Source organism: Acomys russatus, chromosome 13 (assembly GCF_903995435.1).
Source record: "Acomys russatus chromosome 13, mAcoRus1.1, whole genome shotgun sequence".
Taxonomy (NCBI): domain Eukaryota; kingdom Metazoa; phylum Chordata; class Mammalia; order Rodentia; family Muridae; genus Acomys; species Acomys russatus.
Genome location: NC_067149.1, coordinates 54,433,470 through 54,721,827, shown reverse-complemented (window position 1 = coordinate 54,721,827; position 288,358 = coordinate 54,433,470). Strand labels below are relative to the sequence as shown.

Sequence of the window (288,358 nt, the reverse complement as noted above, 5' to 3'; positions counted from 1 at the left end):
TTCAAGTTCCTCAACTCATGGAAATAAACATGGTCAACAGAAACACAAACACTGCTCCCTGGACACTTCTTACCAGTTTCATACAAGTGAGTCCAGCCTTTAACACCATGCAGGAGGTCTGGCCAGATGTCCAGTTTCTTATGTCTTCAGAAAAATAATGATATAACTTTGCAAATGAAATCCAGTTTCCTGGGCATGTGTCAAAGGTGACTTCTTTATTTCCCACTACAGTGTAGATGGTAAAATTAAATATAATAAAGCAAAGGTTCCATGTCTTTTCTCTTTCTGGTTCCTCATCCTTAGCTCAGTTTTGAGGTAGAATTTGGACTGTGGCTGCTTTTAATATAACTGAATGATCTGTTTCTCAGGACTGCTGAGCACTTTAGGTAACATAAATAAGACTTGTTGGCAAAAGCATACCTGATATTTTTTCCTCCCAAACTGGCATATTTATTTATATTGCTTTGAATATAGAATTTCATATTGGGCCAAGCAAAATTCCAAGCCATGCAATGGGCATCTATAGTATAAAAGCAACGTAATAAAAGTTGCCAGGTATATATGCAACATTTATTGATGTACTACAAATTATTAACTATTATATAATTATTGACTGATTGATTGAGACAGAACCTCTTCATATAGCCCTGGATGTCTATAATTTGTAGAGTATTCCTACAAATTATAATTCTAACTTAGTTTTACAAATCATTTGCTTTTTTTTTTTTCCTTTTGTTTTTATGGTGCAAAGGATTGGACCCAGGACCTTATATATGCCAGGCAGGTATCCAATCAGTTATACTTTTTATGTAGACCAGGCTGTCCTTGAACTCACAGAGATCCAGCTGCCTCTGCTGGGACTAAAAATATTCACCACCAATTCTGGCAACAACAAAAACAACAGCAACAGCAACAAACAACTCTTGCGTATCATAGTATGAGGTTGATACCAGTAGTAAATGTACCAGGTTCAGGCTTTCACTGAGAATTTCAGAAAACCATCTGGTCCTGCTCCACAGCTAACAGCTCATGATTTTCACTATATATCACATTGCACTGTGGTAAATAGTTGAGCACAACATAGCCATTCTATCCTATTTTATCACCTAAAACATATAAGTGTTCTTTTCTTTGCATAGTCATCAAAATTTGTAGTACATTAAATTGCTTAAATTACAAATATTACTACAAACCATAATTCTAACCTAATTTTGCAAATAGTTTGCTTTTTTGTGTGTGATACTGAATATTGGACCCAGAGCCATGTACAGAGCCAGTCAAGTATCCAATCAGTTACACCACTGACACCGCAGACATTGAATAGTTTGTCAGCATATGATTTTTTAAAAATAAAATCTCAGTGTAAATATACATAGTAAGTTACATAAAAATGCCAGAAATTTTTCTAAAGGAAAAGATAAAGAACTCTTACAGCCATAAAGATATTCTATGGTACCTCGTGATATAAGCCATAGAGTTAGGAAACAGTGTAATCGTCTTGGCTTGGTGGCACACATCTTTAATCCCAGCACTCACACTCAGGAGGCAGAGGCAAGCAGATCAGTGTGAGTTCAAGGCCAGGCTGGTCTACAAAATGAGTCTAGGACAGCTAAGGCTACCCAGAGAAACTCTGTCTTGAAAACACAAACAAACAAATAAACAAACAAACAAAACAAAAATGAAACCAAATAAAAGAAAGACACAAGTAGAATTTTTCTAAGATTAGGGAAATTTTAATCATATATTTTTTAAACCACATGTATGCTAGTGAGTATTAAAACACAAGGTTATTAGTTGTACATGTGTGAATATACATATGTATATATACATACATGTAAGAACAGTGTATAATGGATGGATTTTAATAAGGAAGCATTCATGGTGTAGTGAGAATCATGTGACTGGCTGAACTGCGGAGAGACACCCTTTGGCCCTAGTTTTGGCTAACTCTCCATGCTTCAACCAGCCACATTCTTCTGCAGTTGCATCCGCAGCCATAGGACGTTCATTGTTTGGCAGTGTAGAGAAACTGCTTCTATGAACTGAAACTTTTGAAACTTCTGTTAGCTGGCCTGCCCCTGATGGATGGAAATGTAGTTTGGGCTCTATGTACCCTGCATTACTTCCTGGGTCAAGGCCTTCTCTTCTCTGGCCTGAGTTGGCTCTCTACCTATAGTAAATAAAGGACTCTGATCTTCATTGAGTGACATTCTTCTACCTCTCCCTCGGGCACGTTATAATTATCTATATGTATATTTTAAATGTTCCATAACATTAAATATGAGCACTCAGTGTCTTTAAGTACTTCAGGGCATTGTTCGGAAGTGTAAGGACAAGTGAAGAGAGAGACAAGAAACAGACACATTTTCTAATGTTAAGTCATTGTTTTGTTTTGTTTTGTTTTGTTTCCTGCAGACACAAAATATGCCCTTGTAAAAGGTGTGCAGGCTGGGCATGGTGATGCACAGCTTTCACAGCTTTAATCCCAGCATTCAAGAGGCAGAAGCATGCAGATCTCTAGAGTTCAAGGCCAGCCTGGTCTATATAGTGAGGTCTTGTTTCAATATACATACCAATTCCTTTAGGTATAAAATATAAACTCTTAAAGCCAGATGATAAGCCTCCAACTTGAAAATAACATTTCAGATAGAGATTATACTGTATTATTTTAATGAAACAGGGGCTGGAGAGATGGTTCAGAGGTTAAGAGCACTGGCTGTTCTTCCAAAGGTCCTGAGTTCAATTCCCAGCAACCGCATGGTAGCTCACAACCATCTATACTGAGATCTAGTGTCCCCTTCTGGCCTGTAGTTGTTACATGCAGGAGAACATTGTATACACAAGACATAAATAAATCTTAATGAAATGGTAATTTTTATCCAGATGCATCAAGAAATAATTCTATGATTGGAATTCCCACATCTTGCTGGTGTTGGGGATGTGGAAACGGCACTCAAGAGGAGGTCCTCAGATCTAACTTTGACTTTGCTCTTTCCAAGACTGCATACCTCATCTGAATGAAATCCTGTTGGTTCAGCTTTCACACTCTCCAGAATACAACCATCCTGCTCCTACCTCCACTGTCAGCATCAGGCCTAAGCCACTATCATGATCCACCGTGTTAACTCCTAGAATTTCCCAAACAGCTCTTCAACTTCATCTTTGTCTCCTAGCAACTTGTTCTCAAGGGAATGGAGTAAGTTTCATGGCCTGAGTTCCTGCTTCTTCATCTCATTGAACTCAAAACAAAGGACAAAGTCCTCAGCTGAGCTGCAAGGATGTTGCTATGCGACTCCCACCACACTCCATGGGAGGGGGAAAACATTCCGAGGCCCGAGCTGGTACCCAAAAACATAAATAATATTAATTCTATCCATATTCTGGTTTTGTCCTGTACATGGGTCAGACACTTGGCTTCTCCTTGGCATGTCTGAACTGGTAGTATTATTACTTTTTCATGTGGGCCACTGTAAAGTAAAAACGAGAATAAGGACAGCAGGGACAGCTGCCATTACAGTCTACCCGGTAACTAAGATGGTACTGGGCACCAATTGGAAAAGAAGTGAATACCGCATGCAGACTGTACGTAATATGGACAATGTGCATGTTAGGGAGGTGACACAAGAAATTATTAACTATTCTGAACAGGTTACAGTTAAAAACTTATAAACCACTTACTTCATACATGTGCCATTTAATATGGTCCGGCCATGGTTGCCATGGTAACTGAAAACATGAGTAATGGGGTTTACTGCACCTTCTCAACCACATTACTCTTCTCTACCTTCAGTCTCCACCTACAGGGGCCTTCTTGAGGTTCTTCCTTCGAATTTTTCTCTCCTTGTTCTCTGCCTTGGACAGTTCCCCCAGGATGGCCAAATGTCTTCTCCATCTCTGTCCAGAGTTTGCTGACATCATCTTCCCAGGGATGCTGAGCCTGGCCTCCTGTGCACACGACAGTTGTGCTGTTCCTTCACTGCAGCTCCCTGCTGCAGCCTAAGTTCCCAGAGGACAGGAATTTCCAGTGTGTTTTCTCTACAGTCCTTCCCACAGTGCCTGGCTCACAGTGGTCAGTAAGTACTTATTAACAACGTAAATGTGGACAGAATGCCAGAACGCACAGAATTGAGAGAATAAGCAACAGAACGTGCAAGTACAGCTACAGAGCGTGATCACCACACAGCAGCAGTAAAGCTTAGCAGATTCAGGGGAGACTATTCTGAAACATTTTCCTTGGAACATTTTACCTATAAAATATGAATGTAAGCATGCCAAACTTCATAAATTTCTTAAGGAAAATAAAATAACTTACCACAAAAAAAAAAAAAAAAACACTTTATAATTGCCTACAGGTTCCTGAAAGGACACTGTAAACCGAGTAATTACAATGATTGGGCCTGTGAAGGGGGTGATCCAAGGTCGCCAAGCAGTCAGGTGTCCTTCAGGAAAGTATTGTTGGCCCTTTCTCTGCATTTATTTCTTTCTAATACCTGTCTAGCATTAGCCTTACTAGGCCAGGTGAGTTACATCAAAGCAGCCTTCCTCTCCTCGGAAGGCACAGACACCTCCTTTTTTAGCAGTCATTAAGTCCAGCCTTCTGATTTTGGAGGACAACCACAGCCAGGGAATCTATTTGAGTTTGTAGCGTAGCTATGCTTTGTTGTAACCAGGGTCAGGTCTTCCTTAATCTGATTGTTCACTTGGCTGTCCTGTACCTGTTGGCTCCCTGTTGCTGCTGCACCAATGGTGGTGGCCCCTCTAGGGGCATCACCGGCAATGTGGGGAGTAGAAAGGGGGTTCTGTTTCTCCTGCTGTCATAAATGAGATATTTATAGGCTCCCTATGAATACACTGAGTCTGGAGTGAAGAAGACTATGACACATTTTCTTCCAGCATAGCAAGTATAAATGCCATCCTGGAATGCACAGGAAGTGTCCTTTGATGCCCTTGCCTTGGGAGCCAAGCGGATATAATTTGTTTCTGGTCCTACACAGCTGGCCTCTCTGATGATCTGAACTGGGGGTCAGGCCCATTTGTTGACTAGTTGGTATGTGTGAAGTTGGATATACTCGCCCCTGTGTGCTTCATTTGACTCAGCCTTTGTAGAAGAAACAGCCTGTCAGCGGAGGTGAGGGGTGAGCCACTTCAGAGAGAGGAGAGCAGAGCCTGGTTAGGATGGAGCAGGGAATGTGACAGCCTTCAGCGGGAGTGATGGCTGTGGGGAAGGAGTGTGCTGGAATGTTAGAGGAAGACTAACAGAGCCAGAAAAGGAAGAAAGAGAGGTGAGCCTGGCCTTCCCATAGGAGTGTGAAAACACGATTGGGGTGGTCATCTCAGCTCTCACCCGCGTGGATGCATGGGCCACACATCCTATGCCATGTGGGTAGATGAACAACGGCCCACACCATGCAGGTAGACAAGAGAAAATTCCCACTGGAAGAAACTGGCTGCCGCCTTTACAAGAGTGGAGATGCTTCCCATAGTCCAGAAGCTGAGAGTCTCAGTAGGGAACTATCCAAGGGGCCTCTGTGTAGTGACGGTTGCGGGGAAGGAGCGTCTTGCATGTACAAGATGGGTTCTGGAGATGGTGTTTTTGTTGCTAGCGCAGAGACAGGATATGACACGACAGTCTCTTGGGCTATTTGGCAGGTCTGGTTATTGAGAAAAAAGATGAGTTGTTTTTCATGCCTCCGACAGTGGAGAAGGGCTGTTTGACAATAAGAGCTGTTTCAAGGGCTTTTGGATTTTCGAGACAGGGTTTCTCTGTGTAGCCTTGGCTGTCCTGGACTCACTTTGTAGACCAGGCTGGCCTCGAGCTCAGTGATCCGCCTGCCTCTGCCTTCCAAATGCTTTCTCTCTCTCTCTCTCTCTCTCTCTCTCTCTCTCTCTCTCTCTCTCTCTCTCTCTCTCTCTCTCTCTCTCTCTCTCAACGATTTATTTATTATGTATACAGTGTGCATCAGGTCACATTATTGATGGTTGTGAGCTACCATGTGGTTGCTGGGAGTTGAACTCAGGACCTCTGGCAGAGCAGTTAGTGCTCTTAACCTTTGAGCCATCTCTGCAGCCCCGGCCCCCACCCCAGCCCACCCCAAGTACTTTCTCTTACCAACACAGGTTGCCTGGGCATTTTCACCACTGTTCTGGGAGTTGAAACAAAGAACTAATGCGCCCCCTGCTGGCCTCTCCGGAGAACACACTCCGGCTCCGCCAGGCTGCTCCCAGGCCAACGTGAATCGGCTGCTCCGCTGCTCAGGCCACTCTTGCATCGTGTCCGTGTTCGTCTCCTTGTCACTCGCTGTTCTTCTGCCCTGTCGCCCTCCACATTCACAAGGGAAAGCTGTACACAGAGCTGGCTTTCATCAGGGGCCTCAAAATTCAGTCCTCCGGCAACCTGCTGAGAGCATTAACACTGGGACGCCTGAAATTGACTTCTGAGTGTAGGCACTCCAGGAGAGGCCTGGTCAGGTGGGACAAGAACTCAACCAGAAGACTAAGCAGGGTGTGGACACCGCTGGTTCTACCCCAGAGGTCCTTCTATCAGTGCCCTACAGCTGAAGGCACCTCCTTCAGGGAGTCCGCTAACTTAGGATATCCCAGCCACAGCTTTAGACGTCCTTGCCAGGAGTGAGTTCAGAGTTTATACCCATCCCTACTTGCCCTGTCAAAGAATGTTCAAAGTGAAGGGCAGGCCATTTCGCCTTCCACACTCCATTTTGTACAGACTTGTTCTCTCGGGGAACCTCCACCCACCTGCACTTACTGGAAAAAACATAAACTGTCTGAACTATTGATTTCACAGAAACTTGTACCCCGGGCCAGCCGATCAGGCTCTGGGTCATAAACTTTTATGCTTGCGCCAGATGTTCTTCTGGGTCATAAACTGTTATGCTTGCAGATGTTCCAGATAGATGATAGAGAAACTTCCCCCTTGCAGTTTGACCTGCAACCACTACCCAGAGGCCAACTTTTCACATATCCCTAAACCAATCATGTGATGCCAAGGCTTGGAAACCCACACCCCTCCCGCCCCCGCTTTCGATTTTTCCTTTATAACCCGCCTACTCTTGGACCTCAGGACCACTCCTCCATTCCAGGGAGTCCATGCTCGAGTCCATAATAAACGGCCCTGTGTAGATTGCATTGGCATCGAGTCCTGGTGGTCTCTCCTGAGTCTCTCGATCTGGGTACAACAAAAGCTGTTACACAGAGAAACCCTGTCTCAAAAAATTAATTAATTAATTAATTAATTAAAGTAATAAAGAATGTTAACAATTTCCCGTTCTTTAAGGCACGGATAAGGAGGATGGACAAAATCCAATTCTCATACTGTTTCATCCATAGCCCAAGGTTGTTGTTTTCTTTTCCTGTTGCTGTGACAGAGTGCCTTCTCAATAAAGGCGATTTAAGGAGGGGAGGGTTTACTTTAACTCGCAGTTCAAGGTAAAGCCCATGGATACAGAGAAGTCAAAGCAGCAGACACTGGAGCAGCTGGTCACATGGAATCCACCACACGGAAGAAAAAGATGAGGGACTTATGTCCAGATCGTTGTTTCCTTTTATACTTTCCAGCGTCCCTACCCAAGAAAGACTCCCGCCCACAATGAAGATGGCTCTTTCCATCTCAATTAATGTAAGGAGATGACATCGAACAGACATCCTCAGAGACGCAGGTCACTCTAAATAACCCCTGACAAATATGCTGAGAGGCACGTCTCATGGGTGACTCTATAGAGCCTGCCAAGTTGCCAATTAACAGTTTTCCTCACCGTTTTGTTCCTTAAAAGGTTCAAAAATTATAATGAGCATACATTCTGAAGTATTAACACTGTGCTGTTTGGATGCCAGGATGCTCTGCGCAAGTATTAAAATATTAATGCTGCTCAGAAGTGGATTCTGATCTTTGCTTTTTTGTTTGTTTGTTTGTTTGTTTCCCTCTGCAATATGTTTGTCAGACTCCATCTCTGTGGGGGGGAGGGGGAAATACCTGGAAGAAATTTAAAACAGAAAGTCTTTGAGGGGGGCTCCATTTCAGGAGTTTTGGTCCTGGTATGGTGTTTCTAGGCCCATGGAGATGCAGAACACAATGCCGGAGGACATGTGACAGCAAAGCTTGCCCCTCATGACAGTGGGAAGCCAGAGAGTGACAGTAGAGGAGCCAAGGGTGAGACAGACTTAGCTCCAGTGTCTTCCAACACCTAGGCCTCTTCTCAGAAAGTTGTCTTCACCTCACACTAAACTATAAATTATATCAAGCCATGTGTGGGTTAAACCATTGGTGGAAGCTGAGCCTTCCTGACCCGACCACCTCTCACCGACCACACCTGCCATCTGAAACCAAGTGTTCCCCGCCCGCCCCCCACCCCCTTGCTCTCTACAGGGTTCTTGACACCTAACATAACAGAGGTTGTATAGGACTAGACCCAAGTGCCCAGGGAATCCAGGCACGGCTACGTGGCTAGTGTCGTCGGCTCATCTAGTATGACTACCTTACTGCTGATGTGTCCCTAAGAACTAGGACGTAACTTCCCCCATTCTCTTTACCAAAGTTGACCTTGCCAAAGCTACCGTCTGCCTGTGGACCGTGGAATGAAACAGAGGCAAAACAGGACCTCCAAGCAAGCGCAGTGGGCACACTGTGAATTCCTATATATTTGAAGTTTCCATTCTCTCCGCCCCCCCCCCGACGCCCCCGTGTGTGAGTGTGTGTGCGTGTGTGCAAGCATACATGCCCTCACTATCGTCCTCAGAACCTCGCTTCTCAGGCAAGCACTCCAGCACCCGAGAAACAACTTGAGACCCTCTGTCTGTCTTAGAGCAGCCACAGCTCCCATCTCGGTCTGAGATGACTCCAGCTCTGCCATGGTCCTTGGTTGAAGTCTTGAGAGAAGCTGAGGTGAGTGTAGCCAGCTCAGCTACCCCACACTTCTGACTGGCAGCCTGCCCTGTAAAATAACGGTTGCTCGATCAAATCACTAAATTTTGGAGGAATTTCTTCGACTGCAACAACAGCAACAACAACAACAACAACAACAAAGCAGCCAGCTGTAACTATCAAAAATGAAGCAAGTAACAGAGGGAAATGGACCAACAAGGATCTAGGGATGAAGCTCTGGCAGTCCAGCTCGCAAAGGCAGCATCTTTGGTAGCTGAGCCACCTCCTAACCCTCTTATTTATTTGTGCTAAATACAGTAGTTTGTTTGGGATTAAGTTTTTCCCCACTTTATTTATTTATATTTATTTATATTTCCTGTTAACCTAATAAGATTATTCAGGCCAGGTTATGTAGATATGTATACATATATGCATTGTATGTATGTATGTATGTATTCACATACATATGTATCATATCTGATTCTCAAATTTTTCAACTTTGCATAAGAATTTATGAATTATACGAAATAATAAATTTCCTTGTGACGTAGTCACGCTTGCATATGACGTGTCTAGATGACACTGACAAGCCCTCACTTTTCTGTGTCTCTTCCCTCATTTCCCTTCACAGATAAGCCATCTTCTACTTTGGTTGTGGAGTTTTATGAGACCTATAGAAAGTATAATTAAGACAAGGAAAGGTGGGTGTTCGCTGTGAGCACTACACTGCGAGCCCTGAAGTTGAGGTCAAGGGCATCAGGCAGCAGAGAGGTGGTGCAGAGCAGCCAGAGAACTGTGGCACTGTGTCTGTCCAAGCGCTGGGAGTGGTGCTGGTGTGATGCTGGCTTTCAACCAGTTACTTGAAATCCGTTGAAAATTCCAGGACAGCTAAATTGGTTGGGCCTTGAAACATAAATCTGAATATACAGTTTGAGCAGCGAGACGTAGGCTTGGTTTTTTGTTCGTTTTCTTTCTTTTCTTTTTAAATCTTTTTTCTTTTGTTTTGTTTCCTTATTTTTAAGATAGTCGTGTTTCTGCAAAGCGGCAGTCCGTGTGCATCGGTGCGGCGCAAGACAAAAAAGGTGGCTGGAGAGACAGCCGTGGGTGCTGGGAACCGAACTCTTATATTTATGGTTGTGAGCCTAGCCTTTAACGGCTGAGCCATCTCTCCAGCCCGGAGGCGGCTGGCGTTCTTTCATACAAGTAGCAAGCTCGGAGTTGCGCAACCGCGCCTCCACTGAGCGCAGTCGCTTTTCCAATTCAAAACAACCCTCTTTTTCTCTTCCTCTGTATACAAACAAACACTCCAGATTCAAAACAAATAAAAACCACTCTTTGTAGCGAACATTTATGCACTGAGCGGAGGCTGCGGACTTGTTGTTTCGCTCGTACAGGACTAAGAGGAAAAAAAAAAAAAAACTAAGGGTCGGGAGGGCTGAGCAGGCGGATTGTAGAGAGCGTGTCGGAGAAAGGAGTGTGGAGTGCGGGCGTGGGCGGGCGTGAGGGTCTGGCGTGTGCGTGGGTGCGTGGGCAAGGGCTTACAGTGTGGAGTGCCGGCGTGGGCAGGCGTGGAGCGGGCGCCTGTGCGTCTGAGGGAGCTGGTACGGCTGTGGGTGCAGGCAGCCGAGCAGGATCCGGGTGTAAAAAGCATGAAGAGCAGCCCGGTGAGTGTTGGGACTTTATTCGCGAGTGTTGTGTAGCCGTGGGTTTATGCGTTCTTGAGGAAAGCCAAGGGAAAAAAATGTGTATCCCAGGCTGGCCTCGAACTCCAGATCCTCCTGCCTCTGCCTCCTTCAGCAAATCCTACCGGCCTGCGCCACCAGAACCGGCAGTTACCAGCCTCCTTCTCATAGTAGTTAACGCTACGTTCCAATGACGTCAATCCCCGTCTCCTCCCTCCAACATCGCCAGAAGAGTGGAGTCAAAGCTGCGCACAACGCCACAAACCTGTCAGCGGCTCCTCAGCAGACACTAACAAAGTCAGGAGGACGCCTAAACTCTACCACACAACATAAAGTTCCTCCCCAAAGGTCAACCTACCCTCACGCGGGGCCTTGCGCAGGAAACATACAAGCACACTGCCTGCCAGGACAGGAGGAAGGCTGGCCCTGCCCGTGGACCCTGGGACTACTTTGGGTGTCTGGGGACAGGAGAGACCACTAAGGACCTGGCAAGAGTGAGGGACAGCTCAGCCCAGGAGCCTTTGACAGATGAAAGATGATGACGACACACGTGTCCTGGTCACTTGAGGGGCGTTCATGACAGTTTTTATTAAAGAAAGAGAGGTGGAGGGAGGAGGAGGAGGAGGAGGAGGTCGGGGCGGGGGAGGCTGTGGGGTCGCCAGGGAGGGCAGCCAGCTAGGAGAGGAAGAAAAGACGACACCAGGTACAGAGAAGATGAAAGAGGTCACCGTGCTGAGTGACTGCAGCCCACAAAGACAGCACAAACCCGGGGGTCGTGCGCAGGGTGCGGAGCAGAGAGTGTGTGGGGAGGCGGGTCTCTTTGGCTGCCGGTTCCCCGAGAACCCACGCACTGAGCCCTGAAGCTGATGTCAAGAGGCAGAGCCTCGTGCGATCAGGGCTGGAGGAGAGGAGCCTAAGGGTCGGGACGGCTGAGCAGAGGGATTGTCACGGGGGAGAGGAGAGTGGAGTGCGGGCGTGGGCAAGGGCTTGTGAGTCCGTGCAAGCAGCTGTGTGTAACTCATGCCTGTGTGTCTGGAGGAGATGGTGCGAGCGAGATCAGTGTGAGAGTAGGGTGTAGTGAGACTTTTGTTTTCGTCAGGCAGGGGGAAAAAAATGTGTATCCCAGGCTGGCCTCGAACTCCAGATCCACCTGCCTCTGCCTCCTTCAGCAAATCCTACCGGCCTGCGCCACCAGAACCGGCGAGTACGGAGAGCTTTAACTGAGTACTTGAAGTTTGTTCTTTATGACGTAAACCGTTACAATGTTTAGCAGAAGTATCACTGTACCTGTGGTGCTGTCAACCACAAATCCACACCACCACTGAGCTCCCTCACTCTCCCGGACTCAGGTCCGCCGCCCTCACTCCAGATAAGCACGCCTAGAAAACCCTGAAGGTGCTTCCCGCCCCGCATCCCCTGTGGCTGACGCCAGGAAACACACTCGCTCACTGCGAGGCACGCGTGGATTAGTCTATATTCTCTATTCCTCCGCCCTTTCGCCCCCCACTTTCATGTCCTCGGGATGACTGACAGGTCTCAAATCCCACTGGGGCCACTTAGCACTTGGAAGCTTGACACTGATTTTTCTAGCGCGAAACTCCAGGAAAGGCCTGGTCAGAGTGAAAAGAGCACTCGATAAGAAAGCAGAGTGGCGTGGACACCGCTGGTTCTTGCGCAGCGCTTCCCACCCGCCATCACAAGAGCAACCTCCTTCCTCCTACTTCAAGGTGCCCTCCAGCTCAGGAGGATCATCCCACCGCCAGCTTTAAGGATCCTTGCCCAAGATGAGTTCTAGATATCCACTCATCTGTACAAGCTCTGAACTTGGCTGTGGCAAGAAGTTAAAGAATGTTAGCAATTTTCAGTTCTTTAAACCCAAGGATAAAGAGTGTGTTCTCCTATCGTTTCATAGACACTATAAGGTTGTCAGTTAACACCTGCCATCACTGTTTTGTTACCTAAAGGAAGGGGGGGGAGGAAAATTGCATTGAGTATACATTCTGAAATATTAACAATGTATTTTTCTGGATTCTGGAATGCTTTGCACAGGCATTAAAATATTAGTGCTGTTCAAAAATGAATTTGTATGTTTGCCTCTCGGCAGTGCCCAGTATTTTTCATCTCTGTGAAAAATACCGGAGATGTTTAAGCGGGAAGTACTTCTTCCTACTCAATTTTTGGAGTTTTTATTCAGAAATTTTTTAAGTTCTTTCTGGGCCCACGGAGATGGCACGAGATGGCAGAGTGCTTGGGGCAGAGCAAAACCTCCCCGTAACAGTGAGCAGTGAGAGACTGAAAGCAGAAAACCCGAGGACTAGGCCTAGCTCCCAAAGAAACTCCTCAGTGTCTCCAACACTGAGACCTCATCTTAAAGAGTCCCCCCACCTAACTGATTTGATAAGGCTGCCAAGTTATGAAGCCATGTGTGGATTAATCCACCGGCGGAGGCTGAGCCCTGATGCCCCAATCACCTCACACTTACTGCACCCACCACACGCAGACCATCAGTCGCACACAAGGCTGCAGGGTCCTGACACCTGACACAACAGAGGCTGTATAGGACTATTCTACCCCTGTGCCCATGAATACAGGCGTGGTAATGTGGCTGCTGTAGTCAACTCATCTAGACTGGGAACCAGGCTGTCCCAAATAATTAATAAAAGACATTACATTGAGGTGGGGGGGGGGATGAAAAAATGTGCCTTCATGTGAATGAGGCTGTAGGCAAGCCTGAAGAAATGGCATTTTCTTAATTACTGATTGGTGGGGGAGGGCCCAGACCATTGTGGGTGGAGTCATCCCTGGGCTGGTGGTCCTGAGTTCTAAAAGAAAGCAGGCTGAGCAAGCCATGAGGAGCAAGCCAGTAAGCAGCGCCCCTCCATGACCTCGGTGTTCCTGGCCTGCGTGAGTTACTGTCTTGATTTCCTTTGATGATGAACATGATGTGGAAACTTAAGTGGAAAGAACTAGAGTGTAATTTCCCTTATTCTCTTTATCAAAGCAGACAATGCTGCGCCAAGCAACCTTAGTGGGCACACTGTGAATTCCTATATATTTGGAAGGCAGTCTCCATTCTCTTCCCCCAGTGTCTGTGTGTGTGTGTATGTGTGTATATGTGTGTTTGTGTGTGTATGTGTGTATGTGTGTGTGTATGTGTGTGTTTGTGTATGTATGTGTGTATGTGTGTGTATGTATGTGTGTTTATGTGTGTATGTGTGTATAATGTGTATGTGTGTATGTGTGTGTGTGTGTATGTGTGTACTGTTTTTTTAATTAACTGTATTACCTAAATTATCTGTAGGCCTGGCTAGCCATCAATCAAGACACAGACACTTGTTATATTTTAAAATAGCTTTAGTTAACCTGGGGCAGGGCAGATATCAATCCTCTAAATTACCTCCCATAGTGGGGCAGGCATGGGATCCCTGCCTCTGTTTCATGCCATCTGCTTCCAGTAACTTCTATAAAGCTACCTCTCACCTATAATCCCATATACTTGCTAATGTTCTTCATCTGGGCTGGATTCTCCATCCACACTGGCCATGTGCTTCTCCTCCATCAACTCCATGGTGGCCTTCCTCTCCTTCTCCTCGGGTCTCTCTCTTTTCTCCTCCAGGTGGTCTCTCTTCTTCCCAGAATTCCTCTCTCTCCTAGCCCCACCTGTCTCCTGCCCTGCCCAGGTGGGATGGCTTTTTATTAAGCAAAAGTTAAGTCACAGAGACAGCAAGCAGTAATTAGCATCAAAATACATCAGACCATCCCTCAACATGTGTGTATGTGTGTGTATGTATATGTGTGTATGTGTACGTGTGTATATGTGTGTATATATGTGTGTGTGTGTGCGCGCGCACAAGCATGCATGCTCTCTGTATCAGCCTCAGAACCTCATTTCTCAGGCAAGCACTCCAGCAGCCGAGAAACAACTTGAGACCCTCTTTCTGTCTTAGAGCAGCCACAGCTCCCATCTCGGTCTGAGATGACTCCAGCTCTGCCATGGTCCTTGGTTGAAGTCTTGAAAGAAGCTAAGGTGAGTGTAGCCAGCTCAGCTACTGCACACTTCTGACCGGCAGACCGCCGTGTAAAATAATGGTTGCTATATCAAATCACTAAGTTTTGGAGGAATTTTTCAACGTCAATAAAAACCAAATATAACCATCAAGAAAAAACCGTATAACGGGGGGGGGGGGGGGGGATGTGGTTAGGAGATGAGGATCAGCATGGACGGCAGGGATCAAATTCTCTGGAAGTCCATAACACCTTTGGTAGCTGAGCCACCTCCCTGTTTATTTGTGCTGAATACAGTATTTGGATTGGGCTTAAGTTTTTCTCCTCTTTGAAGACGTCATCTGTATGCATCTATATTTGTAATTATAGTGAAATAATTGAAGCCAGGTAATGTAAATTTATTTAAAAAGCCAATCTGATTATCACCGCTTTTAACTTCAAAAATTAAGTTTTTAGTTTTGGGGAGGTTTGTGTGTGTGTGTGTGTGTATTTTGTCTCTTTTGTTTTTTGTTTTTTAAGAGACAGAATTTCTCTGTGTGACAGCCCTGGAAGTCCTGTAACTCACTTTGTTAGGCCAGGTTGGCCTCAGACTCACAAAAATCCACCTGCCTCTGCATCCTGAGCACTGGGAATAAAGGTGTGTGCCACCACAGCCCATCAATAATTTTTTGGGGGGGCGGGCAGTTGAGACAGGGTTTCTCTGTGTAGTCTTGGGTATCTTGGGCTCACTTTCTAGACCAGGCTGGCCTCGAGTGTGACACCATGCCCAGAAATAATGTTTTAATTATACAAAATAACAAGCTTCCTTGTGGTATGATCATTCACCCATGGCAGAATGAGTCACCGTCAGCCTTTGTCATCATACCAAGGTAGCAAAGACACTTGTGTCAGGGTCCTGCTAGTAGCCAACATCTAACGTCGCCTTTGAGGGACCTTAGGAAACATGCACTTAAGAGGTTTGACCACTTGGGGATACCAGAGTTGCAGCCAAAGGGTCAGGCTTGACCCGTGGGGAACTCAGTCACCGAGCACAATGGCTGTCATAGATGAGAAGAGCTGGCCCTTCATCTTGCACGTGATGGGACTGCTACAGACAGCTAGGGAAAGGAAAACTCCCTGAACAACCTGGTGAATAGTTGAGGACAGCTGAGCACAAGAGCCTGGAAGAAGCTGTTGGGAGTTCTAGGTCCTGGTGGCTTCGGGGGGTGGGGGGGGGGGGGGTCCATGAATGCCAAGCATATTTTTCAAAAGGAGTGTCGGGGTAAGGGGAGGAGGAGAAATGGGATGAGGAGGAGGGGAAGAGTTTGGAGTCAACACCAACAGCAAACGCAGGGGAGGAAAAAAACGCACCAGGCACCATGTGGCTAAAAGAGGTTATGATGCTAAGTGAACAGGACAGATACCAGAGCCCAGGTCCCTGGGTCATACGCAGGGTGCAGAGCAGATAGAGTGTGGGAATGTGGATCTCTTTGGCTGGGTTTCCGCTGTGAGAACCATCCTGTGAGCCCTGAAGTTGATGTCAAGGGCACCAGGCAGCATAGAGATGGTGCAGAGCAGCCAGAGAACTGTGGCTCTGTGACTGTCCAACCGCTGGGAGTGGTGCTGGTCTGATGCTGCGAGACGTTGGCTTGGTTTTCGTTCGTTTTCTTTCTTTTCTTTTTAAATCTTTTTTCTTTTGTTTTGTTTCCTTATTTTTAAGATAGTCGTGTTTCTGCAAAGCGGCAGTCCGTGTGCATCGGTGCGGCGAAAGACAAAAAAGGTGGCTGGAGAGACAGCCGTGGGTGCTGGGAACCGAACTCTTATATTTATGGTTGTGAGCCTAGCCTTTAACGGCTGAGCCATCTCTCCAGCCCGGGAGCGGCTGGCGTTCCTTGTCTCAAGTAGCAAGCTCGGAGTTGCGCAACCACGCCTCCGCTGAGCGCAGTCGCATTTCCAATGTAAAACAATCCTCTTTTTCTCTCCTTGTATATACAAACAAACACTCCGGAGGAAAAAACAAGTAAAAACCACTCTTTGCAGCGAACACTTGTGCTCTGAGCGATGGCTGCGGACTTGTTTCGCTCGTGCAGGACTAGGGGGAAAAAAACCCTAAGGGTCGGGAGGGCTGAGCAGGCGAATTGTAGAGAGCGTGTCGGAGAGAGGAGTGTGGAGTGCGGGCGTGGGCGGGGGTGAGGGTCTGGCGTGTGCGTGGGTGCGTGGGCAAGGGCTTATAGTGTGGAGTGCTGGGGCGGGCTGGGCAGGCGTGGAGCGGGCGCCTGTGCGTCTGAGGGAGCTGGTACGGCTGTAGGTCCGGACAGGCGAGCAGGATCCGGGTGTAAAAAGCATGAAGAGCAGCCCGGTGAGTGTTGGAACTTTATTCGCGAGTGTTGTGTAGCCGTGGGTTTATGCGTTCTTGAGGAAAGCCAAGGGAAAAAAATGTGTATCCCAGGCTGGCCTCGAACTCCAGATCCTCCTGCCTCTGCCTCCTTCAGCAAATCCTACCGGCCTGCGCCACCAGAACCGGCAGTTACCAGCCTCCTTCTCATAGTAGTTAACGCTACGTTCCAATGACGTCAATCCCCGTCTCCTCCCTCCAACATCGCCAGAAGAGTGGAGTCAAACCTGTGCACAACGCCACAAACCTCACTGTCAGCGGCTCCTCAGCAGACACTAACAAAGTCAGGAGGACGCCTAAACTCTACCACACAACATAAAGTTCCTCCCCAAAGCTCAACCTTCCCTCCCGCGGGGCCTTGCGCAGGAAACATACAAGCACACTGCCTGCCAGGACAGGAGGAAGGCTGGCCCTGCCCGTGGACCCTGGGGGACAGGAGAGACCTGGCAAGAGTGAGGGACAGCTTACTTAGCCCAAGAGCCTTTGACAGATGAAAGATGATGACGACACACGTGTCCTGGTCACTTGAGGGGCGTTCATGACAGTTTTTATTAAAGAAAGAGAGGTGGAGGGAGGAGGAGGCGGGGTGGGGGGCGTGGGAGGGGCGGAGGCTGTGGGGTCGCCAGGGAGGGCAGCCAGCTAGGAGGGGAAGAAAAGACGACACCAGGTACAGAGAAGATGAAAGAGGTCACCGTGCTGAGTGAATGCAGCCCACAAAGACAGCACAAACCCGGGGGTCGTGCGCAGGGTGCGGAGCAGAGAGTGTGTGGGGAGGCGGGTCTCTTTGGCTGCCGGTTCCCCGAGAACCCACGCACTGAGCCCTGAAGCTGATGTCAAGAGGCAGAGCCTCGTGCGATCAGGGCTGGAGGAAAGGAGCCTAAGGGTCGGGACGGCTGAGCAGAGGGATTGTAGGGAGAGGAGCGTGTCACGGGGGCGGGGTGGTGAGGGTGGTGGAGGAGAGTGGAGTGCGGGCGTGGGCAAGGGCTTCTGAGTCCGTGCAAGCAGCCTGTGTGTAACTCATGCCTGTGTATCTGGAGGAGCTGGTGCGAGCTGAGCTGGACTGCAAAGGCAGAGGGAGATCAGTGTGAGAGTAGAGTGTAGTGAGACTTTGTAGGAGCTGAATTTTTCGTGGCTCCTGTAAGTACAAGTGTTTTCGTTACGCGGCAGAATATAAATTCCGTATAGGATATGGGATTAACTTTGCCCCTACATTACCAGGATGAAGTGGAAGCTTCCAAGCTCCTTCATGCAGAACTAGAGGCCAGGTGTTTTCTCTCTGTCTCTCTTCATTTCAATCCTCATGAGGGTTAGTGATGTGTGCAAGCTTTCTCGCGCTCCCTGGCCATCTTTATGCCATTGTGATCCTTAACCTTGATTATTCGTTTGCTTGGATGAAGAAACAAACGCCTAAGATATTAGCAAAGCATGTCACTGTGGGTGTTGGCGAACTTTATTAGATCTATGGGCTTTAAAGAAGAGAATACGTGAGTCCCTGGACGTATTCAACACGCGATGGCATTTGGAGAGCTAAACTGAAAGAATGAGATGCCTAAAATATTTTTAAACATTGGCTAAATCCCATGTAAGACACAGGCAATTAGCTGGCTGCAGGGAGTAACTGGGGCCTGCATGAGCTAACAAGATACTGTTCCCTAACAGGCCAGCACAAATGGCCTTGACACCTATTTAGAGGTCACTAAGTTCTTTGAAGAAACAGACTTAAATGGTAGGAAAAGGTGATTTGAAAAGTAAAGGAGAGTCAAGCTCACAGCTGAAGGAAGAAAAAAAAAAAATCCACCAGAGATAGCATTATCTGATGGCAACTGATCTGCCACACTTCCCCTGCCACCCACTTGGGAATATTTACACTTCCCTGAGCAAAATGGTGAATGAACAAAGAGAGTTAATCCATGGGTTGTCTTGGTGTCTTTTTGTAGCCCTCTGGCCAGTATATCCCCTCATGTTAAGTAGGATACCCCCTTGATTATGGGGCACTGGGAGGTAAAGAACCTATGGAAACTTCCCAGGCCAACACCCGGTGTCGCTCCCCGATACTGTTGGGCGACCCAGCTCAAGCTGTAACATGTAAAATTGTTCTTGTTTTTAGAGCGGTTTCAAGATTTTCCTGGTTGTTTTTGGGGATGTCAAGATCTGAGAGAGGCGGCCTGATGGAGTCAGTAGTTCACAGAGAGCACTAAGAGCACCTTTCCACCCGGAACCTTCTCTGTGTACCACTGCTTTTTAAAAAGTTTGTTTGTTTGTTTGTTTGTTTGTTTATCTTTTTGACCCTAGAAGCCTCTCTTTCTTGTAATTCATAAATTTGTGCTCATGGTCTCTCCAATTCCTTGCACATCTCTTTAAGGTGTATTCTGTTCTTTGATTTGTGCTCATGGTGTCTCCAAATCCTTACACATCTCTTTAAGGTGTATTCTTTTCTTTGTTTGAGAGTTCCAGCTGTTCCGCTGTGTTTTCAAGCCCTGACGTTCTAGCTGCTTGTTCCATTCTCCTGGGGAGCCTTTCCATAGAGTCTGTACAGTGTGTGGTAGGCTCCCCCTGAGAGCCTGGGCCACCAAAACCAGAGTGCAGCCACAGGGTTTGGCAAAGCTCTTGCTTGTACAGACACTTCCCAACTGTCACTAAGCTGTCCTCCCTTCCTTGATATAATAGCCATTTAAACCCACCCTGTGGGTTAAAGTAGCCATTAAAATATATGTAATGAAGTGGGGCTGTGTCTGGTCAGGTTCTGGTCTGGTTGTCTCAATCAGGACTTGAGTCCTCACACACAATAAAAGCTGTTTGCCTGAAGGTGCCCAGTGTCCTGTACTCTGAGGGTCCCTGACAAACGGGATATTCAGTTTTTGAGCCTATCTTTCTTTCAGTCTTAATTTTTTAAAGTATTTACACCTCCTCCCTGTGCGCACCTTTCAAGTCCTGTGGAATTGATTACTCCATTCAACCATTTGTCTTTTCTAGGACCTCAGTCAGGACTTTATTCCTGTCCCCTTTACCTGCACTCTAGAGCTTGTGCTCCCTGAAGCCCAGTCACCTCATTGTTTCTGTTTATAAGCATTTTTTTACATTCTAGGTCCTGGGATTCAGTGACATAATTTGTTGGGTTCAGGGTGGAAGCCCAGAAAACTCACTTCAGACGCAGAAGCTTAAAGTGAAAGTATTATTTTCTGAGCTCCGGGAGGCGGCCAGTTAGGGATCTGAACTGAATCCTTGCAGGGAAGCTGTATTGTGTATTAAAGGTGACAACCATGAGTAGCTCATATGGGGTTGGGGTGGGGATGGTGGAACAGGAAGGTCAGCTCAGGCTTATGTTATTTGGCAAACAAGAAGTTCTAGCTAACCTTGAAAGTGTGCCTGGCAGGTGGGGCTTGTGGTTGGAGAAATTTTGTTGATTAACAAGGCTAGAGGCTGGGCAGTTGTGGGGCACGCCTTTAATCCCAGCACTAGGGAGGCAGAGGCAGGTAGATCACTGTAAGTTCAAGGACAGTCTGGTCTACAAAGTGAGTCCAGGGCAACCAAGGATACATGGAGAAACTGTGTCTCGAAAAGCAAAAGCAAAAACAAAACAAAACAAAACAAAGATTAATTAATTAAAAAAATAAATCATGGGGTATACTGATCATAAACATAGCTTGTGGTCAACCTGACCTTGTATACAGATTCTTTTCATCAGCAATGAGCTGAGGGGATGTGGCTATAGTTATGCTCCCCAAAGCAGCAGGCCTCATTAGTCCCACATGTCTTTATGTCCTCGGGTCAGATCTTTGTTGGTGTATGTTTTTGTAAAGGATTATGCTGTGTTCATGGGAGGGGCATAAAGTCTAAGCAGGAGGACCAGGACGAGGGGCCCACTTGTCCCTTATGCCAGGAGCCCTTCTGGACAGAGCACTGCAGCCTGTCAGGTGGGGTAGGACAGCATTGTTTTCTTCTGTAGCTTCTTCCTGCTGACGTCAGGGCATTGTTCTCCCTGCTCAGGAAGGCTGAGATGCTAGTCAGAGGGCAGGCAGTGGGGAACTATAGGAAGCAATTGATTAGTAGATCCAGTTGAAAGACAGGGAGCAATCACATTGGCTGCACTGGTCTACATCAGCTCTCAGGAAGTCCAGAGCTCAGCAGCTTGAATCCCGAATGAAGTCTGTCAGCCAGGTGAAAATCTGTGGAGACAAATATAGACTAGGGACAGAATTAAAATTTGCCAGTAACAGGGGGAAGGTGAAGAATCTCAAAACCTGGGTAAATTCCCATTTTCAGGAACAGATAGGTATCCTTATCTGGAGTTCATTTGATCTGTGGCCAGTGGACCAGGTCTTATGATTTTTGATTTTCAGAAACGCATATGAGTTTTGAGTGTACAAAAGAAAGTATACTAATATTACCATTGTCCTGAGATCTGTGTTTTCGAAGCCCAAGGTAACAGGTGTCTGTAAGGCAGCAGCAGTAGCCTCCTGCCTTTGAGACGTGGTAAGGAGAGGCACAAGTGCACATCCAGAAGAGAAGCAAAGGGAAGTTCCCATCCTGAGCTTGTGACCGAATAATAAGCAGTCAGTGCTACATCAGCGTGTGAGAACTCTATTGATGACTATTAAAAGTTTAAGTGATCTAAAACATCTTTGTAGACCCTGTAATCTATTTAATGTGTATCCATGGACCTTTAAGTATTCTCTGAGCCCGTTAACAATTCTCTAAACGCTTTCAGTAGTTTTTGTAAGCTTGTGTTGGTAAGTGGTATTTCGGAAGGTTCCGGAAACGTTTTTTCGATTGTCAAAGTTTTTTAGTGCATATGTGTATTTCATGAGGTCAGGTAGCTGCAGGTATTTTCGTTAGAGGAAAGAAAAAAAAAGTGTAGCCCAAGCTGTCCTGGAACTCGAGATCCACCTGCCTCTGCCTCCTTCAGCAAATCCTTCCGGCCTGCGCCACCAGAACCGGCGAACGGTGGTGGTGTTCTGAACGTAATTAACTGAGCCTTGCAATGACGTCAGCCGTTCCCAAACATCGCGAGAGGTGTATGGCGGGAAAACTACACAACGCGCCCCAAACCCCACTGTCAGCCTCAGCTCCGGTGTAGCCGCTCTTCCCCTAGCTCACCCAAACTCCCGGCCTTACGTCACCCACCCCTCCCCGCAGGGAACCGCAGCCTCAGGCACCTCGAGGGCTCTTCCCGACCCGCGCTCCCTGCTGGTCACTCTGCAAAACACACGCCCGCACATCCAGGCCTGGCTGCCTGGGACCTCGCTATTCCCCCTGCTCCTGCTCTTGCTCTTCCTCTCCTGTGCTGCTGGGGACCTTGTGGCTCTGCTGGTGGACGCCAAAGTTCCTGTCAGTTCTTTACTCCCTTACGGCCTCACCTCTCTCGCACAGTCAGGAACAGCTGTTTGCTTTCCCGCTGCTTCACGTTGGTGTTTGTTACTCTTATGCCGCGATGTCCACATCAGGAGACGCCCCCCAAAAAAGACCACTAGGACTGGATACGGATACAAAGTAAACAGGGTCTCTTTTTTCTTTTCTTTCTTTCTTTCTTTCTTTCTTTCTTTCTTTTTTAAATTTCAGACAGGTTTCTCTGTGTAGCCTTGGCTGTCTTGGACTCCCTTTGTAGACCAGGCTGGACTTGAATGCACAATGATCCGCCTGCCTCTGCCTCCGGAGTGCTGGGATTAAAGGCGTGTGCTATCGCCCCCGCCCTAACAGGATCTCTTATTTCTAGCTCAGAGCTGGGGTCACAGTCCTTCCTGATGCACCAGGATGGGAGAGTGATCCCGGAGCGTCAAGGGGAATGGGTTTATAGGAAAGACTGTAACTGGGGGTGGGGGTCACAAGGAAGTAAGGACAATACCATCAGCTGGGGTCGTGAGTCTCAGGAATGTAGACCTTCAGGCAGGTTGGGTCCAGGAGGCCGAATCTTCAAGAAAGTTGTTTTCTCTCAGAGGATCACCGGGCCTTAACTGTAACTGATTGTTCCCGTGCAGTTTCTGCAGAGTGTGGCAGGTGTCAATCCCAGAATGCAGGGGTAGGACACCTAGGGGACAAGTTCTCATAGAGACCATCATTAGTTGTAGAGTATAAATTACATATAGGATACGGCATTAACTTTGCCCCTACATTACCAGGATGAACTGGAAACTTCCAAGCTCCTTCATGCAGAACTAGAGGCCGGGTGTTTTTCTCTCTTTGTGTCTTCATTTCAGTCCTCATGAGGGTTAGTGATGTGTGCAAGCTTCCTCGTGCTCCCTGGCCATCTTTATGCTGTTGTGACCCTTAACCTTGATTGTTCCTTTGCTTGGATTAAGAAACAAACGCCTAAGATATTGGTAAAGCATGTCACTGTGAGTGTCGGCGAGGACGTGTCCAGTGAACGTATTAGACTGGGGACTTTAAGGGATGAGTGAGTGAGTCCCTGGGCATATTCGACACATGATGGCATTTGGGGAGCTGAACACCAGTAAGAAATGGCGGCCTGATGGAGTCACAGGGAGCACTAAGCACCGTGGCACCCTGGACCTTCCGTGTGCACCCCTTTTATTTTCTTTGACCTAATAGTTCTCTCTTTCCTGTAATTCATGAATTTGTGCTCATGGTGTCTCCAAACCCCTGCATGTCTCTTTAAGATGTATACTTTTCTTTGTTTGAGAACTCCAGCTTGAGATACCAAAAGAACTAAAATTGGATTTCAGGGTAAGTAGGACAAAGGTTTAAAAAAAAAAAAAAAAGGCCTACAGGAGATAATCTGGCCAGCTGCAAAGAGCAGCTCCCACTAGAGATAGCGATGCCTAGTGACTGACCCAAAGAGTCCCACAGGAGATAGAGTTCATAGGAGACCCAGTTTTATGGCCACATTCCTTCCTGCCCTGGGAACCTACCAAGCCCATGGGGAGAACAAAATAAGTTGAGCCATGGGTGGTCTTGGCGCCCTTTTCTGCTTAAGGGACATTGAGAGGATAAAAGGACCTCAGATCACGGCCTCGAAGTCGCCCCTGATACCTAGCATTTAGGGGATCGGTTGCGACCCAGCTTGGAACTGAATTAAAGATTCCTCTTGCATTTTACAGCGGTTTCTAGCACCTCACATAGCTGCAGGTATTTTCGTTAGAGGAGGGAAAAAAAATGTGTAGCCCAAGCTGTCCTGGAACTCGAGATCCACCTGCCTCTGCCTCCTTCAGCAAATCCTTCCGGCCTGCGCCACCAGAACCGGCGAGGGTTGTGGTGTTCTGAAAGTAGTTAACTGAGAGCTTCAATGACGTCAGTTCGTTCCCAAACATCACGAGAGAGCTGTGGCGGGAAAACTGCAAACAACGCTCCAAACCCTACTGTCAACCTCAGCCTTGCTCAAACCGCTCTTCGCTGATCGCACGCAAACTCCACGCCTCAAGTCACCCACCCCTCCCCGCAGGGAACCGCAGCCTCACGCACCTCGAGGGCTCTTCCGACCCGCGCCCCCTGCTGGTCACTCTGCAAAACACACTCCCGCACCTCCAGGCCTGGCTGCCTGCAATCTGCTATTCCCCATCCTGTTGCTCTTGCTTTAACCCTCCCGCGGTTTGCTTGAGCTCTGCCTGGGCCTTTGTCTAGGTAACCAGACACAACGCTCCAGGAGGAGGAACTGCAGATTAGATCTTTAGTGTGATGCTGAGGGAAGTGTGGTAAGGTCTCAGGGTGCTGGGGACCTTGTGGCTCTGCTGCTGGATGCCAAAGTTCCTGTCACTTCTTTACTCCCTTATGGCCTCACCTCTCTTGCACAGTCAGGAAGAGCTGCTTGCTTTCCCGCTGGTTCACATTGGCCTGGTGGCACTCAGAGGAAGGGTAAGCAGGCTACCAAGATGAGATTTGATAGATAGCCTATGACCCTACTGTGGGGGAGGAGGTCCCCTTGGTCATAGACTAGGGGAGGGGAATAGGGTGAAAGAGGGAGGGGGGGAACGGGAAGATACCAGTGATGGGATAACAATTGAGATTTAATCTGAATAAATTACTTAAACTAAGAGAGAGGGAGGGAGGGAGGGAGAGAGAAAGAGAGAGAGAGAGAGAGAGAGAGAGAGAGAGAGAGAGAGAGAGAGAGAGAGAGCGAAAGCGCAGCCTGATTGGGTCACAGGGAGCACTAAAAGTACCGTTGCACCCTGGACCTTCCGTGTGCACCCCTTTTATTTTCTTTGACCTGAGAGTCTTCTCTTTCCTGTAATTCATGAATTTGTGCTCATGGTGTCTCCAAACCCCTACATGTCTCTTTTAAGATGTATTCTTTTCTTTATTTGAGAGTTCCATCTCTTCCACTGTGTCTTTAAGCCCTGACGTTCTATCTACCTGTTCCATTGTGCTAGGGAGGCTTTCCATAGAGTCTGTACAGTGTGTGCTATGCTCCCCTGAGAGCCTGGGCCAGGAAAACCAGAGTGCAGCCACAGGGTTGGGCAAAGCCCTTGTTTGTACAGACACCTGGCTACGTATCTTTAGCTTACCCAGCTTATATGAATTTAAGTTTACAAAAGGAAGTATACTAATATCACCATTGTACTGAGATCTATATTTTCTAAACCCAAGGTAACAGGTGTCTGTAAGGCAGCAGCAGTAGCCTCCTGCCTTTGAGATGTGGTAAGGAGAGGCACAAGTGCACATCCAGAAGAGAAGCAAAGGGAAGTTCCCATCCTGAGCTCGTGACTGAATAATAAGCAGTCAGTGCTGCATCAGCGTGTGAGAACTCTATTGATGACTATTAAAAGTTTATCTTAAAATATCTTTTTAGACTCTAATCTATTTAATGTGTCTTCATCAACTTTTAATTATTATCTCAGACTGTTAAAATTTTTCTAAAGCCATTAAATATTTTTGGAAGCCTCTCTTCTTGAGTTGTATTTAGCAACGCTCAGGAAACGTTTTTCGATTGTGAAAGGTTTTTAGTGCTAGTGTGTCTTTCATGAGGTCAGGTAGCTGCAGGTATTTTCGTTAGAGGAAAGAAAAAAAAAGTGTAGCCCAAGCTGCCCTGGAACTCGAGATCCACCTGCCTCTGCCTCCTTCAGCAAATCCTTCCGGCCTGCGCCACTAGAACCGGCGAGTAAACAGCGACTTCTGAAAGTAGTTAACTGAGCGCTGCAATGACGTCAGTCCGTTCCGAAATATCGCGAGACGACTGTGGCGGGAAAACTGCACAGAGTCCCAAACCCCACTGTCAGCCTCAGCCCTGCTCTAGCCGCTCTTCCCAGATCTCAGACAAACTCCCCGCCGCCCGTCACCCACCCCTCCCCTCAGGGAACCGCAGCCTCACACAGTTCGCGGGCTCTTCCCGACCCGCGGCCCCTGCTGGTCACTCTGCAAAACACACTCCCGCACCTCCAGGCCTGGCTGCCTGGGACCTCGCTATTCCCCCTGCTCCTGCTCTTGTTCTTCCTCTCCTGTGCTGCTGGGGACCTTGTGGCTCTGCTGGTGGACGCCAAAGTTCCTGTCACTTCTTTATTCCTTTATGGCCTCACCTCTCTCGCACAGTCAGGAAGAGCTGTTTGCTTTCCCGCTGGTTCACCTTGGTGTTTGTTACCAGGATGAACTGGAAACTTCCAAGCTCCTTCCTGCCGAACCAGAAGACAGGTGTTTTCTCTCTGTGTGTCTTCATTTCAGTCCTCATGAGGGTTAGTGATGTGTGCAAGCTTTCTCGCGCTCCCTGGCCATCTTTGTGTTGTTGTGACCCTCAACCTTGATTGTTCGTTTGTTTACATTTAAGAAACAAACACCTAAGATATTCACAAAGCCTGCCTGTAGGAGTGTGGTTGCAGACGTGTCCAGTTAACTTTTTTAGATCTGGGGGCTTTAAAGGAATGAATGGGTGAGCCCCTCGGCATATTCAACATATGACGGCCTTTGGAGAGCAGAACACCGGGAAGACATGGCGGCCTGATGGAGTCAGTAGTTCACAGAGAGCATTAAGTGCACCGTTTGCATCCTGGACCCTCTCTATAAATGCCTTTCATGGATTTATGTACCTATTTATTCATTCATTCGTTGGTTCATTTATGCATTTCACTTAAGAGTCTTCTCTTTCCTGTAATTCATAAACTGTGCTTATGGTGTCACCAAATCCCTGCACGTCTCTTTTAAGATGTATTCTTTCCGTTGTTTCAGAGTTCCAGCTGCTCCACTGTGTCTTCAAGCCCTGAGGTTCTATCTACTTGTTACATTGTCCTAGGGAGGCTTTCCACAGAGTCTGTACAGTGTGTGGTAGGCTCCCCTGAGAGCATGGGCCACCAAAGCCAGAGTGCAGCCACACGGTTTGGCAAAGCCCTTGCTTGTACAGACACCTCCCAACTGTCCCCAAAGTGTCCTCGGTTCCTTGACATAACAGCCATTTAAACCCACCCTGCGGATTAAAGTAGCCCTTAAAATATATGTTATGAAGTAGGGCTGTGTCTGGTCAGGTTCTGGTCTGGTTCTCTACACCAGGATTTGAGTCCTCACGCACAAGAAAAGCTGTTTGCCTGAAGGTGCCGGTGTCCTGTACTCTGAGGGACCCTGACAAATGGGATATTCAGTTTTTGAGCCTATCTCCCTTTCAGTCTTAATTTCTTTAAGTATTTACACCTCCTCACTGAGTGCACCTTTCAAGTCCTGTGGAATTGATTACTCCATTCAGCCATTTGTCTTTTCTAGGACCTCAGTCAGGACTTTATTCCTGTCCCCTTTACCTACACTCTAGAGCTTGGGACCTCTGAAACCCAGTCACCTCATTGCTTCTGTTTATCAGCACTCTTTTAAATTCTAGATCCTCGGATTCAGTGACATAATTTGTTGGGTTTGAGGTGGAAGCCGAGAAAATTCACTTCAGATGCAGAAGCCTAAAACGAAAGCTTTATTTTCTGAGTCCCGGGAGGTGGCCAGTTAGGGATCTGACCCGAGTCCTTGCAGGAAAGCTGTATTGCCTATTAAAGGTGACAACTGAATTTAGCTCCTATGGGGTTGGAGTAGGGATGGTGGAACAGGAAGGTCAGCTCAGACTCATGATATTTTGCAAACAAGAAGTTCTAGCTAACCTTGAAAATGTGTCTGACATGGGGGAGATGGGCAGCTGGCCTTGTGCTTGGAGAATGTTCTTTGATTAATAAGGCCATGGGCCAGGCCATGGTGGCTCATGCCTTCATTCCAAGCACTCAAGAAGCACAGAGAGGCTGATCACTGTGAGATAGGGGCCAGCCTGGTCTACAAAGTGAGTCCAGGACAGCCAAGGATACACAGAGAAACTGTCTTGAGGAAAAAAAATATTAGTGAATTAATTAAAAAAATAAGGTCATAGGGTATGCTGATCATAAACATAGCTTATGGTCAACCTGACCTTGTATACAGATTCTTTACATCAGCAATGAGCTGAGGGGATGTGGCTGGTGGGCCTCACAAAAAAAGATCTATAGTTTGTAGGGGAGGGCTATATGGCCAATGTTCTTCCATCTTGTCAGAGCCTAGGTTCCTATTTCTCCAGCAGTCTGCCATTTACCAGAAACCAGCTGACCCTGTCGTGGTTCGGCAGTTAGACACCTGTTGTGGTTTATTGTGGGGATGGTCATCCTAAGACCCCACCCCCACCCCCCAAGCTACTCCTTTCTGGCTATAAACTAGCTTTTCCAGTAAGACTACTGGTAAGATCAGATTAAAGGCCAGCTACCTGCGAGCAAAAGTTCCAGGAACGTTTTCCTGACTAACCAGATTTTCACAACTTCTTTTTCTCTCTGGAGTTTCTCTCTTCTGCAATTAAGGCAGCTGTAAAGGTAGACACCTGCTGGAGCATTCCAGAGTTAGGTATCCATGGTAACCCTTACTTATGCAAATACCCATGACTCTGTGCCTATGTTAACTCTGTGAAAGTTCTCAATAAATGAAGTTTGATCAGATTGCAGACTTGCCCTCATTTCTTTGTGTCTCCTGTCCCACCACTCGTCTGGCCCCTCCACAGGTACCCAATGAAGACCTGGTAGGCCGGAACAATAGTTATGCTCCCCAAAAGGAGCAGGCCTTAGCAGTCCCACATGTCTTTATACACCCTGGTCAAATCTTTGTTGATCTATGTTTTTGTAAATGATTATTCTGTGTTCGTGCGAGAGCCATAAAGTCTAAGCAGAAGCACTAGGACTAGGGGCCCACTTGTCCCTTATGCCAGGAGCCCTTCTGGACAGAGCATTGCAGCCTGTCAGGTGGGGTAGGACAGCATTGTTTTCTTCTGTAACTTCTTCCTACTAATGTGAGGGCATTGTTCTCCCTGCTCAGGAAGGCTGAGATGCTAGTCAGAGGGCAGGCAGTGGGGAATTATAGGAAGGAATTGATTAGTAGATCCAGTTGAAAGACAGGGAGCAATCACATTGGCTGCACTGGTCTACATCAGCTCTCAGGAAGTCCAGAGCTCAGCAGCTTGCAGTCCCGAATGGAGTCTGTCAGCCAGGTGAAAATCTGTGGAGACAAATATAGACTAGGGACAGAATTACAAGTTCCTAGTAATCGGGGAAGGTGAAGAATCTCAAAACCTGGGTAAATTCCCATTTTCAGGAACAAGTAGGTATCCTTATCTGGAGTTCATTTGATCTGTGGCCAGTGGACCAGGTCTTATGACTCTTGATTTTCTGAAACTCATATGAGTTTTGAGTGTAGAAAAGGAAGTATACTAGTATCACCGTTGTACTGAGATCTGTGTTTTGGAAGCCCAAGGTAACAGGTGTCTGTAAGGCAGCAGCAGTAGCCTCCTGCCTTTGAGACGTGGTAAGGAGAGGCACAAGTGCACATCCAGAAGAGAAGCAAAGGGAAGTTCCCATCCTGAGCTTGTGACTGAATAATACGCAGTCAGTGCTGCATCAGCGTGTGAGAACTCTATTGATGACTATTAAAAGTTTAAGTGATCTAAAACATCTTTGTAGACCCTCTAATCTATTGAATGTGTATCCATGGACCTTTAAGTATTCTCTGAGCCCGTTAACGATCTCTAAAAGCTTTAAGTAGTTTTTGTAAGTTTGTGTTGGTAAGTGGTATTTCGGAAGGTTCCGGAAAGGTTTTTCGATTGTCAAAGTGTTTTAGTGCACATGTGTATTTCATGAGGTCAGGTAGCTGCAGGTATTTCCGTTAGAGGAAAGAAAAAAAAAAAAGTGTAGCCCAAGCTGTCCTGGAACTCGAGATCCACCTGCCTCTGCCTCCTTCAGCAAATCCTTCCGGCCCGCGCCACCAGAACCGGCGAACGGTGGTGGTGTTCTGAACGTAATTAACTGAGCGTTGCAATGACGTCAGTCCGTTCCCAAACATCGCGAGAGGTGTATGGCGGGAAAACTACACAACGCGCCCCAAACCCCCACTGTCAACCTCAGCTCCGGTGTAGCCGCTCCTCCCGTAGCTCACCCAAACTCCCGGCCTTACGTCACCCACCCCTCCCCGCAGGGAACCGCAGCCTCAGGCACCTCGAGGGCTCTTCCCGACCCGCGCTCCCTGCTGGTCACTCTGCAAAACACACTCCCGCACCTCCAGCCTGGCTGTCTGGGACCTCGCTATTCCCCCTGCTCCTGCTCTTGCTGTTCCTCACCTGTGCTGCTGGGGACCTTGTGACTCTGCTGGTGGACGCCAAAGTTCCTGTCACTTCTTTACTCCCTTATGGCCTCACCTCTCTCGCGCAGTCAGGAAGAGCTGTTTGCTTTCCCGCTGCTTCACGTTGGTGTTTGTTACTCTTATGCCGCGATGTCCAGATCAGGAGACCCCCCCCCAAAAGAAGACCACTAGGACTGGATACGGATGCAAAGTAAACAGGGTCTCTTTTTTCTTTTCTTTCTTTCTTTCTTTCTTTCTTTCTTTCTTTCTTTCTTTCTTTCTTTTTTAAATTTCAGACAGGTTTCTCTGTGTAGCCGCCTTGGCTGTCTTGGACTCCCTTTGTAGACCAGGCTGGACTTGAATGCACAATGATCCGCCTGCCTCTGCCTCCGGAGTGCTGGGATTAAAGGCGTGTGCTATCGCCCCCGCCCTAACAGGATCTCTTATTTCTAGCTCAGAGCTGGGGTCACAGTCCTTCCTGATGCACCAGGATGGGAGAGTGATCCCGGAGCGTCAAGGGGAATGGGTTTATAGGAAAGACTGTAACTGGGGGTGGGGGTCACAAGGAAGTAAGGACAATACCATCAGCTGGGGTCGTGAGTCTCAGGAATGTAGACCTTCAGGCAGGTTGGGTCCAGGAGGCCGAATCTTCAAGGAAGTTGTTTTCTCTCAGAGGTTCATTGGGCCTTAACTGTATCTAATTGTTCCCGCGCAGTTTCTGCAGAGTGTGGCAGGTGTCAATCCCAGAATGCAGGGGTAGGACACCTAGGGGACAAGTTCTCATAGAGACCATCATTAGTTGTAGAGTATAAATTACATATAGGATACGGCATTAACTTTGCCCCTACATTACCAGGATGAACTGGAAACTTCCAAGCTCCTTCATGCAGAACTAGCGGCCGGGTGTTTTTCTCTCTTTGTGTCTTCATTTCAGTCCTCATGAGGGTTAGTGATGTGTGCAAGCTTCCTCGCGCTCCCTGGCCATCTTTATGCTGTTGTGACCCTCAACCTTGATTGTTCCTTTGCTTGGATTAAGAAACAAACGCCTAAGATATTGGTAAAGCATTTCACTGTGAGTGTCGGCGAGGACGTATCCAGTGAACGCATTAGACTGGGGACTTTAAGGGATGAGTGAGTGAGTCCCTGGGCATATTCGACACATGATGGCATTTGGGGAGCTGAACACCAGTAAGAAATGGCGGCCTGATGGAGTCACAGGGAGCACTAAGCACCGTGGCACCCTGGACCTTCCGTGTGCACCCCTTTTATTTTCTTTGACCTAATAGTTCTCTCTTTCCTGTAATTCATGAATTTGTGCTCATGGTGTCTCCGAACCCCTGCATGTCTCTTTAAGATGTATACTTTTCTTTGTTTGAGAGTTCCAGCTTGAGATACCAAAAGAACTAAAATTGGATTTCAGGGTAACTAGGACAAAGGTTAAAAAAAAAAAAAAAAAAAAAAAAAGGCCTACAGGAGATAATCTGGCCAGCTGCAAAGAGCAGCTCCCACTAGAGATAGGGATGCCTAGTGACTGACCCAAAGAGTCCCACAGGAGATAGAGTTCATAGGAGACCCAGTTTTATGGCCACATTCCTTCCTGCCCTGGGAACCTACCAAGCCCATGGGGAGAACAAAATAAGTTGAGCCATGGGTGGTCTTGGCGCCCTTTTCTGCTTAAGGGACATTGAGAGGATAAAAGGACCTGAGATCACGGCCTCGAAGTCGCCCCTGATACCTAGCATTTAGGGGATCGGTTGCGACCCAGCTTGGAACTGAATTAAAGATTCCTCTTGCATTTTACAGCGGTTTCTAGCACCTCACATAGCTGCAGGTATTTTCGTTAGAGGAAGGAAAAAAAATGTGTAGCCCAAGCTGTCCTGGAACTCGAGATCCACCTGCCTCTGCCTCCTTCAGCAAATCCTTCCGGCCTGCGCCACCAGAACCGGCGAGGGTTGTGGTGTTCTGAAAGTAGTTAACTGAGAGCTTCAATGACGTCAGTTCGTTCCCAAACATCACGAGAGAGCTGTGGCGGGAAAACTGCAAACAACGCTCCAAACCCTACTGTCAACCTCAGCCTTGCTCAAACCGCTCTTCGCTGATCTCACGCAAACTCCACGCCTCAAGTCACCCACCCCTCCCCGCAGGGAACCGCAGCCTCACGCACCTCGAGGGCTCTTCCGACCCGCGCCCCCTGCTGGTCACTCTGCAAAACACACTCCCGCACCTCCAGGCCTGGCTGCCTGCAATCTGCTATTCCCCATCCTGTAGCTCTTGCTTTAACCCTCCCGCGGTTTGCTTGAGCTCTGCCTGGGCCTTTGTCTAGGTAACCAGACACAACGCTCCAGGAGGAGGAACTGCAGATTAGATCTTTAGTGTGATGCTGAGGGAAGTGTGGTAAGGTCTCAGGGTGCTGGGGACCTTGTGGCTCTGCTGCTGGATGCCAAAGTTCCTGTCACTTCTTTACTCCCTTATGGCCTCACCTCTCTTGCACAGTCAGGAAGAGCTGCTTGCTTTCCCGCTGGTTCACATTGGCCTGGTGGCACTCAGAGGAAGGGTAAGCAGGCTACCAAGATGAGATTTGATAGATAGCCTATGACCCTACTGTGGGGGAGGAGGTCCCCTTGGTCATAGACTAGGGGAGGGGAATAGGGTGAAAGAGGGAGGGGGGGAACGGGAAGATACCAGTGATGGGATAACAATTGAGATTTAATCTGAATAAATTACTTAAACTAAGAGAGAGGGAGGGAGGGAGGGAGGGAGAGAGAGAGAGAGAGAGAGAGAGAGAGAGAGCGCGAAAGCGCAGCCTGATTGGGTCACAGGGAGCACTAAAAGTACCGTTGCACCCTGGACATTCCGTGTGCACCCCTTTTATTTTCTTTGACCTGAGAGTCTTCTCTTTCCTGTAATTCATGAATTTGTGCTCATGGTGTCTCCAAACCCCTACATGTCTCTTTTAAGATGTATTCTTTTCTTTATTTGAGAGTTCCATCTCTTCCACTGTGTCTTTAAGCCCTGACGTTCTATCTACCTGTTCCATTGTGCTAGGGAGGCTTTCCATAGAGTCTGTACAGTGTGTGCTATGCTCCCCTGAGAGCCTGGGCCAGGAAAACCAGAGTGCAGCCACAGGGTTGGGCAAAGCCCTTGTTTGTACAGACACCTGGCTACGTATCTTTAGCTTACCCAGCTTATATGAATTTAAGTTTACAAAAGGAAGTATACTAATATCACCATTGTACTGAGATCTATATTTTCTAAACCCAAGGTAACAGGTGTCTGTAAGGCAGCAGCAGTAGCCTCCTGCCTTTGAGACGTGGTAAGGAGAGGCACAAGTGCACATCCAGAAGAGAAGCAAAGGGAAGTTCCCATCCTGAGCTCGTGACTGAATAATAAGCAGTCAGTGCTGCATCAGCGTGTGAGAACTCTATTGATGACTATTAAAAGTTTATCTTAAAATATCTTTTTAGACTCTAATCTATTTAATGTGTCTTCATCAACTTTTAATTATTATCTCAGACTGTTAAAATTTTTCTAAAGCCATTAAATATTTTTGGAAGCCTCTCTTCTTGAGTTGTATTTAGCAACGCTCAGGAAACGTTTTTCGATTGTGAAAGGTTTTTAGTGCTAGTGTGTCTTTCATGAGGTCAGGTAGCTGCAGGTATTTTCGTTAGAGGAAAGAAAAAAAAAAAGTGTAGCCCAAGCTGTCCTGGAACTCGAGATCCACCTGCCTCTGCCTCCTTCAGCAAATCCTTCCGGCCTGCGCCACCAGAACCGGCGAGTGAACAGCGACTTCTGAAAGTAGTTAACTGAGCGCTGCAATGACGTCAGTCCGTTCCGAAATATCGCGAGACGACTGTGGCGGGAAAACTGCACAGAGTCCCAAACCCCACTGTCAGCCTCAGCCCTGCTCTAGCCGCTCTTCCCAGATCTCAGACAAACTCCCCGCCGCCCGTCACCCACCCCTCCCCTCAGGGAACCGCAGCCTCACACAGTTCGCGGGCTCTTCCCGACCCGCGGCCCCTGCTGGTCACTCTGCAAAACACACTCCCGCACCTCCAGGCCTGGCTGCCTGGGACCTCGCTATTCCCCCTGCTCCTGCTCTTGTTCTTCCTCTCCTGTGCTGCTGGGGACCTTGTGGCTCTGCTGGTGGACGCCAAAGTTCCTGTCACTTCTTTATTCCTTTATGGCCTCACCTCTCTCGCACAGTCAGGAAGAGCTGTTTGCTTTCCCGCTGCTTCACGTTGGTGTTTGTTACCAGGATGAACTGGAAACTTCCAAGCTCCTTCCTGCAGAACCAGAAGACAGGTGTTTTCTCTCTGTGTGTCTTCATTTCAGTCCTCATGAGGGTTAGTGATGTGTGCAAGCTTTCTCGCGCTCCCTGGCCATCTTTGTGTTGTTGTGACCCTCAACCTTGATTGTTCGTTTGTTTACATTTAAGAAACAAACACCTAAGATATTCACAAAGCCTGCCTGTAGGAGTGTGGTTGCAGACGTGTCCAGTTAACTTTTTTAGATCTGGGGGCTTTAAAGGAATGAATGGGTGAGCCCCTCGGCATATTCAACATATGACGGCCTTTGGAGAGCAGAACACCGGGAAGACATGGCGGCCTGATGGAGTCAGTAGTTCACAGAGAGCATTAAGTGCACCGTTTGCATCCTGGACCCTCTCTATAAATGCCTTTCATGGATTTATGTACCTATTTATTCATTCATTCGTTGGTTCATTTATGCATTTCACTTAAGAGTCTTCTCTTTCCTGTAATTCATAAACTGTGCTTATGGTGTCACCAAATCCCTGCACGTCTCTTTTAAGATGTATTCTTTCCGTTGTTTCAGAGTTCCAGCTGCTCCACTGTGTCTTCAAGCCCTGAGGTTCTATCTACTTGTTACATTGTCCTAGGGAGGCTTTCCACAGAGTCTGTACAGTGTGTGGTAGGCTCCCCTGAGAGCATGGGCCACCAAAGCCAGAGTGCAGCCACACGGTTTGGCAAAGCCCTTGCTTGTACAGACACCTCCCAACTGTCCCCAAAGTGTCCTCGGTTCCTTGACATAACAGCCATTTAAACCCACCCTGCGGATTAAAGTAGCCCTTAAAATATATGTTATGAAGTAGGGCTGTGTCTGGTCAGGTTCTGGTCTGGTTCTCTACACCAGGATTTGAGTCCTCACGCACAAGAAAAGCTGTTTGCCTGAAGGTGCCGGTGTCCTGTACTCTGAGGGACCCTGACAAATGGGATATTCAGTTTTTGAGCCTATCTCCCTTTCAGTCTTAATTTCTTTAAGTATTTACACCTCCTCACTGAGTGCACCTTTCAAGTCCTGTGGAATTGATTACTCCATTCAGCCATTTGTCTTTTCTAGGACCTCAGTCAGGACTTTATTCCTGTCCCCTTTACCTACACTCTAGAGCTTGGGACCTCTGAAACCCAGTCACCTCATTGCTTCTGTTTATAAGCACTCTTTTAAATTCTAGGTCCTCGGATTCAGTGACATAATTTGTTGGGTTTGAGGTGGAAGCCGAGAAAATTCACTTCAGATGCAGAAGCCTAAAACGAAAGCTTTATTTTCTGAGTCCCGGGAGGTGGCCAGTTAGGGATCTGACCCGAGTCCTTGCAGGAAAGCTGTATTGCCTATTAAAGGTGACAACTGAATTTAGCTCCTATGGGGTTGGAGTGGGGATGGTGGAACAGGAAGGTCAGCTCAGACTCATGATATTTTGCAAACAAGAAGTTCTAGCTAACCTTGAAAATGTGTCTGACATGGGGGAGATGGGCAGCTGGCCTTGTGCATGGAGAATTTTCTTTGATTAATAAGGCCACGGGCCAGGCCGTGGTGGCTTATGCCTTCATTCCAAGCACCCAAGAGGCACAGAGAGGCTGATCACTGTGAGATCGGGGCCAGCCTGGTCTACAAAGTGAGTCCAGGACAGCCAAGGATACACAGAGAAACTGTCTTGAGAAAAAAAAATATTAGTGAATTAATTAAAAAAAATAAGGTCATAGGGTATGCTGATCATAAACATAGCTTATGGTCAACCTGACCTTGTATATAGATTCTTTACATCAGCAATGAGCTGAGGGGATGTGGCTGGTGGGCCTCACAAAAAAAGATCTATAGTTTGTAGGGGAGGGCTATATGGCCAATGTTCTTCCATCTTGTCAGAGCCTAGGTTCCTATTTCTCCAGCAGTCTGCCATTTACCAGAAACCAGCTGACCCTGTCGTGGTTCGGCAGTTAGACACCTGTTGTGGTTTATTGTTGGGGATGGTCATCCTAAGACCCCACCCCTACCCCCCAAGCTACTCCTTTCTGGCTATAAACTAGCTTTTCCAGTAAGACTACTGGTAAGATCAGATTAAAGGCCAGCTACCTGCGAGCAAAAGTTCCAGGAACGTTTTCTTGACTAACCAGATTTTCACAACTTCTTTTTCTCTCTGGAGTTTCTCTCTTCTGCAATTAAGGCAGCTGTAAAGGTAGACACCTGCTGGAGCATTCCAGAGTTAGGTATCCATGGTAACCCTTACTTATGCAAATACTCATGACTCTGTGCCTATGTTAACTCTGTGAAAGTTCTCAATAAATGAAGTTTGATCAGATTGCAGACTTGCCCTCATTTCTTTGTGTCTCTTGTCCCACCACTCGTCTGGCCCCTCCACAGGTACCCAATGAAGACCTGGTAGGCCGGAACAATAGTTATGCTCCCCAAGAGGAGCAGGCCTTAGCAGTCCCACATGTCTTTATACACCCTGGTCAAATCTTTGTTGATCTATGTTTTTGTAAAGGATTATGCTGTGTTCATGCGAGAGCCATAAAGTCTAAGCAGAAGCACTAGGACTAGGGGCCCACTTGTCCCTTATGCCAGGAGCCCTTCTGGACAGAGCACTGCAGCCTGTCAGGTGGGGTAGGACAGCATTGTTTTCTTCTGTAACTTCTTCCTGCTAATGTCAGGGCATTGTTCTCCCTGCTCAGGAAGGCTGAGATGCTAGTCAGAGGGCAGGCAGTGGGGAACTATAGGAAGCAATTGATTAGTAGATCCAGTTGAAAGACAGGGAGCAATCACATTGGCTGCACTGGTCTACATCAGCTCTCAGGAAGTCCAGAGCTCAGCAGCTTGCAGTCCCGAATGGAGTCTGTCAGCCAGGTGAAAATCTGTGGAGACAAATATAGACTAGGGACAGAATTACAAGTTCCTAGTAATCGGGGAAGGTGAAGAATCTCAAAACCTGGGTAAATTCCCATTTTCAGGAACAGGTAGGTACCCTTATCTGGAGTTCATTTGATCTGTGGCCAGTGGACCAGGTCTTATGACTCTTGATTTTCTGAAACTCATATGAGTTTTGAGTGTAGAAAAGGAAGTATACTAGTATCACCGTTGTACTGAGATCTGTGTTTTCGAAGCCCAAGGAAACAGGTGTCTGTAAGGCAGCAGCAGTAGCCTCCTGCCTTTGAGACGTGGTAAGGAGAGGCACAAGTGCACATCCAGAAGAGAAGCAAAGGGAAGTTCCCATCCTGAGCTTGTGACTGAATAATAAGCAGTCAGTGCTGCATCAGCGTGTGAGAACTCTATTGATGACTATTAAAAGTTTAAGTGATCTAAAACATCTTTGTAGACCCTCTAATCTATTTAATGCGTATCCATGGACCTTTAAGTATTCTCTGAGCCCGTTAACGATCTCTAAAAGCTTTAAGTAGTTTTTGTAAGTTTGTGTTGGTAAGTGGTATTTCAGAAGGTTCCGGAAACGTTATTCGGTTGTGAAAGTATTTTAGTGCATGTGTGTATTTCATGAGGTCAGGTAGATGCAGGTATATTCGTTAGAGGAAAAGAAAAAAAAAGTGTAGCCCAAGCTGTCCTGGAACTCGAGATCCACCTGCCTCTGCCTCCTTCAGCAAATCCTTCCGGCCTGCGCCACCAGAACCGGCGAACGGTAACGCTGTTCTGAACGTAATTAACTGAGCGGTGCAATGACGTCAGTCCGTTCCCAAACATCGCGAGAGGACTGAGGTGGGAAAACTGCAAATAATGCCCCAAATTCGACGGTCAGCATCAGTGGCGCTCAAGTGGCTCTTTCCCAATCTCATGCGAAGTCCCAGATGCAGGTCATCCACCCTTCCCGCAGGGAACCGCAGCCTCAGGCACCTCGAGGGCTCTTCCCGACCCGCGCCCCCTGCTGGTCACTCTGCAAAACACACTCCCGCACCTCCAGGCCCGGCTGCCTGGGACCTCGCTATTCCCCCTGCTCCTGCTCTTGTTCTTCCTCTCCTGTGCTGCTGGGGACCTTGTGGCTCTGCTGGTGGACGCCAAAGTTCCTGTCACTTCTTTACTCCCTTATGACCTCACCTCTCTCGCACAGTCAGGAAGAGCTGTTTGCTTTCCCGCTGCTTTACGTTGGTGTTTGTTACCAGGATGAACTGGAAACTTCCAAGCTCCTTCATGCAGAACCAGAAGACAGGTGTTTTCTCTCTGTGTGTCTTCCTTTCAATCCTCATGAGGGTTAGTGATGTGTGCAAGCTTTCTCGCGCACCCTGGTCATCTTTATGCTGTTGTGACCCTTAACCTTGATTGTTCCTTTGCTTGGATTAAGAAACAAACCCCCAAGATATTAGCAAGGCATGTTACTGTGAGTGTCAGTGCGGATGTGTTCAGTGAACTATTAGCTCTGGGGACTTTAAGGCATGAGTGAGTGAGTCCCTGTATATATTCATCACATGATGGCATTTGGAGAGCTGAACGCTAGGAAGAGATGGCAGCCCGGCGGAGTCACACGGAGCAATAAGCACCGTTGCACCCTGGACCTTCCGTGTGCACCCCTTTTATTTTCTTTGACCTGAGAGTCTTCTCTTTCCTGTAATTCATGAATTTCTGCTCATGGTGTCTCCAAATCCTTGCATGTCTCTTTTAAGATGTATTCTTTCCTATGTTTGAGAGTTCCAGCTGCTCCACTGTGTCTTTAAGCCCTGACGTGCTATCTACTTGTTACATTGTCCTAGAGAGGCTTTCCATAGAGTCTGTACAGTGTGTGCTAGGCTCCCCTGAGAGCCTGGGCCACCAAAACCAGAGTGCAGCCACAGGGTTGGCCAAAGCCCTTGATTATACTGAAACCTGGTTACGTCGCTGTAGCTTACTAAACCTTCCTGGAGGCCTTGCAGAAAGACAAAAAGAGCACCATGCAGAGTAGTCTCTACCAGAATGCCATGGGTGACCTCCTGACTGTCCCAAGCTGTCCTCCCTTCCTTGACATAACAACCATTTAAACCTACCCTGTGGCTTTAGGGTGAAGACAAGACAAGGCAGGAACCTGGAGGCAGTAATGGAAGCAAGCGCCGTGGAGGAACCCTGTCAACTGTCCTGCGCCCCATTGCTTGTGCCATTTCTTTTTTTTTTTTTTTTTTTTTCTTTCAATATAGCCCAGGGCCACCTGCCTGTGGCTGTCACTACCCACAATGTGCTGTGCCCTCCCACATCAATCATTAACAAGGAACTGGTCGCATGGGCCAATCTTAAGGAAGTATTTCCTCAAGTGAGATTTTTCTCTTCCCAGAAGACGCTCAACTGGAGTCATAATCACAGAAAGCCAACCAGCGCACATTGTGTGTCCAGGTGGGGTTGCTACTGTTGTAAGCTCTCTCTATCCCAGTGCCTTTTTGGAAAGGTCGGTTGTTGCAGCCCCAAAATTAACTCTGGCGTAGAGTGGGTTTTAGCCAATGAGAGAGAAGATGTGGAAGGAGCTGGAAGAAGCTAGTGTGACAGGAAGATGACATGGCAGGATAGATAACTACACTCAAGACTGGAGCCAGGCGGGACCTGCCCCCATTGCTTCTGCATCCCGCCCCTTCAGTAGTGACAAAGCGAGGACTAAGTGAGCAAACAGTCATGTCCAACCTTTTGACACGGAAACAGGATGCTGTCACTCACAAAATTCACTCTCGAGAACCACGTGACTGAGTTAAAACCAAAACAAACCTCAAACACACACACACATCATACTTTAATTAAGTTTATGATTTTTGTGGAGGGCTGCATTCCTAATACCTTGGGGCACGCTGTGGCCCCCCTGAGATCTGCGTGCAGGCTTGTAAGTAGGTATTCATAGGCCCATGTTGGTGACAATCTGATGACCGTATGGTACAAAGAAAAGCCTTGGTTGCTTAGGGTGAAGAAGGGTCCACAGTGAACAGCGTGAGGGTAGGGCTGGGGATTCTTCAGGCTGAACATGGAGGGTCATATAGAATTGGCTTCCCACATGGCGCCCACACTGAGTGAGGAAGACACCGAGGATCCAGAGCCAGCCTCATGCCCACTCTCCAGCCACGGAAGGACTGAGGTGGCTGGGGTCCTGATGGCTGCAATACATCAGACACTAGCAAAGTCAGGAGGACGCCTAAACTCTACCACACAACATAAAGTTCCTCCCCAAAGGTCAACCTACCCTCACGCGGGGCCTTGCGCAGGAAACATACAAGCACACTGCCTGCCAGGACAGGAGGAAGGCTGGCCCTGCCCGTGGACCCTGGGACTACTTTGGGTGTCTGGGGACAGGAGAGACCACTAAGGACCTGGCAAGAGTGAGGGACAGCTCAGCCCAGGAGCCTTTGACAGATGAAAGATGATGACGACACACGTGTCCTGGTCACTTGAGGGGCGTTCATGACAGTTTTTATTAAAGAAAGAGAGGTGTAGGGATGAGGAGGAGGAGGTCGGGGCGGGGGAGGCTGTGGGGTCGCCAGGCAGGGCAGCCAGCTAGGAGAGGAAGAAAAGACACCAGGTACAGAGAAGATGAAAGAGGTCACCGTGCTGAGTGAATGCAGCCCACAAAGACAGCACAAACCCGGGGGTCGTGCGCAGGGTGCGGAGCAGAGAGTGTGTGGGGAGGCGGGTCTCTTTGGCTGCCGGTTCCCCGAGAACCCACGCACTGAGCCCTGAAGCTGATGTCAAGAGGCAGAGCCTCGTGCGATCAGGGCTGGAGGAGAGGAGCCTAAGGGTCGGGACGGCTGAGCAGAGGGATTGTAGGGAGAGGAGCGTGTCACGGGGGCGGGGTGGTGAGGGTGGTGGAGGAGAGTGGAGTGCGGGCGTGGGCAGAGGTGGAGGGGGCGCCTGTGCGTCTGGGGGAGCTGGTGTAGGTTGTAGGTCCGAGCAGCCGAGCAGGATCCGGGTGTAAGAAGCATGAGGAGCAGCCCCGTGTGTGTTGGAGCTTTATCTGTGGGTGTTGTGTAGCCGTGGGTTTACGAGTTCTCGATGAAAACCAAGGGGGAAAAAAAAATGTGTATCCCAGGCTGGCCTCGAACTCCAGATCCTCCTGCCTCTGCCTCCTTCAGCAAATCCTACCGGCCTGCGCCACCAGAACCGGCGAGTGTGATTCTTGTTAAAAGACTACTTGAAGCTTGTCTTTGATGACGTAGCCTGCCATACATTTCTGATTTCTTTTCCAAAATAGAAAATTGGAAGTTTCAACGAGGTCCTACTGACCTTTGCTTCAAGCCCAGGCTCTTCGAACAGTTCATGCATTTCAACTCCCCACGTATTTCTTGACACTACTGGTTCTTGCCGGTCTTCCCACATCATGCCACACCTCTTTCAAGGAGCCCACCAGCAGAGGGCAACTACCTTAGACCCCAGCTTTAGGTTTCCTTGCCAGGGAATCTGCCCATCTTTTCATACCCTAGATTTGACTGAAGCTGTTGTGCCCAATTTTTGAGAGACTCCCGGAACAGACCACCCAAGAGCCGAGGCCAAATGTAATGACAAGGAAGTCTTTATTGCAGGTTTGAACCCGGGACACACCTCCAATGCACTGACACAGCAGCTGCAGGAAAGTGACCTCGAGTCTCAATTGAGAGGGGTTTTTATAGGTTTTAGACAAAGAAATGGGTTTTACAGTATATGGTTGGATGGCATTTGGCAGAAAAGCTGCAAGCAGGGAGGTACAAGCCTTGGCATTTCGTGGTTGGGTAATAGGTGTAGGGGGAAGTTCACCTATAGAAAAGACTGGTTGAAGCAGTCATGGGGGCGTTAGGAACTTTGGCCTGGCTTCTCCTAATTGGTTGTTGCTATGTGCCAGACCTGACCAGCAGAGAGTGTATTTGGACTTTCCCAAGATGAGCTGATTGTGTTGCTAGGGAATATTTTTCTGTTTAGACTAGTTTGTTGTTTTCCTGGATTCTGAGTTCAGGCCTTGGCTAGGTTTACTACAAAATGGAGTTTCTTTTTCAAAATGGAATTTGTCTGGTCCTTGCAAAGCAAGGTGTTCAGAATGTTAACAGCTTTTAGAACTTGAAGACGAAAACTTAAATTTTGTGAACAAAATTCAGTAGTCTCATTTTAGAGAGCAGCACAAGGTTGTCGTCTTCATTCTGTTTTTCGTTGCTTCAACAAAATATCCTGACAACGGAAACTAAAGTGGGGAAAGGGGGGTTTATTTTGGTCCACACTCGACGGTACAGTCCATCATGGTTGTGAAGTCAAGGGAGCGGGAGCTTGAAGTGGTTGGTAATACCACGTCCGCTCCCGCGCTCAGGAAACAGAGGTGTGAATGCAAGTGTGCGTGCACAGCTCATTCCCCCCTCCCTCTCCCTCCCCCTCCCTCCCTCTCGCCCCCTCCCCCATCCTCCTGTATCCTCACCCAGGAACAGTCTTGCCCACAGTTAAGACGGCTCTGCCCACAGCCATTAGTGCTGCTGAGATGATCCCTCAAACATTCCAAGAGGCTAGCCTTGCTCGAGATGACCCCTCACAGGTGTGCCCTGAGCCGTGTCTCCTGGGTGATTCTAGACTGGACAGCAGAGGCAGAAGGACAGGAGCAAGGACAGTGGAGTAGTCAGTACCTACCGATTTGAAAGCAGCTAGTCAGCTCACAGTGATGCACCTACCTCTGCCTCCCAAGTGCTGGGATTACAGGCGAGCACCACCACGCCCAGCTATATGCTCTCCCAAAAGTAATATGGATGGTACTCACTAGCAAGTGACTGATTGAACTGGTTCCCTCCTCGTATAAGGGAACAATGTTGCTTTATAAAAAGGGGACTCTGGGAATTTTAACTTCCAGCGGCTGTCTTATGCCCATATCCACAGCCTTTGTTTTTGATAGTATAAAATTATGTGAGCCGTATTACTCAAGGGGGGAGGGGAAGGCTGGGAAAGAAGGCTTTTGGTTTTGTATGCGTATGTGTATGGTTTGGGGTTTCCGTTTGTTTGCTTGTGTTTGAGAAAAGGTCTCACTGCGATGACCGAGCTGGCTTGAACTTCACTATGTAGGTCTGCCCGTCTTCTCTGCTTCAGAGTACTGGGATAAGTAAGGGCCAAGCGAGCCACTACACCAGGTGAAAAGAGAAGTTTCGCTCTTTCTATCCCCACAGACTTGAGGCAAGCATGACTGACCCATTAATAAGCTCATTGACGTATCTGCTGTCCGTAATTACAAAAGTCTGTTTCTATGGAGACCTTTGTGGTTGTTATTTCCTGTGAAAAAAACAAAACACCTGACCTACTTTTGTTTGCAATGGAAAGTCCTGTAACTGGAATAGCAAAACTTTTAGCCAATGTTTTGTTTTATCACAATTTTGAAATGTTCCTAAGTATTGGTGCAAATGTGTTACAGAATAAGTTAGAAAAGAGCTCTTGCTATTTGAACAAATTTGCATTTAAAGTCATACGCTAATCAGTAAGTTACACTTGGTGTCTAGAAATCATAGTTTTTTTGTTTTTCGCCTGCACATATAAATACTTGTACATTCTGCTCAGACCCAGTCATATACACACACAAAATCACTTGATTAATTTATTTTTGGTGTTTTGAGACAGGGTCTCACTTTACAGCCCAGGCAGAGTTAAAAAGTTTAGGCTGGCCTGGAATTTGTAGTGATCTTTCTGTCTCAGCCTCCCTACCCGCCATTTTTTATGGGTTTCTGAAGCACCAAGACAGAAAACAACCAGAGTCTAACGAGTGAGAAGCCAAGAAATGACAACTTGTGGCCACCGGATGTTAAGAATGTGGTGGGGCTGGGACTTTTGTGATCACATTTGATTGATTGTTTGTTGGATTTTGGGGGGGGGGGGTTCGACACAGGGTTTCTCTGTGTAGCCTTGGCTGTCCCGGACTCACTTTATAGACCAATCTGGCCTCGAACTCACAGCGATCCGCCTGCCTCTGTCTCTAGAGTGCTGGGATTAAAGGCGTGCGCCACCAGGCCTGGCTTGTAATCACATTTGAATGAACTAATGTGGTGCTCTCCGGCTGGCTCTCACTCTCGCAAAGCACCAGCTGAGGCCTACCACAGAGGGATGGCGTTCCTACACGCGTTCATCAGAGATGCTCGCTCCCTCTCCAGTCTTGACTCTTCTCTGAGTTTCTTCGGTGACTGGCTACTTTACATTTTTATAGATAGGGCAAAAAAATAAGAGATTCCATTGAACACACTGCCCTCACATCTTTCTGCATTGTTGGGGACTGCACTCTTGAAGGAACCAGCCTCCCCCTCCGTAAGGACCCCCATTAAGGCCAAAGTCTGGGGGAATATAAAAGCTGGCCTACCCAGTCCTCCCTTAAGGAACCCCATTAAGGCCAAAGTCGGTAAATCTCCTCTGCTTGGAGAGTCCAGCTTGTCCCAAGGACAGCTGACAGCCAGTTTGTGTTTAAAGATAATAAAGAGTCCAGATTGACCCAAGGACAGCCAGTTTGTGTTGCAGCTTGTGTTTAAAAATTTCTACTACCCCAGAAATGTACTTACCCCTCCCCAACTAGGAAAGTCCCAATGCTGGTCTATTAACCAATCAAGTTTCTCTGCTAAGTTCTGCTTCTGTAAAGGGTATAAAAAGTGCGTGCCTCTGCTTCTCAGGGTCTCCAACTCAAAAGGGTTTAGCAGACTCTGTCATGTCGGCTCAATAAATTCCTATGTGTTTGCATCAACAACGGACTCTGTCTCTCAGTGGGGACTCCAAGAATAGACTGGAGATCTCTCTGGAGATCTCAGTCTTCCACTCTCTCTATCTTCTTATTTGTTGTCAGTGAATACTACAGTTCATGTTACAAAAGTTCTTGGCTGAATTTTTTTTTTTTTTTTATTGTAACCCAAAGTGTTTGATATAAAATTTACAACCCTCTTATCAGGCTGACAAAATGGAACTATTGGGTGTACCTGTACTATCATTAAGGAGGTTTTGTGGTTTGTTTTGATTTTTACATGTAGCCTGGGATGGGTTACCTTGGATTATTGCCATGTAGCACGTAGCCACACGCCAGCAGCATGCTTGAGAAGTTGCTTTGTTTTTCTGCAGTGGGTGGAAAGAGGACCCAGGCCCTTGCATGTGCCAGGCAAACACTCTGCCCCTGTATTCCCCAGCCTGAATCTCCATGCCTCTTCTTCCCTTCTCTAAACCCTGACTCCCTTCCCTCTCTGCCTCCATGAGTTCCCCGTTTCTAAATGCTTCCTATAAGCAAGACCACAAGGTATTTGATGTTGTAGAGCTGGCTTCTTTCACTTAGCACAATGTTGTCGGTTCTTCCGTATTGGAGCGTACATCAGAGTTTCTTTGAGGTCAAGTAATACTTCCTTGTGTGGACATGATATTTTTGTCCATTCATCTTCTAATGAGTAATAGGGGATCTTCCACAATCTGGCTCTGGTGAGCACTGTATCCTTGGACAACAGCATGCAAACTGTCCTTCATCTCTTTATGGGGCCACAGCATGCAAATTACTTCTTACAGTCCTGGAATCTGGCAAACCCAAGGTCAAGGTACAGGCATGTAGTGTCTAGTGAGGACCTCCATGCTGCATCTTAACATGGTGGATGGGATAAAAAGGCAGGAGGATAGAGCAGGTGGCAGTGGTACACACCTTTAATCCCAGCACTAGGGAGGCAGAAGCGGGCAGATCTCTGTGAGTTCGAGGCCAGCCTGGTCTACAGAGTGAGTCCTAGGACAGCCATGCCTATGCAGAGAAAGCCTGTCTGGGGTGGGGTGGGGGGAAGGAGGATAACATATGGTGGTAGGTTGAAGGGCAAAGAGATATTGAATTTTATTTATTCCATTTGTAAAATCCTAATCCATTCATGAGGGTAGATTCCTTGCAGCTTAATCTCTTCCCTAAAGCTTTCATCCTTAATAATGACAGAATTCCCATGGTGAGCTCAATTACAAACATAAATTCTGAGAGATGCATGATAAAATCATAGCAGAGATGCCATTTTCCATGTTAGAGGACGCACATGGAAAGAGAGGGGGACCATTCTTACTCACATTTAACACCCTTTCATCTTCTTAGTGGGGAAATTGCTTGCTTAAGACCAGTCATCCAGTGAATCGGTGATACCCAGCTGTGATTTTTATTCTCACATCACTTGTTTTGCTTGTGCTGTGCCTGGGGCTTTTTCTAAGGTAGTCAGGTCAAGGAAGAACGGACTTAGACCTGTAATGTGCTGGTGAGGTGCAGGGAGAGGACAATGTGATGAGGGCGCTGGTGACCCTTCTGCCTCTGACCATGAATTCTTGTGTTTCTTCTATCGTTCCTTCTGCCTGATATGGGAGGGAACAGCCAACTACAGCAGCTGAAGTTGGACAGTTCCCTTTTCCACCTACAGAGCTAGAGCAGGCTGAAGCCGATATTTTTCCCTTCTCCATAAGGAAGAACTCAGAGCTGATGGAGTTGGATATCTCCTGTCGCTGGTAAGAGAGGCTAAAATCCCAACCATTTAGGTTCCAGGGCCAGCGGGCCCATCTTCTGAGAGCAAACATCCATTAGGAAGTGTAGAGGGCTCTGTCATTTTTTTTTTTAAATATACTTGTTTCTCTTCCTCTATAATGTTCTTAAGTGTGTTTTTATGTGGTGGTTACTATGAAAACTCAAGCAAGTTCCTGGAGTCCAGTCTCACTAACTGTGGTTGCCTTCCCATTGGCTGTCACTGTCGTTAGTAACTACAAAGTTAACCACACTAAGTCGGCAGCACTTTGTTAATCACTGCTGAGCCTTGCTGGTCCTGGTTCCCTTGTAGGAAAAGCAGAGCCTGAATCTCTCTGCTAGCATGAGCCATGGCTTCCTGCCCTCCTACCTCTGTGTCTCCAGTACCACTCTTTGCCTTGTGTCCCTCACCTCTCTTGTACAGCCAAGAAGAGCTATGTGGTTTCCAGCTGGTTCACCTTGGTGTCTGTTGCAAGAAAGATCTGGAAACTTCCAAGCTCCTTCATTCAGAACTAGAAAACCAGGAGTCTCTTCTCACTGCTTCCGTGTCAATCCTCACGAGGGTTAGTGACGTTGTACAACTTTTCACTCACTCCTCAGCCATCTTTATGCTCTCGTGATCCTTAACCTTGATTGTCAGTTTTCTTGGATTAAGGAACAAACGCCTGTGGGGTGGCGGTGCACACCTTTAATCCTAGCACCTGAGAGGCAGAGGCAAGTGGGTCTCTGTGAGTTCCAGGCCAGCCTGATCTACAAAGTGAGTCCAGAACAGCCAAGGTGACTGATATTTCAAGGCTACACAGAGACACTCTGTCTCAAAAACAAACAAACAAACAAACAAACAAACAAAAACAAAAAGAAGAAGAGGGAAGGAAGGAAGAAAGAAAGAAAGAACGAGCCAGGCGTGGTGGCACACACCTTTAATCTCAGCACTCAGGAGGCAGAGGCAGATTGATCGCTATTTGAGGGCATCTTGGTCTACAAATCAAGTCCAGGACATCCAAGCCTACACAGAGAAACCCTGTCTCGAAAAAACAAAAACAGGAAGGAAGGAAGAAAAGGAAGTCTAAGAGCTCTCTGAGTGTCTGTGTGGACATGTCCAGTCACCATTAAGTTGTGATGGCTCTAACACAGTGAAATGATTAGTCTCTTAAAGGATGGAAATTTGAGAGGTGGTTAAAGGCAGCTGTCAGACTAGATGAGATCCAATGCTCTCTTCTGACCTCTGTGGGCTCCCACACACACACATTCATGCTGGGGGCACTTACAAATAAATAATACAAATTATTATGCATTGGAGAGATTATTTTATCCAGGTGGATACCAACATCAAGATCATTTGACATGGACAGTTATTCATGGATAACAAAGACTTTTGAAATAAAGAAACCTGGGTCTTCCAACTCTGTAGGCTTCCAAAAAGTGTTTGGATTGTGTTGAATCCCTTGAGGTTCTGTTTAAACTTAAGGGTACATTTTTATATTTCCTCAAAATAGATAGTTCTTAGGATTATGATGGAGATTGCTGTGCACCTATAGATTACTTTGTTAGCATAGTCATCTCAACAATATTAAGCCAGCCATCTCATTAATCCAAGGTTTCATTTATTAGTGTCTGCTTAATTTCGTCCATCATGTTTTAGAATATTTGCTACATAAGTCGTTCACATCTATAATCAGGTTTATTCCTAAGTATTTTAATCTGTTTCCTGATTTTATGGACGGAATTGTTCTCTTTTTTTTTTTTTTTTTTTTTTTTTTTTTTGAGTTGCTTCTTATAAGTGGGCCCTTAGGGCTTTCCCCCTCCCTGTTTTTTCTCTTACTGGCTCATTTTGTAATGTGTGTGTGTGCGCGCGCGCACATGCTATGCTTTGTTTTTCAACTCATTTTCTTTTGTTTCTATTCTGTATGTGGTGGTGTGATTGAGAATGGCGCCATAGGCTCATACAATTTGAATGTGGTTCCCACTTGTTGGGCCGTGTAGGAAGTATTAGAAGGTGTGGCCTTGTTGAAGGAGGCATGTCATTGGAGGAGGATTTGGGGGGGCGGAGTCCTCACCAGGCCCAGATGGACATGGACTCATTCTGAAGTTGTAAGCAAGCCCCAGATTAAATGCGCTCTTTTTTAAGATGCCATAGTCATGGTATCTCTTCAATAGAACAACAACTAAGGCACTATATGGATTAGCTTTGTAGTTATCTTGCAATTATACAATAAAGCTTCTTTTAAGAATTTTGGTTTTGTTTAAAGACGTGCGCCACCATGCCCAGTTTAAGAATTTTTTAAACTGCTATTTAAATCTAGAGTGTGATGTGTACACATGTGGCAACCAGAGTACTACTTGTAAAGCTGGTTTCCTTTTTCCTACCGTGTGGGTTCCAGCATCCACCTCAGACTCGGGCTTGGCAAGCTCCCTTATCCACTGAGCCATCTTGTCAATGACTATAGACAGCCTCTTAAAGATGTAGAATTTTATTTTAAACTGGTATTAGCTTAACTTCGATCACAAGTATTCCATTACTTTGGAGGTTTATTCACCCATGGCTTGGCTATTGGTGTTATGTGTGACATTTTAAAGTATTATATGCCATTGTCATACAAGTATACCCGCTCTTTTGTTTCTCGCTTGAAATCGATGTACCAGTACCACGGTGGCCTGTGTCGCCATGTGCGCTGAAAAACCTTTCATGATTTTGTTTTCCTCTTCATCGTCCTTTCACTTGTACCTCTTGTGAAGCAAGTCCAGTGGTAGTAAGTTCCTTCAGCTTTTGACTATTTGGAAAAAATCTCAGTTTCTTTGTTTTTTGAAGGATAATTTTTTTGCTGACCACATATTTTTAGTTCAGATGAATTTTTTTCACCTTTCACACCTTATCTGTGTGATTCCATTCTCTGCAGTTGTCAAGAAATAACTGAGACCAAAATACCCATAAAGAAGAGCGGTTTGCCATTTCCCCTACCTTTAATTAGAAGGTGTTAAGTGTACACCGTAATAGTTTCCACATTCCACGCATGCGCACACCATGTTTTGATAGTATTGACACACCATTACCTCCAACAGTCTCCTCTCTCTCTCCCATCCTCGCTCCCCTTCACAAACATTCCATCTTCTACTTTCATGAGAAGACGTTTGCTTCATTCGTAGTTTTGAAAAATACCAAGCTCCCTTGACTCCCGATGAACATTTCATTCCTGCTATTGTAGTTTTTCATTCCCAAAGTCTGTTTGGTTATTACTGGTAGATTTTGCCCATATGTTCTCTCTCGTCTTCTTTGTGGCGACCATCAGCTCACGGAGTGCCTCACGGCTGGCTAATCATCTTTAGGATAAGTTTCAAAAACTCTTTCTAAAGAAACTCATACATTTGTGATGTTCTAATTCATAAAGCAGTCCTTCCTTTCCCCGATTGGGCCATCTTTCCCTGTTTTGTTTTATTTGTTTGTTTTTCTATCTGTAGATTTTTCTTTGGCTTTGACATTTGAAGTATCAGTCACCTGTCCTAGTCTTGTTTTATTATTCAGTTAGTTTGATTTTATTTTATGCATGTGGGTGTTATGCCTGCGTGCATATCTGTGCACCATATGAGCACTTGGTGGCCAGGGAAGCTAGAAAAACATATCAGGACCCTTGGGGACTGAAATTACAAACAGTTTTGAGCTGCCAGGTGACTGATGGGAAGAATCACACCTGGGTCCTCTGGAAGGGCAGCCAGCAGCCAGTGTTCTTGACAACTAAGCCATCTCTCCAGATTCTCCTTTCATCACTGTTGTTTGGGGTTTTTGTTTGTTTGTTTGTTTGCTTTGTTTTTTTTTTTTTAAAGTATACAGTATTCTGCCTGCACGTATGCCTGCACACCAGTTAGCGGCACTAGATCTCATTATAGATGGTTGTGAGCCATCGCTGCTTGCTGGGAATTGAACTCAGGACCTCTGGAAGAACAGCCAGTGCTCCTAACCTCTGAGCCATCTCTCCAGCCCTATCACTGTTGTTTGTGCAGCCTCCTTTTTTTTTTTTTTTTTCCTTCACATTTAAGAGTAATGTTTATACTTTACTCTATTTTCCTACACGTTCCAACTTCCACTATTAAAGCGAGAGTTCAGTGGCAAAGCAGGCTGCCACTGGGAAGCTTGTTCTTAATCCATAAAATTTTTCAATATGACTTTGATTGTAGCCACTTTAAAACTCAGTATCAGGGTTTGGAGAGATGGCTTAGCAGATAAGAATGATGTAGCAAGCCAGGCACGGTCCCTGGAACACCTGTAACCCCAGCGTCTAGAGGGGAGGAGAAAGAAGGATCACTGGAGCATGTTGGTTTCCATACTAGCTGGAAACACAAGCAAAATCAATGCCAGGACCAGAAGAAACCATGACTCAAAGGAAAAAGAAGGAAAGAGTATCCAACAAGCCCCTCTGGCTTCTGGGAATACACATAGGTATGTACATCCTCAAATACATGCACATACACCACGCAAACAGACACTGTATTCACACACACACACACACACACACACACACACACACACACACACACCTCTACAGGGACAAATAAAACCCAGGATCGCATACCATCATTCACCATTTGCATTCTTCAGCTTTCACAGCACATCATGTGTGCTTAATATCACATTGAACTCTCTCTCAGACACACAAATACACGTGCCTGCCTACTCTCCTCATATTTCATAGTAACAAGGTCAGTATAATCCTGAAACCTGACGTATTTTGCAGTGAAGCTATCATTTGGGCAACTGGGTGATCAGTTGATTCCGGCAGCCAGATGATTCTCCCAATGTGAATTCTCAGAAGGGTCTTATTTTTATCTGTGTGATGATGGCTACATAACAAAACTCTTGATGTAAATAACTGTGCGGTAGCTGGTGTCACCCCTGCCACTCTGTCACAGGAAAAGTAACTGTCTATCAGCTTCATGGGCTCTAGGACCAGTGACGATCATATTTAGTTGTTATTTTTAGCTTCTTTCTTCATTCTTTCTTTCTTTCTTTCTTTCTTTTTCTTTTTCTTTTTGAATTTTCAAGACAGGATTTCTCTGTGTAGTCCTGGCTGTCCTGGAACTTGCTTTGTAAACCAGGCTGGCCTTGAACTCACAGCGACCCACCTGTTTCTGCCTCCCGAGTGCTGGGATTAAAGGCCTTCGCCACCACACCAGACTATTTTTAGTTTCGTCACGTTTTGTGGCTTAGAGGCATTTGGAAGCACTTGCTGATGAAAATACCTCTCCTCAAATCTCTTGCTTTCAGTAAGGCCACTGTAGATCCATCACAGAACTTGATGCTAAGTATCAATGTCGGGCCTGCAGAGATGGTTCAGTGGCCAAGAACACTAGCTGGTGCTCGCTTCGGCAGCACGTGTACTAAAATTGGAATGATACAGAGAAGATTAACATGGCCCCTGCGCAAGGATGACACGCAAATTCGTGAAGCGTTAAAAAAAAAAAAAAAAAAAAAACACTAGCTGGCTGCCCTCCCAGAGCACTGAGTTCAGTTCCCATCTTACAAAACAGCTCACACCCATAGCACACTAACACACATCAAATAATAAAGTAAACCTAAAATTTTAAAACAAACAACAACAACAACAACAAAAACTTCAATGTCCTCAAAGCTTCATTTGTCTTCTAATTACAGCTTCACAAGCTCTTTACCCTGTTGATCTGTCTAATCCATCCGCATATTCACTGATCACAGGGCTGTTTGCTTAAAGCGTGATCCATGAACCACCAAGTGCATGGAATGTTATCCACACATTCCCTCACTGAGCATCTAGTACTGTCTGGGAAAGGGCAGGGGATTAAGCCACAGGAAATGGATCACTAACAAACTTTGAGATGATTCTTACGAAGACAAATGCCTGAGACCCTGGGTTGGTGTGTATGAAATGTGTATGTACACTAAAGGTTCGTTGCTGGTTGAAATCAGCACTCCTGTCTACCAGATTTAGGAATCTGGACAAAAGAAATGCATAGAATCGTTCCAGATGGACAGTTCTAGAAAGTCTTGTACACCTGTTGAAATTTTGGGTATCAGGGAAGCATCAGGCAAAAGAAGCCCAGATATAAACGCTGAGTGAAATGACTATCATCAAACAGCGACAGCTGATGGAGTTTCATTGTGTCACTAAGTGAGCTGTGAGACCCTCACACGGGCTTCTCCTCACTTCACAATCTTCAGCAGTCTTGGGAAACGAGTGTGAGCCCTGTGTTGTACGTACACACCTCCTGTCTCCTGGAACTCACAGCCAAACAGACTGCTGCCACTGCCGTGTAACTGTGAGTGTCTGGTACAATTCCACTCTGACCACAGAAAGTGACTTTGAGGAAATCCTTGCTTTCCTTCTTCTTTTTCACTTGTAATATGAGAATGCCTGACTTAGTGGAATTTGCTGTCCTTCCTCTAAGACTCTAGGCCTGAAAAATCCTTGGGGGGCTCTCGTACCAGGCGGCCTCAGCGGTCGGCAACGAAACCATGGTCAAGATTAAAAGCTCAGGACCTGCTCGGCAAGAAGGAGGAGCTGCTGAAAACAACTGCATGATCTAAAAGTGGAGCTGTCTCAGCTTCGGGTCGCCAAGGTGACAGGCGGTGCCGCATCCAAGCTCTCCAAGACACACACTGTCCTCAAATCCGTTCCCCACCCCACCCCACCCCACCCCCGCCTCCGTGTCTTCACTGTCATTAACCAGACTCAAGAAGAAAACCTCAGGAAATTCTACAAGGGCAAAAAGTAGAAGCCTCTGGACCTGCGGCCCAAGAAGACTAGCGCCACGCGCCACCGACTCACCAAGCACGAGGAGACGATGAAGACCAAGAAGCGGCGGGGAAAGAGCGGCTGTACCCGCTGCGCAAGTCTGCAGTCAAGGCCCTAGGAGGCAACGGCAATAAAGTACAAGACTGACTGGCAAAAAAAGAAAAAGAAAATCCTTGGAGGACTTAGCACACCCATAGACCTAAGTCCTCTACCCCATGTGGCTCTGACAGATAAAGTCCTTTCACTCAGGGCAACACTGAGTGGCATTTGTTGCTGCCCATCACTGCTTTTCCTATTGTGTCTGTCTGTCTTTTTCTTTTTTTTTTTTTTTAACCACATTGATGTCTGCGTTCCCACATTTCACAGCTTCCTTCACAGCATGGCTGTTTAAGGAGGACTTTAGAGCTTCAGCTCAGGTCAAATAGTACCATGAACTTTTATGTACTAATCCGCACTTTCATAGCATAGCATCATGCATCTTAATACTTGGAGGTTCAGGGGTAAGGCTAAAAAAAAAAAAATAAATAAATTCAAGATGACTACTCACTGGAGCTCTGAGAGGATAACTCATAATAGATGCTTAAAGAACAAGAAAGACCTTTCAGAAATTTGTCTAGAAGCCAAACACTATGTTCTGTACATTGCACATTCTTTTCTTAAAAAAAAAAAAAAAAAAAAAGTAGGCTGTGTGAGCAGGACACACACCAAGGTCAATAACTATGGAGAAACCCTCAGCTGCCAATGTGGGTGGGTGTGGACAGAGCGAGCGATCACAGCGGACTTCCTTTTTTGCTCACTTCACCTCACAGAATCTGGAGCCTGTCCCACAAGCTGAGTGTCAGATGCTTCCATCTACAATGGACATGCCGGTGGTCTATGCGGACTTAAACCTACCCAGGACCCGAAAGCCTAAGCAGGCATCGCCTTCATCTCTTCACCCAGGTAAGCAGCGTTACTCTTCTCCTTCTAGCAGCTGAGTTGTCTTCCAGAATTAAGATTTTTCCCTCTGAGATGCATGGGCTTAAGTCATTTCTTTGAAGGTGACAAGCAGCTCTATGTTAGCACTAATTAGTATAGGCAGCCTGCCTGCAGAAAACCACAATTCTAGAAAGGCCGTACATTCTGTTTTTATTCAAGTAGCCAGCAGAAAACCTGAACATCACTTCCCCTATATGCAACCTTCCTTAAAAATCCTGAAAAAAAGAATATTTTACTTATGTGAGCAAAGGGGTTTTTTAAGAGATGCTTGTTGAATTCAACTACCAGTTCCAATTTCATCTACGGAGCATGGACACTTTACCTCAGCAGCAACCCCAGCTCTCCCTTCACAGTGCAGAGTGTAGACTTCATGGCTCATGTCTTTGTCTGCCCAAAATGAGGACAGCCTTTAGGAAAAGATCACAGTCTAAATCAAAGGCTTCAATTAAATTAAAAGCTGGTGGGTTTTATATATATAAAGTTTATTTACAGGACAGCCAGAGCTGTTACACAGAGAAACCCTGTCTCAAAACAAAAAAAAACAAGAAAAAAAAGTTTATTTAATTTGTAAAAGCTGGTTCTTTCAGGCTTTAAATGGATGAAGCACAAAGTAGCAGAGCCATTTGGGAATTAACCCTTCAACACTGGCAGAAAGTGGCACTCTTGTCTACCAGAGGACTTAGTAATCCAAGCAAAGGAAATGTGGAAGGCAGGTGAGAGGTGAGGTGGGATGGCTGAGATGCAAGAGACCAGAAGCTTAGGTAAAAAGTGCGCAAAATGATCATGATACAGTATCCAATTCTGCTGTCTGACTGAGCCCTAAGGACATGGATCTTAAAGCAGCTGTTTTCCAATTTGTTGTCCCCTATGTGTTGTGACATTGTAGCCTTCAAACTTTAGGGCTTCTTTTTAGAAACTGTTTGAATTGTCAATGGTTTGAGTCAAGGAGAAAGTCTTAGAGTCACCAAATAAGTTTCATTATAGTGTTTACATAAGGATCAGTGGAAAATGGAGGGAGGGAGTAGTTCGATAACTGCACTGGGAGTTGATGGCACAAGGTAGAAAGCAAGTCTGTTTTCCCATCATGCCTAGCAAAAGTGGAGGAAGAGTCTTGTTGAAACATGTGTAAGAAAATGAACTCTTCAACCTCTACTGCCTATGATCTCAAGCCAAGAAGCCTAGGGGGAAAAGTGTCTAGAACGTTTAAAATAGCCTAAAAAAAAAAAAAAAAAAGCAATCACTACTTCAAATGTCACCTGTGTGGAAATAAACCTCAAGAAAAAGAAAACAAATAATATTAGAATGAAAATAGAGCATAACATTTGAAGAAAAAATGCTGACCCAGTAGCATAATAGCTGTGAAACCACTGGGACCTGTTAGCTAAAGGGCTCAAATCGTGGTGAATTCAAAGCACCATGATTAGATCTGCCAGCAAAAAGAACCGGAAAGGGGGATGCAGGCAGTGACCTTCTTTATCTGTGGTTAAATGGCCAAAGGTCTGTTTTGATGGTGCAATGGGTAGAACATATACAAGTGCCTACAAAGTTTATCCATTCATTCAGAAATAATGAATTACTATGAGGTAAACATTGCTCTAGACATTTGGAAACGGCCACAAAGAAACAACAAAACATCTTTCTCCTTGCACATTTTATGCTCCTGTGATGTTAAAAATCAACATGCCATACACACGTACGTACATCAACAACTGTGTGACGTTACGTGCCAACAAGAAAAACAGTTCAGTGGAACTTGCGGCTTTTGTCTTGAGAGAGACAGCATCGTGTCGAGCAGAGAAATTGAGGCAAGCCTTCCTGAGGGATGATGCTGGAGTCTCCAGCCCTGAAAGATGCTGGGGACTGAGGCTGAGTATCTGAGAGATGAGTCCTCTAGGAAGCTGGGCCTGCAGATGCAAAGGGAGAACATGCGTGTGATGGGGTAGGGGAACGTGCTTGCCCGGGGTGCTGTGCAGACCGAGTCAGGAGGAGTGGTGGCCGGAGGAAAGGGATTTGGGCAGCCTTCTGGAGGGTCAGATGTTGAGAGGGATCCATGAATGTCAGGAAGAGGGGAGCCGACTCAGCATTGTATGAATATCAAAGAGGAGCTCCTCACAGCCACTTCCGCGTAACCAGGACTCACACAGCCTCTTCCGTATGTAACTTCAGTAGTAAAACAAGATGGTAGAGGAAGCCCAACCTTGAGGACGGGAGTTCCTTAAACTTTGTCGTGAATGGATGAAGAGTTTTTAAAAGCCACTCAAACGGCTTATTACATTACCTATAATTAAAAAAAAAAAAACACAAAAAACTCACCTTTTAGAGAAAAATAAAAAGAGACACCTACTGGCAGTTAGCACAGGCCAGAAGCTATGCCTAGCAATTACAATAATTATTTCATGTGATCCTTTCTAGAACATTATGAAATAGATATTATCCACATTTTATAAATAAGAAAACTCATGGATTATGAAATTATTATGGGCCTCGGGGCTCTGGTGTCTATTCCTCGCATCCAGGACACAGCAGCAAGGGTGACCCACTTGACCACGCCCTCAAACCTGCCTTCCATGACAGTCTTGTATCACTTCTCACTATACAACAGTGCTCACTGTCCACAGAAGCTCGCTTCCCGCCCCTCTGCATATGCACTGGTCTCTGACATAAAGTGTAGTACTTACTTATAAGTAAGCTGCTTGCTTGCACACTGCTGTGTGCTTCAGGTAAACTGTGGGTTATTTACAGCACCTATTCGGAGCCATAGGAACAACTGGTATTGTGTATTTGCTTAGAAAACAATGCTGGAGACTGTACCTACTTGGGCCTAACAACAGCTACAAGCGTAAGTTAGACTGCGTGTGTTTTGTCTCTTCTGGAACATTTTTGGTTTTCTCCCTCTCCATCCCTTCCTTTTATTCTGTCTCTAGAGGATCATTTTTTGTTTGGTTGGTTTTGCTCTCAGACAGGGTTTCTCTGTGTAATATTCCTGATTGTCCTGGCCTTACTTTGTAGACCAGGCTGGCCTCAAACCCACAGAGATCCGCCTGCCTCTGCCTCCCAAGTGCTGGGATTAAAGGCGTGTGCCACCGCCGCCAGGCCAGAGGAGCATTTTCAAAGGAACTAACTTACCTAAGTGGATGTTGTATCTAATTCTGGTCTAGAGGCTAGAAATAACTGACGTTTGTCTAGTTAGGGTTACACAAGTCAGTTGCCAGGGATAATGTAAATATATAGAGAGAAAGAGAGAGAGAGAGAGTAGAAATAAAGGCAGTCCTGGAAAAGACAATGACAGGAGCTGGAGAGATGGCTCAGAGGTTAAGAGCACTGTCTGTTCCTGAGTCCAATTCCCAGCAACCACATGGTGGCTCACAAACCACCTCTTCTGGCATGCAGGCACACATGTGGGCAAAATACTACATAAATAATAAATAAATCTTAAAAAAAAATACCAGGAGAATAAAACACAATAGAATAGCCCATCTGAATTTTTAAAATTTAATGTGTAACTCAATATATATATATATATATATGTATATATATATATATTCATTTATACTAAGAAATATTTAGAAAAATGAAAAAGCAACTGAAATTATATTTAACTCATAAACCAAGAGGGGCTATGCAGCTGGGCATGGTGACACCATTAATCCCAGCACTCAAGAGGCAGAAGAAGACAGATCTCTGTGACTTTGAAGCCAACTTGATCTACAGAGCAAGTCCATGATAGCCAGGCCTATGCTATACAGAGAAACCCTATCTTGAAAAACCAAAAGCAAAACACAAACGAACAAACAAACAACAACAACAAAAAACAAAACAAAACCAGGTGCTATGCAGAAGTAAGAAAACCTTAGACAGATATGTGGTTCACAGTTTATGCCCATGACACAAGAACCTGAGAGGTAGGGGCAGGAGGACCAGAGTTCAAGACCAGTCTCGACCACATAGAGAAGGCCATCCTGCATAAAAAAGGAATAAGTTACAGCAAAAGGGCAACTAGGAAAGCATTCTTATAATTAATAAAACCATTATAAATATAAATGCTAGAGACCCAATGAGAGCAATGGGATATTATAATAATTAGAGGCATTGGAGCTAGCTAATATTTCTCCATAGTATTTTCATAAATAAAACTATTGTTGTTATTTTCCATATGACACCCATTGCTTTAAAGTTGTCTAAAATCAAAATAAATTGACCAAATCACAGTTCATAACTTGATGTATCTCAACTTCTGATAAGTATGAGACATTCATTGTATAGTAACTGATAAGGTCACCAAGAAAAGCAAAAATATAGGAGCTGGTGATTCACCAATTAGTGCTATAGATATAAACATATGCTATATCATAGTACCCACTTCATCTGCTGTTTTAGTTTCTGCACTTTCATAACTTCCATAACAATTTGATAAGTATTAATTAAAATATTAAATGGAAAGCTTCGGGAATAAGTAACTGTTTTAAGCTGGACATTGTTCTGAACAGCACAATGAGATCTCATCCAGTCTTGGTCAAGACAAGAGTCACTCCTCAACACCTGCCAGCTACCCAGGTTTGGCCTCAAATAACCCTCATTTTCCTGAAGAGTAGCCTCAAATTGTGACCACTGCAAATGTTGGCAACCCTGTGTGCCAACAAGAAGCCGTAGCATCCTTCCTTTACAGGAAAATGTAAAAATACTCTATCTAAAGGAAGGGGAAAAAACTCAGACTTTGCTACCACAAACCAAGCTGCGAAAGTTATAACCACAGTATGCACACACTTACTGTGAAACTGTGTACACAGTGATTGCTTCTGTCCACAGCTCGGCCTTCAATTAACAGGGTGAGAACTCAGCCCCTGTAGGTAAAATACTGAAAACGGCATGGTGGCTGAGGTCACTGGAATCTGCTTAGAATTCCAGACCAGCCAGGGTTACACATTGTAACTCTGTTCAGAAAAAAACAAACAAAACATAGGTACCCAGACATTGCTCCAAGTTGGAAACTAGAGAACAGTGACCCAGGTCTCACGTTAAATAATAGAATTTCCTATACATTGCCAGCATCAAAAGTGATACTTTGGCTAAAGTTGAGCCGTGTGTGTGTGTGTGTGTGTGTGTGTGTGTGTGTGTGTGTGTGTGTGTGTGTCTTCTGCAAATGAAGACCTTTCTTCCTTCTTGGAGGAAATGTTGGCTCATTTCCATAACAGAACATATACATTACCCCCTGAGCAACTTTCAAAACATCTTTTTCATCAACCAAGTTTGACCCTCCTATCACCCTTTTTTCATGAAACACGTATAAGTTTTATCAGAGGAAACACTGTTTGACCCAACTCAAAACTCATGTTGTGGACCTCTACTGTAAGGTGGCTGAGGAAGGTTCTTTTCCATACCCCACCCTCAACCTGAAGCCAGTTGTTCACATTAAGCAAACCACCTCTGACTTTCATTCCAAATGTACTCAACTAAATTCAAAGCGCGTTCTCTTTAACTTCTCAGACACCTGTCGGTGCCCGCGCTGGCATCGCTTGGCTCTGAAACTCGGCTGTGCTGGCCTCATCCTTCTTGTCCTGAGTGTGATTGGACTCAGTGTTGTCTTAGGTAAGTGAGACAGAAGATTTGACCTTAGAATTCTTTCTCTATTCCCACTACAGTTACTTTGGCTTCTTTACATGACCTGGCCATCTTGAGCCTGGAGAAAGACCACTGACAAGCAGTTACAGGACAATATCCTTGTCGCATTTCTTTTCTTTTTTTTTTTTTTTTTTTTTGTGTGTGTGTGTGTGGTTTTTCAAGACAGGGTTTCTCTGTGTAGCCTTGGCCATCCTGGACTCACTTTGTAGACCAGGCTGGCCCCGAACTCACAGCGATCCGCCTGCCTCTGCCTCCCGAGTGCTGGGATTAAAGGCGTGCGCCACCACGCCCAGCTCCCTTGTCACATTTCTTTCTTTCTTTCTTTCTTCCTTCCTTCCTTTCTTTCTTATTATTAGTATAATAGCAATAATAATAGCAACAATACTAACAAGTATTTATTATTATTATTATTGTTATGATGATGATGTTTTTGAGACAGGGTTTTTCTCTGTGTAGCCCTGGCTAATCTGGAACTTTCTTTGTAGACCAGGATCCACCTGCCTCTACCTCATGAGTGCTGGGATTATAGGTGTGCGCCACCACACCCGGCGTCCACATTTCTTTTGTTGCTTGTTCTGAGACTCATTCTGGAGGTGACACATGCACACCTATAACTCTGCAAAAGGTCACAAATGTGACAGGTGACAATAACAATGAAACTACAATGCTTAAATACGAGTTTATTAGATGTCTACTGAAGCCCAGAAGGCAGCCAGCAACCTTCTGCTCGCCGTGGGTGTGAGTGCAGCTACAGAGGAGAAGTTGAGGGCTGTGAAGAGTGTGAGGGCTTCAGCAACACCCCTAGATAACCTGAACCCTAACAGCCCCAACAATCCGGTTGATCTGTGCCTTTCTCGTGCTCTGTTCATTTTGCCTCTAAACTGCCCCCCCCCTTTTTTAACACATTGCTAGTGCATTGTCTCCTGTCCGTACTCAAGCTTTTTGAGGTGGCCTGACTTCCTGAAGTGACAAGTACAATAGCCATTCTACTGCATAGTTCAACATTTCATCTTCTTCCTGCCTTTTCTTCTTACTAGTGCTATCATTATTACAAAAAACACCAGCAGAAAAAAGCAGCATGGAAGGTCAAGAGAACAGGACAAAAACAACAGGTAATTTTGACATCCTGATAGTTGATCAATATCACGTTACCTTTAGTCAAGGCTCACATCACTGTGGAGCTTATGATTGAGAAAACTGAAGCATCAAAAGTTAAGAACTTGTCAAAAAGTCATGTGACTGGTAAGTGATGCTGCTGGAAACTTCACAGAAGCTATGTGACCTTGAAATCTAGCGTCTTAGCTACCTGGCCACGCTACCTTAGGCTGCTAGTACAGTTTGTCACTAACAGACAAACGTGAAGCTAAAAAGTAAAATATGGGGGACTTAAGAGACAGCCCAGCGGTTAAGAGTGTTTGTGTGCAAGCACAAGAACTGTAATTACAACCCCAGCATCCATGTAATAAACACCCCCAGCACTGCAGGGGAAGAGACAGGTTGGGCAATGAGGCCAGCTGGCTTTCAGCTTCGCAGAAAAAAAACATTAGCTTCACACTCAAGGAGAGACCCTGATTGTAAAGAATAGGTGAAAAGGGGTAGAGGCAGAGACCTTACAGTCTTCTCTGGCCCCTGCATGTGCATAGGCGTGTGTACTTGCACACACATGCACACAAACCACTCACACGCATACCAAAGAAGCAACATGCTTCTGCTTCAGAGAAATGCTTTAGAGTCAGTGTTCTATTGCTGTGGACAGACAACAAGACCACTGTAAGTCTTAGAAAGAAAAGCATTTCATTGGGGCTGGCTTACAGTTTCAGAGGTTATAGTCCATGACGTCCTGGTTGGGGGGGGGGGGGGGGCACAGCAGCACACAGACAGACAAGGTGCGAGAGAAATAGCTAAGAGCTCCATAGCCGGATCTGCAGCCAGCAGAAAGAGAGGACACTGGCCTTGGTTTGGGCTTTCGAAACTTCAAAGCTCTCCCCCACCTCCCCCCCTTCCATCTCTCATCCCATCCTTTCACACACTCCCACCCACTCTCCCAGTGACACACTTCCTCCAACAAGGCCATACTTCTTAAAGTAGTGCCACACCCTGATAACTAAGCATTCAAAGCATTCAGATATATATGGGGGGGCGGAGCATTCTTAAACCAGCCACCTCAAGGAATACTTGATTGTTTTAATAAGCATGTCGAATAGTTAGTTAACTTTATCTGAAGTTAATTAATAGAAACAAAAAGATAAAATAAAATCTTTGTTATTTATATTTCTGCGGTATGTCACAACAGTGATCTTGTTCCTGCACGTGTTAGTAAAAGTGTGTAACTGGCTGTGGTGCAGCAAGAACGGATAGAAATATACTGTGTCTGCTTCTCACTTCAGATAGTCCAGCTACGTTAAAGTGCCCAAAAGACTGGATTCAATACCAAGATAAATGCATACATTTTTCTCAAACTTCCAGCAGTTGGCAGGAAGGTCTAGATGACTGTAAGGAAAAAGGAGCCACTTTGCTGCTCGTTCATGACCAAGAAGAACTGGTAAGTTGTTCCATAAAATAGAGACATTAGCACGTTCTTTGAGCCACACTGACGACTCTAGACTTAACAGATCTTCCATGCAAAGGAAGTTGGGACTTTCCATTATGGAAGCTCATAGTCCAAAAGACTAATCGGACATGTGAGCCAATGACTGCGTATGTAAGCTGAGTGTCCCAGGATCTTAAATACACGGACAGAGTCACAAAGGAGGAAGCATTACCTGGGGACTCAGCAGGGATACAGGTGACCCGTGAACTAGACTTCAGGAGGCTGGTAGGATATGAGTCACCCATACACAGACTCAGGGTTAAGTCCTCTATTCTGTTTTGATTGTAGAGACTCCTGCAGGACTTGGCAAAGGAAAAAGACCTGTCATTTTGGATAGGACTAAGTTACTCATTGCCAGACAAGAACTGGAAGTGGATAAACGGCTCTGCTTTAATCTCTGATGTGTGAGTACTAGAGCAGCTACCATGGATACTCATCTCAGGTCATTACACTGCAGGGCTCTGACACTGATAGCAAAGACTGAAGAGGTTCAGAACAGTCTGAAAATAGGGTTCCAAAGGTGGTTGAAATTTTCCATGTATGAAAAGATACCATCTTTTTATAAAGTCACGTGTATGTGTGCATGTATGTATATATATGTATGTATGTATGTATACGTGCATGCATGTGCACAATGGAGTTTTAAGGCTGAGGATTTGACTTACTACTTTGAAAAATGACTACTTAGAACCAATCAGCACACATAATTGCTTTTTCTTTCTTTTATCTTTATATATTTTTCTACACTTTACATGGAATGTCTTAAGCAGCACATTTCAAATTTTAGTGAAAAGATAGCACAGGGTGTCTTCAGATCAATTTCTCAGGTCCCAACCAGGATAGAGTATAAAAGAGGAAAAAAAAAACAAAAAACAAAAAACAATAAATATCAGCGTGGAGCTCTGAGAAAACAATTAACAGTTGTTTGAGAAGCTAGGATAAAACTGCATATCAATCAGCTTTTTTTTAAAGATTTATTTATTTGTTATGAATACAGTGCTCTGCCTGCTTGTACACATGCAGACTAGAAGAGGGCATCAGATCACATTATAGATGGTTGTGAGCCACCATATGGTTGCTGGGAATTGAACTCAGGACCTCTGGAAGAGCAGTCTGTGCCCTTAACCTTTGAGCCGTCTCTCCAGCCCCCCAATCACATTTTTTTTCACAGTAATAAGAGACCTAGATAAACAAGAATGGAAAGATGATTGGGTATCAGTTTTTGATTTTTTTAAAGAGAGCTCTCAGCCCTTGGCCTGCTGCTCCGTTGCTCGGACTTCTGGACTTCTGTGGCAGAAACACAGCCGAAGGGCAGAGATAAGCAAATCTGCCCACCTCACAGTGCACAGGAGCAGAAAAGAAAGGAGACACAGGGCAAATAGGCCTTCCAAAGGCATGGCCCCTTCCTGTGAGGCCCAGTTCACTCAGCTGGGACCTCATCTCTGAGTTTATCCATTGACAAAATTCGTGTCTTCAGGATCCAGTCACCCATGGGTAGCATCACCAGCTGGACACTGGCATTTCTGTATGTGCCCGGTTGGAGAATACTTGGCATCTAAGCCATACCTGTGCGTAGATGACAAAGTAGCCATTAGACATTTGCTCTTCCATGTCTTGTGTTATGAAATATAATATGGTGATCCCCTAGCCAAGGTGCACCCTGAGCAATTATGCCATGCAACAGATCTAGTGTAAAAAGGGTTTAATGGGGGAGGAAAGAGCAGTGTGGGGCCTGGGGAAGAGATAGAGGCAGCGAGACGCAACAGGACCTGGGAGAATGGGGCTGACAAGTGAGATAGACTAAAGTCTCACACAGTAGCCAACTTTATTCAGAGCAGTAGGCACTTCATACTGAGGGCTAAGAAAGTGCCTAGGCCGGGTGGGCGTGGTGGCGCACACCTTGAATCCCAGCCCTCGGGAGGCAGAGGCAGGTGGATCGCTTAGAGTTTGAGGCCAGCCTGGTCTACAAAGTGCATTCAAGACAGCCAAGGCTACACAGAGAGACTCTGTCTCAAAAAACAAAACAAAATAAGCAAACAAGACAGTTCATAGAGTTCAAGCTAAGTACAATGACAAAGACAAGCTGAGCACAACAAATGTTTTTCCAGAGAAGCTCACAAAGGACAGTTTAAATATTATCAATTACTAGTAGTAAGTAGAAACAAGGAATCTGAAGTAAACCCACTCCTCTCCAAGGCACCTGGAGGAGCACAAAAATCATCCTCATCCTCATCATCATCATCCAGAACATTTCACATTCTGAAGCAACTGAGTCACAAGACTCTTGTTCTGTTTTATTTGCAGTGTTCCCACAAGCACTCAGACTTCTCACCCGATTCCATTCCTAGGCTGTGTCATGACAGCAACATATGTTTTTCATAAGGAAAAGCAGGCCGACTCTCAATCCAATTTCTGTATAGAGCTTTCAATGACTTTTTTTTTTTTTTTTTTGGAAAAAAATTATGTTGAGTATCATGTCTTACTAATTGTGCTGGCAAGTTTTATGTCAAATTGACACCAACTAGAGTTATCTGAGAGGGGAGAGTGAAGGGATTCTGTTAGGATTCGGCTTCAGTCTGCCTTCCTGTGATGTCATTGCCTACCTGCCATGAGGGCGTGGCAGGTATATAAAAGGACAGACCCACCTAGCCCCTCCCTCTCTTACCTGTTATCCCCTTTCTCTCTTCCTCTGTTTCTCTCTGGGGTACCCCTCCCCCTTTCCTCCTCTCCCCATGCTCATTTAATAAACTTCTCCGTTATCTAATATCTGTTGCCTGGCATCTTTATTATCTCTTATTCTCTTTCTCCTTTTCATTAAACACAAAACTCTAGCCAGCCAGAGCATGGCAAACATGGTGCTGGCTGGCCTTGCCCTTCTCCTTCCGAACTCTGTCTTGCTAAAAGCTTTTAGATTGCATTCCTAAAGCTAGCCAGCAAGGTCTCACCCTTTATTTGGACACTTCCTCCCCTGAGGCTGACTACCAAGGTTACTACCAAGGATAGGCTATCAACATATTGAAGCCCAGCAATCAAAAGCCCCCTCTGGCTCTCCTAATTAGCATGCCCAGTTAAAATTAAATACCTCATTTTAACACTGGGTTTCCCCTTTTACCTTTATAAACTTCCATTTGTCTATGGGCCACGTCTGTCTCCTGTCTATCCAGGGGCAGTGCCTTGTCCCTCTCTGATAAATGCCCCTCCCCCTCCCTTGTTCCCCTCCCCTTCTCCCTCATCCCCTATCTCCTGCTGCTGTCTCTTATTCACTGACCTTTGTCCCTCTGAGGCAAATAAATCTTTGTGCTGACAACTTGGTGTTGTGCCAAATATCGAATACTGATCCCGTCAGAGGAAACCTCCATTGAGAAAATGCCTCCATGCGTGGTGTAGGCCTTTAATCCCAACACCTGGGAGGCAGAGGCAGGCGGATCTCTGTGAGTTCAAGGCCAGCCTAAGTCTACAAAGTAAGTCCAGGACAGCCAGGGCTGTTACACAGAGAAACTCTGTCTTGAAAAACCAAAACAAACAAACAAAAAACTAACCACCGCCCCCCCCCCCAATATAGGGCTGTAGGCAAGCCTGTAGGGCATTTTCTTAATTTGTGGTTGATGGGGGAAGGGTCAGCTCATTGTAGGTGGTGCCATCTCTGGGCTAGTGACTCTGGGTTCTCTAATAGACTGAACAAGCCTTGGGGAACAAGCCAGTAAGCAACACTCCTTCATGGCCTCTGTATCAGCTCCTGCCTCCAGCTTCCTGCCCTGCCTGAGTTCCTGCTTTGACTTACCTCAGTGAAGGATATATTGGAAGTATAAGTGAAGTAAGTTCTTTTCTTCCTAAGTTGCTTTTGGTCATAGTAGCCTTAGCTAAGACACAAATCTTGAGTAAATTTATGCAAATTGTACAAACCAATACTTAAAACATTTATTTTCATCGTTTACAATAAAAACAGCTGAAATTTAAAATACTGAAACATGTAGGCTTATATAAAATATAATGATAATGTATTAAGTTTAGAGATTGTTAAACAGAAGTAATTGATTAAATAAAGGGAATGAGCTAATTGGCAACGGAGCTATAATAGATAAATGCAGGTTTATCGGAAGCGGCATGGGAGGGGGAGGGGAAGAGAGTGCGCGTCCTGAGTGGAGGTGGGGGTGGGAGTAGGTGGGCGGGGGTGGGGGTGAGGAGGTGGGGGGATAAGGGAAGGAGAGAGGGCAGGGAGGTGGGAAAAGGGTATGGGCAAGGCGGGTAAAAGAGGAGCCAGTGAAACCAAAATGTCTGGTTTATATAGTGAGTCTGGGGGGGTGGGGAGCCCCACCCCTAGGTAGAGGGCGGGGCATGCCAGCCACGCTCTGTAGCAGGCCCTAAAAAAAGTTAACCTAGATAGCAAATGTTGGCAGTATACAGGACCACACTTTGAATATTTTTCAAAGAATAAGACTTTCAAGTGAGGATTATTTAAAAACAAGTGTCCTGGGCTAGAATATATTTATGAAAACAAAAATATACAGATCTTGTTTCATAAAATCTATCCTGATTTTTCCTAATGCTTTCGGAGTGTCTTACTTAGGGTTACTATCGCTATGACCAAAAGCAAGTTGAGGAAAAGATTCATTTGGTTTACAGTTCCACACCATTGTTCATCATTGAAGGAAGTCAGGACCAGAACTCAGGCAGGGGGCAGGAACCTGGAGGCAGGAGCTGATGCAGAGGCCACGAGGGGTGCTGCTTACTAGCTCTTTGTGGGTGGGATGGTACCTACACAAACCACTAATTAAGAAAATGTTCCAAAGGCTTGCCTACAGTCTGATGGCATGGACACATCTTCTTAACTGAAGCTCCCTCCTCTCAGATGACTCTAGTTTGTCTCACGTTGACACAAAACTAATTGGTACACAGAAGATTATTTTCTACCTAGTATCTATTAACTTATAGTTTTTATTCATTGAAAGGTTTGATTTGTGTGTTAGTCCTTATTAATTTTATCCAAATACTTAGTGAATTTTGGTCATTTCCGTGCACCATTTTCCTCTCTGATCCTTCTCTCTTCTACCAAGACTCTTTTTTTTCTCAACCAGCTCCTTAAGCTCATGTGTGTGTGTGTGTGTGTGTGTGTGTGTGTGTGTGTGTGTGTGTGTGTTACGTATTAGGCTATGATGTAGCATGCTTACTTTATTGTGATTCACAGTGATAATTAAGCTAATTAAGCTGTAAGATATCTGAAGTGTATGGATTAAGCTCAGTCCACCTGTCATTTTTCCATGAGTATAAATGCTTTGATTGATTGCATGGCAGTGATCAAGTAAGTGTAGGAACTACAGTAGTCAGGGTGTCAGTCAAGCCCTGTTTTTGTTTTAACTCTCTGATCCTGGTTTTCAGGTTAAAAAAAAAAGAACCACTTTCCCTGCATGACTATTTGGGGAATTAATAAAATAATGTTAGACATCTCCAAAGGCCTAATAGGAATAGGCCTAGGAAACACCTAAGAAGCAATTTGAACAGATCAGCCCTAAGGAAACTATCTTTAATTTCCTGATGCATATAAGAAATAAAACAAACAAAGATCTACAACGGAGGGAAGTCTATGGTATGACTAGCTAGCACACAGGCAGTTGGGTGAGAGTAGATTTGCCTCTCAGGCCCAAAGGGCTCCATGAAAAAATGACAAAAGGAAAAAGAGCAACTGTAAGAAAGCCCCGACCGCTGCCATACACCACCCTCTGTTTACAATAAATCAATGCAATTGAACTATATTTGGATTCTAGTCTTGGTCCCACCTGCAGTGAGCCATGGGAACCACGCATGAGTATTAAACGAAGGGACCAAGACTATCGCACAATTTTAGCCTCTTTCCTCTGTAGACGCTGTAAGCTCAGTCTGCACATTAACACGGTCACTGAACACCCGCTGTGTTTAACTGCTATCACACGTTCATGGATATCTGAACATCTTCCCCAAGCGCTGGCTGGTTCTATCCTGTGTACTCAGGAAACTGAAGCTCGGCAAAGCGAGGCAGCTTTTTCCTTGCATGAGATGTTAACAGTAGAGTGGGATTCAATTCTGTTTCCAAGCCTTTTCTCTCTCTTTTTTTAATACATCATATAAATATTATTTTGCTGAAAGAATTCTTCTCCAGTTGAAATCAAATTGGAAAATTATAGAGATTTGTTCAGATAAGCCTTTATCTTTAATGTTGATGTACGTTGTTACTCTGTTAACTGTACTTAAGAAAGAACTTTGTATTGGTAGCCAGGCTTGGTAGTGCATGCTTTTAAGCCTAACACAGGCAAGCGAATTTCTGAGTTCAAGGCTAGCCTGGTCTACAAAGTGAGTCCAGGACAGCCGGGGCTACACAGAGAAACCCTGTCTCAAAAACAAACAAAACTGTATATTCTACAGTCTAGAGAAGTTGGCCAACTCCGTATAACTAGGACCTGCTATCCTCTTTCTCCTCAGATTTAAAATTGCTGGTGAAGGTAAAAGCAGCAGCTGTGCCGTCATCTCAAAGGACAGAGTGGTTTCTGAGAGCTGTGTTTCAGATAATCCTAGGATCTGCCAAAAAGAACCAAAACGTGAAACCGCGTGTAATGACTCCTGACTGCGAATTGCATCTCCGTTACTTCACCGTCCCCAGCAGATCTCTGTGCTCAGTCTGTCCCTGCTGTTGGCCCTCCCAGTGGGGGAGGGGGTGAGGGGTAGGGGGTAGGGGTGGCACATGCCTTTAATCTTAGCACTTGGGAAGCAGAGGAAGTTGGATTCTTATGAGTTCGAGGTCAGCCCGATCTACAAATTGAATTCATGACATCCAGGGCTACCCAAAGACCCTGTTTTTTTTTTTGGGGGGGGGGGGGTTTTACAAAAAAAAACTTAAAAAAAAAACCCATGCAGAGCTCGAGGCTGCCGCCCACCTTCAGCCCTGCCTGCTGCAGTATAGCCCATAGTTTCTCATTGCTTTGAGTTCTTTGCCTTGTTAAAAAAAAAAAGAAGAAGAAGAAAGAAAAACTAGGGCTCAGACTGTGTTTTAGTTGAATTCCCTCCTGTGAAACACAAAATAAATAAATAAATAAAATCAAACAAACAAAAGGAGAAATCTTTACCTGGTGTGTTAGATAACTTTTTACCAACTGAATACAAGCCAGGGTCATCTAGGAGGAGTGGACCACAATTAAGAAAGCACCCCCACAGAACTGGCATGTAAGCTAGCCTGTCTGGCAATTTCTCCATTAATGATCGATATGGCAGGACCCCCAATGTGGGTGGTGCCACCTCTGAGAAGATAGCCCTGGATAACTGAACTAGCCAGGGGGAGCAGGCCGCTAAACCGGCTTCCTGCGTGGCTTCTATTCGGTTCCTGTTGCAGGTTCCCGCCTGAGTTCTTCACCTAATTTCCCTTCAAAGGTGAGCTATAAACTTTAAACTTGTAAACTCTTTCCTCCCCAAGTGGCTTTTGGTCATGGTGTTTATCACAGCACAAAAACCTGATTAATGAAACAATCCACGTGAGATAGTTGCTGACAAGCACAGCTGATGAAGCCAATTATAGTTTTGAGTCCTTTATTAATGGCCAGACCAAGAATGGGCTCGAGCCTCTGGAAAGTCTCCTGGTGCCTGAGCTCAGGGATACAGCGTTTTGGAAGCTCAAGCAGGTACCAGTGTTTTCCTTGCAGAGGGGGGAGTGGGGGGATGTGTATCCCAGGCTGGCCTCGAACTCAGATCCTCCTGCCTCCGCCTCCTTCAGCAAATCCTACCGGCCGGCGCCCCCAGAACCAGCGGTTACTAATCTACTTCTGATAGTAGTTAATCCTACGTCCCAATGACGTCAATTCCCCCCCTGCTCCCCCCAATATCTTTATAAGAGTGGAGTCAAAGTTGTGCACAACGCTCCGCAACTCACTGTCAGCGGCTCCTCAGCAGACACTAACAAAGTCAGGAGGAGACCTAAACTCTACCACACAACATAAAGTTCCTCCCCAAACCTCAACCTTCCCTCCCGCGGGGCCTTGCGCAGGAAACATACAAGCACACTGCCTGCCAGGACAGGAGGAAGGCTGGCCCTGCCCATGGACCCTGGGACTACTTTGGGTGTCTGGGGACAGGAGAGACCACTAAGGACCTGGCAAGAGTGAGGGACAGCTCAGCCCAGGAGCCTTTGACAGATGAAAGATGATGACGACACACGTGTCCTGGTCACTTGAGGGGCGTTCATGACAGTTTTTATTAAAGAAAGAGAGGTGTAGGGAGGAGGAGGAGGAGGAGGTCGGGGCGGGGGAGGCTGTGGGGTCGCCAGGGAGGGCAGCCAGCTAGGAGAGGAAGAAAAGACACCAGGTACAGAGAAGATGAAAGACGTCACCGTGCTGAGTGAATGCAGCCCACAAAGACAGCACAAACCCGGGGGTCGTGCGCAGGGTGCGGAGCAGAGAGTGTGTGGGGAGGCGGGTCTCTTTGGCTGCCGGTTCCCCGAGAACCCACGCACTGAGCCCTGAAGCTGATGTCAAGAGGCAGAGCCTCGTGCGATCAGGGCTGGAGGAGAGGAGCCTAAGGGTCGGGACCGCTGAGCAGAGGGATTGTAGGGAGAGGAGCGTGTCACGGGGGCGGGGTGGTGAGGGTGGTGGAGGAGAGTGGAGTGCGGGCGTGGGCAGAGGTGGAGGGGGCGCCTGTGCGTCTGGGGGAGCTGGTGTAGGTTGTAGGTCCGAGCAGCCGAGCAGGATCCGGGTGTAAGAAGCGTGAGGAGCAGCCCCGTGTGTGTTGGAGCTTTATCTGTGGGTGTTGTGTAGCCGTGGGTTTACGAGTTCTCGATGAAAACCAAGGGGGGAAAAAAAATGTGTATCCCAGGCTGGCCTCGAACTCCAGATCCTCCTGCCTCTGCCTCCTTCAGCAAATCCTACCGGCCTGCGCCACCAGAACCGGCAAGAAACTGCTCTCTTCAGATTATACTTAGCGACTCCTTCGCGTGACGTCACTGGCCCCGCCTGCCGAGCATTGCAGGCCTGAGCCCCACCTCCCAGCAACCCAAACGACACCCGCCTCACGCACGCGCCGGGCCCTCTCTCTAGGCAACCACAGCCTCACAGGCCCCGAAGGAGCTTCCCGATCCTGCGCCCCCTGCCCGGCCCTCCCGGAAACACACTCCCTCACCCCAGCCAGCTGCTCAGCCTAGCCCCACCCCGCTCTTCACGCAGTCTCCACTGTGAGCCTGCCTGAATGGCTGTGTCTCCAGCCACTCATCAGAGAAATGAGGGTGTCCGCTAACAAGTCCACGGGATGTGTCCTTTTAAGTGCAAAGCACGAACCCCGGGTCCAACAGTTTGGGTTTTTACTACAGCTCTTGCTGTGCTGACGTCTGCAGGAGGAGAGAGAGGAATCCTGGGAAGAAGAAGAAAGACGGCCGGAGGTGGGAGGAGAGAGACCTGAGGAAAAGAGGAAGGCCGCCATGGCTTAGATGGAGTAGGAGCACATGGCCAGCGTGGATGGAGAATCCAGCCCAGATGAAGAACATTAACAAGTATTTGGGATTGTGAATAGGAGGTAGCTTGGTAGACGTTATCGGAAGCAGATGGCAGGGGATTGAGGCAGGGATCACATACCAGCCCCCCTGTGGGAGTAGTTAGAAGAGTAATATCTGCCCTCCCCCAGGCTATTTTAAAATATAACAAGCGTCTGTGTCTTAATTGATAGCCTGGACATACTGATAATTCTAATAATAGAGATACTTTAAAAACAATACAAGAGAGCAAACCAGAAGTAGGGTGGGACCATATGGTGCCAAAGCCTTCCTGCAGCAAGGCCACACCTCCTAACCATCTCAAACAGCTCCACCACCTGGGGACCAAGGGTTCAAGCGCTCAAGGCCTTGCAGGACATGTCTTAATTAAACCACCTCAGTCACCTTGTGCACATCCCTTACCATGAAAATTTAAAAGACAAAGCTAAAAATAATTCCATTAACAATATCATGAAATGGACTGAAATGCTTCGGAATAAAGCAAATTATAAATGTGAATGCTTTATGTAAATGTAAGTCTGAAAATCTTGCTGAATTTTTTTAAAGGAAACAATAATACATAACATCTTGGGTTAATGGGTTGAATGCGTAAATGTTGTTGAGAAGGCCGAGCTAACAAAGCGGTCTACAGATACGAAGCAATCCCAGTCAAAACTAACAATGTCTACTAGAACTATACGGGACTTGAAACATTCACAACACTTTGAAAATATACAAACCTGCAGGTGGGCTTATTTGAAAACACCCTAGCAACCTATAATAACGAAATAAATATGATCCTGGCATAGAGAAAAAGAATCCAAAGTTAAAAAAAAAAAAAAAAACTAGAACAAAGAATATTATTAGATGTTCATGTATACTGTCACATGATCTTGACACGGATATCAAAACACCATGGGAGGAAAACACTCTATTGAGCGAAAGATTGCGGGAATCTGAAGGCGCGTTTGGTTTTACGGTTCACCGTATACAAAAAATAACTCAGAATGAAGAAACCCTAACATTCTACAATTCCTATAAGAAAACGTGAAGGGAAATACTAATGGCATTGTATTTGATGAAGACTTCTTGGATATGACATCAAAAGCCCTGTCAAAAGACACTAAATAGGCAAAAGAGGCTACACGAATACTGAACAAGTCTCACAGTGAAAACTGACTAAAGAGCGGCGTGGGGCTAGGCTCAGCAGCTGGCTGGCGGTGAAGGAGGGTTTCTCTGTGTAGCCTTGGCTGTCCTGGACTCACTTTGTAAACCAGGCTGGCATCGCACTCACAGTGATCCTCCTGCCTCACCCTCCTTTAGAGATTAAGAGGCCACTGCAAGCACTTAGGGCAGATAGGACCAGTCTGATCATTCAACAGGGAGCAGGGACTGTTCTACATAAGTATCCAAGCTGTCTCTTCATGGTGTGAGCAGGAAACTTCTCTCAAAGTGAATCCATGATGAAGGAAGCAACCTTCTCAGGCCTGCAGATGTCAGCACAGCAAGAGCTGTAGTAAAAACCCAAACTGTTGGACCCGGGGTTCGTGCTTTGCACTTAAAAGGACACATCCCGTGGACTTGTTAGCGGACACCCTCATTTCTCTGATGAGTGGCTGGAGACACAGCCATTCAGGCAGGCTCACAGTGGAGACTGCGTGAAGAGCGGGGTGGGGCTAGGCTGAGCAGCTGGCTGGGGTGAGGGAGTGTGTTTCCGGGAGGGCCGGGCAGGGGGCGCAGGATCGGGAAGCTCCTTCGGGGCCTGTGAGGCTGTGGTTGCCTAGAGAGAGGGCCCGGCGCGTGCGTGAGGCCGGTGCCTTTTGGGTTGCTGGGAGGTGGGGCTCAGGCCTGCAATGCTCGGCAGGCGGGGCCAGTGACGTCACGCGAAGGAGTCGCTAAGTACAATCTCAAGAGAGCGGTTTCTCGCCGGTTCTGGTGGCGCAGGCCGGTAGGATTTGCTGAAGGAGGCAGAGGCAGGAGGATCTGGAGTTCGAGGCCAGCCTGGGATACACATTTTTTTTTCCCCCTTGGTTTTCATCGAGAACTTGTAAACCCACGGCTACACAACACCCACAGATAAAGCTCCAACACACACGGGGCTGCTCCTCATGCTTCTTACACCCGGATCCTGCTCGGCTGCTCGGACCTACAACCTACACCAGCTCCCCCAGACGCACAGGCGCCCCCTCCACCTCTGCCCACGCCCGCACTCCACTCTCCTCCACCACCCTCACCACCCCGCCCCCGTGACACGCTCCTCTCCCTACAATCCCTCTGCTCAGCGGTCCCGACCCTTAGGCTCCTCTCCTCCAGCCCTGATCGCACGAGGCTCTGCCTCTTGACATCAGCTTCAGGGCTCAGTGCGTGGGTTCTCGGGGAACCGGCAGCCAAAGAGACCCGCCTCCCCACACACTCTCTGCTCCGCACCCTGCGCACGACCCCCGGGTTTGTGCTGTCTTTGTGGGCTGCATTCACTCAGCACGGTGACGTCTTTCATCTTCTCTGTACCTGGTGTCTTTTCTTCCTCTCCTAGCTGGCTGCCCTCCCTGGCGACCCCACAGCCTCCCCCGCCCCGACCTCCTCCTCCTCCTCCTCCTCCTCCTCCTCCTCCTCCTCCTCCTCCTCCTCCTCCCTACACCTCTCTTTCTTTAATAAAAACTGTCATGAACGCCCCTCAAGTGACCAGGACACGTGTGTTGTCATCATCTTTCATCTGTCAAAGGCTCCTGGGCTGAGCTGTCCCTCACTCTTGCCAGGTCCTTAGTGGTCTCTCCTATCCCCCAGGGTCCACGGGCAGGGCCAGCCTTCCTCCTGTCCTGGCAGGCAGTGTGCTTGTATGTTTCCTGCTCAAGGCCCCGCGGGAGGGTAGGTTGACCTTTGGGAAGGAACTTTATATTGTGTGGTAGAGTTTAGGCCTCCTCCTGACTTTGCTAGTGTCTGATGTATTGCAGCCATCAGGACCCCAGCCACCTCAGTCCTTCCGTGGCTGGAGAGTGGGCATGAGGCTGGCTCTGGATCCTTGGTGTCTTCCTCACTCAGGGTGGGCGCCATGTGGGAAGCCAATTCTATATGACCCTCCATGTTCAGCCTGAAGAATCCCCAGCCCTATCCTCACGCTGTTCACTGTGGACCCTTCTTCACCCTAAGCAACCAAGGCTTTTCTTTGTACCATACGGTCATCAGATTGTCACCAACATGGGCCTATGAATACCTACTTACAAGCCTGCACGCAGATCTCAGGGGGGCCACAGCGTGCCCCAAGGTATTAGGAATGCAGCCCTCCACAAAAATCATAAACTTAATTAAAGTATGATGTGTGTGTGTGTTTGAGTTTTGTTTTGGTTTTAACTCAGTCACGTGGTTCTCGAGAGTGAATTTTGTGAGTGACAGCATCCTGTTTCCGTGTCAAAAGGTTGGACATGACTGTTTGCTCACTTAGTCCTCGCTTTGTCACTACTAAAGGGGCGGGATGCAGAAGCAATGGGGGCAGGTCCCGCCTGGCTCCAGTCTTGAGTGTAGTTATCTATCCTGCCATGTCATCTTCCTGTCACACTAGCTTCTTCCAGCTCCTTCCACATCTTCTCTCTCATTGGCTAAAACCCACTCTACGCCAGAGTTAATTTTGGGGCTGCAACAACCGACCTTTCCAAAAAGGCACTGGGATAGAGAGAGCTTACAGCAGTAGCAACCCCACCTGGACACACAATGTGCGCTGGTTGGCTTTCTGTGATTATGACTCCAGTTGAGCGTCTTCTGGGAAGAGAAAATCTCACTTGAGGAAATACTTCCTTAAGATTGGCCCATGCGACCAGTTCCTTGTTAATGATTGATGTGGGAGGGCACAGCACATTGTGGGTAGTGACAGCCACAGGCAGGTGACCCTGGGCTATATTGAAAGAAAAAAAAAAAGAAATGGCACAAGCAATGGGGCGCAGGACAGTTGACAGGGTTCCTCCACGGCGCTTGCTTCCATTACTGCCTCCAGGTTCCTGCCTTGTCTTGTCTTCACCCTAAAGCCACAGGGTAGGTTTAAATGGTTGTTATGTCAAGGAAGGGAGGACAGCTTGGGACAGTCAGGAGGTCACCCATGGCATTCTGGTAGAGACTACTCTGCATGGTGCTCTTTTTGTCTTTCTTCAAGGCCTCCAGGAAGGTTTAGTAAGCTACAGCGACGTAACCAGGTTTCAGTATAATCAAGGGCTTTGGCCAACCCTGTGGCTGCACTCTGGTTTTGGTGGCCCAGGCTCTCAGGGGAGCCTAGCACACACTGTACAGACTCTATGGAAAGCCTCCCTAGGACGATGTAACAAGTAGATAGCACGTCAGGGCTTAAAGACACAGTGGAGCAGCTGGAACTCTCAAACATAGGAAAGAATACATCTTAAAAGAGACATGCAAGGATTTGGAGACACCATGAGCAGAAATTCATGAATTACAGGAAAGAGAAGACTCTCAGGTCAAAGAAAATAAAAGGGGTGCACACGGAAGGTCCAGGGTACAACGGTGCTTATTGCTCCGTGTGACTCCGCCGGGCTGCCATCTCTTCCTAGCGTTCAGCTCTCCAAATGCCATCATGTGATGAATATATACAGGGACTCACTCACTCATGCCTTAAAGTCCCCAGAGCTAATAGTTCACTGAACACGTCTGCACCGACACTCACAGTAACATGCCTTGCTAATATCTTGGGGGTTTGTTTCTTAATCCAAGCAAAGGAACAATCAAGGTTAAGGGTCACAACAGCATAAAGATGACCAGGGAGCGCGAGAAAGCTTGCACACATCACTAACCCTCATGAGGATTGAAAGGAAGACACACAGAGAGAAAACGCCTGTCTTCTGGTTCTGCAGGAAGGAGCTTGGAAGTTTCCAGTTCATCCTGGTAACAAACACCAACGTAAAGCAGCGGGAAAGCAAACAGCTCTTCCTGACTGTGCGAGAGAGGTAAGGTCATAAGGGAGTAAAGAAGTGACAGGAACTTTGGCGTCCACCAGCAGAGCCACAAGGTCCCCAGCAGCACAGGAGAGGAAGAGCAAGAGCAGGAGCAGGGGGAATAGCGAGGTCCCAGACAGGCGGGCCTGGAGGTGCGGGAGTGTGTTTTGCAGAGTGACCAACAGGAGGCGCGGGTCGGGAAGAGCCCTCGAGGTGCCTGAGGCTGCGGTTCCCTGCGGGAAGGGTGGATGACCTGCATCTGGGACTTCGCATGAGATTGGGAAAGAGCCACTTGAGCGCCACTGATGCTGACCGTCGAATTTGGGGCATTGTTTGCAGTTCTCCCACCTCAGTCCTCTCGCGATGTTTCGCAACGGACTGACGTCATTGCACCGCTCAGTTAATTATGTTCAGAACACCACCGGCGCTGGCCGGTTCTGGTGGCGCAGGCCGGAAGGATTTGCTGAAGGAGGCAGAGGCAGGTGGATCTCGAGTTCCAGGACAGCTTGGGCTACACTTTTTGCTTTTTTTCTTTTTGCCTTCCTCTAACAAAAATACCTGCAGCTACCCCACCTCATGAAATACACACACGCACTAAAAACCTTTCACAACTGAAAAACCTTTCCGGAACCTTCCGAAATACCACTTACCAACACAACCTTACAGAAACTTCTTAAAGCTTTTAGAGAATCGTCAACGGGCTCAGAGAATACTTAAAGGTCGATGGATACACATTAAATAGATTAGAGGGTCTAAACAGTTGCTTTAGATTAAGTTAACTTTTAATAGTCATCAATAGAATTCTCACACACTGATGCAGCGCTGACTGCTTATTATTTAGTCACAAGCTCAGGATGGGAACTTCCCTTTGCTTCTCTTCTGGATGTGCGCTTGTGCCTCTCCTTACCACGTCTCAAAAGCAGGAGGCTACTGCTGCTGCCTTACAGATACCTGTTAGCTTGGGCTTCGAAAACATACATCTCAGTACAACGGTGATCCTAGTATACTTCCTTTGGTAAACTCAATTTCATATAAGCTGGGTAAGCTAAAGATACGTAGCCAGGTGTCTGTACAAGCAAGGACTTTTCCCAACCCTGTGGCTGCACTCTGGTTTTCCTGGCCCAGGCTCTCAGGAGAGCCTACTACACACTGTACAGACTCTGTGGAAAGCCTCCCTAGGACAATGTAACAAGTAGATAGAAACTCAGGGCTTGAAGACACAGTGGAGCAGCTGGAACTCTGAAACAACGGAAAGAATACATCTTAAAAGAGACGTGCAGGGATTTGGTGACACCATAAACACAATTTATGAATTACAGGAAAGAGAAGACTCTCAAGTGAAATGAATAAATGAACCAACGAATGAATGAATAAATAGGTACATAAATCCATGAAAGGCTTTATAGAGAAGGTCCAGGATGTAAACGGTGCACTTAATGCTCTCTGTGAACTACTGACTCCATCAGGCCGCCATCTCTTCCCGGTGTTCTGCTCTCCAAAGGCCGTCATATGTTGAATATGCCGAGGGGCTCACCCATTCATTCCTTTAAAGCCCCCAGATCTAAAAAAGTTAACTGGACACGTCTTCAACCACACTCCTACAGGCAGGCTTTGTGAATATCTTAGGTGTTTGTTTCTTAAATCTAAACAAACGAACAATCAAGGTTGAGGGTCACAACAGCATAAAGATGGCCAGGGAGCGCGAGAAAGCTTGCACACATCACTAACCCTCATGAGGACTGAAATGAAGACACACAGAGAGAAAACACCTGTCTTCTGGTTCTGCAGGAAGGAGCTTGGAAGTTTCCAGTTCATCCTGGTAACAAACACCAAGGTGAACCAGCGGGAAAGCAAACAGCTCTTCCTGACTGTGCGAGAGAGGTGAGGCCGTAAAGGAATAAAGAAGTGACAGGAACTTTGGCGTCCACCAGCAGAGCCACAAGGTCCCCAGCAGCACAGGAGAGGAAGAACAAGAGCAGGAGCAGGGGGAATAGCGAGGTCCCAGGCAGCCAGGCCTGGAGGTGCGGGAGTGTGTTTTGCAGAGTGAACAGCAGGGGCCGCGGGTCGGGAAGACCCCGCGAACTGTGTGAGGCTGCGGTTCCCTGAGGGGAGGGGTGCGTGACGGGCGGCGGGGAGTTTGTCTGAGATCTGGGAAGAGCGGCTAGAGCAGGGCTGAGGCTGACAGTGGGGTTTGGGACTCTGTGCAGTTTTCCCGCCACAGTCGTCTCGCGATATTTCGGAACGGACTGACGTCATTGCACCGCTCAGTTAACTACTTTCAGAAGTCGCTGTTCACTCGCCGGTTCTGGTGGCGCAGGCCGGAAGGATTTGCTGAAGGAGGCAGAGGCAGGTGGATCTCGAGTTCCAGGACAGCTTGGGCTACACTTTTTTTTTTTCTTTCCTCTAACGAAAATACCTGCAGCTACCTGACCTCATGAAAGACACACTAGCACTAAAAACCTTTCACAATCGAAAAACGTTTCCTGAGCGTTGCTAAATACAACTCAAGAAGAGAGGCTTCCAAAAATATTTAATGGCTTTAGAAAAATTTTAACAGTCTGAGATAATAATTAAAAGTTGATGAAGACACATTAAATAGATTAGAGTCTAAAAAGATATTTTAAGATAAACTTTTAATAGTCATCAATAGAGTTCTCACACGCTGATGCAGCACTGACTGCTTATTATTCAGTCACGAGCTCAGGATGGGAACTTCCCTTTGCTTCTCTTCTGGATGTGCACTTGTGCCTCTCCTTACCACGTCTCAAAGGCAGGAGGCTACTGCTGCTGCCTTACAGACACCTGTTACCTTGGGTTTAGAAAATATAGATCTCAGTACAATGGTGATATTAGTATACTTCCTTTTGTAAACTTAAATTCATATAAGCTGGGTAAGCTAAAGACATGTAGCCAGGTGTCTGTACAAACAAGGGCTTTGCCCAACCCTGTGGCTGCACTCTGGTTTTCCTGGCCCAGGCTCTCAGGGGAGCATAGCACACACTGTACAGACTCTATGGAAAGCCTCCCTAGGACAATGGAACAGGTAGATAGAACGTCAGGGCTTAAAGACACAGTGGAAGAGCTGGAACTCTCAAATAAAGAAAAGAATACATCTTAAAAGAGACATGTAGGGGTTTGGAGACACCATGAGCACAAATTCATGAATTACAGGAAAGAGAAGACTCTCAGGTCAAAGAAAATAAAAGGGGTGCACACGGAAGGTCCAGGGTGCAACGGTACTTTTAGTGCTCCCTGTGACCCAATCAGGCTGCGCTTTCGCTCTCTCTCTCTCTCTCTCTCTCTCTCTCTCTCTCTCTCCCTCTCTCTCTCTCTCTCTCTGTCTGTCTCTCTCTCTCCCTCCCTCCCTCTCTCTTAGTTTAAGTAATTTATTCAGATTAAATCTCAATTGTTATCCCATCACTGGTATCTTCCCGTTCCCCCCTCCCTCTTTCACCCTATTCCCCTCCCCTAGTCTATGACCAAGGGGACCTCCTCCCCCACAGTAGGGTCATAGGCTATCTATCAAATCTCATCTTGGTAGCCTGCTTACCCTTCCTCTGAGTGCCACCAGGCCAATGTGAACCAGCGGGAAAGCAAGCAGCTCTTCCTGACTGTGCAGAGCCACAAGGTCCCCAGCACCCTGAGACCTTACCACACTTCCCTCAGCATCACACTAAAGATCTAATCTGCAGTTCCTCCTCCTGGAGCGTTGTGTCTGGTTACCTAGACAAAGGCCCAGGCAGAGCTCAAGCAAACCGCGGGAGGGTTAAAGCAAGAGCTACAGGATGGGGAATAGCAGATTGCAGGCAGCCAGGCCTGGAGGTGCGGGAGTGTGTTTTGCAGAGTGACCAGCAGGGGGCGCGGGTCGGAAGAGCCCTCGAGGTGCGTGAGGCTGCGGTTCCCTGCGGGGAGGGGTGGGTGACTTGAGGCGTGGAGTTTGCGTGAGATCAGCGAAGAGCGGTTTGAGCAAGGCTGAGGTTGACAGTAGGGTTTGGAGCGTTGTTTGCAGTTTTCCCGCCACAGCTCTCTCGTGATGTTTGGGAACGAACTGACGTCATTGAAGCTCTCAGTTAACTACTTTCAGAACACCACAACCCTCGCCGGTTCTGGTGGCGCAGGCCGGAAGGATTTGCTGAAGGAGGCAGAGGCAGGTGGATCTCGAGTTCCAGGACAGCTTGGGCTACACATTTTTTTTCCTTCCTCTAACGAAAATACCTGCAGCTATGTGAGGTGCTAGAAACCGCTGTAAAATGCAAGAGGAATCTTTAATTCAGTTCCAAGCTGGGTCGCAACCGATCCCCTAAATGCTAGGTATCAGGGGCGACTTCGAGGCCGTGATCTCAGGTCCTTTTATCCTCTCAATGTCCCTTAAGCAGAAAAGGGCGCCAAGACCACCCATGGCTCAACTTATTTTGTTCTCCCCATGGGCTTGGTAGGTTCCCAGGGCAGGAAGGAATGTGGCCATAAAACTGGGTCTCCTATGAACTCTATCTCCTGTGGGACTCTTTGGGTCAGTCACTAGGCATCCCTATCTCTAGTGGGAGCTGCTCTTTGCAGCTGGCCAGATTATCTCCTGTAGGCCTTTTTTTTTTTTTTTTTAACCTTTGTCCTAGTTACCCTGAAATCCAATTTTAGTTCTTTTGGTATCTCAAGCTGGAACTCTCAAACAAAGAAAAGTATACATCTTAAAGAGACATGCAGGGGTTTGGAGACACCATAAGCACAAATTCATGAATTACAGGAAAGAGAGAACTATTAGGTCAAAGAAAATAAAAGGGGTGCACACGGAAGGTCCAGGGTGCCACGGTGCTTAGTGCTCCCTGTGACTCCATCAGGCCGCCATTTCTTACTGGTGTTCAGCTCCCCAAATGCCATCATGTGTTGAATATGCCCAGGGACTCACTCACTCATCCCTTAAAGCCCCCAGTCTAATGCGTTCACTGGACACGTCCTCGCCGACACTCACAGTGACATGCTTTACCAATATCTTAGGCGTTTGTTTCTTAATCCAAGCAAAGGAACAATCAAGGTTAAGGGTCACAACAGCATAAAGATGGCCAGGGAGCGCGAGGAAGCTTGCACACATCACTAACCCTCATGAGGACTGAAATGAAGACACAAAGAGAGAAAAACACCCGGCCTCTAGTTCTGCATGAAGGAGCTTGGAAGTTTCCAGTTCATCCTGGTAATGTAGGGGCAAAGTTAATGCCGTATCCTATATGTAATTTATACTCTACAACTAATGATGGTCTCTATGAGAACTTGTCCCCTAGGTGTCCTACCCCTGCATTCTGGGATTGACACCTGCCACACTCTGCAGAAACTGCACGGGAACAATTAGTTACAGTTAAGGCCCGGTGATCCTCTGAGAGAAAACAACTTCCTTGAAGATTCGGCCTCCTGGACCCAACCTGCCTGAAGGTCTACATTCCTGAGACTCACGACCCCAGCTGATGGTATTGTCCTTACTTCCTTGTGACCCCCACCCCCAGTTACAGTCTTTCCTATAAACCCATTCCCCTTGACGCTCCGGGATCACTCTCCCATCCTGGTGCATCAGGAAGGACTGTGACCCCAGCTCTGAGCTAGAAATAAGAGATCCTGTTAGGGCGGGGGCGATAGCACACGCCTTTAATCCCAGCACTCCGGAGGCAGAGGCAGGAGGATCATTGTGCATTCAAGTCCAGCCTGGTCTACAAAGGGAGTCCAAGACAGCCAAGGCTACACAGAGAAACCTGTCTGAAATTTAAAAAAGAAAGAAAGAAAGAAAGAAAGAAAGAAAGAAAGAAAGAAAGAAAGAAAGAAAGAAAGAAAGAAAGAAAGAAAGAAAAGAAAAAAGAGACCCTGTTTATTTTGCATCCGTATCCAGCCTAGTGGTCTTTTTTGGGGGGGGTTCTCCTGATCTGGACATCGCGGCGTAAGAGTAACAAACACCAACGTGAAGCAGCGGGAAAGCAAACAGCTCTTCCTGACTGTGCGAGAGAGGTAAGGTCATAAGGGAGTAAAGAAGTGACAGGAACTTTGGCGTCCACCAGCAGAGCCACAAGGTCCCCAGCAGCACAGGAGAGGAAGAGCAAGAGCAGGAGCAGGGGGAATAGCGAGGTCCCAGACAGCCAGGCCTGGAGGTGCGGGAGTGTGTTTTGCAGAGTGACCAGCAGGGGGCGGGGGTCGGGAAGAGCCCTCGAGGTGCCTGAGGCTGCGGTTCCCTGCGGGGAGGGGTGGGTGACCTAAGGCCGGGAGTTTGGGTGAGCTAGGGGAAGAGCGGCTACACCGGAGCTGAGGCTGACAGTGGGGTTTGGGGCGCGTTGTGTAGTTTTCGCGCCATACACGTCTCGCGATGTTCGGGAACGGACTGACGTCATTGCACCGCTCAGTTAATTACGTTCAGAACACCATCACCACTCGCCGGTTCTGGTGGCGCAGGCCGGAAGGATTTGCTGAAGGAGGCAGAGGCAGGTGGATCTCGAGTTCCAGGACAGCTTGGGCTACACTTTTTTTTTTCTTTCCTCTAACGAAAATACCTGCAGCTACCTGACCTCATGAAATACACATATGCACTAAAATACTTTGACAATCGAAAAAACGTTCCCGGAACCTTCCGAAATACCACTTACCAACACAAGCTTACAAAAACTACTGAAAGTTTTTAGAGAATCCTTAACGGGCTCAGAGAATACTTAAAGGTCCATGGATACACATTAAATAGATTACAGGGTCTACAAAGATGTTTTAGATCACTTAAACTTTTAATAGTCATCAATAGAGTTCTCACACGCTGATGCAGCACTGACTGCGTATTATTCAGTCACAAGCTCAGGATGGGAACTTACCTTTGCTTCTCTTCTGGATGTGCACTTGTGCCTCTCCTTACCACGTCTCAAAGGCAGGAGGCTACTGCTGCTGCCTTACAGACACCTGTTTCCTTGGGCTTCGAAAATACAGATCTCAGGAAAATGGTAATATTAGTATACTTTCTTTTGTACACTCAAAACTCATATGCGTTTCTGAAAATCAAAAATCATAAGACCTGGTCCACTGGCCACAGATCAAATGAACTCCAGATAAGGGTACCTACCTGTTCCTGAAAATGGGAATTTACCCTGGTTATCAGATTCTTCACCTTCCCCCTGTTACTAGCAAATTTTAATTCTGTCCCTAGTCTATATTTGTCTCCACAGATTTTCACCTGGCTGACAGACTCCATTCGGGACTGCAAGCTGCTGAGCTCTGGACTTCCTGAGAGCTGATGTAGACCAGTGCAGCCAATGTGATTGCTCCCTGTCTTTCAACTGGATCTACTAATCAATTGCTTCCTATAGTTCCCCACTGCCTGCCCTCTCACTAGCATCTCAGCCTTCCTGAGCAGGGAGAACAATGCCCTGACGTCAGCAGGAAGAAGCTACAGAAGAAAACAATGCTGTCCTACCCCACCTGACAGGCTGTACTGCTCTGTCCAGAAGGGCTCCTGGCATAAGGGACAAGTGGGCCCCTCGTCCTGGTCCTCCTGCTTAGACTTTATGCCCCTCCCATGAACACAGCATAATCCTTTACAAAAACATACACCAACAAAGATTTGACCCGAGGACATAAAGACATGTGGGACTGTTGAGGCCTGCTGCTTTTGGGGAGCATAACTATAGCCACATCCCCTCAGCTCATTGCTGATGAAAAGAATCTGTATACAAGGTCAGGTTGACCACAAGCTATGTTTATGATCAGCATACCCCATGATTTATTTTTTTAATTAATTAATCTTTGTTTGGTTTTGTTTGTTTTGTTTTTGCTTTTGCTTTTCGAGACACAGTTTCTCCATGTATCCTTGGCTGCCCTGGACTCACTTTGCAGACCAGACTGTCCTTGAATTTACAGTGATCTACCTGCCTCTGCCTCCCTAGTGCTGGGATTAAAGGCGTGCCCCACAACTGCCCAGCCTCTAGCCTTGTTAATCAACAAAATTTCTCCAACCACAAGCCCCACCTGCCAGGCACACTTTCAAGGTTAGCTAGAACTTCTTGTTTGCCAAATAACATAAGCCTGAGCTGACCTTCCTGTTCCACCATCCCCACCCCAACCCCATATGAGCTACTCATGGTTGTCACCTTTAATACACAAAACAGCTTCCCTGCAAGGATTCAGTTCAGATCCCTAACTGGCCGCCTCCCGGAGCTCAGAAAATAATACTTTCACTTTAAGCTTCTGCGTCTGAAGTGAGTTTTCTGGGCTTCCACCCTGAACCCAACAAATTATGTCACTGAATCCCAGGACCTAGAATGTAAAAAAAAAATGTTTATAAACAGAAACAATGAGGTGACTGGGCTTCAGGGAGCACAAGCTCTAGAGTGCAGGTAAAGGGGACAGGAATAAAGTCCTGACTGAGGTCCTAGAAAAGACAAATGGTTGAATGGAGTAATCAATTCCACAGGACTTGAAAGGTGCGCACAGGGAGGAGGTGTAAATACTTAAAAAAAATTAAGACTGAAAGAAAGATAGGCTCAAAAACTGAATATCCCGTTTGTCAGGGACCCTCAGACACTGGGCACCTTCAGGCAAACAGCTTTTATTGTGTGTGAGGACTCAAGTCCTGATTGAGACAACCAGACCAGAACCTGACCAGACACAGCCCCACTTCATTACATATATTTTAATGGCTACTTTAACCCACAGGGTGGGTTTAAATGGCTGTTATATCAAGGAAGGGAGGACAGCTTAGTGACAGTTGGGAAGTGTCTGTACAAGCAAGAGCTTTGCCAAACCCTGTGGCTGCACTCTGGTTTTGGTGGCCCAGGCTCTCAGGGGGAGCCTACCACACACTGTACAGACTCTATGGAAAGGCTCCCCAGGAGAATGGAACAAGCAGCTAGAACGTCAGGGCTTGAAAACACAGCGGAACAGCTGGAACTCTCAAACAAAGAAAAGAATACACCTTAAAGAGATGTGTAAGGATTTGGAGACACCATGAGCACAAATCAAAGAACAGAATACACCTTAAAGAGATGTGCAAGGAATTGGAGAGACCATGAGCACAAATTTATGAATTACAAGAAAGAGAGGCTTCTAGGGTCAAAAAGATAAACAAACAAACAAACAAACAAACTTTTTAAAAAGCAGTGGTACACAGAGAAGGTTCCGGGTGGAAAGGTGCTCTTAGTGCTCTCTGTGAGCTACTGACTCCATCAGGCCGCCTCTCTCAGATCTTGACATCCCCAAAAACAACCAGGAAAATCTTGAAACCGCTCTAAAAACAAGAACAATTTTACATGTTACAGCTTGAGCTGGGTCGCCCAACAGTATCGGGGAGCGACACCGGGTGTTGGCCTGGGAAGTTTCCATAGGTTCTTTACCTCCCAGTGCCCCATAATCAAGGGGGTATCCTACTTAACATGAGGGGATATACTGGCCAGAGGGCTACAAAAAGACACCAAGACAACCCATGGATTAACTCTCTTTGTTCATTCACCATTTTGCTCAGGGAAGTGTAAATATTCCCAAGTGGGTGGCAGGGGAAGTGTGGCAGATCAGTTGCCATCAGATAATGCTATCTCTGGTGGATTTTTTTTTTTTCTTCCTTCAGCTGTGAGCTTGAATCTCCTTTACTTTTCAAATCACCTTTTCCTACCATTTAAGTCTGTTTCTTCAAAGAACTTAGTGACCTCTAAATAGGTGTCAAGGCCATTTGTGCTGGCCTGTTAGGGAACAGTATCTTGTTAGCTCATGCACTCCCCAGTAACTCCCTGCAGCCAGCTAATTGCCTGTGTCTTACATGGGGTTTAGCCAATGTTTAAAAATATTTTAGGCATCTCATTCTTTCAGTTTAGCTCTCCAAATGCCATCGCGTGTTGAATACCTCCAGGGACTCACGCATTCTCTTCTTTAAAGCCCATAGATCTAATAAAGTTCGCCAACACCCACAGTGACATGCTTTGCTAATATCTTAGGCGTTTGTTTCTTCATCCAAGCAAACGAATAATCAAGGTTAAGGATCACAACGGCATAAAGATGGCCAGGGAGTGCCAGAAAGCTTGCACACGTCACTAACCCTCATGAGGATTGAAATGAAGAGAGACAGAGAGAAAACACCTGGCCTCTAGTTCTGCTTAAAGCAGCTTGGAAGCTTCCACTTCATCCTGGTAATGTAGGGGCAAAGTTAATGCCATATCCTATATGTAATTTATATTCTGCCACTAATGATGGTCTCTATGAGAACTTGTCCTCTATGTGCCCTTCTTACTGGATTCTGGGAATGACACCTGCCACACTCTCCAGAAACTGCAGGGGAACACTTAGATACAGTTAAGCCCCAATGACTCTGACATAAAACAACTCCCTTGGATTTTAGCCTCCTGGACCCAACGTGCTGGAAGGTCAACAATCCTGAGACTCACAGCCTTCCCTGGAGATCCGTCCTCCACCCAACCGGCCTGAAGTGGATCTCGATCATCTCGGCATAACAGTAACAAACACCAACGTGAAGCAGCGGGAAAGCAAACAGCTCTTCCTGACTGCGCGAGAGAGGTGAGGCCATAAGGGAGTAAAGAAGTGACAGGAACTTTGGCGTCCACCAGCAGAGCCACAAGGTCCCCAGCAGCACAGGAGAGGAAGAGCAAGAAAGAGCAGGAGCAGGGGGAATAGCGAGGTCCTAGGCAGCCAGGCTGGAGGTGCGGGAGTGTGTTTTGCAGAGTGACCAGCAGGGGGCGCGGGTCGGGAAGAGCCCTCGAGGTGCTTTGAGGCTGCGGGTTTCTGCGGCGAGGGGTGGGTGACTTGAGGCCGGGAGTTTGCAGAATCCCGGGGAAGAGCAGCTAGGGAGGGAGGGGCTGAGGCTGACTGTGGGTTTTGGGGCGGAGTGTGCGGTTTTCCCTCCAAAGTCCATTCGCGGTGTTTAGGGAGGGACTGACGTCATTACCCCGCTCAGTTAACTACGTTCAGAACAGCATAAGCGCTCGCCTGTTCTGGTGGCGCAGGCCGGAAGGATTTGCTGAAGGAGGCAGAGGCAGGTGGATCTCGAGTTCCAGGACAGCTTGGGCTACACTTTTTTTTTCTTTTCCTCTAACGAATATACCTGTAGCTACCTGACCTCATGAAATACACATGTGCACTAAAACACTTTGACAATCGAAAAACCCTTCCGGAACCTTCCGAAATACCACTTACCAACACAAGCTTACAAAAACTACTGAAAGCTTCTAGAGAATCGTTAACGGGCTCAGAGAATACTTAAAGGTCCATGGATACACATTCAATAGATTACAGGGTCTACAAAGATGTTTTAGATCACTTAAACTTTTAATAGTCATCAATAGAGTTCTCACACGCTGATGCAGCACTGACTGCGTATTATTCAGTCACAAGCTCAGGATGGGAACTTCCCTTTGCTTCTCTTCTGGATGTGCTCTTGTGCCTCTCCTTACCACGTCTCAAAGGCAGGAGGCTACTGCTGCTGCCTTACAGACACCTGTTACCTTGGGCTTCGAAAACACAGATCTCAGTACAACGGTGATACTAGTATACTTCCTTTTCTACACTCGAAACTCATATGAGTTTCAGAAAATCAAGAGTCATAAGACCTGGTCCACTGGCCACAGATCAAATGAACTCCAGATAAGGGTACCTACCTGTTCCTGAAAATGGGAATTTACCCAGGTTTTGAGATTCTTCACCTTCCCCGATTACTAGGAACTTGTAATTCTGTCCCCAGCCTATATTTGTCTCCACAGATTTTCACCTGGCTGACAGACTCCATTCGGGACTGCAAGCTGCTGAGCTCTGGACTTCCTGAGAGCTGATGTAGACCAGTGCAGCCAATGTGATTGCTCCCTGTCTTTCAACTGGATCTACTAATCAATTGTTTCCCATAGTTCCCCACTGCCTGCCCTCTGACTAGCATCTCAGCCTTCCTGAGCAGGGAGAACAATGCCCTCACATTAGCAGGAAGAAGTTACAGAAGAAAACAATGCTGTCCTACCCCACCTGACAGGCTGCAATGCTCTGTCCAGAAGGGCTCCTGGCATAAGGGACAAGTGGGCCCCTAGTCCTGGTCCTCCTGCTTAGACTTTATGGCCCTCACATGAACACAGCATAATCCTTTACAAAAACATAGATCAACAAAGATTTGACCTGGGTGCATAAAGACATGTGGGACTGTTGAGGCCTGCTCCTTTTGGGGAGCATAACTATTGTTCCGGCCTGCCGGGTCTTCAGTGGGTACCTGTGGAGGGGCCAGACGAGTGGTGGGACAGGAGACACAAAGAAATGAGGGCAAGTCTGCAATCTGATCAAACTTCATTTATTGAGAACTTTCACAGAGTTAACATAGGCACAGAGTCATGGGTATTTGCATAAGTAAGGGTTACCATGGATACCTAACTCTGGAATGCTCCAGCAGGTGTCTACCTTTACAGCTGCCTTAATTGCAGAAGAGAGAAACTCCAGAGAGAAAAAGAAGTTGTGAAAATCTGGTTAGTCAGGAAAACGTTCCTGGAACTTTTGCTCGCAGGTAGCTGGCCTTTAATCTGATCTTACCAGTAGTCTTACTGGAAAAGCTAGTTTATAGCCAGAAAGGAGTAGCTTGGGGGGTGGGGGTGGGGTCTTAGAATGACCATTCCCAACAATAAACCACAACAGGTGTCTAACTGCCGAACCACGACAGGGTCAGCTGGTTTCTGGTAAATGGCAGACTGCTGGAGAAATAGGAACCTAGGCTCTGACAAGATGGAAGAACATTGGCCATGTAGCCCTCCCCTACAAACTATAGATCTTTTTTTGTGAGGCCCACCAGCCACATCCCCTCAGCTCATTGCTGATGTAAAGAATCTGTATACAAGGTCAGGTTGACCATAAGCTATGTTTATGATCAGCATACCCTATGACCTTATTTTTTTAATTAATTCACTAATATTTTTTTTTTCCTCAGGACAGTTTCTCTGTGTATCCTTGGCTGTCCTGGACTCACTTTGTAGACCATGCTGGCCCTGATCTCACAGTGATCAGCCTCTCTGTGCCTCTTGAGTGCTTGGAATGAAGGCATGAGCCACCACGGCCTGGCCCGTGGCCTTATTAATCAAAGAAAATTCTCCATGCACAAGGCCAGCTGCCCATCTCCCCCATGTCAGACACATTTTCAAGGTTAGCTAGAACTTCTTGTTTGCAAAATATCATGAGTCTGAGCTGACCTTCCTGTTCCACCATCCCCACTCCAACCCCATAGGAGCTAAATTCAGTTGTCACCTTTAATAGGCAATACAGCTTTCCTGCAAGGACTCGGGTCAGATTCCTAACTGGCCACCTCCTGGGACTCAGAAAATAAAGGTTTCGTTTTAGGCTTCTGCATCTGAAGTGAATTTTCTCGGCTTCCACCTCAAACCCAACAAATTATGTCACTGAATCCGAGGACCTAGAATTTAAAAGAGTGCTTATAAACAGAAGCAATGAGGTGACTGGGTTTCAGAGGTCCCAAGCTCTAGAGTGTAGGTAAAGGGGACAGGAATAAAGTCCTGACTGAGGTCCTAGAAAAGACAAATGGTTGAATGGAGTAATCAATTCCACAGGACTTGAAAGGTGCACTCAGTGAGGAGGTGTAAATACTTAAAGAAATTAAGACTGAAAGGGAGATAGGCTCAAAAACTGAATATCTCATTTTTCAGGGTCCCTCAGAGTACAGGACACCGGGCACCTCAGGCAAACAGCTTTTCTTGTGCGTGAGGACTCAAGTCCTGGCGTAGAGAACCAGACCAGAACCTGACCAGACACAGCCCTACTTCATAACATATATTTTAAGGGCTACTTTAATCCGCAGGGTGGGTTTAAATGGCTGTTATGTCAAGGAACCGAGGACACTTTGGGGACAGTTGGGAGGTGTCTGTACAAGCAAGGGCTTTGCCAAACCGTGTGGCTGCACTCTGGCTTTGGTGGCCAAGGCTCTCAGCGGAGCCTACCACACACTGTACAGACTCTGTGGAAAGCCTCCCTAGGACAATGTAACAAGTAGATAGAACCTCAGGGCTTGAAGACACAGTGGAGCAGCTGGAACTCTGAAACAACGGAAAGAATACATCTTAAAAGAGACGTGCAGGGATTTGGTGACACCATAAGCACAATTTATGAATTACAGGAAAGAGAAGACTCTCAAGTGAAATGAATAAATGAACCAACGAATGAATGAATAAATAGGTACATAAATCCATGAAAGGCGTTTATAGAGAAGGTCCAGGATATAAACGGTGCACTTAATGCTCTCTGTGAACTACTGACTCCATCAGGCCGCCATCTCTTCCCGGTGTTCTGCTCTCCAAAGGCCGTCATATGTTGAATATGCCGAGGGGCTCACCCATTCATTCCTTTAAAGCCCCCAGATCTAAAAAAGTTAACTGGACACGTCTGCAACCACACTCATACAGGCAGGCTTTGTGAATATCTTAGGTGTTTCTTAAATCTAAACAAACGAACAATCAAGGTTGAGGGTCACAACAGCATAAAGATGGCTAGGGAGCGCGAGAAAGCTTGCACACATCACTAACCCTCATGAGGACTGAAATGAAGACACACAGAGAGAAAACACCTGTCTTCTGGTTCTGCAGAAAGGAGCTTGGAAGTTTCCAGTTCATCCTGGTAACAAACACCAACGTGAAGCAGCGGGAAAGCAAACAGCTCTTCCTGACTGTGCGAGAGAGGTGAGGCCATAAGGGAGTAAAGAAGTGACAGGAACTTTGGTGTCCACCAGCAGAGCCACAAGGTCCCCAGCAGCACAGGAGAGGAAGAGCAAGAGCAGGACCAGGGGGAATAGCGAGGTCCCAGGCAGCCAGGCCTGGAGGTGCGGGAGTGTGTTTCGCAGAGTGACCAGCAGGGGGCGCGTGTCGGGAAGAGCCCGCGAACTGTGTGAGGCTGCGGTTCCCTGAGGGGAGGGGTGGGTGACGTAAGGCGGGGAGTTTGCCTGAGATCCGCGAAGAGCGGTTTGAGCAAGGCTGAGGTTGATAGTGTGGTTTGGAGCGTTGTTTGCAGTTTTCCCGTCACAGCCGTCTCGCGATGTTTGGGAACGGACTGACGTCATTGCAGCGCTCAGTTAACTACTTTCAGAAGTCGGAATTTACTCGCCGGCTCTGGTGGTGCAGGCCGGAAGGATTTGCTGAAGGAGGCAGAGGCAGGTGGATCTCGAGTTCCAGGACAGCTTGGGCTACACTTTTTTTTTTCTTTCCTCTAACGGAAATACCTGCAGCTACCTGACCTCATTAAAGACACACACGCACTAAAAACCTTTCACAACCTAGAAATGTTTCCTGAGCGTTGCTAAATACAAGTTAAGAAGAGAGGCTTCCAAAAACATTTAACGGCTTTAGAAAAATTTTAACAGTCTGAGATAATATTTAAAAGTTGATGAATACATATTAAATAGATTAGAGAGTCTAAAAAGATGTTTTAAGATAAAGTTTTAATATTCATCAATAGAGTTCTGATACGCTGATGCAGCACTGACTGCTTATTATTCGGTCACAAGCTCAGGATGGGAACTTCCTTTTGCTTCTCTTCTGGATGTGCTCTTGTGCCTCTCCTTACCACGTCTCAAAGGCAGGAGTCTACTGCTGCTGCCTTACAGACACCTGTTAGCTTGGGTTTAGAAAATATAGATCTCAGTACAATAGTGATATTAGTATACTTCCTTTTTTTTTTTAACGGTCTCTGCAGGATTTTAATGCTCAATTTTCACAAACAGGTTTATCTTATATTATGACTTACAGTAAAATGTACTAGGTTTTTAAAATGTGCATTACTCAGCCATCCTTCAAACTCTTTTCCAGTGTTTTAAAACCTATCACCAGGAGTTTCTACCTAATTAATGTTCTATTGTGTTTACATTTGAATTGTGTGTCTTAGAAACAAAGGAAATCCATGATATTTCGGCTAACCCACTGTATTTATAAAATGAAAGGCTGTATCAAAATACGTTTCACTGGAAAAAAATTAATAGAACAGACAATGGATGTACTCAAAATGCTCATTCGCTTTGGTAGACTTCAGTGTAGGACAGTTCTTAACAAGCGTATTTGCCCTTATTCCCCCAGCTCGGATCAGCTTCCCAGCTGTTAAGTCGTTTTACGGAATATTTATGATGTTGGTATCTGGCTCACTCCGCATCATCTTCGGCCAAGCTCTGAGCACATACAATTCTCTGACTAATGGTTGGAAGCTTGGTCAGAAGCATCCGGGACACTGGAGGTGGAAGGGTCAGCTGTAAGCAACACTTGGCGCAGCTGCTGAAGCTGCCCACACACAGCAGATGCATTTGTCAGGGGGTCTACACCTTTCTCGTAGTAATTACCTTGAGGTGTAATTCAAGTAATTACCTTGAGGTGTAATTCTCGTAGTAATTACCTTGAGGTGGTAATTCTTCACCAAACTGTACCTCCTCAGGGAAGAATTTCTGAACCACTTCAGCATCCAAGTCAGGTCACTTGGAAAGCCCAGGTCGCTCCTTACCAAGCTTCAGTTTCTTTCTTCGTTCTCGAAGCCTGTTCTTGATGTTGAGATCACTCCGCCTTTTGCGATCGAAGTAGATGCAGTGCCGGATGATGAAGAGGGCACCGCACACGCCCGCGGCCATGGCACTGTTCCGGCCCACTATCTATCTAGGCTCGGCTGGGGCGTGTGCCGGTCCGCGGGGGGCCTGCCAAGCAGCAGTTAGCTCTGACCGACCGGAGCAGGCCAGCTGCTCGCCTAGTACACTTCCTTTGGTAAACTCAAATTCACATGAGCTAAGTAAGCTAAAGACATGTAGCCAGGTGTCTGTACAAGCAAGGGCTTTGCCCAACCCTGTGGCTGCACTCTGGCTTTGGTGGCCCAGGCTCTCAGCGGAGCCTACCACACACTGTACAGACTCTATGGAAAGCCTCCTTAGGACAATGTAACAAGTAGATAGCACGTCAGGGCTTGAAGACACAGTGGAGCAGCTGGAACTTTGAAACAAAGAAAAGGATACATCTTAAAAGAGACGTGCAGGGATTTGGAGACACCATGAGCACAAATTCATGACTTACAGGAAAGAGATGACTCTCAGGTCAAATAAATAAATAGGGTACACAGAGAAGGTTCCGGGTGGAAAGGTGCTCTTAGTGCTCTCTGTGAACTACTGACTCCATCAGGCCGCCATCTCTCAGATCTTGACATCCCCAAAAAGAACCAGAAAAAAACTTGAAACCGCTCTAAAAACAAGAGGAATCTTTCATGTTATATAAGATTCTAGAGGGCCTGCACTCAGCAGTGTCATTATTAGTTAAAGGAAATAGTGTTTCACTATTATGGCCTGAACTCAGCAGTGTCAGTATTGCAAAGGAAATAGTGTTTCATTATTAGCTAAGGAAATGGAGTTTTTAAGTGAGAAAATATAAAACTACAGGTGGCTTGGACTCAGCTCCCATGAGGATAGCATTGTCAGCCAAGCAAGCTGCAGGCAGCCCATAACGAGCGCAAGCAAAGCTGTAGCAAACTAAGGAGAACAAGTTAAAGATTCTCTCTAGCCCCCATCTCAACCTTGCGCCTGGAATTTACTGCTCTTATCTCACCCTACTTAGAATTTACCACCCTAGACTCCCTATTGGTAGCCTAGCACTCTTTAACTAACTGTTGTCACTGAGTTTGACTTTTTGTAGAAGATATTTAAACCCTGAGTTTCTGTAGGACGGGGTCTTTCCATCTCCCCGGAGTTTGGTGGATGCCCACACATCGGATTAATAAATTCCTTTGCTTTTGCATCGAATCTGGGCTCTGTCTCTCAACTGGGCTTCCCGGGATAGACTCAGACAGCCTGAGTTTAGCACCCACAGTATCGGGAAGCGACCCCAGCTGTTGGCCTGAGAACTTTGTATAGGTTCTTTACCTCCCAGGGCTCCATAAGCAAGACGGAAACCTACTTAACATAAGGGGGCCTAATATACAAAGGGCTACAAAAAGGCACCAAGACAATCCATGGATTAACTCTCTTTGTTCATTCACCATTTTGCTCAGGAAGTGTCGAAGTGGAAGGTGGGGGGAGGGGCAGGTCAGTTGCCTTCAGATAATGCTATCTCTGGTGGCTTTTTATTTTATTTTTTAACTGCCGCCGTGAGCTTGAATCTCCTTTACTTTTCAAATCACCTTTTCCTACCTTTTATGTCTCTTTCTTCAAAGAACTTGGCGACCCTTAGGTAGGTGCCGAGGCCATTGGTGGTGGCCTGGTAGGGAACAGTATCTTGTTAGCTCATGCACTCCCCTGTTACTCCCTGGGGCCAGCTAATTGCCTGTCTTATATCAGGGTTTAGCCAATGTTTAAAAATCTTTTAGGCCTCTCATTCTATCAATTCAGCTCTCCAGATGCCATCATGTGTTGAATATGTCCAGGCACTCACTCACTCATCCCTTAAAGCCCCCAGTCTAATAAGTTCACTGGACATGTCCTCGCAGACACTCACAGTGACATGCTTTGCTAATAACTTAGGCATTTGTCTCTTAATCCAAGCAAACGAACAATCAATGTTAAGGGTCACCACAGCGTAAAGATGGCCAGGGAGCGCGAGAAAGCTTGCACACATCACTAACCCTCATGAGGATTGAAATGAAGATACACAGAGAGAAAACACCTGTCTTCTAGTTCTGCATGAAGGAGCTTGGAAGTTTACAGTTCATCCTGCTAACAAACTCCAACGCGAACCAGCGGGAAAGCAAACAGCTCTTCCTGACTGTGCAAGAGAGGTGAGGCCATAAGGGAGTAAAGAAGTGACAGGAACTTTGGCGTCCAGCAGCAGAGCCACAAGGTCCCCAGCACCCTGAGACCTTACCACACTTCCCTCAGCATCACACTAAAGATCTAATCTGCAGTTCCTCCTCCTGGAGCGTTGTGTCTGGTTACCTAGACAAAGGCCCAGGCACCGCTCAAGCAAACCGCGGGAGGGTTAAAGCAAGAGCAACAGGATGGGGAATAGCAGATTGCAGGCAGCCAGGCCTGGAGGTGCGGGAGTGTGTTTTGCAGAGTGACCAGCAGGGGGCGCGGGTCGGAAGAGCCCTCGAGGTGCGTGAGGCTGCGGTTCCCTGCGGGGAGGGGTGGGTGACTTGAGGCGTGGAGTTTGCGTGAGATCAGCGAAGAGCGGTTTGAGCAAGGCTGAGGTTGATAGTGGGGTTTGGAGCGTTGTTTGAAGTTTTCCCGTCACAGCCCTCTCGCGATGTTTGGGAACGGACTGACGTCATTGCAGCGCTCAGTTAACTACTTTCAGAAGTCAGAATTTACTCGCCGGTTCTGGTGGCGCAGGCCGGAAGGATTTGCTGAAGGAGGCAGAGGCAGGTGGATCTCGAGTTCCAGGACAGCTTGGGCTACACTTTTTTTCTTCCTCTAACGAAAATACCTGCAGCTATGTGAGCGGCTGAAATACACACAAGCACTAAGAACCTTTCACAACCTAAAAAACGTTTCCTGACCGTTGGTAAATACAAGTTAGGAAAGGAAGCTTCCAAAAGCATTTAAAAGTTGTAGGAAATGTGTAACGGTCTGACATAATATTTAAAGGCTGATGAATAAAAATTAAATAGATTAGAGGGTCTAAAAAGATGTTTTCAGATAAATAAACTGTTAATATTCATCAATAGAGTTCTGATACGCTGATGCAGCACTGACTGCGTATTATTCGGTCACAAGCTCAGGATGCGAACTTCCCTTTGCTTCTCTTCTGGATGTGCACTTGTGCCTCTCCTTACCACGTCTCAAAGGCAGGAAGGAGTCTACTGCTGCTGCCTTACAGACACCTGTTACCTTGGGTTTGGAAAATATAGATCTCAGTACAATGGTGATACTAGTATACTTCCTTCTGTAAACTTAAATTCATATAAGCTGGGTAAGCTAAAGACATGTAGCCAGGTGTCTGTACAAGCAAGGGCTTTGCCCAACCCTGTGGCTGCACTCTGGTTTTGGTGGCCCAGGCTCTCAGGGGAGCATAGCACACACTGTACAGACTCTATGGAAAGCCTCCCTAGGACAATGGAACAAGTAGATAGAACCTCAGGGCTTGAAGACACAGCTGGAACTCTCAAACAAAGAAAAGAATACACCTTAAAGAGATGTGCAAGGATTTGGAGACACCATGAGCACAAATTCATGAATTACAGGAAAGAGAAGACTCTCAGGTCAAAGAAAATAAGAGGGGTGTACACGGAAGGTCCAGGGTGCAACGGTGCTTAGTGCTCTGTGTGACTCCACCAGGCTGTGCTCTCCCCCCATCCCTCTTAGTTTAAGTAATTTGTTCAGATTACATCTCAGTTGTTATCCCATCACAGGTATCTTCCCGTTCCCCCCTCCCTCTTTCACCCTACTCCCCTCCTCTAGGTCCATTACCAAGGGGACCTCCTCCCCCACTATATGGTCATAGGCTATCTATCAAGTCTCATCTTGGTAGCCTGCTTACCTTCCTCTGAGTGCCACCAGGCCTCCCCACCAAGGAGAAGTGGTCAAATAGGGGGTACCAGAGTTCACGTCAGAATCCGTCACCACTCTCCACACAAATGTGGGTAATGTGGTGTCCATTGGCTAGATCTGCATAGGGGTTCTAGGTTTACTGCACACATTGTCCTTGGTTGGGACCGTAGTTCGCGCAAACCGCCCTGGGTCCAGATCTGCCTGTCATGACGTTCTTCTTGTAGATTTCTAGGACCAACTGGATCCTTCTATTTCCCCATTCTCCCTCACCTCTGTCACCTGGAGTCCCAATAGGAAGTCCCAGTATCTAGCCCCATCTCCTGCTAATTGAAGACTTTCAGGGGACATCTCTGTTGGGCTAGTATCCAATTATAAGTGAGTATATACCATGTGCATCTTTCTGGGTCTGGATTAACTCACTCAGGATGATCATTTCTAGTTCCATCCATTTGCCTGCAATTTTCAGGATTTCCTTGTTTTTAATAGCTGAGTAGTATTTCACTGTGTGAATGTAACACAGTTTCTTTATGCATCGTTCAGTTGAGGGATATCTAGGTTGTTTCCAGATTCTTGCTGTTATGAATAAGGTTGCTATGAACATGCACTGCCAACTTGTACAGCCACTTTGGACATCAATCCGGTGCTTTTTCAGAAACCTGGGACTAGTGGTACCTCAAGACCCAGCTATTCCACCCCTTGGCATATACCCAAAAGATGTTCTACCACACAAAACGCTGCCGTCTCTTACTGGTGCTCAGCTCTCCAAATGCCATCATATGTCGAATATGCCCAGGGACTCACCCAACCCCTCCTTTATGCCCCCAATCTAATAAAGTTCACTGGACTGTCCACACCTATGGTGACACGCTTTGATAATATCTTAGGCGTTTGTTTCTTAATCCAAGCAAACGAACAATCAAGTTTAAGGGTCACAACGGCATAAAGATGGCCAGGGAGCGCGAGAAAGCTTGCACACATCACTAACCCTCATGAGGACTGAAATGAAGACACACAGAGAGAAAACACCTGTCTTCTGGTTCTGCAGGAAGGAGCTTGGAAGTTTCCAGTTCATCCTGGTAACAAACACCAACGTGAAGCAGCGGGAAAGCAAGCAGCTCTTCCTGACTGTGCAAGAGAGGTGAGGCCATAAGGGAGTAAAGAAGTGACAGGAACTTTGGTGTCCACCAGCAGAGCCACACGGTCACCAGCACCCTGAGACTTTACCACACTTCCCTGTCCCTGCACCTCAGCATCACACTAAAGATCTAATCTGCAGTTCCTCCTCCTGGAGCGTTGTGTCTGGTTACCTAGACAAAGGCCCAGGCACAGCTCAAGCAAACCGCGGGAGGGTTAAAGCAAGAGCAACAGGATGGGGAATAGCAGATTGCAGTCGGCCAGGCCTGGAGGTGCGGAAGTGTGTTTTGCAGAGTGACCAGCAGGGGGCGCGGGTCGGAAGAGCCCTCGAGGTGCGTGAGGCTGCGGTTCCCTGCGGGGAGGGGTGGGTGACTTGAGGCGTGGAGTTTGCGTGAGATCAGCGAAGAGCGGTTTGAGCAAGGCTGAGGTTGATAGTAGGGTTTGGAGCATTGTTTGCAGTTTTCCCGTCACAGCCCTCTCGCGAAGTTTGGGAACGGACTGACGTCATTGCAGCGCTCAGTTAACTACTTTCAGAAGTCGGCGTTTACTCGCCGGTTCTGGTGGCGCAGGCCGGAAGGATTTGCTGAAGGAGGCAGAGGCAGGTGGATCTCGAGTTCCAGGACAGCTTGGGCTACACATTTTTTCCCCTTCCTCTAACGAAAATACCTGCAGCTATGTGAGGTGCTGAAATACACACAGGCACTAAAAACCTTTCACAACCTAATAAACGTTTCCTGACCTTTGGTAAATACAAATTAGGAAAGGAAGCTTCCAAAAGCATTTAAAAGTTGTAGGAAATGTGTAACGGTCTGACATAATATTTAAAGGTTGATAAACACAAATTAAATAGATTAGAGGGTTTAAAAGATGTTTTCAGATAAATAAACTTTTATTATTCATCAATAGAGTTCTCACACGCTGATGCAGCACTGACTGCTTATTATTCGGTCACAAGCTCAGGATGCGAACTTCCCTTTGCTTCTCTTCTGGATGTGCACTTGTGCCTCTCCTTACCACGTCTCAAAGGCAGGAGGCTACTGCTGCTGCCTTACAGACACCTGTTACCTTGGGTTTAGAAAATATAGATCTCAGTACAATGGTGATATTAGTATACTTCCTTTTGTAAACTTAAATTCATATAAGCTGGGTAAGCTAAAGACATGTAGCCAGGTGTCTGTACAAGCAAGGGCTTTGCCCAACCCTGTGGCTGCACTCTGGTTTTGGTGGCCCAGGCTCTCAGGGGAGCATAGCACACACTGTACAGACTCTATGGAAAGCCTCCCTAGCACAATGGAACAAGTAGATAGAACCTCAGGGCTTGAAGACACAGCTGGAACTCTCAAACAAAGAAAAGAATACACCTTAAAGAGATGTGCAAGGATTTGGAGACACCATGAGCACAAATTCATGAATTACAGGAAAGAGAAGACTCTCAGGTCAAAGAAAATAAAAGGGGTGCACATGGAAGGTCCAGGGTGCAACGGTACTTTTAGTGCTCCCTGTGACCCAATCAGGCTGCGCTTTCGCGCTCTCTCTCTCTCTCTCTCTCTCTCTCTCTCTCTCTCTCTCTCTCTCTCTCTCTCTCTCTCTCTCTCTCTCTCTCTCTCTCTCTGTCTGTCTCTCTCCCTCCCTCCCTCTCTCTTAGTTTAAGTAATTTATTCAGATTAAATCTCAATTGTTATCCCATCACTGGTATCTTCCCGTTCCCCCCTCCCTCTTTCACGCTATTTTCCTCCCCTAGTCTATGACCAAGGGGACCTCCTCCCCCACAGTAGGGTCATAGGCTATCTATCAAATCTCATCTTGGTAGTCTGCTTACCCTTCCTCTTAGTGCCACCAGGCCAATGTGAACCAGCGGGAAAGCAAGCAGCTCTTCCTGACTGTGCAGAGCCACAAGGTCCCCAGCACCCTGAGACCTTACCACACTTCCCTCAGCATCACACTAAAGATCTAATCTGCAGTTCCTCCTCCAGGAGCGTTGTGTCTGGTTACCAAGACAAAGGCCCAGGCAGAGCTCAAGCAAACCGCGGGAGGGTTAAAGCAAGAGCTACAGGATGGGGAATAGCAGATTGCAGGTAGCCAGGCCTGGAGGTGCGGGAGTGTGTTTTGCAGAGTGACCAGCAGAGGGCGCGGGTCGGAAGAGCCCTCGAGGTGCGTGAGGCTGCGGTTCCCTGCGGGGAGGGGTGGGTGACTTGAGGCGTGGAGTTTGCGTGAGATCAGCGAAGAGCGGTTTGAGCAAGGCTGAGGTTGACAGTAGGGTTTGGAGCGTTGTTTGCAGTTTTCCCGCCACAGCTCTCTCGTGATGTTTGCGAACGAACTGACGTCATTGAAGCTCTCAGTTAACTACTTTCAGAACACCACAACCTTCGCCGGTTCTGGTGGCGCAGGCCGGAAGGATTTGCTGAAGGAGGCAGAGGCAGGTGGATCTGGAGTTCGAGGCCAGCTTGGGCTACACATTTTTTTTTCCTTCCTCTAACGAAAATACCTGCAGCTATGTGAGGTGCTAGAAACCGCTGTAAAATGCAAGAGGAATCTTTAATTCAGTTCCAAGCTGGGTCGCAACCGATCCCCTAAATGCTAGGTATCAGGGGCGACTTCGAGGCCGTGATCTGAGGTCCTTTTATCCTCTCAATGTCCCTTAAGCAGAAAAGGGCGCCAAGACCACCCATGGCTCAACTTATTTTGTTCTCCCCATGGGCTTGGTAGGTTCCCAGGGCAGGAAGGAATGTGGCCGTAAAACTGGGTCTCCTATGAACTCTATGTCCTGTGGGACTCTTTGGGTCAGTCACTAGGCATCCCTATCTCTAGTGGGAGCTGCTTCTTTGCAGCTGGCAGATTATCTCCTGTAGGCCTTTTTTTTTTTTTTTTTAACCTTTGTCTAGTTACCCTGAAATCCAATTTTAGTTCTTCTTGGTATCTCAAGCTGGAACTCTCAAACAAAGAAAAGTATACATCTTAAAGAGACATGCAGGGGTTCGGAGACACCATGAGCACAAATTCATGAATTACAGGAAAGAGAGAACTATTAGGTCAAAGAAAATAAAAGGGGTGCACACGGAAGGTCCAGGGTGCCACGGTGCTTAGTGCTCCCTGTGACTCCATCAGGCCGCCATTTCTTACTGGTGTTCAGCTCCCGAAATGCCATCATGTGTCGAATATGCCCAGGGACTCACTCACTCATCCCTTAAAGCCCCCAGTCTAATGCGTTCACTGTACACGTCCTCGCCGACACTCACAGTGACACGCTTTACCAATATCTTAGGCGTTTGTTTCTTAATCCAAGCAAAGGAACAATCAAGGTTGAGGGTCACAACAGCATAAAGATGGCCAGGGAGCGCGAGGAAGCTTGCACACATCACTAACCCTCATGAGGACTGAAATGAAGACACAAAGAGAGAAAAACACCTGGCCGCTAGTTCTGCATGAAGGAGCTTGGAAGTTTCCAGTTCATCCTGGTAATGTAGGGGCAAAGTTAATGCCGTATCCTATATGTAATTTATACTCTACAACTAATGATGGTCTCTATGAGAACTTGTCCCCTAGGTGTCCTACCCCTGCATTCTGGGATTGACACCTGCCACACTCTGCAGAAACTGCACGGGAACAATTAGTTACAGTTAAGGCCCGGTGATCCTCTGAGAGAAAACAACTTCCTTGAAGATTCGGCCTCCTGGACCCAACCTGCCTGAAGGTCTACATTCCTGAGACTCACGACCCCAGCTGATGGTATTGTCCTTACTTCCTTGTGACCCCCACCCCCAGTTACAGTCTTTCCTATAAACCCATTCCCCTTGACGCTCCGGGATCACTCTCCCATCCTGGTGCATCAGGAAGGACTGTGACCCCAGCTCTGAGCTAGAAATAAGAGATCCTGTTAGGGCGGGGGCGATAGCACACGCCTTTAATCCCAGCACTCCGGAGGCAGAGGCAGGCGGATCATTGTGCATTCAAGTCCAGCCTGGTCTACAAAGGGAGTCCAAGACAGCCAAGGCTACACAGAGAAACCTGTCTGAAATTTAAAAAATAAATAAATAAATAAATAAATAAAGAAAGAAAGAAAGAAAGAAAAGAAAAAAGAGACCCTGTTTATTTTGCATCCGTATCCAGTCCTAGTGGTCTTTTTTGGGGGGGGGTCTCCTGATCTGGACATCGCGGCGTAAGAGTAACAAACACCAACGTGAAGCAGCGGGAAAGCAAACAGCTCTTCCTGACTGCGCGAGAGAGGTGAGGCCATAAGGGAGTAAAGAAGTGACAGGAACTTTGGCGTCCACCAGCAGAGCCACAAGGTCCCCAGCAGCACAGGAGAGGAACAGCAAGAGCAGGAGCAGGGGGAATAGCAGGGTCCCAGACAGCCAGGCTGGCGGTGCGGGAGTGTGTTTTGCAGAGTGACCAGCAGTGAGCGCGGGTCGGGAAGAGCCCTCGAGGTGCCTGAGGCTGCGGTTCCCTGCGGGGAGGAATGGGTGACGTGAGGCCGGAGTTTGCGTGAAATCGGGGAAGAGCGGCTAGAGCAGGGCTGAGGCTGACAGTGGGGTTTGGGGCGTTCCCCGCAGTTTTCATTCCGTTTGGGAGGTCAGTGACGTCAGTCGTCTCTCAGTTAACTATTATGGGAACGCGGTCCGCTACTGCCGGCTCTGGTGGCGCAGGCCGGAAGGATTTGCTGAGGGAGGCAGAGGCAGGTGGATCTGGAGTTCGAGGCCAGCCTGGGATACACATTTTTCAATTTGCTGTCTTCTCCTGGGAAACTTTTTTATTTTCCTTTTTTTTCTTTTTTTTCTAACTTCAACACGAAAACAAATCCACAGACAGAGATCACTACAAAGATCCGTAAACGTGCCGCAATTCCGAGACCCACACTCCTCCTAGCTCGGCCCCTCGCTCCCTTGGCCGCGCTGGCTCTTGCACTCAGCTCTCAATAATTCCTCCAAAGGCGGTAATGCAAATCACAAGCTCTTGCGCATGCATAGGGGCACATACCCGTCCCTCCCTTACTCCACATTCCTGTCCTAACCCGATCCTTTCTTTTCAATCCGTGGTCTCAATCCTGTAGATCTTTACGTTCTATTTTGCTAGTGCTGTATTGGGATAGCAGTGAGTAGCGGTCGCTCTGACCATACATGATCGCAGCAAAGAGTTCCGGTGTTTGTGTGTGTGTGTGTGTGTGTGTGTGTGTGTGTGTATTTCCTACCGAAGTTTAGGAAATGGAGGAAAACAAAAACAGGCAATGTCACCGGCCTTCGGCCACGCCTCCTACCTACATCAGATCCAGAATCCCATCTGCCGGTGGGCTGGAGAGATGGCTCAGCCGTTAAAGGCTAGGCTCACAACCAAAAATATAAGAGTTCGGTTCCCAGCACCCACGGCTGTCTCTCCAGCCACCTTTTTTGTCTTATGCGGCACGCAAATTTAAAAATTGACATTTAAAAAGGAAAATAAAGAAAAACTAAGCCAAAAGGAAAGAATTGACGCCTCTCAAGTTGAAATTATGTTTTATGGACAATCTCTTTTAGCTCAGTTTTTAAGCAGTTCAATCAATTTCAATTAACTGGCTTTATTCAAACCATTTTCAAATCCACACATGATCCAGACACTCAAAGACACAGAGCCACAGTTCTCTGGCTGCTCTGCACCATCTCTCTGTTGTCTGGTGCCCTTGACATCAACTTCAGGGCTCACAGGGTGGTGCTCACAGCGAACACCCAGCCAAAAAGATCCGCATTCCCACCCTCTCTGCTCCGCACCCTGCATATGACCCAGGGACCTGTGCTCTGGTGTCTGCCCCGTTCACTTAGCATCATGACCTCTTTTATCCACATGGTGCTTGGTGCGTTCTCTTTCCTCCCCTGCGGTTGGCTGTTGCTGGTCTTGTTTCCGTCACCCACCCAACTGTCACCACTTTTCCTACCCCGCTTTCTCCTCCTCCCAATTCTTCCTTATCCTCTTCCTCCTCTTCTTGCTGTCCTCTGCCTGCCCTTTTAAAAATATTTGTTGACATCTCACAACACCCACCCCACCACCACCATCCATTAGGCCACTAGTGCGCAAGTACTCTCAATATACTTTATCTCGTCCTAAGCTCATGTGCTGCTCCGTCTCCCGCTATTGCATAGGGACCTCAGGGATCTCTCCCCCAGACACCTGTAGCAGGGCCCAGGTACACATTCAGGGTGTCTGCTCACTGACAGGGCTGATGTGGGTGGAACTGCATGACTGAAGCCTGCTGCCCAGAATTGTGTGGTTATGTTGCTTTTGAGTAGCAGGCTGCTGCTCCAGGCTTGTGGGAGGTCTTACCTTTCTCTTTACCCTGTGCAAGCTTTACCATCTTCCCAGCTTCCTCTCAGCTGATGCTCAGCACCAGCTTCTGTCCTAAGTTCCCACTAAGTCACACACTGTGTCACCCCAGAGCTGTGTGCTTCTTTTCTTCTTCTCAGGGCAATTTTAGGGCCTGAGGCTATCCAGTACGACTGGCCTTCTCTGGTAAACACTTAGGGACATCAGAGAGGAACTGACCACACACACCCCACACACACACACACCCTGAGGCAACACACAAACATGACCCCAAACACAAATCTTGCTAGTTAGCGTAGAGAAGTGGAAAAGTAACTTTTACTCTCCTGAAGTAATTGTCATCTTGGATGCTTACAGCCCGTCTGTTAACCTAGACCTAGTCCTGGAAACCTCTAGCCTCCATGCAATCTAATCCAGGCCTAGAATGTTTTCAGCCTCTGAGACTTAACTGCTGAATAAGCTCACCCTTTCTAGCTCTTTCTGAGCTCTGGCTGGCTGGTTCGTCTCAGCTGTTCTGGCTCAACAAAACTCCTCTCCAAGCTGACTGATTCCACCTGGCTTCTCTCTCAGTTTCTGACTGAATTGCTCTACTCAAGCTAACTCTAGCAATCGTTTCTAGTCTCTGGCTCCTTCTCATTCTCTGGCTTGTTCTGTCTTCATTTGTGTCTAACTTGTTCTCTCTGTAACCTGTCTCTGTAAAACTGTCCCGGTAAAAACTGCCACCAACAGAACTGCCACAAACTCAACTCCACTGCACTGCCTCTCCACTCAGTGATTCAGCTGAACGGACTCTGTAGCACTGACTGGAACTCAGAGATCTGCGTGCCTCCGTCTCCTGAAACTAAAGGCGTGTTTGCGTTCCAGCAGATCACACAGACCTAGAAGGTCATTGGATGTGATCTCTTGCCAGAACAGCCTTCCTCTGAATTGAAATTCCTCTACAGAGAATGATGCTTCCAAAGACACATTTGTCCTAACCCCCCCCTCCATCCTGTATACAGAGTACCTTACTTGTCAAAAAGACTTTTCAGATATGATTTTAGTAAAAACCTTGAGATGGAGAGATTTTTCTGAACCAAGTAGGTAATCATGAGATTCCTCAATAGAGAACACAGGGCATCAGAGAAAAACGTAAAGATGTTGCACTGTTGGCTCTTAAGAGGGAGGAAGGGGTCCTTGCCATGGAAGACAGGCTGCCTCTAGAGACCATGAGGCCAAGGAGGTTTACCCTTAGCCCTCCAAAAGGAGCATGGCCCTACTGTAGATTTTCTTTGTAAAGAATTTAGTTGACTACAGTCCATAGGGACTTGTCATAGTCACAGTCCTCAGAACACAACCTTTCTTACACACATGATTTGAACACTCCTATGTTTGACACGCTGTGCTGTTTTCTGAGAACCCAGAAGTGAATTACACACAGGACCTTCCTATTTGTTTACCGGAGTAAGATGGACTGCAAAGCAAAAAGGGCTCAATGAAGTTGAGGAAGAACACTGAGGAAAGGGTTTTCCTGAGTGAGCTATGCTTGTATTTATCTAAAAACAAAACCACGGACTCAAAACAGGTGCAGCCCACTAGAACTTTACATCTTCTTGTTCATTGGTTTTGCCTGTATGTGTACAGCAGACATCAAAGGACAATTTCATGGGGCTGGTTTGCTCCTTCTACCGTGTGAATCTAGTTGTTGGACTCAGGTCATTGGGCTTGGTGCCAGGCACTTTTGCCTTCTGAGCCATGTTGCTGGCCCTGTATGTTGGTACCCAGCTATCCTCGTGACCACCTGGAAGTTACATAGAGACCTTGTTATGTAAGACTGAGACCTCCAGAGAGATCTCTAGTCTATACCCGGAGTCCCCAGAGAGAACCAGAGTCCGATGTCGATGCAATACACACAGGAATTTTATTGACTCAATGTGCATCGAGGTCTGACAAGCTCTTTCAAGCTGCCGACCCCTGAAAGCAGGAACAAGTGCTTTTTATATCTTTTTTGTAAAAGCAGAATTTAGCAGGCTACCTAGGAGGGGTAAGTACATTCCAAGGGTATTTTTAGATACAGCTGGACCCTCAGCGTAGGCTGGCTGGCTTTGAGTCAAGCTGGACCCTACAAGGGGCCAAACAGCTACAGAACACACATAGTGATTTGATATTGATACCTTGGTTCAATATTAATATTGCTTCCTGGCCCCTCCAGTTACAAAGCAATATTCACAAAAGGGGCTGGTCATACAGATCAGTGTTGTAGTGCTTGTCTAGCATTTGTGAGAAGGTTTAATCTATGTGTCAGGGACATGCGTGAGAAGGTTTATTTTATATGACAATAGCATGAGTGATAAGGTTTAATCTGTATATCAGCTAAAAAAAATTAGGAAGATAGAGCTAACAGAAGAATTTCCTGCGCCTTGTTCTTTGTCCTTTTTGGGACTCATCAGTACAGTGTGGCACATGGTCAAAAAAAAAAAAGTAAAATATTTTGTATTTTAAAACTCAAACATTGTGCAAACAATTGCAAGATTAGGCAGCAAATGCTTTTTTAAAGGTTCAGTAATTATCTCCTGATTTGAAATGCACCTAATAAAGAATAAAAATTCAAATGGCATACTCGAGTGTAAAATTCTCAAAAAAATATGTTAAATTAAGAAAGTAAAATGGTGCCAGATGTGGTGGTGCACCCCTTTAATCCCAGCATTTGGGAGGCAGAGGCAGGCCGATCTCTGTGAGTTCAAGGCCAGCCTGGTCTACAAAGGGAGTCCAGGACAGCCAGGGCTATACAGAGAAACCCTGACTCGAAAAACAAAAACAAACAAACAAAACCAAAAAAAGAAAAAAGAAAAAGAAAGCAAGCACAATGGCACTTTAATTGAAAAATGAACACTCAGGAGTAAAGTGTAGAGACATTTGATCATGTTCTTGACACAGTAAATTTTTATGGGGAACCCACCAGAGATGACCACTGAGACATGGTTTATAGACAATTCAAAGTCTTTACTCCAGCCAGTTGGAGCAAACTGGGATATTCAGGTCCTAAGTGTAGTGCTGGGCTTTTTGAAGGCAGAAACCATGTCCTGGCATCTTGCTTGGCAGCTGCAGTGGGGACTTCGCATAAGCAAGCAATGTGATAGAAGCAGTGAGCTGCATGGTGAAGGGGGCTGTTTCTGCACAAGCAGGCAGTTTAACAGAAGCTCAGATGAGTTAGCTGGGGCATCTTGACTTTTGGTTCTTAGAATAGAGTTGGGTAACTTTCCACAGGATTCTCTGTCAAGGAGGTCACATTGTAGCTAAACCTGAAATGCCCTCAGTAAGAATACAAGATGGAGAAACCTCTGCACTGTTTTGCCCTGTCACCTTCCCTACTGGTCCTATTGGCATGGGACAAATCTCGTCCTGTTCTAGGGTGGCATAGTTGGTGCTAGGGACCAGTAGCTTAGTTGGCCACGCAGCTGAGGTGCAGGGTTCCACTATTAGCCCAATTAGAGTAAGAATCAAAGGTCATCAAAGGTCATCAAAGGTAACCGGGCTGATACCAATTACCTGATCTAAATCTCCTTTCTTTCCTTTCTTTGAAGTATTCTCTGACCATGGTTAGGTTTTTCCTAATTACCACTGGTAGATAGGTTGGTAGGAATTTTCTCCTAGTCCCCTCTGTTTCAAAAAAGGAGGTCTAGCCTCCTTCAGTTCTGTAGGACAACCATTGTAAAGGACTCAGCGTGTCTCTCTAGCCTGGAAATAGAATTCTTCAAATGATCTGGGTCTAGGTCAATCTGAGAACTGAGTTCCCTGAAACTTAGGTTCCCAACAATCAAAGCTGAGGAGCTATTGCAGTTGCCCTGGCTGTTCCTGCCCCTACTAGGATTGGGACTAGAATTGGAGCCCGTTTGACCTTTGTTAACATTGAGTCAAGGCCAAAATAAGCTCTTTCCTCATCTCCGTTATAGGAATATAGCTGGGAGATGCATAGACCAGTATACATGGATTTGGGGTGCCACTTTCCAGTTAGTCAGAGGAGGCACATTTAGTCACAATGTTAGTACAAGCAAGCCAGGTGATTTAGGGACATGATAACAGGTACTTTGTCCCTGGTGGTGGGGGGGCAGGGGTGCATACATAAAACTGTAATAATCCCTGAAAGCCTTTTTCTAGCCAGTCTTCTCCACAGCTGGATTTACTGACCCCGTCCCTCCCCTAGACCCATAGTGTTCCACTTAGGAAGGTACATAAGAGAGAAAAGGTCCACCTGAAAGACAAAGTTCCCCATCCCTGCCTTTTCTGAATTTCTATATTCATGTTTGGGGCCAATAGGGATTGTATATCCTGGGTGAGAAAAACTGTGGTCAGCTTTATCTCTAAGAGGCCAGTCCAAGGTCCAAGTCACCAAGGCCCACCTGTCATTATCCTCAGTGGCCTTTTTCAAGGAATGACACCAGATACTTTGAACTAGTTGGTAGTGGGGATGACAGGCCAGGGTCCAGGCAGGGACCCTCCTTATCCAAACTAAGTCTCCTGCTGGAACTAGTGGGCGAGCTTTCTGCAAGGCTGTAAGACTTCAGGAGGGAGTGGTTAGACATTTCTGCCCCGGGAGTTGCTCAGAGTTTGGGGAGCATGGGCAGTGGTCTTCAAAAGTAGTGAGCCCCTCCCAGCAAGGAGCACATCAGGTCTCTGAGCAGGGCAAAGGGAGGAGGTTGGAACAATTTCTCCAGGTTCCAAGATCCAGGACCAATTTGATCAAAGTCTCCTTAAGAGTTCTACACATCTTCTCTACCTGACCTGAGCTCTGTGGCTTCTAAGCACAGTGCAGTTTCCAATTAATATGTAATACCTTTGCCAGATCTTGAGATGCTTTGGCCGTGAAGTCTAGGCCACTGTCAGATCCCAAAGCTAGGGCTAGTCCAAACCTTGGAGCATTTTCCTTTCAGGGTGGGTAAGTATTCATTCACCTGTCCTGACAAGGTGTCTACAAACACCAGGAAATATTTATAGCCCAAACCAGTGGGATCTTCCTTTCCTTCTTTGGGGTTTACCTGAGCACAGGGAGCCCATCTAAAAGTGGTGTCCTTAATCGAGCTTTCCAGCGTTGGAACATAATAACCTGGCTTTGGGGAGTAGAGCGGTTTTCCCCTTACCCCTGGGTGAGTGGCATGGTTAAGATCTGCAATCTGCCTTTCCAAACTTGCTAGAAGGATGGGTCTGTCCTCTGGCAGAGACCACCATCCCTGTGTATCCTGTGTGGCCAGTTCTTGTTTCACCTAGTCAGTCTCACCTAGGGTGTGTTCTGGGTGATGGTAAGCTGGGCTCCAGCAGAGCTCCCAAGACTTAGAGGCACTCTGCTGGTTGTAGTTTCTAGGCTTTCTGCTGGATGACCAAGTAGGCTGCTCTGTTGTCTCTAGCTTCTGGGGAATCCAGGATATACATACATACATACATACGTGTGTGTGTGTATGTGTGTGTGTGTTTATTTCTTTTCCTGCTGGGGATAGCAATCCTCTTTCCCTGTATGGAGCTCTATGGGTGTGGGCTGTAACTAAGGCACATCAGCTGTTGGTGTATATGGTGATAGCCTTGCCTTTCCACAGCAGAGCACTTGACTCAAAGTGGAAGGCTCAGCTCATTGAGCCGAGATTCCCCGGCTTAAAGATTGTGCCCACACAGACTTATCTTGGGTCACCACCACTGCCTCTGCGTGCCTGATCCTATCCTACATGAAACTGCTATCTTCTGTGAAAAGCACCTCATCTGGTGTCACCATTGGTAGTCAGTCAGATCAGGCCCAATGGGCTGGGTCAGTCACCTCAAGATAACTCATGTGGAGGGTCTGCAGGGTCATTGTCTGGCAGGAGGAGCCTGGCAGGGTTGAGGGCTGACATTTTGTGGAACTGAATGGACGTGGAGTTGATCTAGAAGCAGGCCTTGGTCTTGGGTCACATGGGCATTAGGCATTCATTTTTTGGGTGTCCCTCTCAGGAGGACCCTACCCCTAACAGAATGGGGGATTGTTAGAAACAGCTTGTGCCCTAAAGTCAAATTGTTAGTTCTTTGACCAGCAGGGTAGCAGCAGCTATGGCCCTTATACCTCTTGGCATTCTGGCTATGATCAGGTCAATTTTCTTGGATGATATACCACCAGTCTTTTCCAGGGTCCCAGGGTTTGCATGAGGAACCCCTGGGAAAAGGCTCTGGCCTCATCTGTGTACAAGTGGGGTGGATGGCTTAGTAATGTCCAAGAGGACCAGGGCCAGGTAGTAGTCACCAGCATGTTTTTCAAGTGTTTAGAGGCCCTCTACTCAGGCCCAGTCCACTCTGAAGGCTGCATTCCCTTGGTGCTAGTGGAGGGCTGTCTCAGCTTGTCTGTTATCCATAGCCGGCAGTATACAACCACCCTGAGATCAGTGTGGGAGTTGGGGTTTGCAGGCTGAAAGAAGGTCAGTGTGAGAAAGCATTCGTTTTCCTTCATCTAGGTTATAGCCTAGGCATGCGGCCTGAGGGTCACACAGCTGAGCCTTTGTGGAGAGACTGCACACCAGGGTTTGGAGGGCCTTTAAAAAGGCCTTCTGCTAGCTGTCCATGCTCCTCCTCAGTGGCTGGAGCTATGACAAGGCCATCTACATTTGGAGCGGGTTTTGTGTGTGTGTGTGTGTGTGTGTGTGTGTGTGTGTGTGTATTTTGGTCTAAACGCCAGTAGATCTGCGCTCAGGGTCCCATCAAACAATACCGGTTATGACGCAGCACCTGGCTACTGCTGTCATTGCTATGGCAGCCCTGGTGGCTCCTGAGGTGTGGCTGTAGCCTCCAGTTTCCCTGTAATAACCAATGGCTCTTTCTGGTGTGATATACCATGTTGAAATCTGTAAGGTGTGTTCAAGGCATGTGATTGGTGCTCGCTGTCATGAGTGGCCTCACTGAGGGTGATTTCCAGTTCTGTTGTGAAGTATTTTACACACGTATCAAAGTGGTGCTGAAAGGGCTTTAATGATGGACATGACTGGGTCTGTGTTTTACCATTCCAGGGAAGTGGATCCATTCAAAATGGCTAACTATGCTCACACCCAAGAGTGGTCTCAGTACTCTTTGACGAGACGACTTTAGGGGAGGTTCCCAAGGCCTGTGAAGTCTCTGTTTCTGTGAACAGGTGCAGCTGTGCAAACTGACAACTCCTACCCATGCGATTCTGCACTGGCTTCCTTGGGTTTCAGAGTCCTCACTGACCAGCCGCAGTTCTGTGTACACTACACGTGGGGCTTTTTTTTTATCAGCAAGAGAAAAGTTTACATTGATGATGGAGCTGACAACATCTACCCCTGATGTCACTAGCATGTTAAAGATTTTTTTTTTTTTTTTTGCATGTTAAAGATTTTGAGTGAGGTCATACTAAGTAAATGTTTTGAAAATGATGGCCGATGAGTGGAGAGCACAGAAAAGATTGACGTTTGTAGGAATGCTGGGGATTGGCTCTTGCATGTAAACACACGCCCTATCTCCACATCACACCTCCAGCCTAGGGGCTTATATTTCTTTCTTTCCATAACCATGGGTGCTCTGATGACTCTCTGTACAGGCCGATCCAGTGATCAGAAGCCCCCTTGTAGTTCTTCAGGAAATTTCATCATAAAATACCAAAAGCAAGTACTTGTATCTCTCAGTTTCACATGACCATTGAGCGCCTCCCATTACAGCGCCCTCTCCAGGTAGTAGCGGTTTATAACTGAGGGTCATTGACTTTGGAGTCACAGCGCCCTCTCCAGGTAGTAGCGGTTTATAACTGAGGGTCATTGACTTTGGAGTCATAGTAACCCCAGGTCTCTGTGGATGCATTTTACACCTATAACCCAAAGTACATTGATGACTACCCATCTCTCTGTGGCTAAAAAAGTCCCTTGTTAAGCATGTCCTTGCAATTATTAACAGTAGTCACCTTCAGTATGCAACACTTGCCAACTTGAAAGAAGACTCACATGACCACCGGCTATCCCAGGCGACTGCACATCTGGCCTTGCAGGTTGACTATGAGCACTACGTGAGAGAGTGTCTCTGGGATGCCTCAGGCCTCAGCTAGAAATGTTACCCTCAGCAAATGGCACACACTAATATGTCCTCCGTGTCCCCCAGTGCCTAGGGTGGGATCCTTCCTCCTGCTTCAGTTTTAAGCTCCCTATCTTAAGTCAGTAAACATTCAATGGAAAGACAAATAGACAAGCTAACTCCTGGTCCTTTCTTTGACCTCTCCAGGCTGTCCAGCTGTCCAATAGAGCCAGATGGGCTTCTAGTTCCATGCAGAAGGTCTGCCTGAATGTCCAGTTTCTCATGAATTCAGGACAATAAAAACATTTACTTCCAAATCCAATCCAGCCACTTGGGCAAGTGGCATAGCAAGGTCCACAGCTCCATGACTGTTTTTTTTCTTTCTTTCTCACTAAAATGCAGACAGCACCATGAAAAATCATAAACATTTCCGTGTCCGGTCTCTTTGTCTAGCCATCCAAACCTCAGCTGTGAGGTGAGTGCTTGGACTGTAGCTTTTCTAACTGACCACCAGGGACGACTCCTGGCATGAGGGTCCCAATCCAGAGCCTTCCAGTGGGGCTTTAAGGAAATGCTTTCTCCTTCTTCTTCTTCTTCTTCTTCTTCTTCTTCTTTCTCTCTCTCTCTCTCTCTCTCTCTCTCTCTCTCTCTCTCTCTCTCTCTCTCTGACAGAATCTCACTGTATCCTCCTGCCTGGCCTGGATCTCACACAGAGGACTGCACTAGTCTGGAGTGTGTAGCAATCCTCCTGCCTGTGCTTCCTGAGTGCTGGGACTAAAGACATTTTACCCTGCAAGGAAATAATTTCTAGGCCATCAGCCCCTTGAGACTGTCCTGACTCCTGGAATCCTACAGCTTCCTTCCTTTCCCATAATCCTCCTTTGCTTCCTCCTTTCCTTGACACAAGGAAAAAAAAATCTCCCCGTTTGTCTCCTTTTTACTATAGAGACATATCAGCATGCAAAACATGGCAGAGTCAAAATTGGTGTCAGAAAATGTGGATAATTTTGGGGAAAGTTCCATTAGGTGCATAAAAAGAAGGCATATTCTTTGTGTTTGTGTGAAATGTTCTGAAATATCTATTAGGTCCTTTGGTTTATATGTGAAAGTCAATACATTTTAGCTGTAGTAGTATTTCTTTTACAAACTTGGGTGTCTTTGTGTTTAGGATTAGATGTTAAGAATTGAAATGTCATCTTTGTGGATTTTTCCTTTGATGAGTATGCAGTGTCCTCCCCTATATACTCTGCTACATTTGTTTTGAAGTATATTTTGTTAGATATTAAATTGGCCACACCTGTTTCCTTCTTAGGTACATGCTCGGACTATCTTTTTCCAGCCCTTTACTCTGAGGTGGTGTCTATCCTCGATGCTGTTCCCTTGAAGGATGGAACCTGTTTCTGCATGCATTCTGTTAGTCTGTATCTTTTTTACTGGGGCATTGAGCTCACTGATGTTGATAAGAAGAGGGATTCAGTGCCAGCGATGCATGGAGTAACACTCTGCCTTGATTATTTTCTTATCTCTGTGATCCACGTGACTGACAGAGAGAACTTCTGGGAGAATTCATTCTGGCTCACAGGTCAAAGAGGACAGGCCATCATGGTTCCAGGGACCTCAGAAGGAGCATTGCACTGGCCTGCGGTGACAGGGGTGTACGGCAACAGCTTATCGCCTGACACCAACCAGAATGCAGAGAGCTGGGCCTGAGGCTGGAATATGAAGCTCAGCCCCCAGCTGCAGCAAGCAGTCAGGTCCCAGACCTCCACAGACAGCCCCATGAGATGTAGGCAAGGTGTTTAAGCACATTATTAGCCTATGGGGCATTTCACCTTCAAGCCAGGCCAGAATCCCTGAGCGCTCCACTCCTTCCCTTCACCAGCTCAGGAAGAATTCACAGACAAAACACTTCCTCGAGACACCGGGGCCTCTAAAAAGCTCCTGCCTCTCTGGAAAGTGACTGTGAAACCAGTCTCGTCCTGTCCTTATCTCCAGTTTGTTCCCACACATAGGATTCCATCTTAGAGCACAGCTTCCTCCCCTGTTGACTTACCACGGTGGGCTGAGAAGTCAAGGGGTCATTTCATCTTGTTCTCCCTGGGGCTGACTGTGGGTGGCTGCATTGTACTTGCTTATAAGTACCGGTAGGTGGAAAGTACTGTTTGCTTGCTTGCTTGCTTGCTTGCTTGTTTTTTCAAGACAGGATTTCTCTGTGTAGCCCTGGCTGTCATGGAATTCCCTCTGTATACCTGGCTGGCATTAAACTCACCGATCCACCTAAGGCATGTCCCCTGACACTGGGCTCTCAAAAGTACTTTTGACCTCACTGATAGATGCAACAGGTGTTCAGAAGGACTGACAGGAAGGAAAGGGGAGAAAAGAGAGATGTGCCAAGCCTGTTGGTGAACCGGAAGCTAGTTGAGAGTGCAAAATGTCCACGCTGTTGTGAAAGACAGTAGGGCCTATTTTTTAAAGAACCAAAGAAACAAATGGATTATTTAATATTCAGTCAGGGACTAAATGAATGTATGAACCAAAGACAAAGAGTACCAAGTGATCCTGCAGCCTGCCACGGGGCGCATATCTGAAAGGTGAGAACACAAGGTCCGTTGTCATTGAGACAGGATTCACAACAGCCAAAGGGTATAGAGGCAGACAAAGTCGCCTCCCCCAGGGACAGTTACACACAATGCTGTGTGAATAGACCACATTCTTCAGCCTTAAGAAAGAAAGGCCAGTTAGGTTTGGTTGCCCACGTGCGGTCCATGCTGAGTAAGACTGCAAACTCCAAGGCTACACGAGTCCCTGCTGTTTCTACCCAGCTCCCTGAGGAGCAGAAGAACAGAGATGCCAGGGTCCTGCTGGTGGCATGCATCACCACAGCATCCCTTGTGACCTTAGGGAAGCAGCCAGAAGGCCTGACCTCTCCCAGGAAAAAAAGAGGTTCTGCCCAAAGATCAACCATCACCCTGATGCATGGGGACTTGGCCAGGGAACAGGATAAGCACAGTGTGTGTCATGACAGGAAGGCTTGCCCTTACACACACACACACACACACACACACACACCCTACATGTGCACTGTAACCTGGGATGGTTACAGGAGCCTTGGAGAGGAAGAGATCTCTGAGGGCTTGTTGAATAGCAGGGGACAGCTCACCACAAGGGACTTGGGAAAAAAAAAAAAGAAAGAAAGGTGTTGGGAGTGCCTATGTCCTGGTGGCTTGAGAGAGAAGCTAGCATGGGGGGATGGAGGGGAAGGGAGAAGCAAGGATTGAAGAAATGCACCAGGATGAAATAAGGATAAAACCAGGTCTCTGTGCCAAGTGAAGTGCAAGAAACAAGAGAAGATAAACTTGTGGGTCCCATGGAGGATGTGGGGCAGTTGGTATGGGTCCTTTGTAGGATGTTGGGCAGGTGATGGGGCCCTAGGTAGGTTGTGGAGCAGGTGGTATGGGTCCTATGTGGGATGTGGGGCAGGTGGCCCATGGGAAATGGGCAGCTCTTTGGCTGGACATTTCCTGTAGTCTCACACTGGTCTGAAACCTAAAGCTGATGTAAAGAACACCAAGGACCTGTACCCCACAGAACAAGGATGGTGCAGACCAGACACAGAAGTGAAGTACTTTGTAGTTTTCAAAATACGTCGCCCCTAGGAATGATTTTGGTTTGAAGCTGGACTTAAAATTGATTAAGTGTAATGAACTTAATTTTCTAAAGAAAAGTAAGTAGAATCAGGTTAGGCTTAAAAGTTGAATTTCAAATAAATTAAAAATGAAAATAGTCTTTATTTTTATTTTTAGAAGATGTCATTTTTCTTTTTATGGAAGTGTGAATGGCCTGTTAAGGGGAAAATAAGGTAGCTTGAGAGACAGCTGGGGTTGTGATCATAGCCTTTAAAGGCTGAACCATTTCTGCAGTCCACTGCTGGTTTCCAGTCTTTCTCTGAAGTACTTAAGAACCATTGGGAAACATTTCTGTTGGGCATGTTCACATCTTTGTTCCATGAGGATCTATTTGCCTGATTCAGAGTTAAACAAAACAAAACAAAACAAAACACTGAATTAGTCCCAAACCTTTGCAGCCGTAATTTCTGGTCTTGGGGATGGCTGCCCGCTGCTTCACTTGTGCAAAACTTGGGAAAAGGGAGCCGGGTGTGGTAATACATGCCTTTAATCCCAGCACTCAGGAGGCACAGGCAGGTGGATTGCTGTGAGTTCAAGGCCAGCCTGGTCTACAAAGCTACTGCAGGACAGCCAAAACTGACGTGCAAAAAGGAGCCCAAGACTGGAAGGGATAAGGACGAGATAGAAAGAAATGGAACACGATGAGAGGCCAGGTCAGGGTGGGAAAAGAACTCAGAGCGTGTAAGCAGTGAGCGCACACTGCTGGTTCTTGGCCAGTGGTCCTCCCATCAGTGTTCTTCAGCTGTAGACTCTTCCCTCAAGGACCCGTGGCTCAGTGTGCACCTCATCCTCAACTTTATATTTTCTGCCTTTTTAAGATTTATTCATTTATTATGTATACAGTGTTCTGCCTGCACATATGCTTGTGCGCCAGAAAAGGGCACCAGGTCTCATTATAGATGGTTGTGAGCCACCATGTGGTTGGTGGGAATTGAACTCAGGACCTTTGGAAGAGCAGCCAGTGCTCTTAACCTCTGAGTTATCTCTCCAGCTCCTCAACTTTATATTTCTTTGTCAAGTTAGGTACAGGATTTCCATCTATCTGTGTGCCACAGACTTTGTGAGGCCTGGACTTGGCCATCCATCGGCTATGGAGGGCAGCTGGGCACCAGACAACATCCTATTAATGGCTTAGACATTTCCTCGACCCTTGGGCAGGCTTCTGCCCTGCTATATATATGTCCAAAATATACATGGAGATTTCATGACTGATTTAACAGTTTTTAAAAATGTAATAACTGAATAGAAATGGGCAAGGGACTTCAATAGGCACTACAGCAAAATAAGATACACAGATGGCCAAAGTATTTTAAAGAGGGAATGCTGAACACATAACCATGAAGTAAGCATAAATCAAAGCCTCATGGGAAATCACTTCCTGCCTATTAACCAAGCAAAAGAATGCAAGTATCACAGAGAAGAGGGAGAAGTTGGAGCCCCCGAGCATTGTGGGAATGCTAAATAGTGGAGCCCCAGGAAAACAATGGAAATTCCTCAAAAAATTAAAATAGCACTGCAGTTAGATCTAGCAATCTGCCTTCTAAACGCTTGTATGAAATGATCAAATTCCAGGCCTTTAAGAGTTATGGCCACTTCCATCTTCACTGAAGCACTGCTCAAAACGACATTACATGATGTGCAGCCAGCCTAAATCCCTGCCAACGGGTAAGTGTGGTATGCTCATAGGAGTGGTGGTGAGCCTTTAGAAAGGTAGACGTGTGTGACTCCAGAAACAGGTGAAGCTGGAGGGCTTTGTGCTAAATAAATAAGGGACATACAGCAGAAATATGCCGCCTGATTCCACACACAGAAAGCATATTCAGTAGTCACATGTGAACATCAAAAAAAGGCAGTAATAGGGAGTGCATGGAGAATAACGAGTCGTTAGCACCTCAAGCAGGCCCAGTGGACTCTAGTGACCTGCTTACTACGATGCAACTGTCTATCCCAGTTATCCACTGTGCACTTAACATTCCAAAAGAGAGGGGGCTGGAGAGAGAACTCAGTCAGTAAGAGGACCCAGGTTAAGTTCCCAGGACCCATATGGCAGCTCACAGTCCCCTCTAGCTCTGCTTCCAGGGAGCCCAACACCGTTTCTGGCCTTCCAGGCCCCAGGCGTGGCGGTGCCCATGCATATAGGCAAACACCTATACATATACAATGAAAACTAATTTTAAAACTTTAAAAGAGAAATACTGTGTTGTGTTCTTACGATAAAGTAGATAGGGGAAAAAGTGAATTGGCATTGTGACGTAGTTAGAACCCGATTGAACCAATGCAGCCTTTGAAAAGTAGTTCTTAAGATGTCATCGGTGTTAAAAATTGGTCGAGCACATCTTGAATCCTAGTGCTCAAGAGGCAGGTGGGTCTCCGGGAACTTGAGGCTACCCTGCTCTACACAATGAGTTTCAGGACAGGCAGGGATACACACTGGGGGGGGGGGGAGATGACAAACAAACAACAACAACAAAAACCAAACCCAAAAAAACAACAACAACAAAATTAGAAGTTCCAAGCTTAGGCTGGAGAGATGGCTCAGAGGCTAAGAGCACTCTGTGCTTTTCCACAGGTCCTGAGTTCAATTCTAAGCAACCACATGGTGGCTCACAGCCATCTGCAGTGAGATCTGGTGCCCTCTTCTGGCCTGCAGGCAAAACACTGTGTATGTAAATAAATAAATCAATCCTTTTAAAAAAGGAAACACAAAACAAATTCCAGACCTCTAAACCAAAAAGATAAGTTATATGGACAACACTCAGTTCTCCCAATTGTTTTACAGGAGGCACATAGGTTGTGTTACCTGAAAGGTTAAAGACTTTGTTAATTGATCATATACTCTGAAATATCAGAAATATTTGTCAGTACATAGTCCATGAAGGAAGCTGTTCAAATTCCAATTGCTTGTGAGAACATACCAAGAAAACAGGACAACAGTCCTGGGACCTCAGCCTGCATTCACGTGAACACATTTCACCCATGTGACTGTATATAGCCTGAGCTCATGTGAACACACCTCATCCCTGGGACTGTAGACAACCTGAGCTATGTGAACTTTCCTCACATGACTTTGCTAACCCTTCAGAATATACATTGCCTGATGCTCTAAATAAAGTTGGCTGTTACGTCAGTCCTTCCTTCTTTTTAGGCTCCACTGTCCCAGGTTCACACTGCCAACTAGAGTGGTCACAGTATTGTTCTGGATTCTGGAATGTATCTAGAAACAGATTCTGGTTTTGTTTTGTTTTCCCTTTCTTCCCAGGGTGTGTTAGTTGGGCTTTATATCTCCATTAAAAGTAGCTGATAGAAAAAAATTCAGGCAGGGAGGATTTCTTTGGCCCAGCTTCAGAATTTTCAACGCTGACAGAACTGTTCTGGGCCCAGGAGAGGCAGAATGTGATGACAGAGAGCTCGTGGCAACTGGAAATGGAAGAGTCAGACAAAGAGGGACCAAGGACAAACTCAACAAACTAACATGCTTTCAGGGTCTTTCCTCACCTAAGCCTTAACTCAGAGGTTCCCTCATCCCCCACTACCGTTGTCAAGATATAAGCTCAGCAGTGCATTAAAATAGATATATTCTCTTTCAGGGACTGCATATGTAGTCAGTCTGAGGACCCAGGGATTGACACGTGCGTCTCCTTCAGAGGATGCTTCCTGTCTAAACTGTACGAAAGGCTGTGGTAGCATTGCCCTGTGCGCCTCCTTGAATTCGGCCTTAGCCTTGCATCTCTTGCAGTCAACTAAATGTCTATGATATGTTAGCACTGGCATCTCAAGAACCAGGGTTAACTTACTACATCTTCTTCCTCTGCCAAACAGACAGCATTGCCAGTGCTACAGTCTGTGCCAGTGGACCCAGGAGGAAAACAGGCAAAGCAAGGGAACACAGAGCGAAGGAAGTGGCTCTTGTGTCTTCCTCCCCTCCCCTCCCCTCCCCTCCCCTCCCCTTCCTCTCCCCTCTCCCTCCCCTCCCTTCCCCTCCCTTCCTCTCCCCTCCCTTCCCCTCCCCTCCCCTCCCCCTCCCCTCCTTCTCCCCTCCCATCCCCCTCCCCTCTTTGTCCCTTGCTCTGTGGCGCAAACTCATAATCTCATACATTAGGCAGGTACCTCTAGCGCCAGAACTGTAATCCAGGCCCTGTCTGTCTTAGGCCTGCAGCATCTTCCCCTTCCAGCTCAGCTATCCCAAATGCCTGACTTACAAACTGTGATTGTGATGTAAGAGAGCATCTGTGGGCTCAGTGCATAAAAGCACTTTCCACAAAGCACGGTGACCCGAATTAGGATCCCAGAACCCACCTAAGGGCCATGCAGAAGTGAAAACATCTGTAATCCCAGTGTGGCGGTATGAGGAGAAGGCCATCAAACACAAGACAGTTTCCAGAAGGTTCTGGGCCTCTTAGTCTGGCTAAGGAAGCAGCAAAAACACACTGTTTCAAAGTAGAAAGGTGAGAGGACACATGCCACAGTTGTCCTCTGACCTCCGCACGTGTGCACCAGCATAGATGTGCCCACACTTAAGACTCAGGAACACACACACACACACACACACACACACACACCGTTTGTTGTATTAAATCACTGAGTTTGGTTTAGCTATCAGGAACAGCTTAAACCCGACTCTTTGCTATCAGAAGGTTCACAGAGCTCTATCTAGATGATTCTGTAACTATTTTTGCCTTGTGGTCTATCAAAAACATTTCTACGACGGATGCTAAGAGTCCAGCCTGGGATTGGTCCAAAGCGTAAAAGCCTTAAAGCCTGTGATTGGTGTAAGAGACAAGACTGTAATTGATTATTCAGAGTTCTGTGACTGGTCAGAAACCGATGGCCATGACTGGTCCAAAGGCCCTTTCTCAAGAAAGGTTGGTCTGCCTCACCATGTCTGCCGAATGCTGTGCCGCCTCCGGTGTTGCAACACCAGTCCTCAAAAAATGCTTTCCTGGAGCGGTCTTTTCATGCCTTCTCTAAGCAGTTGGCGTGAGCTGGTGACACCAGGGAAGTAGCACCTGGGAGAGCGGAGAGCAGAGGCGACAGCACAGCGCACAGACCAGCAGTGGCAGGACAACTGAATGTCGGTAGGTCATGCTGTGAACATGGCAAGGCAGCTACTGCTTGGCAGCTAAAGGAGAAAGGCCTGTAGGGAGAGAAAGAAGAGAAACCGCAGGTCCTTGATGCTCAAAAAGTTCCGGAGAGCTACCAAGTCTTCATGGACAAGGGTCTCAGACCCTGAGCTGAGAGGTTGAAACACAGGTTTCTGCCAAAGACTAAGGGGTCTAGAGCCCTGGGGTCTGAAAATGTGAGGGTTTGAAGGTCATGGTCATAGAGGGCTGCTCAGTGACTGAACACTAGAGGGCGCCAGTTGCAGCTGCTTCCTCAACAGCGGCCTTGGCTCACTTCTGCAAACCCTGCAGCTAGGGGGAAGCAAAAGCTGCCAGGACCAGAAGGGGAAGAGCCTCTCAGCCAGCTAATCGCTGACATTTCCACACACAACGCATAATTACAAGAATGACTTGCAGGGAACTTGTCATAGCTCTGATATTCCTTTACCGTACCAGAACCAGGAGGAAACAAAGATGAAAGCTGATGAAGAATTTGTATCCAAATACGTATTTTAGGATAAATAAGATAAAGCCACATAGCAGCCTTATCATAGTTAAGTTATGGACAAGCTTGACTTTGGTAAGAGGATTTCTGCAATAGCTTTAGATGAACAGACCAAAGCATGAGAAGAGAGGGAGTAAATGAGGTGGCCGCAGTTACCATGAGGACAGGGACTAAATGAAACAATACAGTATAAAGTTACCTGTCTGCCGAGTTAAAGCAACAGAAAGGGTAGCTGTTAAATAACTAAGAAATCTGACGTGTCTAACCCTGATATTTCTGAAGAACAAACAGCACAGAAGTTCATACTGGAAAACTTTACAAAAAAATAACTTGAGAAGTCAAGGAAAAAACATTCTGATGATATCCCGTTTTCTCGATAAGTAGAGGTGACTCTGAGAGGTAATGGGTGATATGAGGTTTCTGAGATTATTTGCATGCACCCTTCCTGTGAATTCGCCATAAATATTCAATCACAAGTAAATATATTTGTTTATGTAACTTTCTATCTTGTGATATCCACAACCCAAAGAGTCTTGGGACTTGCAGTTCCCAATGACACAGCCAGCCAGCCACGAGCATTTACTCACATGAGCGTTTACTCTCATGAGCGTTTACTCTCCCCCTTCTATTTTTAATTCTGGGGGTCCAGCTTTGTGTGTATCTTATCTTACATAATGTGAATTTCATACTTCAATTTTCACATGTAACACTCAACAAATACTGTGGCTTCTGACGTGCGTAGTGGCTGCTTACTGACTGATTGAGCTGGAGTGACCATCTAATAAGGGGGCTGCATTGTTTATGAAAGGGGCACCTGAAGAAGAGTGAGTTCTAAGGCTGTCCCTACCTTTTCCCCAATCTACGATCTTTGTTTTTGACAACCCAATTATAGAACCATTTGTTACAGTAATAAGCAACATTGATGTCCGTAGATTCCAGACAGATGCCAATAGGCCTGCTAGTACACAAACGGTTAATGTGTCTACTGACCATAATAACTAAAACCAGCTTCTTTGGAGACCGTTGCAGTTGGTATTTCCTGTGCACCAAGACAACTGACCTGCTTTTGTTTGCAGTGGAAAATTCTGAACTTTGAGCATCAAGGGCTTTTAACCAACGTCTCATTTCATTATGCTTTTGAAAGTGTTACGAGTACTGATGTCATTTATTACAGGACAAGTCAGGACGCGTGCTTTCCTGTTCCGAAGTGTTTACGTTTAAAGGCTGATGCAAATCAATGGTTCATTTAGAAGTCATGAGTCTTTGCTATTTGTCCTGTGTACATCAATAACCATCCCACTCAGCTATAATATTTGGTCACATGTACAGACATAATCATTTACAGACAGAGCTGGTTCAGAGGGTGACAGCACTTGCAGCCATACCTGATGACCTGAGACCCACAGCACGGGAGAGAACCAACTCTCATGAGTTCATAAATCTCAGCATGCTCACACTCACACACAAACAGTAAGTAAATAAATGTTTTAGAATGCTCACAATAAAAAAAAAATTTGTAGGTAAACCACTGGATTGGGTTAAACACACTAAGATATACATTAACTGTGTCCCCCCCCCCCCCCCGTCCCCATTCATATGTTGAAGTTTAACCCTTGATGTCTCAGAATGGGACTGTATTGGTTCATTAGCTAAAATGAAGCTTTTAAGTTATATCCTAATCTACTGTGACTGATAACAGAATAATTAGGGTACAGATGGGGGGAGGACGGACATAGAGAGACAAGAAGCTTTGAGATCACAAAGGAGGCCTCGGATGAAGCCAGCATTGAGAATACTCTGATTGCAGACTTTAGCTTACAGAACTCCGAGGATATAAATTTCTGTTGTTTAAGTTGCTCAGACTGTGACACTTTATATGCAAATCCTAGAAAATCCAACACAGGAAGTATTCCATCTCTGCTCCCCATGAAATTAGGGAGCACAGTACAAACACAGCAAGTGTGTCACATGTTCAATACATATCCATGCCATCGTGAACAGAAGTGGGGAGGGCAGACGCTCCTGTTTTAGAGAAAATGTTTTCAGTCGCCTATCACTGAGAGTGACATTAGTCACTGGCTTTTAGATTTTTAAAAAAATGTTGTAAAACATTGATGGATTGATTGATCAATTGATTGATTGTGTTGTCTGTGCAAGCATGACACACATGAGTGCCTTAGTGTGCTTGTGGAGGTCAGAGCACAAAGGACAGCTGTGGAAGCCGTCACTCTCCCATCATAAGGGTCCTGATGAGTGAACTCAGATCTTTGGATGTAGTGGGCAGAGCCTCTTCCCAAAGAGCCATCTCCCTGGTCTGCCATTGTCTTCATGGATGGGCTTTTCCTCTACTAGTTTGATAAACATCTCAGCACAAAGTGATGTGTAATCTTGTCACATGCTACTTCCGCATTCACTGAGATCACCATATGCCATTTGTCTTCCTGTTTGGGTCTATGTATATTGTTGGATCATTTTGTCCATTTATCATTTACCTGTCTCCTGTTAGTGCTTTCTCTGGGGTTCTGTTAGCTCACTGAGAGTGTTTAGGACAATTTTTAAAAATTCTGTCTGGCAGCTCACACATCTGCGGCGCCTTAGTCTGTGAAGCAACGTTTTCTTCATTCAATGGGGCCATCTTTCTGCGTCTCTTTGTATCTGTGTGCAATATTTTATACCTTTGTTTGTTTGTTTGTTTGTTTAGAACAAGACTTCTCTACATAGCTCTGCCCTGGTTGTCCTGGTATTCACTCTGTAGACCAGGTTGGCCTTGAACTTACAGGGATCTATATGCATGATATTTGGGGGGATTCTTTATTGGGTTCTTATATATAACACCCTTACAAGCCTTATTCTTCCCTAATCCCCTAATCCCTTCACCACCAGCCCTCCCCCAACACTAGGTAGAAGAGAAAGAATGTTAAAAGGGAGAGGGGGTGTAGACCTCTTTAGACTGCTTCCTGCTGACTAGGGGTATCACATTCCCTGGGGCAACTCCAGGCTTTGTCATTGTCAGAATTATCCAGCAATCCAGCAATAACAAACATAGCAGCAGGAAGCAGCGGAGGCAGCAGGAGGAGCAGCAGCAGGGGTGGGGTGGGTGGGGTGGGGTAGGGTGGGGCGGGGAGAGTGTATGCGTAGGGGGGGCAGGGAGAGTGTATGTGTGTGTGTGTGTGTGTGTGTGTGTGTGTATGTGTGTGTGTGTGCGCGCGCAGCAGTAGGGGGAGTAGCAGCCTCCACAGGCTCTCTCAGGGCTCTCCAATTTATACCCTCCCCAGAGTCCCCAGAATTAAACTATCTGCCGCTAGGGGGAAAAAATCACAGCCTCCTAAAGCAGGACACAATCATGGTTACCAGCTGTGGACAGTCTGCAGCAGCCCCATACACTACACCTGGGATTGAAACAAAATGTATTCACATGACCTAACTGGGTTTTTAAAGGAACCAAAATTCTCCCTACAGAAATCCATCTGCCTCTGCCTCCTAAGTGCTGCAGTTAAAGGCGTGTACCACTATGTTCAGCTCTCATTGTGGCTTCAGCATTTGAAAACCAAGTCAGCTGTTCCAGACTTTACAAATGCTCTTTACCCAAGGGAATGCTTCACCAGTCAGGCTAGTTTGAAATGATGGCACTTCTCATATCTTTCCTCATGTCTCACTCTCCCTAGAATTTACTGAGGAACTGTACTTGGAACACATTGTTTCCTTTATGTTCTGTGGGCTCCAAAACTGTAATTTGGCAGGGGCAGAGCCACTAATCTCTTTGTTTCTCTTCCCATTGTAGCCATAGTGAAGAAATATCCCTTCTCTCTCTCTCTCTCTCTCTCTCTCTCTCTCTCTCTCTCTCTCTCTCTCTCTCTCTCTCTCACACACACACACACACACACACACACGTGCACCCGCTAGAAGACACAGTAGAACAGCTGGAACTCTCAAACAAAGAAAAAAGTACATCTTAAAAGAGACATGCAAGGATTTGGAGACATCATGAGCACAAATTCATGAATTACAGGAAAGAAAGGCCTCTCGGGTCAAGTAAATAAATAAATAAAAGGAGTACACAGAGAAGGTTCCGGGTGGAAAGGTGCTCTTAGTGCTCTCTGTGAACTACCGACTCCATCAGGCCGCCATCTCTCAGATCTTGAGGTCCCCAAAAAGAACCAGGAAAACCTCAAAACCACTGTAAAAACAAGAGGAATCTTTCATGTTACAGCTGGAGCTGGGTCGCACCAACAGTATCTGGAAGTGACTCCAGGTGTTGGCCTGGGACCTTTCTATAGGTTCTTTACCTCCCAGTGCCCCCTAAGCAAGGGGGTATCCTACTTAACATAAGGGGGTCTGTAGGAACCAGGCCTGACTGGGCTGCCTGCCTGTCTTGCTGCTTCATGTCCTGTTTCTAGCAGCTTCCATGTCTGTGTTTATCTTGGTTAGCTAGTCATGTTTACTGGTCTGAGAACGCGCCTCTCCTTTCCTCGAGACTTTTCCTTCTGTGTGCAATCACCTCTTGAGGGATTTCACCTGGGAGGAGGATTCCTGTTTTGTTGCCTATAAGAAGGCTCTTTGGAACTCTGGAACGGGGAGAAGAATAAACCGCTGCCGCGGCTGCTGCTCTCTTAGCACGAAGGCCCCACTGTGTTATTGTGTGTGTGTGCGCGTGCGTGTGTGTGCATGAGTTAAATCTGCAGTCCCTCACCCTCGACTCGGTACCGTGGTGACGCGGGTGCCACAGGGGTCTAATGTCCAAAGGGCTACAAAAAGACTCCAAGAAAACCTATAGATTAACTCTCTTTGTTCATTCACCATTTTGCTCAGGGAAGTGTAAGTATTCCCAATTCGGGGTGGAGGGGGCAGGTCAGTTGTTATCAGATAATGCTATCTCTGGTGGCTTTTTTTTTTTTTCCTGCAGCTGTGAGCTTGAATCTCCTTTACTTTTCAAGTCACCTTTTTCTACCTTTTAAGTCTGTTTCTTCAAAGAACTTGGTGACCCTTAAATAGGTGTCAAGGCCATTTGTGGTGGCCTGTTAGGGAGCAGTATCTTGTTAGCTCATGCACTCCCCTGTTTCTCCCTGGGGCCAGCTACCTGCCTGTCTCTTACATGGGGGTTTAGCCAATTTTTAAAATTCTTTTAGGCCTCTCATTATTTCAGTTCAGCTCTCCAAATGCTATCATGTGTTGAATACATCCAGAGACTCACCCATTCCCTCCTTTAAAGCTCCCAGATCTAATAAAGTTCGCCCACACCCACAGTGACATGCTTTGGCGTTTGCTTCTTAATGCAAGCAAAGGAACAATCAAGGTTAAGGGTCACAACAGCATAAAGACGGCCAGGGAGCGCGAGAAAGCTTACACACATCACTAACCCTCATGAGGATTGAAATGAAGACACACAGAAAACACCTGTCTTCTAGTTCTGCATGCAGGAGCTTGGAAGTTTCCAGTTCATCCTGCTAACAAACACCAACATGAACCAGCGGGAAAGCAAACAGCTCTTCCTGACTGCGCGAGAGAGGTGAGGCCATAAAGGAGTAAAGAAGTGACAGGAACTTTGGCGTCCACCAGCAGAGCCACAAGGTCCCCAGCAGCACAGGAGAGGAAGAGCAAGAGCAGGAGCAGGGGGAATAGCGAGGTCCCAGGCAGCCAGGCCTGGAGGTGCGGGAGTGTGTTTTGCAGAGTGACCAGCAGGGGGCGCGGGTCGGGAAGAGCCTTCGAGGTGCGTGAGGCTGCGGTTCCCTGCGGCCAGGGGTGGGTGACTTGGATCGGGGACTTTGCAAGAGATCAGGGAAGGGCGGCTAGAGCAGGGCTGAGGCTGACAGTGGGGTTTGGGGCGCTGTGTGCAGTTTTCCCGCCACCTCCCTCTCGAGATGTTTGGGAACAGACTGACGTCATTGTAAGCCTCAGTTAAGTACGTTCAGAACACAGTAAGTGCTTGCCGGTTCTGGTGGCGCAGGCCGGAAGGATTTGCTGAAGGAGGCAGAGGCAGGTGGATCTCGAGTTCCAGGACAGCTTGGGCTACACTTTTTTTTCTCCTTCCTCTAACGAAAATACTTGCTGCTACCTGGGCTGCTTAAATACACACACACACTAATAATATAAAGCCATTATTAGTTTGGCTACTTAAATAGGCTTCTCAAGGTTGGGTGGCTGCAGCTGCCTTCTTGGGTTACAGACTGAAAACTAAAGTTCGTTAACAAAATTGGTAATACTTCCTCCCATCAACAACCCAAGTAAGACAGCCTGATAAATTATCCAAGTATGAATCCTCAGAGGGGTTTATTTCTTTCTGTATGCACAGTAGTGGTTTTTTAGGGTTTTCACTGTGTAAACAATTATGCAGGTATCTGACACTGTTCTCCAGACTCCGCCTCAGACAAACTGATCTCGGCTGGCTGGATGCTGCACGCGCAGCCCACAGACACACGAAGCTCTTGTCAAGTCTGGTCACTTCACACTTTTGCCAGTATCTGCTAAAGAAAACATCACACCTCCAATCTGTTAGTTTTCACGGGGCCATTGTGGATTCCCGGAAGCCACAGCCAGCTTCCGTTAAGCCTCACTGCGCCGGAAGCAGCATCGGAACCTCTGCTAAGAGCATCAGCCTTCTTCTTACTGGTCCTTCCTAATACATCCGCACAGTCTTCGTTGGTTACCAGGTTTTTAGGTGGTTAGAAATCACCTAAGTGTTTGCAGTGTTTATTCACACATTCCCCACCCAAAACTACCAATACCTGGCAAGGGAAGGGACTGTTGGCAGTAACAAATATCACTAATAATCCTCGATATACTAAGGCTTGAGGCCTTTCTATACGCTGAAGTTTTTGTGTACCACAAGTTGAGAATGTTTTCATAAACTCTCTTTATTTGATTGTAAAATACCATGGCTCAAGATGGAAAATCTTGTATAATTGCTAAAATGTTCAGATTAGGCAAAGCACGAAGGCCCAGGAACATAATCCAGTGACAGAGTGCTTGCCTTGAGTTCCTGAGGCGCTAAGTTCCATTTCCAGAACTACAAAAAATAAATAGATGGAGCATGATGCAGACCCTGCGCCTGGTGTTGAGTGAAATGGCTGTCGTCGAACAGAGACAGCTGAGGAGGTTTCACTGAGTCCTAAGTGACCTGTGAGACCTTCACTTTGTTTTGTTGTTGTTGTTTGTTGTTTAATTTTTAAAATTAATTCTTCTTTACATGTACATTTATATTATTACACATATATACAGTAACCTACCTACAGCAAAAAGAACTATGAAACAATCAGGAATTATATAAATATTACATTTATAGTGTTTTGGCTATTTGTATTTGGCAACCTTGAAGAAAACATCTTTCCTATCTTGGTGAGTCTAAAATTCTGATTGTAAATCAATTTCTATCATATCTCATCTCTATCAACTTAAAACATCTGTCTAGACCTAAAAACATCTTAACCCCTAAACAAGTAAGCTTAATTGTAAAACTCAACTATCTGGTCTTCAATCCCACCAGACACTTGAGAAGGAATAAAATTAACTACCTGAGCCAACAGGAAGTGTAGATTAGCAGCTTCCAAAGTGAAAAAAATGACAGAGATACTTTGTAGCCTGAACAGTCACCCAAAACTCTCTATAACGTTGGAGCACCATCTTCAGCCTTCTGGCCCAGTCTATCTGACAGACATATTTGTGAGGCAGAAGCTGTTGAGGATTTTCTTACCCTGTCTTGGTAGAGTTTGGCCATCGGCTCTGCCTGCATCCAGGCTTGCCCATTTTTAGGCAGAATTCTGTCTGTGGTAGAAATGAGGACATTTTGCCCAGTGTCTTGTTTGCCACATTTGAATCCATCTCCATAAGGAGGTTCTTTGATGCGCATCCTCTTCTTTGAGGTAGGCTGGGTGTTGCCAGGAGTTAACCTGTCTTATTGTCAAAGACTCTTTTTTAAAAAAAATATTTATTTATTTATTTATTTATTTATTATGAATACGGTGCTCTGCCTGCTTATACACATGCAGGCTAGAAGAGGGCATCAGATCATATTATAGATGGTTGGGAACCACCATATGGTTGCTGGGAATTGAACTCAGGACCTCTGGAGCAGCAGTTCGTGCCCTTAACCTCTGAGCCATCTCTCCAGCCCGTCAAAGACTCTTTAAAATAAAAAAAAAAATAAATAAATAAAACAAAACATCTTTAAATGCCATATTCTGTAGGTCTCTGAGGTCTTTGAAGACCTTATCTAACTATTTTACTTCATCTATTGATAGACTCATATCTATCTGTTAACCCTAGGATATATATACTTACACATAGACTAGTAATTGGCATGGCCATGATTTGATCATCTGCCAATTAACTTGTATAACTTACTTATCCTAAACAGCCTGCAATAGCGCTTTTGAAGTGTTGGCGGTAAACCTCGCATTCTACTTTGTAATCACCATGCTCTGCAGGAATGAGGGTGAACCACATGTTGTCGTTATGCACTTTTCGTCGCCTAGAACTCTCACCAGCAGACTGCTGACTCTGCTATGTACCTTTAAGTGCCTGGTTCAATTCCCATCTGACCACAGGAAGTGATGCTTAGAAAATCCTTGCTTTTCTTCATCTTCACTTGTAACGTGAGAATGCCTGACTTGGCATTTGCAGTTCCTGCTCTAAGACTCTAGGCCTGAAAATCCTTGGAGTTCGCACACCCATAGACCTAAGTCCTCCACTCCTTGTAGCTGTGACAGATAAAGTCCTTATCTCAGGTGAATGTTGTGACATCCATGTGGACCTTCAGGATGACACAGAGCAGCAGATGTGGCTCCTTTGCATTGCATTTCCTGTTGTGTCAGTCATGAGGTTTTCCCACAGTCATGCCATTTCCACACTCCACAGCTTCCTTCAAAGCACAGATATTTCAGGAGGATTTTTAGAGCTTTAACTCATGTCAAATATAACCGTAGACGTTCACAGATTAATATTTATTTTTACAACACAGCATAATTTATTGAATATCTTAATTGCCAATAATTTTAGGAATGTGGTCATTTAAATGTGACTTGGGGAAGAGTGTTACGTTTCACTCACCCTGAGCTTCACCCTGAGAGAAAAACTCAAAACAAATGTTACAGGAGTCAGAACAAAAAGTCTCTCTTGAGTTTTGTTAGAAAAAGAAGGCCACGTTACACTTTTCTTTTCTTAAAACAGTAATGTGTGATGGGAGCAGATGCAGAAACCCACAGACCACATTAGGCAGAGCTCAGGGTACTCCGTGGAGGGGGAGGAAGGAGTGTAGGAGCCAGAGGGTCAAGGACACCAGAAGAACACAGACCACAGAATCAAGTAAGCAGGGCTCATAGGAGCTCTCAGAGACTGAAGGTGTGTGCGCCCTGCCCTTTGCATACATGCTGTGGATGTTTAGCTTTGGGTTTTTGTGGCGCTCCTCACAGTTGGAGTAGGGGTGTCTCTGACTCTCTGCTCATGGGACCCTTTCCCTCCTACTAGGCTGCCTTGTCAAGCTTTGACGTGAGACTTGATGCGTCTTATTGAGTTTTGTTATCCTGTATTTGGTTGATATCACTGGGACACATGCCCTTTTATGGAGGGAAATGAAAGAGCAGTGGATCTTGGGGAGTGGGGAGGTGTGGGGGCCAAGAGACTGGGAGGAAGAGAGAGAGGGGGAAGGCTGCGGTCAGGTTGTATTGTATGAGAGAAAATAAAGAAAAAGAAAAGACAATAGTGGGTAAGCTGTGTGAGCAGAAAAGACATCAAGGTCAATAACTATTGCGAAACTCTCAAAGACAAGAGTGGGTGGGTGGGGACAAACAGCAGAGCATTCGCAGCGGACTTCCTTTTGCTCTTTTTACCTCAAAGGACTTGGGCTTTGTCCCTGCTCACAAGCTCAGTGTCACATCTCTCATTTGCGATGGACACACCAAGGGTCTACTTCAATCTAAAGGTATCCAGGACTCCAGGGGCTCGGCGTGCACCATCCCCATCTCTTCCCCAAGGTCAGCAGCTTCATTTCTCCTCCTAGTGTTAGAATGTCTTCTGGAGTTACGATTTCTTCCTGCAGTTTTGAGTTATTGCTTTGAAGATGACGAGCTATTTGTCAGGGCTGAAGAGTGTAGATGGCTACAACTTTGGAGAGAGAGAAAAAAACGCTCATACATTCCTTCTTTTTTTTTTTTTTTTTTTTTTTGTCAGTTAGTCGTTGTGAAATTTGAGCAGCCAATCTTTTTGGCTTTAGTCACAAGAACCTGAAGAAAGGGATGCTTCTAGCAGGCAGACTTGCTATAAAGCATCTTGCATTGTCCAAACCTCTCTACAGAACACAAACGCAATGCCTCAGCTCCACGGCATCGAGGCACTGAGCACCGGTGAAAGACTGACATGAGGTGTATGTAATGGGTACCATGACTTAGGGATGGATGGAAAGAGACAGGCACAGAGGCAGAAAATACATCTAAAGTGGTCCATGGTACAGTATGAGCATCTGTGACACAACTGGGCTTCCTTATATAATACTGCAATGCTTCAAATTTAATCTTTCTATATTGTTGTCAAGATTGTGAACCACAAGTCTTTAAGGCTGCTTGCCAGAAACTATGAAATTAACAGATTTTTTTTTTAAAAACCAGGAAAAAAAGAGTCTTAGAGTCACCAAATAAGCTTCATTATAAACCTTACATAGGGGTGGTTCTCCTCTTCCCTGGGGGGCTGATGGCTACCAGCTCACCAAGGCAAGAGGAGCAGAAGAGGAGATGTAGGGTCTGGAAGGCCATAAGTGTGATGGAGATGGAGATGGAGATCGAACTCTCCAGAAACCACTTCAGGAGCTGGTTCAACTTTTATCAGGGAGAACAAAGGCTATATAGCCCTTGGGGAGTTGATGGGGGGCTTCCAGGATAGGTGCTCATAATCAATTGGAAGCAGGCACTTTAAGGATGCTTATTTTACAGCACACTCCTATCATATGAGCAGGAACACGGTACCTAATTATCCTATAGGCGTAGGGAAAGGAGAATTAGCGGGAAGCAGTCTCAAGGGCCATATATCAAATGTGGTTAGGGCCATCGATGTCTAAAGACACTCTGAAGATGGGGTTGGGCAGAGACTCGGAGGCCCTGCTGGGGAGAGGGAGTCCTGCACCTAACAACACCAAGCTCAGAATGGCTATCTGGACTGGGAGGACTGCAACATCAAACAGCAAGGTTCTTCCAGTACATAAGGTCTGGGGAAATGGGGCATTTTGCTAATTAGAAGGAGGATTTGACAGAGCCAGTTATTTGTGATAGACACGATCAAGTCTTTGTTTTCCCTGCCTATGCCTGCAAACATGGAGGAAGGAGCTTAAACAGCTAAAGGTTTTGGATTTCGATTTTCTATTAAGCCCAATGTGTGCATGGGTGTAGGACCATGTCCTGGAGTATAGGCAGCCTCTTCAGGACCGTATCTTTGACGAAAACAGACACTCCCACCACTCCTTGCAGCCATCAGCTGTCTATAGCTCCCCAGCTGGGGGTGGAACTTTATGCCCAACTCCCACCACCATTCTGGGATGTTTGTCTGACTTGAGCTTTTGAAGGTCTTGTGCAGGCTATCACAGACGGTGTGAGTCGTCATGAGCAACTGACCTGTTATGTCCAGAAGACAGTGTTTCACTGCAGTTATACTTGGCTTTACAGTCACCCCGCCCCGTCTTCTGTGATGATGCCTGAGCCTTGGTTGGGGACAGGATAGGATGCAGATGTCCCACTTAGGGTCGGATACTTCATAGTCTCTTATTCTCTACATGTTGACTTCTTGTGGCTGGAACACACCTGTTATCCCATCACTTGGGAGGTGGAGGCAGCAGAATCAGGAACTCAAGGTCATCTTCAGCCACACAGAGTTAGAGGTCAGCCTGGGCTAATGGACAATGCTATATTAGAAACAGACCAGAGCACAACAAAAAGCAATTATAAAAGTACCCTAAGGAAAGAACGCTGTGAAAGCCACAGCCACAATATATAGTATGTGCTTAGTGTGTGTGTGTGTGTATGTGTGTGTGTGTGTATGTGTGATGTGTATAATAGTGTGCCTACAGTCCAGTGCTAGCCACAGTTTAAGTTGATCTATCCATTAGGGGGTTTGGAACTCAACCAGTAGGGAGGGATTGACATAATTGAAATACTGAAAACACTGTCTGGACTTGAGAGATGCTTCTCCTTGGATGCCACACCTTTGATCTAAGGTGGAGAAGATCATTGCAGACAATGGTGAAGCAGCCCCCATGTTCAGGAACAGAATCATATGTCATTAGCACCAGAAAACTAAAAATGTCTCTTGATTGAAAGAAGATCCTCCTTAGAGATGTTTTGACTCTCATCCCAAAACAGAACATGCAATTTATTTTTGGACAGCACTCAGTGGCTTTCAATACATCTTCACACCTATCAAGTTTGATTCACCCAATATTTCTTTGTGCCTAATACATGCATAATAATAAGCATTGTTTTCAGTCCTACTTTATCGAAGCAAACACTTGGACCTAACAGAGAATTTATTTGGTGGGATTCTGCTTTAAGAAGGCTCCTATCTGCAGTTGACCCTCTACTTGATCCAACTGTCTGCGTTAATCCAGGCCACCTTTAACTTTTATTCCAGATGTACTCAACTGACTTATGAGTAACGAGGCCTTTTTAACTTCGCAGATGCCTGCCGGTGCCCACGCTCACATAGGTTGGCTCTGAAACTCAGTTGTACGGGGCTGATCTTTCTTCTCTTGACCCTGATTGGGCTGAGTGTTTTAGGTAAGAGAGGCAGAACTCTGGGTTCAGAATTCCTCCTTTGTTTCTGTCATAAACGTCAGTGCCTCCTCACAGGATGTGGCGCTCTTGAGCTTGGGGGGAAGGTCAATGACACAAGTGCTTACAGGACAGCTTCCATGTCCACCTCAGAGACTTCACATTTCTCCCATGCTTCCAAATCCCTCCAAGAGGCATTAGGGGCTCTTTAACAGACCGGATCACAGCAAAGATGGCACGGGCAGCTTAAGCCCGTTTCCCTTCCCTCTTCCTTCCTAAACCATTAGATTATCCTCCTAAAGCTAGACCCCAAGGTCCTTTCCCTTAGTTACCCACTTCCTTATGCCTAACTCATGCCCGAGGCTGAACACCAAGGTCCAACTGTCATAACATCAAGGTCTAGCAATCAAAATCCATTATTTGGCTACACTGGCTAACCTGTCCTGTCAGGACTCACCAGTTCACCCTAGAACAGAATTCCCCTTTTCCTCCTTAAAAACCCACTCCTGCAGAAACACCTGCTCCTGTCTTTGCCTGATCCAGAGGCACACGCACGCATACATGCGCGCACACGCACCCTTCCCTCTGGGATAATAAATATCCTTCCTGCTGAGAATTGGTGTTTGGATGTCTTCTGAGCTGACTCCAAGCTCCACCACCACACACATGATGTACCCAGAGCCTAAAAAATAAAGTCATAATTGTGACAATAACAGTAACAACAAAGATAACTAAAAGTCTCAAGTGTATAGTTTATTAAGTACCTACTAAACCCCAAGGGCAGCAAGTTGTCTTTCTTGTAGGGTGTGCAATAGTCATTCTGAAGATGAGAATTCAGGCACGAGTGTGAGTAAGGTAAGAATTTCTGTAAGGCTCTCAGATAATATGTGACTTAACACTGGTGTGGAGCCCCATGTTCTGTCTTTTTCTTTTTCTTTGTTTAATATATTCTGTCTCCAAACTGATTCCTCAGTCCAGTTTGATAATATCTTATCCTCAATCCAGATGCTCAGGTTTGTTGAAATAACTTGATTCTCTTAAGTGAGAAATAGAATATCTGTTCCACCATTCATTTCAGCAATTAATTCTCTCTGTGTGTTTTCTTTACTAGTGCGAGTCTTAATACAGAAACCATCAATAGAAAAATGCAGTGTGTATATTCAAGAGAACCTAAGGAAGACAACAGGTAATTTTTGTGCCTTGAATTTCTCAAGAATAATAGCTGACATTGCTATTTACCAGGGGTTACAGAAGCCAAGGCGTGCAACAGCCGCCCATGAAGACACTGTATCACCATAATTTTATGCTACAGGAAATTGCTGCATAGAAACTTGTTGAGGGTCTCATGATTGGCAGTTGATAATGCTGGGAATATCTTTGAAACTGTGTAACCTTGAATCCTGAGGTCTTAACCACTTGGCCATACTGCCTCAGGATGCTAGCACACTTGATCATTAATTTAAGAATGCACTCAAATGGAATATATATATATAGATATAGATATATATTAGCAAATGTGTCAAATAGTTAACTTTGTATAAAGGTAATTAATAGAAGCAAAAGTAAATTCCTTGGTATATATCTCTTTGATATGTCACAACAGTAATCTTCTTCCTGCACATGTTAGTAAAAGTGTGTGTTAGTAAAGCAACTACTATGTGTAACTGGCTGTGGTGCAGCAAGAACGGATAGAAATATACTGTGTCTGCTTCTCACTTCAGATAGTCCAGCTACGTTAAAGTGCCCAAAAGACTGGATTCAATACCAAGATAAATGCATACATTTTTCTCAAACTTCCAGCAGTTGGCAGAAAGGTCTAGATGACTGTGATGAAAAAGGAGCCACTTTGCTGCTCGTTCATGACCAAGAAGAACTGGTAAGTTGTTCCATAAAATAGAGACATTAGCACGTTCTTTGAGCCACACTGACGACTCTAGACTTAACAGATCTTCCATGCAAAGGAAGTTGGGACTTTCCATTATGGAAGCTCATAGTCCAAAAGACTAATCGGACATGTGAGCCAATAACTGCGTATGTAAGCTGAGTGTCCCAGGATCTTAAATACACGGACAGAGTCACAAAGGAGGAAGCATTACCTGGGGACTCAGCAGGGATACAGGTGACCCGTGAACTAGACTTCAGGAGGCTGGTAGGATATGAGTCACCCATACACAGACTCAGGGTTAAGTCCTCTATTCTGTTTTGATTGTAGAGACTCCTGCAGGACTTGGCAAAGGAAAAAGACCTGTCATTTTGGATAGGACTAAGTTACTCATTGCCGGACAAGAACTGGAAGTGGATAAACGGCTCTGCTTTAATCTCTGATGTGTGAGTACTAGAGCAGCTACCATGGATACTCATCTCAGGTCATTACACTGCAGGGCTCTGACACTGATAGCAAAGACTGAAGAGGTTCAGAACAGTCTGAAAATAGGGTTCCAAAGGTGGTTGAAATTTTCCATGTATGAAAAGATACCATCTTTTTAGAAAATCACGTGTATGTGTGCATGTATATATGTATGTATGTATGTGTGTGTGTGTATGTGTGTATGTGTGTGTGTATGTATGTATACAAGTTCTTCTAAGGCCACAGACTAGACTAACTCCTTTAAAAACAATATTCATTTTTAAAAGATCAACTTAGAAGCCTACAGGCACATAGAACTTTCTTTTTTCCTTCTAACACTTAATATATGTTCCAAAGAATTTCTTTCTTTCTTTCTTTTCTTTTTTTCTCTCTCTTTTTTTTTTTTTTTTTTTTTGAGACAGGGTTTCTCTATGTCTATTTAGTCTTGGCTGTCCTAGACTCACTTTGTAGACTAGGCTGGCCTTGAACACACAGCAATCTGCCTGCCTCTGCCTCCCGAGTGCTGGGATTAAAGGCGTGCACCACCACACCCAGCCCCCAAAGAATTTCTTAAATGACACTGTTCAGGCTTTGGTTAAAATGAGCCATACTGTGTTGGGAGGCTAGTTTCTCAGGTCACAGCCAACAGAGGAGGAGTAGATGTGACAGGAAAAGCAGTAAGTGTCAGCATGGAGCCTGGACAGCTGAGAGAGAGGAGCACATCGTCACAGGTTGCATCATAGTTCAACTACAGTTGAGGAGCCATGATGGAAACAGGAATTGATCAGCTTTTGTTGCTTTAACAAAATATCACAGATAAACAAGAGTGGAAAATCATTTTGGTTCACAATTCAAGGGGCTTCAAGCCCACTTGCAGCTTCCTCCATTGCTGCTAGCCCTGTGCCAATGCTGAAATGTGGTTGTATAAGTGTAGTGCTCTTAAAAAAAAAAATTCTACTTTATTTGAGGTGTTTAGGCCTCAGCCTCCCTTCCAATCTCTCAACCCTACATAGAAGAGAGAAGGCTAGTGGGGAGAGGCGGACCCCTTTACTTCTCCAGGCTGTTGAGGGGTCTTTGGGGCTATACCAATGTCTGTCAACAGCAGACACAGCAAGCAGTCTCCTCCAAGCTCCTGCGCCCAGAAGTGATTCTCCCTGTCTGTCTGCTCCAAACTGTCACACCATCCGTCTCTGCTCTCTTCACACTGCTACCCGCCACAGACCAACACCGCACACCAAGCCACGCCCTCTCTGCGCTCTCATTGATATTCTGAGCCCTAGGCCCCGCCCCTCCCCATGGTGCTCAAGGAAGGACTCCAGCTGGCAAAAGCCACACCTCGCATGAGACAATTAAGAGCTGTGGACAAACTAAAATCCCACACTTGGGATTCAAACAAAACCATATTTACACAACACAATTGAGTTTACAAAGAACCCAAAACTTCATTACATATAAGGGCACAGCAGAGTTGCTCACCTTGTGGTGGACAGGAAGCAGAGGAAGCGGCAAAGCCACAGGGTAGGGGTCAAGCAGATCTCTTCCCTTCAAAGGCTTGGCCCCTATGACCTGCATCTTTTCGTGAGGCTTCATTTTGTTGAGCTGGGAACTCAGCAATGGGTTAATCCCGTGATGGAGTTATGGCACCCGTAATCCAGGCATCTCTTAAAGTCATCACAGCTATCCCACACAGGACCTTTTGAGGGACTTGATACCATAACTGTAATTGTGTGCAGCTCACAAAGAAGCCGTTAGCTCTTTGGCAGTCTTGTCATTTTCTTATTGTGTGAGATTGTCACGGTCACTGTGAAGGCAATGAGAGCACTGACACTTCAGAATTCATGTTTGTTTGTATAACAGGAGCAGAATATTCATTCCTTTCATAAGCAAAAGTCTGTAGAATTCAGTCAAATCTCTATACATTGTTTTCAGTAAGGTTTTCAGGAGTGATATTGAGAATTGTCTTAATAATCTTGCTTGAAAAAACTTGCGAATTGCACATTCAGAACACAAGAGATTGAAATGAAAAAAAATGCTGAAATACATTTAGGTTTACTTCTTTATTAAGTATAGAAATTGTAAGACATAGAAAGGTGGCATAGGAGCCGGGCGTGGTGGCGCCGTTAATCCCAGCACTCGGGAGGCAGAGGCAGGCGGATCGCTGTGAGTTCGAGGCCAGCCTGGTCTACAAAGTGAGTCCAGGATGGCCAAGGCTACACAGAGAAACCCTGTCTCGAAAAACCAAAAAAAAAAAAAAAAAAAAAAAAAAAGGTGGCATAGAGTGGAGAGGAGATGTGCACAGATTAAGTTCAGTCGATCTGTCCTTTTACTCTGAGGACAAAAATGACACTACTGGTAAGCCCAGAGGCTGCCACACTCAGTTGAAGGAGTATTAGTCAAACAAGGCCCACTTTTGTTTTAATTCTCTGTCCCTGGCTTTCCGGTAAGAAAAAGGGAGAGAGAAACAGTTTTTCCCCACAGGATTATTTGGGTGAATTAATAAGGAATGTTAGAGAACTCTTTGAGCTTCTGGTAAAAGAAGCCCTGGGAAGCTTTAAAGGAATTTTGAAAGGAAGCCACTGACTTAAACAGATCAGCCCTAGGGAAATGATCCTGAAAGCTGAAGAAAGATCCCGAAGGATGGAAGAAATAAAAGAGGGAAAATCATGGCTGGACAAGCATGCTGACCCCTAGGATGACATTAGATTGCCTCTCAAGTTCAAGCGGCTCCATGAAGGACTAAACAAAGGAAGGACACCCGCGAGGGAGCCTGCCGCTATCATACGCCATCTTCTTTTTAAGACCCATGAGTGCGTTTAGAACTCATCTCTCCCTTACAATCAACCCCGATACTGTTTGTGTTAGTGCTTGAATTCTACTTGTGTCCCCACCAGCACAGAGCCATGGGAGCCGTGCATATTTGAAACTTCATGTCAATCAAACGTTTACCAACCTAAGGAAAGAGAAGGAGGAATTGTGGCTTCGTATCACGTGGTTCTGTCTCTGCCTGCAAGTCTGTGATCTAGACCCTGTGAGCTCACTCTGTATATTGAGTACTTTCACTGAGCACCTACTGTGTGTAACCGTTGTCACACAGTCATGGTTATCTTAATACTTCCCCAGACATTGCCTAGTTAAACCACGTACATGTGTGTACATATATGTGTGTGTGTATGTGTGTACACTTTTCTGTTATTAATCTAGTTTAGAGATTTGTTCATTTTGTTTTATGTATCCGAGTATTTGCGTGTGTGTGTGTGTGTGTGTGTGTGTGTGTGTGTGTGTGTGTGCGCCACACGAATGCCTGGTGTCCGTGGAAGTCAGAAGAGGGTATCAGATTCCTTGGGACTGGAGCTACAGACACTGTGAGCAACCATGTGGGTGCTGGGGACTGGACTCAGGTCCCTTGCAAGAGCAGCCAGTGCTCTTAACTGCTGAGCCATCTTTCTAGCCCCTAACCCTGTATATAAAGAAAGCTGAAACTCAACAAAAAGAAGTGTATCATGTTCTGTGTTAGTACTAGGATGAGGGCATCAATTATCTCTCTCTAAGCCATTTCCTTTTTATGTATCATTATGAAGATTCTTGCTGGAAGGACTCTTTGCCAATGAAGAAACAGCAAGTTTTAGAGGTTTTTTGTTTTGTTTTGTTTTGTTTTTTTAATCATCTCTGCCTTTAATGTTTACAACGTTGTTTGTGTTTACTCTACTTAATAACTGTGCATTCTATTCTTTCCTTTAAAGTCCAAAGGAAAACAATGGCTAAGAGCATAATTATGAGAAAATCCTAAACATTGAGAGTAGTTATTCTTTTCTTCCTCAGATTTAAAATTGCTGGTGAAGGTAAAAGCAGCAGCTGTGCCGTCATCTCAAAGGACAGAGTGGTTTCTGAGAGCTGTGTTTCAGATAATCTTTGCATCTGCCAAAAGGAACCAAAACGTGAAACCGCGTGTAATGACTCCTGACTGCGAATCGCATCTCCATGACTTCACCGTCCACAGCAGATCTCTGTGCTCAGTCTGTCCCTGCTGTCAGCCCTCCCAGTGCAGTTAGTGCCACAAGGCACGGACTCTGCAAAGCACCGTGATGCTTGCAGAGTCTTTATTCTGTAAATGTAAATGTACGCAGACACAGGTGTGCCATTCTAAGCGAGATGTTCTGTCTGTGGGAAGACGCCCTGGCAGCTGAGGGACACCGGATTCTAATCCTGGAGTCTGTGACCCTCATTGTGTCCGAGCTCATCTGCAAAACAGCCACAGAAAGCCATTTGCAAAATCATTATTAAAATGCTCTTAATGCAGGGACTGGTGGCTCATGCCCCAGGAAGGCTAAGCCAGGAGGGTCATGAGTACAAGGCCAGCCTGGGGGTGGTGGATTAAATGATAAATATCCTCCAACTCCTGGGGCAGTTTGCCACTTGGTACCCAGTTGGTGGCACTGTTTGGGAAGGTTTAGGGAGTGCAGCCTTGCTGGAGGAATGCCACTTGGAGATGGCCTTTGAGAGTAAAAGCCTCACCCACTTGTAGCTCGCTCTGCTTCGTGCTTTGGGTTCAAGATGTGAGCTCTTGGCTTTCTGCTCCAGCTATCATGTTTTCTTCTCCCCCCCCCCCCACTCTAACCCTCTGGAATGAAAAGCCAAAGTAAACTCTTTCTTCTACAGGTCACCACCTGGCCACTGTGTTTTATAACAACAACAGAAAAATAACTAATACATCGGGCCACATAGTAAGTTAGTCAGAAACTGCCGGCGGCGGATGTTTTCCAGCACTGTGTATTCAGATACTGATTCCTGTGCCCCGAGATCTGGCTGCAGTCCAAATATGGGCATGGTTATCTCTATGAAGAATCTCCTGTCTCAGTGTTGTGTAAAGAATGCTCTCCAGTTATCTCTGACACGTTAATAAAGATGCTTATGAGCCAGTGGCTGGGCAGAGGAGAGAGGAGGCCGGACTTCCATTCCCAGTCTGGGGGTCTCAGGTAGAAAAAGATGGAGAGAAAGAAAAGGAGTGAGGAGTGCTGAATTAAAATATAGATTTTGTTCAATAATGTCGCCTTTAGAACAATGTCATTCAATAGCTTATGTGTTTCATTTTCCAGAGTTTGGAAAACTAAAATACGTGCACCATACTAGAGACTCATATTCAGAATTCCATTTGCTTTGGACATGGTGTTTCATCCCAGCAACGGTAACCCTAACTAAGACAGTCACAGAGTTGTGTCACAGCATAGAACAGTACTAAAACACATATAATGTATGTATTTTTTCAAACTATTCATCGCCTTGTTAGCACATAACTAAGCTACCTTTGAACTAGTTACATGTTTTCCTAAATTAGGGTCTGTGGCAGTTAGCAGTGAAACGCAGACTAAAATAACCCAAATGAATAATAAAAACAAACACAAAAGCCCTCCCCCCCAATTTTAGTCATTAGAATCAGAGCAAACAAATCGGTAACAAATGATTCAAGATCATTTCAAATGTAATCGACAAATTATCTAAGCTACAAAGTTATAACGTCATAAGGGAGTATAAACACAGCTGTCCTCGGATGGTCATGTCCATTAAGTTTTGCTGCACGACTAGCATCTACGCCCCCAGTGGCTTTGTTCATAAAATGAGGTTAGCTGGGTGTTTTTGCTGCTCAGGTCTCGGCAGAACCACATATCTGTGGAACCTTGACTGGTTGTCCTGGTGTAGGCTGAGTTCCACCACACGTGGGACCATGTGGCTGACACACTCCGGTTCTTAGTCAGGTGGTTTCTGTGGTCACTGGATAGATGTCAACTCAGAACTCACACCTCCTGGCCTCCACCACATGTGAGACCATGTGGCTGACACACTCATTTGTGTCCAGTTCTCAGTCTGGTTGTTTCTGTGGTCACTGGATAGATATCAACTCCGAACTCACACCCCCGTGTATGGAAGCCGGGCTGCTAAGTTTGCAGGACGGGAGAGCCCTGAGTACCTCGATAAATGGAGGATTCCCTTTGTCAGCAGGGCTTCCTCTTCTCTGCCTAGGGAGCTGGGATCCCTACACCCTCTACCTGAGGAAAGTCACACAGTACTTAGGGAAATTACAGGTCCAACTGCCCCCTCCCCACCTCAAGAACCTGTTCAGCAAGCGCCTGGGATTCCTGGAATGTTTCTCCATATAAATGAGGCATCTCAGTACCTTCGCCCTGCAGCCTATACCGACCCTGGATATCCCAAGGCCCGCCCCAAAGTTCTAAATAACCCTTCTTCACTCTGAATAAAATGGAATTGCTTCCATGAAGTCTGTTGTTTCAGTTCATGCTCAAGGGCCATCTGAATCCCCAGTTTGTCGCTTCTGCTCCCTTGGAGATGCCCCCAGAGGAAGAGAGAGTCACACCCACTCACTCAGAGTCTCTTCAGTAAATCCATTCAAAAGACAACCCTAGGCTCTGGTGGGGAACCTACTGTCTTTAGGGAAGGCATTTCAATGTCACTTTGCAATCAGCATAGGTCTACGGGATCTTGAGAAACCGACTAGTGGCCACATCCTCTCTCCCCCTCCCCACCAAAAAATTATCTCTCTCCCTGGGCAACTGTCCACTGCCACAAGCTCCTCCCTAAGGGGTGGGGCTTATCTACCCCTACTGTGCTGTGGTTTTGAGGGTCTTGTGTAGATAACCACAGAGTTGGGAGTCCATGAGTGCAGTGGCTATGTCCTGTCTGGAAGACAGCATCTGCTGAATCTTAGATTTTTTTCCCCACCTTCTCATCCATAGAGTTCTCTGAGCCTCGAGAGTCGGGATTGATACAGGTGTCCCATTTAGGGATGCTACTCCATCGCGGAGTGAGACAGAGTCCTATTCTCAGCACTTTAATCTCTGTTGAGAGTCATTCATTGCACCAAGAAGCAACTCTGACCAAGGCCAAGAGCAGCCCAGGTCTATGGGTCTATGGATATAAACGTACATATTTGACAGTATGGTCACTTAGAAAGATAACAGTAGCAGGTTTGGATAGGACAGAAGAAGAAGACCCAGGTGTCTTCTAAGTTTCTGAATGCTAAGTTCACAGCTGTGACTTTGAAAGTGTAGCGCAAGGCAGTAAGCCCCTGGAAGGATCCCTGAACAAGGTGATTGTGGCATAGCACACAGTGTAGCCACCACTGCAGCTCAAGGCAGGAGACTCAGAAGCAAAAGATATAATTGGCCACAAACAGCTGGCTTCTCTGGTAAAAATCACAGAAATCCAGACATATGATCTTCTCATTAAAATTTTGGTCTGATGTATGAACCATAAAATCAGAGCTGGGGAGATGGCTCAGTGGTAAACAGCACTTTGCTGACCTGAATTTGGATCCCAGCATCCATGGAGGGTGGCTCAGTTTCCTGTAACTCTAATTCCAGTGGGCCTGACTCTCCCTCCTGGCCTCTGTGGGCCACACACGTGCGGGCACACACACACACATACACACACACACCCCAAATCTTTAAAAAAAAAAAAAGACATAAAAGTGTACATATTTATAAGGTATTGTGTTTAGTTAGACACATGAATATATTGTATAATGTTTGAAACAGGGTACAAATAGCTAATTTTTCAAACATTTATTTCTCTATGATAAAAACATTCAATCATTCTTTCAGCACATGGGAACTTTACACTCCTGTCCAGTGACAACTTAGTCCTCACCAATCCACCTCTTTGCTTTGGGGATAGCTTCTGTTCTGCAAATAGAGACACTGCACACACACACACACACACACACACACACACAAATCATAGCATCTGTAACTGTTTTTGTTTCTTTTGTTTTGTTGAGGTAGGGTTTCTCTGTGTAGCCTTGGCTGTCTTGGAACTTGCTTTGTAGACCAGGCTGGCTTTGAACTTACAGAGATCCACCTGCCTCTGCCTCTCAAGTGCTGGGATTAAAGACGTGCACCCATCCTCACCCAGCTTAAACATTTAATCATATTTATTAGTGTGTGTGTAGCCAAAAATGGTAGTTCTTCCAACCAGAAGAAAAGCGTCAGATCTCTCTCAAGCTTCCAATTGTTGTTTCGTAGACTTCTAGCTGACTTGCGTGTTAACTGCCACTCATTGTAAACTTCCTCAGGGCTCCTGGCCTTCACTCCTTTCTCTTCCTAGACCTGGCAAACAAGGAAGGATGTCACATTAGGAAACATTTGTTTCTGGGTGTTGTGTGAGATAAAGAAGTGTTTTCACAAATTTTCAAAAGTGAGTCTATTGCCACCTTGTGTCCATAATACACAGCTGCAACGTTAAGAGTATAGCACTTCCGGGGAATTTTCACATTTACCCAAGTGACGGAGAATGGTCAGTGAACACTGGTATTCTCCCAACCCAGGCCCAGTAATCATTACAGTTTTTTGAGATGTATTTAACCTCTCTTTTGACTCCCTTTTTTTCTGAATGAGTTGAAAGTTGCACGTAGGAAAAAAACTAAAATTAAAAACATCCTCATATTGTAAGATACATTTTATACCTTAATTTTCCAAGCTTTACTAAACTATCATTAGTATATTTCAGATAACCCCCCTCTCAATCCAGAGTCCAGTCCAAGTTTAGAGTTTACAATTGGTTGTTGCCACTTTGGTCTCCTTTAGTAAAGAGCATTTGACGTCTTCTCCCACTGGCCCCCTGGCCCCAACTTTATGACAGAATGTCTGGCAATCTGGATATGTGTGACTTTTTACCCATGTTTCAGTTTCAGTGTTAAAATTTGGGTCCCAAATTCTTTGACATTTTCCACAAGGAAGTTTGTATGAAGGACTTTCCTTTTTTAGCCTGGAGATGTAGAGGAGGATGTTATTTAAATCAGGTTTTGTTTTTAAATCAAAACCATTAATAAATAAAATGAAATTAGTGTTATTTGAAAGAACCTACAAACAACCTGTGTAAAGACTAGATGATTTTCTAATAGAGGCTAAACACGAGGAGTCTTTTTTTTTTTTTTTTAAGATTTATTTATTTATTTATTATATATGCAATGTTGTGCCTGCATGTGTGCCTGCCCACCAGAAGAGGACACCATATCTCATTATAGATGGTTGTGAACCACCATGTGGTTGCTGGAAATTGAACTCAGGACCTTCAGAAGAGCAGCCAGTGCCCTTAACCTCTGAGCCATCTCTCCAGCCCACAAGGAGCCTTTCTTAAGCGGGGTTAGGCACTAGGTAGGCTACAGTCGTAGGTAGTAATGTGTGAAGAGGGAAAAGGCACAAGAACCTCTTAATGCAGCTGTAGGGCTGTTACTTCACTCCCAAAGAATAACATCTATAGTCCTAGAAGTGAAACCTTTTGTTAAAAAAATACACTTTCGGCCGGGTGTGGTGGCACACACCTTTAATCCCAGCACTTGAGAGGCAGAGGCTGGTGGATCGCTGTGCGTTCAAGGCCAGCCTGGTCTACAAAGTGAGTCTAGGACAGCCAAGGCTACACAGAGAGACCCTGTCTCGAAAAACCAAAAATAAAAATAAAAATACACTTTAAAAAGAGGCTTGGAATGGAGGTGGCCTGCACAGGTGAATAATGCTGCTCCTGAAGTCATGTGTTTTAAAATTAAAATACCAATGTCATGCGCAAGATGCCAACCTGTGGATTGTTGGCCAGAGAGGCCTCAGAGGCTCCACAAGTAATGTTAGCTACTGTCGTTACTCTTGGCTGGCCCCCAGAATTAGATAGTAAGACCGTATTGCTGAAAATATCACATACGTTGGCTACAGGATACAGAGAAATCAACCTGGAATAGAGCTATAAGCTCTTTCCCTTCTGGTGACCATACACTGTGGCAGAAGGTGCTATCCAGGCTTCTTCTGGAAAAACAAACTCATCAGCATCTTAGCTAGCTGTAGACCCAGCATGATCCAGTACTGACCTGTCACGCAAGATACACCCACTGGTGCAATAATGGCATGAGTGTTTTCAGTTGGATTTAAGGCATCTACACAAGAAGGCATACGTGCCTGATACTGTAAGCCTTACCAAAATGGTAAATGGCTATGTTGTCAAACATGTCCTTCTATTTTACTCACAGACTAGTGCAGCTTTCAGCCTTGGGCAGAGACTCTCCTTTTTGCAGCAGGCAACATCTCATGCGGATGCTTCTTATCTGGCCAAAGTACTGAGAAGATAAGTGACAGCTGGATGCTCAGGCAAAAACAGGACATCACAGAAGAAAAGGCAGTATGTAGGAACTGGAGGAAAGGGAGGACTGCTGCAAAATGCCATCTGGATATGACAGGGTTGTACTGCTAATGAGCAAACAACAGCCAAGCATACCTGCACAAGATCAGGCCCTTCAACATCCATCATGGATGGGGGAGTTGCCACGAGGCCCCACCCTTTTGTGAGGAGTTAGTGGTTGTCGACAGAGAGGGTGCCTCCTTTTCTTCAATGGTGTAGCCACTGGTGAGTTGCCTGTGCTCCTGCAAATAATGGGGAAAAATAAAGGGGTCAAATAAAGGGGAGAAGAGGAGGCATAAAAATAGGAGGGAAATTAATTGGGTAGTAGATGAAATTCAGAGGAAGAAAGATAAGTGAAGGTGACAGAGGGTTGAATATAATCAATATATATTGTATTGTGAAATCTCCATCCTAAATGTCATCAGATAAAATTATTTTCTTCTGAGTTGACTTGTAGAATGTACTAGTAAAATGACAGGGTGGTTTGTCAATTGTGTAAGAATGCCTAATATTAGCCAGAATTATCTTTTGGACCAAGTGCCTCATTTTATTCACTTACATACTTAGGATTTATTACTTCCAGTCACTCAGGATTTACATTTTGTTCTTTTGAATGAGTAAAAGGCCGTATTGAGTATCATGAGAAAGTTTAAGGAGTTGTGCTAGTGTGTAGTTCCAGCTGATGGGAATGATTATTAAGCCAGGAGTATGGTTGGGGAGCCACACCCCAGCTATAGAATGTGAATGAAAATATAACTCAAGATGATTCTGTAACTACAGCATAAAGAATATTTGAAAACTAGTGTGACTAGTGTGTACTGGCAACATTCACACTCTCGTTTCATTCTTTGAGCATTTTATTGGTCATTGGAACACATCTCATACATAGTTTTTTTTTTTTTTTTTTTTTTTTGGTAATCTAAAAAGAACAAAGGAAGAATAAAGGCTGAGGACCAAAGTCATGTGGGCTCTACTAAAAGCTGATCTCTCTCTCTCTCTCTCCTTCTCTCTCCCTCTCTCTAAGCTAAAGCTAAAGATTGTGTATTAAAGACATTTGAGAAATTTCCAAAGAATCTGCTTTTTCCTGAAGCACATAAACCCTAATCTTATGAGCTTTTAAAATAAATACAATTGTGGCTGTTGACTTAATATCCCACAAGACTCTGACTGGCTCTGGTTTGCCAATACTCAGTAACTATATGACAACAATGCCCAGATACTTCAAATTCAATTTTTTAGAATGGAAAATGTATTGAGTGCACTGCAAGTTTTTCCTAGACTCCTGCCTAAGGCAATGTTTTCTTCTTCTTCTTCTTCTTCTTTTTTTTTTTTTCTGTTGTTCTTTTGTCTTTTTAATTACTATTGATACAGAGGCCCCTGTACAACAACATTGTCTCAAACTCTCTATATAACTGAAAATGACCTTCTTCCCCCACCCTTTGCTTCCTCCCCCCCACCCCCATCTCCTCAGTGCTGAGATTTCAGGGTGTGCCACCATGCCTGGCAAATCCGTATCTGTGGATTTGGTCTCTTCACTTCAGACCAATCCATTCAACCACCCAGGTGACTTGGCAGTATCATATTTTAAAGGGTGTTTTTGTTTTATGCCTAATATGAATAAAGTAAGATTTTTAATCATTAGCTCATTAGCTCAACACCACTTTTATTCAGCACCACAATCGAGAGCAAAGGATTAATTCCAGACTCCTGACCTTTCTTCCTGAAGACCTGGGATCAATTCCCAGGATCTGTTTATCAGCTCATGACCATCTGTATGATGGCAACTCTTGGTTGTCAACTTGACTACATCTGGAATGAACTACGATCCAGAAATAGAGGACATAGCTGTGAGAGGTTGTTTTGCTTGGTTTGAAGTGGGTGAGCCCATTTCTAGTCTGGACCTCTGAGGTGCTAAGGTACATGTGTTTAATCCAGATCTTGAGGCAGAAGACACACCTTTAATCTGGGCCACACCTTCTGCTTATAGGAAGCATACAAATTAGTGAGTCTCACAGAAAAGAGAATGGGATGAAAGTAGGGGAAGTATAAAGTTCCAATTATACAGGATAGTAAGTTCTAGAAGTCTACTATGTGACAGTGTGGTTACTAATGGTATTAAATTCTGCTCTTAAAACTTGCTAAAATGGGGGCTAAAGAGGTGGCTCAGAGGTTAAGAGGACTGGCTTTTCTTCCAAAGGTCCTGAGTTCAATTCCCAGCAACCACATGGTGGCTCACAAGCATCTATAATGAAATCTGGTGCCCTTTTCTGGTGGGCAGGTATACATGCAGGTATTGTATGCATAATAAATAAATCTTTTTAAAAACTTGTTATAATAGCAGGTTTTATGCTTATACCATTAAAAAAAAATAGTTCAAGAGAATGTAATGGAAGTTTTTACGTCTTTGTAAACTCAGTTGTGTTATGTAAACACACTTTTGGTTTGGTTGGTTGGTTGGTTCTTTCAAGACAGGGTTTCTCTGTGTAGTCTTGGCTGTCCTAGACTCGCTTTGTAGACCGGACTGTCCTTGAACTCACAGACAACCACCTGCTTCTGCTTCCTGAGTGCTTAATCCTAAGTGTGGGATTTCAGTTTGAGCTTTAGTTTGTCCACAGCTGTTAACTGCCTCATTCTAGGTGTGGATTTTGCCAGCTGGCAAGAACTGCCTCATGCGGCATGGAGAGGGTATAAATGAGAGCCTGGAGAGAGTGTAGAGTGGCATGCAGTGTTGGCATGGTGGGGAGCAGTGTGAAGACGCCAGAGACAGACGGTGTGGCCATTTGGAGCAGACAGACAGGAAGAATCACTTCTGGGCGCAGCAGCTTAGAGGAGACTGCTGGCTGCTTCTGCTGTTGACAGAGATTGGTATAGCCCCAAAGACGCTTTGACCCCCTAAACAGTCTGGAGAAGTAAAGGGCCCCCCTCTCCCCACTAACCTTCTCTCTCCTACATAGGATCGGGAGGTTGGAAGGGAGGTTGAGGCCTAAACACCCCCAAATAAAGTAGAGTTAAAAAAAAAAAAAGAGTGCTACAAAGAACAAAATAGGTTCAGTAAGAAAACAGATTGAATAATTTGGTTAGAGGCACGGAAGACTTGTCTCTCGGCTTACTGCTGTACTGGAATAGAACTTTGGGGCAGTAAAAAGAATCACAATCACCTGGACCCCCAAAAGTCTTTCTCTATGAAGCATTTGTTTGTATGGCTGCACAGTTTCTTCAAAACAAAAATTACATGTTTGATTTCCATTATTTTTGGTTAGGGCTATCTTTCATAATAGTCATCTTACCTAAAAATTAAAACCTCTGTTCTGTTTTGCTTACTGTTTCCCTTTGATGTGGGATGCGGATGGCATCTGTAGAGTCTCCCTGTGCTTTTTTCTAATACTTAAAGATATCACAGGTCAGTGATGAAAAAGGGGCTGGCCACAGTTCAGATCACACAAGGCTTAACAGAGACATTAGCGTTAGGTGGACTTGACTATTTTCTAGTCCCAAATAAGAACTTCCTTATTTACACTAAAAGAAAATGCCTGGCCTTTGAATGGTCTGAGTAACACTTAGATTTTAGATTTTTTTTTAGGGATTATTATAGGGTGTTTTTTCCCCTCATCTCCCCACCCTCTTGAGCCCTGGAAGAAGTGGAAAGCATGGCAGCAATGTCTGTGCTTGGGTTGAACTGAATTAACCAAACATTGTTGTAATCATTTGCACAATCACAGATCAATTAGGCAGAGTCCAGGGCACAGCAAAATATTTATGATCCTCCTCCTTCCTGGAACAATGCAAACCACTGCCTGGCAGCCAACAAGTGATCGTTTGCTGTCCTAAGTGAACTGACCTTTTCTTTGGCTTGGAATATCTGTTAAGCTAGCCATAGACCAGGCTTTATCAATATAGAGATGAGCACTGTACAGTGGCCACAATTCTACAACAGCACAAAGACCAAGGTTGGCTTAAGCCTAAATTCTCTACTGATTTATCAATCTCAATATTTGTTAAGTTCTTACAGCAGGCCAAGCCATCATTCCAAATATTTTGTCATTAATGATTTATTCGAGCTTTATTTTAAAAACCCATGTTGTGGGATGCTGTTGCTTTTCTCATTTGACAGACAAGGACACCGATTTTTCACAAGATTTCAACTTTCCCAATGACACTCAGTTTTACCCCCAAAATGATCAACAGATATTTCTTAACAAATTACATACTATCACAAATTACATACATACTGCATATTAGGGACTACATACTAACAAATCTTAATTTGCAGTCAGGAATGTCCGGTTTCTTTCCTATTTGAATCTTTTTGTTTGCTTGCTTTTAGTTTTGGTTTTGGTTTTGGAGACAGGGTTTCTCTGTGTAGCCCTGGCTGTTCTGGAACTCACTCTGCACACCAGGCTGGCCTTGAACTCAGAGATCCACCTACACCTGCTGGGATACAAGATGTTTGCCAGCCCCACCTGGCCTTATTTGAAATTTTCAGGCTGACCTCCTCCATTGCTGGCACAGAAGGTGCTCAGTCAATACAATTAACTAAAGGATCCAGGGAAAAGGAAAATCCATGCTGTCGTCTGAGTCAGAATTGCCGCTTGTGAAGTTATAATCTGGAAATGTGATTCCCCAAACAGAAATGGAAAAATATATGTCAGAAACTGTTGCTGTTTAAGATACAGGTATTACATTATATGCCTGGGAAACTCAAAGTGCTTTCAAATGTTTCTATGGGCCAGGGCAGGAAAATATGGAGCGAGTATTCAGAACATGGGTAAAACACTTGAACCAAAGCAGAATGCAATCTCTGTGTCCTTTGTCTGTCTACTGTGCTAGAATTCATGGACCAGGCAGACTAACCCATGAGCTTGCAGAAAGAATTAAAAACCTGATCATTCATGCTTTTCAGATCTATGGGGATGAGCCGACCACAGACGAAGACGAAAGGCTTAGGGCAGGAGGCACTGGAGGACTTTCGGGGTCTTCGATGATGCTACCACCACCAGACATTTCTACAAAAGTGTCCTCCACTGAAGGATCTGTTAGTGAGGTCAGGGAAGAAGACACAGAATTGAAACCCATTTTCTAAACGGTGCCTTAATTTTTGTTTTTTCTCTGCACCAGGCAGTCGAGGCTACAAAGCGAGGCAGTAGCCATCCCTACAGGGCCTCATAGGCCAGCCCTCAGCTCAACTTTCTCTTCCTGCAAACTTCACACAGCTTTACAATGCAGAACAATCACTCCTTTCCTTCCTGCTGTAGGTGACTAGTATTTATGTTTGTCTAACTGGCATTGTGACCCTCAAAAGATGAATCTTAGAAGATAATAGCCTACAAAGAAGCAAAGTTTTTTTTTTTTAAAGTGATTCTTCAAGCACATAGATAAAATGGCAAGTAAAAGCAAATGGCTCCTTCTGTTCCTTCCTTTCTCACATTTCCTTTTCATCCCTTCTTGCTTCCCTGTCTTTCTTTTCCCTCCAATAAGGGAGACATCAGAGTCCATGTGCACAGAGGGGACCTGAGGAGTCATCCAGAGAGCAGGCAGGGTGCTGAGGCAGGGAAGGAGAGCCAGGCAGGAGCACAATCAAGGGAGGAGGAAGCCCTGAAGATGGAGAGATGTCTTGGGGAAGTTTGAAGATTTAACAGATCACAAGTAATTAAATGGATTGAATAAATAAATAAATAAAGGAATTGTTGATAATGAGAGTCAGGTTCAATTGTAATGGAGAATGCATTTGTAAACATTCAGAAGTCTGGAATAATCCTAAAGTTTTATATTAGAATCTAATAGAATTAGTGTATAGTAGAGATCCAAATAGGGTATGTCTTTCACTTTTTAAAAAATGTATTTATTATGTATACAGCGCTCTGTCTGCATGTACACCTGCAGTCCAGAAGAGGGCATCAGATCACATTATAGATGGTTGTGAGCCACCATGTGGTTGCTGGGAATTAAACTCAGGACCTCTGGAAGAGCAGACAGTGCTCTTAACCACTGAGCCATCCCTCCAGCCCAGACCTTGTGTTGTTAGTCTTTGTTTTTTGAGACAGGCTGACCTGGAACTCATGGCAAGCCTCCTGCTTTAGCTTTACAAGTGCTAAGATAAGTGTGAGCCACCACACCACATTGACTTTTTCCTTCCCCTCCTCCTTCCATTCTTCTCTCTCTCTCTCTCTCTCTCTCTCTCTCTCTCTCTCTCTCTCTCTCTCTCTTGTCCTTTTCTTCCCTCCTTGTTCTCATTAATCTGTCATCCAGCGGCTAGGAACAGTAATCCTCCATTAGTCATAACAATATAAATCACCCCAAACTTGACTTCCAACTATTGTCATCTAAAGAAACCATAAGCTGAGCTGGAAAGCTGGCTCAGGGGTTAAGAACACAGCACTGGCTGCTCTTCCAGACAAACCCAGGTTTAACTCCCAGCACCTCCATGGCAGCTCATAAGGGTCTGTACCTCTACCGAGACACACAGACATACGGTCAAAACACCCATACACATAATTTTTTAAAAGTTCACAATGAGGAAGCCTGGGCAAACATGAACAGTGGGGCATGAATGAAAAGTGTCCCTGCTGAGGGTTCTGCACTCTTTGAGAATCACTTTCAAGCAATGAAATTTGCCTTTACTTATTACTTCAGTTAACATACACTTTTTGCAGTCTTACTATGTTTGAGGCATTGTGTTCTTCCCAGGCACAAGGTCCTGGTGATGAATTGTACTGATTCTGTCCTTGGGGGAAACACAGCACAGTGAATAATTACTAAATGAATGTATTCCAGTATAGCTATGTAGTGTTTTCTAAAGCAAAATATGTATCCTGTAACATAGGCACTGATGATAAAATACTGCTAGGAGTTTAAAATGTCCCAGCTATTCAAGATGAATCCAAGCTCAGAGTACTTACCACACAGTGAGCCAAGTGTCCTTCTTACTTGCACAGTGTCTAAATGTAATGTGTGGAGATTTTATGAAGTCCTGAGTGACCATGTGCTGTTGACATGGGCACAGTCATGTCGGGGGCCCAATGCCTCAGAGACATGGGAATGGCAAAGCCATCCACTGGTCCATGTGCCAATGTTGGCAGTGTGTGCAGAAACGGTGACCCCACTGCTCCCTTTTCCAAGATTTTTAGTCTGCTCCTCCATAGAAAAGCCCTACAAACATTAGTGAGACCTACTCTTCCTTCAGTTGTAGACAATAAACCACTTCCTCCAATTAAATGTAAAAAATAGTGAATTTCTGGGTTGTTACTATTGGATCTCCATCATATCACATGGCCTACCTGATCTCAGCCATTTAGTGTGCGTGTGTGTGTGTGTGTGTGTGTGTGTGTGTGTGTGTGTCTGTCTGTCTGTCTATCCTTTCTTCATTGCCTTATCACCCTAATCATGGCAATCCCTAAAGCTGTGCAGAGCAAGGCAGCAATGCCTGCAAGTGCTTCTTGGATCACAGGGAAAACGGAACTTCATGGTCAATTTAACATGTGCTATTCCAAAGAACGAAAAGCACTGCAGTGGTGTATAATAACATAAAGGAAAAAAAAAAAAAACTCAAACAAAACAAATACTGCAACTGGTTAAGTATTTAACAAATCATTTCATGTAGAAAGCAGTTTGAACTTTTCCACACTTAAGTTTCTTTTTCCAATAGTCAAATTCTTAAATTGCTTCTTAGATTTTTTTTTAAGTTTATTTAATTTTAACATGTATGAGTGCTTTACCTGCATGTGTGTGCCCTGAGAGGCCAGGAGAGGCCATCAAATCCCCTGGGAGTGTCGAGATAGACAATTGTGGGCCCCACGTGCATACTGGGCCTTGAGCCTAGGCCTCCTGGAAGAGCAATCAGTACTCTCTAACTGCTGAGCCACCTCTCCAGACCCTGCTCCTTGGATCTTAAAGAAGAAAGTACCTAAAGTGTGTTGAAATTTATGCCACATAAGCAAATTTACTTTGGCAGTGATTTTTTTTTTTTTTTTTTTAAAGCTTGAATTAGAAATCACCTTCTCTAATAACAGAATCGAGGGCTGGAAGCTTTAGTAGTTGTGCTGATCAGTGGTGAACACAGGGAACAGAGCGTCAATGGTTTTAGTTGTCCGTCCGGTCCTTTTCTCTGTGAACACAACACCCCCCCCCGGGGGGGGGTTCTTGGCAGATTCTGGCTTCCAAGCTGTAAAGAGGCCTGAGGTCTGATGGAGCCAGCTTCTCACACGCAGTCCAGACTGCAGGCCTGGGAACTACAATTTTAACAGAGTCTACAGCCCATGCAACTAGTGTAAACTAAATAATACCAAAATCACTGTAGAGGCAAGTGGGTCTGACTATCAGTCATCAGCACTGATCTATGATAGTACGTCAAATCACCGACTCACTGCTGTTTGCTTTGAAGTGTGGACAATTCAGTGAAAAAGGAGACTTTTATGATCGCAGAGACTGGTTGGTAGATGTGTTGTGGGGCTGCAGGTGGGACTTGGACCTTCTGCAGCCTAGACTCTGACCCTGAGTGACAACCTCAGCCTTTGGCTTTTCTGTGACAGGCTCTTGCTATGTAGCTCAGGCTGACCTGGGGCTGACAGGCAGACACCCTGACTCAGCCTTTCATGTGCTGCTATCATAGGTTTGAGCTGCCACAGCTGGCTAAAAATTTTTTATTTTAATTATCTGTTATTGCACGAATTAATGAAATAGAACATAGAAGACTTAAAGAGGTAACTATCTTCTTACATTGAGAAAACTTGGTTAGCAAATAATAAATGGAAATGCTAAACACTAGATTAAGAAACGCTGAATTTCGGGAGGGAGGGAGGGAGGAGTGGGAGGGTACAAGGGATGAGATAACAATTGAGATGTAACATGAATAAATTAATAAAATGTATATATAAAAAAGAAACGCTGAATTTGTGTGAGTGCATGTGTGCATGCGTGAGTGTGTGCATGCACGCGTGTCTATGTGTGTGTGTGTACGTGGCATGCTGGGTTTCAAAACTATGCCCTTGGATATACAAGACAAACCCTCCACCACTGAGTTAGTCTTCAATCCTGGCTCCTTCAAACAGACTCTCAGTATGCAACATAGGCTGGTCTCGAACTCCTGCACACTCCATCTTTGCCTTCTACTGGGGATGGAACTTAAGGTCTTACACGTGCTAGACAAGCACCTACCACTTGGCTACATCCGCAGCCCTGGACTGGATTGCAGGTGTGTATGCCCGTGCCTGGCCTTAACCAGTGTTTCAGTTATAGAAAATATGGAAATCACCAAGAAGAGAAAAGTAAAGGTGTACTAATTGTTGAAAAAACAAATGGAATAAATTGACCCAAAGGCTCAGAAACTACAGCTCTGCTCCCCTGAACAGGCGCTGAACCTTGGCATCAGTCTCCCACTGCCTGCAGGAAGAGCAGCAGCCTTGGCTCCAGGAACCTCCTTGAAGGGCGCTGCCTGGGCTTCTAATGGTCCCATTTACAACTTGGCTACATTTTATTAGAACAAAGAGCCCTTCTTCCCAATCAAAGACCCCATTCTTGTCTCTATGTCAAGTAGTCACTGTGCTTCTGAAGCCTCTTCGGAGCTGTGTAATGAAACCACCCTCGACTCTGAGGGATTGTCAAAGGTCTCAGAACAAACGTGCCCTCCATGAGCAAACAACAGCGTTTCCAAGGTGTCAATCGAAGGAAGAAGCAAATCTTTGTGCAGTGAAGAGACTAGAAGGAGAGAGGAAGCAGGCGAACAGAAGAGTCGTGGCCTTGAAGATGCGGCTCTGCCGACCAGAACAAGAAGTGTTTCCACGCTTTGTCCATGATCTTACGACAGGACAGATGTGGCTGGTTGACACTGGCCAGACTCCTTCACACGCCCGAACCCTCTTGCCCTCTTGGCCACGTTCTGTGGTGCATTGGAACACACTGGCTGATTAAAGGATTGGTGTGTTCTATGAGCTCTGTCTAAAATTATATTGGAAGCTATTAGAAGTCGATAATTTAATTAAAAAAATTTTTTTTGAAGAGTATGAGCCAGGTGGCGGCTGGGAGGCTGAGGCAGGAGGATCTCTGTGAGTTTGAGGCATGCCTGGTTTCACAGCCACTTCCTGGATAGCCAGGGCTACACAGGGAAACCCTATCAGAGGTGGGGGTGGAGAACACTCGAGAGAGAATGAAGCCACAAGGCATTCTTCTCTAATAAGTTTTTCTTTTAGTTTTTTTTTTTAATTACAGAAATTGTATCACTTCATACGTCTCACTTTAAAAGAAAATTACTGTAATTCAATGTCATTCTCCTGATACAAGACAACTCTGAATTTCCTGTACCTAAAATCCTACCACTAGAAATGCTTTAATTTTGACTCTCACATATTTTCAATATTTAGTTATTTTATGTTAAAATGCACCTAACTATCAAGTAGCTGACACCATGGCCATTATGATCAGGTCAATTTACAAATGACAGAATGAGGTCCTTTAGAGGAGGGCAGGGCTCAAACATTACTATTTCCCGTTTAATCAGAATAAGCTGAGTATTTCTTCAACAGATAAGGGTATTTCTCTTTTGGAGAGATAGCTGTGAAATTGTCTCTAAGATAACTACACATGCAATAATAATACAACATAAACATTTCAAAATAACAAGAGATGCCTACGTTGTAATTTCTCCAAGAAAAGAAATATTTTAAAGAAAAACCAGGGAGGGCTAGAGAAATGGCTCAGAGGTTAAGAGCACTGGCTGCTCTTTCAAAAGTCGTGAGTTCAATTCCCACCAATCACATGGTGGCTCACAACCATCTATAATGAGATCTGATGCCCTCTTCCGGCATGCAGGCAGAACACTGAATATACAATAAATAAATAAATCTTTCAAAAAAGAAAAAAGAAAAGCCAGAGAGAGGGCTGAGTGGTACCGTGCTCCTCAGTGGGGCATGGGGAGAGAAGATGGCTCCTCCCTATAGGAAATTTCTGAGTTTCTGCCTCAGTCTCAGTGAGAAAAAGATTTCAAAGCCGACACCGCCTGCCCTACCCTCCACATGTGTGAGCCAAGTCCAATCAGCTGGAGACGATATGGAGCAAAAAGGTCAAGTTCTGCCTGACTTTTGAGCTAAGACATCAGGTTTTTTTCAGCCTTGCACTTGGATGAACACATCACTCTCTTTGGATCTCACCTGCTGGACTTGGGACTGGCAACAGGTTTTTTTCAGCCTTGCACTTGGATGAACACATCGCTCTCTTTGGATCTCACCTGCTGGACTTGGGACTGGCAACCACACCATCAGCCATCACGCTCCTCTTCAGGCCACTGAGCTTGGAATGGGACAGTGTCCCAGCCCACCTGGGGCTCCAGCTCTCTGAACTTACCCTCTTATTGTTTCAAATAAATAACCAGCCAAGCAAACAAATAACAACAGAGAAGGCGTTGTTGCTGTTACTCTCATACCTAAAAACACTTTAGTGGAGCCAAGTTGCTATTACTATAAGGTGAAAGACTAAGTTGCCCTGTCATTTTGTGTTTGGTTTGCTCCCTGCATCCTGTTTTTTCTGCATATTGACCATTTTAGCTGTTTGGATTCCTTGCGCTTGAGAGACTTGCTAAGAGAGGCTGAGCACACATTATCCTCTGCTGCCTTTTCTTCCTGTGGCTGGATCCATCCTGTTCTACACTTTGCTTTTGAAATGCCTCATGTTAGGTTGAAAAGAGTGGGAATAATATTTGTCATGTTAATTTTGTTGTTGTTGTTGGTTTTTCAAGACAGGGTTTCTCTGTGTAGCCTTGACTATCCTGGACTCGCTTTGTAGACCAGGCTGGCCTCGAACTCACAGCGATCCGCCTGTCTCTGCCTCCCAAGTGCTGGGATTAAAGGTGTGTGCCACCACCGCCCGGCTTGTGGTGTTAATTAATGACTGAATATTTGCTACCTTTGACAATTAATGGCGGATTCTTCTACATGAATTATCCTGCTAGGTTTTTCCTTGCCCAGCTAATTATTTTGAGGACTTTCAAAATAGTACTTATGTGATAGGCACTGACAAGAAGCCAAAAATAAGAGGATTAGTGACTCTGTGTTACCAGAACATTATGATTAACAACTAAAGGGTTATAGAGCCATTGACACCGATTGTAAATGATGTCATATCTTGTACCACAACAGTGACAACAATTTGACAGAACATGCGTGATATTTACTGTCACAAGAATAAAGTCAGAATCAGGTGGAAATTAGAATGGGCCTGCCTGAGGCAAACAGAATGTAAGAAAACACTTTGAAAACCTAACTCAGTGATAAAACAGAGGGGCAGAAAGATTGGTGTGCACAACACATGTCACAGCTAACCCTAACCTTCAAATATCACCACAGAAATTGCAGTGAATTCAGCACCCAGGCCGAAAGGGTTGCTCATGCAGACTGACATTGCCACAACCTTGGTGGAGTAGGCCGGACTTACCCAGCAAAGGATATTTCACTCATATTTTTTTTTTAGCTTTTCTTTTTGTAGCAAGAAAAAGAAAAGATACGCAGAAAGCAGCGCACAACGTCTCGGAACTTCTCTTGTCCGTCCTAGTATTAAAACAGTTTTATACTCTGGGGATTGATTCTAGACATAGGAAGAGTCTAGTTCAGGGGAATCTCGCTTCCATCTTCTATTACAGAGAGGAGAGAAAACTTAAACTTTTCCTTCAGAGGTAACACCCATGCTCCAAGTGCAGCTTGTTTGTGGCCTATCAGCTTCCTTGGATCGTTTTCCTTATTTCGACCCAATCTCAACACCTGAAATTCATATCTCTAAATGTTTTTGAGCCAACCAATAAGTCTGTGTTGGGTGGGTGGCATTAGCTGAGGCTGGCTTTTTTTTTTTTTTTCCTGTTTTCCTCCAATGAAGCTTGTAGCTTCTTGCAGAAGAAGGGTGGTGGGTTTGAAGATGAACCACATGGTCTAAATGATTCTTTATGTCTTTATGAGTCACACACATCTTTTCTCCAACTTGTGTATCCACCACTCCAGGCTCTTGGTATTTCCTCTAGCAGCAAGCCAAGAGTCAGGGATTTAAAATGTCCCCACTGATGGATTGTTGGTCAGTCCTCTTCAGTAAGAGTCCATTTGTCAGGGTGACATTTAAGATTAGTGGACCCTTGGCAAATGGAAGGATTAAAAATTTGAGCTTTTGTTTACAAAGTTGGCTCTGTGAGCCAGCCAGGTGGATGTACTAACTTGACCTTAGAAGCACCTGTTTCTTCCCCCACCCCCTCCCCCAATTACCTCTTTTCAATCACTTGTCCACAATTGCACACCGTGCCTAGAAATTTCTTGGCCAACAATGATGAATTGACGCAAGAATTATATATCTGAGAACAGAGGGACACTTCGACTTACAAAACAGCTTATTGTTCAAGGAGGAAAAGACAAGTTCCCTTTGAAAGGATTGCCACATCGGGAACTGAATAATTTTTGTTTAGTTTAAAGCACATTTAGCTGCCTGCAGGTTACTGGTCTTGAGTAACACTGTAGTTGTGTTGACTTTGCCATTTCATAAAGGGGAACTTGAAGTTCAAGACGTTCTCAGGAATGCCAGAATAAACTTAACATCGATTTTTTCCCCTCTTAAAATGGACCATGGTTAGTTATGCCTGCTAAGGGCACCAACAAAAGTCTTATAGGTAATGTCAGGGCCACTTTGGGGTGCCTTGCTCACGTTCATGGGAGCCAGGGAAACACACACACGTGCTGCTCCAGGCCTGCAGCTTTTACCAGCCAACTGGCAAGGCAGACTTCCCCATTCTTGCTCCCTTTCTGAATGGTTGCACCCGTGCCATCATATCAGTGCCCATGGTGCTAATCTGATGTTACACCGATTCCCAGATTCCTGTCTACATCACTAACTATTCCTGCAGCACATGTCTTGTAATTCAAGTGGCCTACTGGTGATAATGTCACCTCTTTCTTCCTGTATATGGGCCCTAAGTCCTTCCTGTCTATTTCAGTCTTCATCTGGCTTCATCAGCTGCAGCAACATTCACCTCAGTGCCAGCCTGACTTTCTCCTCTCTTCCAATCTCTATCAGAACAGCATCAACTCTAAGAACTGAGACGAAAACCAAAGCCACTGCCAAGGCCCTCATCTTTGTAACAGTCTGTGAGCAGCTTCTGTGGTTTTGGGGTTCCCTCCCCACCACCATCCTAAGCCTACCTTCCAGTTCTCTGCAGAATAGAAGAACTATTACACTCATGACTTTTCTTTTTTTCTTTTTTCTTCCTAACAAGGTCTCGTTGTGTATCCTGAGTTGGCCTTGATTTTTCTCTTCTCCCTGCAAAACTTTGAACCACGCTAACAATTCCAATTCCAGAAGCACCTCCTTATGAAAGTCTTTTGTAATGTTCTCGTTCACAGAACACTGATCGTAGCTCCCAAGTAAATTACTATTTGCATAATTAGTAGGCGGTGAGCTATTCTTAGGCAGCAACTGGTCTTGTTCATCTGGTTGTCATTATAACTTGGTGCAGCCCTAAAACCCTCACAACATGTGTCCTCCTACACCCTGTAGCTATTTCTCTGCTGCGTCGCTTATACTGGCTGCAAGAGTTACCTATGTGATTAGCTATTAAATCTTTGTCTTTCTGGTAAAATGATTGCTTTATTTTTATTTACTTATATTCACTTATATTTACCTTTTCATTTCTCCCACCTACCATAACACTAGTGGGCTAGCATGGACTCAAGAAAAAGCACCCTGAGTAAGTATAGTGGTGAGCACCAAAGACCTGCACACTACTGAATCTGTCAGGGGACAGAAATTCATATTACTGTCCTCACTGATTGTAGAGTCATAGTCAACACTTCTAAAATAAAAGACAGGCTGAAAAGAAACACAGGTAACAGGCTCACCGAGTGAAAGTTTTATATGATACGAAAGATCTCAGAAACTGAGCTGTCCATTTTAACGCTTAGATACGCTGAGCAATAAGTGACTGGACCAAATGTATGTGGCGTCATGCTGACAGAGGAGATGAACACAGCAAAGCCTAATTTCTGTGGTTCTTCTTTGTCTCTTTGTGTCGTACTCTTGGTTCCTGAGAAATAACAAGACCCTCAGATCTACTACTAGCTGAGGTGAATCTGGAATTTTTTTTTTTTTTCCAAGAAAGGGTTTCTCTGTGTAGTGTTGGCTGTCCTGGACCGACTTTGTATGCCAGGCTGGCCTGCCTCTGCCTCCTCAAGTGCTGGGATTACAGGCATGTACCAGCACCAACCCAGGCAACTTCTTTTTTATAGCCAATGATTAGTTAAGTTTACATCGCTACCAAAAACTACCTGAGACAACTAATTCTAAAAAGAGAAAGACTTATTTAGTTTTGAATTTAGGCATCTCAAAGTCCATTGGGTCGACCAATGGTGATGGCATTAGCTACTCAGCACACCAAGGCTAGGGTGCTCATGTGTGGAAGATCTTAGATTTCCAAACAGAAAATCAAAGAGAGAAATTGGTATTTCATAAGTTCTTTGGAGGTGCATCTCCACCATCCCCACCCACATCTGAGAATGCTATCCAGGTTATGTACTCATTTTAAAGCCAGATTGTCATTTTTACTACTCAGCAAAGTTGCCTATATATTTTGAATATTAACTCCCCATCAGAAAGATAGTCTCTACAAGATTAAAGGTAGCTTCTGTCTTCCCTACCTTTTAGCATTCTTCAGTCCACATGCACTTACTTTGTCACTACTTGAAGTAAAAGGAATGTTAAAAAAAAAAAAAAACAAAGACAAAGGGAAGTCATGGAAAATGGGAGACTTTCCATCTAGAGACTCTATGCAAAGTTTGCAAGATTCAACTGGGTGTAGGGGCTCTAGCCAGCAATTCCAACACTGGGAAGATCATCATGAGTTCAAGGCTAGCCTGTGCTACAGAAGGAGTTCCAGGCTATCAGCATGTCCTACAGAGTGAGACCCTGTCTAAAATAACAACAACAACATCATCAATAATAATAGAAAGAAAATTGATTTTAGCATTTCATTAGCATGAATCATTCACTTATAATTAGATTGTGTATTTTTATTGATTTGTGGTTTTTGCCTGTGATGCGTGTATTTTTACATTTTCTCTAAAGTTTTCATAATATTGAAAGAGACAGTGAACATGGTCCACAAACCTTAGTGAGAAAATCATGCTAAATGGTGACTGCAAACCAACATTTTAACATTGAATTCTATATTACAAAATTATAGGAGGACAACAACACATTCAACTATCCATAAAATGGGCCTGTGTTAAGCTGCGTGATCCCTGACCACATTTTCCCTTCTGAGAATCGGTATTGAGGTAGTGCTTTACAGAGATACGTTCTTCCCAGTGTTACTCCCTCGGAAGTACTGCATCGCTAATGCTGTCAGCCCGTGTGGAGTATCAAAACAAGTCTGAACCCCATGCGTGTCACCCTGTCACCCGACTACTTTCTTTGTTTTCCTCTTCTTCCTGTCCAACTTGCACAGCCAGGCCAGCATCCAGAGAACCTCAGCAGGAAGTAACACATAAACTGATACCCCCTGGCGAGGCAATCAGAGAGGCAATCTGAAGCCTTCCCTCTCAGGATTCTTGCTCCAGAGTGTAATTGATCTCCAGTTCCGTGAGACTATAAAAAGCAACCACAGAGTTAGAACAAGAGGAAGGAAAGAAAAGCTCAGCACCTAGGTAGCTGACTTCTGGTGAGAGGAGGAAAGAGTGCATCTTCTAACGTTACCCCCCCTCGCCCCCAGGTGCTGGGACAAAATGGTGCCTACCATTTTGATCAGTGCTCTCCTGATTCATCTCACTGGCGCAGTGGCTTCAGAACCGTAAGGGAATTCTAAACTCTCTGTATCAAAGTGCTGGCAATGCCATCTCTTTACATGGATTCCATGTTAAAATTTGATCGATTCAGTATTCTATTTCAACTTCAGCAAGCGAGTGCTGGTTTGCAAACGCTGGAAAATGGATGCCATATTTCTTAAGGCACCCCTGTGTGCACCCAGTTTATCATGATTCTGCCTGTGGGGGGAAAATGCATAGTTGGGGAATCCTTCAGTAGCTCAGATTGCTGTGTGTGGATGTAAGCCAGTCTCTAGACTTGTTTACAGAGTGCTGCGTTCTCTTTGTGCAGGCGGTACATCCTGTGGGTTCCTTCTGTGCTACAACGCTTTTCCCCAGAAAAAGCCTGTCTTCACCTTCTGAACCTCAGAGAGTCTGTGTCCCTGAGGGTCACCCTAGAATACGATGGATCCAATACCGCTATTTTTGACCAGTCTGTGGAACCGGGCAACTTCTACGCTTGCGCAGATTTCAAAGTGAGGCGCTGAATTTAACGCTGCAGGAGTAGTGCGCATGGGGACGTGGACTTACCCTCTTAAAGTTGCTTTTCACTAACAAGTCTTAGTTTGGAGTGATTTGCAGAATCTAAGGGATGATATGGAATTTCTGAGGGAAGGAAGAAATTTTAATGCTCATCATATTTTGCTGCTGTTGTTGGCAATTTTCTATTATAGGAAATGATAAGGGCAATTGCTGTTTTAGAAAGTAAACATGTTTCGCAGAGTCCTCTCTCCCCCACCCCCCCAAAAGGATAGGTTAAAGGGTGGAGGGCTTTGGTTTAGGACGACATAAAAAGAAAACAGGCAGCAAGAAGATATGAAACTGAGTTTATTAGAAAATAACCTTATACCGAGACAAGCAATTGCAACAGGTGATCAGGGAGTCTTGATGGCCAGTGATGGGTTCACAAGGCTTTGCCTATCTCACTCACCGTCTACGTTTTGACGTGCAATCTTCTCCTCCATGCGCTTCTTCATCACCAGGTGTCTCTGATGTCCTCAGAGCAGTTGGCCTTCATTACACTCTTTGCTGAGGGAAACACTCTTAAAATCTCTGAGAGGAGGACTGTGGCAATCGCTGCTGAGGAGAACGCAACGTTTGTGCAGACAGACACGCCTGTCCACAAACCTGGAGACACAGGTAAGTCACTTTGCAAATGCTGTCTCTAAAGCAACGCGTAAACTTTAGTAGAACTGGCCTTTGACATCATTGGCTGCTGCATTCCCATAATCCCTACAGTTATGAGATTAGATCCAGGACCTGGCTTATTGCTTCAGAAAACTCTGTCCGTCCACCTACTGTATACAAATCCTGCTGGCGAGGCTTCATGGTATACTGGTTACCCGTACAGAACCCGAAGTTCTACTCTTTTGATCTAAACCAGTGATCCATCAAGTGCCCATTGGACAAGCTCATTAATTCTCTTTCTCAGAAAAAAAAAATTCTCTTTCTCAGACCAATTACTTCATCCTTAGAGTAGAGGTAGTGAAAGTTTCTTAGGATTTTCAAGGAAGAAATTAGAGTTATTGTAAAAGCAGCGCCAATGACAGCAAAGGTCACGCCAGCAGCAGTTATGGCTTCTACTGTTGTTTCTGTGCTGATTGGTGTAACGTGTGAATGCTTTCTTTGTGGCAGAAAGAATACCAAGCTAGAATTCAAGGCAGCTCGCTCCAGAGCTTGGATTCTGATCATTGAGATTTAATTTCTTCATTTGTAAATTAAAAGGTTAGATATGAAACCACCTGTGCATTGTGTCCTGATGCATATTTCATATTTCTATGATTAAAAAAAAAAGAAATAAAAGAGCTAAAAAGAGAATTTATTTTGGCTTAAGCAATAGGCATTTATTTCTGGCAGCTGAAGAACCTGCTGATGTGAGTGTGTCAGTGGTGATTTCTTCCAAGAACTCTTTTTTTGTTGTTTTGTGTTTGTTTTTTGAGACAGAGTTTCTCTGTGTAGCCTTGGCTGTCCTGGACTCAGTTTGTAGACCAGCTGGCCTTGAACTCACAGCAATCCACCTGCCTCTACCCATGCACCACTATGCCCAGCTCCTCCAAGGATTCTTTACTGTGTTATGACTGATGTGACTATGTCTTGGGCAGGGAAACTCCTCCAAGGAGTCGCTATTGTGCTCTAAATGGTCAGCTTATGTAGGCTTCTTTCATTTTTCTTTTATAATTAATTAAGCCCACAAGACAGTGAGTTTTATTATGACATTTTCACATATAATACTGCAAATATAGTTCTTAAAGAAAAAATTTTCACTTCCTGATATCCCCTTTTCTGCTCTTACTAAATATTAGAATAAGTTGTACATTCAAAAGAACCCAAACTTTTCTTTGTAGTTCTGCTAAAATAATTTAATTTTACTAGCACTGTTTTCATATACTTATCCCATACCATAAATGATTCATATTTGTGCTTCTATGAATAAGCCTATCACTAATTCTGTTCAATTGTATTACATCTGATAGGGTAAAAGTTCCTAATGGTAGCTGGTATCAGCATTGGGGACAACAGGAACTATTAGTGGGGGAACAGTAAGTACAATAAGAGAGTTTCCCCAATGGACTCCCAACTTCAAAGGGTCAAATCAGAGCTAGGGGAAAAGGAATGTGGTATTCTGTGATGTGAAAGCAATTAATTATGTATGTATTTTAAAGCAATCATAGCTGTAGGGTGGGGATCACAAGACAAACACTTTACAGCCTTGCCCTCTTTCTTTTTTAGTTCACTTCCGCATTGTGACACTGAACACCTGGCTCAAACCTGTTGATGAATTGGTGAGCTCATAATTTATAATGGTGCAATGAAATTCAAATCTGTTAATCAAATCCATTGTGATACAAAGCACTTTCCTGGAATGTAAAGTCAGCAAACTTCAGCTACCTGCACACCCATGCTTACTCCTGGACTATTCACTCAGGCAGCCAAGGCATGGAACCAGCCTAGACGCCCATCAGGCAGCCAAGGCATGGAACCAGCCTAGACGCCCATCAGGCAGCCAAGGCATGGAACCAGCCTAGACGCCCATCAGGATATGGATGGACAAAGTAAATGTGCTGCACATACCTGATGGCGTTTTCTTTGACCGTAAAGAATGAAATTACATCACGTGCAAAAAAAACGAATGCAACCAGAGTTCATAGAGTTAGGTCAAATTAGCCAGACTAAAAAAAAAATAAATGTTTTCTTTCATATGTGAAACCTAGACTAAGCAATATATTTACAGAGAGAGAGAGAGCAAGAAAGAGAGAGAGAGAGAGGAGAGAGAGAGAGAGAGAGAGAGAGAGAGCAAAGGAAGAGATGGGGTGGGTGGATAGGAGAGGGTAATATGAAGTGAATCCAATGATGATATATATATATATATATGAAAATATTATAACAATGCCCATTGTTTTATACACTAACTAAAATAATTAAAAATTAAATCTTGGAATTGATGCTGTCTGGCAGGAGAATGTCTCACTGAAGTGTTAATCTGTGTTTTTTTTTTTTTTTTTTTTTTTTTTTTTTTTCCAGTACCCTTTGATCACCCTCCAGGTAAGACATCTCCTTTCCATATGCAGTTAAAAACATTCAGAATTGCAATGGTGTGCTGACAACTTTCAGTTTTATGAGCTAAAAAGTAAGATGATTGAAACAAACAGAAAAGAAACCTGCATCTGAAGATGGTTAGAAGTGTGTTTAAAATATAAATATGAAACTCTGACGAAACCTAGGACTGCTGATTTCTAGTGCAGGAATCCCCAAGAGTAATGTGCTGGAATCTGAAAGCAGAAACTTGTTTGTTTTCCCACTGTATGTTATAACTCTAAAAATCATACCATCATTGATGAATAACCGTATAGTGCTGATGTTTTATTATATGCCTGGCACTTACCTTTTAATTGGTTGTGCTTACAGCTTACTTGTAAGTAACAATTAATTTTAGCACCTGTGTTTTGTTTCTCCCCATACAGTGTGTGCTACCACTATTAGTTAATCCTGGAGGCCACTGTGGGATCCAGGCTCATAATCCGCAGTTATCTAGGCAAACACAAGACACTCATAGACTTCCAACTGCCCTGTCTAATGTTTGGGTGCTTTAAGCTTCCCATCTGTGCAACAAACAGCTGGTCCTTGAAATGACATGAATCTCAGGAAGCCAGTCTCGTGTTCTCTTCATTCCTCAGTAGTTTGCTTTCACGACTGAGCCAGCTGATGTTGTATTTTACTGAGAGAGATATAAAGCTTAATTAACGTTGGCTCCGATGAGTAAAAATTCACCATTCACAAGTCACAGCGTGTCCATGTGGGCACTCGGAACAGCACCAGTGTTCCGGAGCGTGGGGTTTTAGCCTCAGTGCATGTACAGTCTGCTTCTTTTGGAAATAATTTATTCTGGTTTATGACATCCACTCACGCCTGAGCCAGCATGGGGTCTCATGGGTAGCCCTGAGAGAAAGGAACTCTAGGATACTTCATTTTCTAAACTTTATACGAGAGGAAAACAAATCACTAAAACTTTTTAAATGGTTAGTAACAGTTTTGTTTCCTTACATAATCTGTTAAACACAACCTTTTTAATCAAATCTCTTAAATGTGATCTTTCTAGTCAGAGCTGGAAAATGTAAAATATTTATTGAAGTGAACTGGTGGGTGTGGCAATGTGCTGAAAACAGATGAAGATTGCATTCTGAAAATGGCTCCTGCTTTTTGAAATCACAGAAATTCTACTTAGGTGCTATTGCGTAATCCATAGGGACCAAGTGGAAACCTGTGGCAATCGTTTTTAATTAAACAATGTATTGATTTAATGTGCACAGGTGTTTTGCCTGCATGTATGTATTTGCACCACATGCTTGCAATGCCTGCAGAGGCCAGAAGGGAGCGTCAGAATCCCTGAGAATGGAATTACAGAGAGTTGTGAGCCACCACGAAGGTGCTGGGAATAGAACCTCGGTCTTCAGGAAGAGCAACCAGTGCTCTTAAGCACTGAGCCAGCTCTTCAGCCCCTGTGACAATCATTTTAAATGTTGGTTAGGATGAGTGTCCCTTTATATACTCATTGGTATGAGTCCATTCTGCTTTGAGAGTACTATTCTGGACTAAGTATGTTGAATTTTTAATTCTTTCATATACTACTACTCTGCTTTGGAAAGATAAAAATCAAAGGTATTACTTATAAATTATTTTTCATATGATTTTAGTTTTAAGAAAAGTATCAATTGAGTTTGAATATGTTGGAATAGTTACATTGTTTTAGTAATTTGAGGTCATTGTGCTATATTGATTTACTCTTTATTCCAGTAACTATAGAAAACACCCAAAATAAGAAGGAAGTGGTAATTTTCACATACAGACTCTGATTGCTGTTCTTTATTCTCTGTTTTCAAGGATCCCAAAAACAACGTGATTTTTCAATGGAAAAATGTGACCACTTTCAGAAACATCACCCAGCTCTCATTCCAACTGACACCAGAACCAATGTTTGGGGATTACACAATTGTCATCAAAAAGCAATCAGGAATGACAGTAGTGCATCAATTCACCGTTAATCAAGATGGTAACCAAGTACTGTTTGTGAGTCTCCTACACATAAGTCCAAAGCAACGGAACACACTGCTTTAGACTCAGGCAAGCATAGCTGAAGCTCAGGTTAGGTCTCTGCTGTTGGCTCTTCTGTTGCATCTTTGTCCTCTCTTTGCCTCATTCTGGGCCCAGATCTTACTCTAATCCTTGCTTACCTCTCCCCTCACCTAAGAAACGTCTCATTTTCTGAAATTCAGATACTCTCCTAGAAAGGATCTAAGAGGTTAAATCATTAAGAGGAGTGAATTTTGATGCCAGACAAAACCAAACAAACACAGAATAACTGATCTTTAGTGAGGCATCATTACAGACCCCAGTGCACTGGCTGGGGCTTTTGGAGGAAAACGGCATGCACGGACACAGCTTGCTGGAGTTGCTATAGCTTTGCTCGCTAGGGTTTGTCTGCTGAAGCATGTTTCTTTGTTTTCAGTGTTGCCCAAATTTGAAGTTGAAGTCAGTGCACCAGAGACAATAACTATTACGGACAATCAATTTCAAGTGGTTACATGTGCAAAGTAAGTGTTTTCAGAATTATCCCTACAGGGTAAATTAACTTCATCTTAGACATAAAACATTATTTATATACTTATGTTAAAATTACTGTAGAAGTTTTAAATGCCCGAAAAATATAAAGAAAAAGAACACAAAAATGAAGTACAGCACGTGTTACTAATTGCTCTCACACTGTAGCCAATTTTCCTCTAGTACTTTGTGAAATTTTTCCCTATTATATTTATTCTTTTATATCCATTTTATCCAACATTGAAAAACACATGTCTCCATATTTTGCTATTTTTTCTATATGTTCTAATTCCTTACCTTGAAAGTATATGTTCCTATACAAGTAGCAATTTTACTAAATTGTATTCTGCTATATAACATGTAATCTGTTACCTGTGTGTTCTAGTAATTAATACATTGGCAGTAGACATCTTATGTAAAACTGTATAGTTTCCTAATTTTAAGCTGAAAGTTGTTTACTTAAGAGACATGTTACTAAAGGGAATCATCAAGTCAAAATGTATAATATTCTTTTATCTTTTAAAATTTCATGTGCCTCCCCTAACTCCAGAAATTGATACGAAAGTACTGATATCATCGAATCTTTACCACCATTGAGTGTTCTCGTTTAAAAAAGAAAGAAAAAGAAAAGAAAGGAAGCTATCAAAATTTCATAGAAATAAGAAAGTTTATAATTTAATTTTAACATAAAAATATCCTATCTGACCTTAGGAACAGTTAGCCTCTCCTTAGGAAAATTATTTCTGATGCCCTTTATCCATTTTGTGATATCCTTTCTAAAATTGATGATAATATAAAACAGGTAATATCTATTAAGTGACAGCTACAAAAATTATTCCCGCAATGTCATGAGACAGGAGCTGTCATCATCTCGGTTTTATAAAGAAAGATCACCTTTCAGTACTGAAGTATTGATGTGACATCAACTTTGTGGGAAGTTTGGTGTCATCCTGTGAACAGACACCTGGTGAGAGTTGTTGGATTCTTGAACAGGTGACAAAGAAACACCCGCCCCCACCAACATTTGGATATTTTTTTTTAATATTGAGGCTGCCGTCTATAAAGAGCTACCTGGTAAACACATGGCAAGTGGGGGTCAGGGAAAAATTTCATAATATCCCCAGAAAACCTTTGGAATGTTGGCTCCTAATTATACTCTTGGTGCCAACACAATCACTATGTTCATATGTTAGATGGTGATAAAATGAAAATAAAATTTTAAAATACTGATCTGGAAGAACTTGATTATCCAGAACCATCAAGTTTTGCCTATGTACATATGTATTTCTACCAAAGAAAATTCAATTTATAATACTTATAACAAATTAGATATTTTTAACAGTTTGACTCATTAAGGTTTTTTTTTTTAGAAAAGATTTATTATGTGTAGAGTGTTCCACGTGCATGCACCCCTGAATGCCAGAAGAGGGCACCAGATCTCATTATAGATGCTTGTGAGCCACCGTGTGGTTGCTGGGAATTGAACTCAAGGCCTCATGCAGTGCTCTTAACCTCTGAGCCACCTCTCCAGCCTGTTAAGTTTCCCTTCACTGATATTTTAGATCACCTAAAACTTAATGAAACTATGAATTTGTTTGAGTGTGTGTGTGTGTGTGTGTGTGTGTGTGTGTGTGTGTGTGTGTGTTTAAACTAGCCAGATCCTCTTCATAAATCAAATGCCTAATGTCACCTAAATTCTGTGGGAGAAAATAGCCTCACGGGTGGTTAGATGGATGCACTCAGCTTCAAGGCTTTACATACGGCTTCTGATGAGGTCCGTAAATGTCACTATGACACTGCCCGTTTGTAATGACGGATGCACCTTTTCCCACTAGGCACACCTACGGCCAGTCCGTGCAGGGGAAAGCCCAGATCCAAGTGTGCCGAGAATTCGCCTCCTCTGGGTATTGTGAGAACGATAATAACGAAATATGTGAGCAGTTCACTGCGCAGGTACAGAGGGACAGTCCCACTTGCAAACAGGATTTACAGCACTTTGGCTGTGTGTCTAGTGGAGGTTAGCTTTTGGGTGCTTTTGCCTGTCGGCTTTTAGACCTGCACAGTTGCTCATTGGTTCCCTGATGTTCTGTACCATCTGGGTGGTCTCCTTGGTCTTTCCTTGGACAATGAGTGCTTCCTCAGGTAGTTGATTTGGAAACACCTGCAACCCAGAATGTTCCGTGACCTTTGTCCTAGACTTCCATTCTCCTTCATTCTAAATCCTGTTTTGTTTTTTAAAAAAAAAAAAAAAAAAAAAAAAACCTCACCTATTCTGATGGGCTTTAGCTTTAGTGATATACTTTTTTGCATGTCTGTAACTCATTGGTTTTCATTTTCATCTTTTTAATTCTTTTTTTTTTAAGATTGCTTTTATTCACGTGTGTGCCTACACGAGGGGTGTAGTAATACAGCCTAACCCAAATTATAGTTTTGAAGTTAGTACATATTTCTTATTTCAAAATATGACTATATTACAATTTTCTAATAATTGCTGTAAGTAGTGAAAAAAAAAAAGCCCATGTCCCCCCTATTTCAGACAGTGGACCTGTACAGCTGCTGACATGTGAAGGGTGTTGGTCCAAGTGCGTTAGCTTTATTCTCATTCTTTACTGTCTCACGCCTGTATCACTTCCAGGAGAATGTCCTTAGATCTGGAAAGTCTCCCTTCTCTTGGTTCAAGTCCTCCCCCACCTTATCTTCCTGCTTTAATCCTTTTTCATTGGTTCAGTAACTCAGTGAGGGAGACCCGGGCACTCGGGGGTGGGGTGAACCCCTGTCTAAATTCCACGAGACTCTCGGGTTCTTAACCTTTTCATCGTACCTCTGTTTGTTTTTCCAGCTGAAAGATGGCTGCATTTCTCAAATGGTCAATACGAAAGTCTTCCAACTCTACCGCTCTGGGCTTTTCATGACATTTAACGTTAATGCAGTGGTTACAGAATTTGGAACAGGTAATGAATGTATCTTACGAACAACTTCCTACCACTGAGGAAAAAAAAAACCACATATGGAGTTAGCAACGTCGGTTATTGATGCGAATTAATTATCGCTCAAAATGGTAAAACGAAGCACCTTTAAAGGTGGCTTTTGGCAGGGAGTGGAAGGAAGGGTTGAATCCAGGGCCTCACACACACTTAGGCAGCCAGCGTCCTACCACTAAGATACATGTCCCGCCCCCCCCCCCTTCCCGCCGCCGTCCCCCCCCCCCCCCCACTCCCGAGGGCTCTTATTCAAATGATTAATTCCTCCCTGATGCTATGTTCCATCATTTCTTACAGGCGTGCAGATCAGTAAAACACACCATGTTTTTATCACTTCAGTGCTTGGCACCGTGAGCTTCGAGAACATGGACTCGTTCTACAGGAGAGGGATCCCTTATTTGGGAACTGTAGGTTTGACTGGTGCTTTTAAGAGGAGCTTCTTCGGTTTTCTTTCTTCACAGATTATCCCTTGAGATTTCCCAGACACTCTTTTCTGAGTTTACAATCCATTTTTAATATTACTATGTCTGAAATGCTTGGAAAGTCCTAGGCTAAAAGAAAACAAAGTATAAAATGATAGCTTCTCCTGTTCTACATGTAAACACATGTGCACAGTTAGCAAGATTTTATTCACTGAAATGTCTGATAAATGATCAGGACCATGAATTAAAAATCCCCTGTAGAAATGTGGAGTTTTGTGTCATGAGAATATTAACACTTCTGCTTTTGTACAGCTGAGATTTTCTGGTCCCAATAACGCACCAATGGTGAGCAAGCTTTTGCAACTGGAGCTGAACGGCAAGCCTCTGGGAAATTACACAACCGACCAGAACGGGGAAGCTCACTTTTCCATTAACACTTCAGAGATATTTGATCCACAGATCAGCTTGAAAGTAAGACATCCAAGGGCTGGCGGAGACGGTCAAGAATCCCACAGAGTGCCCAATGCTAGGGACTTGGGCATGAGAAGGCTCTTAGTAGCCTATTTTCTGTGACTTGCTTGCCCATTCAGTACTCAGTGAGAGCGGAGTTCAGAAGGTGAGATGCTAGTGCTCTCTTTCAGGGACTCTGTCGTGACCAGTATGTCTTCTCTGGATATAGAAGTGCCATGTAAAGAAAATCCTGCATCACTCTTTGCATAGACAGGGAGATGCTGTGAGGTTCCCTTTCTGAAACTTCCACAGAAGTTTGCAGTTAAACAGTTCATTATGGCTCACACGTAGGTAAAGAGTGCAGAATGTAAAAATCTAATTCTCCGACTGTAATTTAAAGTAAAAGGCCGAAGCATGGTACTGATGCCTGCCATTCTAGCACCCAAGATGCTGAGACTGGAGCATCTTGAGTTAGTTGCACGCCATAGTGGGATACAGTCAGTTATCTTCCTATCTCCCAACACAACATGACACACACACACACAAATAGAACATAACAATTCACTGTTAGTCCAATTAGACAGTCACATAACCATGATCATTTTTTAGTATACAAGAAAGAGGGAGCACTATCGTTATCTTACTTTGTATGAGTCAGTTCTCTCCTTCCACCACAATGGTCCTGAGAATAAATCTTGGGTGGTCAGACTTGGTGGCAAGTCCTTTACCTGCTGAGCCATATCACCAACCCTTCCCAATAACAGCTATGAGCTGGTTCCTCCATGTTCTGAAGAGATGACAAGGCTTGCATCCTGCAGTATTCCCTGTCTTTGGGAGTTATTATTCTAAAGTCTTTCTTTTGCTTCTGTCACGTCAGGCCGTATATGTCCAACCTAGAAGCTGTCATCGTTCCAGCTGGCTGGCCCCTGAGTATTTGGATGCCTACTTCTCAGTCTCACGCTTTTACTCCAACACCAGCAGCTTCCTAAAGATTGTTTCGGAGCCAAAGCAGCTTCCATGTAATCAAGAGAAGATGATTTCAGTACTTTACTCCCTAAACCCTGAGGCCTACAAGGATGGCTCAGATGTGAACTTCTTCTATTTGGTAAGTCTCAGCTGATGGATCTGTCCAGCCAGCACAGCACAGTTTAGGGAGTGTCATCAGTCAGCCCTTGTCAGCCTGAGTGAGCCCAACTTACCCACTTTGCTGTTGAATACCCCCTGGCTCCATTAAGAACAAGCTCGCAAAATGGTCCCAGGCCATCTGTTTCCCTAAGATGGAAACACTTGCTTCTTCAATCACTTCCTTTATACTTCACATCAAATGGTTATGACCATGTGTGAGGGTAGCATGGAAAACTGAACTAATGAGCAGCAAAGGAAGCTGCTCTCCTTTCCTTTAATGATATGAAAAACAGACTTGGAAATTAAGATATTCCTGTTCCCTGACTCTCTCCTAGTCCTCAAGCACACGTGTCCACTGTGGACACATTGTCCAGGCTCTCTAAGCCCTGGTCTTCTCAGATGTATATTGCTAAATAGAAATATTAGTTGAATCAATTAGGCTCACCAACTAAAATAGGCAGTAGGCTCGAGGCACTGCTAAAGAGTTCAAGTCATCTGGTCAGCCTGATGGGCATTCCATTTCACAGCATGGACTGGATGAAGCTGTCACCTTGCACTCGTATTAGATGGCTTCACAAAGTTCCTGGTGTTTTCTCTGTTCTGGCCCAAACATGTGCTTTAATATTTGTTTGTGGAAGCTACCTTGTTATAGGACACAACAGTCACCAGATTGGCCCATGATGACATGATGGGATGCTAGCTGCAATACTCACCCTGGCTCTTCTTTGCCTGGCACAGGTGACAGTGAGAGGAAGCATCTTCCTCAGCGGACAGAAGGAAGTCAGGATCCAAGGTGGATATGATGCTCTTGCTCTGAAATATGTACCTTATCTCCATATTTTCTTCAAGTTAGGATGAGCGCTTATTTCCACAAGCAGTTGGAGGGTAGAAGATAGCATGGCTTGAGGCAACATACAGAATACTTTGGAAAGGCGATTCCTTACCTTTCTATCATTGTTCTAGTGAGCCTTCTATTGCCGTGGTACACACTGGCCAACTGGGGAGGAAAGGGTTTATTTTGTCTTATACTTCAGGTGTCAGTCCATCATGGAGGGAAGTCAGAGCAGGAATTCAAGGCAGGAACCTGGAGGCAGGAACAGCAGCAGAGACCATGTAGGGACACTGCTTACTGACTTGCTCTCAGTGGCTTGCCCAGCCTGCTCTCTTATCCCTCCTAAATCCAGCTGTCCAGGAGTGCCACAACCCATAGTGGGCTGTGCCCTCCCACATTAATCATTAGTCAAGGAAAGGCCCCTGTAGACATGTCCACAGGCCCATCAGATGGAGGCAATTCCCCCAATTGAAGTTTCCCAGGTGTCTCTAGTTTGTGTCATTGACAAAAAGCTGGTACCATTACTGTCAGTTAATCATGTACTTTAGAAAAGTGATGCCTAAGGCAGTCCTATTGTAATATCTTCATCTGTGTATAAGTCAAATTTCTATTTGCATTTGAACAAGGCCCAGTTTGCTTTTTTTTTTTTTTTTTAATCCACAAGCCATTTTCTTTCATCTAAGCAAGCCCAGAGATACAAATTAGAGCCAGCACTATGTCATCTATGAATTGCTTGTTTCCCCAGCCTGGAATGCAAACTTCTCTTTCCCAATCAACACCAGCGCTGACCTGGCACCAGTAGCCTTCCTGTTTGTCTACACCATCCACCCCAGTGGGGAAATCATTGCCGACAATGTCAAACTCGAGATTGACAAGTGCTTTAAAAACAAGGTGACGTTTCTCCTGCCATCGGGGGTGGGCATTTTCCTTTCTGCTACCTTCTTTTAAAAATTTGTTTTCACAGTAAGTGATTTATTTAGCGTGCATGTGTGTGCACATGTGCACATGCATGCGTGCCCATGAGGTGAGTGTGTGAACATCAGGAGACAGTTTGCAGGACTCCATTCTCCTTTCCTGCTATATAGGTTCCGGGGATCGTCTTCAAGGGGTACGCCTTGGTAGCAAGCCCTCTTACCCACTGAGCCACCTCTCCAGCCCTCTCTGTCTGGCCCCCTCATAATCCTACAGTTAAATTACTAAAGAATGAATGTCATGAAGAGGCATCTTGCAGATGCCTGATCTTGGGAAGCTGGGGGTGCGGGGACAGGGTAAAAGGAGATGTTCCCACAGGGAACTGAGAACGGGCAGGAAAATGTATATACAGAAATCTGTCTGTCAGGATTTTTTTTTTTTTCAAAGATGGGGTTTATTCAAAGCTTTCTTTTTTCTACTTCAGGTTAGCATAAGGTTCTCAAAGGGGCAGGGCCAACCTGGCTCTACCACCAGTCTTCAGCTTCAGGCAGCCCCTGATTCCTTCTGTGCCCTGCGAGCAGTGGACAAAAGTGTCCTTCTACTGAACCGTGAACAAGAACTGTCACCTGAAAGTGTAAGCATCCTCGTTCCTCAGTGTCCCCAAACTGTGCGGCTGCAAGCCCTGTCCTTCGTATGATGCTTTTACTTGAGACTTGAGGACATGTTGAAACCACCAAGTCTTTGCTTCTGTGCTCCTTCCTTGGTTATCAGCATGGGTTGTTAGCCACGTGAGTTCCCTGCCTGGCTTGTACAGTGATACAGAACTCTATGGATCAGTATGACGGGTTAAGGATTCTAAACAATGTGATATCTTAAAAATCACGCGGAGAGTGTTTTTTTCAGTTGGTCCCTATGCCCTTTGAAGGTGTCTTATTCATTCTCAGTATCAACTAATCCTGGCCCAGGATGACCCAGGCCTGTCTTTACCTTCTTTGTATCAGCCTTAAACACTGATTTTTCGCCAGGCGTGCTGGCACACTCAGGAGGCAGAGGCAGGGGGATCGCTGTGAGTTCAAGGCCAGCCTGGTCTACAAAGCGAGTCTAGTGCAGCCAAGGCTACACAGAGAAACCCTGTCTCGAAAAAAAAAACCAAAACCAAAACAAACAAACAACAACAACAAAACAAAAAAACTGATTTTTTTCCCCCAAGGAGCTTTCGCTCCTTGAATATGAACTAATTGTCTAGTTCATCTTTTTTTAAGTAAAATCAGTTGACATGTTGTCTCTCTTCGGTGACATGAGATACTACCCTATCCTGGACAGCATTTCTGTTTATTACACTTATTTCTCAGTTTTGCATTCTATTCCATTGGGTTTTCTTTTCCTACAGTCAGTCCCACAGTTTTAATGATAGAGATTAATTTTTGGTAGGAATCAACTCCTGTGGCCATGTAGCAAGGCACTCCAGGGTGTCCCTTGCTGGTCTAGTTGATTTTAATATCAACTTACTTCTAACTTCTCTAGCTTGAGGAGGGAAAGCTAGCTGGTATTTTTACTGTGATTACATGGAATTTACAAATTAACTTCAGCATTGTTTTCCCCCCCCCACCCCCCTGGCGATGGGGGAATAGTCTAATTAAGAATTTTAAAATGGCCTTTTATTTTTCCAAGTATATTTTTCTGTCTATTGAATTGAATGTTAAATGGCTTTCTTTTGTAAATTCTTTGTCTATCCACACGTGTGTCATAATTAATCTGTTGCTGTTGTAAGCAAGGTTTTCTTCCACTACATATTCCACTGTTATTTATGTACCTGGCAGCTGTTTTGCACAACTACATTTTGCAGACTTGCTAAGTTCCTTGAATTCTGTTTTTCATTGTTTCTGCTTCTTTGTAGCACAACGTTGCCATCAAATAGAAAGTTTTTTTTTCTCACCCTCCCTCCCAGTCTCCCCTCCTTCCTTCCTGTTTTTCTTCCTTCCGCTGTCTTGCTTCCTTCCTTTTCATTCCACGCCTCTGGTTTTTCCTTGCATGATTCCAGCACAGAATTGCATTGTGGGGCAGTAGCATCCTTACCTTGTTCTTGCCTTGGGAGGAAACAGAGAAACATGAGGACCAGGAAATCCTGGTGACTTATGAATAACAGTATCTTAACAGCTTTCCGTGTTTGCTTTATAAAAGTTAGCTCATCGAAGTATCATCTCTAGATTGGTGCAAGCTTTGCTACATTCCTTAAGAGATTAGGATAAAATATTTTATTATTTTATGTGTATTAGTGTTTTGTCTGCATATACATCTGTCCACACATGCTGGAAATTGAACCCTGGGTTCTCTGGAAGAGCAGCCAATGCTCCTAACCACTGAGCCACCTTTCCCAGCTTCCAGATTAAGACTTTTATGTGGATTTCCAAGTTCATTGTGTTGAAAAGTGAGAAAGCTTTTATGAGCTATGTTCTCTGTATCAACAGCTTATGTTCCCTTTATGTTACACTTACACTTTTTTATTTGTTTTTTCAAGACAGGGTTTCTCTGTGTAGCCCTGGCTGTCCTGGACTTACCTGGTAGACCAGGCTGGCCTTGAACTCACAGAGATCACCTGGCTCTGCCTCCTCAAGTGTTGAGATCACAGGCTTGTGCCACTATTTTCTTTGTTAGTTATTGACTTACCCATATTTTGCTGTTATCATTATATTTTATATTTTTGTTGCTACTGTTTTTAGCAGGTTCTTAAAACTTTGTCACTTGTATTAATGTAGTTAAGTGAGTGAGATGTCTACACATTTTCCTCTGCTATCATTGTCTGTTTGTTGTTTGCTGTGATGGTGAGATTAGAGCCAGGACTTGTTCATGCAAAGCAAGATCTTTACCACCAGGCTTCATCCCTTTCCCGACGCCCGACCTTCAAACTCCCCTGTAGATCCCACTGTGTGGAGCTTGCTTCAGTTTTCTGTTTTAGAAATTTCTGTTTTCTTCTGTTTACAGATACCCTTCTATGGCAAAAAATTCACATACTGGGACTTTTTATAATTATATGTAAAAGACTATCTTGCAATACTCTGCTATTTGGGGTTATATTGCTTCATAGTCTTCATATTTCTATTTTATGAAGTTCTCTGTTGTATTGCTGTGCTCAGACATGTGTTTTTGAAATGTTCATGTATGTTAAGATGGTGTCATTTCTGTTATCAGATTATTTTATAGCTATGAAATCGGACTATATATTTGTATGTATATATTTATATGTGTATGTTCTTATGAAATCTGAGTATATATGTATATATATATATGTCAAATGAAATCTGAGATGAAAAAGAGAGACAGACAGAGAGAGAGAGAGAGAGAGAGAGAGAGAGAGAGAGAGAGAGACAGAGAGAGAGACAGAGACAGAGACAGAGACAGAGAGACAGACAGACATAAAGAGTCTCTCACTGTGTTGCCCTGTATGTCCTAAAACTGGTTATATAGACCAAGCTGTCCTCAAACAGAGATCCATCTGCCTCTGCCTCTGCCTCTGCCTCTGGCTTTGCCTCTGCCTCTGCCTCCGCCTCCACCTCCGAGTGCTAGGATCAAAAGTATAAGCCATCACACTTTGCTTTTAGATTTTTGTTGTAGTGACTTTCTCAAGAATAGAATGGCTGCACTTTTTTTTTTCTTGTTTAACCTTGAAACCCAGCCAGTCACTCCAAGTAATAGGCAGTGACTCCTACCAGTGACTGGCTGACAGTTTCCTGCTTTTTTCCTTTGTCTCAACTTAAAGTTGCATCTCTCGTTCCCTGAGAGAACACACCACACTTCTAGCTGGGTTTCTCTGTTGTTCCCTGAGCCATCCCAGTTTTCAAGTCATCTTCTGATTACATAAAGCATATTCTCTGCTGGCTTCCTCACAATTCCAAGACATTTTCATTCTCAGAATTGTTTTTCTAAAGCCTTGACCTAGAAGCTGGGCATGGTGGGGAACACCTGTGACCTCAGCATGTGGGAGGCAGAGGCAGGAGGATCAGGAGTTGAGGGCCAACCTCAGCTACGTGAGACCTATCTCAACAAAACAAAACAAAACTAACAAGATACAAAAACTTTTTTAAGAAATAAAGAACAATGCCTTGACATATAAAAGATGGATGATACGACTTAAATTTGAGGCTTGTACCTTTTCTTATGTTTCTTTAAAACCTGGCTCCCCTATACCTCTCTGTGAACATATTTAAAAGAATTGTGCTGTCAGACTAACTTATTTTCTGTGGTTATTTGATCTTTTTATCCAGAAGCTTAGGAGGCTTTTTCTCCCTTTGTATTTAAAGTAAAAATTTTAGTAAGTCATCTCTTAGGATTTATCATGGTGAGGAAAATCCAAAGCTTGGTCTGAATTATGCCTTAAATTTTAAGCTTTTTTATTTCTTCCTTTTCCTGAAAATTTCATTCATGTGTTAGCTCATTTTTTTTTTTTTTTTTACATGTTCTCACACTCTCCAGTTTGCCTGTGGCCTGCTTTGAGTCTTTCTTTCTTTTTTCTTTTGCTTTTTCCTTCTCTTCTATAAGCTGGGTGTGGTAGGTGTGGCTATGCACATCTGTAATCTCTTTGCTTGGGAGGCACACACAGGAAAATCAGGAGTTTGAAGCCACAAGACCTTACCTCAAAAAAACAAAAGCAAATCAACGATGGGTGGTTTCTGTCAGTCATTTCTCTTGGAGCCTTTAGAGTTTATTTCTGTTGTTTTTTGTTTGTTTGTTTGTTTGTTTTTTTTTCTTTTTCTGAGTTCATTCTCTGTAAAAAAGAATTAATTATTCTGTATATATTAATTAATACAGGGAATCATTATGGCAGCAGTTATTCATAAACCAGCTATTTTTCCAAATAAGAGAAAACAGAAACTTGTTAGATTTTTTTTTTTTTTTTTAAAGATTTATTTATTTATTTATTTATACAGTATTCTGCCCAAATGTCTACCTGCACACCAGAAGAGGGCACCAGATCTCATTGAAGAATGGTTATGAGCCACCATGTGGTTGCTGGGAATTGAACTCTGGAAGGCCTCTGGAAGAACAGACAGTGCTCTTAACCTCTGAGTCATCTCTCCAGCCGCCAAAACTTGTTAGATTTATAATAAGCCTTAAAGCAATAGGGCTGGCCAGATATCAACTCTCTAAGCTATCTCGTCTGCTTCCCGTCCAAAAAATCCCAAACACTTGCACATGTTCCTAGGTGGGCTGCTTCTGCTCCATCAGGCCAGTCCTCAGAGCAAGCTGCTCTTGGCCATGTGCTCCTAGTTACCCCATGACGGCCTGCTGTCTCCTTATAGTCCTTCTAGCCTGGGAAGCTTAGCTCCACCTCTCTCTCTTCTGCCCAGCCCAGGTAGTAGGCGATTTTACTAGCCAGTCGGGGATCATTTGGGAGGCAAGATTCACGCATCATTTTGGATACTGTAGGACAGTGAGGATCTTGGGCGGGCGAGCAATTAACATTTGAACGCATAGTAGCTCCAGATCAACACCAACAATGCTTAACTATTTCTTCCTTGGTTTTGCCCATTTTTATGCTTTCTTTGTTGAATTTCTGAGTTGTGCTCTTTTAAAATTCCTCGTATGTCAATCTGTGACTATTCCCTTTATCCTGAAATATCTGAGGAATGCTTTTTCTTATATTCTGTGGGTGGGACGGTTCATTCGCTAAGGTGGGTCCTCTGTTTTATTCTCTTAAGCTCTTCTCTCTCCCTTAAGGAGCATCTTCCAAGGGTCAGTGCTCTGCTCTGTCCACACCACTATTTTCTGTCAGTTACACCCACCTGACACCTACTACTGATGTCAGTGACGCATTTCCGTGAGTGGAAGCTGCCCCTTCCTCTCAAGCCCTCTTCCCATTTACCAGAAGCTAATGTGCCCAGGGAAGGTGGCTCATATTTTTTAAATGGAATTAATTTGGTACATGCTTCTTCTAATTTCTCATGTTGTTCTCCCTTTATATGTATGGTTTCTTAAGTTTTTCTTCAGTTTTACATAACCCTCTTTTTTTTTTTTTCCTGCAGTCTTTCAGGACATGGTGTCCATAGTAATGCCAACAACTAAAAGATTACAAGAAGATTTACTGTCCTTCTTAATGGTGAAAGTATTAGCCATTGAACATACTCCTTGTTCACGTTTTGACTGGTGCATATTTGTTGCACATACTACAGAGCTTCATAAGGACACTTTCCTGGCCGGGTGTGGTGGCGCACGCCTTTAATCCCAGCACTCGGGAGGCAAAGGCAGGTGGATCGCTGTGAGCTCGAGGCCAGCCTGGTCTACAAAGCGAGTCCAGGACAGCCAAGGCTAACACAGAGAGATCCTGTCTCAAAAAACCAAAAAAGCAAAACAAAACACTTTCCTATGACTATATGAACTACTTTGACTGCTTGTTCATTGCTTGATGCTATATTTTATATGGAAGGTTTTAATTCATTAATATTTAGATTCAGGTAGCTGACATCATCCTCCAGGTCTGGGAACTCTACTATTATAACTTCTGGCAGCTATCTGTGCACTAGGCTTTGGAACAACTGAGAGTCCTCCATGGCCTCTTTTTTTATTTGATATCCCAAATTCTGTACTATCAGCCATAAAAGTTTGAAAGTAACATTGACTACATAAAACAATATTGGTCTGCTCATTTGAAGTTTTGGAGGGTTGGCTCATAAATAAAGGGTTACGACACAAAATTTCCCAATCTTATAATTATGCAAAGAGTGCTTAGAATCACCAAAGACCATGCCTTCATCTCCTAGGTATACAACCTGATCCCAAATATCCACCAATATGGCTATTACTACCATGGTCTCAACTTGGAAGACGATAGAGTAGACCCATGCATTCCTCAGGACGTTTTGTTCTACAATGGACTGTATTATACGCCTGCAAGCAATGTTTGGGATGGAGACATCTTTAATCTTCTCAGGGTAAGATCAGATGAGTCTGGAAAACATGTCCTATTGTAGCTTTATTGGTCACCATCTATTGTAGCTTTATTGGTCCCCATCTACATCTCTTTCACTGTAGATTCTCTCTACACTGTGCTGCCAGAGTACTTTTAAAGAGATGATAAGCTGAGTGTGGTGGAGCTTGCTTTTAATCCCAGCACTCGGAAGGCAGTGGCAGGTGGATCTCTGTGAGTTCAAGGCCAGCCTGGTCTACACAGTGACTCCAGGACAGCCAGGGCTACATAGAGAAACCCCATCTCAGAAAAAAAAAAGTTAATCCTGTTGGCTTTTTTCTTTTTGTTGAAAAGAAATTATGTAGCCAGAATAATAGGACCCCAGATCATAAGCAATGAGATGGTATTCAGTTTCTTTCAGTGTATCTTATGTATCAATAATTAAACCAAATGCTAACTTACAGTCTGTATTCCACATAAACAGAGGCTGTCAGCTACATATGCTCAGGGGTCGTGCAAGGACCTTTATGATCAGAATCACAGCAAATGAAGAAGAGGACACTGAGTTAGACAGTCTTTAGTTCAAGTTCAAGTTCTGTTGTTTAATGCATGGGCACTGTGTAGACATGCATGTGCACTTGTAGACATGCATGTACACTGTCTAGATGTGCATGTGCACTGGGTAGACACGCATGTGCATGTGTACATGCATGTTTGCTGTTAGTTAAGACAATTTCTTGCTTTCCTTTAAGCATAAATAAAAATGAAATATTAGCATAATAATAGTAGTAATAATAAATAATGATTATTGGCTTTCTTTCAAATTGTAAATTTTTCTGTAAGTCAAATTAAGGAGACTTGATTTCTGTGGCCCTGAATCCTGGCTAACACAGAAAGTATGTATATTTATTGTCTGTTTATTATGACTGTAGACCTTTCATAGCTCCCTCAGGAAAGGAATGTATAATTTTGTTGTGTCTTTCTCTGAAAAGGACATGAGTCTGAAAATCTTTACTAATCTCAATTACCGGAAACCAGAAGTGTGTGCATCCCAGGAAAACCTGCCTTTGCTGAGGCCATTCGATCACCCAAATGAACGGGTGCTGATGTACGGTGGTGGCGCTCCATCTGCTTCTGGCTGTGGGTAACCTGGAACTCGCTGTTGGAATGATACATAGTACAATTGTTTGGACTGGGTGTGGGTAAACTAAAATCCATGCAAAATAAGAGCTTGTAGATGGCTTATGATGATTTGGAGCCAGGGCTAGAGTTTCTACAGTTCAACCAAGCAGGCTGGAGATATTTCTGCCTTTCATTGTCTTTTAAATTTGGGGGGTTATTCTTAAGACAGAGTCTTACTCTGTAGCCAGGCTGGCCTCAAACTTGTTATGTAGCCAAGGATGACCTTGAATGTCTGATTATCCTGACTCCACCTCCCAAATAATGGAGTTTGAAAGTGTATGCCACCATGCCCAGCTCAACAGGCCACTCCTGTAAAGGAAAGTGTGCTGGAGAATTACAAATATTACAGCACTCAGAAACATCAGCACAAACATAGTGCCGCTCAGTAGAGTCTGCAGGTCCTGGCATGTCAGGCAAGTCAGTGAATGGATTTAATTCATCCTGAGTTGGCTATAGGTGATTTGTTGTTTGTTTTGTTTTGTTGCTTTTGAACAAATATAGAAATTTGAGCATCAAAATAGTGATACCTGGGTTGAGATTCGAATTTATCAATATTAAGCCCTAGGAGGAAATTTCTGTTCTAGGCCCCAGATAGTTAAGAGCTCAAGTGAAGGGACCAGGAGATGGTTCAGTGGGCAAACCATTTGCGGTGCAGTCATGAGGACCTGAGTTTGATTCCTAGCACCCACATAAACACCAGTGCACAGTTGCCATGGGTAGTATCCAGGGATTATTGACCAGCCAGTCTACATGGAGAGGTGCAAGTTCAGTGAGACCCTGCCTCAAAAAAAAAATCAAGATAGAAAGCAAGTGAGGAAGACACCTGAAGTCAGCTTGTGGCCTCCATTGGTACCTTCATGTGTGGTCATACATTGCGCGTGCACACACACACACAAACTCTCACACACGCACACACACACACACACAGCTTAACTAGGCATGTGGCATTGAAGCACAGTGCATACTTTTGCTCTTTCTACATAGGACATTTTTTTGCATCTCTTCCTATCTTGTTTTAGTTCATGATGCCATAGACAGCATCAGCCATGCAAAACAGGCCACCAAAGAGAAATTCAGGTCATACTTCCCCAAGTCATGGATATGGGACTTCATCAGTGTTGAGTGAGTTTTATTTTTCTATATTTCTTAGCTTTCTCTTAAATAGATTTCTTCCCTGTGTGTCTCTATCTCTATTTTTCTTGCTTTGGTTTGTTAACTTTTATTCCTGGGCAATAAAGTAGTGAGGTATTTGCTTTTAAAAAAAAAAAAAAGTCATTCGTTTGTGCAGCCTGATCACATGTTTGATGGTTTATTTGCTTATTTGTTTCAGTAAAGCTTTACTTTTCCACCAAGACCTTCACTCTTATAAATTTCACGCAGGCAGATATATGGTACCTCAAATTTAAAAAAAAAAAAAAATATATATATATATATATATATATATATATATATATATATATATATATATATATATATATATATATAGCGTTTCTAAGGTTTGGTTCTACAGATATCAGACAAGGGGTGTGTGTCTAATGCCTTACCTAAACACCAGAAGCCATTTTTCCAAACCTTCAATCACTGTATCTGTGTGTGTTACGTATAAACTCGGTTCTCACTTAGAGGACATGTCACCAACAGCGTATCTTTTCAGTTCCTCAGGCTCAGCAAATGTCTCGTTCCTTGTCCCGGATTCTATAACCCAATGGGAGGCCAGCGCCTTCTGTGTGAATGGGGATGCTGGGTTTGGCCTTTCACCCAAAGCATCTCTGCAGACCTCCCAACCTTTCTTCATCGATTTTTCCTTACCCTTTTCTGTTGTTCGAAATGAGCAAAGTGATCTCGTTGTCACTGTCTTCAGCTACTTGCCTACATGTGTAGAGGTAAGCTGCCCCTTAGATATGAAAACAAAAATCTAGCAAAGCTAAATTATGTATTATTTTTCATTAAATATCACCATAGTCTCTATATTAACAAATGAAAATTCATACTATGAAGAAGTCATTTCTCTCTATAATCTTTAAAAGTAATTATTTAAATTTTAAATTTTGTTTTCTGTATATGATTGTTTTGCCTACATGTGCGTCCATGCACCATGCACACTTCCTGTGCACACAGAAGTCAGAAAAGGACTTCAGAGCCCTTGAATTTCAGTTTTGCACTGTTGTGAGCTGCCATGTGGGTGCTGGGAACTGAATCCAGGTCCTCTGCAAAAGCAGCAAGTGTTCTTAACTGCTGAATGAACTCTACATCCCCAGAAACAGTTGTTTTAAATCACAACAATGTCTTGAGATTTGAATGGGAATGAGATTTTGTGAACTCGTGAATGAGTTCACAAAACATCTTGGGCATCTTTTTATTTTGCAAAGTTAAAATAAAGAGACTCTTCTTAAGATGGCAAATGTCAACTCTTCAAAAGACATCGAAGAAACCACTGTGCGGGGGGAAAAAAATTGTAGAATTTCAAGCAAAGGTGGGGCTAGGAAAGGGGGATATTTAAAGTGCTGCCCCTGTGGCATTATTCCATTTTTAGATTTCGGTTCAGTTAGAAGCATCTGAGAATTATGAAGCAAGCATCAACAGCCCAAAGAACAACAACAGCGATGTCCTACAAGCTGGAGAACAGAAAACATATGTCTGGATCATTACACCAAAGACACCAGGTAAGCAGCTGTATGTCTGTGCCAATCTTTCTTGGAGTGAACACATTTTATCAACCTCTGTTTTCCTTAGGTTTTTTGGGGAAAAAAAATTCTTTTCTTCAGCATTATATTTTTAATTCTCATTTAAATTTGTATTATTTGTATTCAAAATTCTTATAATGTAATTTCTTTATTTAGGAAGATTTTGTTCTGTTTTCTGTGTATACGTGTGTGCCTGCACGCATGTAGGTGCACCACATGCATGAAGGCGCCTAGGAAGTCTGGAAAAAGTGAGTGTCGTGAGTGCTGGGAACCAAACCCAGGTCTTCTGCAAGAGTATCAAGTGCTCTTAAACACTGAGCCCTCTCTCTCTCTCTCTGGCCCTGTAGTTCCTTATTGTTAATACTCTGTGAAACAGAACTCCATTCACTCACACTCAAGTATAATAAGATTAAACCATGGCACACATGCTAATAATCCACGTGACTTATCAAGTCTACACGTCACATCTCAAATAAAGACCAAATACTATACCCTGATTCTCTCATTTGCTGCTTCACCTAATGTTCACACAAAATGCCACTTTTACAAAATTTCTCCTCCACCACAGTCATCAATTATGAGAGTCCCTGGGATTCTCCATATTTTTTAAACTAAATGTACTAAATAGGCCACCAGATACCAAAAAATACCAATCATTGGGTGAGGATCAAATACTGAGAACTTTGCTTTAGTGCCTGGCAGTTTAGAGGTCTCTGGCCGATGACATGGGAGAAGGAGAAAAGTAAAAAATTTAGTGAACTAGAAATGCTAAATGTACTTTTAAAGGGCATGTCATTAAAATTATTTTATTTAGGGGCTGGAGAGATGGCTCAGAGGTTAAGAGTGCTTCAGCTGACGGCTCTTCCAGAGGTCTTAAGTTCAATTCCCAGCACCGCATGGTGTCTCATAAACACCTACAAAGAGATCTAGTGCCCTCTTCTGTCATACAGGCATACATGCAGGGAGAGCATGGTATACATAATAAAAACAAAAAATCTTTTTAAAATTTATTTTATTTCACATCTTGTATTCATTGTATTGTTACATCCATGAGGAATATAAGATTGTTTTTGTTTGTTTGTTTGGTTGGTTTTGGTTTTGGTTTTTCGAGACAGGATTTCTGTGTAGCCTTAGCTGTCCTGGACTTCGTAGACCAGGCTGGTCTTGAACTCACAGTGATCCACATGCCTCTGCCTCCCAAGTGCTGGGATAAAAGGTGTGCACCACTATACCCAGCTGAAAGATTGGTTTTTTTTAATTCAGCTGTGATATTGACTCACCTCAGACCATTTTTCTATTACACTTAAACTTTCTTAATTTTTATGCAGTATAAGATCTTCAAATATGTCATTCTGGAAAATGAGACAGAATACTGCACTTGCTGCTATGTTTCTGTGGCACTCAAAGGCTTTGCAAAGCAAAGAAAGAAATGAGCAAAACTCACAATAAGAAATCAGGAACAACATAGTGTTGTGTCAACAGCACACGGGTGATGTTAAGCTTTGAGGATAAGCTTTATCAATCCTTCAATGTTTATAAACAAAGATACGGGAGATCAGTTTTGATTACACACTGTGATACCACAGAAATCAAAATCAGTGGATTTCTTGCCGGCGCTCAGTTTATATCTGGTGGCCCTTATGCTGTATCATAGTTTACTATTTTTCTTTGATCTTAGAAAACATGAGAAACCCCAATTATTCCCAGGTGTGGCGGTCTTTTTCTTGGATCCTGGGAAACATTAGAAGCCCTGGTTATCTCCAGGAACAGTGGTGCACGCCTTTAGTCCCAGCCCTCAGGAGGAAGAGGCGGGCAGAGCTCTCTGAATTCCAGGCTTTAGTGCACATAATGAGTTCCAGGACAGCCGGGAACTACATGGTGACATCCTATCTCAGAAAAGCAAAAACGGAAGGAAGGAAGGAAGGAGGAAGGAAGGAAGGAAGGGAACCACCATATGCTGTCCAAATGTCATCTTGTAAACAGCATCCAAGGTAGTGGCAGCACAGGTTCACAGAATGTTATCTTTCTTAAAAGGTGTAAGTTCTAAGGCAGTAAAAGAGTAACTTACTACAGGGGATCCTGAAACAAGTAGAACAAATCATACTCCCTTATCTCCAGGCAGGAGAAGGAGCAGTTAGTTTGATCTAAACTTTAGTGAGATGGGAAAGTTTAGTTCATCCCATTCGAGACTTGATTGGTGGACCTGAAGTATCTCCCACTGGAGATGGAGTCTTCATCTTTGCTTGGCAATATTTTCCAGGTAAAGTGAATTTTACTGTAGTGGCTACATCCAAACAGAGTAGTGCCTGCCCAAATGATATCAGTAAGGAACAAGACGTCAACTGGAAAGACACTGTGGTCAAAAGCTTACTGGTAGAGGTATGTAAGTGTGAAACACTAAGTTCTTCATGCTGGGAAACAGGGTCCAAAAGATAAACTAGGACATTCTTCTTGAAAAATCCTTAATGGACCAAAGTTACTTTTGACACCAACCTTCCACTTGGAACAAATTACGGTATTATATAGACATCCCTTCTCTAATCAATACCTCAGTCCCAAATGGGTATGTGGCTCAGTGGCTAAGCACTTGCCTGGCTTGTGCAAAGACCTGGGCTCTCTTCTCAGAGTCTCTAAACCCAACCCAAGCAACCAACAGAGCCTTGGCAAGAATGACTGTGATTTCTTGACTCCTCTTGACATGAAGCAGCCTGTCATCTCCCCACCACCTTCTTATCTGATCCTAAAGTCCAAGAGACAAAACCCTATCTTGCTTTATGCTTGGGAGCAGTTCCTGTTGTCCTCAATTAAATAAAACAAAATAAAACAAACAAACAAACAAAAAACAGAGCAGTTGACAGTGTCACTCGATGATACAGGGTTATCCTTGCCCAACCTATGGGAGCCCAGGGCCTCAGGGGTGTTGGTAGTGTGCAGAGACTTCCACCCAAGAAGGACAGGGACAAATGAATGGCACTCAGGAACAATCCTGAGCCAGCCATGCCTAAGGGAACTGATGTTTGGTCTCTTTTCTTCCATGATCCAGCTTATGATTTGTTGTTTTTGTTTACTCTCTCTCTCAGCCTGAAGGTATTAAGAAAGAAACAACCCAGAGTCTCCTTATTTGCACAAAAGGTAAGAGGGCTCTCCCAGGGATCTCTTGGTCCTAGAGAGATCTCTAAGCACAGCAGATTTGCTTTCTCAGCCTATGCACAAGCCACAAGCCAGGAGCCCACTTGTCATGTGGATGTACTTTAATTTCCTCTTGAGGGTTTTACTTTACTTCATGTTTTATCTTCCTTGAATAATAACTTTTGGCAAACAAGACATATATTTATGAAATTTTGTTTGTTTATTTGTTTGTTTATCTAATAAGATTAGTCTACCAATGCCTATTTCCCCATCCTGTATATTTTGGTTTCTCTGTTCATATAATAGTCTCACAGTCTTGGCCAATGGAAAGCTCGAGATTTTGTTCAAATAACACTAACATAGTGCTTGCTTTTAGGTTCTTGATATGAAATAGTCTGTAGATTCATTACTGGCCCTCAGTTACCTGATTTGTGCCCTTCATGAGTTTTGTTTCAGCTGGTTAATGGTAACCTGATTTTAATGTTTATACAATCTTTGAGCATTCCTTCTATGAGCTATGGGTCTCATATCTTCCATTCTTTCCATTCACAGTTTAAGTACCGAACTGGTAGAAAATGGAAACCACTGTCTAAGTGTACATCAGTTTCTGAATGTATTGATATTCCTTTGTTTGTTTATTTTGTTTTTCGAGACAGAGTTTCTCTGTGTAACCTTGCCTGTCCTGGACTCACTTTGTAGACCAGGCTGATCTCAAACTCACAGAAGCCCCTCTGCCTCTGCCTCCCAGAGGCTGTGATTACAGGCATGTATCGCGCCCGGCTTGTATTGATATTCTAAGCTAGCTCAAGTTCTCAACTTATTATTTAAATTTTTATTACATTTATTTATGTGTGTGCATGCCTGTATGTCTGCATGAGTGTACATATACCGCTGGGGGAATGGAAGTCAGAAACAACTTGGCGGAGTTGCTTCTTTCCTTCTGCCACTGGGTCCCAGGGATCGAACTCGGATCATCAGGCTTGCTGACACATACCGTTGTCCTCTGATCCATCTCACTGGCCCAAATTTTCAATTTCACTTCCTCTAATAAGCAGAACTAACTAAAGGCCTAGTCTTCCTAATACAGTTGTTCCAAGATAATCTGCTGCTGTGACTTATAGAAGGAAGTTGTTTTGTTTTGTTTTGTTTTTTCCAGTGTTTGTACGGGTATTTTCTTTCAGGTGCCAAAGCCTCAAAGCAAATACTCCTGGAACTGCCAAGCACTGTAGTGGAAGGGTCAGCCAGATCCTTTGTCACCGTTGTGGGTGAGTTTACTAAATTCTGTGTCATGGTGACTTGAAAATCTTGTTTGAGGTGGACTGTGAAAAGTCCTAAAATAACAGAATGGAGATTTTTTTAATAAGCTGTCAGGGGAGGATCGTGTTCAGACCACCCTTTCTGCCTGTTTCCATGTGGGATCCGAAGCATGGGGTTTCCAGACCTGCATCCTATGCTGGCGGGTAATCGCATTTGCCCAGGAAACAGGAGACCCTGCTCTAACCTGTAAATATGAATGTAATTACATTGGCCTCTTGTAGATTATGATATGTTGTGATCCTGGGAATTTCTCAGTAAAAAGATCTATGTTTCCTAAAAGTAGTTGTTTGTCTAGAATCAACATTCAAGTCCCAAGAGGATGGAGGGGTTATAGTTTGTATCTCAACAGGTCAGGATTTCAAAACACAAATTAGAAGCGAGTCAGCTAAGGAACATGCTTCCTAAGCTTCCTCTTTGCTCTGGGAATGAGATTCTCAGAAATGTTTTCACACCCAGAACTCCTCTAAATCCATACTCCAGAAACCCTCTAAGAAATTGGGTTTGCTTATGTGTTTTGTTTATTTTTATTTTTATTTTTTTTAAAGATTTATTTGTTTATTACATATACAGTGTTCAGCCTGCATGTACACCTGCACTCCAGAAGAGGATATCAGATCCCATTGTAGATGGTTGTGAGCTACCATGTGGTTGCTGGGAATTGAACTCAGGACCTCTGGAAGAGCAGCCAGTGCTCTTAACCTCTGAGCCATCTCTCCAGCCCCTTATTTTTAAATTATATACGTGTATATATAAATATGGCAGTATATGCGCATAAGTGCAGTGCCCAAAGAGGTCAGAGGCATTGATTGCCCCCAAAAGTGGAGTTACAGGCAGTTGTGAGCCACCCACTATGGGTGCTGGCAACTGAATTCAGGTCTGCCTCAAGAGCAGCAAGGACTCTTAACCACTGAGCCACCTCCCCAGCCTCCTGTTTACACCTTTTAGAGTGAACTTTAAATAATCTCCTGTTCCCACCACGCTCTTATACCCGTGGTTATTAGCGCTGCGGCAGCGGCTCAGCGTTGGTGTGAGTGCATGACTCTCCTTCTCTGTCTTCAGGAGACATTCTCGGGGTCGCAATGCAAAATCTGGACAGCCTTCTCCAGACGCCCTATGGGTGTGCCGAGCAAAACATTGCCCAGCTAGCGTCTGACATTTACATACTGGACTACCTGAGAGCTACGGAGCAGCTGACAGAAGAGGCCAAATCCAAGGCTCTGCTTCTCTTGTCTAATGGTGAGAGGTTAAGTAGTTTCTGCCCTCAAAGATGAAATCAATTATAACCAATATCAAAACATGCTCAGTCTTACTCTGTTGTCTCCTGGTGAGACAAAAGTGGACCTAAAAAGTACTTGTGCGTTCTTTTTTACTCTAAAATCTGTTTGCCACTTAGCCTCCTGACATAGAACCATTTCAATTGGTAAACTCACCTTTATTTTAAAATTTTCTCTATTCACACACGTATACAACAAAGTGTGGTCATACCCACCCCTATGTCTCACCTTCAACTCCCACCTCACCTTCCCCAGCATGCCTGCCCCCAACTTTGTGTCTTTTCTTTCTTTTCTTTTTTTTTTTTTTTGATAACTCACCAAGTCCAACTAGCACATCCATTTGTGCATGGGTATCTGGCCCTCTCCTGGAAGAGGGGAGACCTAGAAGTGGCCACGCCCTAAATAAAGAATGAGTCTCCCACTTGTTGTAAATCCTCATGGTCAATAGCTCCTTAGTCTAGACCTGAGCTGGAAGATCACCTACCCCATCCATGCCAGGGTTGTGACTGGCTTCATCTTATGGAGGTCTTGTCCAGGTAATCACAGCTGGTGTGAGCTCACAGTTGTGACAGCCATGCTATGCTCTGAAGACAGCATTTGCAACACTTCTCCCCATTATCCAGCCCCTGCATGCTTTCTGTCTCCTCCTCTGAGATGTTCCCTGGTCATGGAGTTAACACCAATGAACTCGTTTGTAAATGTGAAAAAGTTACCATAATATCTTGTTTGTTGTTGCTCTGAATAGTGGCTAAAAAAACGATGCGTTTGTGAGCTCCTGGACCTGCTTGCTTAGCTGTGTTCCAGTGCAGCCAAGTGATTGGCTCTGACTGCTGCTAAGGTGCACACCAGTCATGTGAAACTGGGACATGGAGCACATGTCCCTGAAGTAACCTCAGGGAAGGTACTGGTTGCTAAGTGTAGTACTGAGCCAGCTTCTAAATAAGGCCTCCTCTCTCGACACAGAGGTAGACAAAGTTGAAGTGACCACACTAGCTCATCCCAGGGCTTGCATTCACGCAGTCTATGACAGTCTTTTCCTCCTCTCCCAGGCTGAAAAAGCAGCTTCCTACTGTGTTGTATTTTAGGTTACCAGAAGCACTTGTCTTTCAAAAACTATGATGGGTCATATGACGTGTTCTGCCAGAACAACCAGAAAGGAAGCATATGGTAAGAGATTTTAAAAACAAACAAACAAACAAACAAAACATTGTTTTCAATAATATGGGTTTTTTTTTTTTCCCTAAGGAGGACATGCAAGAAGGTGTGATCAGCTAGTTCACACTGTGGGGGGCGCTTTCCAGCCAAGTGGGTGTCAAAGCGCTTTTAGAGAGAATAAAACAAAACCCAGAAATGCCTTATTTCATTGTGGTGCAACAAGATCCCCCGTAGTCTCATGAAACTTCCTTAGCTGTGTGATCACTTAATGACGGCTTTCAGTGATGACGCAGCTCATCAGGTCCATGGCAAGTGTCACATCTTACTCCGTACCTCCCAGTCTTATGTAGCTACCAGGAAAGGAAACTAGAAAGCCCCCTATCGTCTAGTTATAGGTCCTACCAGTCCTGTTTCTAGGTATGTGGAATCAAATGGACTATGCAGCCAGACCTTTGAGTGGCTAAAATCCACCTGCTCCAATATCTACAGATTCGCTGCTCATCATATTTTAACCAACCCCAACAAAAGAGCCCCTGTCAATCAAGACTAATAACTGTCAACAGTAGACAACTTGTATGAATGCATCACCCAAAGGGACGAACACTGATGAGCCTGTTGGGTGGCTGACATCACCCTTCCCCTAACTTTTGCTTTGGTGATTCCCCCACTATAGGCTCAGTGCCCTCACTTTCAAGACACTTGAGAAGATGAAGGAATATATTTTCATTGAGGAAACAGTTCTCAAACAGACCTTAATCTGGCTCTCAAGCAAACAGAGAACGAATGGGTGCTTTGGAAGAGACGACAAGCTTGGCGACAGTGATTGGGAGGTGAGGCTTTCTTCCCCAGATTCTCTTTGTAATCTGCCCTCCAGCACCCGGGATGCTATGCCTTTCCAGTCTGCTGTAGCCACGGGTCTCCTGCACTCTCTCCGTGAGCATCAGCCGGCTTCGTGAATGTTTAGCCAGAGCCTAGACTGCCCTACATGAGTCTGTTGTTTGCCTTCAGCCTTTAGTCTTTATAGAGCGTCAGGCTTCTGCAATCATTGAACTGGGAAGAGGAGGAGAGAAGGGACTCAGCAGGGAAGACATCTAGGAATTTGGAATCAGACACTACACTGAAGGAGGGGGCGGTGGTGAGTGTGTGAGGACTTCCTGTCCATCCGTGCCTCAGTCCTGAGGTGTAAATCATGGTCTCAGGTAGAAACGCAGCTCAGTTGGTAGAGTGTGTTACACAAAAACACAGCTCTCGCCTCAAAGAGAATAAGACGATTTATTTTGAAGCTAGCCACGAATGACCATGATCCAGGAACACAGATTTAGGTCACTCCACCTGCATTCAATGCTCCAACTTTGTAACAATTTGATTAAGTTTTTAAGTAACACAATAAAGAAAGCCAGAACTCGGAGAACTTTTCAAATAAACCCACGGTGACACTAAGTAGGTAGCCACAGCAAAGCAGAGGAAACTCAGCTCCAGGACTCAGACGATATCTGATGAGATACTCTTAGCCTTTTGTTGGTGGAAGCTGGGAATTTGTTAAGTTAAAACATTTCAAAAGGTTCTATCTGTTAGTCACAGGGTGTTGGGTCAGACCCAGAGGTGGGCAAGGAACGGATGCTTAGGAGGTGAAAGATAGTTGAACGAGCTATAGACCTGCAACATTCTCTACAACCTCTGAGATCTTTTATCTCCTTTCCTCAAATTAATACCAAAACAGCCACATGAACTGCTTAGAATTCAGGCCAAACACTAGGCACACAATACTGTACACAGCATACGTATGTTTTAAATTGTTGTTTTATTTAATTATTGTATTGAGTGTTAATAAATCCCACCCAGGTAACATGACTACTATTTACTTAACTTAAACACTGTATGTTAAAGTGTTTTTGCGCATAGGGATGTTTGCTCAAGCACTGTTTTCCCAGTTAGTCTCAGTTCAGAGGTACAATTGACCTTTCATGTTCTGCTAACCTGTGTGGCTCACTGTCCCTTTGTTTCCAGGGCAGCGATGAGGAGGCGGAGGTTGTGCTTACTGCTTACGTTGTTGGGACGTTCCTTGAAGTCGGACTCAATTCCAGTGTACGGATTCTCATCATCTCTGGCTTTACTCTGCCGCATGCACCTTAGACAGATCCTAGGTTCTGAACGAAACTCAGATAGAATAAGATACCAGGACAACATTTAATCCATTACCATCCTTGAAAGAGATGAAGCTCAAAATTCTTTTGATTCACTGATACTTTTGATGGATAGGATTGAGGTTTCCCCCAGGGAAACTCATTTAAAAAAAAAAAAAAACTCAGCTTTTCCTACAATCTCTGGTATTTATATGTTTTCTGAAGTGCAGCTGTGGACTTCATATTATGAACCTCTGCTCTGCTGGGCATAATGGCACACACCAGTATCCAGTGGTAATCCCAGAATTCAGGAAGTCATGGCAACGGACCATGGCATTTGAGGCTGGTCTTGCCTATATAGCAAGACCCAGACTCAAAAACCAAAAGCAACGGTCAGTGACACAGAATTCCTACATTCAGTAAAGCCATAGTATAAAAAATTTGTTTCCAACCCTCTGATGCATTTTCACTATGGTTTCAATCCACGGACTATCCATTTACTGTGTGTTTTGGGGCTCATCAGCGTATCATGAAATGCAAACCTCTATTTAAAAACGAAAGGAAAGCATTTTTGGTCTAATGAAACTATATGCTATCTGAGGAATTAGCTCAGTGAGTAAAGTACTTGCCTCACATGCGTGAGGGCCTGAGTTCGATTCCTAGCACCCATGTACAAATGCAGGGTGACATAGTGACGCCTGCCTATAATTCTACTGCTGAGGAGACAAAAAAGACAGATCCTTGGGCTTTGCTGACCAGCAAGGCTAACAAAATTGGTTAGCCCCAGGCAAAGACAGACATCTCAAATCATGTAATTAGTGGTCATTACTATCCTCTGGCCACCATGATTCATGCACACACATCCACACACACATATATGTTTTGTGACATGGAAGAAGTTTATATTATAGCTAGAATACTGCTGATCTGATATTTAAAATTTACTTTACTCCTTAAATTTTGTTTCCCCGCCCCATACGAATAGTAATCCAAATTTATTACAATGTTGTTTTAAAAATAAGGCATGTCAATGTAAATGATAGGCTTATATGTAAAAATAGAACATGTGACTGCATATGATAGGCTTTATATAAAATGTGCTTCGGCGATATACTATTTACATTGTGAACTTCACGATAAGCAATGATTAGCGTAAGTATTCAGCAAAACCATGAGCTGCTGAGGCGTCACTTACAAGCGTGTCTTCTTCCACTAGTTTCCTCCCCTCCGCAACGGTCTCTATTGCCTGGAGGAGGCATTTTCAAATGGTGTCACCAAGGGCTACACTCATGCTATTCTGGCTTACTCGTTGGCCTTAGCTGGAAAAGAGGAGCAAGTGAAATCCTTACTCCTAACCCTGGATCAAGCTGCTACCAAAAAAAGTAAGTCGTATTACCCTTCCTGGTGGGGAAACTCCTGAAAACAAGTGAGGAACTTAGTGAGGACTCAGATCAGGGCCCTCCCTCCACCAAGGCACCTCTGCGGACCGTGTCGGTGTCCATGCCTTCAAAAATTATCAGATATTTAATTTCCCTCTTTCCCTTTTCACTGATTTTTCTCACACGAGCGAAGCAAAGGAAGGGCCAGCATGTCTCAGGCAGTAATAATTACTTTGTAAATCGCTTATGGTTCTGTGGAGATGCCGTATTTACTTCCCAGGATCTGTCATGATACCACAGACAGGGCAACTTAACCCTCAGAATGCTTCTCCCTCAAGTGACAAGTGGAAGACCCTGAGAGCAGGAAGTGAGGGGGCTTTGCCTGGGGTAGACAGCCATGTTCTCTACCTGCATGCAGTGTTTCCTCTGTGCATGTAGTGTTTCCTCTGTGCGTGCAGTGTTTCCTCTGTGCGTGTAGTGTTTCCTCTGGGCATGTAGTGTTTCCTCTGGGCATGTAGTGTTTCCTTGTGCATGTAGTGTTTCCTCTGGGCATGCAGTGTTTCCTCTGGGCATGTAGTGTTTCCTCCTTAGCTCTCCATTTTGTGTGTCCACATTTCCTCTTTTCATATTGGCCATCAAATCGGATCGTGTACCACCTTAGAAAGCTCATTTTTAACTTTACCATCTCTTTAAAGATCCTATCTGGGAAGTCAAGTCACATTCTGAAATCAAGGCTTCAGTATATGAGTTTAAAGTTCAGGCCACAACAAGAATCCAAAGGATAAAACCTCTTTCCTACCCCCTCCTACCTCCCCTTAGAGAAACTTGTTTTAAGGACTGTGGGATTTTTTTTTATAGAGACTGATTTTTCTCCATTTTCTCAGATAATATGATATATTGGGAGAAAGACGAGAAACCCCAAACAGAAAACTCTCCGCCCTTCATTCCTTCGGCACTCTCTGGGGAAGCGGAGAAGACATGCTATGTGCTGCTGGCTGTCATTTCCCAGGCCACCCAGGACCTCGATTATGCCAGCAAGATTGTGCAGTGGCTTGCCCAGCAGATGAACTCCCACGGAGGCTTCTCTACCACGCAGGTGATTACCCTGACAGGAGGTGACTGTGTTTAACACCAAAAATGACACTCAAAATGACAATAGTAGTCACGAAAAGATAGCTTCTGAGATGAAGAGCATTTGATATTCTTTTTAAAGATTTATTTATTTTGCTTTATTGTATGGATGTTTTGCATGCGTGTGTGTGCGCTACATACACGCCTGTTGGAGCGCCTCAATCTGGAGTTAGAGATGCTTGCCAGCCACCGTGTGGGGGCTGGGGATTGAACCTAGGTCCTCGGCAAGAGCAACAGTGCTCCTAACCACTGAGCCATGCCTCCAGCCCCCACACTTGATATTCTGGATCCTGTTTTATTTAGTGAGTCATTATTCATGGGTTCGACACTGTGTTTCAGACACTCTTGCAAGGAGACTGTATTTTAGATGACAAATGAGACCTTCCCTTTAAGGAATTCAGGCTGGCTACGTCTCTCTCTCTCTCCATTGCACACCGAACAGCAGACTGAAAACCTGGAAGAGAGTGTCTTCATAAGGGCAGAGTCTTGGTACAGTAGCTATCTGATGGTACAGTGGTCGAGGCACACGCCAACTAAGAAGAACGACTCCTCTGTGCTTCCATGGTCTCCACATCAGAAAAAGTAAACGGAGGGGACAGAAAACAAGAAAATGAATGATCAGGAGGCAGAGGACAATTCCTTCCCTAACACACACACACACACACAAACACACACGAACAAAAAAGCAAAACAAAAACAAAAAACAAAAAAAACCCCACCAAAGACCAAGAGTCAAGAGAAATGCAGTGCCACTTGATAAGGACAAGGTCCCTTTCTAGTCCTCCTTTAAGGGTGAGTCCCTTGAAATGGCAGGCTGATGAATTTCCAAAGACCCTTTTGTGACCTTTGTCCCTCTTTGAAGATGAGGGGACAGAAAAGTGAAGTTGTCACATTGTACGCCACCTTCACTTTCTGACTAGATTTGACATGATTTTAGGAGTGGAGACAGTTATTTATATATTTTAAAAAATGTTTTAGGGGCCTGGAGAGATGGCTCAAAAGTTAAGAGCACTGACTGCTCTTCCAGAGGTCCTGAGTTCAATTCCCAGCAACCATATGGTGGCTCACAACCATCTATAATGTAATCTGGTGTTTTCCTCTGGCCTGAGGATGTACATGCAGGGAGAACACTGTATACATAATAGTAAATAATTAAGTCTTTTAAAAATATGTAGGAAAATGAAAATCTAATTAATTTGCCAAAGAAAATGAACTATCAGGAACTTGCACAACTAAGCATCCTCTCTTGTTTGAGGCATCCTTTCTTGTCCTCTCTCCAGCTTCACGAACGTGTGTAGGGACTGACTGAAAGTTCATGGCCAACAATGACTGGCTTTGCACTACTGTTCTGTGCAGGACACCACAGTGTGCCTTCTCGCCCTAACCCGATACATGAAGTTAACCGGATATAACCCTCAAAACACCGTCACCGTGAGCACTGAAGAATCTGAGGATGTTTTCCATGTTGACAATGATAACCGCCTTCTGGTGCAGCATTCAAAGTTATCCAAAGGGCACGGACAATATACAGTAGACGTTGAAGGAGAAGGCTGCACGTTTATCCAGGTAATGAAAGCCCTTCTCAGAGGGAGAACTGAACTAGCCTATAAGAATGCTCCCAACAGCTAAACTAAACAATGATTTAGTATTACACACTCTCTCGCACTGTCTCTTTCTACACACACACACACACACACACACACACACACACACACACACACACAAATTAAACATTTTTTATTTAATTAAAGTTGTTCTTAGGCAGTTTTGCAAAGCACAGCAGGCTAACAAACGTTTCTTGATGGACACTGCTGGTAGAAAGTATTTTGTCCTCACCAAATCATATCATTGTGCTGCGTCTCACAAAAACTACCTTCGGTTGATCCTGGCTCCCCGACACTAACGACGTAAAGCACTTTGATAATGGAGTTAAAGGGTTAAAAGGTTCTTCAGTTCTCACTACAGGATGACTTTCAACCCTCCATCCTTCCCAGGCAACCCTCAGGTACAATGTGCCGCTTCCTAAGAAGGCATCGGGATTTTCCCTTTCCCTGAAGATGGGAAAGAGCAACTCTTCAGATGGATTCCAGACTAAGTTTGACCTCACTGTGACCCTCGCGTAAGTGTGACTTGTCCATAACCACTCCCAGCTTAGAGAACTACATCAAAGACTTATTCCAAAAAGGACTGAAGAAAAACACATTTGAGTGACAAGGACGATGGTGGGTCACTTGTTGACAGGTGGTATTCTATGCCACAGTCACTTCACTGCTCTTCTAGATGCTGGCTTGTTAGACAGACCGTCAGCAAGGTCTACACAGGTATGCCTCCCATTCCCTGACTACAGCCTGCCAGCTGCGGAAGCTCTCCTCAGGTGTCCGGCAGTCGAAAGCCAACAGGAGCCTACATGGCATCAACAAGGAAGAATTGTTTATAGGTTCTGATTTTGGGAGATTTGATGAAGTTTTGCATTCATGATCAGAGCCAGCTAATGTCACACCACACACTAGTCACCTCTCGGCTGTCACTCAGTTGTAACTGTTCTCAGGTGCTTGAGGATGAAGTCTTCCAGCTTCTGCCAGCTCTCCAGGCTTCAGGCTTATTAATGCATCTGTCGCCCCGCCCACTATCACTGAGAGAGCTCCCATGTCTAAGCCCATGTAGGAATGTCTTTGATTTTTTCATCTCAGGTACACTGGAGCTCACGAAAGCTCGGATATGGTCCTTGTGGATGTAAAGATGCTCTCTGGGTTCACGCCTGTGCCCTCATCGATCGAGGAGGTAAATAAGAGTAGCCCTGTTCCCCTGGCACAAAGAAAAGGAGAGTGCTTAAAAAGTAAAGTCAATAACAGAGCTCTTCACCTAAGCATGCTTCTGCAGATCTCACATTTGTATTTTGTCTGTATTGGGACAGGAGGAATGATATTTTTATTCTGCAGCAATGCAGAGTCAGTATGCCCACTGTTCATCGTGTGTCTCTTTACCCACTTCCCTGTATACTCACAGAAACACTGAGGTACAAAGGGACATTCCCTAATGCAGAAGGCATAGCGCTCATTCTTAGAGGGGGCCTCGCAGGTGTTGAAATGTGTGATCCTCAACACTTCTTGTCAATCCCTTCAAAGCTTAAACGCACTGGCCAAGTGATGAAGACAGACATAAAGAATGGCCATGCTCTTTTCTACTTGAAAAATGTAAGTTCAGCAACAATTGTTGTTGTTGTTGTTGTTGTTGTTGTTGTTGTTGTTGTTGTTGTTTTCTTTCACGGCTTTGTTTCTGAGTTTGTTTCATGGCTTTGTCTTCTGAAGGGTGTTTGAAAGCTTCTATTTGTTATGGACATGTGTGAAAGAGCTTATTGTTTCAAAGAGATGTTGAATGTAGTCTGTGTTCTGTCTCACTAATCATATCCTTTGTATTAACAAGTTATATTGTGTAAGCCATAGTTACATGACTAGATAGTCCTCGTGTTTAAAAACATTTTCATTCCTTACAGAATGTAATGTGGTCAGTTACCGAGATGAATGGCTCTTCTTAAAGATTCATTTATTTATTATTTATACTGTATTCTGCCTGTATGTACCCCTGCAGGCCAGAAGAGGGCACCAGATCTCATTATAGATGGCTATGAGCCACCATGCGGTTGCTGGGAATTGAACTCAGGACCTTTGGAAGAGCAGGTGGCACTCTTAACCACTGAGCCATCTCTCCAGCTCCCATGAATGGCTCTTCTACAGCTTGAACTCCAATGAAGAATGACATAGTTTTTTTTTATTGCTTAAACTGTATATAATTAAAGTATATACTCTGACATTCTGATATACATAAACTTTGTGAGTTGATTCTTATAAACAAGTTAACAACCCTCTCTTCATACAATTACCTTTTTAGTATAATAGTTTTAAATATTATTAAATATTAAATATTTACTCAGTTTCATATACGTATACAGCATATTTTGCTCATATTCACTCTTCATTCCCCACACCTCCTCTGAGGACACACACACACACACACACTCCCAACCTCACATCCTCTTTTTAGTAACCCACTGAGTCTAATTAGTGCTGTCCATATCTACATGGCTTCCCCTGTCCAGCAGACACCCATTGCCAATTTTCCTAAAATGCCAAGTAATTTCCTATTGTGGAAACACCACAGCTTCTATATCCATCGATCTGTTGACAAGCAGACACAGATTATTTCTGTCCTTGGCAGTTGTGACCAATGTTGAAGTGAGCATGGCCATGCCTTTTCAAGATAATGATCTAATTTCTCTAGAATGCATCCGCACAAGTAGGCTTTCTGAATAATATAGAAGTTCTGTTTTTACTTTGGGCATGATAAACACTAAGCTGTCATGTGAATGTCAAATTCATCTTTTCTATGAATATATATCTTTCACACATACCAATCTTCAAGGACATTTCTTAACAACATGACCGTCTATGCACCTTAACATAAGCACTATGGCTTAAATGTTCGCCTGATTTAATGTCAGCTAACTAATTACTTTACTATTATATGAAATAGTGATGGACTAGGTATTTTAGTTAGGCCGGTCATGTGCTTGCAGAGTAAGTTACTCAATGAGTTTCTTTTTTTTTTTTTTTTTTTTCTGACCTACTAGGACTTGCTAATCACTCATATCTTTATAGGTTTCCCGGACAGAAACCAGCTTCACCTTCTTCGTTGAACAAACCAACCTTGTGTCCAACAGCCAGCCAGCCCCCGTCATGGTCTATAGTTATGAAAGAGGTAAGCGACCATATCTCAGCCGCTGAACATGTCCATAGCTCACACTCTCTGAGCCACTGCATTCCCCCAAATTATCACCATCCATCTTCAAAAAGTGAACAAGTGATGGTTTCGTGTTATGTGATAATTTTTTAAAATTCCATGATGTGGATTCTGACTGTGCCAGTTCCCACTGTATCCTAACACTTAGAATCTCATGGGTGTATTGTTAAAAACAAACAAACAAACAAACAAACTCTCTTTTAACTTGAAATATAAACAATGCTAACCTTCCAAGACTTTTCATTGTTGTCGTTATTACCAAGTCAAATCCTTACTATTACATGATGCTTCTGTGGTTTTGACTTACAAATGGAAGAGAAAACACTATAGGAAAAATGTAATAGATTATGCTTCAAAACAATGACACACCCCCTGGGAGGTCAGTTTGCTTACTTTCTTGTCTGTCAAGGAGTAGATGAATACAGTCTGTTCTCTACATTCCATCACAGGACTTCAACTAGTAGAATAGTTAAGAATTGATAAAATGGATGGATGATGACTTCTCTTCAAAAAATTTTTGGAAAGATTAGATTCAATGTCTTCGCATGGCCTGACACAGTCGAGTTACACAGAGCTGGAGAGGTAGTAAAGACAAACACTCTTTTTATTTTCCAGATGAATATGCCCTTGATTCGTACAACATCAATAACACTTCAGATTCCCAATAGCACAAAGAAGAGCACGGAGAGAAGTAAGGACTTTGTAATGGAGCCTTCATAGCCATGCATATTCTTCTTAAAGTCTCTCATCTTTTATTAATATGTTGACATGTCAGAAATATATATGTACTTATACGTCAGCATGCATGTCATATTTACAGATTTGTGTGTATATATACATATATAAAGACGTATACATGTGTACTTATTGTTTAAACTTTACTTTAAATCCCAAGTAGGAGACTATTTCTTTGAATAAACTGTTCTTCTGGTCACTATCCTAATGGAGAGCCATGACCAACCACCTCGCATCCTGAAGAGTCTTCAATCACAATGACTTCTTGTCCGTTTCACTTCCCTTCTTCCCATTAAATCGCATAATTTCAAGTGTGAGGCCACTGTTTTCTCTTCTGTGTAGCTTTCACGTTAGGAGTCTCAGGGCTTTGAATGCAACTGAATAGTTTGCTTCATTTTTTTGTCAAGCTTAAACTCAAGTTTGGACATTTCAGCTCCTCCAGTACCCAAAGAGGGAGAAGAGTAGGTCAAAGGAGTGGACGTGGAGGAGATTAGATTAAAGTTGCAAAGTACTCTGTGTTGGCTCAACATGGAAATATGCACAATAAAAGACAGACTCCTCTCAGGGAGCCATCAAAACCATGGCAGGAGGGAAGCAGAAGAGCCCTGAGTTAAGTGGTAGATGGACTGATGGTAAGACTGAGAGGCTAACTGAAGGGCATTTTGCCATCTTAAAACCTGTTGTACTGCTTCAAGCTTCCCACTTGTACCTGGAAAGCAACACTGTGCATCTACTCTGTCTGACCAAGCACTCCTACTGTGGAAATGAGTTTATACTGAGGACAGAAAAGTAAAAAGAAGCTGTAGAAAATGATAGAAATGAAAAGGTTCTATATCGGTTTTAACATGGGCTTCTGGATTCACCAAGGTTCTTTACATACATGAAAAAGTAGCCAACAAATTCTCAAGCTGTGCAGTTAAAGAATTTGGAACCAATGTCTCCTAGACCAGTGGTTCTCAACCTTCCTAAGGCTGCCACCCTTTAATACAGTTCCTTGTGCTACAGTGACCATCCCAACCATAAAATTATTTTGTCACCACTTTATAACTGTAATTGTGCTACTAGTATGACTTGTAATAAAATATCTGTATTTTCCAATGGGCTTAGGTAACCCTTGTGAAAGGGTCATTCAATTCCATCCCTCCCCCAGGACTAGTGACCTACAGGTTGAGAATCACTGTCCCATACTATCAGGATACAACAAAATTTGAGAATATAAAGCACTCAGGTAGTTATATGTGTTCCTGTGTGTAGTTCCTCTGCTCAGGATAGCATGCTCAGAGCACCTAAGCACATTTAACCAATATGCCCTTTGATTGACATCGCTCTGAGCACTTGCCTCCATCTGTGTAGGTGACTCGGCTTATTCTACTAAGTTAAGATTTGGCTCTTCTATTTTATCAAACACAGCAATTAAAACATGTAAGCAGTCCATCGGCACTCATAAAGATATTAAAATTTGTGGGAAGGAGTAAGCTTTGTCACAGGTGGGAGCAATCTTGGCGGGCTTTACCCTTGGGGCACCCCATGAATACCTTGTGACAGACTGAGTGGAGTCATCCTGGGTCTGGAATTCAGGAAGCAGACCTGGGAACCCCACCTGGACTATTGTTTTTCTAATGGACTCTCACCGGGAGAAGGAGCCGGTCCTTCCCACGTGACTGAAGGAGTTGGGGAAGAGAAAATAACAAAGTCGGGTGGAGAGAGCGTGCAGGAGCAGCAGACAAGCTGGATCAGCACGCCGGCTAGAGAGACACCTAAGGATCCGTCCCATGGAACGGCTACCGGAAGGTTCACTCTTTTGTCCCTTTAACCTTTTTCCTTCTTATATAAGCTAGTTGGGTTGTATAATAAAGTTTAATTGCTAAGAAACAGAGTCAACAAAAATTTAAAAAAACCCAGTCTGCCTGAATACTCAAATATTCCACTCAAGGAAAAATGCCCCTTATAACGTAACATTGAAGCATTTTGCTTTTCTGTTGTTTTGATATGTTTGTAGGAAACTTTTTTTTCCTAAACAGATGATCAATTCTCACTTCATTTGTGTATTCATCAATGACACTGAATATATATTAAGATGGTTTCTTAAATTAAAAACAAGGAAGAAGGGACCGATGATGACAATTGACAACTGGCCAATTGTTGACCTGCCTTCTGATAGACCGATGGACGGCCCCAGCTTTTGTCCACTCTGTCATGCTGACCTAGTTCACAGTCCTAGTCTTGAGTGTTGATAGTTGCTTAACACACTCTTGGTGCTTAAGGTATAGCAGCGAATGAAAGCACAGAAACAGCCACCCTCGTGATCTAACCTTCTGATGGGAAAGATAAATGATATATTTATAATGTAATCAATGTAAGCAGACACAGTAGACAAACATAATATGAGAAAGGAGGAGGTGATGCGTGTTGTGGGAGCTGTAAAGTGTAGTGAAGGCTGAGAGGGCTCAGGGTACCCTGAGAGCAGGGAACAGGACAGACTGAAAGATGAGACACAGCTTTAGGGATAAGCTCATGGAGCAATGATATTTAAGCAAAGGCCTGAGGTAGGAAAGGGAGTTCATGACATAGATATCTCAGGAAAGATTATTCCTGACTGTGAGATCAGCAAGGAAAAGGCATCAGTGTGCTTTATGAGCATAGACAAGCAGCTAAGTGTGAACAGAAGAAATCAACAGAAGAGATCAAGGTTGGGCACCAGACACCAGACCAGGTAGGGGACTGAGGGTCATCTCTAGGACTTAGCTTTCTCTCTGTAACTCATTGCAGGGTTTTAGGTAGGTAGGTAGGTATCTGACTGGTTGTTCTAACATGATCACCTGACTACAGTCATTGAGGAGAATCTGTAAGATCACAATGATTTGGAGGGAATGTTACCTACACAGTAGAGTATGTATGCATATTCAACATATACATTATACATACATACACACACATACACACATACACACACACATATATGTGAACAAATCTAACCAAGACAGTGAAAGACATGTACTATGACAGCTTTAAGACAGAGTGTTACACGGCATTTTCCTCCTTCAAACCAGCCCATTCCCTCCATGATAGAACAGAAGGCTCCTGACCCACAGGAGGGAAACAAATTCACATACCCTACACAATATACAAATCTAAAATACAAAAAGGAATAAACTATCTCGGGAGAGGGGGGACTCAAGCAGCTGTGGAAAGAAAAGATATCAAAACAGTGGATCTGCCTGCAGGTGGTATAGAGAGCTCCAAGAATGTATTTTCAGAAATCGTTACCCATGGGAGTGGCCTTTCTGGAAATATAGCTACTTTGAGCTATTCCTATGTCCTGTAAGTAACCCCTCCCATATATTCCATTAGTAGCCCCAATAAAAATTCATTTGAATAAAAATGGCCTCCACAGTCTCATATATTTGAATGCTTAGTCACTAGGGAGTGGAACTCTTTGATAGAATTAAAAGGATTAGGAGATGTGGCCCTGTTGGAGGAAATGTGTCATTGAGAGTGGCCTTTGAGGTTTTCGGAAGCCCATACCCGACCCAGCACCCCCATCTCTCCCTCTGCCTGGGGATCAGGATGTAGCTCTCGGCTACTTGTCCAGTGGGATATATGTGCTGACATGCTCCCTGCCATAATGATAATGGACTATATATCTGAAATTGTAAGCAAGCCCCCAGTTACAAACTTTCTTTTAAGCCACATACAGGTGGTGCACACCTGTAACGCCAGCACTCAGGCAAGCAGAGGCAGGTCTAGAGCTCTGTGAGTTTGAGGCCAGCCTGGTCTACAAAGTGAGGCCAGGACAGCCAAGGCTACACAGAGAAACCCTGTCTCAAAAGAAAGGAAAGAAGGAAGGAAAGGAAGGAAGGAAAGGTAAAGAAAAGAAACTTTAGTTTATAAAAGTTGTCTTGGTCCTGGTGTCTCGTCACAGCAATAAAACTGACTAAGGCAAAATTTGGTACGAGGGAGTAGGATACTGCTGTGAGAGGTGTGACCCTGCTGTTTGATGGAGAAATATGGAAGACTGTGGGACTGTTGGACTAGAAAAGTGTTGGAAGCTTTAAGTGGGGCTTAATGGGCCATCCTTGTGGGAACATGGAAGGCATGCTCTTCCATGATGGTCATTTGAACTGTTCGGACCCAGCTTAAGAGGATTCAGAGGAGAAGTATATTGGTAAGTGACCTAGAGACTGCTCATATGATATTTTGGCAAAGAACATGGCTGTTTTCTACCCCATGCCAAAAAAAAAAAAAAAAAAAAAAAAAAAAAAAAAAATCTGCCTGAGGCTAAATTACAAAGTTTTAGATTAATGGTGTGGCAGAGGAGATTTCAAGACAGCCTAATATTGACTGTGTCATGTGTTTATTAGTGATCATCCTTACGCAGATCTATACGGAAAGGAGCAAGCTGGACCAAGAGCGTCTCAGTCAGAGTTTCTATTACTGCCACGACCAAAAAAGCAAGTAGGGGAGGAAAGGTTTAAACTTTTGATTTACACTTCCAGGTCATAGTCCATCATTGGAGGAAGTTAGGACAGGAACTCAAGCAGGGATGGAACCTGGAGGCAGAAGCATCTGATGCAGAGGCCATGGAGGGTGCTGCTTACTGCCTGCTTTCTTATAGAACCCAGGACCACCAGCCCAGGGATGGCACCACCCACAATGGGCTGGACCCTCCCCCATTGATCACTAATTGAGAAAGTGCCCTACAGCTGGATCTCAGGGAGGCATTTCCTCAACTGAGGATCCTTTCTTTGTGATGACTCTAGCTTGTGTCAAGTCGACACACAAGACACACAAAGAGAAGTGCAAACTGTACAATCTGAGGAGAAAAGGAGCACCAGGAAATGGAATGGTGCTAAGTCCAGTGCTCAAGGAGATAAAAATTTCAAGAAAAGCCTGACACTACATGGAATAAAGAAAGTGGTGAACTAAGGCAAGAACCCACTCAGCTAAGTTTCCAACTTGTAAAAACAAATCAAAGAAAAGCTTAAGACATGAAGCTAACCATTGTCTTAGTTAGGGTTACTATTCCTGAGATGAAACACCATGCCTAAAATAAGTTGAGGAGAAAGGAGTTTATTTGGCTTGCACCACTTCTTCTTCTTCTTCTTCTTCTTCTTCTTCTTCTTCTTCTTCTTCTTCTTCTTCTTCTTCTTCTTCTTCTTCTTCTTCTTCTCCTCCTTTTAGGTTTTCAAGACATGGTTTCTCTGTGTAGCCTTGACTGTCCTGGACTCGCTTTGTAGATCAGGCTGGCCTCGAACTTATAGAGATCCACCTGCCTCTGCCTCCCAAGTGCTGGGATTAAAGGCGTGTGACACTACTGCCCACCAGGCTTGGCTTACACTTCTATATCACTGAAGGACAGGAATTCAAACAGGGCAGGAACCTGGAGGCAGGAGCTAATGCAGAGGTCATGGAGGAGTGCTGCTTACTGGTTTGCTCATCATGGCTTGTTCATCCTGGTTCTTGTAGAACCCAAGACCACTAGCCCCCCAAAATGGCACTATCCACAATGGACTGGTCCTTCCCCCATCACTAATTAAGAAAATTCCTTGTAGCCAGTTCAATTGAGGTTCCTCCTTTCAGATAACACAAGCTTTGTCAAGTTGACATAAAACAAGTCAACACAACCATCATCAGCAAAACCCGGTAATTAAAATAGGGAGCCATGTTCCAGCCCTAGCAAGCAACAGAACATGGTAGATTTAGCCACTGAGTTTGGAAGAAGTGGTCTGGCTTTAGAGTAAATGATACAAGAAAGAGGTTGTGAAATCTCTCTCCTCAGCTAAGAAAAGCCACTGAGGCCAGGAGTATACCACAACTGTTCTTGCCTGAAGGCGCAGAGTGACTACTTTGTGAAGCTGTAACGGTGAAGCCTGGATTTCATTGGAGACTCTAAGATGTTGGAGATGCCAGAGCCATGAGACAATGGCCAAGAGGAGCAACATACAGGGTGTGGAACCAGCCCAAGAGAGAGAAGTGTGTTGCAGTTTCCAAGGCTGAAAGGAGTTGGAGATCTGAAGCATGCTTTGACATCAGACATGGAGATGCAGACTTTGGAGGTTGCCCAGCTGGTTTTAGGTCTTGCTTTGGTCCAGTTTTTCTTTACTATGCTTGCTTCCGCCATTTTGGAACAGTAAATATGTACCGTTGTATGTAGGAAGTATGTGATCTGCTTCTTTATTTTAATTTTATAGGAGATTACAGTTAAGGGATTGCCATGGGTCTCAGAGACTTTGAACTTTAGACTTTTAAGCAGTGTTGAAACAGTGCTAGGTGACGTGAACTTTTGAAGTTGGGCTGAATGGATTTTTGCATTATGATATGGCCAAGGAGGAGAATATGGTGGTTTGGATAAGAATGGCCTCCCAAGCCGGGCGGTGGTGGTGCAAGCCTTTAGTCCCAGCACTCGGGAAGCAGAGGCAGGTAGATCATTGTGAGTTCGAGGCCAGCCTGGTCTACAAAGTGAGTCCAGGACAGCCAAGGCTACACAGAGAAACTCTGTCTCGAAAAACCAAAAAAAAAAAAAAAAAAAAGGACTGGCCTCCCATGGGATTGTATATTTGAATGCTTAGTCACCTGAAAGTAGAACTCTTTGATAAAACTAGAAGGATTAGGAGGTGTGGCCTTGGAGGAAGTGTGTTCCTGGGTGTGGGCATTGAGGTTTCAAGAGCCCATGCCAGGCCCAGTCTCTTTCTCTGCCAGCAGATCCTGTTGTAGCTCTTAACTACTTCTCCATGACCATGCCTACCATGCCTACTGCTGTGCTTTCTGCCATCGTGATAATGGACTAAACCTCTGAAACCATAAGCAAGTCCCCAATTAAATGTTTGCTCTTATAAGAGTTGCCTTGGTCATGGTGCCTCTTCACAGAAATAAAACACTAAGTAAGACATCATTAGGTCACCAAGTTGGATACTGCTACAACCATTACTTTGGTCTTTTACAGGCTCCTTTCTGAGGTGAGTAGATGTGTGTATGTTGTAGCTCCCCAAAAGTATGTCATACAACACACTGTATAAAGAAATTGGAAAAGGCAGGTGGTGGTGCACACCTTTAATCCCAGCACTTGGGAGGCAGAGGCAGGCGGATCTCTGTGAGTTCCAGACCAGCCTGGTCTATAATGCGAGTCCAGGACAGCCAGGGCACAAAAAGAAACCCTGTCTCCAATAAAAAAGAAAAGGAAAGAAAGAAAAAAGAGAAAAGAAAAGGGCCAGAGAGATTGCTCAGTGATTAAGAGCACTGTCTGCTCTTCCAGAGGTCCTGAGTTCAATTCCTAGCAACCACATGGTGGCTCACAACCATCTATAATGAGATCTGATACTCTCTTCTGGTATGCAGGTGTACATGCAGATAGAGTACTCAAATACATAGAAGAAGAAGAAGAAGAAGAAGAAGAAGAAGAAGAAGAAGAAGAAGAAGAAGAAGAAGAAGAAGAGGAAGAGGAGGAAGAGGAAGAAGAAGAAGAAGAAGAAGAAGAAGAAGAAGAAGAAGAAGAAGAAGAAGAAGAAGAAGAAGAAGAAATGGAAGAAATACCAGAAGAAGGAAAGACCTCCCGTGATCACAGATCAGTAGGCTTAATACTGTGAAAATGGCCATCCCACCAGAAGCAACCTACCGATTCAATGAGATCCCCATCAAAATCCCAACACATCTCCTCACAGAAATTTAAAAAATAATCTTACATTCAATATGGAAACACAAAACCAAACAGCCCTAAACAACGGCAATAAAACTGATGAAAAATTCACCATCATAGATTTCAGGTTATATACTACAGAGCTGAGGTAATGAAGACAGCATGGTGCTAGGGTGAAAAATTGACACATTGATCAATGGAATGGAATTGCAAACCCAATATGAACACACACTTCTACAGCCACCTGCTTTCTATCAAAGAGGACAACACACACACACTGAAGAAAAGAGAGTATCTTCAGCAAATGGTGCTAATCAAAGAAGATAACGGTGTGCAGAAAAATGAAACCAGATCATTATCTTCCACCTTATGCTAAACTCAACTCCATGTGGACCAAGAACCTCAGCATAAGATCTGGAACCCCAATTCTAATTAACATAAAAGATATCAAGAGACACACTTGAACTCATCAGCACAGGAAAGGACATCCTGGACATGACCCTGGCCGTGTGGACATTAAGACCACCCAATGAAACTAAAAAGATTCTGAACAGCAAAGGATACTAATTTGAGCAAAGATGCAGCCTATCGAGTGGGGAAAAATCCTATATATATATATATATCTGACAGGGAATTATTATTTAGAACATGCAAAGAACCCAACAAACCTAAATGCCAAGAAAACAAACAACCCAATTTAAAATTGTGGCATGGAGCTAAACATGAAGTTTCTCAGAAGATGAAATAAAAATAACTGAGAAACATTTTTTCCCTGTTCAACATCCTTAGCCATCAGAGAAATGCAGACTAAACTACTTTGAGATTTCATCTTACCTCAGTTAGAAGATTAATTTTCTACAAGAGCATTTTCATCATGTATACTGGGGACTGGGAATACCACCTTAGTCTTGCAAAGAGACAGAATGAATGGATTCTCTCTCCCTTGACAACCCCCCAAGTTCATCTCTGAATGCTGATATTGTACAACATGAAACATGTGTCTTTGCAAAATAAAAATAGTGCCTTCCTTACATCCTTCTTGTCTTTCTTCCTCCCTTCCAGAGTCTGCTCAGGAGCACACACTGAGGACTGAAGGGTGGAAATACACTGTGTAGTCCTCTCATCTTTCCAGTATGTCCCCTGCCAGAGCAGGATTCACAACAGGAGAAAGCACAACACGTTACTGTGCTGGGTGAGTTATCACAAGGAATTGCCCCACTTCTGTTTTTCCTTAGAACCTTTGCTTATAATGCCATGTGTAATCCCATGAGCCTCGGTTTCTGTCTCAATATATTCAAATAGAGCTCAAATTTCTGGCTCAGTAATTTAAGATGTAGCTCCCCCAAAGCACACCAAAATGGAGAGGGCACTTTCATTCTCAGCCCACTCAAAATTGCTCAACACTCTGCAAACACACATCCTGGGAAATGGCATTGACTTAGAACTATGTCCAAAGGTAATGGTGTTTCCACATTTCCCCCCCCCCCACAGGAAAACCCTCTGTTTATTTGATTAAACAAAAATAAAATAAGCTGCATAGGAACAATTTTAAAGTCCAAAGAGACACCGGCTTTGTTTTAAGGCTGCAGTAGCTGACACGGCATCTCCTTGCTACTGCCCAGCCTTCTCTGTGGGGCACAGAGATACATTCAGAAGCCTGCTAGCTCACAGGAGGTTTGGACCGCTTCTCCACTGGCTCTTCATCTGCTCATCATCGCCTGTCATGCCATCGGCTGGCAATAGGAACATTTAAGGTTTTAAAGGGGAAAACCCAAAAAGGGAGAAAGGAGGCTTGCAAAAAATAATAATAATAATAATATTAATAGAAATACACTTTTACTTTTTAGGTTTTGGGGAAATTCCCCTAGCCACCCACTGCCTCAATGAGCTCTGAAATGCCACAATTCCAAAAGTGGTAGAGGCAGCCCACATTTTTTTAAAAAGTAGTTTTATCCTGTTAGTTTAAAAGATTTGTTGTTTAATTAACATACCAAAATTATCAGCAATGAAAAAAATCAACTCCTGCAACCTTCATTGGTGTAAATATCTAAAAGTATATAATTCAACCACAGTTTTGCATTTTATTCAAACAGCTTCTTTTTGCCACTGCCATTAAAGTTTGATGGTTGGTAAAGAATGCATTTGTTAATCCTGATAAACGTGTCATGGTTGTTGGAATGTCGCCAGGTTCGTCATTTTACACACTGATCTGTTTATTTTACAAAGTCGCGCACCTGCCATCATGCACACACACAGAGGTCAGAGCACAAGGATTCCTTATCTCCTACTGTGTAATCTGAGGCTCAAAATCAGGTCGTCAGGCTTGGACACGGGTGCCTCGACCTGCTGAGCCATCTCCCCAACCCCACAAGGTTTGTGTTTGACGTTTGGCAAAAATCTCCCACTCAGATTCAACTTTGGCCTCTGTCTGTTTCACCATCATTTCTGGAACCCTTGACGTCGTGGGTGATCATTACTCTTATGATTGCACAGCCATCGCTGTCCCACAGTCAGCCCTAGGCATGACGTGTAAGTTATTTTCATATGTGAAGGCCCTCTTCCCGTTCTCACAGGTATTTTAGATGTGCCTTGGAGTGAAGACCTTCTGTCTAGTTTCTTACAAAAAGGCAACTTAAAACATCAATATTTGTGTAAACTCTTATGAAGAAATCTTCAGCTTGTCTTAAGCTACAAACCCCCAAATCACTCAAATTTACTTCTGGTATGAGAAAACATTAGAAATGAGTTCTTCTGGCTCATGGTGGAATTTCCTACACTCATGTGGAAATGACCATTTTTGCTTTAAAACCCTATCTTTTGCCTTTCGGATTACTACCCATCTGCTGCTGAGAACTGCGTGGGAGGAAACTCCCAGTGAGTATGGCTTGCATTTTGTAGACAGTAGATCCCCAGCCTAATTGCTTACCCTGGAACTGAGAGAAGTACAAAGGTCATTCTAAATACAGTGGGTTCAACAAAAGAAAAACTAATTTAATAAGTACTCAACGTCGGTCTAGATTCTTTTTTTACACATTTTTATTGAAAAATAAAATAATTCATATTATAACTCATTTGCTATCCCATCCCGTGCCTCCTCCCATTCCTCCCTCCCTCCTGCTTTCACCCCATTCCCCTTCCCTATGACTGTAACTGAGGGGGACCTCCTCCCCCTGAATATGATGCTAGGGTATCAAGTCTCTTCTTGGTAGTCTGATATCCTTCCTCTGAGTGCCATTGGGCCTCCCCCTCAAGGGGACATGGCCAAATATGGGGCACCAGAGATTGTGTGAAAGTCAGTCCCCAGTCTCCACTTAACTGTGGAGAATGTTCTGTCCCTTGGCTAGATCTGGGTAGGGGTTTGATGATGACTGCATGTATTGTCCTTGGTTGGTGCCTTAGATCGAGCAGAACCCCTGGGCCCAGATCCGCCCATCATAGTGTTCTTCTTGTAGGTTTCTAGGACCCTCTGGATCTATTTCCCTATCTCCTATATTTTTCTCACCTAGAGTCCCAATAGGATGTCCTCACCTCTATCCCACTTTCCCGGTAACAGTCTAGATTCTTAGCAGATGTGGTTTGTAACTATCGTATAGATCATGGTTCTGGTAAAATAAAAGCGTCCCATGGAACGCTATGCTAACAAAAGTCTCTCTATACTTGTGTCACAACAAAAAGCAAATAGGCCGATATTTCAGTTTATTCAGAGTTGTTAGGTATATTGGGTTCAAAACTGTGCCTTTACTTAAGAAAGTGGCAGTCAGTAGCTATTCCTGAGTCCTAGTGAGCCTTGGATGTGAGCTCCAGGTATTTGGTGTAAAAATGATTCGACAGATAGCTTTTCCAAACTCTTTTGCAACTGACAGGTTTTCAGTGCCTTTCTTTCAAAAGAATGAATGAAGGTATAGTTAATGTATCTAGTAAATTAAAATTTTAAATTAATTTTATTGAAGATCGTAGCATGATCTCTGTCTTCCAAACATGAAACACAAATGATTAAGTGGCATTGTTGAAACACAGCCACTCCCTTTTCTTTATCTTTTAAGATGAACAAGTTTTCTTATTGCTTCTATCTATACAGTGGGAAATAGGATAGACAAAAATAGATGAAGACTAGAATGTCAAAATTTGTCCCAAACAAGTAATAATCAATACCCACCCAAAGATACACACTGTCATCAAAGGAGCCAGGTGCAATATGCATTTAATTTCATTAAGCAATAATTTTCAAACAAACGTTTCTCCTGAACCTGACACACAAAGGAAACACATGATTACCAAGCAACAGTTCAGTACTTTGTTTAATCTAAGGGAGGCTTTCACTGTGTTTTCCTGGCTGGCCTAGAACTCACTATATAAACCAACCTTGCCTTGAACTGGCAAGCAATCTCTTGCCTCTGCCACCCGAGTGCTGGGATTACAGGCATATGCCACCATACCCTGTCTCAGCCCACTCTTTACTTCTTATTTTGAGGCAGGGTCAGCAAATTGCTCAAGCGGAGCTTGAGCTCAGTCCTTTTCTACATTGTCCAATCCCAGGGTCACAGCCATGCACCATCATAGCCAGCAAAATACACAAACTTGTGGTGGGATTTTTCTTGTTTTCATGACTCTGTAAAACATATTTAAACATTCCTGTCTTGAAAAGCAAATAGGACGATGAATGAATACTGAGAAAAATATTTTATTTCATTCTAGAAAAATTAAATATGAATGTTTATCAAATAGAAATTATTTCCTTATAGAATACTTAATCATCCTTGTTTCCTTAATGTTTAGTAATTTATTAAATATGTATTATATGGCTTAGGTCCAAATGAACTGTCATTTTCTTTATAATAAACAAAGATAAGGTTCTCCTTATGAAAATAAAAGGCAAACACTGGAGGGTGCACTGGGGAGGTAGTTCCGGGCTTATTGTGCAAGCATCCTGACCTAAATTTGTATTCAGCACTTACATAGAAGGCCAGGCATGGAGATGTGCACGAGTTTTAGTTCCAGCCCTGTGGGCAGAGACAGGAAGACCCCAGCAACTCGCTAGCCAACTGCTGAGCTCTAGGAGCAGTGAGAGATAGCTGCCTCAAAACATGTTCGAGGCCAGCCTAACTACAGAGCTAGTTCCAGGACAGCCAGGGCTATCTCAAAAAGATAATGATAGTGATAGTAATAATAATAACAATAACAACAACAACAACAACAACAATAATAACAGAAAGAGAAGTAAGTGGCAGGGGAGGAGCAGGTGGAGAGCAATAGGAAAGTTACCTGATAACAATCTCTGACCTCCACACTCATGTGCGTCCTCAGACACACACACTCCTGTTATGTCAGACTTTTCCTGGGGAGTCCTGACACAAACGTCTATTCACCCCAGATAAGAATGCAATGGCAGACCAGAGTGATGGTTCTATCAAAGTCTAACTTGGCTTTATTGTTTTCAATTTCTTAAAAAAAATAAAATAAAATAAAACACATACCATCAAACTTACCTAAGCTAACATTCTGTGGTAAATTCCATTATATCGTTGAGTGAATGTAATACCCCCTAAGCTATGAAGGAGAGATTAATATTATATATTTGCATTTATTGTCCTTTTAAAAAATGGACAGGTGTTTGATTGATTTCATCAAACCATGTGATTTGTTTCATTTTTCAAACATTTGGGTAGCTTTAAAACGTGGACAAAAGAATATAAATAGTCCTGGAAATGATCTGTAATTGATTTTTTAATAGTTAAGTAGTTAATATGTTACAAAAATAAATGGTTGGCAGTTTACTTTCACTGCCCATCAGGCAAAATAAAAACTGGTGGATCCGAACAACGATCAGAGTTCAAGGGGCTGAGGGCTCCAACTCAGTCTCTTCTGCCTCTCTCCATCATGAGGGGAAAGCAGCTGGCCGCACCAGTCTCTCTCTTACTGTTTCTGCTTCTTCCCATAGATGCCACAGCTACTGCAAAACCGTAAGCAATTCTATTTCCAAAAATTTCTATTGTGTCCTTCCTTCCCACCGTGTTCTCTCTTTCCTGGTTTCCTATGCAGCTATTTGCCGTCAAAGAACTTAGAGGTAATGAGTTGCTATGGCTCCTGTGGAAGATCTGCAGTTCTAGAGACCTCTGGGACTTACGCAGCAGCAATCTTGTCAGGCAGCACCAGAGAAAAGTATAGAGTTCCTACAGAAGAAAAAAAAGATAAGCTGTTTATCACATTGGTTCTCAACTTTTGTAATGCTGCACCTCTTTAATACAGTTGCTCATGTTGTGGCGACCTCCGAGCATAAAATTATTTTTGTTGCTACTTCATAATAGTAATTGCTATTGTTATGATTCATGATGTAAATATCCGATATGCAGGATATCTGATATGCGACCCCTGTGAAAGGGTCGTTCAACCCCCAGAGGGGTCACGAACCCACAGGTTCAGAACCACTGGTTCATTGCTTCATAAATGCCTTGTCATGTGCTGGTTGAGGAGCACCCAAGACAGATGTGGGAGAGACTGTGTGAGTCTCTTCGCTGAATTTTTCAGGAAACATTGTAAGGCTACTGGGAGATTTTAGGAAACATGTTAACAGAATTCAGACCCTTAAATGTCTCAATATGAAAAGGGAGATATGGTGCAAAACAGAAAGAAGGAAAGAAAGAAAGGGAGGGAGAGAGGGAGAGAGGCAGAAAGAAATAAAGAGAGGAAGGAAGAGGAGAGGGAGGGAGGAAAGAAGGAAGGAGCTGAGGAAGGGAGAGAGGGAGGGAGGGAGGGAGGGATGGAGGGTGGGAGGATGGTAAGAAAGGAGGGAGGGAGGAAGGTAAGAAGGAAAGAAGAAGGAAGAAAGGAAGGGAGGGAGGGAGGGAGGAAGGAAGGAAAGAAGGGGGAGGGAGGGAGGAAGGAGGAAGGGGGAAGGAAGGAAGGGAGGAAGGGAGGAAGAACAGCCCCATAGACCCCATACAGAAGCAACTGTTGCAGAGGTCTCTAAGAACACTAACAAAGAAAGCCTTGCACTTCATAGGAGCCAATATAAGGGAGGGATTTTTGTCAAGATGGGCAAGTTCTTTTCAAAGAGGTTTTATGAAGAAATGTAAGTTTTCTGGACAGACAGACACTAAGAAGGTGAAAAGCAGTGTGAAACATAAAACCTCGCAGAGGGCTGGGTGCTTGGGTGGGTGCCAGTGAGCAGCAGCCGGTGCCAGGAAAGTCTTGTTTTCCTCATGGCAGTGCCTGGGGATAGCTGCTGATCAACCCAGCTTGCCCTGGCTGAGGGGAACACTGGAGCTGAGGTTGCTTCTTAAATTAGATTGAAGAACAATTCAGCTTCTCCCCATGTGCCACATGTTAGTTTCTAGTGCTTCCTGGACAAGATTTGTGGTACTTACATGGAGCCCAAGGCCACAGGCAGCTCGGTATTCAAGGCTTCCTGCGATGAGGAGTTTGTGGCTTGGAAATTTGGAATTTCTAACCAAAGTATATAATAGCTTTTGCATCAGACTGTGTGTGTGTGTGTGTGTGTGTGTGTGTAGCAGGGAAGACTTGACGCAAACATCTACCCACCCAGATAGGGAACCAACAATCGATCAAAATGGTGATTCTACCGAAGTCCAACTTGGTGAACAAACATGTTTGTTGGGGTTCCCTGCAGGAATATGATTCAGAGGTTGCTTACAGGAACATGGATGCTTCAAAGACAACTGCATCACCAAAAACACTCTGTCTGGGAGCTGATTCTCGAAAGCCACATTCCAGGGGCCTCTCTGCATGACTTGCCTGTGGCTCAGGTGATAGGAGAGTCTCCTCCAGGCAATGTGGCTGGTCCAGGAGTCTCTTAGGGGCAGCCAGGCCTCCCCTCTTCTCTGCAACAGTGGTTTCCTGCTTCTGTAACCATGGAGAGACTGCATCCATCCTCTTAGCCTCAGCCCTCCAGAACTTGTAAAATTTACTGCTTGAGTCTCATGCATTTCTTTCTCTCTTCCATCCTCCCTTCTCCCTCCTCCTTCCAGGAAGGAATGGTTCCATTTGTGAGAAATTGCTACACAGCAATATCTTGAATTGATTGCCCGAAGTCTCTTAATATTCTGTAGGTGAACATGTCTTGAACACCAGAGGATTATGTCAGTGTTTAATCTGGGGAACCCAATCTCCCCAAAACCTACGGCCAAATGGCAATGTGAAACACACTAGACAACAGCCACAATAATGATGTCTTCTGAAACCTTCATGGTTGGTCCTCTTCTCCACAGACAATATGTGGTGCTGGTCCCATCAGAGCTCTACACAGGAGTTACTGAAAAGGCTTGTGTCAACCTCAACCACCTGAACGAGACTGTAACACTCAACATAACACTGGAGAATGGAGTGCAGCACATAAACCTCCTCACAGGCCTGACTGTTGAGAAGGACTCCTTCCATTGCAGCCCTTTCACGGTCAGTGTCCCTCCTGGGATGTGGTAGTGGTAAAAAACAAAAACAAAAACAAAAATAAGTTGAACTTTATGTTCTCATTCATCAAAAAGAAATGTTTTAATTAAGGAAAAATGGTGAGTACCAAGTAAACTTTGAATTGTTTTTATGATACTTACAAACAAGTCTAAAGGAGTGCATAAAAGGTTGCCATGGCTGTAGGAAAGATTTCATTTTACATTAAAATGAACTTGCATAAATAATATACATATTTTAATAGATATAAATATTAAGGTTCTTTTTTTTTGAGATTTATTTTCACTTTAAATTGTGTCTCTGTGTATGCGCACATGAGTGTAGGTAGCTGGTGAGTCCAGAAGAGGGCACCCTGGAGCTAAAGCTGCAGACAGTTGTGAGCTTCCTGACAAGGCTGTGGGACCTTAATTCAGGTTCTCTGCAAAAGCAGTGCATGCTCTTAGCTTCTGAGCCATCTTTCTGGCCTTTGAACACTGAGATTCTTTGTTTGTTTGTTTGTTTGTGTTTGTGTTTGTTTTTCAAGACAGGTTTCTCTGTGTAGCCTTGGCTGGCCTAGTCTCACTTTGTAGACCAGGCTGGCCTAGAACTTAAAAAGATCCATCTGCCTCTGCCTCCCAAGTGCTGGGATTAAAGGCGTGCACCACCACCACCACCCCGCAGGCATGCAATTCTTAAAAGCCAAATTACTCATGTAAGACAGATGGCTGGTGCTGGCCTTGGAAAGTGTAATAGGACAATTATTTGTCATATCAAGACTTTGCTGTGACAATGCAAGGACACCATCTCATTCACTGTCCTGAGTGCACTGAAGACTAGTCCATTCTTTTGCAATGTTTTCTCCCAAAATCACGTTATACAATCCTAGTAGTCTGTGGATAGAGCAGGAAACCGAGTCCTTGACGCTCCCTTACCAGTTCTCAAGCATTCACAAGGCAAACAGATTTCTGTAAGAGCTGAGCACTCAGAAGCAGGTCTGAGCATATTCTCCACGGGTTTCTGTGTTGCAGATCTCAGATTCGTTGCTGCCGCCCTCGGCATCCATTGCTGTGCAGATAAAAGGGCCAACGCAGCACTTCATAAAGAGGAAGTCAATTCGGATAGCCAAAGCTGAGAGCCTAGTCTTTGTCCAGACAGACAAACCAATATACAAACCAGGACAAACAGGTATAAGGAACTCAGTGAGAAAAACAACGGCGAGGGTGGGGTGGGCATGGCGGGGGGGGGGGGGGGGGGGGGGCAGGGGGGGGGGGGGGTGGGGTGGTGGTGTTCTATATGATTAAGCTATGGCCGGTGGTAGGTCATGAGACTTCTGGCCCTGGGCTCCCGCTGGCACCTCTCACAGGGAAAAATATCTCTATTTCAGTGAAATTCCGCGTTGTCTCTATAGATACCAATTTTCGCCCACTGAATGAAACGGTGAGTCTCCTGTTGGTGGGAGAATTCCAATGAGAAAAATAAGCAAACATTTAAGACTGGTTCTTTAGAAAACCTGAGATCATGTGAGAGACACCTAAATGTAGCACAGAGCAATTCTTAAAAGTATCCGTGCCAGGAGCATGTGCAGTGGTAGCATCGAGGATGCCGTTCACCAACTGCACTCTTGAAATAGATAAAGCGTTTAAAGTCATGCTGGGCAGGGTACGCATCTTCTAATCCCCGAATGTGGGAGGCTGAGTAGAGGGGCCACAAGGCCCTTGCCTGCCTGGAGCACAGGCAGTAAGATGCTGTCTAAGATGTAACAACAAAAAGATATTCAGATGAAAATGTCCCCTTGGAAGATTCTACACACTTCCAGAAGCGCGTTTAATTTCTCTTAAGCAAATATCATTTGCAAAATAAGAATATACTTATTATTATGATCTTTCACCCAGAGAGGTTACCTTAAATGTACACTAGCCATAAAAGGAAGGCCATGACTTCTTTATGTCCCAAACAAAACACGTAAAAAGCTATGTATGGATCAAGCAGGGGACCTCTCCTAGTTTAGACAAGAAAAGCAGAGACTTTGCCCCTCTGGGTCATAGGCTTTATCTCACCTGATGTCATGGCATCTCTGACATCCACGAATATATGGGCAGCACAGTTGGACTTGATGCGGAGAGGGAAGACATAAAGTTGGGTGGATTAGACAAAGGAGTATGGATTTGGGAGGAGTGTGGGAGAGGTCAACAAAACTCTCAAAAAAGAAAAAAACTAACTAAAAAGGAAAAATGGTATGAAGCAAGGAAGTAAATCATGGTGTGAAAAAGGAATAAGTTCAGTAAATTTAAAAAACTGTAATTTTAAAAAGATGCTCTCTTTTTAAATTCTACCACACATTCATACTAAATGTCTTTTTTTCTTTTTAGTTCCCCGTCATTTATATTGAGGTAAGTAGCAAACTGTACAACCTCAGTCAGAATGAAGATGCCCTACAAAGTTCCATAAGCTTTCTTTTCCCCTTTCGGACTCCACTTCACCTCAACTAAACAAATCCTATTTTCTTTGCCTACCTCAATTGTTTTTAGAAGAGTAAAAGTGAAGTGAAGGATCTTTATGATGGTGTCATTTCTTGATGCTTCCAATATTTCTGGCCTAAACAGGTATATATGTTAAAAAGATAGTGCCCTACGATGTAGGTTCTGTTTCTTAACAATTAAACTTTATTAAACAACCCAACTAGCTTACACAAGAGGGAAAAACAGTTAAAGGGGAAAAAAAGAGTGAACCTTCTGGTATCCGTTCCATGGGACGGGTCCCTAGGTGTCTCTGGCAGGCGTGCTGGTCCGGCCTGTTTGCCGATCCTCCTTCCGATCCACGTGCACTCAAGCCTGGTCTGAACCTGCTGCTGCTCTCTCCTCTCTGCCTGTCTGTGTCACGTGCAAAGGGCGGTCTCCTTCTCCCATTGAGGGTCGATTAGAAAAACAATAGTCCAGGTGGAGTCCCCAGGTCTGCTTCCTGAATTCCAGGCCCAGGATGGCTCCACCCAGTCTATCTCAAGGTATCCATGGTGTGACCAAGGGTAAAGCCCGCCAGGACTGCTTTCACCTGTGACAAAGCTTACAGTCTTTCCCACACTATGACACATATGCAGGGCCTCCCTTCTAAGTAGTAACCTGCTTGGCTTCTAAGATCAGACAAGACTGGTGCACCTGGGATGGCATGTACAGGATTTGCAGGCTCCCACAGCTGGTGACTTCACTGTTCGTTATTCAGGTCTAGAGTGTTTTAATGGGTTAACAACTTTAGCACTATTTCACTAACTGCTTATTAAACTCCCAGTGTTGACTTCTGATCAAACTATATGTTTCAATTGTTTTCAAAACTCATAATATCTTTCTGTAGAATCCCAAGAGGAACCGAATTTTTCAATGGCAGCCTATCAATCTACAAGTAGGACTCCATCAGCTCTCTTTCCCGCTGTCTGCTGAGCCAGCTCTAGGTACCTACAAGGTTGTGGTGCAGAAGAACTCAGGGAAGAAAATAGAGCACCCCTTTGAAGTGAAGGAGTATGGTAAGGATTCTACAAGTATAAGGCAATCATGATGTTGGAATCCTTAAGGTTGTGTGTGTCTGTCTGTGTGGTGTATGCATGTGTATGCATATGCAGATGTATGCATGTGTGCATATGTAGATGGCAGATGTCATAAAACAATATCAGGAAACCAATAGCAAAACATGATTTCCAGACCTTCTATGACAGGCACATAATAAGATAATACCTTTCACACCTGTGGGAGAGGCTGGAAAAAGAAGTGTCCAACAGGAGGAAGTGGCAAGTCTTAGACCATGACTAACAAGTTCTGAAGTGGGCATGGGTTAGTCAGAGCATAAGGGAATTGGGAGGGTGCATCTTCAGCTTCCAAAGTGGAGAATTAGTGGAAACCAGTGGAAGAGTCTGCAGAGAGCTGTCACCTCTGATAATTCAGAGGTCAGACAGAGGAACTAGCATGTGGCAGAAATGAGAGCGATCACACTTGAAACCACTGGCCCTTCTGTTCCTACATCTAACTCTGGTGGTCTTTAGACTCAGTGATCCTTCTCCCACCTATGCACAAAATCAGAGATGAGGAGTCTGGGAAATGTAGTCTCAAGTTAGCAAGGTACAAACTGCTCACAGTAATGTACTTACACTGTGGTTCTGTCATAGATTCCTCCAACAAAATCCACTAGTCATGTTTATGCAGTCTCCTACCAACTATCACTCCCTCCTTTTTCTCTATTCAAAACAGTCTTACCCAAATTTGAGGTGCAAGTAAATGTGCCCAAGGCTATTGCTTTCCTAGAAGAAGAATTTGTTGTATCTGCCTGTGGCTCGTGAGTTACATTTTTTTCATCTTATTTTGATTGCTGTAATCTATTTGAGAGGATGTATTTTAAATAGTATTTACTAACGAGTTACTTATCAGCACATACAGGTGTTGGAAGGGGTGCACAAGAAGAAATCTATGGCCATGTGGCTAAACCTCAAGAACCTCACCGCTGGCCTAAGGGAAGATTTTTGGATATTGGCCTACATCAACTCTATGGGAGGAGCTTAATTAAAATTAGAACCCCTGGCCACACGTAAAGAAAGCCTAATTACAAATCTAAGGCAAGAGTCAGGGATCCTCCACAACACGGGTCACTGGGCGTTCTAAAACAGGAAACTGATTCTAGCCTTGTGTGGTACACGCCCACCGTATTCAAGTAGAAGCAAGCTGAGTCATCACGACGTTACTTATAAATCATGTTTTTTATTTTGTAGCCAAAGCTTTCCAAAATAATTTCTCACTGATCATTTTTAAATCCTTAGAAACATAGTAGTGTGTGTATGTGTATATGTATATATATATATGTGTCTTTTTTTTTTAACCTAAAATAATGTTGGTAATCTGACAACAGAGATGGAATTTTTTTTTTTTTAATTAACTATGTGGGTGTGTAGATGTGTGTCACTCACATGGGCAAGTATCCAAGAATCCCAGAGGCATCAGCTCCACTGAAGCACTAAGGCTGGAGTTGCAGGCAGTTGTGAGACACCTCGCATGGGTTCTGGGAACAGAACTCAGGCCCTCTGCAAGAACAGGAAGCACTCTGTATGTGTACAGGCGGTTTGCCCACCGGTGTGTCTGTGTACCACATGCATGCCTGGTGCTTGCAGAGACCAGAAAAGGGCATCACACCTCCTGGAACTGGAGTTGCAGATGGTTCTGAACCCTCAGGTGGGTGCTGGGAATCAGACCTGTGTTCTCTGGAAGAGCAGCAAGTGCTCTTAACTGCCGTCCTTCCAGTGACCAGGACAGGTCTTATGACAAAGCCTCAACTGAAAGGAGAGAAAGAGCTAGGTGTGGTAGCCTTTAATCACAGTGATCAAGAGACGGGGCCAGGCAGATCTCTGAATTTATGCCAGCCTGGTATACACAGCAAGTTCCAAGCCATCCACAGCTCCATAATGAGACCTTGTGCCAAAATTTTAAAAAGAAAGAAAGGAAAGAAGGAAGGAAGAAAGGAAAGAACCTTGGAAAAATACTAAATTAGCATCTCTCCATGTAGATAATTTTCAAAAGGTTCGCTGAAGGTACATTGTCTTAGAATTGCAGGCACATTCACACTTAGGCAGGTCACAGCCTGCTATCATGAGCTTTCTTGGAGTGCAACACCAGGGAGATGAACAAACAAGATGGTGAAGAGACACCTGTGTCACTCACACTCAATGGCATTTGGGATGATCACTTTATTGTTCTAGATACACATATGGAAAGCCTGTTCCTGGTCTGGTGACAATTAGTGTGTGCAGAAAATATTCACAATACCGCCCCAGATGCTCTAGCCAAAACCCAGAAAGCATCTGTGAAGAATTCAGCAAGCAGGTACGTAGAAGCCACTCCCTACCTCTTACTTCCTCAAGAGCTGCAGTGCCAAGTGCAACAAGGTAAGGGGTACATGCGAAATGTCACCAAGTGAGACTCTGGAGCAACGGGAAGAAATGTGAGAGTGGCTGCTCGTGTTAGGATTCCGGATGAAGACGAGCTCATGAGTCTATGATTGCATGCATTTGGCCAACCTTGTCATTTTCTTGCCAACAGCAATCAACACGCCATGTTCTAAAAGGATAAAGACTTGTCCAGAACTGGCTTTTGTCACAGAAGAGTAGGTATCAGGTGTTAAGGACTGGGGAAGTGAGGACCCAGTGGCAGGTCATTGCCAAATGACAAAGGGAAAAATACTGAACAGTAAATGGATGTCTGGCTCAGAAGAGGAAGGCCTGGAAGATAGCAATTAGAGGTCCCTATTATGTCACAGAGGAGGATTAATGAGGATTAACTAAGGAAAACAACTGAGAGTAGAATGCGCGTTGCACTGAAAACATTGGATGAGGCTGAGTGTGGAGGCTCACACCTGTCATCCTGGTTAATTGGGAAGCAAAGGCAAGAACAGAATTTCAAGGTCATCCTTGGCTATATAATAAGGTCAAAGCTGATATGGGCTGAAATGATAACCCGTCTCAAAAAGAACTTGTGGGCCTGGAGAGACAGCTCAGTAGTTAAGAGCATTTGTTGCTCTCGCTGAGGATCTAAGTGCAGTTCCCAACACCCACGTGGCAGCAGGCAGCCTTTGACCGGCTTCAGGAAAATGCCACACTGTCTTCTAGCCTCTATGGGCATTGCATGCACGTGGTACCTAGGCACACATGCAGGCAAAACACCCATACACATGTCAGAAGTTGTATGTGTGCATTCTGATTTCAAGGGGAGCATGTGTTAAAATTCAAGGACAGCCATTAGAGCAGCCACACCATGGAGACTGCAAGGGAAGTTACCAAAGGTGCCGGGGCTAATTAAATTTGTTATGTAATAATTATTTACATGTACATAGGTACAAATTAGAAATAAATCTCTATAAAAACATAGGTCACAATATTTAGTTCAGAAACCTGATTTTTTTTTAATCCATTCTGAGTTCCTTAGTGGCTGGAGTAGCTTACATTTCCACTGTGTGAGAGTTTCCTCTTCTCTGTGTCCTTGTCGGCCTTTGTTGTTACCCTATAGATTCTGCCTATCTGTAACTATATTTTCTTGAGGTCTAAGACATTGGGAACACATATATCCTTTGACTAGACAAATACTGCTGGCCAACAGAAGCATGGAGAGAAACAATATTATCATAAGAACAACAGTTACAAAGAGCTATAATTACAAAATAAGATGGTACACTCGGAAACTCTAGGAAAGTAGATGTAGTAGAAATGGGGTCCATTTTTGGAAGGACAAGGGGAAGCAAAGGCTATGAGGAACCCAGAGATTAACAAAGAGCTGTGTCATCCTTGGGGTTGGGGAAGGAAACACACCAGAAAGGTATCTGAAGATTAAAATGTTTTTATATACTTATAGCCAGAATTTTTTTTTTTTTAATGGAAAATCAGAGAACTCAGGATCTCTCACCTCTTCTCTTCAGGCCAATGACAAAGGATGTTTCAGACAAGTTATAAAAACCAAAGTATTCCAGCCAAGATTAAGAGGCTACGACATGAAATTAGAAGTGGAAGCCAGAATCAAAGAGGAAGGGACAGGTCTGTATTTATTTTTAATAAACGTCCCTTAAGTGGAAACGTATCAAACTCCAATTCTATTTTGAATACTTCATATTTTCTGCATATTCTGAAAATGATAGGTCACCAATCTCAAGAAATTAAATGTTTAAAAACAGAAGGTGTATGTGTGTGTTTGTGTGTTCTAAAATGCATGACTAGCTTCGGATATAGTTGGGAATGTCCTAAATAAACTGATATTTTGAAATAAAGTTAGCAGAAGGTACAGAATAAATTAAAATATATTGGATATGATAGCTCATCAAGTCATTCACAAATTATGGCAGCATCTTGTAATAACAGAGAAGAGCTGAGGTGGAAGTTTTCAAATACACAAAGCCAACTTCGCATTTTTTTCTTTTTCAGGAATGGAACTAAGTGGTTATGGATCGTGTGAAATCACCAGTACCTTATCCAAACTGTCATTTACTAAATCGAGTAGACACTACAGGCCTGGGCTACCTTTGTTTGCACAGGTAAAATATTTTCCCCTATAATCATACTTAGGGGCATGAAATGCTTGTGTGTGTGTGTGTTTGTGTGTGTGTGTGTGTGTGTGTGTGAGAGAGAGAGAGAGAGACACATACACATGTACACATCTTTACATGAGTATCGGCACACATGTATGTGGGTACCTGTGTGCACGTCACTGTGCATGTATGGATGCTCAAGGCTGACGTCAGAAGTCCTCCTCAGGCGTTCTCTACCTTGGTCATTTAGGCAGGGTCTCTCACTTGAACTCAGAGCTTGACAGACCCGGCTAGTCTTAGCTGGCTACCTTGCTGCAGATACTCCACGTCTCAGCATTCCGAGCGTCGGAATCTAAGGGAGGTTATCGCACCCACCAGCATGTGTGCAGTGCTGGGAACCTGCACCCTCATGCACTCACAAGAAGCATTTCACTCACTGAGCCACACCCCCAACCCCAGGCATAAGGTTTTTGAGAAAAAAATATTTAGCGGCAAAATCAAAATACATTACAATAATTATAGCAAATTTTACATTTATCAGGGATAGTGAAATTTTGGAAAACAAAGCAAATTTTTAATCAATTTCCTTGCATGCCTCTGCAATATCATCAATTTCCTTGCATGCCTCTGTAATACATTTTTTTCCTGTGTAGTTTGGCTAATTTCCCCTTGATGCCCTCTTTGTAAACAAAGCCCTTCTAATGCAGTTTTTCATAGAAATAATTTCTTTTAAGTAATTGTGTTAGTCAGTTTCCCATTACTATAACAAGACACTTGACACCATTAACTTGTAAAGGGAAAAGGTCTATTTTGGCCTGGAGTCTTGGGAGTCTCAGTTCATTATGAGATGTGTGTGTGTGTGTGTGTGTGTGTGTGTGTGTGTGTGTGTGTTGTGAGACCACACATTACAGTGGAGTCATAGAGTAGGACAAATTCTACCTCTCATGACAAAGAGAGAGAGCTAGGATTCTAGTCTCCTTTAACAGCACTCTCCCAACAACCTGAGGGCCTCAACCCCCCTACCAATAGCACCACTTTAGGGTCCAAGCCTTCGGGAGACATTTAACAACTAAGAAATATCAATAACCTGTCATCTAGATGATGAAATTTTTAATTACTGAAATTTTTAAAGACTTCTTTTTCAGTGTTAAAGCAATATTTGTAATTTTGGTCACTTTTAGGTCAGATAATACAATTGAGTAAACCACTCATTTATGTTTATATAGTATAGCTAAAGTTTTAGGCGTTTCTTTTTTTTTTTTTTTTTCTTTTTCTTTCCTTTTTTTTTTTTTTTTTTTTTTTTTTTTTTTTTTTTTTTTTTTTTTTTTTTGTTTTTTTTTTTTTTTTCTTTCTTTCTTTCTTTTTGTTAGTTTTTGGTTTTTTGAGACAGGGTTTCTCTGTGTGGTCCTGGCTGTCCTGGCCTTGCTCTGTAGACCAGGTTGGCCTCGAACTCACAAAAATTCTGTCTGCCTCTGCCTCCCTGAGTGCTGAGATTAAAGGTTTGTGCCACCACACCCAGCTCAGTTATAGGCATTTTTCAAATTTGCTTTTAGAGCAAATAATCTTGGAGCTAAATTTACAGGCAATATCCTCGCTTATATTTTGACTTCTATATCTGAATTTGACTTTTACACTTTCTTCTTCGTTCATCTTAGTATTTCATATCAAGTATGTTGTGATTTGGTAAAGTCACCACAGGCAGAGAGAAGATCATGAGAAAACAAAAACCTATGAGTTCCCTAGAAATTGAAGATAGAAACAGAGATGGTGGCTCACTGAAGGCTCGAACTGAGGCAGAGGCCATGGGGGACCGCTGCTAATTGGCTTGCTCCTCGTGGTTTTCTCAGTTTGCTTTTTTATGCAACTTAGGATCACCTGCCCAAGGGTGGGACCACCCACAATGGGCTGGGCCTTCCCATGCCATCAATCAAGAAAATGCACCACAGGCTTTTGCCTCAAGCCAATCTGCTGAGGACAATTTTCTCAGTTCATGTTCCCTCTTCTAAAAGGATGTTAGCTTGTGTCAAGCTGACACAAAACTAACCAGCACAGGCCCTATCTCTTTTTTGTTTGTTTGTTTGAGACAGGGTTTCTGTGTGTAGACTTGGCTGTTTTGGACTCGCTTTGTAGACCAGGCTGGCCTCGAACTCACAGCGATCCACCTGCCTCTGCCTCCAGGAGTGCTGGGATTAAAGGCACGTTCTCAAAGCTGTAGGAGATCACATGGCGCCCTTATCAGGTTCCCATGGTTTTTGTGGCCCTCCACAGGGCTGAGCCCGGCTTCCACGTGTCATTCCAGTACCCTCTCTCATTTAAACAAAACAAAACAAAGCACTAGCTGTGACGGAGATGTTCATTAGTTAGATGTTACCATTCCACCTTATATGCAGTTATCAAGACATAACATTGTACTCTAAAATTATAGTGTTACTGTTTTTAATTTAAAATAATAAAATGAGGGGCCAGAGAGATGTCTCAGTGGCTAAGAGCTACACTTTCAGAAGACCCAGGTGCAATTCACAACATCCACACGGCAGCTCAAAACACCTGTAATTCCAGTTCTAAGGCATCCGATGCCCTCTTCTGAACTCCCAGGACACCAGGCACACACTTGGCACACAGATATCCGTGTAGACCAAACACCCATGCAGGTAAAATAAAATGTAAATAAAATCAACTAAAAACAATAAAATAAAAATAAAAGTTTAAAGCTCAGAAAATGAGTCTCACTCGCAGATGTGAAGATCCTCAGCAAAGGACAGAGACAGAGCAAGAAATGAAGACGTAAACAGAGCACAGCGAGAAGATGGTGTGGCTAGCTGGCATTTGTAACCAGTTGTCACTTCTCTGTTCCTAGGTTCTTCTTCTTGATGAGAAGGATCAACCAATGCCCAACAAAAATGTATCCGTCTATGTGGGTCCAGCTATGCAGCGGTTGCCCACTTACACTACTGACGAGCATGGCTTGGCCAACATTGTCATTGATACTTCCAACTTCACGTTTTCGTTCATGAGAATTGTGGTAAGAAGGCGTGGGCATGTGGGGCTAAAAAGGCTTAGGTCACAGGACTACACAACTTAAGGATGTGTGAGAGGCACACGTGTGATAGGAAATAAGACAAACTGGGCAACGTGGGAACAAACAAGGAAGGCCAGAAAGTTCTGTGTCAGGAGCACCATGCTCTGACTTCAGGAGCACTGATTGGAACGATTATCCTGCAATTGCCTTCAAGTTTTTAATATTTTCATAGCTCTATTACCAGTTAAATTGTGCCTGATTCCTTTACCAGAATATCATTTCTGTTTGTGCTTGAACAGTCAAATAACCTTATGCAATAAAGCTGCAAGAGAGTAGCTACCTACACAGAACCTGTACAAGGCTGGACCTAGAATGAAGGATAGGGCAGGGGCTCATAAGGCCCCACCCCTGCCAAAGGAACTAGACCAGTGGTTCTCAATCTTCCTAAAGCTGTAACTCTTGAATACAGTTCCTCATGTTGTGGTGAACCCCAACCATAAAATTATTTTCATTGCTACTTCATAACTTTAATTTTGCTACTGTTATGAGTCATAATATAAATATGCGATATGCAGGACATCTGATATGGGACCCCTGTGAAAGAGTTGTTCAAAGTACAAAGGGGTTGGGACCCACAGATGGAGAAACACTGAGCTAGCAGGGGGAGGGAAACCATATTTCTCAGTAATGTAGCCTTGGTACATTGCCCCCACTTAATTGAATAACCCCCCAACCCATGCAATGGGTCTCTCTCTCTCTCTCTCTCTCTCTCTCTCTCTCTCTCTCTCTCTCTCTCTCTCTGTCACACACACACACACGCAAATGCATGACAGGAGAGAGACTCAGAAAAAAAAAGAGATTTAGTGGGATGCATAATGGGATAAGAAAAAATAAAATAAAATGAGGCACTTGATCAAAGAATGTATGTATGAAATGGTAAAGGAACAAATAAGGAAAGTAAAATAGTTGCTCTTGTGTGCAAATGATGAAATAAATCTGTGCAGAATAAGAGTACATGAGTTTTGCAGGCATGATGAGCATTTCTTGATCCCAGCACTCTGGAAGCACAAGCAAGAATAGTGTGTTTAAAAGCCAGCCTGAGATACAAAAACTTAAATAACCTTAACAGGGAGGTGGGGAAGTGCTTCTAAACTTAAGGACACACCCTCTTTATAAAAAGGTACCATATTGGTAAATGATAGATAGATGGATGGATAAATAGATAAAAGATAGATAGATGATAGACAGATAATAGAAGAAATTAGATATAGATAGATAGGTAGACAGACAGACAAATGATAGATAGATAGATTATAGATAAAACACTAAATCCAAATGTATTGTTCATTTTCCCATTAGGCCATATACAAGGAGAACAGTCCCTGCTATGATAACTGGTGGCTTAGTGAACATCACACACAGGCAGATTATTCTGCATCTCATATCTTTTCCCCAAGCAAGAGTTATATTCATCTTGAGCTTGTTTTTGGTACTTTGGCCTGTGAGCAATCTCAGGATATTCGGATACACTACATCTTAAATGAAGATATTCTGAGGGATGAAAAAGCCTTAACCTTTCACTATCTGGTAAGAATAAAAATCACTGCATCTCTTTCTAATTGTATAGACACCAAATTTACTAGGTTCCTTTCAAAATAGTGGGTTTTATAGGACATCGGTGTTAATATTGGAGTTTTTGTTTATTATCCTGGAAGATAAAGTGTTTCCTATAAAATTAATCATGCTTCAATCCATCATTTGCCCTGTTTACTACTGAAATATTGACTCTAAATAATGTTCCTTTATTCTTATGAAAAAGTATCAGATTTACAATAGTTATAATTTCCCTCTCACCTCTTCATAGTCCTGAGACTGTGGATAATTTACTAGACTACACCCTCACAAACAGTTATCTCACCGGAATACTGAAAACAATAGTCCACATAATTATTATACAAGCTGAATTGTTCAAATTACCTTATTTCAGAGCCAGGCACACAGAGAATGAACAACACATTTTGTCTATTTTTAAAATAAGACTAACAACAGAGGATACTTATATCGTGCATTTGCCTCCACCTTGTAGTAAAAAGAACTCCTGAGTTGCAGTAACATGATGGTTATCTATACCTTGTGAGTATGCCGAAGATAGGCAGACAGACCTTACAATGGTAATGGATGTGTTTCCTTCTGTCTTCAGATCAAAGCAAGGGGGAGCATCTACAACTCAGGAAGTCACGTGTTGTCACTTGAACAAGGAAACAGTGAGCGTCTTTTGCTTGTTTGTTTTGTTCTGTTTTGTTTTGTTGTTTTTGTTTTTGTTTTTCCAGAGCTGAGGACTGAATCCAGGGCCTTGTGCTCGCTAAGCAAGCTCTCTAGCACTGAGCTAAATCCCCAACCCACCCCCTTTCTTTTCTTACCGCCCTCTCATCTTGCCAACCCTCAACAACTAGGCAAGCTAGAGCCTCTCTTATATTATAGGAAGTGCATGGCAGCCCTCTGTAATGCAGTGAGGAAGCTCTTCAGAACACTACTTCTGGATTTTAGGTGTTTATTCCTGAAGTAAAATGTATTAACTTCATAATTATTTTCAAAAGGCAAAAAGTAATCCAAACTGTAAAAAGAACAAATGACGGAAGAAATTTTTCTTCATGCATTCATGTGTCAGATCCCTGTTGCTGCCATGATGGATTACCACAGATTTCCTGGCATGTAACAACATAAATCTCTTATCTTATATTTCCGTGCAGACATCTCACTGGGCTCAAGTCAAGTTTTTCTTTTGTCTGTTTGTTTTTTTTGTTTTTCGAGACAGGGTTTCTCTGTGTAGCCTTGGCTGTCCTCAACTCGCTTTGTAGACCAAGCTGGCCTCGAACTCACAGCGATCTTCCTGCCTCTGCCTTCCCAGGGCTGGGATTAGATGTTGAGTGCTAAGAAGACCCAGTGTTCTTGCTGTCCTAAGTGCCTCCTCTGCCATGCCTTGATTAGTAGCCCCTTCCTTTGCCCTCAAAGCCAGCAGAACTCCATCTTCAATTCTCACCTACCTGCCTCCCTTCTTATAGCCATCTTTGTAATGGCATTACTCCACCTGGATAATTCAAACCAATTTTCACATCTCAAGGTCCCAGTTTAACATCCGCAAAGGCTTTATTAACACATAGGGTAACATACTCCAAGATTTCCAGGTCTAAGTATCCAAGATTATAATGCTGCTTACCACAAGCATTTCAAAATCCACATGCCGAGCCAACAAGTCAAATTCAGTCTCTCCAATAGCAAACACCTCAGTCCTTCACAGCCTTTAACTGGAAGCCCACGAGTATCAGCAAAACAGTCCAAAACTGCATCATCTCCAATCATCTAAATTAGGTGTCAAGGCCTTGGATCCAGTCCATGCCAGGGTGAAAATTATCTGTCTGGAGAGATATGAAATCCACTCAAAGAGTCCCCGATTCCACCACAGAGCAGTTGGTCCTTTTCGTTTGGTGTCTCTGTCCTCTTAACTCTGCTTGCAAGCACCCTTCCTTTCCCTGCTAAGCAGAGCATGTGCACACAGCTGGTTTTGTGTCCTATACTTAGAAGGTTCAAACACTCTCCTTTTATTTACCACCCCTGTCCTTTTTAGTCCAAGATCACAGTGTCTCTTTCAGAAAAAAATTCCTCAGAAATTGTGCCATCCTCCTCCTGTACGCCACAAAGGTATTGCATACCCTACTAGACAAAAGTTTCTCCATGGATTTTTTTTTTTTTTCTGGAGACTGCCATCCCTCATTTTGACTTTTGCTGAAGCGTAGGAGAGATCTGTGAGTCACACATATCATCTCTTCAAAGGGGTCCTTCTATTTTTAGTTTCTTGAGGCTCTTCCATGGTGCTTACCACGGGTGACTGCCCTGATTGACAGTCTCCCCAAGTGCGGTTAAAGGCTCTGCGTCTCCTTCGCTAGCATTCAGGCTGTTCGCTCATGTTTTCTTTTCTGCCATTCTGACTGGAACGAAGTAGAATCTCAGTGTAAATATGATTTCCATTTCTCTGATGGCCGCAGAGCCTGAGCGATGTTCACGTTCATCGACCATGAGCTTCTTCCGGCGCTGCACACGTGCCGCTCACCCATTTTTATTTTTTATTTTTTTGTGATTATATTGTTTGTTCTTTTAATTTTTTTTTTTCTCATTACATACATTCTGGACCTCAGTGCTCTGTTATGTGAATAGCTGCCAAAGACGTTCCCCGCTGAGTAGGTTGTTTTTCCTTCTGAACTTAGCATGCTTCTGCAGTCACCCGCCCCTGAAAGCAACTGCTCCCTAGTTAATTTCATTTTCCCTCCGCAGCAGTAGTGGCTGTTGGCTGCCTCTCGCCCACCATCTTAGAGCGCCAAACACCTGGCATTACTTTTAATCTCCGCGTTTTTCCTGTCTGTTTGTACCATGTTAAGTCTTCTCTAAGATGCCTACTAGATGATGGCTCTCACTCTGCCTACTTCCTAGAGGACTTTTAGCATCGTGAATCTGCCAGTCTAATAAAGACTCTAAAGGCAGGCTCACCATGGGGTCCTTAGGTATGTCGCATCTCTTCGGCCTCTGCGGTCTCACCAAAGCTGTGCTTTTCAGTGGCTGGAGAGATGCCTCCGTGGCAAAGAGCACTGGCTGCTTTTCCAGAGGACCCAAGTGCAGTTCTCAGCACCCTTGAGGTGACTCATAACTGTAGCTGGACTTTTGCTACCTTGAGAGTTCTTTTGGCCTCTTCACTTCCCTACCCCTCTTCTTCCACTTTTGTAACCCCTCACTAGATTGGAGAGAAGAAGGGATGGAGGGAAAGGGGGAGACATGATCATTAGATGACTTCCGACTGATGAGAAGTGTTGACATCCTTGGGGCAAGTCTGATCTTTGCTGTCAGGATAAGTAATTTCTTCTTGTTGTTTCCTCTTTGCTCACAACTGCTTAATAAACTGCAACCAACCAGCAACCCACCCAATCTCTCAGAGATCTAGCTTTTTTTTTTTTTTTTTTGAAATTTTTAAATCTTATTGAAGTAATTTATTCAGATTGCAACTCAATTGTTATCTAGAGCTAGCATTTATATACCCTCTGAATTCCAACTGTTACATACTCGCAGGAACTAGTCATAGCTGACAAAGCCATGCCCCTGCTACAGCAGGAGGCAAATCATAGTCATAGTTTAAAATGAAAGGCAAATCATCATTTAAAGTGAAATACATTCTTATAATATTTGTATGTTTTAAAGAAACCAAAACTCTCACTACACACAACCACCTGTAACTCCAGTTCCAGGTGCTCTGATAGCTTCTTCTGGCTTTTGTGGGCACTGTACTCATATGTTGCCCAGATATACTTATACATATTAAATAAAATATAAAAACCTTTAGAAACAGACATAGACTAAATGATTTTCCTTCTTACCTGGGGGATAGAATTAAAGCTGTATCTATAAAAACACCATTCAGTCAGCATGCATTTATCAAGCACCACTAAGTGCACATTCGTTCAACATGCATGTATGAAGCACCACTGAATGCACATTCGTTCAGCATGCATGTATGAAGCACCACTGAATGCACGTTCGTTCAGCAGGCATTTATCAAGCGCCACTGTGTGTTAAGTCCTTCTTATGTGATCTAAATGCGAATTCTTAAATATTCTAAGAATTGTTCTGATATGAAATCATTGAGAATCCACTCCTAACCCATAGTCTCGAATCTTCCTCATCCTTATTGTCCAGTGAAAGGGGTGTCTTCCTTCCCGATTCAAGTGGAGCCAGGCATGGCTCCTGTGGCCCAGCTGCTCGTCTATGCTATTTTACCTAATGAAGAAATTGTCGCTGACACTCAGGAACTTGAGATAGAAAACTGTTTTGCCAATAAGGTGAGTGTGTGTGTCTAAGCCTGATCCTTTTACTCTCTTGTTTATAAGTGTGGGCAATAAAGAGTCATATCTGTTTTATTTTTGAGACAAGGCTTCTCTATGTAGCCCTGGCTGTCCAAGAACTTACTGTATAGACCAGGTTGGCCTCAAACTCAGAGAGATCCTCCTGTCTCTGCTTTCCAAGTATTAGAATTAGAATCATACACCACCCTTGCTTAATATGTATTTTGAAACCACCACACAGGGTTCTTAAACATGCCCCGTAGTGTCTCTCCAGTTAGTGAGAGGAGACACACCTTAACAGCTAGAGACTTTTGGCACACCCCACTGTAGTGGTAGACAGCAGTCCCTAGCTGTGAGTTCTAGTGGCAGTACCCAAAGTAGGTGGCCACAGGCAGACTTCTTTTTCAATTTAAAAGACTCATGTGGGTTTCAAAATCTATTCTGCAGCAAACCTTAGTGTATATTAATTATAGATACTATTGTCATTTTATTTTATGCATATGGGTGTTTTGCCCATATCTATGTCTGTGCACCTTCTGTGTGCTTGTTGCCTGTGAAAGCCAGAATAGGGCATGGAATCTCCTGGAACTGAAGTTACAGATGGCTGTGAGCAGCCATGTGGGTGCTGAGGAATGAACCCAGGTCCTCTGGGAAAGCAGCCAGTGCTCTTAACTGCTGAGCCATATCTCCAGGCCCCATGTCAAACTTTTAAATTATTTTGAAATAGTTTGCTGCCAGACTTTCCATTGAAAATGCAGTTTCATCAAGCTGTGTCAGTCTTCTGCCATCAATTCCCTAGCATACCTTTGATTCATACACTCCAGGAGAATGTGTTCCTGTGAGTTTAAATTTAGCTCCTCAATATAGACAGAAAAGTGTTTTGACACTTTGTCAGAACTTTTGTTTTGACAGAAAACAGGGTTTTTGACACACCAATAAGAATTAAAATATAAAACTTACCCTGTCAATGAGATTTTTTTAAAAATACAGTATTCTGTCCACATGTGTAGCTGCACACCAGAAGAGGGCACCAGATCCCATTATAGATGGTTGTGAGCCACCATGTGGTTGCTAGGAATTGAACTCAAGACCACTGGGAGAACAGGCAGTGCTCTTAACATCTGAAACATCTCTCCAGCCTGTCAATGGTATCTTTTATTTTTTTTAAAGATTACAAAGCTGTAGTGTGAACTCCACTAAGCCATAAGTAAGTTTTATCTGAGCAGAATTGGCGCTGGTTATCTGACTTTTTACTACTCTGGTAGATGGGCTCTGTCAACGTCAGCCAGCTTTTTGTTTTTCAAAACTACGTCTAGGAGGATTATGTCTATTTACAGCAAGTGGACAGTTCTGCTGTGGCAGCTGTATTCACATTACATATACACATCTAGTAAGTGTGCTACCAAAACGCTGGAAGAACAGATCTGGTAGTTACTAATTTAGGACCCTGCTAGGAGATGAGCAAAGAGGAGCCTGAGAGAGTAAGGAAGGACCTGCAGTCCTACTGGGATGTGTCTTTTCAACCCAGTTTATTTTTTTCAACTTTTTATTGGACAGAGAAAAACTGCTTCAATAATTTCAAGTGTCTTTCCTTTAAGACAGGGTATACATGTTAAATATGTATTAGTTTAAATGTTTTTTTTCAGGCAGCTAGCCCTGTGAATGCTTGTTTGGGTATAGTGGAAAGGCAAATAAGAGAAAACAATGCAAGTCAGGCCTTGGAGGTTTCAGCAGGAACCTGGGATACACAGTGAGTTCAAAGCCAAGTTGGGATGTTTACAAGACCCTATCTCAAATTAAGTTAAAAAAATAAGCCAAATGGAAAAAGAAATGGTTTTGAGTCCAGTGCTGGAAATTGCTCCCTCCCTAAAACAAACAGCTGTTGTGTTGCGGTTTTCTTCTTCCTCTCCTGTAGACACAAACCCCGACATGAGTTGATTTTCCATGTGGTTAAGGTGGAATGGAAGTGATGTCTGAGGTTTTCAGTTCAGATGTGATGGACCCTGTGATCTGATCTGCATCCATGCAAAGTCCTAAAAAATAACGTAAAAATGTCTTGGGTGTTGATCATCAGACTTTGGGGCATTTTGCATCATATTATCCCATCATGATAAAAGTATAGGTAACTCTTTTCCTTCGAAACCTAACCCCAAATATTTTTTACTGTTATCCTCAACTAGATGTAATTAGTCACTAAGGATAACATTGATTATTGTAGCTAGGGCAGCTTCCTTCAAAACATACATTAAGTTTCTTGTCTGGTTTTTGCATCAATAAGCAACTTTACGTTTTTCTGTCACGCCCATTTCTCAGCACATAATATTTTTATCCGATCGTAATCTCAAATGACTAACTTGTTCACTTGACATAGACTCAAATTCACTTTAATGAACCTAAATTTCTAAAAATAAAGATACTTAAGAAGTCTTCATAACAGGCATGATTTAAAACTTCTCCCTTGTGATAGTGAACCTCACTGACCAAGTAAAGTGTAATTCTACTAAGTTGCTGGATGGTGGTGATGCACGCCCTATATCCCAGCACTCAGGGAGGCAGAGACAAGCATATCTCTGTGAGTTCTAGGCCATCCAGAATGAGTTCCAGGGCAGCCAAGGATACACAGAGAAACACTGTCTCAAAAAAACAAAAACAAAAACAAAAAAACAGACTTCTAGAGGGAAATAACAAAATAAAACAAAGCAAAAACTAACACATTGGAACAGAACAAAACAAACAAACAGAAGAGAGTTAAGAACTATCTACATCAGCTGTGTATGGTGGAACACACCTATAATCCCAGAATTTTGGGAGGCAGAGGCAGGCAGATCTCTGAGTTCGAGGCCAGCCTTGTCTACAAATTGAGTCCAAGACAGCCAAGGCTACACAGAGAAACCTTATCTCAAAACAAAAACAAAAACAAAACAAACAAACAAACAAAAAACCCTATCTACATCAACAAAGGAAACCAAACATTCCACAATCAAAACTCTAACCTCCCATTGTTCCACTCTTCTGTACTCCAAAAACACTTAAGAGTTCAGATGCTTAGTAAACTTTTAAATTTCCCGACATACTTAAATCTTTTTGTTTGCTTGTTTGTTTGGAGACAAGGTTTCTCTGTGGAAAGGCTCTGGCTGTTCTAGAACTCAGAGGTAGACCAAGTTGGCCTCAAAGTCACGGAGATCCGTCTGCCTCTCTTTCCTGAGTGGCGGAATTAAACACGACCACCACCACTGCCTGGCTCATACTTACATCTTAAAATACATATGAGATATTTAATGGTCATCAGTGCTGCCTGTACGTTAGAATGTCATGTGACCATGACTGGAGAAGGTTCTTTGTTTAATCTCACCAACTCCTCACACAGATAGGTCAGCCACCAAAGTTCTGCGACTTCCTCCTCCAGAGTGTTTTCAGTACCATACTGGATTCTATTTCAGTGGTATCAAAATCAACTTACTTCCTACCAGTTGGAGAAAGAGAAAGAAAATTAAGAATATTGGTGCCACATTTGCAGGTCATTCTGAAGATGTTGAATGGGGGAGATCCTAGGAAAGTAAACCTGCTGTAAGATTGAGAAAGAGAAAGGAAATAAATTAAAATAAAACACCTCGGCATGGACTGAAGAAGAGAGTCAAGACAATAATCTTCTCCTCCTCCTCCTCCTCCTTCTTCAACATACTGCTATAATCACGTGCTCTTTGCAGGTGGATTTGAGTTTCTCACCAGCGCAGAGCCTGCCAGCATCCGAAGCCCACTTGAAGGTCACAGCCACGCCCCAGTCCCTCTGCGCCCTCAGGGCTGTAGACCAGAGCGTGCTGCTTCTGAAGCCCCAAGCTGAACTCTCGCCTAAATCAGTGAGTCCATTGCTGTGTTGGGCATCACAAAATGCTGACCATAAACCATAACCACAAAAGACAAGATCCTTACAGGGATAAGCATAATGTAATTTCCTAACAGCCACTGACCGAATGACACAAATGCTGACACTTTACAGAATTGTCTCATTTTATCCTGGTCTTTTTAACAAGTGAATGATAATTAAGGTGATTGTGTAAGATGCCAGGTTTTTGTACTTTCCCTGAAATCAAACACTAACTGCTCTTAAGAGTGTACAAAAACAGTTTCTTCTCAAACTCATCTTTTTAAATGTCTTTGCATTTTCAAAGAGGCATCCTCACTTACGAGCTTTGCAGATTCTTCACCTGTTTTACAGTTCTCCCCTGAATCTTGCCTGCAGATCCAACACTGCTGAGTCCAGGATAACTATGACAAATGGTTCAGAAACGGTCCAGATGTCTCTGAGTACCCGTTATCCATCCTCTCTCCCTCTGCATCCTCTAGTGCTCATCTTCATAGTCTCCTACATTCAAATCAATTTTGATCAATTCACTTAATTTTCTAGAAAGAGTCTCATGCAGGTCCAGGCTGTCCTTAAATACATGAGACAACTAAGGACGACCTTGAGTTATTGGTACCCAAGGCTCCATCTCCCAAGTGCTGGGATGATAGCCTGAACTAGCATGCTGGGTTAGACCAGGATTATACGAATTGAGCTATACCTCCCAACTTCTCATGTCTTTAAGTGTTGTGCTTTTCCATGAGGGTTAGAAACTTCTTTCTGTGATTCCCTGCCTCATCCCTCACATCATACTCATGGCAAGGGTGGATAAAACCATGGAAGTTTCCGTTCCATATTGAGCACTGTCATGTTTAAAAACCTTTAAGCAATAGAACAAGAAATGATTTCCCTTTGTTGTCCAATGTACAGATCTATAATTTGCTGCCAGTAAAGGCTAACTCTGCTGCTTGGTTTGCCATGCTAAGCCACGATGATGGTGAAAGCTGCATCCGTTCAGAAGAGATTACTCTTAACGGGATTGTGTACGTACCAAAGCAGGCCATGGGCGAGTACGACATGAACAGCATTTTTAAGGTAATCTCTCTTGAATCACACCAGAGCTGATTTCTAAGTCTGTGTTAAGATGCAAAATCCAATACTTCCAAGCCCAACAATAGAACCCTTCCCTCTCTCTAGCAAAATGCTAATTAAAAGAAAAGACTCTCAGAGGCATGGGCTCATTACTTTGTACACACATAGCGACCAGGATTTCTTTGGCACCTTAAATACAAGGGGCTTACTATTTCTCCTCTCTCTCTCTCTCTCTCTCTCTCTCTCTCTCTCTCTCTCTCTCTCTGCCCCCCCCATATGTGTGTATTAGAGATTAATATATAAGTACCTTCTTGGCAGCCATAATATAAGTCATTTGCACAATAAATTCCTTAAATTTTTTAAAGTATCTGTGTATACATTGTTTGTTGATCATTTTCGCATGGTAATGCCCCACCCTTCCCTTTCTCTCCTCTTCCGGTGATTCCCACCCTGCCTTGACCCCTAGACTGTTTGGCTTCCACTTTCATTAATATATGCACACAGGACTTTATATAGCTCTATAAAGTCTAGGAGCCACAAATGAGAGCAAACACAGAATCATTAAAAATATATAATGTTTTTCTTTCTGAGACTGGTTTAGTTCACTAAATATGATTATCTCCAGTTGCATATTTTCCTGAAAATTACATGGCGTCATTGTTCTTTGCAGCTGTAAATAAATCACATATATGCATATATGCGTATATATGTGTGTGTATATATATATATATATATATATATATATATATATATATATATATATATATAAATCTCACATTTTTTGTATCCATGCCTCTGTTTTTAGACAGCTAAGTTGGTTCTATGTGCTAGCTGTTGCAAACAGTGATTCAGTAAGACAGAAATGAAAGTGACTCTGTGATAGCCTGACTTTCAGGGCTTTGGGTAAAGGGATAATATAGTCATATGGAATATCTACCCCCTTTTAGTTTCTTGAGAAACCTCCACATTTCCATAGTGCTGGACTAGTTTACACTGCTGGCAGCAGTGTATATAAGAGTTCCCTTTATCCATTTCTTTGTCAATATTTGCTGGGGTTTTTTTTGTTTTCCTCAATGGCTGCCATTCTGACTGCACTAATATGGAATCTCAACGTGGTCTTGATTTACATTTTTTCTAATCACTAAAGAAGTTGAGCTTGTTTCATTGTTTATGACTACTTATATTTTTATCTGTTCATTTTACTAACTTGTTTCCTTATGGGGTAAATTTCTTGCTGTTTAGGGCTTTTTGAGTTCTTTGTATATTATAGCTAGTAATCTTCTGTCAGATGTACAGTTGGCCAACATTTTCTCCCCTTCCGCAGACAGTCCTTTCACAATCAATCCACTGGTCCCTTTGCTTTGCAAAGCTTTTTAATTTCACAAGGCCCTGTCTGTCAATGGTTGGTCTTATTAATAAAATCCCATCTGTGTTCAATGTATGTTTTTAAGATTAACAACAAATAAGCAGAGCTATGAGAGTAAAGTATATCCAGATTGAGAATAAAATTTTATACTATCAAAATAGACTAAAATCCTTTGCTTTACTTTAAAAAGATATATAATTCTTCCTATAGAGTCTGCAGCTTAGTAGAGAGGAATTGAGGTCTCCTCTTGGCAGCTTCCAAAATCATCTGTTTAATCTTTCATTTATTATTTCTTTCTTTCTATTTCACATCACAACAGTGACTAGTCACACAGTGTCCCACAGGCTGTGAGCTAAGATACTGAGGGGCTTTTATTTGTGGCTAACATTGAAAGTGAGCAATGGGGACAGGTAGGTGACAAGGGTTCAGATGAACGCGGTGTCAGTACTTTGGAGAAGATCTCAGTTACAATAAACTGAAATAGGAGAGAGGGGGAATTTCCAATGGGTGAGCTGAGTACAGGTGCTCGGGGAAGGAGTAGTTGATGCCAATGCAACCCACCATTTCAAGAGCAAAGTCAAGGAAAGGACAGATTCTCTCAGCATTAAATCCAGACGTTTTGTCTGTCCAGGCACCCATTTATTCAAACATATAAATGCAGGTATTTTCTGAGGAAAAGGAAAATAACGTAAGGCCAAAAATAAATAAATAAACAAAATAAAATAAAAACACCATTACAGAGGCATTAGGCCTAGGAGACAATATTTTAAAGTAGAGATCAGAAGAAACAGACTTGAATGACACTTCACAGTCATTAGCCCCATGGCCTTAATGTTCCCTGACTCTACCATGTGTCGTAACTTTTCTCCACTCAATGAAGAATCTCTGCACTGATCCTAGGAACCGTGTGTCAAACAGTGATGAAAACCCCCGCATGAACCCAAGAAAATAATCACTGCCTTAAGACTGGGTTTTCCAATATGCTTTAACATGTAATTTTTTTTTTTCCAGTCTGCAGGATTAAATATTTTTACCAACACCAAAATCTACAAACAAAACTATTGTCAAGAGTTTCCCTACCCCGGAGCGGCTGTAGCCTACAGCAGCGGAAGAGGTAAGGGTGTGCTTTGTTTGTCTTCTAGAATAATGGGAGCAAAAAACTGGGGTAGGGTGGGCATTTATAGAACATTTTTATACATAGTGAATTTATACATATTGGCTCCATGCAGCTCTTTTGGCAATGCGTTCACAATCACATCTGTGATTACTGTTTCTCTCCTCCTCCCTGTCCTCTCCTCTCCCTCACTTCCCTCCCCAATCTCCTTTCCCTTGTCAAAATTGGCCTTTCCGTTCTAGACATCAACCATCTGGCTTCTCCATATCCTCTCTGTGCTCTGTAGATACCACACCCACATCAGCCATGACAGCGTCTGAGGCTTTGGTTCCCTCTCAGAGGCTAGGTTTCACGTTGCTTATCTTGTTTTTTGTTTTGTTTTGTTTTTTGTTTTTTTTTGTTTTTTTGGTTTTTTGGTTTTCAAGACAGAGTTTCTCTTGGTAACAGCCCTGGCTGTCCTGGACTCACTTTGTAGACCAGGCTGGCCTCGAACTCACAGCTCTCCGCCTGCCTCTGCCTCCCGAGTGCTGGGATTAAAGGCGTGCGCCACCGTGCCGGGCTCATGTCGCTTATCTTTAGGCTCACACAGATACTATCTGTGAGACCATATCTTTTGTCTCACTGAGTCTTTCCTTAAAAGATTTCTTTATCCTAATTCCAGGGAGTTAGGATAAGTACACTTAGGATTGGCTTGACTACGGTAAGCACACTCCTGAAACAGACATTCTACTGTAGAGGGGCTTTTCATTAACTCTGCAGGTGCCTTCCCACCTTTGCAAATATGGTTGCACAGCTCTCTCCCTGGAATTCCCTCCCCATCCTTCGCTTCCCATCAACCAATGAGCACCTTTAAGTTCCAAGTGGTGTAGTCTCCTGGTTAGACGACAACCAATCCCTGTGGCATCTAACTTTGTGCGTTTGTAACTTCTTTCCAAATGTAACCTTGGCGTGTAGCTGTATCACATAACTGTGAGTATAAAATGTTTAATGGCAGGGAATCATAAGCCAATTTATTTTTGGTATACTTATAAATTTACATTTTCTAAAGACAAAAGCAGACTTGCATACTAATGAGGTCAATGGGCTTGACGATATTTGTATAAAGAATTAAACTTTAGATGCCTAAAGATTAAATTTAGATTAAATAATAATAGATACCATACTCAGCTATTAAAAACAAGGAATTCCCAAAATTTGTGGACAAATGGATTGAGCTAGAAATGATCATAATGAGTGAGTTAACCCAGAAGCAGAGAGACTCAAATGGTATATACTCACTTATATCTGCATACTAGCCCAAGGGGCATGTCCCCATGAAAGCCTTCACTTACCAGGAAACTGGGACAGAGGGGAGGACATCCTATTGGGACTCTAGATGAGAGAAGCATGGGAGAATAGCAAAATAGAAGGATCCAGAGGGTCCTAGAAACCTACAAGAAGAACATTATGATAGGCTTATTTGGGCCCAGGGGTCCCGCTCAAACTATGGCACCAGCCAAGGACAATACAGGCTATAAACTTCAAACCCCTACCCAGATCTAGCCAATGGACAGGACATTCTCCACAGTTGAGTGGAGAGTGGAGTATGACTTTCACACATACTCTGGTGCCTCATATTTGACCATGTCCCCTGGAGGGGGAGACCTGGTGACACTCAGAGGAAGGATAGCAGGCTACCAAGAAGAAACTTGATACCCTATGATCATATACAGGGGGAGGAGGTCCCCCTCAGGCACAGTCATAGGGGAGGGGAGTAAAGAGAAAATGGGAGGGAGGGAAGAATGGGAGGTTACAAGGGATGGGATAACCATGAGATGTAACAAGAATAAATTAATAATAAAAAAATTTTTTTTAATTAATAGATACAGTAAGATCTGAAGCATCTTCAGTATTTTTCAGCCTGGTTTATATATAGACTTACACTCATCAATGCTGAGAGTGATATTTCACATAAATACACAGTAAAAGCATTAGATGCGTGTTTATGGCCACTTCAGAAATTATTAGACATTCTATGCTGATTCCATGCTAAAATTCATTGAACGGTGTTTTTATCAAACACAAGTCAACAATTCAAACAACAGCAGTTTTTAAAATTCAGACATTCTAAAATGATACAATCCGAAGATAGACTAGTTTGATACCTCTATGCTCAAAGGAAAATATTAGAACTCTTTTATTAAACCATTATGCTTCTAATAGAGCAGAAACCTCTGTATGGAGAATAAAACCTGCTGCAGCTCATACGCACAACAGCCTGGGATTTGAACCAGGGTATTCCAAGCAATGACAGGCAGTGCAAAGTACACATGTTCTATGCTTAGCTCCAAAGGTAGAGCAAACCGATGGTGCAAACAGAGAGAACACCTAAGACTCATTGTACCTTTGATAATGAATTAGCTTTTAGTTGTAATATGTGTAGAGGTCTTTTATTGTTGCCCACATTGTCCCAACCTCCACACTCAGTTACACAGGCCCGTACTGAGTGTGATCTGGTTCCAAAGTTAGAGTGTGTAACACGCACATTCCAGGAGCCTACTGCTTACTGCTGTGTTCACCGTTAAACGGGTGTTTCTGAAATCTTGCTGCAGCTAATTTCCTTTCTTGTTTTTTGATGTTCGTTGTCAGTACCAGTGGGAGACATAACTATCATTTCAAAAGGACAGCCATCTTAAAGAAAACTACATCTGCTTTATTTATAAAGAAAAAAAAAATACCCACCTCTATTCAGGGAGGCCATAGAACACATGTGTAAAATATAAAAACTACACATAGAAATATTTTTAAAGTGACTATTGGGTAAGTGACCCTCTTCTATATAAGGAACAGACAACTATGCAAAATCAAGAGAATGGGACTCACTGTGGGACTCCTATGTTTTCTCCTCATGTCAGTGCCTCAAGGAATGGCTATGGTAGGAGCCACAAGAGGTGACGTTATGAGAATGACCTCCCAGGTGGACAGGGAAGAAAACCTTCAGGTTCTGACGGGGGAAGTAAAAGAGACTATGCGGAAGTTCTTCCCGGAGACCTGGATCTGGGACCTGGTGACAGTAGAGTGAGTTGAGTGCTCCCTGGGACTTAGCATGGGTTGAGGGTGTGAGTCCTGCTCTGGTGCTCCAGGTCATCTGGTCCCTGATCCTTTTAGTTCTACCATCTCACAGCAAAACAAGTCTTCTCCCCGCTTACGTGGTTCTCAGTTAACAGGAGTTACAGAAAATAGGAAACTGTCTTTTCCCTGGGGTAGGGGCTGGGGGGGGGAGAACAAAGGGAAAGAGAGAGGGAAGGGAGAAGAAAATGAGAATGGGAGGGAGAAACAAGGAGAGAAGAGGGGAAGGGAGGACTTTCAGAGACCACCCCCCCACCTACCACTACCCCCCCACCTACCACCCCCCCCCCACCACCACCACCACCACACCCCCGCAACAGAAGCATCAACCCCCTCCATTTAGTCCCATGGTTAACTGTGCTTGGTCTCCGAGTTACCACATGCTGGTTTTTGTTTTCCTGTCCTTTTTTCCCTCTACGACAGCATATCAGGTGGCCATGAGTTGACGGTGAAGGTCCCCGACACCATCACTGAGTGGAAGGCCAGTGCATTCTGCTTGTCTGGAGCTACTGGCCTTGGTCTCTCCCCCACCATCTCTCATCAAGTCTTCCAGCCCTTCTTCCTGGAGCTCACCCTCCCCTACTCTGTGGTACGGGGAGAAGCCTTTACCCTCAAAGCCACAGTGCTCAATTACATGTCTCACTGCATTCAGGTAAGGACCCTTCTCTGCAAGTAAGCGAGAGAGCCCCATCGCCCCTCGTGACCTGGGATTCCTCAGCTCCTCCTAGAGCTGTGTGTAGTGTGCCCTGATTTTGGAAGGGAGCAAGCACTCAGAGAAAAGCTCTCTGACATCAGACTGTTTTCATTCAGGACTCTGTAAATGTTCCTAAATTCAGGCATGGTTTCCACATGATTACTCTTTCCTTTTTGGATTTTTTTTTTTTTTTTTTTTTGGGAGACAGAGTCACATCATGTACACAAGCCCAAGCTTACCTTAAAAACTCTCACCTTCCTGCCTCAACCAGCAGTGTGCTAGAATTACAGGAGCATGCCCTGTAATCTAAACTACTTTGTATTTAAAGCCTGTCTAAAGAAAAATCTTGCCAGGCATGGTGGTGCACGCCTATAATCCCGGCACTCAGGGAGGCAGAGGCAGGCAGATCTCTGTGAGTTCGAGGCCAGCCTGGTCTACAAAGAGAGTCCAGGAAAGCCAAGGCTACCCAGAGAAACCCTGCCTGGGGGTAGGGGAGGGGAGAGAGGAGGGGATGAAGAAGAAGGAGGAGGAAACATCTTTTCCTCCATTGGCACAGACAAACACCATGCCATTCCTATAGCATTCAACTCTCTTATTGCAAATATATAAACTTCAAAGTATGGCCTAGAATGTGCTCTTTCTGATGCGTCTCAAAGCCCCTGGACTGGTCTGCACACTCAGCTTCTAAGCCTTCCTCCTGATTCCCTCTGCCTGTCTGGGTTTGGGAACAGATCCACATGGACCTAGAGATTTCTCCAGATTTCCTGGCAGTCCCAGTACGGGGCCATGAAGACTCTCACTGCATCTGTGAAAATAAGAGCAAAACCATGTCCTGGACTGTAATCCCAAAGTCATTGGGTGAGTGGCAAAGCTGTTGACTGATTTTTCCTGCCTTGTGTGTTCAGTGGTTTGCTCTGTCTCTGAGCCTAATGCATGCTTTTTCTCCTCTTGAATTGCAAACCGATCAACCAAGCAGAAAACCACTGTGTTCACGGAGGGAGGGGGTGGGGGAGGCAGCGAGAGGGGGGAGGGGGCGGCGGCGGCAGGGGCGTGGAAGCATTTAACACAGTATGGCTGTGTTTTTCTGAAAATTTCAACTACGTTTATTTGCTGTGTTTGTGCCCCAGTGCACATAAGGAGGTCAGCTGACACCTGTGGGGAGTTGGTTGTCTTCCATTACCATGTGGGTCCCAGGGATCAAACCTAGGGTGTCAGACTTGGCAGCGAGCATCCTCAACACCTGGACTTATCTCACTAACCCAGGGATGACCACTTAAAGCCATCAAAATTTTATCTCCCAGGGAAGGTGAACTTCACAGCTACTGCAGAAGCTTTTCAGTCTTCAAAATTGTGCGGCAATGAGGCAACAGACATACCAGAAGCCCTCTTAAAGGACACTGTCGTAAAGCCTGTAATAATCGAGGTGTGTGAGTACTGTGAGTCTGCCGGATAACATCACATTTGTAATCTGGATCTCATTTCCAAAATTATGTATGAGTCGACAGATCAATTTTCTACTAACATTTCAAAGTGATTGGTTTGGGTTTTTTTGTTTGTTTGTTTGTTTTTTGTTTTTTTTTTTTCCCCCTTCTTGTATGTTATGGATCATTTTACTTTTTTTTTTTTTTTTTTTTTTTTTTTTTCTTTTCACTTTCAACACTAAGCCTGAAGGAATTGAAAAGGAACAAACTGTCAACACACTGCTATGTGCAGCAGGTACGTGTAACAAAACAAATGGCGTTCTCAAGTTAAGCCATTTAGTAGAATTTATAGCTGTGGAAAAGTCATCTCTGGGATATGAGTTACTCTGAAAAAATAATAATAAAGCAAAAACTTGTATGCCGTTTCCACAGAAACAAAAAGATATTTCGTAAAGAGAAGCCCTTTCTGGATTACAAATCTCTCAAAGTAGGTTTAATTCCCCCAAGGTAATAAGGGATAAATACTATTGAATATATTATCGTTACTACTGTCGTTGTTGTCATATTTAAAGATAAAGATGAGACACAGTGAAAAAAGTCGTGGGGAAGCTCCTGGCTAGCAGTGAGATTTAAAACCCTTTACCTGAGATGAGGTTCTTTCTTACACATCTATGTCTGTAAAACTCCTCCTCAGACTATGTTGAGGACATCAAGGGATCCGTGTGGCATTGGCATGTTGTAATAGTACATTAGTAATTTAAATATATCCATACTTATGCCTTGATTGGCAGTATCTCTAAAGCACTGACACAGACCCAAAAACTGTATTTGACCGATACTGTTCATATGACCATATAAAGATAGCCATCTAAAAAGTTGGGCACCGTCTAGAATGTTCCTCAAGGTGAGGCTTTACCTATAAATCTGTTCCCTGTAGAGATGCCCTTCTACTTACCAAAAAAAAAAAAAAAAAGCATCCTATTAAATGCATCACAAATTGAAAGTAGCATCAGTAAAAAGTACATTTAATATACCTAGCTTATTGGACATCAACAATTAGCAACACAATCGTTTGCTCTTATGATTCCACCCTGGCTCAAAGCAGAGGTCAGCTGCCACTGCCCAGCATCACTAGTGAGTGTTGTTGCTGTATCACTAGTCCAGAGGAACAGTCTCAAGCTCCTTATGGTTTCTACTCACTGTCCATCACTTTCACACTGTAGTGGCTAGAACCATCATAAGTCAGAGACCATTAGTGTAAATATCTTTGCTAATCTCATCTACATACATTTTGTGTGTGTGTGTGTGTGTGTGTGGGTGTGTGTGTGTGTGTGTGTGTGTGTTCCTTTGGAGGATGTATATATGTGCATGTACATTTGGGGTACAAAGGTCAACCTTGAACCTCAGGTGCTCTCCGCCTTATCTTTGTGAGACAAGGTCTCTCACTAACCTATAACCTAGTAAGGTAAGCCTGCTGGCCAGCAAACCTGAGAGATCTCCCAGTCTCTGCCTCCCCAGAGCTGAGATTACAAATACACATTACCACGTCTGGCTTCTTCTTCCCCGATAGGAAGTATCAAACTCAGGTCCTCACGCTTGCAAGGCAATCACTTTACTGACTAAGCTACCTCCTTTTATAGTCACTAAGTGCCAGAGTCCACAAAGTTACGTACATCAGTGGTGCATGCCCCCTCTCTGACCCCAGAGTGCTGGATTTAGCCGTCATCTGCGCTTTAACAGGCTTGCAGGTCTAATGGGTCTAACGTCGGAACTACCCTGCTGGCCCCACAGACGTGCTCCTTCCCACTCTCTTCATCTCATACCGTGGTATTTCCATTCATTTACGTGTCAAGTATTAAAAAAAAAAAAAAACAATTGAATCTGCCTTTACTATATTGTTTCTCTTGTACCCCGCCCCCAACCCATTCATAAATCTAGCTGACTCCACTTCCATGTTACATCAGAGTCCAGCCACTGCTCACCACATCTGCTTCTCCTGTAGTCCGTTCTCTGGCTGGCTTAACTCAAAGACTTCCTGGCTGAGCTGCAAATGGTACATGCTCGAAACTCCAGCCATTAGGAAGTAGATGCAGGTTCATCACAAGTTTGAGGCCAAGCTAGGCTAGACAGTGAGACCACATCTCAAAAAAAAAAAAAAAAAAAAAAAAAAAATGAATTCCCTTCCACCCCCCTCCCGGCAAGAACATGTCCTATCAGTCAGAGCATGCTTTTCCTCTGCAAGTCCTTTCACAGATTTCCTACAATCCATAGTGCTGGAACCCTCATCATGAGTCACCTTCAAGCCCTCCCCACCCATAACCACCATGGCCTGCTGCTCTGTCTCCCACTTGCTTTGTGCCAGCCACACCAGCCTTCTCCATGAAGTCTTCTCACATGCAGTCTCTGAAGTCTTCTTTCTCCCGGAAGTATCTCTCCAATGATGTTATAAATCTTACTCCGTGACTTACTGATGGTCTCTGAGCACGAATGACTTTATCGATAAGTCTTTCAGTAGGGAGTCACCTCCCCAGCCTCTGTCTTCCTGACTGCCCAAATAACAGCCTCTTTTTAATTTTCTCCGGGAGTGTCAATCTCACTGAGTACAGCTCTACCTGCTAACCCAAGCCTTCACATAAAAGTAATCACCCTAAGACGACAGGAAATTCCTTTTGAAGATTGCCACTCACGGGATTTAAGGCAGAATTTAGCACATACCACACATTTAATGCATAATTGCGGGGTGGATATCTGTGTAAAAACGTTAACAGTGGTGAGAATTGCATCTGAGGAGATAGCTCAGTTGGTAAAGTGCTTGCTGTGCAGACCTGCGGACCTGAATTTGGATTCCCCAGCCCTCATATAAAAGCAAAGCAAGACAGTGTACACCCTGCGACCCCAGAGTCCCAGGGGACCGAGGAACAAGGGAAAGAGAACCCCAGAGGAGCACACACACACATACACACACACACATACACACATACATACACACACACATACACACACACATACACACACACGCACACACACACATACACACACACATACACACACATACACGGAATTAATATAGTCCATGAGGAGAAAGAGAAAGTCTTCCATAACATAATGCTTATAAGGAAAGCTATAGAGATTTAATACAAATATATAATCAATATAAACTTTGCCACGAGACAAGTTGTGGCTTTGGGAAAAACTTAGTTGCATCATGAAACTGCTTAAGGCCCACAAGGTATGAAAAGGTTGTGTCTAGATGGTGAGGAAAAGTATTTGTGACAAGCAGAGAACAGTTCTCACACACCCCGCCCCCACACCCTGTAATTTTCCAGTGTCTTCTCTTCATTCATTAGATGCTGAACTACAGGAGGAGTGGTCACTGACCCTTCCACCCAACGTGGTTGAAGGATCTGCCAGGGCTACACATTCTGTTTTGGGTGAGTCTTTCAGCCCAAGCCATAATAGCCGTCCCTCTCCGTAATGCCACGCGTGCCGAATGATGTCACTGAGCACTCGATACTGGATGAAGGAAAGGAGTGGCAAGCTCAGGGCTGCCCCTGTGCATGAGTGAGAAAGCGGGTTGAGCAGATGTTGGTTAACTCTTGACAGCTAAGAAGGCCTTGTGTTCCCAGCTCCACGTGAGCCATGTGGCGACAGTGTATCCTAAAGGATATGGAAACGATAGTTCCACTTTTCCAGACATTATGGGCCATCAGAAAAGACCTTGTCTCTGGCTGGTCTCTGTCTTCCCTGCTCTCTGAGCATCCTGGAGCCACCTCCCATCTCCCCCCATTCGTTGTAGAATTTACTTTGTCTTTCCTTCCATTAATAGCATGGCCTCTTGGTTATGTTTTGCGGCAACACTACAAGCCATCTCTACGTTTCTCTAATTCACAATCATCTTTCACTCCTCAGGGGATATACTGGGCTCGGCAATGCAAAACCTCCAGAATCTTCTCCAGATGCCCTACGGCTGCGGAGAACAAAACATGGTTCTTTTTGTCCCCAACATCTATGTTCTGAACTATCTGAACGAGACACAACAGCTGACAGAGGCGATCAAGTCCAAAGCCACTAACTACCTCATCAGTGGTGAGCAGCTTTACCTGAACTTCAACAGGCCTTCTGTTGGGTTAAGATTTGGTAATCATGGTCGCAGTGATGTCCAATCAAGTGCCCATCTTCTCTATAATAAGGACTCGAAATAGTGTCAACACCCTTAGAAGCATGTGAGCAAAACGTGATTACTCAATGGCTCTTTAATAGGGTTAATGATGATGATGATGATGATGATGATGATGATGATAATAATAATAATAGTCTGATGTCTCTCTACCTCACAAATGACTGAAACCTCCTCTTCAGGGTATCAGAGGCAGCTGAACTATCAGCACAGAGACGGCTCATTCAGCACATTTGGGGATCGTGGCTGGAACAGCCAGGGAAATACTTGGTAAGATGAAATTGTGTCTTCCTACTCCGCTGATCAGAGGCATCTCGGGAGTCTAGAAGTAGCTGTTCTCTTGCACCTGGGATTCTTTTCTGGAAGGTTTACTCATTGTTAAAACTCCAAATGTCATGTCTGCTAACCCTTGAAACCCCACCTGCTCTGCCAGCACAGCTGATAATAGTGAAAGAAAGAAACAGACATCAGGCAGGGGTCACAGTGCCCACAATAATGCGAAAAGCTTTCTCGCCACTCCTTAGAGGAGGCAAAGCAGGCAGCAGGCAAAGAGATATAGAGTGATACAATCGGAAGCCATTTAGGAAATGCAATTTTGACAAAAGGGTACTATGACAGTTCAATATATATATATATATATAAAGACTGGAAACTGTCGACTAACAGCCCCACCATCACCTAATGTCCTACACTGAAATGTGAAGATCAGTGTCTGCAGGCAACGTATAGCGAACTTTAAAGTGAGGTGGCCCCGCCTTCTCAGTCTCTTTTTCTGCTGAACAGGCTCACTGCATTCGTGCTCAAGGCCTTTGCTCAAGCTCAGTCACACATCTTTATAGAGAAGACACACATCACAAATGCTTTCGACTGGCTCTCGAAGAAACAAAAGGAGAATGGCTGTTTCCAACAGTCTGGATCCCTGCTCAACAACGCGATGAAGGTAATGGCCTGATCCTCCCCTAGACTCTGAAGGTTGGGATATGTAGAGAGCTCTCCAGTCCTGGAGAGATGACTCAGTGGTTTCCCAGCCTCCTTCTCAAAACAGCTCACTACCACCTGTAACTCCAGCTCCAGATGACCCAATGTCCCCCTCTTCTGGCCTCTCTGGGTACTGCACTCATGAGCAAACCCACACATAAAAACACACATATACCCATGATTTAAAAATCTTTAATGAAAATAAAAAGAGTTCTCTGGCCCTACTGACATAACTTGGAGGGTCTAATGCTTATAAAACAGACTCAGACTCTGACCAGCAAGCGCTGAAGTGTGTGAGAGTTCTCGCTCTGTTCCTTCCAGGGCGGTGTGGATGATGAAGTGACGCTCACTGCCTACATCACCATAGCTCTGCTGGAGTTTCCACTGCCTGTCACTGTACGTATACGCCCGTCCCCATACCTCCTTCACAAATGTAAGAACTTTTTTTTTTTAATCACACCTTCAGTTTCAGTGAGTGGTCTTTGCTTTTGGCACATTTCACTGTGGCGTGAATAAGTTCTTTTGAAAAGATATAGAGGAAATTCCTCCCCAGTGTAAACTCTAATGCTGAGTTGTCACAGTGTGGCTTTCAACCTTGGCTTAGCCTGGGGTAATTACTTAGCCTGCTAATGTTATTTTGAAATTGCGTTTTGTCTTCCTTTACAGCACAGTGTTGTCCGCAATGCTCTATTTTGCCTGGAAACAGCTTGGGCCTCCATCTCAAAAAGCCAAGAAAGTCACGTCTATACCAAGGCATTGTTGGCCTATGCCTATGCCCTGGCAGGAAACCAAGACAAGCGAAGGGAGCTGCTTGAATCACTAAACAAAGAAGCTGTAAAAGAAGGTAGAAACCTCTATTGCAAAATACACTTAACTAGAAGTCACTAACGATGCAAAGGCAAGTCCCTCTGTTGAGTCCTCACCTTTCGTGATACCTTAACCAGGAACATAGCCAGAGACATTGCCATGGACACAACACCTAAGTGATATGAACCGTTTTATTGAAACACACATTACTAAGTTTATATAATGCAACTGCTGGGGCCACAAAGTATGTAAGAGACACAAAGGCTCCCCATGTGCTCATCTGGGGAGCTCCATGTACTTTGCTGGTAAAGATCTGCTTGTTGCCAGGCGTGAAGGCTCATGCCTTTTATCCCAGCACTTAGAAAGCAGAGGCAGGTGGCTCTCTGAGTTCGAGTTCAAGGCCAGCCTGGTCTAAATAGTGAGAACCTGTCTCAAAATTTAAAAAGTCTAAGTCGGCCTGGGACTGTTGTAAAGCTTTATTCATTTCATTGTGCCAGTTCATTAGCGGAGCTAATCATCATTCACGGACTAGATATTAAAACCACATTTTAAGCTTAAATTTTTATCCTTTCCATTTAAAAGAGAATTCAATCCACTGGAGACGTCCTGGGAGTGTTCAGGAAGTGAAGACACCCTATTATCAACCTCGGGCTCCTTCTGCTGAAGTGGAGATGACATCTTACGTGCTTCTTGCCTATCTTACCACTTTGCCCTCCCCGACTTCAGAGGACCTGTCTTCAGCATCCAAAATTGTGAAATGGATCACCAAGCAACAAAACTCCCACGGAGGCTTCTCCTCCACTCAGGTCTGTGGAGAGATCCTACGAAGGAAAGATAAATGCATGATAACTTTATTCTGCCTGCAGATGTGTGCACACCCAACTAGTTAGGCGAGTCCTTATGCTGTCTCTGGCGTAGACTTGCTGCCATTTCAGGGACCTTTTAAAGCGTCCCCTTTCCTCTGTGACATTTCCATCCTTCTCCATAAATACCTTTTGTTATTCAAGAACGATCTTATTGCTCATCTTTAGTTCTTTTTCTCTTAGCCTACATTTTCTTCCCCATTTGTAATTTCTACTGCAAATATTGCTACACAGATTTATAAGTTACTGACGTCATCTGCTCAGTTTATATTTCCATATATATTGTAATCTTTATAAATGATAAAATGTATTCCCCCTAAAGCACCTAGATCAGGCCCCCATTAGTAAGCAGGACCAAATTGTATTGAAACTGAACTAATGCGCTGTGCTTGTCACTAAGTAATCCTGAAGGGAAGCCATGTTGACGCTGTGCACTCAGTGTGGCGTTACTATTGCTGCTTTGGCCACGATTTATGTATCATTCTTTTTCTCAGGATACAGTGGTGGCTCTCCAAGCCCTCTCCAAATATGGAGCAGCCACTTTTACAAAAAGCAAGAAGGAGGCATGGGTCACCATCATGTCTTCAGGGACTGTCGTTAAGAAATTCCACGTTCACAACGCCAACCGCCTGCTGCTGCAGGAAGTCAGGCTGCCAGATCTTCCTGGAAATTACATCACCAAGGTGTCAGGGTCAGGATGTGTGTACCTCCAGGTGAGGCCTCTAGGCCCAGAGAATGGGCATGTGGGAAAGAAAGTGTCAAGGGTTGAGTTTTCATTGCACACTCAAGAAGGAAATCTGTGCTAAGGGAATAATGGGGTTACTTAAAAGTGTTTCAGCACAGAGACGAAGAACTTTTCTTCTGTCACTTCCAGACATCTCTAAAATACAACATCCACCCAAAAGCTGAAGGAAAAGCACCCTTCAATCTTCAGGTCAATACTCACCCCCTAAATGTTGATGGAGCAGAAGATCATAGAACATTCCAGATTCACATCAATGTAAGGTAAATTCTAAATTGTGCAAAGTTATACTTACAAAAACGGGGCATTGAATTTGATAACAAGGACATTTTCTTAACTCTTACTGAAAGGCCTAGCATTGAGAATGTGTCTCAGGAATACACACACACACACACACACACACACACACACACACACACACACACTAACACATTTTCTCTGAAGAAAGGAGAGAAAACGATAAGATCTCCAAACAGCTACACAGATATGGCAGATAGAGAAACTGAGTAGTAAAGAAGGTTAGACTTCTGGCTTCAATCAATCCTGAGGAATCCCACTGGAAGGACTTATCTCTGCGTGTTCTCTACACAGTTACACTGGAGAACGACCCAGCTCCAACATGGTCATTGTTGATGTGAAGATGGTGTCAGGCTTCATACCTGTGAAGGCATCTGTGAAAAAGGTAAAGCCTATGCCATTGGCAGAAAGGGCTAATGCTAAACCATTAGTGCAAAGGGCTAACACTAAACTATTAGTGCAAAGGGCTAACACTAAGCCATTAGTGCAAAGGGCTAACACTAAACTATTAGTGAAAAGGGCTAACACTAAACCATTAGTGGAAAGGGCTAACACTAAACCATTAGTGGAAAGGGCTAACACTAAACCATTAGTGCAAAGGGCTAACACTAAACCATTAGTGGAAAGGGCTAACACTAAACCATTAGTGGAAAGGGTTAACACTAAATTCTTTCAGGTGGCAATGCCATAATGTTTGTTTACTTCATTTTAATGGTGTAGTTTTCAAAAACCTTGCCTATGCAAACCAGCATTTCCCGAGTGTGATTCCATCATTTATTACTGTTCATACTGTTTATAATGTGTTGGGTATGACACCTCAATTCTAGTCCCATATCCAATGTTCTAGCAAGCCATTAGCTATCAGCTATGTGGAAACCCTTTCAAAGAATCTATATGCACACACACATATATGTATCTCCTTATACATTCCTAGCATATATGTATCTATACATGTGCATATGAGTAGAAAGGATTCAAAGAGTAAAATCATTATGACTAGTATTTTTAAAGATAAAAATCAGTAGTTTGGATTCTCCAGAGAAGCCTTTTACATCATAAATACCTGAAAATTTCTCCTATCACAAACTTTCCTCATTCTATAATTCTGCCTTATCAACAGCTCCAAAGCCAGATGAACATTCAAAGGACTGAAGTGAGCACCAACCATGTTCTAATCTACATTGAAAAGGTAAGACTTTGTGACTCTGTGCGATCTCTAAGAATTGCTGGGAGGTCTAACAAGACCATCAAGAGCTGGGCGTGGTGGCACACACCTTTTATCCCAGCACTCAAGAGGCAGAAGCAGGTGGATCTCAGTAAGTTCGAGGCCAGCCTGGTTTACAAAGCAAGTGCCAGAACAGCAAGGGATACACAGATAAACCCTGTTTCGAAAATCAACAATAGCAACACACACACACACACACACACAAACACATGCATACACGCAGGTGTAAGGATAAAATAGCTACAATGGGAAATAGGACCAGGATTGATCAGCAAAGCTAACTTGCTGACATTTGACCATTTGCAGAATTTTTGTTCCTTCCCCTCTGATTAAGTATATTATACGGATCCAAGCATGGCCCTTTCTCTTCTAGCTGTGAAACAGGAGGCAGCACACTCACACAGCCTGATATGTCCTAAGAAAACAAGATGCTGACTACTGAGTAAGTTAATTATTGAGTCCAATTGTGTTCTCTCATCTCTCCAGCTAACCAATCAAACCATGAGTTTCTCCTTCCTGGTGGAACAAGACATCCCAGTAAAGAACTTACAACCAGCCTCAATTAAAGTCTATGACTATTATGAGACAGGTAAGTGGGATCCAGAGATGCTGAGCTTTGTCAGGAAACAGTGCCTGCTCTAGTAAAAGCTTACCTTAACTAAAACAAAACCCCACAGTCTTCACTGGAAGAAAGAGTGAGCTTACGGTCACTTACAATTATGTTTTTGTATATTAACCTCTTGGGTACACCTTAAACAAGCATTATATCCATTCTGGTGAAGACATCACAAAACACTTGGTCATGAGTTCTAAATTTCCCTTTAAAGTTGCTTGCCCTGAGCTGGATTATACTAGAAAGATAGAATTGCAATATTTTAAAACCACATCTTACTACTGATGTGTGATATAAAACCCACCATTTGATCTATTTTTTAATGTGCTGTAGATAATCCCCCCAAAGGGGAGGGGGAGACTGCATGTAGTAGCAAAGTCCATTTGTTCCCAACTTTGAACTTGACATTTCCCAGCCTTATACCATCCTAGCAGTGTTAACAATGTCTCCTCCATAAACTGAGTGGATACAGTGGACACACAAGCACAGCAAGCCTGTTACTGAGCCCGGTTCTCTTAGTCCCCACCCTCAATCAAAATAACTGAGACTTTGTCCTCACTAATTCTGTAGCTGTGGTTTATGCCTTCTTTCTTCACTTTTAGGGCTTACCCACAGTTAACCTCTTTCTGCCCATCATTTCTGTGTTCTAGATGAATTCGCCATTGAAGAATACAAGGCCCCTTTCAGTGCTGGTACAGTATAAACAGTTGAATCTGATGCCCACTTAAAGAAAGAAAATGAGCACCTGCTTTAGCTCTCCATTCTAACATTTTGTATTATATAAACTCTGCTGTGTCGTTAATGAACTGGACGGTATCAGATACACTGTAGAATTTCTTAATAGAAACAATGCTAAAGAAGTAGAATTACCTGGAGTGACTTGATTTTAACTAAAGTTATACATTTGAGAGACTTACTTGAGACAGAGAGAAAACATGAGGTTGGATATAGAGGAAGGTGGGAAAGACCTAGAAGGAGTTGGGAAGGAGGAAGAATATGACCAAATACATAAAAATTTTCAAATTAACATACATATAAAGAATTTGGGAAACAGAAAAAATAAATCATCTGACGTTTGTACTCTATACATAGTGGCTACCCACATTTTTCTAAGACACTTTTAAATTAAGTGTCATTGTAGCTAGCTATAAAGCACAGCATGAGAGATCTCATATACAAGACATGCCTTTAAGTTGATTGACAGGGTAAATCTTTCACGATGAATCCTTTTTTCACGGCACTCTTGGTTCTCTTTTTTAAACTTTGATGAAACTCTGAGAACATTTTGTCATTAGAGACAATCAAATTTAAAGATTTACAACTGAGTATTAAATTAGTTCTTTCTGTAGTTTTGTGACTCCCCTGACATTTCCAACTATTCTTCTGTTTAGGCTCTGAACAAGGAAATGCTTAAAAAGGAGGACATGTAGATTTCATCAGTTGAACTTCCTCAGACATGAACAAGCAAGACCTGTTAGAAGAAGGGACAGTGAAATAAATGTAAGGGAATTAGAAACACATAAAATTCATACACTCAATAAAGTTATGACATTTGCAACTATGTTTCCTTTCCTTTCTGTGCTTTTAGCTTTATATTTATTTTCTGAGATAGAAGTTTCATTTTCCACAGCACTTTTTTGTTTGTTTGTTTGAGACAAGCTTTCTCTGGGTAACCTTGACTGTCCTGAACACTCACAGTGATGCACCTGCATCTGCCTATGCCTCCCCAAGTGCTAGGATTACAGGCATGCCCTGCTGCACCCTGCTTTTACACAGCACTTTCACCTGGAAGCAGTGGCCAGGATTGGCCAGTACATATTTACTGCAGCTGCCTTCAGAACCATGTTTGGCCTCACCACCTGTGTCAGTGCCCAGGTCTGCGAGAAGTCAGATGACCCTCTGAACTACTTTACTGGAGGCTGCGCAGGAGCATGCACTCACAGCTAAGGGACTGCAGCTATGAGCTGCATGTGCAGGGCACAGCAGCTACCCTATAAATAAGTGGTATGTGTCTCTGAAAAAAGAAAAAAGAAGCTATAAAAAGAGAGACACTGGGGAACACTATAAAGTGGAATTCAAAACAGAGTGTTTGGTTAGCCCACAAGAACACAGGGAAATGAATCCCTGTTCTCTAACATTTGAAATGGCTCAAGGCTCATCAATAGGCCAATGATGGTCTAACAAATTGACCTATGTTCACACCAGGGGTGCTGTTGCACACTCTTGGGTGCACACAATTGATAAACATCCCTTTTTACCAGTATTTGTCAATAAAATAAAAGATTTCATGATAGAGAAAAGAAGAGGTGATTTCAGGAGTGAGAGTAACTGGATTTGTTTTTCTTTTCCAGTTTATTTTTAAAACACTTTTTAACTTTAAGATATAATTTCATTTGATCTATCTCATGAGAACACATACAATGCTTACAAATGAAGCAATCAACAGACCTTTATTCTATTTACATATTTTTCAGAATTCCTATTTTCTTTTTTGATATATACATTTATGCTATTACACATATGCCCAATAAACTACTACAGCAAGAACCAGGAAACAATCAGGAATTATATAAAGGTTATATTCGTAGTCTTTTGGCTATTCATATTTGGCAATCTTGAAGAAAACATCTTTCCTGCCTTGGTGCATCCTATTTTCATATTTTAATGCTGAATTTGTTTCCATGCCATAAGTTTTTGCTTCTTTGGTTTCTTCTGATTCTTTTCTTCTGTGCAGCCTCCTCTTCTGGCACCATGGAGCAGCTCAGTCGGGGATAGATCCCTGGAACAAGGCTTCTTGGAGCGTCGGTGTAGACGAGATAAGGCTTTGACAAACAGAGGCAAAACTCACGAGAAAGTTTTGCATCTGAGTGTATTTTTCAAGCAAGGAGTCTAGGATTGTATGCATTCATTTCAAAAGCAGGGGTGCTAGGTTGTGGTTACAGTTTCCATGGAGTGGGTTCAAAGGGATCAGTGAGCAGTCAAGCATACAGGTACAGGTACAGGTAGTTTTGTCATAATTTGAATTATAACTTTAAATGCACAGTAAAAGACATCATCATTCTTAATTGGCTTGGTATCGGTATGGATGCATTCCTCGTCAAAGCTCAGCGCTTTCTTGCTAATTATTTTGTCCAGCACCTGGTGCATGAGGTTAAGGGGATCAAGATAGGTTTTTGGTTGTTTTTTTTTTTTTAAACACTCGTTTTTTTTGGTAAATGTCACAAGATAGTACCAAATGGCTAATTCCTAGCTATGTTTCTTTGATAAGTGGAGAAGACCTGCGGAGTTGATGATTAACTTTAAGGTTGAACAGTCTCTGGCTGCAGACCCATGTTAGCAACATCTCGGAGCAACGTGCATACCTGAAAAAAGTCCTGAACTGGGAGTGAAGTTTAAGAAATGAAGTTTTAAGAAATGGGATAGAGGGAAATAGTTCCCAGCCATGAGAGTTTTGAATTTGTGGGGTTTTTGTTGGCAGGAATATCGACCCCAGCCCAGGAGACTCTCCCCTTTTCAGGGGTGCTAGTCTTCAGGCCTGTGTAATGTTTGTCACACAGACTCTACTGGAGAGGGGCGACATTCCAGCTTCGGAACAACTTGTTCGTTTTCAGTGAGGATCATCTCAGTGTGGCAGGGCAGGGGGAGCTCATCTGTGGGTTAGTGACACATCTTGGGTATTTTGTTCAGCTGGACACTTTCAGTGACAAGAGAGACTACACCTAAACCCATAAGTTCAGCATTTCTCTAAGCATGCGCAGCAATGTCAAAAGAACAGCATTTCTCCCATCAGTCTTCAGACAGAGCTGGCCTCTGCCCCAGCACACCGCACATCTTGCCTTGCACATTGGCCCTTCCTGCTCTGTGTTCTCTTGTCTTCAGACTGAACCCATCTTGGTTCTCAGGTGCCTTGTCTTATTGGTGTTCACTCCCAGAAGTCACCACCCACCTGTCAGGTGACCTCATCCAGAGGTATTCACAGAGTGAGGCATGGATAAACACCTGTTCCCAAAGAAACTCACAACTGGCAGGCTACAACGTACTGGTATTACAGACGTATGATATTCAACTTAGATATTATACACACACACACACACACACACACACACACACACACACACACATATATATGTGTATAATTTTTTTTCAAGACAGGGTTTCTCTGTTTAGCCTTGGCTGTCCTGGGGCCCTATATAGACAAGGCTGGCCTCGAACTTACAGAAATCTACCTGCTTCCATGTCCCAAGTGCAGGAATTAAAGGCACATGCCACCACTGCCAGTATAATATATATTCTTAATAGAAGAAAAGCCTGGGAGATTCACCACCAAAGTTTGGTAGGAGTGTCTTCAAAGAATGGAGACTCTCTAGAATATGCTGGAAGGGTGTCCTCACCAGGACCTGTAGGAGGCACCAGGGAGAGACCATTGCTGTGTTAAGATATGATAGGCTGGGGGCTGGAGAGATGGCTCAGAGGTTAAGAGCACTGGCTGTTCTTCCAAAGGTCCTGAGTTCAATTCCCAGCACCCACATGGTGGCTCACAACTATCTATAATGAGATCTGATGCCCTCTTCTGGCATGCAGGCACACATGGGGGCAGAGTACTGTATAAATAATGAATAAATAAATTCTTTTTTTTTTCTTAATAAATTCTTTAAAAATAAAAAAAAGATATGATAGGCTAATTCCTCAATTCAGCAAAATGCTGATGCTGTAAAAACAAATTAGCTGCAACCCGACACTAGAAAGCATCTCTTAAGTAAACCTTCAAGTTTTCATAGCATTGAATTTTCCCGAGTTGCGTTTGAACTCAATAATGTATGTGTGTGTGTGTGTGTGTGTGTGTGTGTGTGTTACACGTGTAACTATAAAGTTGTATGTATACAACCACACATGCAGAAGCCTGAGAGAGACGTTGGTGTCCTCTTCTTTGGTCTCTATCCTACTCACTTGTGACAGGAGCTGGCCATGTAGGCTAGGCTGACTAGCCGATGAGCTCCCAGGACCCATCAGTCTTCTCCCTCTAATAGCAGGGTCACAGGCTCATGCAGCCATGTTGACTTTTGTGTGTGTGTGCTGGGAATTCAAACTCAGGTCCTCATGTTTGCATAGCAAGTGCTCTTACCCACTGAGCCATCTTCCTAGATTCAGGCACTGTACATTTTGGGGTTTTGTTTTGCTTTGGGATTGTTTGTTTGGTTGGTTGGTTTGGTTTTTGGTTCTTCTAGGCAGGACTTCTCTGTGTAGCCTTGGCTGTCCTAGACTCACTTTGTAGACCAGGCTGGCCTCAAACTCACAGTGATCCGCCTGCTTCTGCCTCCCAAGTGCTGGGATTAAATGCGCGCTCCACCACGCCCGGCTATAAATTTTATTATAAGTTGGCTTACCTACTTGTACAATGTTGAGGATTGAACCCAGGGTCTCACAAAGACCAGGAGAAGACTCTACCACTGAGCTACTCCCTAGCCATGAAAATGAAACTCTTTGTGAAGCAGGCAGACACTTAACTGCCTTTTTGTGTGCTGAGTAAATGTTGTCTTTGTATTATTCAAATGCTGGTATCGGCAGCAGCAGAGAGCTGACTACTGGCAGGACTTTGGTAGTGGTAGCCTTTAGCTGCATCACATTCTGTAAACATTCCCTCCAACACCTTCTGATTGGCTTAATTAGCAAAGGCAGGAGAGGAAAGCAGGACTTCCAGGTAGAGATAGGAGCTCCGGGTAAGAATCAGGAGGGAGGAGTCACCAGCAAGACATAGAAAAGAAACAACGCCAAGACTAAAAGACTGAGAGGTATCAAGCCAAGTGACAGACAGTAGATTAATATAAAGGGGTTAATTTAAAATAAAAGCTAGATGGGAAACATGCTGAAGCTAAGGCCAAGTTTATATAATGAATAAAAAGTCACTGTGTCATTATTCAAGAGCTGGCATTCCAAAGAAAGTCCCATTTTGCTTAATCTTATAAAGGCTCAGGACATAATATGTAGAAACACAGAATAGAGTGCCAAGAGGTTGCCTGGTTGTTTGTGCTGCCTGAGAGGTAAGGAGCGGAGATGAAGTAGGGCCCAGTGGCTCACAAGATTGCTCTGTGGCTAGACTGCTTCATAAAATTCCTTTTTAGAAGAGGAAGAAGAGGAGGAGGACGGAGAGTGGCAGAGTGGACCTGCCGCATTTGTACTCTAACGACATTTGAAACTCGCTTTGCTCTATCATCTCTTGTCACAGACAGTTGAAACACATCAATTAGCCCAATACTGACTTCCTGATTTAGAGACAAGTCTAGGGAGCTTCACAATAATAGTTTTGTAAGGGAATCTGGGTGATGCTCACAGGTGCCCCACAGTGGCAGTATATGGAAGAACAGGAAGCTGAGGAACTGCAGCCAGGCCTCAGGTGGCAAATGGGCCCTGTTAGCCTGGGTGTGCTTTGCCATCATGACGACTCTGATAGCAGCAGAAGTAGAATGCCAACCGACCCGGAAGATATGGGAATGAAAGGCCAGAGCCTGCAGACCCTTCCTTGCAGACCCCTCCTCTCTGAACCTGCTGGCCTAGGAGGGGCCAGAAGGAGAACAGTGGGTACAGAGACCGGCGTAGGGGGGCAGGGAGGGGAAGAGGTTGTATGCTGTGCCCTAGAGCCTTGAAATGGTAATAAGTGTGTGTGCTGCCCTCAAATACCAGGGACATGGACACCTGAGAACTAGGAAGAAAAGAATCCAGCTGTGCTCCAGGAAGAGGTCCAGGTGCCTGTGTCAGGCTCTCCACTCTTCACAGTCTTCAGGTGTGAAGTTGAGTCCTTCCTAGGCACATGTCCACCTTTGAGAATGCTTTTCTCCGACCGTCATCAGCTGTCACCTTCTACTTAGAACTAGGGGTACAGGAGTGTGGTACTGCAAAGTCCCAGATTCTCTGTGTTCCCAAACTGACATATTGACTTCCATGTGCTATCAGGGGCTGAATATGAACCCACTCAGTGGAATCCCCTACAGAGGATAGACCACGGAGGTAACCTGGGCAAATGCCCCGCAGTGTCTGCCTGAAGGCAAGTAATGAAGAGGACAATAATCCTCGCCTTCAAATCTGAGGCAGCTGTGTGACAAGGCTGATAGGATCCACATTAAACTATGCCATCTTTGAGATCCCCGTGGGAGGCTGTCAGCCTAGGGTGATCCAGACCAGCCTCATCCAGGCTCTGTCCGCACAGCTGACGCCTTCAGCAGCCCTCTCCTGCTCAACTCTGAAGGCTGATAAACCAACCAAGAACAGAGACAGGCTCTCTGGTTTAAAAAAAAAAAAAATTTTTTTTTAATTTTTTTTTAAACCAACAGGAACCTGCTCTGTCCTGTGGGTAGAGAAAGAATGTCTAAGGGGGAAGAAAGAGTGAACAAAGTTTGGGCAGTGGGAAGAAGTCGCCAGCACTCCCTAATGGCTGAGTGAGCCTGCCCCAAGGCACATTTTGCTACAGCCAGTAGCAAAGGCCTGTGCTCTTCTGCCCTGCAATTTCACTCATGGTGAGGCCCCAGGCCTCTGCTGTTGACTTCTCACTTAAGGAGATGATGGGGTCAACCAGTGCCAGAAACACTCACCAAGAGTCTGTGGCTGCGGGGAGGAGGCCTGGCGCTCCTGTCATCATGCTGTGCTTGACATCATGAGCTATGGCCCTGTGGGCCCCCTGAGGCCCAGTGGAGGTATGGCCATCCCTGGAAGTCAGAAGATAACACTTTGAGGAGAGCCTTCGCCACACCATGTTCCCATCCTTTGTCTGTCTGCTCTGGGGAAAATTTCCTGAAGGAAATGCAAGCCTACAAACACTCTCCTAGCTGCACCCGTCTGCCTTTCCTGTTCTCCTAGCAGGCGACCAGCAGAGGGAGCAAGAGTCACTCTGTTTTCCTCCCTGGCTACCTCTTCCCTTTACCAAGGGAAAGTCAGCGGCTAGGGGGAGGTGGAAAGAGACTGCTGCCCTTAAACACAAAGACCCTGACGAAATTCTATTCAGATCAGAAAAACAGGGCCTTGAGAGGCATGTAATAGGTGAGCCTGCCATCCCTGACCTGAGCTGATCTCCATTTCACTGCATATCTAGAAGTCCGGAGGAGTTGGTTGCATCAAACACTTTTGGGCTCCTTTTCCTTAAAACATCTTTCCTTTTTGTAGTCATCCCCCTCCCCCCTTAGTCTCTTTTTTTTTTTTAAAGCAAGCTGGTACTGTAAAAGAAAGAAAACAAAGACAGAAAATCAAAAACACCAGAATGTTCCATAACTCACAAACAGGGATTCATTTTTTTTTAACGTGTGGGTGGAGCTATGGGTGAGGGGAGGTTTCCATGTGATAGCTTAGGGTGCTGGGGCACGCCTCAGAATCTTCTCTCTGTGTTCATGCACTTACTTAAAATGTCTTTATTAGAATTAAAAGCAATAACTCGGGTTGTCAGGACCTGGTGCTGAGGTGTCACTGATGCAGGCTGTAATTTCAAGTAGAATCTCCAATAGACAAGATTTAAAGCATGAAGACAAGGTGATGTCGCCAGTCTCTCATTTACATGCTCGACATCACCTTACACACACTCTGGGCAAAACTACATGAGAATCAAGTCAGTGCATCTCAGGTACAAGCAACAGGGAGGCCCTTTGGTACAGACAGTCTCTGAGAACTATGCCTGTCACCAGAGACAGGGGACAGTGGAGACCCAGACAGAGTCAAGGACTGATTCTCAGACACTGGCTTGGAGAATGACTTCTCCCTTACCCACCTCAAAAATCATTACTCAAACACCCCCTGCTTGGTGAACACCCTGAGGATCTCTTGTCACTACAAAGCCTAATGTGGAGTCACTCTTCCTGAGGACAGAGAGTCTGATGGCCTAGGCCCCTCAATTGTCCAGGATCCTCTGATCAATCATTCACTTTTGCATCTGATTTTGTATTCATGCTTTTGTATTCTTCTTTCTAAACATGGTCCCACAAATTGAGTAAACACTTCCTCAAAACATTACTGTTTATTTTAGGGTAGGAAAGGAGACGGGGCTCCAGAGCGGTTAGATGAGTCAAGTCATCCTTTACTCAACGGATTTATAAACAGCAGCAATAATGGTGCCTTGAGGTGCTACAGAGCAGGCAAAACAAGGTGTGCGCTGTTTAAGGTTTCAGGCAGAGGGGAAGGGTCTTGAACCAAGAGGAAGCAGGCTTAGTTAACATGTGGGCTATGCTACATGACCTAGGTAGGGAAATAGATCATCTTTGGGTTACATGACAAGGGTCACTCTGTCTGGGTAAGGGAATAGGGCTTGGTTAATGAGCGAGCTGTATCAGTGACAGTAGTCAGGCTGCCTCTGATCCCTGAGCAGCAGGGGAGGGGGCCTGGGTGTGTCCTTACCCTCTTGTAGCCTTCTCTGCTTGTGTCCTGGTAACTGGAGGACTTGGGTTCTCGAACATTTTCATCCATGTATATATTCATATATTCATGTGTGTATGAAACAGATAAGTTATTTCACAGAAATGGTGAGACTCTAAGGAATAGGAAGCATCCTACTCAGGAAGCAGTCTGCTTCCAGCCAAATTGGGGCATCAGCGGGTTAGAAGGTCTCCTTATCTGGTGGTGGGTAGCAGGAGATGGTTCTCACTTAGAGGCTGGTGTCTGAGTTCACACATCAGGAGGACACTGTCAACTTGTGAGACCATTTGGAGTTGGAGTTATTGAATTCTGGAAGGAAGGAAGGAAGGTAAGCATAGGAGATACCGACCTAACAGGCCCCATCCATGTTTTCAGTCAACTTCCTGAAAGATACATTTGGTTGGGGTTGTTCTTCTTGTTGTTTTCATTGGATTTTTTTTCTCTCTGAGTTGTTCAATAGAATGAGTCAGGATGTGTCTAAGAGAGGCTGGAGGAGTTTGTGGGAAGGCAACAAAGAATAAAGGTGGTTCTTAGTGGCAATGTCATAGTTGTAAAGTTAATCTCAGTTCAGGGATGAAGCCGCTTTTCAGTTCACACCAGGTAAACAGATTAGCAGGAAGTAGCAGCTCAAGCCTTGAGGGACAGCCCCCAACAGGCAGAGGGACCAGAAGACTAGTTTTGTGCACGTCTCTGTAAGGAGGAGTGTGCCAAAGTCCAGCATCATTGTATTTCCTGGAGGGTACATAAGCCACTCTGATTTAGACTTGAACTCCAAAGCATCCAGCCTCTACCTCCCAGTTCCGGGATAACAACAGGCATGGGACATCATCCCACCCTGTGGTTCACAGCATCCTGGCTCCCAAAGGCATAACAGGCACCAGAGAGCAATGTGGCATCTTACCTGAGTGACAGTGTCTCTCTCAGCCTAAGCCTGGGAACGTGACCCAAACAAGCTTGGGAAAGTGACCCAGAAAGAATTGAAGGCCAGTTTCGGTTTCCGAGATCAAAGTGGCCAACCGAGATAAACAATTTCAACTAAGGTAAACAATTTTCAGAAAAGCACCATCTGGAAATTCTCTGGAAACTCCCCAATACCCCTCCCTGCCAAGAATAGCCCCCAAGACCAACGACCCCTGCAATAGCCAATAACATTTAGACAAGCACCCTTACCGACCACCAGAGCCAATCCTAACATAGGGCACGCAGCCCCTCCTAACCTTTGCGGTTTTAGCCTTTAAGAGCAGTCTGTAACAGTGACTCGGGGTGCCTCCCTCCCGAGTGAGTGCTGAGGCCCCCTGACCCGCGTCAGCAATAAACCTTGTGCTTTTGCATCAACACTGTGGTCCTCGAGTGGTCTCTCGTGACGACCCCCTACCCGAGTGGACTCTAGGGTCCAACAATAGCCAGTCTTCATAATCATTTTAACTGGATTTAGAGTCACCTAGGAGATACACTTGGGAGAAGGGGCTGTAGTATTCCAGTAAGAAATAACTGAGGAGAGAAGACTTACTCTAAATGTGGACAGCTCCATACCGTAAGTCCAAGACTAAATTTTTAAAAAGGAAAGAAAACTGCAGTGGTATCTTGTTTTGTCATATTTGGTTGCTGTCTCTTGGAGGCTGCTCCTTTCTGAAAGGAATGAGGTGGGTAGTGGATCTGGGGGAGACGGGAGATGATAAGGAGCTGGGAGGATTGGAGGGAGGGAAACTGTGGTCAGGATGTACTGCATCAGAGATGAATCTATTTTCAAGAGAAACTGTAAATATTTTCACTTAAGTCTTGCTGTGGCATTGAGAAAGCAGTGCTGGCTGAGTCGGCCATCTGTGCCTAACAGTTACACTGTGACTGTGGCAACACTTGTCCTCTCTCTACAACAGCAAGAAAAATGCTTTATAAATAAAATCTGAACATTTGGATATCTCAAAAAAAATATTTGAAAGGCCAGTTGAGCCCCAGAACTCATCTCTGTTTTGTGGTCTGTTCATATAAGAAGCGTCCCCAGCCTTACACTCTCGCCATGTGCCATGTCATTGCCACTGTGGTAAACTGCATCCCCTCAAGCCATGAGCCAACAGGAACACCTCCTCCATTTTATCAAAGCAACACCTTAGGAGAAGAAAAGCAATACTGTACCAGAGGAAATGCTCCCTGTGGATTTGTGACTACAATGCTTTGGGGCGGGGAGGGGGGTGTGGTAAAACATTCCACAGGATCATCTTGGAAAACAGGCCTATTTGCAATAGCTCCCAGGGAAAGACCAAGATCAAGTAATTCAAACTCAACTCAGCAGAGCACTCTCCACGCAGATCTAAGGAATGTGGCCTGTTAAGTGTCCTTCTAATGTTCTGGACAGCCATGGGGAAGACCAGACACATCTGGAGCAAAAGAGCCCAGTGAGAGGACAGTCGTGAAGGGCACTCTGCATCTCTGGACCCTGAGAACTGCAGCCTTGCTGGCTGTGTCCTGTCCAGAACAGCCACCCTGTGCCTGAGCTCCCCAGAAAAGAAGAGTACTGAGGAGTGAAACACATCACAGAAGCTTCCTCAACTGCGTAAAGATTGATGCTCAGGTTGGGACTCCGGATTTCTTCTGTGAGGGATATCTAGTCCTGCAAGGAACAGTTGTGTCTCAGATTCCAACAGAAGGAAGTTTCTGGCTCATTGCTCTCCAAGGAACTGGACCTGAGCATTGCCCTACCTCAACACCTTGGCCCATGCTTTTTCTCCCTACCCCAGAGGCTCCTCCCAGTTCCTCAAGGCTGCCTTCTTCACTTGCTGTCTTTGTGTTCACCCAGCATGATGTGGAGAGCACCCCCAAACTAAGGGACAGGCACAGGAGCACTGCAGACCAGGGCCTTGACACTACCTCTGATCTCTCCAGGGTCTAGGAGATGGACCACATTTTAGAAGTATGTTCTACCTCAGTAATAAGCATCAGCCACACACTCAAGACTTTCCACCCTGCAGCCTCTGTGCTGACGCTGTAAACATGTGGGAAATAAAGGACTTGATGGCTGTGGAGATGGAGAAATACTAACAGCAGCTAGAGGTCAACAGAAAAGGTCTCTTCCGAGGACAGACCTACACGACGAGGCTGCACACCTTCTTCCTTCATGTATTACTCACCGCTCCCTGCATCCATAGTCATGGTTTGGAGCTTCCTAGGCATAGGGTTTGTCTAATTTCTCTTGTAATTTTTTTTTTCATACAGATGGGAATGGAGGGAGCCATATTGAAGCTCCTGGTAAATCTGGGGAGCCGAGTGACCCCTGGAGCCTAGAAGTGGTATCAGTGAAGATAAATAGGAGCTCAGCAAGACCATAATTCCTCCTCCAGTCACATCCTCTCAGGGCTTGATGAGCATGTCTTGCTGCTGCTGATGCTGATGATGGTGGTGATGATGATGGTAATGCTGTAGATGATGATGATGATGATGATATTTTTCACCCTATACATGGACAGTGGCCTCATCTATCTCTCATGACTTGTAAAGGTGACACCCTGAGGACCTGACTTCAGGGATGGGACAAAAGGGACATGACTGATCACAAGGACTCTCAGAAGGGAATCTTTCGAATGAGGGATGGGTTGCTGGCAATGCTAACTTTCTGGCAACTTCCCCAGGTATGTTTGTGACTTCTTCTGTAGCGTGGGACACCTGTGTCCTGTGAGACTGAGAAGCACAAAAATGTGTCCAGGTCTCTCCCTTGTCATTCCACCCCAAGTCCCCCTTTTAACAACAGTGTCTGAAGGAATCTGAGTGTCCACAGGCATACTGTGAAGAACTGGGGAGACTGTTATGAAATATAATGCAGTGAAGGGGATACCTTTGGGGACCATGCCAATGAGTGTCCCTGAGAAATTACGCCATGAAACAGACATGGTATACAAGGGGTTTATAGATGAAAGAGAATAGGAAACCTCGGGAAGGTGTAGATGCAGGAGGCGAGTGGGCCTGTGGTGAGGCAGAACCGGGGAGGGGGGGAGCGCAGTGGAAGAGAGGGAGAGAGAAGGCACCCCGAGGACAGAAAGAGAGCTAGAACAGAGAGAAGGTGCTACGGTGGCAGGCAGTCCTTTTATCAGGCTGCACACACTGGTCCACCTGGCAGCTGTGACAGCTCATGACTGAAGCCATTGCTAGGTCCCTGAGGGCAGGCCAGCAGAATCGTCTGTACATTACAGGGACCAACCCACTTCTGCTCTCCAGCACCCCGTATCTGTGTTCTCCTGTGTTCCCTTCACAGCCAGCCTGCCTATTTCGTCACAGACAGGGCAGGGGCATGTGTCTCCATCCCACATCAATGTCAGGGTGCACTTAGCGGCAAGTCTTTCCTTACTAAAAATAAGAATCTGAATATAAACTCATTTTTACAAATTCTTGACCTGGGGGGTGGATGAGTTAACTAAAAAAAGAAACGTTCTAAAGTTTGGTGGAAGAAATAAAGGGCATCATCAAGACCCTCCCAGAAGCCGAGCTCACTAGGCTAAATGTGTATCAAGAGAAGACAGGAAAGGGTGTGGGGACCCAAGTGAGATCAAGGCTGTGGTCACTTGGATCTTGCTCCACTGTGGCCTTTGATGTGGTCATACCTCAACAGCACCATCTCTTGTGCTTTGCTGTTCACGTCCCATGTGGTCAGGGCTTGTGGTCACGGGCACAGACATGGCCAGAGCCTTGTCCATTCCCTGAGACTAAAAAGACATCAGAGTTCCTGTGGCCAGGTTAGCCTAGGCTCAGGCTGGATATGATTTTTATCTACATCCTTTGTGTTCATTTCTCATCCCTCAGTTTCTACAGATTAGGCCTCTTTTATTCTTGCAAGGGATGCTGGTCTCTTTTGGGAGTTCCCCAGATGTGACAGCAGTAGTGGGATTTTCCTGCCACTGTCTCCACAAACAAAGCCCCTGCATCCAGAAAGGGTGAAGAGAGGAATGATGACCCTTGACTGGGCTGTTTCCTAGAGCTTGTTTACTGTTTCCTAACATCTCAAAGTCCAGCTCCTGATTATAGGATTAGCAAGGAGTATAGGCCCCATAGTGTCTCCTCTTAGGCTGGGTCTCTGTTTGACTCCTCCCTCCCCTCCCTTCATCTGGTAACTCTGGTGAATGGAAATACCTCCCCAGGGAAGATAATACAGTAGTGATCATTCCTCACATACTTGTGTGTCAAATGGGCGACATACTTTTGTTGCTTCTGGGACCCTATTAGTCTGGGTTCTCTAGAGCCACAGAACTTAGAGAATATACACATATATATGGAATATATATTCTATATGTATATGGAATGAATACATATATGGAATTTATTGGAATGATTTACAGGCTAGAAGTCTAACTAATCCAACAATCTCCCAGTGAATGTCTAATCCAAGCTCTTTGCAGGCTGTGGACCCTGCAGTACAGATGCTCTGTGCAGAAGTGTGCCTGGATGTTGTAGATGAAGAAGGAAGCTAAGGACTAGAGCAGAGAGCCACTGACAGGATATCAGCATCTGGCCACACCCTAAGCCTGGAGACTGGAGCTTTCAGATACTTTCTCAATGTGACAGAGCCATAAGACAGTTTCCCCCTGGGAAGTGGGATGAGACTGCTTTCATTCTTAGAGGAAAGGGCCACACAGTATCTTGGAAGAATGCTGCCTTCAGCTGAGATTTGGGCATTGAGGAAAACTAATTTTTTGTTTTATGCCACAAAGGAAAGCTGCAAACCTGAGAAGGCAAGGACCATTCCAGGTCTTCTTAGGGCACAGATGTCTCAGGTCTATCAAGCCACATTATGTCAGATCTCTGTCCCCGAAGTTCCATGTTTCTGGTCAAACCCACCCGGCAGGGAGCATTGCCCTGACCCACACTTGCCAAGTCCACACAGATAGAAGAGGCGAGTAAGGTTGGCCAGAGGTGACTTTTTAATTAAAACAACCAATCTTTACAGATATAAAAAATGCATGAGACCAAGAGGAAAAGAAGTGCTCCGCTCTCATTGTCCTTTGCCCTCACATCACCAGGGTGGGTACTGGATACTAATTACCTCAGGTCTGTCTTTCCAGCTCCTGTTTAGCCAGATTTAAAAAAAAAAAAAATGCTTGCAGCAAAAGCAAAGCTTGTGATCCTTGACTCTTCTAGAGCCAGTTAACATTTCTCCTGTGATCCAATAAATGACCAAGTGGAGATGGCTTTGCCCATCACTAGCCAAAATGGAGACTTAAAGAAACATTACATCTGAAGAACCGTTTGCTAGCAATCTCCCTCAACATTGATCCCCTCCCATGATCACAAACCATCCTGCACACACACATGCTGTTGAGTCAGAGAAAAGAGTTCTAGCCTTTTGTCTTTTTGTCTCCAGCTCCACTGTCTGTTCACAACTCTCCTGCCCTTCAGCTTTAGCCTCCTGACCCCTCTACCCTGGGCCTCCTGCTGGAGCCATCCATTTCGAAGCCCTTAACCCTCTCAGCCAAGCCTAGCTTTCTCATACCTCGTTGTCCATTTAAATAATTTTACTATTCAGCTTTCCAAATGTAAATCCTTCGGTGATTCTCTTTTCCTCCGTTTAATCTTCACCTCAACTTCCTGCCAGTTTTATCTCTTTGAAGCCATACCAGTTCCTAATATCTTAATCTTCTTCTCTGTTCCTAAGATAGCCTGGGTTCATGCTTCTGCTCCGACATCCACAAAAGCTCCTTCATCATCGGAGTCTCCGTGACACAGGAGCCTTCTCCCAGCTTCACTTCCCATTATTTCATTCCTACGTCATTTCCCCTTACCTCCTCTGTCTTAGTTACCTTTCTATTACTGCAAAGAGACCCCATGACCAAGGCAATTTGTAAAAGAGAGAACTTAATTGTGGGGATTCCATAACTATCATGGTGGGGTGCATGCTAGCAGGCAGGCTGGCAAGGCACTGAAGCAGCCGCTGAGGGGCTACATATTAAGATGACCAAGAGGCAGAGAAGGAAAGAGGGATAGGAGAGGAAGAGAGGAAGATGGAGAGAGAGAGAGAGAAATTGAGAGCACTGACTGGGCTTTTGGAATTTTAAAGCCTACCCCCAGTGACTCGCCTCCAAATGTTCCTTCCAAAACATTTCTACCAACTGGAGACCAAGAATTCAAATATATGAGCCTACGGAGGCCGTTATCACTCAAGTCACCACATCCTTACAGCCCTTTGTTTATCCCACAACTCTTTCCCATCTCCTTCTTCCATTCATGTGTGTCTTCTGCTCAGGACACCCTTGCAAAGGGAAGAGGGAGCGTGTACTGAAGAAGGGCTCCATAAACAGCACAACTCGGGGGACGCTCTTTCCCCTTGACAACAGCCCTAGGTGCCGCCGGGTGTTTTTGAGGTGACTGGAGCTCCATTGGCCAAGGTCACTCCAGCCTCAGTCAGACAGGTCCTGCCCGTCCCACCTAAGCCCACGTCGCTTCAGCACCACGGACAGCTCCGGGGAATGCCCCATCGGCCCAAGCCTTACACCTCTAAGGAAGTTTCTGGCCCGGCCACGCCTTTACTACCTACCCATCCACACACTCTGTTGGACCACATGTGACAGAGATCAACAGCGAGAAAGAAAAGACTGAGTATCAAAGCAGAGGACCTGGGCAAGCCAGATGGCCAAGGGGAAAAGGAGGACAGGCTGAAAGAGGAAGCAGAAATGGGAAGAGAAGGCAGAGGAGAGGACCAGGGTTCTAAAACACACTAATACATTTTCCTATATCCAGTCATCTCAGAAGCTTCTGAATAGGGGAATACACCTGCAATCTGCTTTTCTGGGATGCCCTGGAGCACAGAACCATAGGCCTTCAGGGACTCTGCAGAGCACTTGCAGAACTAGTCTCTTTGTGACTGATGCTTTCAGAAGCTCTGGAGTGACCATTCTGCTTGACATTTAAGGAAGCAGGTGTAGTGAGTAAACACTGGGTTCAGTTTGGGACCCCCAATCCAAGAGAATAGTGCCATCTAGTTTTAGAGTGGGTCTCGTCACCACAACTAACCCAATTAAGTTAACCATAACAGGCATTGCCAGAAGCATGTTTCCCAGAAGACAAGGATTCTATCAGATCAACAATTAACTCTATCACAATGTGGTGTGACCCATGTATGTGGTGTGCAGTGTGTATGTGTCCGTGTGTATGTGAGCATACATAGTCACATGTGTGTACTTATGTAGAGGCCATAGATTATGTCAAGTGAGCTAAAGCCATAGTGGCATCTGTGTCCAGGCACTGTTTGGAGCAGGGACTCTCCACAGCAGCATTCTTGGTTTAGGTTTTCTTCTTTCAGATGAACTCACATTTCCTCAGGATGGAGGCATTGATGGGGAAAAATGTCACTCTAGCCTGTAGGTCTCCCTTTTAAAATGGCATGGTAAAGGTTGGGAGTGTAGCTAAGTGGCATAATGCTTTGCCTAGCATGCACAAAACCCTGTGTTTGACCTCCAAATGCTAAAAAAATGAATAACAGAATTAAATGACATGGTAATATATTTGGATAAAGTGTATGCATATGTGTGTATGTATGTGGACATATATATTTATATATACACATATAGACATGTATATATATATATATGTCTGCATTATGTATGTAGATACATATGATATAATGTATTTCCATGTATATAAAGTTGAAAATAAAATGTCTCAAAATTTAGATTTCTAGAAAAAGGTTGCTATGATTAGGCTTAGAAATCCTCTTCACAGACTTGTGTGTTTTAACATCTTGCCTCCAGCTGGTGCACTATTCTGGAGAGTTGGAAGACATGGCTGAGGCAGGTGAGTCGCTGAGAGTAAGCCTTGGAAAGTTATGGCTCCTGTCCTGTGTCTGGTCCCATTCTCTCTGTTTCCAAGACAGACCAAGTGAACAGTCACTGCTATAAGCGGCCCTTGCTATGTATTGACCCATTCAGATGTTATATCTTCCCCAACTGTGTCACCTGAACAACAAACCACAATAAAGCTCTCCTCCTTAAGTGGTTTGTGTTTAGGTATATGACCACAGCAAGGAGAAGAGTGATGAATACAGAAGCCATGTCTAGGCTGCCCCTTAGTTGTGGCACATATGTGTTTTGAAACATAATTCTGGGCGAACTGACCGAGCATGAGGATATTGATGAGGACTCTGGATGTCAGAGACTACCTACAGGAATAGCAAAGCCCTTGGATTTTCTGTCCAGGGCACTAGTCAAATGCGTCCCCGCTACCTTTTCCTATCTGTGTGACCTTGGAACACTATTTGGGATGGAGATGTTTGCTTCATTTCTATCCTCAGGTTTCCCACCTGGCTCTGGTCATGCTAAGTGGGAGACGAGGTACTGTGGAAGAGACAGAAACAACATCAGCTTCTGCCCAGAAGATCCACTGGACTCGGGACAACCGAGGTTCATTTTTGCAGAGGGCAGGAAGGGATACTTACCTCTATTATAAGAGCACATTTGTACATACTGTAGAGAGAAACTGGCATAAACACATTGAGAACATCCCAGTACAAACACACCGGCAGCAGCTTGTTTGCTGTGAGTTAACCTTTAACCTAGATGTAACCCAGATGTCTTAGAGGGAATGTAATCCTCAGTGGCCTTGGGAGTATGCAATGCCCACTACACAGAATGGTGATGGGAGGGAAAAGTGCAGGGGACGATAAGGAGAGACACGTTAGGGCCATGTAGCTCAGAGACAAGGCTGACCACCTGACCAGAGGGGCAAGATTAGGCTTTGGAATGATTTGCTGCCTTTGTTCTGACTCTTCATAAACTCTACTAGCTGGAGATGGGAGGGAGAAGGCAGGATTTGGGGTGTTTGGCTTGTCTGACTGCTGGCTCTGTAAATAAAGCACAGCTCGAAGGTTCAAGCCATCTCTCTATCTCTATCTCTCTGTTCACTGGCACGTGTGCAGAGGAGCAAAAATGTAAGCATTTCGGCCACAGTTCCTTCCATCTGGTTGCCTCTGACCCGAATAACAGCTGAAACTGTGCTCCCACCCTTCTGCTATCACCCAGACAGAACCTCTGAATCCTGCTGCTCCTTGTACACTCTGCTACTGTTATGCCGAGAATACCCAGATCACGAGACCCCCAAAAAAGACCACCAGGACTCGATATCGATGCAATATACACAGGGTCCTGTATTATGGGCTCAGAGCTTCGGGTCACAGTCCTTCCTGATGGAGCAGGATAGGAGGAGAGTGATACCGGAGCTTCAAGGGTAATGGGTTTATAAGGAAAAACTGTCATTAGGGGTGGGGGTCACAGGGAAGTAAGGACAAAACCCGTAAAGGGGGGGGGGATCATGAGTCTCAGGAATGCAGACCTTCAGGCAGGTTGGGTGGAGGCTGCATTTCAAGGGAAAGTTGTGAGTCTCAGGAATGTTGACCTTCAGGCAGGTTGGGTCCAGGACTTTCCAAGCAAGTTTTTTTATCTCAGAGGATCATTGGGCATTAATTGTATCTAATTGTTCTGGTGGCAGGTTTGCTTTATGGCAGTGCGTGGTCTTTCCAGGAACACGGGAAGTAGTGAAAACACCTGGAGGACAACTTCTCACAGGCCACGGCATTAATTGTAGAATATACATTACATATAGGATATGGCATTACTTTTTCCCCTACATTAGGAGACTTGAAATGAACCAGATTATCATTCTTAGAGAAATAAAGTGGGTAAACCTAGAACAGTTCGCTGGTTCTGAACACCTGAGCATTTACCTCACTAGTGTATGTTAGTGATGGTGGTCTGAGCCAACACCCCCGTTTTTTTGTTTTGTTTTGTTTTCTGGGATGTGGCTCTGTGACTGTAAAACAGGCATAGGAGCTGAGTTCACACCATAGGAAGCTATAAAGATGCACCAGCCATTCGTGTGACCCACCACCACAAAGAAGCATTTGATTCAGGCGAGCAGAAACAAAGCATTCACTGTTACCATTCTTGATTTTCAACAGTTACAGATGAGGCTCAGAGACTGTATCAGCTGCTTGGCTCATTGTTGTGTCAAAATTCCTGACAAGAAGCAATTTAAGGAAGAAAGCTTGGGTTTTGGTTGTCTGGGGTTTTGTTTCTTTTGTTTGGGCTCACAGTTCCCGGTCTCAGGAAAAGACAGGAACTCATAGCGACAAGAGCCTCAGCAGCTGCCCACATTTGCATCTGCAGCCAGGAAGCAGAGAGAAATGGATGCTGGTGCTCAGATCACTGTAACCTTTTAAACCAGCCTAGGACTCCAGGCCAGGGGATGGATGATGGACCAGGCACCGTGGTGCAGAACTTTAATGCCAACACTCAGGAGACAGAGGGTGGTGGAGCTCTGTGAGTTCGAGGCCAGCCTGGTCTACAGAGTGAGTTTCAGGCCAGCCAACACTATATAGTGAGACTTTGTCTCAAAAAAGAAAAAAATCATTCCACTTCAATTAACCTAATTTAGATAATCCTTCATAGGCATACGGAGGCTCTCCTGCAATGCTTACTCTTGCTTGTCAGCTTGGCCACATCTGGAATCAACTGAGAGAGATGTCTATGAGCAGACTTCCAGCAGCCAGCCCAGATGTAAGGAGATCCCAGGGGAGCCTCCTCCTTTTTCTGCTTTTTGGCATCTTGTTTCTCACTGGCAAGTTCATCTACCCTGTTTGAGACTTTGCCTCACTGCTGCCACTGTCACTGGCATCATAACTCAGGTCTCGTCACCCACACATCGGCACCAACACTATAGTGCCATTTAGGCTGCATGCAGCCTTCCTCAGAGATGCTTCTTGCAGCAGTGGGCAGCAGTTAACAGAAACTCATTAACTACCCAAAGTGCTGAGAACCAGTGGTGGTGGAGTGCTGGGCCTTGGTGGGGATAATCGTATCACTCTCACCCAGGCTCAGGGAGCTTCATGGAAGACGAGGTGGAAAAAAAATGTGCAAGCATGTATTCACTGCAGCTGTGGCTAATTGCACAAGACTGGGCCTGTGAACATTTCCTCATGGATGAGGGAAGGACCTATGAGGCTCCATCAAGAGGGACAGTTAATGGTTACTGAGGGAGGGCTGTCACTTTCTTCAGTGGTGTAGCCACTGGTAAGTTGCCCTTAATTGGGCATGATTACACAGATGAGGCTCTCTGGCTGCAGACCACAGGGGAGCTAATTTGTGCTTCATGAGTGCTGCTGGCATTCACTTTTCTGCCAGAGTCTTTGCCCTAGTCAATGTCCACCCTCATTAGCTTTACTTAAAATCTACCGGTTTTAATTTAAATTCATCCAAATACACTGTAAGACTGAGACATCTAGAGAGATCTCTAGTCTATTCCCAGAATCCCCACTAAGAGACGGAGTCCGTTGTTGACAGAAATGCATAGGAATAGGAATTTATTGAGCCATCACGATGGGGTCTGTCCAGCTCTTTCAAGTTGCAGACCCTGAGAAACAGAGGCACAGGCCTTTTATAGGTTTTAGACAAAGAAATGAGTTTTACAGTATGTCATTGGTTGGCATTTGGGCACAAAAGCTGCAAGCAGGGAGTTAGAAGTCTTGGCCTTTGGTGGTTGCAAGTTAACCTACGGAAAAGATTGGTTGAAGCAGTCACAGGGGGCTTTTAGGAACTTTTTTAGTTGGAGAGGGGTAGTGGAAATTTTAAACACAGCTGGTTGTCCTTGAGTCCAGCTGGACCCTGAGCACAGACTGAGACCTTGAGTCAAGCTGGACTCCAAGGTTTTCCTGTCCCTGCCACACACACACAGTGATCTGTTATCTGTCTGTCCTTGGTTCAAGCTGGACTCTCTAGGAATTTACATGTTTTGGCCTTAATGGGGGTCCTTAAGGGGGCTGGTTTCTTCAACACCTTCCCAGAAATAACCAGGAAAAAAAATCAGACCAAAGGTCTGGGCACTGTGGCCCTGTCAAGTTGGTTGACACTATCACACCAGTAATGACTTCACCCTAGATTAACCAAACACACTCCCAGTGCACAGCACCATTCCAATTAATCTTGAAACCCTTATAAAGAAGGTTTATAGAATATAAAAGATATAAAATGTCAAGAAAAAATGAAACCCTCAATTTTAACTATACAGTACCTAAGTCTCTGGATGATTTCATCTGAAAATGCACATCATTTAGAATCTTGGCCCAGATAAAGGTGACAATGTACCTTTAGTCCCGGGACTTGGAAGGTAGAGGCAGGGGCATCTCTGTAGGTTTGAGGCCAGCCTAGTATACATAATGAGTTCCAGAAATACATAGTAAGACCTTGTCTGGGAGAAGGGGAGCAGAAAATCACTGCCAACTTAAGTGAAATAATGCAGTCAGTTCTAACCAAGTGGAAACCAATTCCCCCATCTGCCTACATTTCTCAAAGTGCTCAAAACCACCCCAGGCAAGTGGTACACTCCTGTAAACTCAGCTAGTCCAGACACTGAGACTATGGGAATCCTGTGAGCTCTCAAGTTCAAGGTCATCCTGGAAAAACATAGTAAAATACCAGTTTTTTGTTTTTTTTTTTTTTTTAAACATTATAAGGGGCTGAAGAGATGGCTCAGAGGTTAAGAGCACTGTCTGCACTTCTAAAGGTCCTGAGTTCAGTTCCCAGCACCCACAACCATCTATAATGAGATCTGGTGGCCTCTTCTGGTGTGCAGGTGTACCTGCAAGCAGAACACTGTATATATTATAAGTCTTTTAAAAAAAAATAAGATTACATTCTCAAAACAATAGATCGGGAGCCAGGTGTGCTGGTGCACAACTGTAATTCCAGAACTTGCTGAAGCTGAGGCAAGAAGGAAGCCTTCTTGGGCTACCTAAGAAGGTTCTCACTCAAAACCCAAAGTAAATAATTAATTGGGGTGGGGGGCGGGGGGGTAGGAGCAGGGAGAGTTCTCATGACCAAGTTCCGATGCCTTAAGTGTGTCATTATTTTTGGAAAAATTATCGTTGTCTTTTCACACTAATCCACTCAGTGCTTTGTAGGAGAGATGAACATGTTTTGGCGTAGATCCCAAGTGTGGGATGGGGAACAGACTAGTGAGCGAGCAGGATGTTTATCCCCTTAGAAGTCGAACCACTTCATGGGGGAGCTTTGATATTGCCAGCTGAAAACATCCTAGGAGAGACTCCGAGAGGATATATATATCCAAAACAAGAGGCTAGAGAGAGAGGACTTGGGATTGTTTTGGCTGTTCATCAACACTTCAAGAGACGCTCCTAGAAAGAACTGCTCCAGGGAAAGCTTCAAGGCTTTGGGCTCCAGCTGAGGCTTCAGGTTCCAGTTGCTCCAGGTTCCAGCAGCAACTTTGGTGGGATTGCTGGTTTGCTGAGATCCTGCTGACTACGCCAGGAGAATCGTTCCTCAGCCTGATATCCTTAAGGTTTCATTATTGTTTTCTTTAATCTCCTTTTCCTACTGTTTGGGTCAGTCGGGTTGTAAGGGAGGTAGGCTCGTTTAATACGTTCATAACAAAATAAAGTTAAGAAAATTGAGCCTAGGGGCTGGAGAGATGGTTCGGTGGTTAAGAGCACTGCCTGCTCTTCCAAAGGACCCTGGTTCAATTCCCAGCACCCACATGGCAGCTTACAACTATCTGTAACTCCAAGACCTGACACCCCTACACCAACACATGCACATAAATTAAAATTAAATAAAATAGTTTTAAAAAGAAAATTGAGCCTACAGTGCTTCATATCACTTGTCTCTACTTTTCACAGCAACCCTGAAAGATGAAGGAAACCTATAGGCCTGGCTGGGCCCGTGATAGGAAATCCACATAAACTCCCTGCCACTGCCTCTGTTTGAGTGATGGCTGGAGGCCAACCAGGCAAGTTGGTAGGCAGCTCTGCTGGCATAAGTGTCCTCTACCTTTTTATTTCTGTCATCTTTAACTCACCACCTCAGTTCAGTGGCGTATATGTTTTTCCTGCAGCCACCAGTTTGCATTCTAGTTAATTAAGAAGTCATCTGGACAAAGATGGGTGCATCCATGCCCTTTAACAATACTTCCTGCATGGCCAGGCAGGGCGGGACATGCCTTTAATTGCAGCACTGGGGAGGTTGATTTCTGTATGTTTAAGGCCAGAACTCTACAGAGCGAGTTCCAGGACAGCCATGGCTACACAGAGGAACCCTGTCTTGGAAAACCAAAACAAAATAAAACTTCCTGCACACACGTCATCTCGCCGTGTGCCTATTTTGTGAGAATATTAAACGGCCAGTCCTAAGTGTGAAAAAACCTGGGAAACACTCTATTCTAGACATGGTTTTCTAGATACATGGTTTTTCAAGGATTTTGTTTTTATTTTATGTGCGTGGGCGTGCCTGCACATGTGGATGTGTACCACATCCATGCAGGTGTGCATGTGAATCCCATGGATCCGGAATTACAGGTAGTTATAAGGTATAGGATGTGGATGTTGGGAATCCAACTTGGTCCCCTTCAAAAGCAGTGAGTGCACTCAGCCACTGAGCCATCCTCTCTCCAGCCTCAGATATGTGGCTTTTAAAAGGAAATATTAGAGACTATTGGCAGATGAGAAAAAGGCACAGGAAGTTGGACATGGGTCTTCAAACAGAAAACTAATCAAGGTTTGCATTTGCTGGATGATGGGGGTGTGGGAGGAGGGGGCTCCTAAACACGAGCTGCTGCTCCCCCTTCTCCACCTCTCCCTCACAGCATGTTCCACAGACGCCTACTCTGACTGGAAATGGGTTGGGAGGGAATTCTGAGGATTAGCGTTCAGCCACACCACACAGGCACACCCAAAGGCCAGTACACATTCCAGATTCCTGACCCACAGAAACACTAATGAAATTTTAATCCTTGGCTTAAAAGAAACGTCATTAGTAACTGTTTTCTCCCTGCCAAATCTGAGGCTGGAGTCTGACCCAAAGCAGTATCAGAGATGTTTCTGATAAGGAGCTCTCCAAACCACTCCAAGATGCAGCAGGCTGGGCTTCAAAGGGAAGAAGTGGTAAAACACCAGGGTGAGGACAACACACATTTGCCAGGAGCATTTATGTACAGAGGGGCTCCACAGATCTGGGTGAACAGAGAGCGAAGTGCATTCTGCCCACGTGTACCCACAGCAAGGGAGCTGGGAGTGAAGTTCACAGCAAGGTTTATGGAGTTCAGCTCAGGGTTAGTGTTCTTTCAGGGTTTTGAGCAACAACCTAACTGCCTCTATCGGTGCCTGGAATTCTCAAGGTCCCGCTTGCAGTCACGGCTGCCCGGAAAACTTGCTGCTTGCTGGGTCATAGAACACTTGAGTCACCCAATGTTCTTTAGTCAGAGGATAAGTGGGTAAACCAGAGTTAATGGGGTAGAGGGAAGTAGTATTCACAGCAAAGCTTTAGAAGGGTTCTTTTGTCCAAAAGACAAGCAGGCTATGTCGACAATGAAGTTACTTACATAATGTGACAATCTGATGTGCTCTCTTGAGTGACAGGAAGGGCATGTGGCAGGCCTAGGGATGTCTATCCAGCACAGGTAGAGGGATAAAAGAGGTAACTAAATTCCATGATTGCACAGCTGCTGCTCCTTTCTGACCACAGAGACCTGTTCCTGAATATTCCAGAACTTGTCCTGTCAGACAAGGAAGTCCCAACTCCTAAGATCTGGGATGGATGAACCCTGGCCTTAGGCGGAAACATTTTATTGATAAATGTGCTGATTGCTCACAATCCCATGGGCAGATAAAGGACAAGAATATAAATCCATAAAATGCAACTGACTCCTTGGTGTGACCCATAGTAGTCAAACTAAGTGGACAAAAGGTGGGAGTGACAATGGATGGGCCTGACTTGTGCCCAAACAGTAAAGAAGACATTAATATCCAGAGAGGTCCCCAAGCAACTACATTTCACATACACTTAGCTCCTTTTTGTAATTATCTTCATTTTTCTTAAGATTTACTTTCCTGTGTATGCCTCCATGTGTGTATGTGCACCACATTTATGCAGTGCCCACAGAGGCCGGAAGAGGACATCAGACTTCCTCTAAAAAAGGAGTCACAGACAATTGTGAGCAACCACATGGGTGCTGGAAGCCAAACCCAGGTGCCCTTCACTGCTGAGCTATCTCGACAACACAATATCTTTCCTTTTTAAAGTTTTAAAAACATTTTGTTGTTGCCATATATTTATTATTTATATTACTGGGTTACAGTAGAGCATCTTTCCTGAAAGTATATAATGTACATGGTCTCACTTGGCCTTCCACATTATTCTCTCTCTCATTGGTTCCCTTGGTTTATGTGATCTATGCATACATAATTTTATATATCTATATAAAACCTAGGATCCATCAATGAAAAAAAAAAAGCACGAGCTATTTGTCTTTGAGTCTGACTTTATGCACTTAATATGATTATCTCCACTTACAAACGTTTACCAGCAAAACAACATCTCATTCTTCTTTTGGGCCGAAGAATATTCCTCTGTGCACATTATGGCACACTTCAAGCATCCTCTGTTGTTGGATAACTAAGCTGGTTCTGTAACTTAACTGTTGTGAAAGGTGCTACAATAATCATTTATGTGCAAGTGTCTCTGTGATGTCTTTTGTTTGTTTTTTTTTCCTGACAGGGTTTCTCTGTGTAGCCTTGGCTGTCCTGAGCTGGCTTTGTACACCAGACTGGCCTTGAACTCACATGGATTGCCTGCCTCTGCCTCCCGAGTGCTGGGGTTATAGGTGTGCACCACCACACCCAGCTCTCTGTGATGTCTTGACTTAAGGTCTAGGTAAATGCCCAGGAGTGGTCCAGCTGGGTCAGATTGTGGATCTACTTTATGTTTTGAGACACTTAGAGCTGATTTCAGTGATGGCTCTTCCTTCAGCAGTACATGAAGATTCCCTTTTTTCCACACCCTTATCAGCATCATGTTTTGTTTTGTTTTGAGGAGTCTCAGGACATGGCCCTCACTGGCTTGGAACCCACGGTGTAGATCTCAACTCAGAGATCTGCCTTCCTCTGCCTCTCTAATGCAGGAATGGAAGGTGTCTGCCACCATGCCTGGCTTCTTGTTTCTTAGTGATTGTTATACTGACTGGGGTGAGATGTAACCTCAAGTGTAGTTTTTATTTGCATTTCCCTGATGGCTAGTGATGTTAAGCACTCTTGTCTGTGTCTATTGGCCATTTGTGCAAAATCTTCTAAGAATTTTATTCATTTCGTTAGCCTATTTATTGATTGAGCAGTTGATTATTTGATATTTTGGGTGTTTTATTACTTTATTCTAGATATTAATCCTGTCACATATACTTACCAAACATTTCCTTCTTTTCTGTAGACCATTTTCACTCTATTGTTTTCTTTTTAATAATAATGTGTATACTTTTGACCATTTGATACATGTATACACTGCACCTTTAACA

General features: G+C 44.5%; 3 protein-coding genes, 1 long non-coding RNA gene, 1 other non-coding gene and 1 pseudogene across 6 annotated transcripts; 5 read left to right on the top strand and 1 right to left on the bottom strand.

Annotated features, from left to right (window-relative positions):
• Window positions 1-52,481: 52,481 nt before the first annotated feature.
• On the top strand, window positions 52,482-52,588 carry LOC127197821 (U6 spliceosomal RNA). The gene has a single exon (XR_007831778.1). It is a non-coding gene; the product is annotated as a U6 spliceosomal RNA (small nuclear RNA).
• A 2,165-nt stretch (window positions 52,589-54,753) lies between these two features.
• Window positions 54,754-141,865, top strand: LOC127197511 (killer cell lectin-like receptor subfamily B member 1B allele C). Of its 2 annotated transcripts, none has more exons than XM_051155445.1 (6): window positions 54,754-54,838; window positions 60,359-60,460; window positions 61,531-61,605; window positions 62,881-63,035; window positions 63,372-63,487; window positions 141,546-141,865. In XM_051155445.1, exons 1-6 carry the CDS (start codon window positions 54,754-54,756, stop codon window positions 141,685-141,687), a joined length of 675 nt encoding a protein of 224 aa, XP_051011402.1. In that variant the 3' UTR covers window positions 141,688-141,865. The 2 variants fall into 2 exon arrangements, with proteins under 2 accessions (XP_051011402.1, XP_051011401.1); XM_051155444.1 differs by lacking the exon at window positions 141,546-141,865 and adding an exon at window positions 69,537-69,699.
• Window positions 83,440-92,342, top strand: LOC127197512 (uncharacterized). Its single transcript, XR_007831690.1, has 3 exons — window positions 83,440-83,477; window positions 88,005-88,066; window positions 92,218-92,342. It is a non-coding gene; the product is annotated as an uncharacterized LOC127197512 (long non-coding RNA).
• LOC127196920 (mitochondrial import receptor subunit TOM20 homolog) lies at window positions 93,561-96,056 on the bottom strand (annotated as a pseudogene).
• Window positions 141,866-164,604: 22,739 nt separating the features above from the next.
• On the top strand, window positions 164,605-209,794 carry LOC127197694 (ovostatin homolog). Its single transcript, XM_051155663.1, has 35 exons — window positions 164,605-164,697; window positions 165,003-165,186; window positions 165,694-165,850; window positions 167,441-167,493; window positions 168,233-168,253; window positions 170,090-170,258; window positions 170,715-170,799; window positions 172,642-172,759; window positions 173,646-173,757; window positions 174,085-174,194; window positions 174,522-174,680; window positions 175,537-175,764; window positions 176,523-176,577; window positions 177,362-177,507; window positions 178,013-178,162; window positions 184,284-184,454; window positions 185,422-185,569; window positions 186,631-186,733; window positions 187,266-187,494; window positions 188,145-188,274; window positions 190,556-190,674; window positions 191,376-191,427; window positions 192,606-192,689; window positions 193,801-193,977; window positions 195,101-195,182; window positions 195,844-196,000; window positions 197,178-197,255; window positions 198,510-198,675; window positions 199,557-199,768; window positions 201,160-201,369; window positions 201,798-201,922; window positions 202,494-202,639; window positions 202,810-202,997; window positions 204,459-204,558; window positions 209,697-209,794. The coding sequence occupies exons 1-35, from the start codon at window positions 164,633-164,635 to the stop codon at window positions 209,792-209,794; spliced, it is 4,587 nt and encodes a 1,528-aa protein (XP_051011620.1). The 5' UTR covers window positions 164,605-164,632.
• Window positions 209,795-218,764: 8,970 nt separating this feature from the next.
• On the top strand, window positions 218,765-262,079 carry LOC127197693 (pregnancy zone protein-like). Its single transcript, XM_051155662.1, has 35 exons — window positions 218,765-218,928; window positions 221,194-221,377; window positions 222,397-222,553; window positions 222,753-222,805; window positions 223,738-223,758; window positions 224,714-224,882; window positions 225,601-225,685; window positions 227,097-227,220; window positions 228,806-228,920; window positions 229,305-229,414; window positions 232,266-232,430; window positions 233,787-234,014; window positions 234,628-234,691; window positions 238,167-238,309; window positions 242,020-242,169; window positions 243,084-243,273; window positions 248,620-248,777; window positions 249,207-249,485; window positions 250,259-250,385; window positions 250,829-250,950; window positions 251,192-251,243; window positions 254,296-254,379; window positions 254,858-255,034; window positions 255,308-255,395; window positions 255,909-256,065; window positions 256,425-256,499; window positions 256,770-256,947; window positions 257,493-257,716; window positions 258,268-258,486; window positions 258,648-258,778; window positions 259,107-259,197; window positions 259,933-260,001; window positions 260,524-260,626; window positions 261,301-261,342; window positions 262,042-262,079. The coding sequence occupies exons 1-35, from the start codon at window positions 218,846-218,848 to the stop codon at window positions 262,062-262,064; spliced, it is 4,440 nt and encodes a 1,479-aa protein (XP_051011619.1). The 5' UTR covers window positions 218,765-218,845; the 3' UTR covers window positions 262,065-262,079.
• The last annotated feature ends 26,279 nt before the right edge of the window (window positions 262,080-288,358 follow it).

Excerpts from the sequence above, each read along its gene's own strand:
- LOC127197511 (XM_051155445.1), top strand. The coding sequence starts at position 54,754 with ATGGACATGCCGGTGGTCTATGCGGACTTAAACCTACCCAGGACCCGA. Across the intron at positions 61,606-62,880 it reads GAACAGGACAAAAACAACAG|ATAGTCCAGCTACGTTAAAG; the intron begins GTAATTTTGACA and ends TTCTCACTTCAG. Across the intron at positions 63,036-63,371 it reads TTCATGACCAAGAAGAACTG|AGACTCCTGCAGGACTTGGC; the intron begins GTAAGTTGTTCC and ends TTTTGATTGTAG.
- LOC127197694 (XM_051155663.1), top strand. The coding sequence starts at position 164,633 with ATGGTGCCTACCATTTTGATCAGTGCTCTCCTGATTCATCTCACTGGC. Across the intron at positions 176,578-177,361 it reads GAAGGAAGTCAGGATCCAAG|CCTGGAATGCAAACTTCTCT; the intron begins GTGGATATGATG and ends TTGTTTCCCCAG. Across the intron at positions 204,559-209,696 it reads GGTCTATAGTTATGAAAGAG|TGATCATCCTTACGCAGATC; the intron begins GTAAGCGACCAT and ends TGTGTTTATTAG.
- LOC127197693 (XM_051155662.1), top strand. The coding sequence starts at position 218,846 with ATGAGGGGAAAGCAGCTGGCCGCACCAGTCTCTCTCTTACTGTTTCTG. Across the intron at positions 224,883-225,600 it reads CTTTGAAGTGAAGGAGTATG|TCTTACCCAAATTTGAGGTG; the intron begins GTAAGGATTCTA and ends TATTCAAAACAG. Across the intron at positions 234,015-234,627 it reads CCTTAACCTTTCACTATCTG|ATCAAAGCAAGGGGGAGCAT; the intron begins GTAAGAATAAAA and ends TTCTGTCTTCAG.